The sequence below is a fragment of the Paramormyrops kingsleyae genome, chromosome 5 (assembly GCF_048594095.1).
Source record: "Paramormyrops kingsleyae isolate MSU_618 chromosome 5, PKINGS_0.4, whole genome shotgun sequence".
NCBI lineage: Eukaryota > Metazoa > Chordata > Actinopteri > Osteoglossiformes > Mormyridae > Paramormyrops > Paramormyrops kingsleyae.
The window spans coordinates 17,631,143-17,874,935 of NC_132801.1; the positions used below are offsets into that span (position 1 = coordinate 17,631,143).

Consider the following 243,793-nt stretch of genomic DNA (forward strand, 5'->3'; position numbering starts at 1 on the left):
TGCAATGTGACAATTGCATAACATGCAATGTCAGTATTAACATCACGCATCATACAGGCCTGCACTGGAGCAAGGTCCCTAACCCCTAATTGTTCCAGTGACTGGCAGACCCTGTTTTCTCCAAATGTGTGTTACTTTGGATGCAATCAGAAGCTAAATAAATAAAATGGACAATTTTCAACAGTTCAGTAAAACAATTCAAACTCCAACAGGAGCTTACTTTAGTCCCTCCAGTTTGGTACCTGTTTATATTTGTATAATATATAGAAAATATACAGATGTATCCATCAGAAAGAGATGTGTAAAATGGGTAAAAGTTGTTTTGAATAAAAACATCAATTTCATCCAAGTTACACAAAATATTAAATGTTACAAGCACTGAAAGTGTTCTGTTTGGCTAAGATTTGCCTAAAAAGCAGGTTCCATTTCTTAATTGCATTCATGTCACATGTACAGTATGACATATCTTTTAGAATACCCATCACGATCCACAGTGCTCATTAACTGAATTGGTATTAAGCAGTCACACAAGAGAAAGATGCCAATGAAATTGCCCAATGTGTCCAATGCTTTAAATAAATAAAGAAGTGTTTCAGTCTTGTTCTTCAGTAACCCAATTTCCAAAAAACTACATCGAACATATATTTTCTTAGACTCTCTGCACTACAGTATATCCTACTTAGCTTTCCCAGCTGTATTTATTTAGAAGCGGATTAACAAATCACTAAGAATGTTATTGTTCCCATGCTTTATATTGAAATATGTTCTTCTGTATTGTGACAGTGCAGCCATGCGATTAATCATGTCTTGTTGTTAGAAAATGCCAGTCCTCTCTGTAGCAATGTGCTTGTGCAGGGTCTGACAGACCTGGAACGTAATATCCATTGTCAGACACTGTGACCTTATCCAAGGTATGGCTCAATTGGATACCACTATACAGACTCACAAATCCCAGAGTTATGGGTTATTTCAGTGTAAATGCCAAAATAGAACATATTGCACCCCATTATTACATTGTGCATGAGGCAAAAAGGCCAATCAACCATGTTTTAAAGGAATTTACTTTTTAAAGGCTCATCTTCTCTTCAGCAACCTCAGGATTTTCATACTGAACAACGTCCAGGCATTTTGTATCGGAGAAAGCCAATGCACAGATCGGATATGGAACCCATAAATTCTTTGCATGGCAGTAATTAAAATGCAAATTCAACTGAGGGGCCTATACGTTATGCTTTGGTTATAAAAAAGGTGGTGAAAATTGGTTGAGGGAAACATGTTTTACATACAGTTTTTATGTCCAGCAAACCCAGAATGAATATCTTTTTTATTTGAGTAGTAAATACTTCTACTTTCGTACCAGCACAAGTCACTTTTTTATGATTGTTTACATGTATTTCTATTGATAGCTGAATTACTGTCTGTTCCATATTATTATTCTTAGACCATTATATAAAATCTGATCATTACTAATTACTACTAGCATACTTAATCTGGCATTCTAATACAAGTTTGATTTCACTGATAAAAGGGAAATATCTATAAACACCATCATTTCATTTTAGTTATTGTGTGAACTTTCCATAAGCTTGAATTCTCGGGCGTTGGTTACACTATCCTCCAGCCTGTTCCTTCATACAAACCTACTTGTGCTCAAACTAACATATGGCAAGCTTAACACTTCCAGAAAAAAAAAATGCATATTGGAGAAAACAATTCGGATGTAAATACCAGGGCACTGACATCCTCTTCACCTTGACACACTGCCTTTTGACCCTTCAGACATAGTACTCAAACAGAACCAGCTTAAAAACCTGACACTTAACAGTAGACAAAGGGCAAGAACTATCTTCTCTTCCTGACCTATCCAGACAAAGTACCAATATCTTCCTGTCCACCCCTCCCCAGGGAGTCTATACTTGAAGCCAGACACACAGTTATATACAGAACACATCATGAAAAAAGTGTCAGGAATGCTAAAAAATATTCTCAAAAGCTGTGTGTGGGAAACAGAAACGATTCAGACACCCCAGCCCCAGAATAATGCATCTTGTGAATAAGGTCACATTTCTCTATATGGAGAACAATACATGTTAATCATCGCAAAACAAAAGTCATATAAGTAAATTTAATAACACACAGTTTTGGTTGTTTTCGAATTTGAAACAAATTTGGAAAAAAAAAATCAGACAATGGTGAGCAAAGAATGAACAGGGTGCCTGCAAAAATCATGATGTGAAATTTAAGATTTTTTTATGTCCTCTTCAATACCACATCAAGCCAAATTTAAGACCAAACAGAAAGAAGAAATATGCTTTACCAGAATCAATACCCATACATTTACAATGTACAGTACCCACTTTTCATTCAGGTTTGTATTAAAAAAGGTCCAACAATTGATGTGTGAATAATAAATCAAACTGTAGAAAGTGACAATCAACATATGGGTGACTCTATGAGAAATTCTCCTACCAAGAAACTTCAATCAAAACAGAGGAATAACAGACTTAGAATAAGACATTCAACATCCCATTCTCCAACATTATAAGCATATAAAGGCTTGTGGGAGTATTACTTACACAAAAATCTTCTGAGAGCAGAACAAAAAAAAAATGCTTCAGAGACATAACCAATCAGATTGTAGAGGTAGAAGAGGTGGGTCCAAGCAATTAGAGGAGGTGGGACCAAGACTTCTGAATGTTAACTTTAGCCCTCGCCATCTGAATCTGCCAATAACGGTTATTTCATTCCTATGCGGAGCATTTGTAGTCGCATGTGAAAGTGGAGGAGGAATGTTACCTTATACTTATTAAAGCTCCTTCTTGTTAGAACATATCTTATGTTGCTATGACTTGGTGTAACGTTGTGTTGATTAAGGCTATTTCTAGTAGTGGTTTAGCTAACTAGATAGTTAGCTGGCTAGCTAACATTAGTGTTAGCTAGGAAGCTCACTAGAACAGTACAGTGGAACCTCCAAATCTACTGATTTGGTAACGGCCATCTCAGTGTAATATTTAAATTAAAAATGATCATAGATAAGTACATGAAAAACAATCATTGATAGTGTTCGCTACCATCGACGGTTTCGGATTTCTGCGGTAGGTCTTGGAACATATGGGCGCACTACAGTATTTAACATTTGACAGTTTGCTAACATGGATATCAGCGCAGGGTTGTACTTCGGTCAAGTGGCTGGAGTGAGATTTTGAATTCGAGAGCAGCCTTATCCTGTGACTTAACGAACATGCACACACATTTACATGTATGTAACAGTTATATTACCTAAATAAATAACAATAATAATAAATAATAGCTTGCAAACTACCCCAAAGCTCTTGATGTAGCTAATTTTAGGTTTGTCATAGAAGACTTCTTGCCTGAGAACCTGACAGCGTGATAGTCATGCCAGATGAGAGTTGGCAACCCTGTCAGCGCTCAGTATAAAGTTACCTGGTTACAGTAGATAGATTACGTGCATAATTCACTTAAATTAGTCATACACAACAATTTTTGGTTCCCAAATCAAAGTCTGGTACCAGCAATTCAGTTACAGCAGCTCTGAGCTTGAATAACCAAGCTTCAACCAAGTGGGCAGTTACTGTGGGCTGTTCAGGCAGTGATGTTATACCTTCAATGCCCACTTCACGCCAACGCAGTGCTGGTCGCTTCCACCTTTGTTTGCAAAGTCAGTTTGTTTTTGGTTTGGTAGTTATCTTTTAATGCTTTTTCTCTTTAAGAAGCTTCCTTCCGCTATATTGCTGTTCCAGTTCAAGAGAATTAGTTCCAAATTCACCTTTAATATGCCAGTAGATAAGCTTATGTATAAATTTATGTTTGGTTAGCAGACACTTCTATCCAAAGCACCTTAGAGTAATCACATAATAATAATAATAATAATAATAATAATAATAATAATTCTTATCAAAACTAAGAGAATACTATGAAGCAAATACACTAAAACATCTTTTAATTATAAAAGCACTACACACAGGACTGTACTGAAGAGAAAAAGCTAATTGGTGTATGTGTGAGAGTAAACAGTACTGAAAAAAAAACTTAAATAGAAAGTTCTTAAACCAGTTTAGATAGAAAAAAGATCATGATTAAATAGTGCGTGCGTTTGTCATTACAACCCATCATATTTAACTCAAAATTTTAATATAGTAGGCTTTATGGCAGTTCATCAGTAAGTACAAGTTGTCTGTAAGCTGGCCATTCATGACCCAGACTTAATGTACTGAAAATTTGGTGCTAACTTAAGTAATCTGGCAAAACCGGCTTCATAGTATACCCCCCTAAGAGTCAGTCACATTTAAACCTAAATGAAATATGAAACATCAGACTAAAACATGTTTATGACTTAAAAAAAATTAAGACCTAAATTCAATATATTATAAGACTTTTTAATACCCCGCGGACACCATGAATGAATCAACCTCAAGTCTACTAACAATCCTCTGTAAGATGGAGAATTTAGGCCATTTTATATTCCAAACAGAAAATTAACCAGCTGGACTTGCCTTAAGCTCCTCTAGGTCTGGTCGTTCCATACTGACCACAGAAGCCAGCAATTGGTCTTCCAGGCCATCGCGGGTCACAGTGAAGTTGATTAGAGTGCACTGAGCTTGCATTTCCGGCTGGTAATGTGGGTTTGCCAGCTTGGTGTGAAGGATAAGACGGAAATTGGGACTGTACTCACATTCTTTATCTCCAATCTTTATAGACCTAATTAAGGAAAAACGCATGAATTACAATTCCATTCTTTTCTGCTTAGGTTCAGATATTAGCTTTCAGATATAAAGAATTAATTCTGAAATGAAACATACAATAAAAAGAATGAGTGCTGACCTGCCCTTCTTTATTGTCTCCCGACCAAGCAAAGGCCCCAAGACAGGGTCCACAGTCTCTTCCAAATTTTCAATCAGAACCACTTCACCAGCAGACAATGCTCTCTCTACAGAATCTAGGTAACTAAGAAGTTTGAAATAAAAACAATGATTACAACAAATAAGTATTCACATTTACAGTTATCACATTGAAAAAAAATGCCTTTAGAGTTATTTACCCTCTCTGGCCAATACGAATTACCCTGAGGTTTTCACCATATTTATTTTTGATCCATTTAATTCCCTGCAACTGGGGGTCCACCATTAGAGGCCAGCGCTCACAATTAGTGAGGATTGTGGCATTTTCAGTTGACATCCTGTCAGCAGGGAGACCTTCATTCTGCCAAGCGGCAATGTCTGCATCATCTGTCAGCATTGTTAATGCATCCAAGTCTGGAGTCACGGGAACTGGCACCTTGACAGAGATATCGAGAAGTGTGGTCATGTAAGTTTGCATGTATGTCAGTTTCATACATTATATATATTACATTACAATAACAAATAATATTGTTATATCCCTGTCTAGCATCAGGCATAACAAAAAAGTCGACCAAGACAACAACTTCATTTGTCTCTTTAATTTATAAATGGAGAACCTTCAGGAGCCGACAAGGCTAAAATAACATGCAGAAACTCCACTAACTAGAGAGATTAGCTTCTTAACGTAATCAAATGAAAACTGATTTAAAAATACGCAAACTTTCCCCAAATCCCTATCTATTCAGAAAGAAAAGAACTCAAAACAAATGGTGTCACACTCTTTACTTCCTAACTGCTCACAATGTATAAAATATTGAGAAATACAGGCCAGAAATTAATGGGGGTAAAAGGCAAAAATGGCCCAAGAAACCTCAGAATGCCCCTAAAAATCGTGGTGGAGGGCCAAAAATGCCCCCAAGCTTAAAAATAAACAAATATACTGTATATATAAATATATATATATGTGTGTGTGTGTGTATTTACCAGTGTAAATTCAATATCTTGATCCTACATTAAGCCATCATTTTTTTATGTTTCATTTCCATATCAGTGTCAAACACACACTCATACAAACAGCGTATGTACATACATAATTTTATGTGATGTGTAACTGTAACTAGATACTACTATTTAACACTCTTATTATACCTGGTAGAGGCCAATTTTATTTTTTAATAAAGCTATTCATCCAAAAACAAATAAGCTGATCTCTGCTAAGTGCATAGTACTCTCCAAGGGGTGTGGCTCTCTGCTAGGGGTGTGGCTCTCTGCTAGGGGTGTGGCTCTCTGCTAGGGGCGTGGCTCTCTGCTAGGGGTGTGGCTCTCTGCTAGGGGCGTGGCACTTTCCTAGGGGCGTGGCTCTCTGCTAGGGGTGTGGCTCTCTGCTAGGGGCATCAGGATTGTCAGCTTACCCATGGCTTCACCACCCACCCATTAACATCTTGTATAGCTGCCCAGGGCAGTATATTGAATTTTCATGGTATATTGATATATTTTCAAAACAAGATAAGGGATGACACAATACCGCTTACATCAATATACCTTTTATTGTGTGTTAAAACCAGTAGTACCGTGATGTTGCAGAGACTCCCAGAATTCACACCTAAAATCAAACCATTCAGTAAGAGTCTCATGAGGTAGCTGATTGAGGCAAATAATTGGTACTTGTTTCATTTCATTTTAAAACATTGCCAAACGGCTCACAGGTTAACATATTATAATATTAAATATTTGTTTTATCTTGTTAAAGTGTCTGGTTTGCATTTACAGTTGTAAAACAATACCTTTTTATTTTCCTAGATACTTTTAATAGACCAACGGTTTCTAACGAGGATGTCAAAGAGGATGTCAAAGTAGTTCACTATCAATAAACTAATGAATTATACATATAGACCAAGGCCATTAAGAGCGACAATCACAAAGAATTTGCAGAAATTCGATGTCCCTCACTTCACTGTTTGACATACATTTTTTAGGAAACAGTAAACTGGGAATCAGCCAATCAGAAAAGACAGCTGTGCTGACATAAGGATGGGTGGGATTGGGAACACAAAGTCACACCCACAGACACACCTACCCAGCAAGGTCTGTTAACAATCATGACTGGGATCACAACACCTCTACCATCAAGAGGAAAGCTTTGCATAACCAATTTCTAACAATGAGACAGTGGATCTGCCTTTTTATGCATGATATTTAAATTTAAACTTTGACAGATCAAAGACCAGCACATGACCTTGTAATTAGTATTGCACACACGCTGCAGAAAGACTAGTGGGTTATGAACAGGATCCAGTGTAGACTTCAAAGCATAAAAGGCAAGAGCCAGTTTTTCTTTTGTACTATAGTTGATCTGATGGCAGTTGAATTTCTTGGAAAAGTAATACAACAGTATACACTAAGGTCAACTTCTCAACTTAACACAGCACCAGCGCATTTGCCATGCACCTCACAAATTCTGTGAATTCAGGTGCAGACAGAACTGGAACTTTGCATGACATACCAAGCTCTCTTTTTGTTTAGGGTACTTGAGGAGCACTAAAAGCCTTAATTTTGGTTTCCAAAGGGGCAAACAGTTTGCATGACCAAATTCACATTTAGCAAAGTTCAGCGTAAGAGAAGTTTCCGGGTAACATAAACCATAGTTTGGTATGGTAAGATATGGAAGTGACCCTCTTAAGTACCAAAATAAAGAACACAATCATCCAGGTAAGCTTCACAATTATCACCACTGGCTAGAACCAGATTCATTAAGTGCTGGAATGTGGCTGGTGTGTATAACGGGATACTGTAGGAAAGAATCTCGGGTGGAGCTGGAATTTTAGACAAACCTTCAAGTGAGTGGGACTTGCCAGTAGTCTTTCAACAAATCTAACTTTGTAATGAATTTTGCATTACCTATCCGATCTGCACAATCCTTCATCCTGGGTAGGGGAAAGGAGTCACACTTTTTTCAGCATTGACTCTTTTGTAGTCTGCACAGAAAGGGCAATGTGCTTGGGAACCAGTAAACACGAGGAACACAAAGGAATACAACTAGGAAAAGCAAGATCATGTTCAATAAGGTATTCAGTATCTAGTTTCATAATGGCATGTTTGGATGGATTAACAAAATATGCATTTTGCTGCACAGGAGTATTATCACCAACATATATATTATGTTTTAGGATTGAAGTCCAGGAGGGAGTGTCAGGGAAAATAATAGATGCTTCTCTATAAGACGAACAAGATAATCTTGTTCAGCATAAGACAAAGGAGTGGGTTTTGTTGGGAGAGCTCAGAGGGTTTTCAGAGCTGGCCTGTCCTTCCACCTCAGGAGAGTACTCCGATGAGGACAGAATCACAGAGGCAGTAGCTACGGGAGAGGCAGGTGAGGCAGACTTCACATCTGGATTGGGGTACGTGCACTTTAAGCATATTTATATTACAAATATATTTCCTATCAGGAGTCTTCAACACTCTAACTGAACCTCAATCAAACAGAAACCTGAAATACATCTTAAATCTTAGCCTGTAGAGCTGTACTTGGAAACAGATGTAAAACAAGAATCTCATCTCCCATGCTCATGAGCATGGCAACACTTTACTTCAGGCCATGTTTTTAGTCATTTTTAAACACATTAATATTGCATTGTAATGCATTCATAAAGCATTATAAACAAGGCATAACACATTATAGCCATGCTTATTATACATTATGACTACCTTATGAAGCTCTCATCTATAATGCACTATAGACACCTGTTACGTGCCGTAAGTTTCGGGTATGTGCCATACAGTAAGTGTTTGTGCGTTTCACTAGTTGTGTATAATGGTGCTGCCTTTTTGTTTTTGCGTGTCGTGGGGATTACTGTTTATTTGGTTACGAAGTTTAGGCTTAGGCATTGTTGTTTCGTTTACACCTGTTGGGTTTCACTTAGGCTTAACTTAGAGTGGGACTGTGTTCGCTAGATTTTGTTTCTTTCTTTGGCCTTTTTCACACTCAAGTCTGTTACACCTAGTGTCTGTGGAAAAACTATAAAAAACATAAAAAAGACTCCCTTTGTGTTCCCTTCTCCTAGCTCTGGTTGTCTTGTCCTTCCCATTCCCTCCTTCCCTTCCACGCTGTTAGGCTCCAACCCTAGACTGGAGTGTAACATACCTTTATAATGCAGTACAAAGCATCCTTAATGCTTATACCAACCATTAGAATGCATTATAAGGGTATCTATAGTGCATTTCAGATGAGAGCTTCATAAAGCATTCATAATGCATAATACACATGGCTATAATGTGTTATGGCTTTTGATACATATTTAAAGCAATATTTATAATACTTTATGAATGCATTCATATGTTATGAATGTGTTTATAAATTACTAAAAACATAGCCTTAAGTAAAGTGTTACCATGAGCACGATTTATCAAAATCGGAAATTCATATGGGGCTGAGAGAAGGTTTGAGAGCGATTTTCAAAGAGGAAGACAACTGAACTGAGGACAGAAGCTGTTCTTGTAGTGCTTTTAAAAGAACCATGGACTGAATGTCCAAATGCCAACTTAGATGGACTAAATCCAACGCACTCCTAAAGGGGGATTCCCTTACACACTGGAAACATGGTGACTGTCAAACTGCTTGCTTACTCTGATTCTGGACATGACATTTGAACTTTGATATGACTAGATTTATTCTACTAAACAGAATGTGGTACAGAACTTTATGATGGCTTTCACTGTAGCAGGAGCTCTGTAAGAGCACAGTGGGATAGTTCCAGGATATATATCTCCACACATCAAAGTCAAGAGATATGAAGGTAGTAGACCTACACAGTCAATTAAAAATCTCTCAAAAGGGTCACCCATAACTACTATTGGCTTTAGAAGAGCAGGGGGAATAACTTAATTTGGCTTCACAGGAACTTGACAGGCATGACATGAATGGCAGTAATAGGACACATCAGATTTCATGGACGGCCTAAAAAAAATGTTCTAACGGATGGTTGTGTTTTCCTTTTACATGAAGAAAGTTCACGATTATGAGTAGGGCTACTATTGTTTATATCAATAATCGAGTAATATATTGATTCATCCATCAGTTAATCGAGTAATTGTATATAATATAATATAATATAATATAATGTAATGTAATGTAATGTAATATAATATAATATAATATAATATAATATGTGCACATGGCACGAGACAGGAACCAACCAACCACTGAAAGTGCACATTCAGTCACACATAAGGACCATTTAGGCCCTCCAATTCACATAAGTTGCATGTTTTTGTAGAGTGGAAGGAAACCGCAGGATCAACCAAAAGCCTCGCACATGAACCTGCAAACTTCACACTATGGCTGCCGCGATTAGTCGACATAGTCGATGAGGTTGACGCTGACGTCAATATTTTAAATAGTTTTTTTTATTATTATAATGAAATTACCATTATGATTTCTAAAATGCTTCAGTTCATTAAAACAAATGTTTTCCTTTAAATCACTATGTAATTATGCAAGTAGTTCAAATTGTAGCAAAACAAAAAGGTGGTTTTACACTGTGCAAAGTTCAGTGGCATAACATAGTGGCACTAGCGCTATGCATGAGCACCTGAAGAGAAAACACACAGGCATTATTCTGTACTGCCAGAATAAACAAAACCACCCTAAGTGTTGTCTATTCATGTTTATTAAATTACCTTTATTACTAAGAGCTTTTTAATATCTTTTGTATTTGTAACTGCTAAATACACTCATTATTAAAGCCATAAAGTTGTCTGCCTGCTACCTTAGAACCTCCATTGAATAAGTGTTTGAGAAAATGTTTAGGCTAAAATCTGGGCTTATTCTACGTGGATTGACGGTGCCAGTGTGTTCATGCACATTAGGCTTTTTGGGAATTGGGACGAGTACTATTATCATAAACTAAACCTGAAACGAAAATGTAAATTGAAAATAAAAGAAAATAATTAGTAAAATGAAATAAAAATGAAAACTTATGTTTACAACAAAAATGAGTTGGACTTCAATCAGCAAAAAGTAGCGCAACACCACCAACATACTGTATTTGTACCATGTTTATCCGCAATACCTCCTCTTTTAAAAGATGTTGTGGTTGCTGAATCTAGGATCACAGCTACTCCAGCGCTTATCACCTCCATGATTTAACAATACATGGCCAATAGCTCCACTAACCGAGTTTAATAATAATAATTGATACTTTATTGAACCCTGTGGGGAAATTGTCTTTACATCTCTCTCAACTTGCTCTTTGTAGAGTAAGTTGTCCACAAAGGGCAGCCACCCATAGCAGTGCCCAGGGAGCTGGGGGTTAAGGGCCTTGCTCAAGGACCCGCAGACATGCTGAGGCTGAACCGGTGACCATCTGATTACAGGCACACAGGCTTAGCCCACTGAGCCACACGCTGCCCCAAGAGGATGTGCTGAATTCATACAAATGACTAACTTCCGGGCGTCACAATACGCATCTTAATATTTTAGACATACTACTAATTTGTTTATCGAACTGTGGCCGAACATAATGTCCATATAGTGCTGAAAAGCTGCCATCCGTTATCCAAAGCCCTACAATAACACAGTTTGTTGTTGTCAAAAAGATTAACTTAAATTAAATGGTCTGTTTGATTTTATGGAGGAAAATTAATCGTTTAGGTTAATCGGTAAAATAGTCGATAGATTAATCCATAGAAAAATAGTCGCTAGATTAATCCATAGAAAAATAGTCGCTAGTGGCAGCCCTACTGCAAATACACAAAGCGTAGGGTTGCCAAACTCTCACGAATCTGGCGTGACACTCATGGTTTCAGACTCTCACACAAGAAATCTTATGGCAAATCTATATTACTCCATTACCAAGCTAACATTAGATACATCAAAAACGTTGGGGTAGTTTGCAAACCCTACAGACTATTTACAAGGTAATAAAACTGTTACATGTAAATGTGGGTGCACACTTGTGCAGATTTATCTCGAAGAATAAGAATAGCATAAGAATTTATACAGACTCCTGACTTTTGGACGTCACAATACGCATCTCATTAATATCTTATGCACACTACTAAACTGCTCACCAAATTGTGGGCGTAAGTAAATTGTACATAAAGTACCGAAAAGCCAGCATCCGGACAAATCTTTCACCCATCATCTAAAGCCCTGGTGATGATTGCGCATGTGCCATATAATCACAATTACATTGTGACATGATCGCAACAGCCCTATCGACATGGCATTTCATGCACATGCAAATGTCACATTGCAAGGACCATGATAATCTGGTGGGTTCAAACCGTCAATAGGTTGCGCTAAAACACTTTACCTCAGTTATAGGAAACTTTGCAAGATTTGCAATTTTAATGATGGTTCCTTTTCAGCATTATCTAGTACAGTGGTTCCCAAAGTAGGGGTCGAGACCCTCTGGGGGGTCGTGAGACATTGAGGGGGGGTCGCAAGATGATTTCCAAGAAATCAAATATATTTTTTTAAACTATTAGAAATAACATTTTATCAACATTTTAACATTTTATATTGACATTTTAATCAAAACTAACAAAAGATAAAAACTAGTAGTTAATAGTTACATTTAAAAAAAACATGCAAATTAAAAAGCCATCAGCCTTTCAAATATCTTTCCGTTTGATCGCGACCCCTGAGGTGATTACGACAGATTGATGACACATCAATAGCGTCAGTTGCAGCAGAATTTACAGCACCATGTTAAACATTCCGACATGTGCACGTAACGTGTAGGTAATTTTCATCGCTTTATGCTTAGGATATTATTTTTGTTGAAATGAAACGAATGAGTAAATAACAATTTTAAAAAAGTTATATGGTTGTTAGAGCGTTGTGTTCTTTTGTGTTGTCCTGCTCATGTTTGGATAGGCCTATTGGCGCATGTGCACCGCTGCACGCAACATTTGTATATTTTAACCACTTCCGAGGATAGTGGGGGTCACGAGTCACTGGCACGGTTATTTTTGGGGTCGTAAGCTGAAAAGTTTGGGAACCCCTGATCTAGTATATGTTAAAACATCAGTCTAAAGTTTATCGCTGCTGATTTTGCATGAGCTCTGCATGTGGTCTTTGGGACCAAAATAATCATTCTTGTCCTTGCTGTTCAACTCGCTCATCAATTGTATGGTGGAGAAATGCAAACAAGACCTGTTCGCAAAAAGATATTTTTCTTCCACTATATGGAAATATTTTGTATTCCATAGAGACAATATTGAGCAAAAGCAAGTGATCTGTCAGCACTGCTTGTGCCTGTTGGCCCACATCATGGCAACACCAATAACTTATCTGACGGATTCTGTTAGTAGATAATAAGATACATTTGTCTAAATAGCTCATTTTCAACTGTAAATATCGCAATGTGAACCTTTTCCTGAATCGTCCAGCGCAAAACACACAACACACAGTTCGGTCACAAAAAAATTATTAACGTTATATGATTATATGACAGATGAGGCGGCTAAACCTGGATGTCTTCTTTTAAGATACATTTGCGTTGCAGTCGTGTTGTGGTGATATTTAAGGATTGCCTTGCAATACTGACATCCGACTGCATTTTAATTTACTTTTAATGTTAAGTGATTCGACACGGATGATGCTTTCGCTTTATATTTGGACCCTCATCCGCTATGTCATTTGTCATTTTCCAGAGAAATCGAGTTTAATTGACTAATCCTGTCAGCTCTAATTATGACATACAATTAATACAGGTTTCATATGTATTGGGCTTGGGAATAACAACCTGCAATACTGAACTCCACTCATGCTTAGATTTGTAAGTGTCCATTGGTGCCTGAGCATACAATTATCAAAAAAGCTCTAACCCTAAGTTAACTACAATGGTTGGAGATACTCCAATATAGCACAACATCAACATTCAAAAGCTAGTAGCATCCATCTAAAAAACAAAATATCACTAAGAGCATAATGTTCAAAAATGGGACATCGCAACACATAAAAGACTGAGAAAGATCTGCTACATTATCCATTTTACAAGCTTGAGCTCACGTCACAGCGCATGGCCTGGATTCAGCAGGGGACACTTGCAATCATCATAATTTTCACTGAACCCAGGCACGTAAATCACCTCGGGGAAAGACTTACATTTTCCTCCTGCTAAATCATTCCTGAGAATAAAAGAAATTCCCTTCACTGGCAATTGGGGTTCAGCTGCAAGTTTGACAAATTCTGAACACAGATACATGTCTGAAAGGGAAGTTTGATGACTTCTCTGCCTGAACAAGCACATTTGAACCAAAACTGGAGTGTTTAGAAAATGGATGAACACTCTCTGAAATGAAGAAATATGTTGTTTCAGTGTCTCTCAAGATACAGACAGGCCTTTGTTCATGGTTGGTGTCAGAAAATATGACACTAACACCATCCAAAACAAACAACCTCAAAAGTCAGCAGACAAGAGTGAGGGAGAGTACCGGCACAGGGCAAAGTGTTCAGATTAAATAAAACCTAGGGATACGGCTAAGCCATATTACATGTATGCTCCATATTATACATATTCTATTATCCTATTTTATATATATATATATATATATATACACACACACACACATCATTCTTGCTTATATTTTCAGAAAAACATAACTATACATTAATTTGTAAATATTTTAGGAGACTTTTCCAAACACTGCTCAGTGGCTTCTCAGGTTTTAAAGTAAGGACTAAGATTTATATAAAAAAGACTGTATATTTTTATATTTTAATGTTCCAGGACATCATGCACCAATATTTTATAAACAAAACTGTTTAGCATGCAAATTGATTATGAAGTTTCTAAAATTTGACTTAGAATTAATAAAGCACGTCCAATGTACCATTTTGCCATTTACTTGAAATCATCCATTACTTTCCTCTTGAAAAAAAATAAACTTGTTGATTGAGCGCGATTTGTATTAAGCATAAAAAAGCTGTTTTTATGCAAAATGTGCATGATATTACCATTTTATCATGCAAATTCAATTTCGGTAAGGGCTAGGATGGTTTAAAATTTAAAGCCTAAAGTAATGGATTTTAGAAATTACAAGTTTATAGAGCTGGAACGAGTCTTTCAAATTGATGATTTCAGAGCTAACCTTGAGCTGGCTTAGGTAAGGTCTCCAGGTCTTGTCCATCAGCTCCAGCCGGTAGTGCTTAGTGAAGTAGCCCAGGTAGGATACAAAGGCTGTAATCAGCAACACGTCCCCACAAAGCGTGCTCTCTTGGCGCTTGAAATTACTTACGGCCTCGGCCCAGCGGACATTCTCTGATGCAAGCCCACCCACCTGAGAGAAATAATCCGCATGCAGTTACACTGTTGTCATATAGCAGGTACTAAAATATATCCACAAGCTAAATGTTAGGAGCTAATGGACTTTTTTTTCTTAAAATGAAATTATTACTGGTACACATATATGGGTACAGGATGTATACAACATGGAAGCAAACAATAAATATGTCTAATGCTGATTTTGTGCCTGTCTAATAATTATAGCATGTTTTGCTTAAAATGTCAACTGTAGTTTTGGTGAAGAATCTCAGTCCTAAGGTGCATTTATCAACTTCTAGCTGAGTGTCGGCGGTTCATGCCAGGGATGCCCACCAGGCGGTTGGCAAGAGAAATGGTGTGCGCTGTGGACTCGGCCTCCTGTTGGCATTTCAGCTTGTCTGCAGTGGCTTTCTCAAACTTTGCTGTTAACTTTGCCAAGTTTTCATTAAGGTGCTAAGAGAAAACAGAGGTGAATAATAAGCTCTTCAAAAAGATAAGTGCTAAAGAAGCAAAAACCTTCAAACACGCTAAGATGCTCATTACATGGCGGCGATCAAACAGGCAAATTTCAAAAGAGAAATGCTTCCTGCCACTCCTTCCCTAAACTTAGAATCGTTGATCATTATCAGCGTTTTTTTTTTTGTTTTTGGGGACATACAATTACAATAAGAAAAGAGACAATTAATTGGGAAGGGTATTTATAATCCTTAAATTGTTTGAAAAAGCAGGCTAAACTAAGTGTGACTGGACCGTGATTTTATTAATTGATTGATTGATTGATTATTCTGGGATATTCCCATTGCTATCCCCATGGCCCATGCAATGACCATGATATCAGGTCAGGTTTATAAATGTGAAAGATTTTATTATGATTATTATTATTATTATTATGTATTTTAACACAGAATGACATCCTGCACATCTTGTGCTATTTTTGTTATTCACACTTGGGTTATACACCTGGGTGGGAATATCCTAAGAAGAAACCAAGTTTCACCATTTAAAATAATCTTTTTTAGAAAAACACCCCTTGGCCAGTCACAAGGGCCTTGCACATCACTCACAGAGATCTTGGCTTTAATGGTGGTGAGCTTCTCCTGAGCAGCTGCTAGCTCTGCGTTGGCTTTGCCCAGTGCTTGCCTCTTGGGTTCCACTTCACAATACACCTGGTAGAACTTAACTATGTTGATCACCCAGGAGCAGAGCCCTGCTGCTGAGTAGGACTTCGAGGCTACAAGTTCCGGGTTGAACTCAGGATCCTGGAGGTAGGGCTGGATAGCCTTCAGGCAGTTTTCATGGATGTTTTCCTTGTTGAAGTTGACCAGGGAGTCCAGAAAGCTGTCAACCTTAGCCATCATCACCTTGGCTGCCTTCCAGCTCCTGTCTTTAGGGATTCGACCACTAGGAGCCATCAAGACCATGACAGCAGCAGTCACGTTGGTGACAGCAGACACGGGGGAGCCAAAGGACTTTAACTCTGTCAGGTTGTTCTGATTTCATGCACAGAAAAAATAAATAACAAGTATATAACAGGTAAAATACACGTGTAAGTACCAGAAGAATATTGACAAAATTCTAACAAGACTAATAACGATGCCAGCTGTGAGTGTCTTTGAAAGACAGGCGTGATGTGTCCATGAGATACAGAGCAGTAAAACCCCCCGGGGGTTTCATTAGTGTGAGGAACTTCTGAGAGTGATTGTGGGGAAATGTTCTTGTGCTTTTATCAAACAAACTTAATGACTGGGAAACAAATGGAGTGAAAACCTTTAGTGGTTAATATTTTCCCATTGTAAAGAAAATATCGATAACTGACCACCAAAAATGTAGCTCATTTAATGTTGTAAGGCAAAGAGATCACTATACCAAGAAGCTGAAACATGCAAGGGAAGAAAACAATCGATAGATCGATAGATATATACTGTAAAGTGCAGCATGACACTGTCATTCCAGAACTGAATGCTATAGTACTCCTCTATTGAAAATCTCTCATATTTTGATCCCTACAAACTCTGTGTAGTTCATCAGGAACTAATCTTAATCCAACTCTTGTAAGACACTCACACAAATTCTATTTATCATTTTCACAACAGGAGTTGTAATATATTCAAATCCTATCATTTTTCTCCAAATTGGCTGCTGATTAATTATACAATAGTGGCTGAGATATCTGAGTCCTTTGACACTTTTAATATATCCAAATGATCACAGGAGGTCTATTGGTTATGATTGTCATTAAGGATGAATCATTAAGACTGCAGATCATTTTCACTGTTTGTGACTTAAAAATGCAAAACTGAGGGAAAAACATTTTAATCATGATTTGAACTTACATGGCCAGCTGGGTAATGTCAGCCTGCTCTGACTCAAGAACCATAAAACCAAAAGTTATCAGTATTTCAGTTTCCAGGAAGTATGGTGGGGGGTATTTTAAAAATCATTTTAGTCTTGCTTTCAAATAATATTGGGTGTAATACTAATATCAAAGTACATTACAGTATTGTATTTTTTACATAAAAGAATATATATTTGGCATTTGCTGTTTCAAAATTCACAGAATATGCTATTTATATACTTAAGTTTCCTGCATAGCAGAAAATTAAACCGCTATACATTCTAAACTGCAAGAAAATGTATCTAAAAGAAATATTACTAATGACTCTTATATATAGTATCTAGAATATATATTGCACCACAATAACTGTTTAAATATTTAGCTATATGTAATTCCTCATGCTCATGTCACTAAACAAAAGGCCTTCCAGGCAGTTGCATTGTCCTGTTAAACTGTTTTGAAATGTTTGCTTCCTGTTATAATAAGCTTTGGAAAGAGTGTGGTCACATGGGGCCAAAAAGATGAATCTGCCATTGGATTCTTTCCCAGTGTCTATTTTAAATAAATACTGTGACTACACAGCTTGTGGAAGACTAGACGCACAAAGTCAGCACCTGCTTCACGTGCCCACAAATGAATACAAATATGCAGTAACAGGACCACGGTGCCTCACCTTGTTCAGAGTGTTAAGGGCCTCCTGTGCAGCTATGAGAGCGGGTTCCGCTTTGGACAGATCTTCCTCACAGTCCTTTTGCTTCCCTTGGACCACAACAGCGATCTTTGCTACTTTCTCTTCCTCCTCATCAGCCACGGCCTTTTCCTTGCTCACCTTCTCTGTCTCCACCCCCACCACCTGGATCAACTTGTCTGCATCCTCATTCTTCTGCTTCAGTTCCACTTCCTGAGCAGCCAGCTTGGCTTTCAGGTCATCTACCTGTTACATATTTCAGTATCACATCGTTACTTCAGGTCATCCACCTGTTACACGTTTCAGCATCACGTTGTTACTTCAGGTCATCCACCTGTTACACGTTTCAGCATCACGTTGTTACTTCAGGTCATCCACCTGTTACACGTTTCAGCATCACGTTGTTACTTCAGGTCATCCACCTGTTACACGTTTCAGCATCACGTTGTTACTTCAGGTCATCCACCTGTTACACGTTTCAGTATCACGTCGTTACTTCAGGTCATCCACCTATTACCCGTTTCAGTATCACGTCGTTACTTCAGGTCATCCACCTATTACACGTTTGAGTATCACGTTGTTACTTCAGGTCATCCACCTGTTACACGTTTCAGTATCACGTCATTACTTCAGGTCATCCACCTATTACATGTTTGAGTATCACGTTGTTACTTCAGGTCATCCACCTGTTACACGTTTCAGTATCACGTCATTACTTCAGGTCATCCACCTATTACACGTTTGAGTATCACGCTGTTACTTCAGGTCATCCACCAGTTACACGTTTCAGTATCACGTCGTTACTTCAGGTCATCTACCGGTTACACATTTCAGTATCATGTCGTTCCATCTTTACACAGTCATGCTCTGCATAACTACATTTTGGTCGACAACAGACCGCATATACGACAGTGGTCCCATTATACTGTAATGGCACTGAAAAATTCATGTCACCTAGTATCATCATAGCTGTCATAATGTTGTAGCCCAGTGCATTTCTCGTGTGTTTATGGTGATCAGTGTTGGGGGTAACGCGTTACAAGTAATGTGCGTTACGTAATAATATTACTTTTCTTAAGTAACAAGTAATATAACGCATTACTTTATAAATTTACACATCAATATTTGAGTTACTTTTTTAAAAAAGTAGCGCGAGTTACTTTTCTATTTTAATTAATTTGCTTAAAAAAATATTTAATTAAAACGAACGTAGTCACGTAGAATCACGCACTCAGTGCTGCTTTGAAAATGCATTCCGAGCTGACCACGCCCACCCTTCGGCAATCATTGCGTCAAGCCGGGGATTGGCGGAAGCGCGTTACGTTTAGATCGTTTGAAACATGGCGGCTGGAGATCTGATAAGATCGTTGAATTCATTGGCAGATTAAGTGGAGCGTGAACAGAGAAATAATGTTTTTGAACACATAGGCTGACTTGAATAATCTGATAAAAATTGAACTAAGGAATTCAGATCACTTGAGTAGTACAATTTCATTGTTCTCTAAAAAGTTATTAAACATTTTAAATGTTTAAGATCTGTCTTTTGCCCTAATATAACTTATTTCACAATGGCAATTATCTAGCCTATATTGCACTCTTTATTATCTCATTGGACAGTGAATTTACTTTATGTAGGCCATAGCCTACCAAAACAAAAATAAAAACTTAACAAACACATACATTTTCAACTTTCAATAATTAATGTTGGGATTTTTTTTAAATGGCATGCATAGCTCTGAAAGTTCTGAGAATATTATATAATTCTATATTATTATTCTATATATGTGTTTTTAAAAGAAAATGAAATAATAATTCTAAGGCCTGAACAACAAAAAGCTTTAGCCAGGTAAGAAATAAGTAACGCAAAAGTAACTCAAAAGTAATATAACACATTACTTTCCATAAAAAGTAACTAAGTAATGCAATTAGTTACTTTTTGGGGGGAGTAACTCAGTATTGTAATATATTACATTTAAAAGTAACTTTCCCCAACACTGATGGTGATGCTGGTCTAAACAAACCTACTGTGCTGCCAGTCATATAAAAGTACAGTATAGCACAAACATTTGCATACAATACATACTACTTGATAATGATAATAAACAACTATGTTACCGGTTTATTTATTTACTATAGTACACTTTATATGATTATGATTATTCAGGCTATACATATATGTTAGGTGTGTGGTAGGCTATACCATTTTGGTCTGGGTAAGTACACTGCATTATGTTGGCACAACAACAAAATTGCCTAACAATTTATTTCTGAGAACTAGGGATGTAACGATACACTCAACTCACGATTCGATACGATTCATGATTCTGAGCTCACGATACGATTTTCTCACGATTTTTTAACAGAATAAGCTGCAGACAAATTTATTCAAAAATATCCCTTTATTTATCTTTTTAAACTATGCAAAATGTGTCCTCTTCTTAATAGTGCAACTGAAATTGAATAAAATACCGTTTAAAATCCCAAATCAAAAAAAGTAAAAAAAAAAATTCAAATAAATAAACTAAGTCTTGCATGTGCAGCTTTTTAGCGTGGTTTGCCCTTTTAATAATCTTCGCTCTGGCACTGGTGAGTTGAGCTCACTGTGGTGCCAGTGGACATGCTGAAGCATTCTCGTTGTGCTATTTATGTATGTTATCAATCTTTTACAATGTTTGCATGCAGTTTTTGTCTTGTCTGTGCTTTTCTCGCCGTTTTCGTTTGTGATTACAGGAAAGCTAAAATGCTGCCACACCGCCAATTTAAGATCGGGTGGTGCATCCAGAAAATCCATTTTCTGAAACCGCTTAATCCCAACTGGGGTCGCGGGGGGGAGCCTATCCCGGGAACAATGGGCGTAGTCGCCAACACACCACAGGGCACACACTCTCACACAACTACAGGGCCAATTTAGACTCACCAGTCAACCTATACTGCACGCTTTTGGACCGTGGGAGGAAACTGGAGCCCCAGTACCAAAACCAGGACCTTCTTGCTGTGAGGCAGAGGGCTAACCACTGCGCCACCGCGCTGCTCAGCAGTGTGTCCTCAACTTCAAATTCGCTCGCCATGTCGCGTTCGGTCAAAACCGAAAACTGACGTACGACATCGACTTGAATACGCAGTGACAGTTTTTCTGCTGAAGTACTGTGAAGTACTCCTAAAGTAGCGATTTATTTTCCACGTCAGCCTGTTTAAATCGTCATGCATTTACATCGATTTTTTACCGATTCGCAATTTATCGTTACATGCCTACTGAGAACGTATTCCTGTCGTTGAGCAATGCATGACTGTACATAAAGGTAGGAGGAGCTAATAATATATAGGGAAGCATGCTTCTGTGTTTGACTCTGCAGATTAGAATTTTGTGCCCATGATCTTAAGATTGCCATTTCAGTCCCATAGTTGGCTTGGAGCCATTAGTCGGTCTTATACCAACTGCTCCTGGATGAGGATACAGCACTGACCCGACATGCTCCCTTCATAATGACAATTAAGGTATTCTATGTACAGTATGCTTAAAATAACATAAGAACTACAAACAAGAATTAAGTTCAATAATTGAGATTAACTCTTTGTCTTTGAATGACAGCATAATAATAATAGTAATAATAATAATTTCCCCAATAATTTAAACATATATTAATTACAAAAAAAAACATGATTAGGCATTAACAGACTGAAACAAATTTTGGCATATAAAGGTACATGTTGAAAGGAGTTATACTGTATGTGAATTTCATGTATACTAGCATAAAGAAACAAGATATAACATTATTTGGAATACCTTGCATTAAAACCTTATGAATAAACCTTAAATAAGGTGCTTCACTAAAGTGATTTCTTCGTCTAACATTTATTTTTTGTCCCTTTCACTGCAATTGCCTATTTTCTATTGATCAGCCTGCCGAAACAGTACATCAGCCAGGAACACTTGATTCACCTTCTTTTAATGCTGCAAACTAACTGTAGCCATGCAGTTGCAGTAATCTCCCTGTATTAAGTGCATTCTCAGCAGATATCAACTGCTTAAGCAGTGCTTGCTGTCAATGTAATTAGTGCAGTTCTGTACTAGGTGAGTTCTGTGAATATGCAAAGTTTAACTGACTGGATAGCTGTCCCCTGTTATGTCACGATGTCACATATGGGTTAAATGCAGAGGACACATTTCATTGTTGTGCACTGTGCTGTGGTATGTCAGCACTGATCACTAAATTCTATTCTAATTTTTTAAAAGTGTGTGTTTTTGGACAATTTTTTGTGGAGGATTTGTCAGTAAAACCTCAACCAACTGAGCCACTCTAGAGTCCCCCCTCCCAGGGGTGCAGTAAAGGGGGTTAGGGGGAATTAGGATGACTTTAGAGCCCCTGAGTGACTGGGGCCCTAAAATATTTTGAACATAATTGGTTCAAAATATTTGAGGCACCAAAACCTACCCCCACACTTCCCTACAGACTATACTGTTTCATAATAACTATATTATAAGTGCAACTACTAACTGTCCTACTTATAAAATGTTGAAAAACATCCACTCATCTACCCATCACCATGTATTTGTAGACTTACAGTATTATCAAAGTATAAAGTAGTTCGCTCAAAACAAGGGTTGTGTATGAAAGTGGTGATGAGTTTTAAACACTATTTAGATGAACGCTTCTCTTAGATGGAAATTAAGGCAAAAGATGAGCACCGTATATAAAAATCAGAAAGTGTTTGAAAACCTCTAATAGCAGTGCAGTGCTAATAAAGCAGATATATACACACCAGCACCAGATATTTCCTGTTTGTATATGATCACATTAATCAAAAGTGGAGTTCCTCTGAGTTGTGCTAATTTCTTTTGGGTAACATAATAACACAATGCAATATCACATAATCAAATTGGTAACCTGAGGTCGATTTAACTAAGAGCCTCATAAGAACTGCATGCATGCAGTTATGACAACACCATGACAGCACATAAATGGAAATCATTTACAGGTGAAAAAGCTGTAATCCTCAAAGTAATATATACAAAAGTATATATGTAATGGCAACTTTTAATAGAAGCTATAAATCAGACAGATTACAAAATTATATTCCTGTATTTCCAGAGAAGAAAAAGTGGTTTGTCTAAATGCACCTCTGGGGTGGCATATACCTAAAGCTGAATGTTCTTTATTTCAGCTAATGTGGATTCTCATATATTAGCAGGCATACACTGGGATTTTGCCAGCATCTACATCTAGCACATAAAAAATAAACTGAGTAACTATGTATTGGCAAAAATCAGTATTAAATGACTTTCTAGTAATACTAACATCTACATGCATGTACAACAATGCATATTTAACCAACCTATATCCCTCCTACTTGCTTACACTTTAAGATAGTGTTCTGTTAGGGACTGTCGGCATGTACAAGTCTTTCCAACATGTCACACGACCACAATGCTGCTTCTGAAAGTGTCAGTGGCATTTTGTGGTCTTGCCATACAATAGATAGAGTAAAACTTATTACCTGAAATTCCCTGTAGACAACCTTAGCCTCAACCCCATTGACATCCTTTAACTAGCTGTCAAAACAACGCTTACGATCTTAACCTTATTTACCTCCCGCACAGTCTAGGTGTCATAACTATTTATGTCGACCTACATAACCATGCAACGACCAAACTATTTTCTCAGCAAAAATTAACCTTCATTACTTTTACACAGTTTAATTGTACTTCTAATTTATATGATAATCAGAAACCTGAAAGAACAAAAGTAAATAAATAAAAATAAAGTAGAAATAGAACTATACTGTAAAAATGCCAGCACATCTATATTTATATAAGCCTATGTCACATGCCCACTTCATTTATATTTCATTCCATCTACTACGACTGATGTAGCCTGACAATTTCAGCTGTAAAACAGCTTGTCATGCAATGTTTTGGCAGTAGAAACTCACGGGTTTGATTCACTAGGGTGGCACGCTCTGTCAGAAAGTCATATATACAGTCCTTGCTGTAAAATACTAATGTACTTTCCTCAACGAGAGAATGCTCTTGATTTTCTCCTCTATCAATCACCATTTCATTCACATTGATTTCTAATAATCTGGTGATGCCTGATATCTGACATCAAAATTGAGTGATCAAGTCCCTTTTTCAATTTTAAGGCACTCAGAGACATACCTAACAGGTCACTGAGTCCCCCCCCCCCCCCCCCCCCCGTTTTACTAAGATATTAATTTTGCTCCGCAGTAATGCATTCGTTTCCCAAAGAGAAGATTTCTAAAATGGTAATTGAATCATTAGAAGTGGAAAATGGCTTTTGACAAAGTAAATTGAAAATTCCAATTTGCAAGTATATAAAAATTTGATTTCGGAGAACTGCTCATAATATTGTATGTGAATATCTCACCTATGGCCACAGTCATTACTAATGGAATAATGTCACGGAACTTTGCATTAATCAGGACCAGGCAAGGTTATAGTTCTCTATCCTCCCTCTTAACAAACGTCTTACTATTGCTACATAAAAATTATATGTGAAATAAATTATAAATGAAGTAAATAAATTCTATACTTCAGTACAATACATAAACAGGCTATAAACCGAATAAAACCCCACACTTGTCATTATTTAATACCTCCCTTATTAGGAAAACACATTGAAAAAATTACTGTATTAACTGCCATGATTTGGAAAAAAAAATTCTACAGTGTCAAATACACAATATCTTTACTGGATGAAAACATTAACAGGGTTTTATTGCTCCCACTACTAACATCTGGATACAATTACAGTATATACAAAGCCAATGGATTCAGTGCAAAGGGATTCACAGAATACAAATCAAGCTGTATGATATGCATACACAGGTAACTGTTCACACTATGTGTTGAATACCCCACATAACTATTTACACACCACCTGGCTCTGCCCACTCACTGAATATTTTTGGCAGCCAGTCATTGACATCACAGTCAAGTTCCTTCTTTCCATCTTTCCACCTCCTTCATTCTGTCTAGTTGGAGTCCATTCAGGAGTGAACCTTTAAACCCCAAGCACCAGAATTATGCTTAATAGCATTCTTAGAAAATATCATGCTGAATTTGAAACCTCATAACTGCGCAGTCGTTAGGCCTGCTGATGCAAGACCTATTTGTGAATTAAAATTCTTTATTTGCTGAATCAATGCCATTATATAAATATGCATTTTTATAGAATAGCCTAATAATTCCGATATTTGCTACACCATTGTCAATATTATTCCATCCATCCAACATGCAACCACTTGTCCTGGACAGGACTGTGACAGCATTTATTATTCATAAATTAGGGCAGCACAGCATGTCATACCTGCAGGTTTGAAATTAAGCCTCCACCTTTTGTGTATGGAGTTTGCATGCTTCTGTTGTGCTTCGCGGGTCCTCCAAAGGCTCCTGTTAAGCTTACACGTGTTTCTTCATTGCCCATAGAGTATGCTTGCGTGTGTGTGAATGAGTATGTATATTTGTGCTCTGCGACAGACAGGCATCCCAGCCAGGGTGTAGCCTAACTCCAGTGACCCTGACTAGGAAAACCAGTTAGGAGGTGGATAAATCAATTCATAAATGTTTTGTTTATTGTCGGATTCTATCTGTGTTTTCAGGATCTGTCATAAATGTTTGTGACAGTTCAATATGTGATTCACGGAAACTGGTGATTGAATTGTGCTTGACTCTGTGGGTAAATCTATGTGTATATAACTGCTCTACAGTATACTGGTATTTCTCCTAAGGGGTACTCTGATTTTTTTCCATCTGCATATATTATATACGTATATTGTAAACATAAAAATGGCACTACCTAACAAGCATGGTACTACTATAACCAGAGCTCAAAAATCATCCACAAAAGTCATACTAACACCTTGTCGCTGTGCCTCAGAAATACATCTCCGGCTGGGCGTACAGTAATTCTGTATAGTCCTATGAATTATCTAGCAGATGGTTCAATCCACCATGAGAGGACACACTCCCCCACCCTGAGTCATCTATACTCGAGAAGTCTTTGTATGCCTACAGCTAACTGACTACAGCTACAGACTAACTACAGCTACAACTGTATGTCGTCTGTAAATTTATAGGTTTATATTGTTTAAAGGTCATTAGGCATGTTAATCTGTGTTAGTAAGAGTTTTCATGGGTAGCCCGGTTTGCTCCTTACTCCAAAAACATGTGGTTAGGTGTATCGGTGTCTTTGAATTGGCCATAGTGAGCAACTACCCTCCAGTGGACTGGAATCCCATTGAGAGTTTCCACTGCCATTTGCTTTGGATTTCCTGGAATAGTTTCCTGGCTCACCAAGACTCTGTATTGGTAAGGAATGGGTTGCCTTTATAGAGTCAAGGTAACAAGTTGTACTTTTCCTAATATTAATTTCAAATTGTTCTATTCAAATTCATTTGTAAAAAAAAATCAAATATTATATTCTTATAATCTAATATACATATATTATAATAATATCTTAATTATCCAATGGTGAATTATTAGCATTATATTTGATTTAAATGTCACAAGGGATATTTAACTGCACCATATCAGATACAAGGTTCTAGAAATTAATTTTATTATGCTTCAATTAAATATGTCATTAGACAAAAATCAATAGACAAAACTTGAAGGGAATTAAGAACAATATTAATTCACTGCAGTATTAAAACAGTAAAATGATTGGAGTCGTAAGTCATGTCCCCCCCCAAAAACCCCCAGTTTTGCATAGTAATAAGCTCATCACAGTATGCACAGTCCTACTTGATGCCTTAGCAGAGAGACAAATATTTAAAGCTGTTTTTGTGATGGTGCTCCGGATATGACTCAGCTGACTCCTCCCCAAAAAAAGCAATCAGGTGTACTGACGCAGAGATTCAGCTGTGGTGCTTCCACATTCGGAACTTATTACTGAGATTTAAGTGTAGATAATAAACCTTAATGACACTCTGAGGCACAAAAGGCCGCTGACGTCAGCGTGGGGCCTTATGGGACCACTCTGTTAAGGCAAATCCCAGGCAGGATGGATTCCTCATAAGCACAGGATGTCGCCGTTAAATGAAGCCACAGTGATAATAAGAGGGTACGTAAAAGCACAGAAATAACCGCTGAAATGAAAACACAGCATGAATTTGGGCCAGATATAGAAATAAATATGCAACAATGACAGATGTAACCTGAAAACTAAAAATATTGTCACAGTACGATGAAAACTGCGTGCATCAACTTTTTGACAATTGTGACTTTACTACAGTTAGAATGCATCATTCTCCTCTGTCTACTGCGTTTGACATCTAATTTACCAATGAAAAGATGTTTTTTGAAGTAATCTATTTAGCTAGTATTTATGGTGGTACTACAGTAGTTTGGTGTCCAAACACCAGCAATTCTGGATCCCTATTATTTCTGTACTGATAACATTTGTATTCATGATAATCATTTGTATGGATGACTGTATTGATAATTTTAACTACTAGATAGCGGGTCAACTAACGTCATTGTTATGACAATGTATTGAGATTATCGAGGTTTGTGTCTTGTTAGCACTGACATTTTTACTTCTCTGACAACAATCCACATAAGTCCATTGAAAATATCAAACCATTCACTGAAGGCTGTGGAAAGATTTTTATTTGTGGTGCTAAGGGTGTCTCATTAGGTTGTTTTAGGTTTATTTTGTAAAGCAGATTCTGTGAAAATGCATTATTTCATGCTCATGAATTGATGTAATCTTGGAGATACGTGTTTCCATTGGACAATGATGATATAAGTAAACACAACTTGTGATCATAATGTGACACAAAAACAAGCAAAAGGGATGATTTCTGTACTGCAGAGACAAACACACATGACCTACCTGTGTGGAAGTGCTGTTCAGCTTTTGTAGACCATTCTCAAGTCTCTCCATCTTCGTGGCCAGGTCTTTGCTCTTCAGTGACAACAGGTTCTGGTAGAGCTTGATCTGCTCTAAGAAGGACTTTGGCGTGGTGTAATTATAGCGCCGCTCATTAGCAAGGTAGCTCCGAGAGGACTTGTTCACGCTAGTGTGAACATACGCCATGAACATACTGACAGACTCCTTTAATTCTGGCTAAATGTGGAGAAATGCATTAACACCATTAGCCACACATTATGCTTTATTGAATGCTTTATTTCTATTAAGATTATAGCACGTTCCTTCAATCACTTCTTCTAAATAGCAAGTTATGCTTTATAATTCACAAATTTGCTTCCCAACAAACCTGTATGTGCTCAATATCCTGGAGGAAGCGCAAGCTGACCGACTCCAAGGCTTCTTGCGGCCACTCATGGAACCAGTCGATGGCTGTGCAGTTGACCACAGCTGGGAACTTTCGGCTGCGAACACGAAGCTTGCTGCCCACTGGAGAGAAGCAGAGGGCCACCTACAGGGAGTTTGAGCAGTTTTCATGAATATGTAATCAACCACAAAGCAAGGCTTTTGAGAAATTATCATTCAAGTCTTATATACGAACACGTCAAGTGTTAAAACAATTATTTACAAGCGTCAGTGGCTGTAAATGATTCAACACTAATGAACAGTCTGCACCAGTTTTTCTTTTTAACCATTTAATAATTAAACTGAACCTTACAATTTGTATTACAAAGGCTATATATTTTTATATCATTTATAAGCTTTATAAGCTTCATCTTTAAACTAGGCATCTAAAAAGCAGTTTTTCAAAACAATTACAGCATCATTAAAATTAACATAATGTCACATTTTAGGCTTGAGAGGAGATATATGTATTCTCCTTTGTGATACAGCCATACACATAGAATAAATCATCAACTTTTTATAATTATATCTCAATATGCATTCAAGTAGAAATAATTAAATTATGTTTTTGTGAAAGAGAGGAATTGGAGCCAAAAGCATTCTGATTAATTGAAGCTATGACCTTTCATACTTCATGCTCCTTTTATTCGCTATTCAGTAATTGAGTTGGATCTATAAGCAAAACACTCAACTGTTTTTTCAACAGCGCAAGCACAGATGGAGATTATAGGGGAAAGCAGTCTAGATGAGAAAGAAAACACTTCCTCAAACAGAAGGTCACGAGAGTTAGGAGCAAGCTTCCTTTTAGCAATGTGGACACAGTCATCAGATTGATTCAAGTAAGAATCACTTAAATATCTATCAGCTCCAGTCATTAAATATCAAAATGAGCAAGACTGGCTGAAAAACCTCTCTTCATTTGAACATTATTTCAGGTCATAAACTAAAACTGAATGAACGATTGAATAAATGAATGAATGAATGAATGAATAAGAATATGGTTTGATGATATTATAAATTAAGTCAGATTACTGTTACAATACATTATATCCATTTTACCCACGAATGGAAGATTCAGTTTCATATAGCTCACTAGACTGAATGACATACATATGTATGCACACATGTACACACACACACACACACACACACACACATACCTCCCATTCATTTGTATGGGAAAAAACCTAACCCCAATAATGGCACCCTTAACCCATACCGAGCCCTAACCTTAACCATAGGTAACGAAACACAATACAAGACTTTCGACATTTACACTTTTTTTGATTGCAATCACAGATTTTTATGGAATTGAGGTTATCGAAATGGCCACCTGAAAAATGTTCCCAAAAGTAAGAAAGTTTAAGGTGTCACCACACTTTTGGTACAGTTTGTTCCCCAAATGTGATCTATGCAACCCCCTCCCCCCTCCCCCCACCCCACACACACTCACACACACGCTCACTTCACCTTCAGCTGTCTGCGCACACGATCAATGAAGAACTTCCAGCAGTTCTCCCTGCTGTCGATCAGTCCCAGGCCTTTGACTTCATTCCTCAGGCTTCCTATGATATTTTCTACTTCATCATCGGGGAACATGTCAGGAATCTCACCTGTGGTGTATCATTGGTGTAAACACACATAGATACAAACACAGAAACACACATAGATACAAACACAGAAACACACATAGATACAAACACAGAAACAAACACAAAAAAAACAGGTTTTTGTCATATTGTGGGGAACATCTGGTGGGAGGGAGGGGTTGCATAGATCACATTTGGGGAACAAACTGTACAAATAGTGTGTGTATAAACAAATAGTGTGTGTGTGTGTGTGTGTGTGTGTTTATTTATTTTTATTGATGTCAGTATCTTATATCAATACCCAAGTAATGGACCTTTTAATCTGATGATTCATTGAGTAATCATTTATAACGATATCTATATTATCTAAAAAATAACATAATACTATATAATATGATATTATATCATATTATATAAATACTGCAATTGGCGCAAGGCAGGAACCAGCCATTGCAGGGTGCATATTTAATCACACATACAGTCAATTTAGGCACTATAGTCCATTTGTTGCATGTTCCTGGACAGTGGATGGAAACTGGAGAATCCGAGGAAAGTCATGCATGCATAGGGTGAACATGCAAATTCCACACACAAAGCAGTAGTGTGCTGCACCAGTGCTACCCACTGTGACAACGTTCTGCCCACAGTACAAGCCTTGCACATGCAATGGTCACATTGCCCACTACATGCAGCAGTCAGATGGGCTCAAACGGTGAATAAGTTGCGCTAAAACATTTTTTCATAACCAAAAATAACCAATCAAGTCTCTTCGCATTATTAATTTTTTGAATTCATTGTTAGATCTTTGTGGGGATCTGAATAATGATCCCCAGAACCTCAATTCAATTGAAGTCTAAGCTAACAACTGTACATTACATTTCATTTTTAGGAGCAGGTAAGCAAGGCAAAACTCAGGTACAACATATTTCCAGGACATGCTGACATTGGCATTCTGCACAGTACTCATGCAATTTACAGCACAGCTACTTCTCAAGGTTTGAAAAGCAGCAACCTCATTTAAAGCTTGGCAGTCTCTGTGCAATATATAATTTACATCTAGCACAAAACAGGTCTACATACAAATTAACACTACGCTCTATAACTAGATAAGGATCTCTGATTAAGAGAGAATACCCAAGGCCCCAAACTCCATCCCCTTTAAATAGTTCACTTATAAGTACATAACAGATCTTTGAGACATACTGCAAAATTGTGGTTCAGTCATATATATGTTTCAGGGGGGATTCCAGAAAGCGGGTTCAGAATTTAACATGAACTCCAAACTGAACGAGCCTGAAAGGACTTTAAACATGATAATCGGTTTCCAGAACCACTGATTACGATATCTGGGATTACGTTTATTCCAGTATTTCATACTCAAAGAAACGCAGGCTTGCAGAACAAGAAACAGCCATTATTAGCTGACCGCTGAAAAAAGAGTATTTGCCATGGAAATGGATGCCAAAAAGAGTACTGCTCCCTCCTTTCCACAGCTAGAAATGGAAATATTAATGTCTGTGTATCTTGAGTATGAATTTATTGTAAAGCAAAAGTAACACTGAAGCTGCAGCAGAGGAGAGAGAAAGATGCTGTGGCAAGAATGAACAACTAGTTTACACATAAGTAGATATAGAGATAAGTAATTTAAATGAATGAATATGTGGGAATGTATTTAATGTAGCTGCAATCCAGTTGGAACCAAAAGAACTATGCAGCAAGTTAGAATGATATAGGCCTATAAAACACAGCTCAATATGGTAGCAATATTACCCCATATTTGTAATCAATCCCAACATCAATCCTAACTTGACTTTAGCTAAAGGTTAAAACTCATTATGGATGGATGGAATCAGGTGTGTGTGTGAGGGGGGGGGGGCTTTGAAGATGTTTGTCCCCTGGTACTTTTCACATAATCAATACTGACTTTTACATGTAATGATTGGCCTCTTCCCAGTGAGCAATGGCAGGATTGGCCTAGTGGATCTTCCTGCCACCATATAGTGTCATGCTATTATATGTGATTGACTGCTCATCAGATTTTGCCTGATAGTGCTGAATGCATTACATAAATTAAAGCACTTATTATAGGAAGGAAGTGAGGAGCCATATCAGACTATTCAGTGACAGGACATGCAAGGAGGACTCCAGAGATATAAGTTCATGCATGAGTATCTCACATGTCAGTAGGCCTATCTGATTATATGCACTTGCTGATTGTCCTCTAACAGATTTTGGCTGACCCATCTGAAGATGATGAGGATCCAATTACCTCAGCAACACAACTGAGCTCAGTATGAACTTATTCCTAATGTCCTGCGTATAAGTGAAAGTAGGATATTTACAGACTCGGCATTAAGGAAATGTTCTCTTCCGAGTTGCCTTTTAAGGAAATATACTTGCTCCGTGTGGAGAAGCAAAGAGTATTATCTCCAGATGAAGCATATTCATCTTTAAAAAAAATAGCTAAAAAAATTGTTTAGGAATTGAAGTGCTGTAATACCAATTTAAAGTGAATTTTGTGGTTGTGAAAAGTGGGAAGATTCTTAACTCATTTATAATGACCATCAAGTTTCTGTGTCATTTTTTATATGCAGGGAATGAAGAGCACATTAACAAAACAGTAGTGACTATGTATTCATTTAATTTATTGTGGCGGTTATGAGTGATTACTAAGAAAAATGGTTATTGATTAATGATTAATTAATGATTGCCTAATGCTCAGTCCGGTTAACACTTTTAACTTGGAATTCCGCACTAAACCAGTTTTGTAAAAAGAAAATTCCTAAGCACAGCTGTATATATTTAAAAAAGAAAAAACTTACCTGATGCCAAAAGATCATTGATCAAAACAAGGAATTTCTCATCTGCTACTTGTGCATCAGTCATCAAAAACACTGTGCCGACATTCTTTACTCCAGTTTTAATGTACAGTGCAGCTAAGTCATTCTGGAAATAAGCATTCCAATAAACATAAAATTCAGTATTATGAGCTGATTAATGTACTTAACGTCATGCAACAATGGTGTAGTGTAGTGTTTCCCAACCCAGTCCTCTGGGAACCCCGAACAGTCCACGTTTTTGCTCCCTCCCAGCTCCCAGCCAATCAGGAACACCGAATACCTGGTACAGGTGCACTGGGGGCTGAGAGGAAGCAAAAACGTGGACTGGCCGGCGTTCCCTGAGGACTGGGTTGGGAAACACTGGTGTAGTGTACTGCCATATCTGTATATCTGTTACTAAGGACGCCTACCTTTCCAGTGTAATTACTGTGTAAGTACAGTGTAAGTGCCAGACAACATTATTATTGTTATTATTATTATTATCATTATTATCTAATGTTGTGTGGTGCTTCTGTAATTAACAACAACAACAAATTGATAAATATCAAAAATAACTATAAGTATGTAACATTCTAAAGAGCACAATCTTTTAAGGATTAATGGAATAATCTGAAATTTTAAAAGTTAAAGACCTACCTTGAGATCAGAGATGCTATAGCCTTTCTTGAGAGAAATTTGAAATACTTCCAAGGAACTTATGAAGGCCGCAAGCCTTGTAAGACTCTGCTTACCGCTGCCACCAACTCCTACCAGGAGTGCATTTCCTCTTGGAGACTCTAAGATTCGGTTGATGCGGCAGCTTCATGAGTAAGTAAGAAAATGACAGAGAACAAGAAAACATGATCAGTTAGATTGTGCCAATAAAAGGAGTGGCTTCCTAGGGTTAATCGCTACCTACAGTAGTCTTCATCACCATGTAACGGCTTAAGCACAATTCTGGATTTAATAAGAACACAGACATTGGTCTTACATGTGTGACATGGCATCCTCAAAGAGGACCAGATTCATTGTGGCATTGACTTCATTGTAGCTATCCAAAGCCTCAAGAAGTGTCTTGTTGAGGATTCCCCATGACTGAACTGGCATATATTTGGGTTCCCCAGTACCAGAGGCAAAGTGGAAGAAAACGTTCATGGCCTTGATTTCTTCAAGTGTCTCCTCCGTGTCCTAAAGGAGAATGACTTCAGAATGAACATGCAGTGGAAACTAATTTCAAATTTACTGGGAAATGCTACAATATGCTCATTCAAGGAACCATCTACAACAAACAAACAAACAAACAACAACACCCGCAACAACAACAAGCTTCAGTATAAACTTCATTTAAGCTTCAGAGTTAAACGTCACTTATGCCAGTGTGGATATAGTTGTGGATGATCCATGACAGTACAAGGCTGCACAGACGGGATGGCAGCATCAGTCTTTTCACAAAAACTGAGAGAGGAATGATATTTATAAAGCCATTAAAATATCTTCCAATTTGCAGGGCTAATATCATGGTCCTGACAGGTGTACTCTGATTACCACTCTTTCCTTCAGCCATATTGGTAGGTAAATTCCCCCGCAAGGAAGAATTCCTTTAATTTAATGAGTTATATGACTATAAAGGACGGAGAGTATGTGTGTTCTCTTTGTCTGATGTTGTAGAAGTCTCACCTCATAAAACTTTTTCACAGAGTCAAACAGCAACTTATCAAAGGTTCCGAAATCCTTCTCTTCCACCATTTTATCTCTGTAGACTCTGTTAGATTCATGCATATAAATCTTCACTAAGTCCTGAGGAGTCTTCAGATACTCACTTGATGAGAAGAGAATGCCCTAGGAAAGAACATACACTTACTAACATGTTTTAGTCAATTAAAACATCCATCAATCCATCCATCCTGCTTCCCAACGCTTATCCTTGTCTGAGTCGCAGGAGGTCCAGAGCCTATGCCAGGCACCATAGGGCACGAAGTCCATTGCAGGGAAGTTAATTAACACAGTCCTTCTTAAATCTAGTATATGTTGTAATTAGGGCTGTCACGATCATGAAATTTTAACTGACGATTATTTGTCATAAAAATAATTGCGATTTAATTGTCTTTTTCCTGTTCTTTGTATAAAGTGAACATATTCATAGTTTAATAATACGTATACACCTTATGAAGAAACCCTGTTTATTCACTTTGAACCTTATATATAACATATAAAAAGGCAGAAACAGACAGTAACCAGTAATAATTACCAAACCTACAGTATCATGACAATACAACAGTCAATATCCTTTTCACACATAACCGATCATGCTCATTACTGGCTAGGCAGATTCCGATTTCTTTTAAATCCTAGAGAACCTCATCCTTTAGTTGGTTGTATAAATTGGGGATTGCAGTTTTGGACACGTAAGTTTCGCCTGGTAATTCATATTGCTTGTCAAAGTTTTGCCTTGTTTCTATTGATCGCGCGACAATGCGTCACAGCGCGCAGTGATCAATGTTCAACAAAATTCAACTTTGACCGCGGTGCTCGCACAAGCTCCGTGAGCGGCGCGCGGTACCGCTCTGGCGCTGCGCTTGCGCTTTGCTCGGCGCAGCGCGAAACCGTCCTTGCGCCGCGCAAGCCTTAGGAAATAATGGATTTCAGAGCAAAGCGCAGCGCATGCCACGTTCGGTCTGAAACCCGCTTTACTCTGCTAGAGCGGGACGGTGCGCGGCTAAACAATAGCAGCGTACGGAAAAGATAAGAGCAAGCACAAATCCAACACTGTACTGCAAAGACTATTAAATAGTGAGTAAAAACATTTCAATTTATAGGTATATAACGATTATGACAATTATCCAAAAAATGATCGCGGTCAGCTCAAACTATCGCGATCAGGCAATTAATTGATTATTGCGACAGGTCTAGTTGTAATTGTGATTGTGAGAGCTATATATATTGCCACTGCATGAACTGCTAACATTACATAGGCATAACAACAGATTAAAGGTCGGAATACATCATTAACATATAAGTTTTGGGGTACTATAGAGCTATGATAGAGTTACTTCATTTTCCAAGCAACAATAAATAATTGCATCACATGCATTTATTTAATAATCATCCTCTTCAACCGTATAATAGGGCTGCACGATATACTGTATTGTTTCAGCATCATCACCGTGAAGTGTGCATGTGCAATAAATCACATCGAATTTGTCAGCACTGTTTTGTGTCTACTATCACAACTCGTAGCAACACCACTAACTTATCTGACAGACTCTACTATTAGATAACAAGAAGTTATATTTGGCTACAGTTTATTTCGGGTAATTCCATCTGCTTATACTCATGAAAATTCCACATATCGCGATGTGTTACTGTTCAGCCCGACTCTATAGCACACTCTCATACAATACTCTAATCTGTGTCTGTGGCAATGCAGTGTGTATAATATCGTAAGGTGCAATATTTACTAGATGGTACCATATGGTGCTATAAATAGATTCAAATCTATTCCCATATATCCCTATCATGCTGCTATATTGTATTTAGTTTTATGACTTTATTGTGTATTGTTGCTGTGACTGTTTGTTGAGTTTACACCAATCAGGAGTAGCACTTTTTAAATTTCACTGTATGTTATGCAGTGACAATGTGTAAAAGCTATCCTATTCTACCCTATTGGAAAAATCAGACAACTCACAGGCTTTGACTGGAAATGCTACACATTGTAATAAAATTATTGCACTTCCTACAAATTGAAAGACGACGTAACAAAGACATAAATTATGCATAATAATATAATCGTAATAATCTTTAACATCATAAATAAATTATACATTTCAAATAATTGAGCATTAACTAAGAGAGATAAATCCCAAAGACCTTGAAGACTTTTAATTTGAACCATCCATCCATCTTCCAAGCACATATTTTGGACAGGGTCAAAGGAAGATCCATCTCAGACAGTAAGGGGGACAAGGCAAGAGCACACAGTGGCAGGCAGATATACACACAATCCTCGGGTAGTTAAGAAACGTCAATTAAGCTAATGTCTTTGGAGTGTGCGGGAAAACCTGCATGCCCCAAGGAGGACAAACAAAGTCCACAAACACAGAGAGATGACAGAATTCAAACCCCCAACCAACAAGGAATGAGGCAACAAATTACCCACTGAGCAACTGTATTATCCTAATCTGAAACAGTGATACAAGAAATAGAGAATCAAACAAACCACTATCAACACATAAAGGATGAATGGTAATTCATTCATATAATTCAGAACTGCAGCCAATTGCTTCACTACTATAGACCATATCTATTACTATTAATGGCAGCAATAATCATCTATCCATGCGTTATAAATAAAATATTTATCCTGTACAAGGTGACAGTGAGCCTGAGACTCATGTCTGGAAACACAGGGCACAAGGGATGCCAGTCCACAGCAGGGCACACACAGCTTAGAGAAAGTGAAAATGCTTCTGGGCTGTGGAAGAAAAGCCACACATAAAAGGGGAGAACATGCAAACTCCACAAATAGACAGTAGATTTTAGCCTACAGCCATGTAGATGTAAAGCCACAAAGCCACTGACTGACCCATAATGCCACCCCTTAAAATGTTGTTGCCAAGTTCTCTACACAGGAAGATAAATATGGTGCAGATCCTTTAGGTATTGACAAGTAAAAAGACTGTAGAGTCAATTCCAGACCACGGGGATTCAATGTGGCCTTCAGTTGGTGTAATTTGGACCTTGTGTCTGGTAGCACTGTTTGTTTTCCAATACTTTTTAATGACTTATATCTGAATCACGTTTCTCATGAAGCCTCTCACAGGCTTCTAATGATGCCTCACATTACAATGATGGCAACACTGAAATATTGAAGGCATTCGAGCAGCTGGACCATGATGCAAGTTAAAAATACAATAGTGCAAATAAAAATGCAATATGTGACATGTACTTAAGATGTATGGACAATGAATTATATTACAATTATTCTGTAATGCTTTCTGGTGGGATATTGCAGAGGAAACACAGAAATGTGGTTCTGTTGCTCGTGACTGGAAATTCTTCATGACCCTTATAGTCAAGGGACATGCTTAAAGGATAACAGTCCCAAAGCATTTAAAACATCACTGTCCTGCAGAGTACTATGGCAACAACATAATCAGCATCTCCATGCCAACAATTCTTTATTGCTAACAATACAGTCCCTAGCTGTTTTTCCCTGCAAGAATCACTGGTAATATGGACAGATCTATCTTTTAAGCATCACAATGAGAACAGCATACTAGCACAACTGCTCTGAGGGATTGAGAAAGAGAGCCAGGTGTCAAAGAGATGAGACCTGAATGAAAAGTCTGCCCATACCCCCATTAACAGGAAGAACAGGCCCATGGTGCTTCATTAACCCAGGAATGCCGTAATAGGCAATCATATAGCATGTCTGATCATTTCAAATGCTGCTGCAATTACACCCATCAGTAGGGGATTACATTAATTACAACTGGATGGCACTTGTCCTGTCACATCTGAGCTGTCATGTTCCATTGTAGACCTCATCTTTTCAAGAGACAAGGGTGCACAAAACCCTACCCAGTTCTTTCTAACAAATAAATAATCTGTCCAAAGTCTTGAAAACAGACAGCGGCGTGAACTTACAATTACATGAAACCGAAATACAATTTACCCACTGAGCTATATACAGTATGGTCATTCACAATATATTACAATCAAAGAGCTGTGATGCCTTTATCCAAAAGTTTAAAAAAGTATGCTTGTAATAATAATAATAATAATAATAATAATAATTAATGATACCAACAATAATACTAATAATTAATTATGATAATAATAATAATCATCATCATGATAATAATAATTATTATTATTATTAGAGTTTGGAGGGAAAATATCCTTAAGAACTTTTCAAGTCGTTTTTTGTTCAAATTATTTATCAGTGTGCCTTCACAATGATTTAATGTCCATGTTATATAAATGAACAGTTATTTATTTGGTCCTCTCCAGGCTCTTACCGTTATACATTATTAATTTTCTAATCAATCTGACAGCAACACGGCCTTCACTGCAGAGGTGACGAATAAATAATTATGCAAAGGCTTCATTTAGCAATTTAATAACAAAAAAAACCTTATTACAAAATGAACATTTACGAAGCAATCCATCTATGAAGGAAGCCTGCGGTTGATGTCTGACTTAAGCAGGATCAGGATGCCATTCGCTCTGGAGTCAAACCAAAAATACTGCAAATAATAAAACCTAACATATACAACAGAAGTAGACAATCAGCTGCCAAAATTATTCTATATAAATTTAGTTTTACTATCTAACATATAATAGGCCTCTTAATAAACATCTCTTATATGCCTGAAACATACTTTTCACTAGAAGAACATTTAGGAAATAAATCCTACAGAAATTAAGCATGTGGTAACTAATTATTTTTGAATATTTTCTGAACAATGACCCCAATGTAACCACTAAAGTTCACTACTCAAAAAAAACAAACATGAATTTGCAATAAAAAGTAAAAATTGTGAACTCAAAAAATATTTCTATATATCAAATGTTCCATATTTACAGCCTTCAAAATGCTAAATCAATGAAATGCATTCTCCAAGACCATTAATGGTGTCCCTGAGAAAAACAGCCAGTACCACTACTCAAATGCTAGGAAAATCAGGTCATTACTATCCTGTGTACTAATGGAAACTAACAGCGTAAGCAACAATATATCTGAGGCTAAGTTCCCTCTCAGAGGTCTAAACCCGTCATTGACGCATTGCAATGATTACACAGTAGCAAACCATGAAATGAAGGTAGCAAGAATGAGTTCTATTTCATCCCCAACACAATGGATTGCCAGGTTTTGCAAGCAAATGGGAATGGTAATACAAGTAAATGAGCCAGACGCCCCCCTTTGCTCCCATTCAGAAAGGATCCTGTGCAGTAGAACAGATGCCATGCCCCACCCGTCGCAAGCTTTATGCAAATCCAAGCTGTCATTTTAGGTTTATCAAAAGGGCGACCTGATAAATCACAATAGAGGGCGCAATGCAAAAAGTGTACTCTGAAATTCAATGTTAAATGGGGCAAGTAATTGGTGTGATTGCAGATTATAACAGTAAGCTTTGAATACTGTGGCTGACACTTTGAGTACACAAAGTGTCAAAAGTCAAAATAGATGGTCCAGTCTACACCCATTCAGGTGAGCTATAACGCTTTTAGTAACCCCAGTAAGTCACATAGGTGTCTCAGAGAGAGCATTGATACTTTATCGCTATTCCTGCTACACTGCACTGCCAATTTAATTAGCACATATGATGTAGTCATGCAAAGTGCTCCACACACTCACTTTTAAGTCAAATACATGAAATAATTGGTATATACCAAGATTTTAATTCCATATTATCAAAAGAAACAAATATATAAATGTCTTCACTGCAAACTGGGATTGACTAACTCTGGCGTCTTAATTCATAGCTAAATTAACAAGATTGTTAAAAATTTTTTTACTTTATTCCGCGCAGCCTACAAAAAGAGAAAAAAAAAACTGTCAATATGCCTAAAAGATGTTTATGTAGTAAACATACGTCTTAATGTATCAGTATAGTATATTTAAAAAATTGGAATATTGTGCATAAATGGTTACCACATGACTATGCGATTAAACATCCATCCACCCATAGTTGTAGTGCATGTAAACTATTGGGATGCACAGGGCACATGGCAAAAGATATTCTGGTTGGGGTGCCGTGCACCTCAGAGACCACCTCACTGTGCACCTCAGAGACCACCTCACCATGCACCTCAGAGATCACCTCACCATGCACCTCAGAGACCACCTCACCATGCAACTCACCATGCACCTCAGAAACCACCTGACCGTGCACCTCAGAGACCACCTCACCATGCACCTCAGAGACCACCTCACTGTGCACCTCAGAGACCACCTCACCATGCACCTCAGAGATCACCTCACCATGCACCTCAGAGACCACCTCATCATGCAACTCACCATGCACCTCAGAAACCACCTCACCGTGCACCTCAGAGACCACCTCACCGTGCACCTCAGAGACCACCTCACCATGCACCTCAGAGACCACCTCACCATACAACTCACCATGCACCTCAGAAACCACCTCACCGTGCACCTCAGAGACCACCTCACCGTGCACCTCAGAGACCACCTCACCATGCAACTCACCATGCACCTCAGAGACCACCTCACTGTGCACCTCAGAGACCACCTCACTGTGCACCTCAGAGACCACCTCACCATGCAACTCACCATGCACCTCAGAGACCACCTCACTGTGCACCTCAGAGACCACCTCACCATGCACCTCAGAGACCACCTCACTGTGCACCTCAGAGACCACACACTTAACTTAAAGTAACAGCATGATTTTATGTTTTTGGAGTCTACCCAGAGAAAGGGAGAGCATGAAGACGCTAATAAAGTGCACATTACATATACGTGTGTGTGTGTGTATATATATATATATATATATATATATATATATATATACACACACACATACACTATATAATTGCATTGATTATCTAGGAGTAGAAAGGCTAATAATGCAACTACATTTGATGACCAGTATGATGGCTCCAAAAGGTCTCCTGTGGAGGGAAAGGAAAAAAAAAACTCTTTTGTGGCTGCTCTGTGACCTTGACTTTCAATGACACAAAATCTGATGATAAGAAACCCTTTGCTAAATGCCAGGGCTACAAAGTAGTCTTTGTGTGCTCTTTCTGTCTTTTTGGTCTATCTTTAACTTCAGAAACAGCAGTACATGTAGCCTATTAAGGGCCCCAAAACCATATGGCATCAAAGATTAATTTGATTTAATTATGTAAGGACAAGCCAGATTTTGGTTTTTGGAGAAGGTGATGAGCTAGTAGAGACAAAGCAAGATCATTTCTGGTTTGAGATGCTTTAAAAAATGCTAACTACATTCCAACAAGAAATAATATCACTGCTTTTTCTCCACCGTACCCACAGACACACACACACACACACACACACACACACACTGGGTACATAAATGATTTGATTTGCAAGGAGATAGCAAATCTAGTCACGAGACACAGAGGATGCCTCACGTATGCATTAGACAGCATTACCAGCACTTGACGGAGTTTGATAGGGGTTTGCATGAGGCCAGGTAGTCATAACGTGGCGTGAAACAGATCAAAATAAATCCACAAAATGGAATACATATGCACTTTTACTTGACTCTCTCTTCCACCTATGTTCATCTTTGAAACAGGTGGAAACACGGGCAAGTTCTCAAAAGGCACCAAGCAAGAACTAGCCCAGCACTAGCACAGGCTCGGTGTTGGTGGAAACGAGGCATATGTAATGGTTTTTAGATACACCTGTAAAGCGGAGTGATACAGCTGATGTAAAATGTCCAAGTGCACTTTCACTCTGATAACCACATTCATAGAATTCATAGCACATTAACACCTTGCCTACAGAATGGCCCACACAAACATTAAATGGACAAAAATGTCGGTACACATCTGTTGATCACTGAATTCAGGTGGTTCATTCAGACCCATTGCCACAGGTGTATAAATTGAAGCACCTACCCATGCTGTCAGGTTTACAAACATTTGTAAAAAAATCGGTCGGTCAGCTCAGTGAATTCAAGTGTGGTACTGTCATAGGATACCATCCTTCCAATTAGTCAGTTCATGAAATTTCTTCCCTGCTAGATTTTCCATGGTCAAATGTAAGTGGTATTATTGCAAAAGGAAAGCGTATAGGAACAACAAAAACTCAGCCATAAAGTGACAGACCACGTAAAGTAACAAAGGGGTCGTGGAGTGCTAAGACACATACTACGTAAAAGTCGCCAATGCACTGTTGGCTCAATAACTCCAGACTTCCAAATTTCTTCTGCCATTCACCCCATCACTAAAACTATGCACCGTCAGCTTCATGGAATGGTCTTCCATTGCTGAGCAACTGCATGCAAGCCTCACTTCAAGAAGTGCAATGCCAAACGTCGGGTGGAGTGGTGTAAAGCACCCTGCCACTGGACTCTGGAGCAGTGGAAAACATTCTTTGGAGTGATGAATCATGCTTCTCTCTCTGGCAATCTGAGGTTCAAGTCTGGCTTTGGTGGATGCCAGGAGAGCGTTATCTGCTTGACTGTACTGTGTCAACTGTAAAGTTTGGTGGAGGAGGGATAATGGTATGGGGCTGTTTTTCCAGGGTTGGGCTGGGCCCCTAAGTTCCAGTGAAGAGAACACTTAATGCTTCAGCATACCAAGCTATTTTGGACAACTCTATATTTCCAACTTTGTGGGAACAGTATGAGGAAGGCCCTTTTCTGTTCCAGCATGACTATGCCCCAATACACAAAGCAAGTCCATAAAATTTGGTGTGGAAGAACTTCACTGGTCTGCGCGGAGCCTTGATTCAACTCCAGTGAACACCTTTGGGATGAACTTGAATGGAGACTGTGAGTCATGCCTTCACGTCCAACATTAGTGCCTGACCTCAAAACCTCTTCAGCAAAAATTCCTACAGACACACTCCAAAACCTTGTGAAAAGTCTTCCCAGAACAGTGGCAGCTGTTATAGCTGCAAAGGGGGACCAACTCCATACTGATGCCTATAGATTTAGAATGCGATGTCATAAAAGTTCCTGTAGATGTAATGGCCAGGTGTCCCAATACTTTAGTCCACATAGGGTGTATAGAATGACAGTTATAGTACAATATAGGGCCCTATCTTACACTCAGCACAAAGCGGCGCCAGGTGTAACACAAGTGTCTGGTAGCATGAGACTGACGCAGTTGTCATTTTCCCATAGAGTGTCCACGTTGTTGGAACAGCAAATGTACAGGTGCCCCTTTGAGCACCTACAGTATGGGTATGTCGGCCTAAAAATGAGGTGGAGTCAGACACATTGTTGCCACATTACTATCTTAAGGCAGTAGAAAGCAATTGCTATCAAACAACAAAAACCTGGTCTAATGTCAATGGTGTAGCTGATTACTCCCTGGGTGACACACCCTTATAAAGACTTAGTGTAGGTGAATTAAGGGATGTTATGTATTTTGTTCTTCCTTCCTGTATGGTGCCTTGTGATGCTTGTAAATTAATTTTTGTTTACTTAATTACCTAAACTTTAAAACCACATATAAATCCAAAAAACCCACCAACATAATCCTTTACAAATGTTACAAAAAAACTTTTTAATAGCTTAAATTTGTCATATAATAATAAATGTGCTTGTAATCGTTAAAGTTAGAAGTTGCATATCCAGATTGGAGATGCCTAGATAACTACTTTACAGGATATACAAATCGTTGGGAAGTTTTAGTCTTCAAAATGTTTCTTGTGGAAAAATAAGGAAAATGCTAATTAAGCTCAAATACGATAATTTAAAAAGAAAAAACAAACAAGTCTGTACTTGAACTGAGAATGTTTAAACTTTTAACTTCTCATCCAAGTAGATGAAAGAAAAGAGGGATGTACGGTTACACTGAGGAGACCCTTCCTTCCATTAACTTTCCCCAGGCAACCAAAGCTCACGCAGAATCAGCAAAGCAGAACTAAGTCTAACACTTCAAAGATCTCTCAGCTGTGCCAGAGACTCACCACCTAATTCCACTTTCTCATATATACTCCAGACAGCGAAACAAAGGCAGCTCCAAAGGCTGCTTCCTGTACACCCATATTACCTGAAAATGGAGTTTAGTTTCAGAAGCTTGTGTTACTATTGCTGATATTATTGTTTAGCATACTGGGATTTACTGACATCTTACCGTACAGAGAACGTAAAAACATTTTAACTGAACCAACAAAACTCACACCTGACAGTTTAAATAAATTGTTTTTTTTTTGTTTTAGCAACCTATAATGATCAGTTATAACCTCCTAATAAAATCACATGAGTGGTTCTATAAAATTTCATTTCAGAAACCTTAATTCTACATCATACATGTGCTATGTGTGTACTACCACAGTCACAACTGTAATAAACTGAATTTACTTAAAAATTCTACTTGTGAAAATCAAAGGGAAAAGAACTGGAGGATATACTAAATTATTAAATGCAGTCATATATTATTATAATGCAGTCTTATTGAGTATATTGGTTAATTTTTTAACACTACTGAAAAGCTAATCCATTGAATTGAGTAAGAATTAACAAAACTAAACTTTGTTAGATTGAAAGGTTGAAAAAAAATCTAAATAAGGACGATGATAGTGAAGATAAGATTGATCGATCATAAAGCGAATGAAGCCGGGTACAGGGTTGTACCTGGAATATGCTGGAAAGGTCCCGGAGGTTAAAGACGTAATGGAACTTGATTGCAGTGGGCAGGAAGGTGGCAGCCACTCTCTGGTGCACAGCTAGTGCCAGCTGGGTGAGCTGGGGGCAGCTCTTCAGCAGAGTCACCCCGAAGCCTTCGCCTCGCAGGTGCTGGCTCAGGATGCTGCTGTAGATGGTGGTCAGGGCATCAGCCCCCGGGTTCGAAAGCGCAAACACGCAGAAGTGCCGCTGCGAAAGCAACCGACATTCAGACTCAGTCACTGCCTGACTCAGTACAGTGCAGTCCCGCTCTTTCACAAAGGTAAATTCCATTAATGTCAGTGTCACTGCATACTGCATTTTCTCAAATTAATGTGAAGCTGTTATTTTCCAGTGAGGTTACAAATCATTCCAAAGCGGCAGCGTTCTTGCTCTTAATTTATTGTATAATTTCTCTGCAGGTTAAATGCATATGTTTGTCAGTAATAGTGAATTAACTCAATCTGAGTCAGGAGTAGCTTTACGTGCCAGTGTAAATGGAGAAGTAAGCTGTGGTTACCTGCAGCCGTGGGTTGATGGTAAAGCTGCCTGCAGTGGGATTCATGCAGGACACATACTGCACGTTGTGAATCTCCTTCAGCAACAGCTTGTTCCTGTCATACCTGGGTGGGGGGGGGGGGAGGATACAGTACTTTGTCACTCTCCATAACAAGAGACACCAAACTTTTTCAGCTGGGAAAAAGGCTCAGGATGCTCTTGCTGAAGATGCAGCTCAGCTCTCCCTCCAGCTGTCGCCATCCGAGACAGACTACCTCTCATCTGTTTTCCTCACATGTTTATAAAGGAATGGCTAAACTTGTTCAAATCGGGAGGTTGTTAAATTGGTCTGCATCTAGACATAAAGTTACGAAGGTATGAGAGCAAGAAGCTTTCGTCACTGAGCACGAGTGTTAACACTTATTAGCTGTCATGCAAATAATAAATAAAAACAAGCTATTTTGTTCCAGGAATTTTGCCAAATGGCTTTTTCTTGCTACTTCTCCCACCATAAATATTTTCTGATTTGCACAATGCAAGATCAATCTACTGTCATCCCCAATAAAACTGATATTTCACCGGCCACAATGCATCAAATGCCACTATTGTGAATATTCAGTATTGCTTTGTGTATCAGACAGTTTTGCGTAAAAAATTGCCATCTCGATGCATGCATTTTGAATGCACTGTTTTTCCCTCGTGGCGTCAGTCTATTATTTACGAATCTTGCCATTCTTGCTCCTCCTTACTGACATGACTGCTCAATAGTCAGTAGAATACAATGGTTCACTGTTGCCCTTTTAAGTACTACAGCTGGTGCACCCCAGGGAAAGGAACAAATTAAAAAAACACAACAAAACGGGGACAGAAACAAGCAAAATAAAGCACTCTATAGCTATTTTGAGTACGTAAATTGTAAAAATTCACCCACTGAAATATCTTCTATATAAACAATACTGCAGCATTAAAAGCATAAATATGGGATGGTTCATTCTTGTATTTGTTTATCTAAATACTAACCTGTAAATGTTTATCCAAATACTGACCTTAGAGAAAATTGATTATTTTTAAATTATGTCCACTGTCTTTTTAGGATCTTAATGCAGTGCATATACTAATACTACTGCATTACGAAGACCATGTAGTAAGAAATTACTTATTTTTAACTTGTTATAAATTCCTTTGTGTGTTTCTGTGTTTGGTTAGGAAAGTCATTTTTCATCTGTGAGATAAATTAGCCTACTGTATATATATTTATCATTTATTTATTTATTTATTTTACCTGAAATAGTTTAATTCAACAGTACTTGGATACGTCCCATTTTGGTTTGTTTCAGTAGATTATTAGACAAAAATGACTCACCTTTAATCCAAAAGCAGAGGCTAGATAAAACTGTCAGTGTGGTTTTAAACAGTGGTTTTAAACCACTGTATTTTTATAAATATAGAAGCAAACCACTGTATTTTTATAAATATAGAAGCCAGACTCCACATATTGGACATTTGTTCACCAATTACACATTTGCATGATCATTTTTGAATGCTTGAAATGTTTATAGGTACTGAAAAGCATAATTAAAATCAGAAACATAATTATATCTGATAGATACATCTAAATTAATATTGGCAAGTGTTTTCATTTCCAAATTTGCCCTGCAGGTCCAAAAGGTGTGGTAATTTCTCCAGGGTGCATAAATACGCACCAGTGGCTGTAGTCCATGTGCTGACGGATAAGTGTGTGTGGCTGCACCGTTCCATAAGCGTCCACCTCTGGCATGTTCATGTCATCGATGAAGTAGATCAGCCTCTTGCTGCCAGGAGGGCCATAGTTCCTGCCAGCTTTCTTCTCCAATGGTTTTTCCAAAATGCCTGATGATTGATATCAGAGTCACCATACACGGAGGCACAGCTCTTCAGGCATCCATGGTAATGGAGAAAAAATGAGAAGAGATTCTCCCTGATAACTCCTCTTGAGCTGGGTCTATCTGAGATACTGAAAAGTGCTGGCTTATATCATTATAATGTGCCACATTTTATTTTGACAGCGTGTGTGTGTGTGTGTGTCCCCATAACGTGATAAATATCAGTTTTTTTCCCTTATGGGGACCGGTTTCCTGGTCCCCATAAGTGAAAACTCTATTTTATAAAAATCGGTGACTGCTATGAAAAAACTAAAAATGCAAAAACTCTTGTATTTTGTTAGGTTACTTATGGTTATGGTTAGGGCAGGGTAGGGGTTAAGGTTGTCATAGCTAGCATTAGCATTTTTCCCATTGAAATGAATGAGCGGTCCCCATAAGGATATGTATACCCTACGTGTGTGTGTGTGTGTGTGTATATGTGTGTGTGTGTGTGTGCGCAAATATTTTTCTGTGGCAGCTCAGAAATTCTAGGATGGATTATTTTTTTTCAGGCCCATTTCATATTCATTTTATTATACAGTGTACTGGTTCATGGCTCAAATTTGTGCTACATTCTACACACTACTTAATATTTTGCAGCAGAATTGTATTTAAAATACTTCATTAAGAGGTTTGACTCCCAGAATAAAATGGTTTTTGTTCCGCCTACATTAGCTTAATCTCAGTATAGCCAAGGCAATTAAAAAAGGGCTTAACAATGATTGAATTGCAAACAGAATGCTCAGCTGCTAGAAACATAACAATGAAACCCTTCCAGTAAACCATTCTTATACTGTGACACTATTAGAAAGGGACCAGGACTGTTTAGCTATGCAAAAAAATGCAAAATAAATAATAAGAAATATTTATTCCAAACGTACCCTGAAGCATGGCTGATGTTGTATAGTAGTTAAAGGGAACATTCTTGATCATGTACTTCTCAGAATCTAGGGAACCCAGTTTATCACCAACCAAAACCGATTTTCCAGTGCCTGCATTCCCCACAAGCATGACCGGCCTCCTCCTCTCAAGCAGCCGGTCCATGAAGTATCGAATCCGAATGGTCTCCGTCGTGTGCACCAAGCACGCCTATGACAAGGAAACAATGCTGCAAGCTACATGTCGGGGAATGACTTTTCACATTTCGCAAGTAACCTCCCAAAAGGTACTCAAAATTTAAACTTTAGATAAACTTCAGTGCACAACTCTTCATTCCTGCGCTATTCCACCAGATGCCACTTAATAACAGGGCAATTCCATATCAAATCAACAGATTTTAGAAAATATTCCCGACTGACCACCAAGGATTTGCTTCAATACTTGCAATGCAAATAATGTCATTGTACCCAACAACTATTGTATACCATTTTTGGCGTGTATCTTTAGTTTCTGAGATATAGAGGCTTTAAAAGGACTTCATGGCCCATAATAAACAAATGGTCCTATAAACTTGTTTCAGAATGTCTACTTGTAGGAAAACATTGTGTGCTTGATACCTTAATAAATATAATTTGGTTCAAGGTACCAACTTCATATCTTGTGCATTTACTAAGTAAAACATGCTTTTTCCAGTGGCATGATTATTTTTATGGCAGACTATGTCATACACGGGCAATATGAATTTTTTTGTTACTTTTAATGGCTTATAAATCAGAAATTAGCACTTCTTCCAGAAATGACCTTACTGCTAAGAAAGTACTACAACATGAGTATTATATAAACAATTTAAAAGATCTGATGTGGTTGAATATGAAGTTATAGTGGGCAAAATTTGCTCCAAAGAATTTTATTTATGCAATATACAGTATAACTTATAGGCAGTATAACTTTGAAAACATGCAACTGTGGGTGAACTGTTTCAGAAGTTGAGGCATCTAATAGTGTAGAACAATCTCTGAACATTTCAAACATCTAGCATAAATAGTTCAAAGGTAATGACTTAGAGAACTTTGAAAGTTTTAGCAACACACATTTACTATGGGCCATGATCTCAGAAACTAAAGAAGCCACAAATTTTGCACACTAGTTGCTGGGTACAATGACGTTATTTACATAAAGTATGAAGTAAATTCAAGATGGTCAGTCAGGAGGCCTATGTTGATTTCACATGGAATGATCCAACAAGAATGTACAAAATTATTTTAAAGAAAAGGAAATTCTCAAGTGTTTCATGTGATTCCATTAAATGGTCAACACATCTATATATTAGAAATTTATGTTTTATGCCTCCAAATTTTTATGTATTCAAATAAAAATTGCCATGCCAACAGATTAAAGTTGAAATATAACAAACCTGGAGAGGAACTCCAGCATCAAAGTCAAATGTAGGAATCATTTTTGACCAAGGTTCAAATTTCTTTGTCTCCGGGTCAATATAGTAATCAAAGACAGTGCCTTGGGAAGGGAATTTGATGGTCTTGAATTCAGTAACCCACCATTTACTGAATTCCACTCTGTAATCAAGCAGCTGCCAAGAAAATAAAACAACATACTAGAAAATGCAATCTATGAATGCAGATTAATAATGCTAATGTATAGCTGAGGAGTCAAGCACAGAGGAATTATTGTTTGTCTGAGAAAGACCTACAGTACATGAAGGGGAAACTGTGTCCAATCCATGTTTAATACAAGATATAGATATTCTAAACAAGCATGACAGGAATATCAGTTTATTTACGTGATAAAGGAATGGCAATAGCAGGGCAACTGACAGACTGTGCCAACAAGAGGTTTTCTAATGGCGAAGAATTCCGGAACATTGCTCATAATGCTAAGTGGTGTAGCTATGCAGTACAATGTCTTGCACACATTCTCGTTCACAGAGAGCAAAACAAATCAAGCTCAGTCACCTTCATAATTCAGAAGGGCATTCCATAGCATGGCTAAGTGATAAAGCCTACAGAGTGCAGATGTGCCACAAAAACGAACAAATGCTTTCGTAACAGCATGACTTTGTTTGCCTGAGTGACTAATGTATATTAGTCAAGACTGCCGTTTGGCGGCGCCACTTTCTGGCTTCCTGTCATTGTCATAGACGGCATACAATAAGATGAAGCTTTCTTGTGCTAGGAATGCCTCATTTGAATATTCTTCTGCATGGCTGCTGGGCTGCCGCGACCACTTGACGCACACCTACTGCAATCAAGAGGTATGGGGATAATTTAACAGCAGCTACGTAGAAGGAATTCAGTTACTTCAGTTACCAGATTTCAGAATGTTGCGCTTGCTCTAGTGAGAAAGCTCCAGTCAATTATAGTGGTTGCCGTGGTATCTACTGAGCGATATCTCCAGAGTCCAGGTTTTAATGGAAAAACCACTCTTGCTAGTGAAATATCAATGCAGCATTAGCAGTCAAGTGTACCTTTACAATGATCTGTGAAATTCGGAAAATCCTGCCTTCACACAAACGGATAAGCATTTATAATATTTTCTGTGTTACAGCTCATGTAATCTAAGGCGCAATGACAAATTCATTCCAAACACAGAAAACTATCTCACTCGAAACGTGAAGCATAAATGACTGCTTTCCTACTCATCAAGAGATGCATGCCTACCTGGTCCTGGAACATAGCCCCTCCAAATGCCCAAATGGCAGCAAACACAAAGTATAATTCATACAATTCCTTGGGGCAATCCGGAGGGGTGTGCTCTGGGGTTAAAAGACATTCCAATAGATAACAAAGCATCTGCACCATGCTTTGCTCAGGAACTGGGATGATCTTCTTAAATCTGCACAAATTAAGTCACCCATGTAAACAAACAAACATGACTATGCTCAGTGGCTGACAATCATAGTAATCCCAAGCCTGTCCTGATCAGTGTTTACCCAGGACACTGAAGGCTAATCTCAAATGACGGAAGAATCCGAGTCACCAGTTTCATCAAAGAAGCGGAGCACTCAGAGGAGAAATACTGAGCAATGATGAAGACATACAATCTCTGCGTGTGTTTTCAGTTCAGTTAAAGTAAATTATCTAGAAGCAAATACTTGTATATCAAGCAACAGATATTTTTGTTAACATGCAAATGTTATCCTTTGCATTTATCTTACAATGACATGTCATATTTTAATTAGCATGCTCTGCGGTATCAATAGTTGCTTAGCAAGTATTATTTATATGTTTATTTCAATCTTTCTCATTCAGCAACATTGGAGCAGTAAGATACCTTGATCTGAGGGTGTCAAGGCAAGCAGGAAGGTATTTATCAAATAAAATGGTCAAGTTGGCTTTCTCTGACTGGATTTCTCGCCTGTCAATCCAGCTGCTGACTGGAGGATTCCAGCCCAGATCTGCAGGGTTTATGTATAGGATACCTTAAAAGATTTAAAAAATAATCAGGATTGAAAATAAAGCCTTTAAAATGTTACACATGGCATGCAGTAGTATATAATTATGCACGGTATGACTATCACCATTAAGCATGGGAAAAACAAAACTGACCAGCTCGAGACACAGTGGCCGGTGTGGCAGTACGCAGGTGGCTAATCTCAAATACCAGCCTCATAGTTGGATTCAGTGGTATTCTTTCATTACTGGCCAGAGTCAGCACCTGTTACAGAGGATTACACATGAGCGGCTCTACCAGAACATGACCAGAGCTTTTGTTGAACTCCTCCATGGGTATTGACTAGCACCATTGTGATTCAAATCAATAATATGGCTTTTCTAAAAGCGTATGAGTGAACCACCAGGGTATACAATCAGTGGTTGAGTTTTACCTTGTTATCATCCATAACTGTATTCAAAGACTCAATCCACATTGGGTCAATATCTCCATCCAACACAATCCATTTTGGTCCATTATGACTAATGTTAGCCAGCTCACGCATGATACTGGAAAAAAGTCCTAAAAACAAAACATTTATTAGACATCTTGGACTTTGCTTAAAGTCGTCCCACCCAAAATAACATCACATTTCACAAACGGCGCCAAATGAATCCTATCCTCTCTGTACACTTTCACTATCAGGGAACTAAAAGGCGTAACACCTCACCGTCTTTCCACTCCCGAGTGGAGGGGTTGATAATGCCAAAGAGCTCATCATTGGTGACGGCTTTGGGGTTGAGGTCAGCCCACACGGCTCGGCGCTTCATGTTCTGGTAGGTCTTACTTAGGGATTTCATCACCTGAGACTTCCCTGTGCCGGCACTGCCCACCACAAACACGGAGTGTCGAACGGCGAGAAGTTCCTCCAGCTGCACCACCTGAAAGAACGGTACAGCTCACTGTAACTCACACACATTGCTTCATCACAGGATCAGGCAGGTTGTGGAAAAGCTGAGATTAAAAGGGAGCGCCACTCATATATTTGATCCCTTTGTACTTTCTTCTCTTATTGGCTATTTGCATTTACCAGAATAAAATCAAAAAATGCCAGTGTGAAATCAGATGGATGTATTGGCTCCTCATCCCAAGAATCAACACAACTGCTGGTCCAAACAATAGTATATTTCCTCTGTGACCACTAAGCTCAATATACTGCCCCCTGCCTCTTTAATCAATTCTCTTTAGATCATCAAAACCAGCAATATACTAGTAGTCGTCTCCTCATGTGTTCTGACTTCCAGTCACAGGTTACATCCACTTCAAAACTTTGGCACTGACTAAATAAACCAACAGTGTTTCTGCTCCTTCACATCTCCAAACAATAGGCAGGGCATACAACTGACATGCCTATTCTCTTTTGTGTTTTGGCTACTCTACCTTCTATGTCCTGGCTAGAGCTAACACCTCCCTCTTGTACTGTCAACACACACACATACACGCACGCACACACACAAACACACACACGCAAGTTGGTCTTCCTATGTAAATGGGGACCGACCATTCATTTCTATGGGAAAACCCTAATCCCAATCACGACACCCTTAACCACTACCCATCCCTAACCTTAACCATAAGTAACCAACCCAAATACAAGACTTTTGACATTTTTACTTTTTTGACTGCATTCATAGATTTTTTATAAAACTGAGGTTATCCAAATGGGAACCTCAAAAGATGCCCCCAAAAATAGGGAAATGTCAGGTTTTACTTCACTTTGGGGGTAATTTGGTCCTCAAATGTGATCTATGCAAACCCACAGATACAGATACAGACACACACACACACACATATATGCACGTATGTATCTTTCCTCTGTATACATGCACTCCCGTTTAGTCTAAAACGCTACAGCGAAAATTCCATATGAAACCCCACAGCTCTCAAAAATCGCAAATAGTTTTGATTGCATTTCCTGAGGAACACTGATATCTGAAAATCAGGGAACAACTGCATTCCTTCATTTTTCAGCACAACTTCAATTTTTTGGGTTAAAATTAGTTCTGGGATTTTTCTAAGGCTTTCTTTTATGTAGAGGACAATTATTTTTCAGACCATTCTAGCCATTCCTGCACCTGCCATTATCAAATCCTTTGTACGGAATGTGTTTTGCTTTTATACCCACCTAGTGTTCCTAATTTGAATCATGAATGACAATTCATTCATGTACAACAATAAATATGACATTTATAATGCTTTGGAGATTACAAAATGCAAACCGAAAAATGTTTTAAACATGGTGACACCTTTATCTTTTAGAATAAAAAATGTAAAGGGAAAAAAGAACAGTATTCAGGCTTTCTGTTTAGGCAGGCGCCATGTCAAACACCTTTGATGTGGTGCTACACAATTAGACTTCTACATCTATTGAAGTCCTTGGAAAACTAGGGGATAAAAAAACAAAATGAATCATTTCCCTCTCACACTGAGGGATCTACCCCACAATGCTGATGGCATGCTCAATCAATGCCATCGACTCGCCTCACCATCCCGTGGTTCAGAGTGGGCTTAACATTTAAAAAGCCCAGTGGCTGTGGCTTCAAAATGATGTCTATGAATGGCCGCCATTACTGGACAGACATGCGTTTTACAAAACGGCTTTCCATTCCCAAATCAGAGAAAACTGGTTGCATGCAGCTGAAGTAATTACAGCAGATGAAGCTCTTGACCTCCTGTTCCGCATGCAGATTGTGGCCATGTACATCGCCATCTTTATTCTCCTTCAGACAACACCAGGGCTAACAGCCTTCAGGAAGGATGAATATGTTTGTTTGAATACTATTCTGAGTACTTCTTTGACCTTTTAACTTCACTGAAGATTGTACCCATTTCCCATGACTCTAGATTCACATCTCTGATGTCTGTAACAACACACTAATGCTTGGAATTAGAACTCAAGATCTGGAAACTGAAGTGCAATCATAACTCATACTGTAGTATATTACTTTGACCATTTCTTCCGAACCTCTTGGAGTTTCATCCCCATTTGATGGTGTTACAATATGTGCTTTATTGCTTTTGGGGGGAAATGTGTAGAAAAAAAAATTGTTGGACTAAATGGCAATAAAATATTAATCATCAGAAGTTCTACAGAGTAATTCAGTTATCTGGATGGTTTCTGTCTTTTTTATGAAAAGGTGGGTGTAGGAGTGATTGATTCCATGTACAGGAGAATCTGATTAAAAACTCACCTTTAGAACAAAGTTGTCTTCGGCCTGTAGCTTCAGATCAAGGATAGACTGCCTGACAAACTTCTCAAACTCCAAGTCCCTCTTACGGGGGACATCCAGCGCAGGGAAAAGGTCCCCAATGAGGCCCATGAAGACAGGCATGTCATCTGTCACAATCTTGGGAATGTTGAAGTCTCGCAGGGCTCGCATTAGTACCTGATCCTCTGGACGGTCTGGGTCACCCCTTTTCAGCGACCCTGCTACCACCAAGACTGATTTAATGGCTCGCAAACCCCAATCATAGTGGTCCTGCAGTAAAGTAAGGCATACATAACGTGAAGTGGAAAATGACAGGAAGCATAAATATGGTACATTCACCGCTGTGCTAGGCCCCTCCAGTCCTTTCACTGATACACTACATCCTGTCAAACCCAGATGTGAGACCTCATCAGCAACAGCAGTCAAAGTCAATGATTCCTTTTCTAGAATGATGAAGAGAAGTAATACTGCTGTTGTGGAGTATGCCTGTACAGGCAAATTAATTAGGCGTTGTTTTCCATCATTTGCAAAATAATGAATTGGAACGTTAAATTCATACATTTGTAATAACTGGAAAAAAACATACTGTAGTTGTATAACTCATGCCACTTTTTTAAGGTGTTTACCAGTGTCGCCTCAATAGACAAATGCACATTCTTTAATAAAAATACATTAACATACAAAACTCCCAAATACCAAGTGATATTTCATTTCAGATCTAAATCTCATTCAAATGTTACATCACCCTCTGTGAACATTATATTGTACCGATTGCCGCACAATTTATGTATGCAATCATTAAGGTGTGCTGTACCTGTTTTGAAAGAAGTTCTTTGCAGAGCTGATACAGAGTAATGAACTTCCTGGCCAGAAGCCTGGCTTCAATGAAACCTTCAGCCACCAACATAATCTCACAAATTAGCTCAAAGTCTGGAACCACCATAGCACACGGTCTAGGATGAAATAAAATATGACTCATACAGAGCTATATTATAAAAGCAAGGCTTATTCACACAAATAAAAATATGTACAACAAATTAATTAGTACAACAATTAATAGTTCACTATAATCAAAGAACAGTATTTATAACTTGCCCATTTGTCAGGGAGATCAAACTTCAGTTCTGCCCGAGTATTATGTTGTAAGTATAATGATTGAGGGTTAAGAGGGGAATGATTTAATTCAGTTAAAGTTTCTATGATTGCGTTAATAATATATTCTCCATTTCTGCGTCACCCTTCCACTTTCTAATGAGAACTGCTCCATAAAGTAATTAATTCACTTGTCAATCAGAATTCTAATCCAATATGGAAAGCAGTAACAAAGCAGAGAGGAGCCAATTTTAGGACAATATACAGTATAGTCAAGCAATATGAAGTATTCGATGTATCTGGAATATTTTATTGGACTGTAATGAGTCATGCATGTGGCACCCATGTGTGTATTTTATGCTGCTATGGGTGAAAAATATCCCTGTATGCAACATTTGAATCGATTCCTCTACTAAAATGAATGTTCACTGCAGACTGGTTTTCCTAGGCTTGTGTGCTGAGCCCATCTTATTTAAAAGTCATTACAGTACAACACAAGTCAGCCCAGGGTTTTCACAGATTTGTTCTCATAATGTTTTATGCTTACCGAAAGAGTGCCTTGAGATTCTCTGGCAATTCGGTCCTCCCGGCGTACCCAGGATTCATGGTAATAAAGATACCAACAGAAGGAGTCAGGTTCACCTCTTCTCCCATAAAGCTGAACCGTGTCTTCTTATCTCTGACAGCATCTTGAATGCTCTTAACCTGAATAATGTGAATTCAGTCTCAGCTAAAACAATGCTGTTGTCAGCTGTAGCACTGTTATATCACCATAGACATAAATCGCGTTTAAAAATATCTGGAACCCTTACAGGCTGTAATGTCAGCTTCAACACATTTTCTAAATATAGGACAGTAATAAGGACTACCGCCGAAAACCTTAAGCTGGCTGTATAGCAGTGTTTTATGACAAATTTGACATTCATAATATTAAGCAAAACGCCACAGCATCTGCCACCACATATGTACTTTTCTGACTATTTAAGATTTTTTTACTGATGCAAAATACGTAGATTACATAACCATATGCTGTTTAAAAATTAAAAAAATATGTTTTCCAGGTAAAAAAAAAAAAAATTACAAAAATGTTGTTAGCCTAATCATCATTTTTATAATACTACTACTACTACTACTAATAATAATAATAATAATAACAACAACAAATTTATACAGAGCTTTTCAAAATCCAAATACGCAAAAAATATTGAAGAACAAAGAACACGGCAAAGGAGTAATTCACACAGAAAGCGAGAGTCCCAACAAGCAGAGGATGGCGAGCAATACAGTAACGCGGGATAAAAGTGGCAGACGGATGAAGCAAGATGAGCGAGAGGGACACAGAGGGATCAAAGTAAAGACAGCAGAGTGAAGGGAGCCAGAGAGCTTGGGAGAGCAGGGCGGCTTTAAGGCGAGATGTGAAGCCTGCTAGAGAGGGGGAGTTACGGATATCAGAGGGAATGGAGTCCCAAAGACGAGGGCCACCCCAGAGAAAACTCCATCAGCAGCGCTGCAGATTTCGGAAAGAGGAGCAAATACTATACGCAACACCTTATTCTGTCTGACGGAGGCATTTCTATAACTCTACACCAATTCAAAAGAATCATATATGTAATAACATTTGCTTAACATGGGTGGGTATGTAAGAAAGACTAAGGACAGTTCAATCATTTTTATAATACATGCAGTTAATTTGAAGTAGCAGTGCCATTAGAGGTGCCTTATTCAAACGGAACGCTGTTCTTTCCACACCATTTGTTTATATATCATTTCCTGACATCTAAATTTCAGTCTTTGTTTTTCGTTATACATGCTGCCACTCATTCTTGATCTTCTCATAATTTCTGATGTGCCAACAGTAGGAAACAATACTTTTACCTTCATTAGTTATAAACCTAAAGCTCAATAAGAGCTTTTTTCTATACATTTCCCACCCAATTACCAATGAAGCCCAGTAATTTAAGGATGAAGATGTTTGTCATGCAAGTGTGACAGGGTGGCAAATCCACCGGCACTGCTTCTAAATGTAAACTGCACAAATATAAATGAAATTATTCTACTTAGCTACATATTGATTATATAGCAAACTCGTGTTAAACAAGCATTATTACAAACAAGATTTCCTATATTAAGACAGAAAAACGTATACAGCACAAGTCCTTCATTACCTATTCTCATACCTATTCTTTGGGAGTGTTTTTAGTTGAATTTATGCTTATATGCTCTAACAAGAGAGATAGAAGTAAACTGAATGTGCCTAAAGGACAAATTCAAGGAGCAAAATATTTTTTGATAACTTTTAATAATTCTTTAAATCATAATCATAATTACATCAGCAGCTTTAGGCTCACCTGTACAGCAACAACGGAGAGCACCTCCACAGAGATTCGGTTGAATTCGTCAAAACACCCCCAGGCCCCAGTTTGTGCTAGGCCTTTGTAAATATTCCCACAGGACTGAAAGAGTGTTGGGGAAAGATGACAATAATAAGCCAATAATAAGTCTTACTCTGCAGCACAGTAAACAACACTGAGTTGAGATTTATCCATCAATTTTCCATGACTAGGAATCCAGAGCAGGCCGACGGTGAGCACAGGGCCCGTTCCAGGAATGACGATCCCAGGGGTCAGTGCTTGCCAGGGCACACACTTGTACACATTATGGACAATTTAAAGACACTAACTCGCCTAACCGCACGTTTTTGGGCCAAAGGATAAAAAACAGGGTAACCAGTAGAGACCCATGTGGCCAGAGAGGAGTTACAAACTCCACACAAAAAAATACACTCCGTGTCTGCAATAACACATATTATACATCTTTCTCTGCGTGCATAAGTGACTGTTAACTTAACTGGAAGATATCCTCTGGAAAAAAAATTAAGCCTTGTACACAAATTGCAAAGGCACCTTTTATATCAGGCAGAAAAGATGTATTTAAATCATTATGGCACAAAATGCTTAAATTCAAACATTGCATCATAGTTTATATTCAATAATTATGACTGACAAATATAAACTGGACTTGGAATAAATCAGCATATTTAATGTAACCAACAATCAGGACCAGCTCTAGCTATACCTAGTGCAGGCAGTCACTTAGGGTCCGAATGACCTGCATTGCAGAGGAAGTGAAATGATCATCAATTTTCTTGATGGGAGGGGGGGGCACCCAAGTAAAAAAAGCTTTGCCTAGGGGCCCTGAAACATGAGAGCCAGCCCTGCCTGCATTTCACATTTGTAAAATCTGCAGCCCAATTTAAGCTACTGTATATCAAAAGACTGTAGTTATGTCTCTATTGACCATAACATATTTTTGGGGGAATGGGTAAATAAGCAGGTCTTAAACATGATGTATAGGAAAATGAAAGTCAGTTCAGCCATGACTAGGGAGATAAATTTATACTGTATATATATGTATTAAAAATTTGGCAAACTAACTAATCTTTCTCATTTATGCATAAAGATATCAGAGCTTTGCACAGCTTCATAAACAGCTGTAGCTATGGCTTACACTCTTGAGAAAATTCAGAAGAACTAACAGATGATTTTAGATAGAAAATACTGAATTGTCAAAGCTTTATCCATGTTGGCATAATTGAATCTTTCTCTCATAGTCATTGACAAGAATGTTATGGCTAATATGTCACGAGGACATGAGCAAGACGTACCAAATTGTATTTTTGAAGAAATCATTGAATACTGTCATCAGCAAGAAAAAACTGTTTCATCAAATTTACTTGTGTCCTAAAATTGTTTTCCAAATGTATGTCTCTTGTACTAAATGTGTTAATCATAGGTACCAATAAATCGTCAGTCGTGCTTTCAATATGCATGAAAATGAGTGATTCTGGCCATTTTTCTCTCAAAGAATGTTGCTTCTCTCAAGTTTTACATTCAACTGAAAGCCATTTATTTAAGCAGTGTTGCTTAATTTGCATAATGGTTTAGTATGCAAATTAAGAGATGTCAGAGTATCCTAGCTTCACGCAGTATAGCCAGTAAAAAAAATTTCATCGAAATAGGATTCTTAAATATCTGCAATATAAATGTAGATTGGCAGTTTTGTGAAAGCTTTTGCTTTCCATATTGACAGAGATAAACTTGATTAATCTCATAGAGAAGCAAATGGCAGTTATGTACAAAGTAGGGCAATTAAAAGAAATAAACATAAAATATTTAAACATAGACATTATATAACAGAGAACATTTGAGAGAATTCAGCAATCCTCTCCACATTTCTGTAGTATCTCACAGCGATGCAACAGTATACCTTGTAGTCCATCTGTTCGGAGCAGTTAAAGACATAGACCATAATTCCCAAGGCTCGGCCTAAATCCTTGGTGGTCTCAGTCTTGCCTGTGCCTGCTGGCCCAGCTGGAGCCCCACTCATGGTGAGGTGCAGGGACTGGGTCAGGGTGATATAGCACCTATCAACACAGCCACACGTGAACACAGAAATACATCACGTCAAGTGAAAGGGATGGAAAAATGGTCACATACGTACATTAGGTTTCAACTAAATATTAATTTTTACATGACCACGCTGTGCTAATTATTCTCTGAAAATGATGTAAACAAAGTAATCTTCAAAAAATTTACTTAATTGGCTTGAAAAGACATAAATATGATCCTAATAGCAAGCAATAACAGCAAATCATCTGATCATATTCAGAGACAGAAGCCAAAACTGCAATGCCTCCAATCTAACTACAGAGATAATGACAACAAATGAACTGTTTATTACATGGGAACTGATTTTTGAAGCATTGAAACACACAGGTTGCTTGACAGTATATGAACTCATGGCTGACAAATCAACGGTTACTTTCTGAATCATAATCTATTTTTGGGTAAACTAAATGTACTTCGTGATTTGCACTTCTATGATTTATAGCTAATTCTACATCTATGCTTAATCTACATCTTCAAGTAGGTTTAAATGGAAAATAAAATGTCTTTATCGCTTCAGGACCGGTCCACTCCACTTCCAATACGGGTCATAAATCTATGCTTAGTAATTAAAAAACACTTCTACCTGTCTGTCAGTGGGGTGATAACCAGACGTGGTGTGTTGCCAAGGTATTCATAAGAGTACAAGAACTGCGCATCGCAGATATTGGCAAAGCAATGCTGTCTGTCATCATCCCAGCGATGTCGCAGCTGAGACAGCCACAGAAATGCCTGGGAATTCTCCACCTGTGAGCAGGAAGAACGCAAGGCAAGCATTTATACTGTCTCAAGCAAAAGCATTTACAGGCTGCAAAGGAAACGGACGGCATGTCGAAAATACACAGAGAGCCCAGTGCTCCCTGGTCTCTACTAAATGCGATTCAGAAAAAAAGACCTTGTTATTCACATAAGATCCCAACTGTGATGATGTTTTGTGCAGAAAATAAACAAAATGCCTCAGGATTTAATTGTGACATTAACCACAAGGCAAAAACACGCAAATTAAAAGCGTTGATTTTGTAATCAATCAGCAAAAACTTCAAAATCCAGTTCTGGCAAGCTCTCACAACTCTCACTATTTCGGATTATACTGTATGCTTGAATGCCCTGAATTCTCAGTTGAGTCATATTTTCATGTATATGCAAAGAAATCTAGCATATAGCAATGCAGTGTGATGCTTTTCCTATACCTTCTGAGAGATGATTTTCGCAACCACATCTCTGGCATGTACATCTATGGTACAGATGGTCATAACTTTCTGACGATCTCCGGCTGAGAGCTGGCCAATCAGCATAGTGATGAGAGTATTCAGCTGGCTGACTTGCTTCTTGTAGTATTCCTTCATGGCATTCTCGTAACCTTCTTCGAGACGGGAGAAGGCAATGCCAACCTCTGCTGTCCACCATATCTGGGTGCATGTTAAAGCCACCTGCACATTCAACAAAAGCACGTAGGGCAAATGAATACACTAAGAAACAGAAACAGATCTGGGTTCTATTACTTTCTCCACAGTCCTTTCCTTATTATTCATAATCATACCTAAGAAAATAAATCACACCACTTTCATTTTATTTCATTCCTGAATGTAATTAAAATGATAAAATGGCCATTATGATTTAGATTAAAATGTCAACATTTGAGCCATTTAGGTAACTGATATAGAATCCTACAGTCCAATTTCAGTCTGCTATCCACAATAAAATCATGTCAGATAATTTATGGCATTTCATTCAGACCCCTGCCAAATTTAAAAGTGTTCCAGCTATAAAACACTGCATTTTTGTACATCTAACTTGTGAGAAGGGAACTCCATACAGTCAATTATAAACTGAATGTACAGTACTCTCCCAGAACAAATCGGAGAAATAATATCCATGTATATTCAAAAAGACATTACGTCTCCAATTTTCTGCTGAACACAGGAAGACTGAGTGTTTAATACAATCTGAATACATGTGATACTACAGCAACACTTTCGATCACCAGTAACACCAGTAAACTCAGACAGCACCTGAGCAGGATAATCGAACAGCCACTGCTCCCTGGGCTTGTCCTCATAGGCCGCCACAGCCTCGGTCATTTCATGGCGCACCGTTGACCTCATGGCGTCCAGCAGTCGATTTAGCCAGGTCTCAACCTTAAACCGAAACATGTTTTATCTCAGTCACATAACCTACAATATACAAATACTGCCTTATTCATGTATTTATATGCGAGAACATGATGCACATTATCCAGACAGTACTGGCACAACCTGTGTATAAACATGAACAAAAATTAGGAAATAAATACTACAATCTTCAGCATCTCAGTAATCTGCTATTATCTGTTATAATCAGTTACAATTACCACCTCAGCAGCAATAACATAGTGAAAATATATTAAAAACAGATAAACCAAAAAATGTCTAACATTTTAAGCTGCCCCCAGCAGTCAGGCACCTGTCATGCCCTACCTGGCCAGTGCAGTCACATGACTTATTAAAGGCAACATATTCTTCCTCTTTACTGTACATTCCTAGGCCAGTCTTAGAGGGATTGCCATCCTGGTCCAGCTGAAACTTCATCTTTGCTGTGTTATCGAACAACTTGGAGAGATGCCGCTGAACCTGGAAATCACATCCATATGCACATACATTTTTGAAGACACATGGCAACACAATAATATGTTACATGGTGACAGTGTTGTGCACCGTAAAATAAATATGTATGTATGTCAATGCCATGCTGTGCTTACTGGAGTAGATATATTCAGTCTTGCTGAATATACAATGACCTCATGATTGTTGCCCTCATTCAGAACAGTGACAGTTTTTACATTTCATACCTGATAAGGACTGGTGCCATTGGAGAGAATATCCAAGAGATCAGCTGAGGATATAAAGTAGAATCTGGGGAAGGCCAGCCTTTTGGTGTCCAAGTACTCTGCTAAGGCCTTCTCACACAAAGACAGTCTGAAGGCAAATGCATTATTACACTGTTACATTGCACTGGGGTATTTGAAACTCTCATATTTACTTTATCTTTTAAGATAAGTTTTTGCCGTTTGTTTATTGCTATTTCTTTCTCTCAGATAGCGGCGCGAAAATAATTCACAGAAACGATTCCATATTATACAGAAATGATATGACAAATTGCTTCTAAAATGTACTTGAGAAATATACAGACTGAAAAATACATTCCCCTGAAAAATAATTAAAACCACAATGGAAACGTATTATACCACCTACCTGCTTTGAAGATCCTCCAATTTAGTGTAAAGGCCAGGTTTGTTGCTGGCTTCCACCACATTAGGGGTGTTGTTAGCATCATAGGCGAGCTCTTTGAAATCCACATCTATACCTTCAAAGCGTTTGGAATCCTTGGGAGAATTTCATGTGGGAATACACCGCAATTAACTATGACACAGCCATGCTGACAGATTAAAATCTTACTTCATTAATAAAAACTGTTGTACAAGCAATTTCATTCAAAGATTCAAATGAAGCAAATGAAGTAAAACAGTGAAATATAGTGCATGACTAGAAAATGTATGAAAAGTAGTAGGTATAATTAAGTAGGTTTTGAAAATTAAGAAGTTTACATAAATTTCCAGCACAGAAATGATGGATATCGCTCTTATGCTGAAGGATCCAACATCTCCGTTTCTTGAACCAACCTCTGGGAGCTGAGCACGTATATCTTCTGAGCCAATGAAAATGCTCTCCAGATGAGACCAGGTTCTCTGCACTTCGAACCAGATTGTGATAACAGAGTCCGCAATGGACAGCTTCTTCTGCCAGGCAGAAACCTCCTCCAGGAAGAAGGCGATGTACTTAGAAGACATGAGATTTTGTAGCTGCACCTGGTTATCCTCAAGAATCTCAATCAGTTCTTCATCAGATTTGATTAAGGGCACATTGGTACGGTGGTGCGGCTCATACTGGAACTTCATGCCTCTCCAGGTGGTATTCAGCTCTGTTAGGACCTTCTCCATGCCCATCTCCTTCACTGCCTTGTCCACGATGCCTCGAACCTCCTCCTCAAATTGGTGCAGGTTGAGCTGCAGCAGATCCGCTAGGGTGGTGTCCTGGTCCATAGTGAAGCGCACCCCCGTGGCCTGCATCAGCTGGTGCCAGTGTCGTTCCCGGATTGCGGTGTTCTGCAGTTCCGCCACTGCCCTCAGTGAAGTTAGGATATTCTTCACTGCGTTGTCCAGTCCTGAAAAGGCATCCCACGCTCGAACTTCCTTGTCCAGTGCCCGAATGTTCTTAGAGAAGCGCTTGCACTCCAGTTCCATGTCTTCCACGTTTATTTCGTGCCACTTTGTGGTCTTCCAGTCGCTCATACTAGAATTCACAACGGTGATCATATCCCAGAGTTCCTTCAGCAGTAGCACCTCTTTGCGGCACTGCTTCAATTGCCGGTAATCTGGGACATTCACCTCAAAGAGGACGGCAGATTCTGTAATTGAGGACATGGTGAATTCTTTCTCCTGAATTTGCTGGTGAGCTAAGTCTAGCATATGATATGGGTTTTCACTGTCAAACCTAAGAGAGAAAATAAATGGAAGGCCAGTTTATAAGTTAGAGCATGACTTGAGGTGACTGGGAGTGCCCAGCATAGACTTATATCCCCTGATTCTAGCAGTGACAAATGTACACCTCCAAAAATTAACACCGGTATTCATTCGTATATCATTTGAACGTAATTTGCACAGAATGTTACAGCAAGTAGCATATCATTACGGGGGTCCATCTGCTTGTCAAGTATGATAAATTACTACATTCTAGTGTAACCTTGCAGTTTGTAATATTCTTTTCAAGGAAATTACATGTTATTAATGATCTATCTATACAAAATGTTTTTATTATTTTTCCATCAAGCATTGATAGAACTACAACTTTCTGGCGAACACGAAAACAGACCCTTTACCCAGAGACTAAAGTCTGAAATGTCAGTCTCGTTAGGGATGTCTCCAGCATTTTACCTAAAAGGCCCTTCTTTGCGGAAGCTCTCTCGGAAACAGTGCTGCTCCACATCAAAGGACGCACATCTCCTGCGCAGTTTGGCCACCTCATTAGCCTGTAGTGGTGCAACATGCTGCTTCATCGTGACAGTCTGCTTCTTCACATTGTTCCACTTTTCTGGCAGCTCCTGCAGAGGAGTGGACCACCACATTCAAGGGGCATTCAGCGATTCACACTTCTGACGTGGCAATAATTACATGGTAAGTGACTGGTAAGTGACAAAACAAACACGTAACACGATATACTGTCACTGACTAATTGCTTTTATTCAATTCAGCCAAAAAATGTCAGACATTTACATTCCATTTGTTAATGCTTCCACTTTTGACTTTTGTAATTTATTTTGTAAATAATACCATGTCATTCAGGGAGAGATCTTGGGTTCCCTACTCAACATAATTCACACACGCAAAACCCTATGCAAAATATTGACATTTACTTACTACAAGCAATGCTAATTTGCTACTATAGCATATACTAATATAATGCAATATAATGCAATATAATATAACGTGAATGTAATATAATATAATGGGAATGTATTTTTTACTAATGTTTTGTCATATCAGCTACTTGAATCGTAACAGCTCCTGTCCCTTAATAAATAATTTATGTATAAATGAATGCATACATTACACATTAAAATTTGAGATTCTTAAAAAGATGGTACCTCTAATTGTTTGTACACCTCCTCTGGCAGTTCTTGCTCATACGTCTTCAAAAGCTCTATGGTGTGTTGTAGAGGCTCAAACATCTCATCTGTGCTGTTCTGTCTCTCTCTCACTGCCATCAAATGCCCCATCACTTCCACCAAACCACTATAGTCCCCTTCCTCCACTTTTCTGCTCAGCTGTTTTTCAGCAACTTTGATGAACTTCTCCAAGTCAGAAAGGCTACAAGTGAAGCACAGCAGTGATCAAGCTATCCATTTTCGGTAACTATTAGTAAGTATTAGTTAGTATTCATTTATCTCCAAAATCTATTGGAGCATGAAAACAGTAGAATACACTCCAGTATATCGCGCCATTTTAGGACACTAACACACCACCAGTCACACACCAAGGGAAGTTCAGATCTAGCACTTTCCCTGAACACCATGGCCTAGGATTTCATTTCATAGAGAAGCCACCAGACATTCATCCATCTATTTTTTTATACCCGCTTGTCCTCTGCAGGGTCACTGGAAAGACAGAGAAGTACAATAAATGTAATCTAATATTATCTGAACACTGAAGCTCTCCTGATTCTTTACCTGTTTGTCACATGGTCAATGAGGTGCTGCTTAAACATTAAACTCCACTTCTTAATAATGTTCAGCAAGGCACTTTTAAAGGGCCGGGCATCAACTCTCATCCAGCTATCAAACACAACAATGGGCTCGAGATGCTGGACTTCATCATAGATCTTCTCGTAAGAATCCACTTGCTCCTTGAACTGTTTCAGCGAGGGGGGGCTCTCAGGAACTCCGTCTTCTGCATGAGCTTCTATTTCCTCGCTAGTGAGCACATGGCCATACAGCAGAAACTGTCGCATGAACTCCTTCCTGTCGTCAACGTACAGGTAAGCGTACTGGTCAAAGGCGCTGCAGTATTCGCAGCACTTGGACATCGCATGGCGCACATTGTCCATCAGAAGCTGCCTCATATCAGCCAGATCAGCCATATCCTCCATATCAGCCTGTGAAAAAGCCAAAAATGTCAAAAACATTTCTACAAAATATTATTCAATCATACATAACTACTTATCAGTATCAAGCCTAAACCAATCATTTTTTAAGTCCATAATTACTTAATAAGCATTAATACATAATTACTATACATAGATGGATAAGGCTATTGACAATGAGAGTTCTGCATAAATTGTCATATGGCCTGGATAATTGTCACTCAGAGACAGTGAAGAGACGCAAACAGATTTCTTACAAAAATGTTGCCAGTAATTTGATTATTTTTTCTTTGCAGTTGCCCACTACCTGGTAATGGGGAACATTGTTGTGCTCAGCCAGTCGTGGGATCAGTGAAGATATCCTGTAGATATCATTAGTGACGCCTTCAACCAAGTCAAAAAAGCCATTACTGGCACCAAACTCCAGGGAGGGAAAGAAAACCATGTCTGGAATATGAAGGTCTAGCTGGACTTCAAAAAGAGGTGCCAGACCAGCCCTGGAATCTGAATAGGGGGTAAAAATGATTGCTTTTTCAAATCACATCATCAAAATCAAAAAGACAAAAGGTTTAGAACATTCTTACCTGTATTATCTAGAAGGAACTTCAGAGAGCACTCGATGCTGGTATAGAAGCCATCAATGACCATTTCATCAATATAATCAACATAAGCCCTCCATGTCTCAGAAGCAGGATGAGCTTTAAAGAGGGCTAGATTTTCCTGTAATGGCAAATTCAACACAGTTAAACAAATGAAACACTACTTGGATGTATGCAATCCTTGTTTAAGAAAAAAGCACAAGTTTCCTTGCTGCGCAAGTATCTCTTATTGAAGTGCCAATACTGCCAGTACCTTTAACAAGGAATGGATCCTGTCTCCTGAGTCTCGAAATTGGGTGTAACGTTTTTCAAGCCTGTCCGATATGTCATCAAGGTTGATGAGGGTGTCTTTCTTTCCCTCCTTTCTCTCAAAGATGGGAGACACCCAGGTCTTCATAACATTCCGGATCTCCTCGACATTGTCTTTCACCTTCTGTAGGCATTTCTCAAGGTCATGGACAGCTTCCCGAACTTCCTGAATGTATTCCCAGATCCCTGTTCACGTTAACATAATGCAGCGCCTTAGTAAACACAGGTAATTAGCTTGGGATGAAACAAAAATAATGAATACATTGCAGTAAGGTTTTTCCTTTAGCATTCAGCAAATTTTAGCATACAGACTGTCAAAGTATTTACAGGAATAATTTAATGAGTAGAAAATGACCAGGATTTCCATTTAAGACATAAGTGTATAATAATAAGGGTGAATTAAAACAAACATGAGCTATAAGTTACACAGCATTAATTATATGAAAAATATGAAAAATAACAATTTAAAGCTCCAGTACAATAAATAGGGTGAATGAATGGAAAGTTTTTCTTTGCCTCCTAGTTCAAACTGCTTGTCAGTTTTGAACTAATTTTGATAAATGTACTTTCTTTCCCTCCAAAAATGACTACAAAAAAACACAAGAGTTAAACCCGTAAGGGGAATTACATTGACAGGAAGGATGTCCAAGTGTGTTCCTAACCATCTGTTCTGCTCTATAATTTCACCATTTACATTTCTGGATTACCTAAACAAAGAGCAGAAATGTTTCTCTTTTGGGTGTATTGTTATAATGGTCTGAAGGGTTTAAACTTAAGAAGAAAACTTAAACATGATCTTGGTATTCTGATATTTCCAAGACTAGCAACCTTAAGAGTTCTTGGGTGGTGGTCCCTGTTCACAGTTATCATAGAGCAATGCATGCTCTTCATAAAACAAATGCTCTCATATCAGCTTACAGTTTAGAGAGAAAGAAGCTCTTTGAACTCCCTTGTTAAACACGAGATTATGCATCACGTTGGTGTTATTGCATTCATTCATTTTCACAATCATCATTTCATATGGTGGGAAACATTAGTAGAGGAACAGTAACTCAGCCTACCTTCACTTCTCCAGTTGATGGACTCCTCAGCCTCTATTAAGCGAGCATCAATTTCTTTTATTTGTCCCTGGACCAGTGGGTACTCCACCTCCAGTACTGTCTGAATCACCTTGTTGTACCAGCTAGCAGTCAGCTCCAGATTGGCAACGTACTGCTGCATAATTTCTTTGCTGGAGTAGATCGCTGCTGCTGCTTCTGGTATGGCCTCAGCCTGTCTCGATTCCAAGTATTTTACCTCCCTCAATACAGATACTAACTGTGGGACACAAAAGAATACAATTTTTAATTAAGAGTTCCCCAATCTCAGTCCTGGAGGGCCAGGATCCAGCACAGTCTGCAGATTTCCCTGCTCAGACACATTTTAATCAGCTAATTACCAGGTTTAGCAGGAGTGTTTGTACAGGGAAATCTGCAAACTGGACCGGAAGACCGGAACTGGGGAACCCTGACCTACACCAATGCAATTCTTATATTTTACAGGGTAACATAAATTATAAACATATGATGGGTTGCCAAATTGAAATGGCCCTGCCACTTATTAACAAAAATAATGTAACTTCATCAGCTGTTGATACATTATAATTACAAAAGATCCACTAAAAAATAAAATGGCAGTTGAAGTTCAATGAGGTTTCTCATACCTGGGGGTTGAAGTTAACAGTGATGAGCCTTGTTTTGGGATCTCTGGAAATTATAGGCTGAGTAAGGTTGTACTGAGACTTCTCACCCACTGCTTCGGCCCAAACGTCATACAACGTACAAGAGTAACTGGGGCAACATTAGAAAGAAACACCTATAAGCATATTTTACCTACACTATATCACAAACTCTTAACAAAAAGTCTTTATTGGACATGCCTAACCACAATACCAACTGGTACTTTAAGCAAAGCGCTAGGAGAATAATTAATTAATATTACAACATCATGACATAAGCCTTGATGCTTATAAATTGCTGCCAAAAGTAATTATTGTACAAACAAATATTTAAGCGTTTTAGCCATCTGGTCTGTTGCAATAATGTTTATCCTACTAAGAAAGAATAAGGACAAGAGGAAAAAAAGAGATGATTTACTAGAGCGACAAGTATCAAATATAACATGCAAGACCATTCCAAGCAAGCCTGCTAAAGTCACTAAAAGATATTGAAAGAGAAATGTACAGTCTGCGTCTTATTGGGTACAGCAGCAAAGCTGTATGACAAGTCCCTGAACTGCAACATTAATCTGTAAATAACCTAATTACAAGGACTCATATAAAGAGGTCTATATTGGATTCCCTAACCCATCTGGATTTAGCTTTATTTCTCCATAGCATCAGAACAAGGGCAGTAGCAATCAAATGACACTATAATAGTAATACATCAAACGCCTCTTTGTTGAGAGGTAATGACTGCAGATGCCCCTAATTGGCCCAGCTAGAGTGTTATAACTCGATAGTGAATGCTTCCTTCTAACAAGGGTTCTCATATTCACAACACTAAAAAATTTGGTGGTGAGCCTGCTTGTTATTTTTCATTTGTTTATTTATTTATCCAGCCAGTAGAGAAAATGAAAATCTTGTCTGGAAATCCCCTCGCGAGGCAGAACCACTCACTTGCACGCACACATTCACTCACACAAATGTACAAAAGCTCCAGAAGTAGAAGGCAGAAAGAAGGGTGCTTTGACTACGAAGATTTGAAGCTTGTTAGTTTTTGAGGGTCATCCCTCAGAGGACAGACACTGAGCAATGTCAGTGAAATGAAAATACCAGACGCTTCACAGTTTGTGCATTTAAGCGTGCCGTGCATTTCCAACCTTTATCATTGTGTATTTATTGAACATTGCCCTATGAAAATATTGTTAATTTTAAATTTATCTTTCAGGCAGTTTGATTGACTAAGAGCAACAGTTCAAGAAGGCAGTGTATCACTTAATGAAACAGAAATACCACAGACATTGACCTAAGGCAGGGGAGCCCAAGCTCTCTTTCCCAGGGGCTGAATTCAGCAAACAACATAAAGCAATGGACCAGTGGGTCAGCCTCTCTTGGTTATATAATCATTTTTTGTTGTACATGCATAATTATAACTATTAGTGCTGATTTGTTATTATGAGTGGAGCTCTGTCAGTGATGACAAATATGTTTTTGGCTCAGTTTGGTTCTCATGAACATAAACAGCCGTTCTGTGCCAGTCCTCTCAGAAAACGAGTCAATGAGGAGTAACATCAAATCCACTTGCTTTATGTGGGTGAACAGACTGGACAGGCAGTCCCCCATCAAAACTTCTACTAGTCTCACTGCACTATTAACTGATAATGGTACTTGCTTTAAAGGGGCAGTTCACCCCAAAACTGCAAAGTGTTATTTATCCATCTAGATTGTTCTGCTGGGAGCTGCCTAGCTTTGGAATTATCGGCCGTAGAAATGTCGGTCTTTTCTCAAATACAGTATAATGTTCCACACACCAATCGTACCACAGCGCAGAAGATACGATCATGAGCACCAAGGTGATATCTTCTGTGCAGTGATACAATTAGTGTGTGGAGATCAGTAGAAGTAAATAGTTCCTGCTCACTACAACGTCTGTGGATTATCTTGAGCAACCAGGTCATGATTTCTGGTAAGAGACATTGCTATTTACAGTAATTTTTCAAATGTATTTTGGCACTTTATTCACTAAAGAAAGAATGCCATTCAGTCCTGTTGTATTCCAGAGAAGACCAACACTACTACGGCTGATATCTCCAAAACTAGACTCCCAGAAGTACAACCTAGATAAATAGATAGGACTAAAGCCCTTCTAAAACATAACTTTTTTTCAGTTTTGGGGTGAACTGCCCCTTTAACAACTATACTACTTTTTTGTTTGTTCTTTTCATTGTGACTTAAAACTTTTTCCACCGCTTGTGTGTTTACTTTAAACCAATCTTATACCCCATCATATTAACAGTAGGCTACCTCTGCCTAACATGGGAAGCAGTATAATTTCCTTTGAACAAAAGTGTCTACTAAGGATGGAAAACATTCAAATGTTCCTTCTGAGAAAACATGAGAAACTTGTAATCAAACAATTATAGCTCTGTTTTATCTTTAAAAATAACAGTACAATGCATCCCACAGTATCTCTCTTTGTCCTCAGCCATACAAGAATAACATAATGCTATACGGAAAGAAAATCTGTAAAAATACTGACCCATTAAGTAGCCTCACCATTTCTTCATATTTCTGGACTGTTATATTCCCTTCAGCAGACTCAATGCACCTGTTTAAAGAGAGTAATTGTGAGACATTTATAACTTGCCAGGAACAGTTTAGTAAACTGAAACGTACAGTAAGCTCACTGTCAAACACACAAAAATAAGATACAATAAAGAGACCACTGCAAATTTTTTGTTACACTAATTTCCCAGTTCATGGGTGTGTGTCTGTGAATGATATATACCTTTTGCAAACTGCACCCTGGTTCTTCCCTGTTTCTCATTGATGAAGGGCTTCTTCCTTGCTTTATGGCACTTCATTCCTGCTTCTAGAAGCCTGATATGAACTGTCCTAGCAGTACACTTCACACCTGTACTTAATGTTTCTGATTTCTTTTGAAGGTCACTTGATGGTCATCTCTGGCATTAGAAGGTCATTTCCGCCGCTTTAGCTGGCTAGTTTCTGGTCATACCCCAGTGTGTCCTGCTACACCTTATTCTTGTGTACTGCCTTAGAAATTTTGAACCTGGAATCAACCTGCGGCTCAGTGTAGCCTTCTGCCAGCAGAACCACGATTAAACCAAGATTTAAAAATGCAGATTTTTAATAAAATATAGAGTGGTCTCTTCATGTTTTTTCCATAATTGTATATGTATTCAAATCAGAGCTTTTGGAAAAAAAAAAAGAAATATAAAGAGGTCAAACTTACGGGTGTGCGATTTGCCTCAACTTTCTATAAGATATCTGAATGCGTTCCTGCAATTGCTGCGTCCACCTCAGTCCCCCAGTGACAGCGGGCATATTCTTATGGACCGGGGTGTAACCTGAGTAGGAAAAGTTGTACATGCAAATAATGCAAATGTACAAACACAACATAAAGCTCAAGTATTTATACTATACTATATTTATTATTTAGTTATATAATATTAAAATGTTCTCACCAAGCTCTTCTTCCCTTTGTATATGCTTGTTGTACAGCACTTTACAGTTGTCCAGTTCTAAGTCAAACATCCTGACTAGTTGAGGGTATCTATCTTGAACGCCAGCGCTAATCAAGGGTCGCACAAGAAGGCTGCCAAACATATCTATAACCTATAAGGAAAATGCACAGCAATGCATCTGACCAGCCCTGGGGAACTGTGTGTTATGTCTGTTGGATTGAAGATCTGTTAAATTCGAAATCAGGTATATAACACATGTACAGACCTCAACACGCCTCTTTTATTAGTATGAGGTTTCAGCGTAATATATAAGGAAGATTAAAGGATTAACACCGTGCTTTCACAGCAATCCTTTTACAGTTCCCTATCAAAAAACAGCACCTAAACCCAGCGTGTGTGTCTGTGTACGTGAGATCAATCTGTTGCTGCGGTAACATTATGCTTACCTTGAAGGCATGCTCCAAGCTTGAGGCGTCATCAAAAGCCTGGCAAAATACTGAACTCAGTCGTCGATCCATGTCTTCGACTTTGTTGCTAAATTCGTGAACATCTGCTTCAAAATCCTACAAGGCCCACAAAACAGACACTTGCTGAGTTAATATAGCAGCAGGAATTTAAATGCAATTTCTTGTTTTTCTTATTGCAGACAAAGATACAAAGTACAAAACAGAAGAATGAATCACTGCAAATACCAAGTTAGCAGCACTGAGAGAATCATAGGGCTTCTCCGTGAACACTTTGTACTTCTCCAAGAACTCCTCAAACATGTGAAGGACCTGCTGACTCAGCATCTTTCCACGTGTCCCTCCAAACTCAATCTTCTCCAGCTTCATCAGGTCCAGGACCATCAGCAGAAAACCCTATAATGTAAAATGGAATAATCAGAGGGATAGTTGTGCTGCATAGATTACATAATAGTAATGTCACTAAAATGGCACCCAAAACTTTTGTTTTAAATTAAAAAAAAAAAAAATTAGCTGCATTAATTTCAAAAATATAAATGTTAAAAATTTAAAAACATCAGACTTGAAAACTCTGTTAACAAGTATAAAATTCATTTAGGAAAGAAACGATACAGAGATAAATTGCATAATTATCTGTGCTGACCAATTAAACATCCATAAACACCCATTATGATACCCATTACAGATTATTAGGCTTGCCTCGATAGTCTGCAACCTCCCCATGAACCAATCCATTTTAGTGAAGACCACGGTGGGGGAGAAGTCCCATGACCTCTGCTGCTGGCTGTTCTCCTGGTATTGTCTTAGACTGGCCCGTCTCTCATCATAGCTTTGCCGGAAGTAATATAGGACATCCAGGGTCTCCCGCACCTTGGTCAGGCTCTCTTCTGTCTCTCCTTTTAGCAAATCCTCGGGATTCAAATAGGCCTGAGCCTATCAAATTTTATTTACACTGATTATTCCAAAAAATGCATTGAACATAAAAATAATGTAAAATGCAAATCTAAAAACTTTCAGTTACAGTAAATATTAAACAGTGATATTTGACTTACAGCCCACTTAAAAGCAAAACAGGGCATTGCCTGATGAAAACAAGCTCTCAGTGTCAGGCACTGAAATAAGCTTCATTTAATGTTAAAAAACACATTCTTTGTGGGTGGCAAAACATGCATAAATTAAAAACTAAGTAAATAAAAATACTGTGAATGAGGACGCTCCTGAATTAATAACTATAAATTAAGGGCATGGTCTGCTCAAATTGCCCAAACCAAAACCCTTCTTACCTCTTAATTATAAAGAATGACCAATTTAGAAAGGTTAAGACCATGGCTGCGATATTAATCATGCAGCTCTTCAGCAGAGGTATGAAAATACGATTTGAAAATACAAAAGACTTTACCTATCCTTGGACAGCCAAGGGTCTGACAAACTGTATGATGCGTGTATACTTTACCTGCTGTATGAGGAGATTGCAGATCTCCTGCAGCAGAACGATGATTCTGACAGGGACGTTGTAGTATTTGGAATGCGCCCACAGTAAGCAGACCGTATGCATCAGAGGTGCAATCTGACACTTCATCTCATTGAACTCTCTGCTCTCCATATCCTGGAAGATCTGCTGAAGCGGTTTCAGGTGAATGTTGATGTCCCTGGCTTCTTCCAAAGCTTTAAACACAAAGAAACTAGATTAGACTTTTACTGCTTATCTCCAGGTGATGCCGTTTTGATAAAAAAAAAAGTGCCACTAAAAATTCTCATTAAATACTTATTAAAAGCTAAATTATGATATATAGATAGCAGAGCAGTAAGTTCAGCAGTTTAGGTCAAAGAACAACGGGGTGGCAGCTTAAACCACTGAAGGGGTCCAACTGTTACCACCTTAAGAAGAAAAATGATCTGATCTATTTCAGTAAAACTCTGAACATTCATAACCTAGATTGACAGCCTCGCCTGAAAACCTTGCACTGAGAGTAGCTCACCTGATATAACATCTTGCAGCATATTTTGAAAAGCAGGGAAGTAGCTGCTCTCCATCCTCTCAAGCAATTCTGCCATTTTGGTAACTTTTGTTGACTTCAGTTGGCCGTAAATGCATTCTAGGTCAGCAAATCTAAAAGAAAAAAAAACACAACAGCAAATCAATAAAACTAGTCAGAATCCACTATCAATAAAAACACAAGATGTTTGTTGTTTTTTTCTAATATGACCAGAATACCACAGAAGTCTCCAAGTTACTGTAAAAAGAGTGCTAACCTTTTGAACTGAGGGTAAGACGTTATGCTAATCTTTGCAGCAAAGTAATCTAATTAAAGTGACAGACAGTTCTGATGATGAGAGCTCTGGGACACATACCGTTCCCACATTCTAACCATATGCTTTTTTTTAATAATAAAAAAAAGAGATTACACACAGGGGCATAATAGGCCCGTTCGACCTGAGTGTCATTAAATGGAAATTTGTTCACACCGTGATTTGTTACATTACAATTGGTAATATATTACTTAATAGCAACTTGGGGGCTTAAAGTAAGAATATTCACAATTTTTGGGAAAATAAATCCTTACTTATTAGTAAAGTAACGTACGAATGGATTTAGAGGGCAGCAAAAACAAAAGAAAGGGCCATTAGATGAAATATTCCAGATATCAAGGACTTTTATTACACTGACCGATTCCTCCAGAAGAGCAGTTCCACGTGAGGGGTTGGATCCTTGTCTTCGAGGAGTGACTCTGAGGAGACCTTCTTCAGGACACCACGAATTTGATGAATCCATTCAATCACCACAGACTCAATTGAATGGATGATGCTTGTGTCCACAATGTCCCCACTGTGCAATTAACCATAAAAAACACTGAGATTTCAGAGTGTGGTGCCCTACTCTATCCATCTTCTATCTGTTTCTGCAGGTCAGGGTCAAAGGTGGGCTTGGAGCCTATCCCAGGCAGCCTATCCCAGGCAGCTTAGGGGACAAGCCCTGGCATACGCTTAACAGGATGTCAGTCCATCATAGAGCACATTCACATACACAACAATGCACTACAGGCAATTTAAACATTCCATGGTATCTTTGGACTGTGGAAGGAAGCCCACACAACAAAGAGAGAACACCAAATCCCACGTACACCCCAGAGGCGGGATCCAGACCACTAATCCCGGAGGCTGCCCACTGAGCGACCATGCAACCTCATGGTGCTCTGCTCAGTAACCTCACAGATCTAAAGGGTAGAAAATTGCACCTCAGAAGCTCAGTATAATGGCATGCTTTTTACCTCTCTTCCCACTCCAGGGCTGCTCGTTCCACTCTTCCTGAACCTGCAGGTAGCGAGAGAAGTGTCTTGCCCCTGACTTGTCCCGCCACCACAAACACGTTGGTCTTGAGAGTGTGAACATGCCTCTTCACATCCTGAGTCACAACATGAGGCCACTCAAAATGGTTCCGGTTATTGGACAGGACTGGCACCACTACCTAAGTAGCATAACAAATAAAGTGGGTCCTTAACACATTTTCAATAAATAAAACAGTTTATTAATAATGCACTACAATACTTAGAATGAAGTGAACTGATGTCATTATATGCTGTTTACTGGTAATACATTATTAAGGCTGCTCATTTGTTACCACATATCCTCTTAAAGGGCTATAATAATTAATGTTAAGCAGCGCTATGTGGACAAAGAAACCAGCCACTCATTCATTAACAGCTATTCTCGCAGAATCAATTTATGTTGGACAAAAGAAGCCTGGTTCCTTTTGTTGAAAATTAACATTTATACACCTTGGTACTATTGGATGACACTCCACACTCAAATCACTGAAATTCACAGACATTTTGCACAGTCATCAATTTAACTGTTAGTTACACAGGGTCTTACAATTAATGCATACTACAAATTGATTTAGTCTTACCTCTTCTACAAGTGCGGAAAACTGGTCCAAAGGGGAGTGAGATAAATCTCCATATGATAAATTACTTTTAATAGAATCGGCATTAAGGACATCTTTGCCCCGCTTCACAAAGTATACAGATTTGTTCCTAGAAGTCGCAAGAAATTCAGATGACGGCAGCAAGTGCCCCGCCGCATTCAAAGACAGCACAAGAGTGATCTGATCAGGCCTATCCAAAAACTCTTGTATGACTTTTTTATGCTCCTCTGCCGCGATGCATTTCTGCCATCGCTCTGCTTTTAGCTTCATGGTCTTTATCACATATTCCTCCAGGAACTCTAATCTTTTATCAGTCGCTGGCGTGTCCCCCATTTTACTTTCCCCGTTGTCCCACGCGCAAGTGTCGCAGCGTCGCGCGCTGACCTGGGTTTAAGTTCCCCGTTTAACGCTCCCATAGTAACTGAATGTTTGCATTAATGAGCATGATGTTGCTATAGGGAAAGAAAACTCTCGGCGCCGCACTCTTCTTATTTCCGCATGTGTTTGCGTGGAGACATCGCTTGGTAACTCATTACTTACAAGTTGTACAACTTCCTCGAAACAAATCATACCCGCACGTCTTGCAAACGAATTATGTTGGCCGTCCCTAGTGATTATAATAATTGTACGTTTTCGCAAGTGTTATTGCACCATAAAGTAATTATTCGCCTTTATTATCTTACTGTCCACAGAATATAGTATTCAGTGTAAAACTGCAATGCCTTTGTGATTACACACCAAAACTATTTATTGATGTTTTACACTTGTAGTGCAGTTATATTTTACAGTTATGTTAAATTAAAAAAATAGATGGTAAGCAAGATCGGGTTTAATAATCGTCAAACACTAAATGAGTCGGGTTTTACCCATAATGCAGCTGAATACCAAGAGGTACATAAAGCCAAATTAATAAAACAATGTCTAAATATAGGCCGTATGTTTAAATTTGTATTTGCATCAGTGTGCATGTGCCTACTTATACCACGGTTACTACACATTTGGCTCAGAAACGTCTGAACATAAAGTCTGGCCTTCCTGCTTAGCAGTAGGCTATTTCTCCAGAACAACTGGCTTGTTTTTTTAGCAGCAGACTTTTCAGTGTATTGACAGTTGCTTGGGTCATATATAAGAGTAGGGGTGGCAACCCAGTGTCCCGACTAAAATTGCCCACTGTGACCCTATCAGATCTGGCCTCCTAATCAGCGCCTATATCTAATTAGTGAATTCTCTCCTGTCCCTTCATCACCTTAGCTACTGTGTGGAGAGCATGTTTTTACAGAATGGCTGCTGTCGCATTATCCAGGTGGGGGCTACACAGTGGTGGTGGTTGAAGTGGCTCCCCGTTGGTTCTATAAAGTGCTTTGGCTGTCTTAAAAAGAGCTATATAAATGCAACTTTCATTCATTCATTCATTCATTCATAACCAAAACATTAATAATAGTTAGGGTTGCCAACTTTGGTCAGCTGTCTGACAAAAACAGCATGAGATTTTCAATTCGAGACATGTCTGCAAGCATTTTTACATGTATGTAACAGTTTTATTACCTGGTAAATAGTCTGTAAGGTTCGCAAACTTCCCCAATGCTTTTGATGTAGCTAACTTTAGGCTTATTATGAAATAATATTGATTTGCCTTATGATTCATTACATGAGCATGAAAGTCTGAAAACGTCAGTGTCACGCCAGATATGCGAGAGCTGGCAACCATAGGCAGTAAGCTTGGCGATATTAAATTTTTTATACTGTCTAAGACATTACATCATGCTATATGGTATTTCAACTGTATTTTTAAAAGGTTATTACAGTAGTTTGAAATCCACAAACCCCGATAACAAGTTTTAGCAACGTTCTAGGAATGTTTACAGAACGTTACAATTAAGATATGGAAACGGCTCAGTTTGCAGTTTTCCTGATGTTCCCAGATTGTTATCCTACTACTACAACTAAGATTAATAATAAGTCTACATAAGTGAAAGAAAGGCATGGTAGAGCAGTAGGTAATGCAGGCTTTTTGTATGGCAAAGGTGATGGGTTCAAGGTCGGATGCTGTGTTTGTAGTACACACTTAAAGCAATTTTATAAAATAGTATTTTATTGTAAAATATTGTTTTTCAACAATAACATTTGAGTTAAACAGTATGTTCTGGTAATAATTTTATCATGCTGACATTAACAGAACCTTTGTTAAAGTATAAAACTTTTTAAAATTCCATTAATGTTATTATAAGAACATTTTCTGCTAACCTTGAGAAGACCTTCACATAACTTTTGGTAAAGTTCTGGGAACGTTCCCTGGTAGCTGGGAAGATACAGTTTCACTGAATGGAAATACAGCAGCATGCTGTGGTACCGTTACCATTACCCAAGCCCAAGTATTAGTTCTATTAATAAATACATTTTCGGTTTGTTAACGTAAAAATAATGTCTTCGAGTACATGTAAGCCAAATGTGCGGTAAAGGTGGTATAAGCAGGTTGTGGCATGACAAGCTGGGCATTATAGGCTGTTAAACTCCTCCGCTTTGCATTGAGTTGTTCTTCACCTCCACCGTCATGCGCGTCTTTAAAAACATATAAGCTGCGCCATAATCCTTACATATTGTATAATAACTTATCAGGCAAGCATACTTTTCAAACTTTAGGCCTACTAAGAACAGTAAAATATTTAAAAATGAAATCCAAAGCAGACACAAGGACAGATTGATTCTACAAGATATTTTGCTATTCTGAAATTTAGAAACCATGCAGTTCCTATGAGTAGGCAATGAAACGCAAAAGCAAAAAGGCAAACACTCCTTCTTATAAAATGTAATGCTTCAGCCTAAAAGCTCTATTCCTCATTCTCATTTGTGATTGTTCACCAGCCACCAAAGGTGTACCACTGCCACCTAATGTTATGCTTCTAAAAGTGTAGAAATTGCAAGCAGACTAGAGTGCACACTTCTCAATTTGAGAATGCCAGAAAAAACATTCGTCTTTTGAGCATCATAAAACAAAATCAAATTGGCATACAAAAAAAACTGTAAAAACTGGGTTTTCTGCCAATAAAAGCACATACAGCCTTTCATTGATGGGCAACATTGGAGTCAATGCATCCATTGTTATATGGCAGTGAAATTGAAAGCAAGCATTATAAAGGGCAAGATGCATAGAAACAGCATGTAATAAGTAACCTTTAATATTGCATAGGAGATGACCTGGAATAATGCAGTCAATTTTTTCCACCTTTCACATTCACTGTAGCATGGAAAAAAGGTTGTCTTAGAAAAAAAATCCTTCAATCACAAACCATTTTATTTTTCTAGAAATAACCAGAATACTACTTGATTCCTCTTCTCAATGGCAGCTGTGATATTAGAATTCAAATCCCACTGCTCATTAAATATGCTTAAATTATAACCACTCACAGAAAGAATTACCTTCCCAGAATATACCAGTTGCCGACCAATGGAACATCAAACAAATGAAAAGTAATGTGCCTTTAGAAATATTGCCGTTACCCAGCCAAGTAATCAATGAAAAAAAAAACAACTTTACTGCAGACATGAAACTTTAATTTATTAATGACAGTGATCAGTAACAAAATTCTTTTCTAGTATTTCATCATAAATGAAGCAAATAATATCATAAAATCATATGGAATCGTATGAAAATGTGGTGAAATGGCTTCTGTTGTTTTTCCTAGCAGCTGTGAAGAACATGCATGAGTTTAAGAGGGGGATAAAATTGTGAATAGACTAGAGCTGGTAGGTATTTTCACATGCATATGCTTGAGACACTTACACATATGCAATTTAAGTTAATTTGATCATCAATCCAAACTGTTGCATCAACACGTCATCCACATAAGGCACAAATAATGCAGTTAAATGATCCTGAGAGAAGAAGAGGCTCCTGTGTTAATTGAAATGGTTTTAAAGTCAGCAATCACAAAGTAGATTTTTCAAACATATTTTGTGCATAATGTCTGGAAATTCACTCATTATCACTGCTGAGACAGTTAAAATATTGACTGTTGGTGTGGAAGAACTTTGCAAAAAACATACTGGCAAACACATTCTCTGTATAATGACTGGTGTTGGGTAATCGGAGCATAACATCAGGTTCTTCAATATTGCATTCTTTCCTTTTTATTTTTGCCTCATCTTTGAAATCGATTGACTGGGCCAGTCCACTGCAGATTTTTTTTTTGCTTTTCCTGTTCCATTCTTCACTGGAACTTCGCTGAGATTGACATTTTTGTGGGCTTGCTTTAAACAGCACCTTTTAAGACCATCCACAGGTCTAAAGTATCTCATTGCTAGCAATCTCTTGCTTCATCATTAAAAATGAATGGTTGTCTTAGTGATTGTTGCTAGATGTTGTATCATATCATTGTTATATTTTTATATTCCTAATTTTATAAAGTGTTTGTTTTGTTTGGAAGTGTACTGCTGCCACCATGACAATATACTATTTGCCCAGTTTCTCCTTATAACAAGAAACATATCTCATTATAACATTAAAGTATGATGTTAAAATGTGAAAATGATCACGAGGTACATATCTCATCATAAGAAGCTACAAAATTATCTCCTTATACCGAGATATGAGATTATCTCATTATAATGAGATACGAAATCCTATTTGAACTAGAGAAAGCTCTTATATATCTGACAAGTAGCCGCACAAAGTTTCATCTAATACTATGATGTTCGATAAAACTTATTTATGGGTTATAAAAAGAAACAGCTTCTTCCACACAGCTGTCTGTGAGCTCAATCGTATCTTATAGTTGCCCCCCCGAAACACACACAACACAAAACTTGGTTTTGTTTGCACTATCCGCTGATTTGTTTGCACTAACTTCTCATTTTGCACAGTATATATCTCCAGTTTGAACTTGTATTATTGCAACTTGCCATATTTCCTAGCAAAATCATTCTACCAGTATGCACCTTATAATACCTCAGGCATATTTTGCACAGAACCATAATTTAGACTTATAATTATAGTTTATAATACCATAATTTATTATAATTTATTGAATTTGTATATATTTTATTTACACCTGGTTAAAGGCTAACTGCATTTCATTGGTTCTGTAAAGTAAAATCTAATCTAATCTAATCTAATTATAGTCATTCAGACTTTAATAATGTAATAACAAATATATGTATGTAAACTGAGCCTCCATGATTTTTATTTTTCATTATAATGAGACCTGGGTAAATTTTATTTTATCATGGTGGCAGCAATATGCTGCTGTAGTATTGAAAACTGAGACTTTTCCCAGTTAATTCTTAGACCTCCTATGCTCCACAGGCAATCATGATAACCGCAGGTACTGAAATGGCTAAACAAAATATTATAGAAAGTCACACAGATAACAGCTATTGCAATGTGTGCACATTAATATCTAAACAGTGTTATCAGCTGTAGCCTTTAACCATTTTTAATGTTGTCTGCCTGTTACATCATAAACAAGCTCATACTGTACCTATGCTGAATATAAGGAAGGAAGCCAGGTATAAAAAAATAAGACTGATAGACCTGCAGGAGAGAAATATCTGAAGCCATTCTGGGATTAGCAGAATATGATAGTCTTTTGCAAAGACGAGTGCAAGTAGGTGATGTGTAAATCATTGGAATAGGGATCTGTGCCAATGTCTGGAAAGTCTAGAGGTGCTTTCCTGCTGAAGTTTAGGAACCTAGCTGACCTAGTGACATGGTCAAAAAATTAAATGAAAAATGATTCCCGCAATGGGAAAGCACCTATAGGTTCACATCCTGTGGCCCTCAGGGTAATCATATTGAGCAAGCCCCTTAACCCCTTATCACTCCAGGAATGCTGCCTTACTCTGCTCGCCAATCCTCACTTGTCTGGTGCTTTGGACAAAAGCATTGCTACAGTAAATAAATAAATGTAATGGCAATCATTCTGTTTGCACTAAATGATAGTAGGAAAGCAGTGAAATTGTTGGTGTAGTATTGGCTACATCGAGGTACTAAAGGGTAACACTCTAAATTATAGTTTTGCTACTGGAGTTGTATGGTAATGAAGTTAAACAATGTCACACTGTATTGTTTGAAGGTGAAGAGAAACTGATGAGTAAAAACCAACATGTTTGCAGAGTTTCATGACTAGAAGAAAAGAGGTGAGTAAAACACCACTGGAAGATCCTGAAGGTGAATTTTATGATGCCCTCAATGGATGAGCACATTCAAGTTAACGGATGAGCACATTCATTTACTTAATTGTTATGAGATGTAGTTCTGTTTCATCCAGGTCCCAGGAGACACTCAGAAGTTCTGATTGCTGAGTTTCCCCTTGTGTAAAAATGTTAGTCCTTTGTTCTTCTTCCTTCTCTCTCTTTTTAATCCCATCTCCATCACCAAAACCTAAATAAAATCCCTATGGCTTTCTCCCATATCCACATAATATGGTTCACTTCTCTGTCTCACCAAAACAAGTCTTAAATAGATATAATTGCTTGTCATGTGGTCAGGCAGTTCAAACTGGTCTGTTCTATCCAGAGAAAAACATAACATAGAAAGAGTTGCTGTTGGTTAACACAATGGAAAGATAGAAGAACTAAATTGTTATTTAACTGGTGACTTCTGGAGTTTATTTGAATCAGGCAGATATCCACACTGAAGATACAAACCTCTGTGTCTTCATAGGAAAGCTTTTGGTAATCTTCTCATTGCAAATGATTAATTGCTTACTGGATTCAAGGACAGAAGTTACCAGTGGCCCATTTTTCCTAGGAAGTGATTACATTAAGTTTGCTTATATAGTTATTTAGTTATGAAGTTCGTGTATAAGACCAATAGTAGATTTTATGTAAAGGGACACTTCCCCCCTACTGTACAGCTGTAAATAATTTTATAGTTTTTATTTAGCCTCCTGTAATTATGCTGGTTTAAGGTATTCTATTTTGTTACCACACTCTTGTTGTTGGTGTATTCACTCAGGTATCTAGGCATCTAGGGCAGCTACAGGGTCCTAAACAGATTTGGTTAAGTGATTATGCAGACGAGTTGCCTGTGCGCAGACTGTTTGGTAATTGCCGAAAGTACTGAGAGAAATATACACTCAATGAGAACTTTAATAGGAATGCCTGTATACCTGCTTATTCATGCAATTATCTAATCAGAAAATCGTGGAAGCAGCACGATGCATAAAATCACACAGCTACAGGTCAGGAGGTTCAGTTAATGTTCCCATCAAACACCAGAATGAGGGAAAATGTAATCTCAGTGATTTTGATCATGGCATGACTGTTGGTGCCAGACAGGCTGGTTTGAGTTTTTTGTGTAATTGCTGATTTCCTGGGATTTTCATGCACAACAGTCTCTAGAATTTAGAATGGTGCGACAAACATCCAGTGAGTGGCAGTTCTGTGGACAGAAACGCCTTGTTGATGACAGAGGTCAGAGGGGAAGGGCCAGACTTGAGCTGACAGAAAGGCTATGGCAAGTCATATAACTGTGATGAGCAAAAAAAACATCTCAGAATGCACAACGTTGAACTTTGACTTGGATGGGCTAAAGCAGCAGAAGACCATGTCAGGTTCCACTCCTGTCAACCAAAAACAGAAAGCTGAGGCTACAGTGGGCACAGGCTCACCAAAACTGGACACTTGAAAACTAGTAGCCTGGTCTGATGGATCTTGATTTCTGCTGAGGCACGCAGATGGTAAAGTCAGAATTTGGCATCAGCAGCACAAATCTGCCTTGTGTCCACAGTCCAGGCTGGTGGTGGTGCAATGGAATTGGGAATGTTTTCCTGGCACACTTTGGGCCCAGAATTTATCATTGCTTGAATGCTACGGCCTATTTGAGCATTGTTGCTGACCATGTACATCCCTTCTTGTCCGCAATTTACCCATCTTCTAATGGCTACTTCCAGTAAGTCATCTACAACTGGTCTCATGGACATGATAATGAGTTTAGTGTTCTTCAGTGGCCATTGGATCTGAATTTAATAGAACACACTTGGGGTGTGGTAGAATGGAAGATTGGCAGCATGGATATGCAGCTGAAAAATGTGTAAAAGTTGCAATCCTGTCACTATGTACCAGCAACTCAGGATTAGTAACAGGAAAATGTTATAAATTATGGAATGTTCATTTAAATTTGAATACTTTGACTGACAGAAGACAAGAAGGAACACATGCTGAGGACAATGATACTGTAATCAGAAAAGTACTCATGCTTTGCAGTGTAAGAGTATTTCATTCTTCTAATGACATGAGATTCTACTTAAAATAGAACAGCTCATTGTTCAAAGCATTATGTGATGTAATCATTTGGGGTGGAAGTATGAAATCATCTCTGAGAAACACCAGATATATTTAATGGGTGAAACTTCTTTTGTTGATCAAACCAAAACTTCCCATGCACCTGTCACCATGCTATACAGATGTCGTGTAGCAAATTACCATTGCCATTCTGTCATGTAACTGAAAGATTAATAATTAAATTAAATCTGTCCATCCATTTTCCATAACCACTTGTAAAATATGGGGTGTGAGTGATTCATTAAAATGAAAAAGAACCTGATGAGATTGGATGTACTTGCTATCATCCTTAGACGGGAACTGAAGCAAGAATGGGGTTGTGTATCTGTTCCTAACAAAATTATTCATGACGGCTGATAAAGCTGACGAATCACTGGCAGTGACAGTAGTGCCAGAACAAAGCTCTAACACCCACAAAGATTTTTGTGGCAACCTGAAAATTGTTCATTTGTAGTACATTGAGAAAGGCAGTAGGCTAAAGCTCGCTCTGACAATTTGTAGGATGTTCCACCAGAGGATCACGCTAGTCATCCTGATGGCAATCCTTGATGTTTTCACTCTTTCTTGTTTTATTCATTGATTTGGTACTTCTCTTTTTTTTTTAGAAACCTTTCTTTTAATGCATTTCTTTTTTAAAATCAAATGCACCATCTGTTCAAAGCAGCTGGACAGTTCTGACCTGGGTTAATGTAACCAAAGCTATTAAACACACTCTGTATTTGTACTATACTGAAGCTCATGGTGTGTAATTTGGTGACCTTGTAATTGTCCTTGAAATTGATCTTTAAATGCTGCTCCTAGAGGTAATACCGCTCCACAATATATGTTATTATCAATATATATTTCCCAATTTATTTTTAGTATATATTAGTATATGTTATGTTCATTATATATGTTAGCTAATCATTGAATTATGCTCAAAAGTATAAGAGCAGGATTGTAGTGGCTCTTTCATTTCCATGGTCAGACTCTTTTACTTATTTACTTTTTTCCTTTTTCACTTGCATTTGCATTATTTTGCATTATGATTTTATTTCAAATTGCACATGAAATTATCTAACAGTCGTGGTATCATATGTAAGCGATAAACGTCTTTAATCTTTCCGACAGCTGCAATGCAAATGTGTCACCAGCTGATGGCAGCAGTAGATGCAAAACCTTGCAGTAAAAGGAAAGTGGCCCATTCTGTCTGCTGGTATGTAATACCAGGATTTCAGCTCCGCCCCCCAGTACCAGGTGCTGGGTAAGAGGCTGAAAAATGGATGGATGCATGGATATGAAATAGAAATGTCAATAGAAATTTCAATAGAAATTGTCAATTTCTGACCATGGTAAATGTTCGCTATTTAAGGTGATTAAATTAAGATTGAATTCTCCTTAAAAAAAGAGAAAGGAAGTGCTAGATTCATCATTATGTGACAAAGCAGATTGTACAGAGGATCTAGACTGTCATGACTACTATATACTGTATGCTTTGCATGTTACCACTCCACCGAACTTTTGTAATATTTCTGGCATCAAGACTTATAAGGACATTATTATCAGAAATGATAGAATTAGGACATCAGTGGTCATTGTTCACACACCACAGCACACAACAACAAAATATGTCCTCTGCATTTAACCCATATGTGACATCGTGACATAGCAGGGGGCAGCTAATTCAGTGTCCGGGGAGCAGTGCTTGGGGTCGGTACCTTACTCAGGGTACCTCAGTGGTGCCTTGCTGGTCAGGGAGTGAAACCAGCAATCTTTCAGTTACAAGTGTGCTTCCCTAACCATTAAGCCAACATTGCCCATTATGCATAAGACTCTTACCTTAAGCAAAAGTGAGAAAGTAGTGACACAACAGGTATTTGCATTGCTTGTACACCACTTTGGACAGAGGTGTCCGCTCAGTGAATAAATGTAAATGCCTCTTTTGTTGAGATGCCATGTATTAGGAGAAAAAGAACAAAATGCATAGAATGTATAATTAAAAAAATACATCGTCCTTAGTCAGCTCTGTAAAACAAAAAAAGGATCAACAATGAGAAGCTTTAAGTGCACTATATCATGATAATATCCACCACGTGGCAGTATATTTTATCAAGGCACCATGTATGTTTGATATTTTCTTTTGACGTAAACAACAGAAAACAAAACAAAGCAGGGTAGCCGGTGAAATGTGTACGCAACACACTCAAAAACTGGCATCAGAAGACAGAGAGTATTTATTTATTCATTGCAATGGCCAACAGCTGACGAAAATGTCTTTATCGTTATCATATAAAGCAAATCACATGAGATGTTTTTCTTGTGCTCTTTTGTCGCAGTTCAAAGAAGGAAACCATCCCTGGCTGACCATAAGAGGGTGATGTATAATACAATATGCTGGGAATCCTGCAACCAAGGAGGAACTTCTTTATCTTTGAAGATTAGTGTGACCAAAAGACCAAAGAGAATAATCAGGGCCTCATTTTTCTGCTACAAAACAAATATATTGCTTGAGGGTGATATGAATGGGCTGAAGGTAACTGCAAGCAGGGTGGCTATCTTAACAGTTATATATACTAACTGGTGCCTTAAAATCTTAATCACACGCACGCACACACACACACGCAACAAATAAATTTATATATTATTGCCCTAATATAAGCACACTTGTGTTCCTATAATTTTCTAAAGCCTGATAACACAGTGATTCATTTATCAGCAGATAATTTACTTGGAATTTGGTAAGAGCTACACATAGAACAATACTTCCATAAATAGCAACTATACAAGGGGAAACTTTTTGTCTTGTGGCTATTTATGGAAATGCAGTCACAAATCCCAGTTCCAAATATCACCAGGCTCAGGGCACTGCTAAGAGAAATAGTAGTTATCTGATTCATTTATATTCCGGGTAGAATCCCTTATCAACTTTCACTTTCTGGAATGTTTCTTTTGCACTTTATCATGTAGACTTGTATGTGGGAAGACAGGTTACACTGAGGGAGAATACAAAACTGAACAAGAAACTCAGTCGTTAGTCAACATCAATATTTGTCAAGTAATAGCTCAATTTCCGAGCTATGTTAGTAAATAGTGAGAGATAGACTGGAAAATGCAAGTTATTAAGTTATAGTAATTTATAAGGTAATATTCATTCATATTTTACGTAGGGTATAACTTTGATGAGATCCTACAAGAATAGGAGAATAAGAAGTTGTTGTGGAAGATACATTTACCTTTCGGTAGTACATGAATTTGTTTTTATCAAAATGCAAATGCATTATGTCAATAAAACACGTAGCCATGGTGGGGGTGTCTGCACTGTAAGTGGTAGCACCTCAAAGAATAGGGGTTACAATCCTGTGTTGGTCTGGAATTTGCCTGCTCTTTCTATGTTGTGAGGGTTTCCACTGAGTTTTCTTTTGAAGTCCAAAGGTATGCAGTTACACCACCTGGTGTTCCTATGTTGCCTACAATGTGTAAATGAGTGTGCGCTGTGATGGTCTGATACCCCATCTCGAGTGTTCCTCTGCCTTGTTCCCCGTGCTGGCTGGGATAGACGTCATGAATCTGTGTATTGTGCTGGAGATGGGTGGATATTCCCCCCCCCCCCCCCCTTCACATCTACCACACAGGATAAAGTAGCTAAATCATCTTATGTCTTCCATATGGTAACTCTTTTGTTTCTATTCAATTTGTAGGATTTCACACACATGTGCCCTGTAAACTCTCACTTGCAACCAAACTATATGTTCCCAGACTTTAAAATAGTAAAGCACAGCATTGATATAACTTATGTAAATTCTGAAAATTATTTTAGACCATAGGGGGTGCTAAAGCCATAGCAACGTGCCATGACTCCAACAATGTCCAAGTAGAGAATAAGAATACAGTTTGTCCTCCACAAAGATACATTGCAGTCTTAAAGCAACCATATAGGCCGTCTTTCACAGGTCAGTCCTACATTATGACTGGGAAAAGATTGTAATCTAAAAGGTTCTGTGTTTATCTATCTCTTCCATTCTTCTGACCACACACAGGGGTGCTGAAAAGGTAGGGGTGCTGGTGGGGGGGGCAGAGCGTTAGGATGATACCAAGGACCCCTGAGTGACAGAGGACTTTGGAACATAATTGGATCGGTCTGGGTTGGGAGCATGATATGTTGTGCTTTCATGGGGCCCAAAATTTGTAGCAGCACCCTTGGCTACATGCTCTCTTGACAATAGGTAATAATCAACAGAAATAGGTATCTGCCCATCTGGGAACTGAATCTGGCTCGAAAACCCAGCAAATCATGTTTGTAATGGCGCGCATGTGATCAGACTCGCCTTTAGCTTGATGCAGGTTTTTTTGTTTCTCCAAGGCAGCCAAGCCTCCCATCAAAACGTGCCAAAATATGTCTCATGCTCTCCATGTACCAGTTTGCTTGCCAGATTATGAAATAAACCAAACTGCAGTTTCATTGTACTGAGTAAAGATATTCACAATTCAATTTAGCAATTTAACAGTTACCCAAACATGCAGCATCGGGATATAAGTGGCAATTTCTTTCAGAATTGTTTTTTTCCTGATGGGTTAATTCAGTGTGTCAGGATTACAATGGAAAACAACAAACACATTACAGGAGAACAAGAAATTTAAATTATGCAAGACATTATCTTCAATTAATGTTTAATTTTCCTTTTTTGAAGTCTGTACAGTATATAGGCATGCACGCACACCAGGGTATTAATTTGACTACATTATCAATATTTACATTTATTTAACTGATTTTCACTTTAAAACAAAAACACAACTGTCTGTTTTTTGTGTCTCCCCATTATCCGCAGTAAAAAAAAAAAAGGTACTGTGGATTTTTTGGTGTTCACTTGTGGATTAAGTACAGTCAGGGACCACCCAAATTGTAATGGTAGAAGTTTACCATTCTTGCAATGGGCATTTTTTGATTCATTTTATTAATTTATTTTTTATTGATTCATTTTAAATGAATCCGGTGAATTCAATGGATTAATACCAATGAAGTGTTTAAAAAGAGCAATACATAAAGTTGGACAGCCAAAGTCTGGCCTCGGCCCTGCCTTGCCTGTGTCTGTGCTGACTGGGCCTCCTGTTTTGCCAGCAGAACTCTCCAAAGGCCTGACACCATAGTACCCCAACACATACAGCTTCCTGACATGCTAAGTCAACAGCTACCTCAGTGGGTAAACAAAACTATGGCGAGCTTCACTTCCTTGGGATAGATTGTCTGCCACAAGTAATTCAAATACAAGTTCATGAGGGTCAAGAGTGAAATTTGCTGTACCATATCTTTACAGAATGCCTAAAAAGTGGTGAATTCTTCAGTTAGAAAACGTGGATTGGTTATTGTTATTACAAAGAGGCAAAAATGCAACCAAACATAAGAATCATAAAATTATATTGTATGGGCCTATCTTGTGTTACATTTGTCCTTATAAGTATATCTGTGCATTTATTTATGTATATAAAAATGTTACATTTATAATGTCAGAATTACACATTGTTCAGGAAATTTTAAAATAAATTATATCTGTTCATTTGTAAGTACTTCTGAACTATATGTTAGCCTTTCCCTATCAAAACAAAAGAACTGAATGAGGTGTTGAAATGATCAAATAAATTTGAATTCACTAAATTACATCATACTGCAACTCATATTAAGTGTAAACTGAAATCTCTGCATTTTAATAGAGAGCTATGCATGTTCTGGTGAATTATATGGTCTTTGGTGGTTAGAAACATGCTTGATGTGTCTCAGAGGTAATATTATATATTGAATAAACTTATTACTCTATCCACCCATCTTTCGACCATTTATCTAGCACAAAGTTGTGGGGACTAAAGGGTCTGATGCTTATTGATCTGAATATATTTGTGGATTACGGTAATGTGTCATTTATTTTGGGATCTCTTTTCAGGATGTAGCCAGTGAGTGACGTGGGTCACGTCACACAGGTAAATGGTTTACATGGTTACCATGTTCCGTAAGTCCAAGCTTCGCGCATTGTGCGGGGCTACGTCACGCAGGTAGATAGTTTACATGGTTATCATGGCAGCCTCCATAAGTTTAAACTTCCAGCATTGCATAACTGCTACTGCTCAGGCAATTATACTGATTGGTATCGCTGAGGACAAAAGGCGGGAGAAGCCGGTGATAGGGGGGCATGATCCGGTGTTCTTCCTACATTCGTTCAATAGTCGGGGACCCTGTGTCTGGCTGCACTGCAAGGTATTTTAAGTTATTTTGCTTGGATGATGTGGTGGCGGCGATGTGTTTGTGCTTTTTCTAATGGTAAGCTATTTCTTTTAGACTGTCTGTCAGGTTGACGGGGCTACATGTTTGTGGGTTTATACTGAAGCCAAGGTAAGATGCATTTACCACTAATTTGTATACACTGTGCATATAATTATTTTAAATCTGTATGTATTATGGCTATGGTACTAACTGTGTGCATATGTTTGCAGGAGTTGCCATTGATGTTTTGCCTGTACATTTTTTTATTTCATGTTTTCTTTTTTTTTGTTTATGATAAGGTGACTTTTTGAACGAGTGATTGGGCCGTGACTACTGATGGTACATATGGTATTTATTTTATTTTTTTTTAAGTTCAGTTTCGGGGTACTGGCTGGTCTATTAACTTGAGTGTGAGTCCCGACTGTATTTATTTATCCTTTATTCTCCCTCCATCTATAGAGTCAGTGAATTGGGTGCTGGTGTTTGGTGGGGGCTTTTCTGCTCTGCATGGAGTGAACAAGGTGTGAATTAGTCAGCACTCTTACCCTATGTGGTGGTTTGCTGTGTGACTGTGTGTTAGTGATATATCACCCTGATACTTGAGCATTTGGTGTGTTCACTGTGTTGAAGTTCCTTACCCCTCTTCCTCCAGGTAACCACTTTCACTGGCGCACATATTGGATTAGGGTTCCATGTAGAATTGGACTGCCAGTACTCTGGTTTTTCTAACTGAACCCTCCTTTCCTTGCTTATGACTTGTGTTTTTAGCCATGTTTTGATATTGTCTTAGGTTCCTTTTAAGGGCCTTATTGAGTTAATAAACATTGCCTAGTTGCTGGGATACAAGTCTCTGTGTCGTCTATGCGACCTAGCTGTGCCTGAGGGAATCCTGAGGGTAACTTAGGTGGCGTAGTCTGGTCTCCGACCTACACTTAGTGACCTAGCACCACAAGGTTACTAGGACGTAAACAGTCTTGTGTATTTTAAAGTTCAGTGTGAGTTTAATTTAATTTTCACTTAAGTTTTGTTATATTACAGGCATAAAATTATGGTACAATTTTCTAAGGCCACCCTCCACACTTATTTTTTATAAAATAAAAATTTTACTATTTATCAGGTATTAATAAATATTTTGTGATTCAGTTGACAGGCTGAAGCATTCTTACATATACAAGGTTTAGTAGATTAACAATTGCTAAATGAAATTCATTTACCAATTGCAACATAAGAACATTTATGCAACCTGTTTGGATGGGTAGGTTATTTAAAAATGTTAGCTTTTTGTGAATCTTCAGTCTTCATTCTTTGTATTTTTACTTTATATTATTCAGTAAAATGCCAGAAAAGCATGTATTCTTCCACAGTAAAGGACGATATGGGATAGCCATTAACCTCTATGGCAGCATGCTGAGAGCTGCAGTAGTCACTGCATGTTTTCATACCCTCCAAACAACACGTCAGGCTATTTCTGGCCCTGCTTCCAGTGGGATTTGACACATTTAGCAGCTAAGGGTAAAGCTCAGGGCAGTGGGTATGAGAGAGCAGATAAAGTGTCTAGAGGAAGTGAGCAGTATTTATCTATACTTTGCATAGCTATAATCGTTGGCCATTGTGGTCATTGAAATATGCTGTATTACAAATAGCAACAAATATTTTGGAGTCTGTAGGCATTATCTTACCAGAGTTTCTTAAAACATGCACCAGTCTCTGGAATATTGTGTTTTAAAGAGCTGTATACCGTGACTGGACAATTTTCATACTTTTATGCTTTGGTGAATGGCCAAGACCAACAGGCTAGAATCGCTCACTCTGAAACAGGATATTGGGTTAGTAATGGATGTCTAGGGACCCTCAGTATGACACAAATAACAGAGCGATTCTTTTACATAGCGAAAGATCTAATAGAGGTTATTCCAAATGACACACATATAAATCCATTATTAATTAATCATATTATAAAGCATTTAGTTAGATTTTTGTATGTGTTAGTGTGGATGAATTTTGTAGCTAAACAGTTTTGTTATAATTTTACAAAATACTAAACACTAACATACATACTAAATATATGTATACGCTGCTTATATATATATATATATATATATATATATATATATAGAATACTGACTAGCTTATATATATTAGTGAATTTAAAATTACAAAATGAACATGTCTTTTCAAGGATGACAATAAAAGTTTCTTCCAATATTTTAACTCCAAAAGAGCTCTAAAAGCTGAAATCACTAATTTGCAGGATAGTAAGGGCCTTATAATTGAAAATGAAATTGATATAATAAATGAGTTTAATGATTATTTTACACGGGTGTTCACAGTAGAGAACATGAGCAGCTTACCACCATTTAGTACGAATACAGCGTCGTCTTTGACCAATATATGTATAACTGAGGCTGATGTGGTACTAAGCCTAGCTAAGCTCAAAATAAATAAATCACAGGGCCCTGATGGCATCTTACCTATAGTTTTAAAAGAGATGAGGGATATTATTAGCCAACCTTTAACTTTACTATTCCAGAAATCATTATCTGCTAGTGTGGTACCTTCTGATTGGAAGCGTGCTAATATAACGCCCATATTCAAAAAAGGGGATTACTGGAAAAATAATGGAAGCTATAATCCAAGTGAAAATGGTACATTACCTGGATTCAAATAACATTCTGAGGGATAGCCAACATGGATTTAGGAGAGGTAGATCCTGTTTAACTCATTCACTTGAGTTCTTTGAGGAAGCTACAAGAGAAGTTGATCACAAAAAGGCCTACAATGAGATCTACTCAGATTTCCAGAAGGCCTTTGATGTTGTCCCCCACAAACGGCTGATGCTTAAGCTCAAAGTTGCAGGGATTTCAGGAACTGTAGCAGCTTGGATCGAAAACTGGTTAACAGACAGGAAGCTGCGAGTAGTTATTAGAGGCACAATGTCACAGTGGGCCTGCGTTCATAGTGGGGTACCACAGGGTTCAATTTTAGGACCACTATTGTTCCTAATTTACATTAATGATATTGACACCAATACATACAGTAAACTGGTTAAATTTGCAGACCACACCAAGGTGGGTGGTGTAGCAGATACTGATCTAGCAGCAGTGAGGCTACAATGGGATCTGGATTTAATTAGCGACTGGGCTGATAACCTGGCTGATGAAATTTAACATAGATAAATGTAAAGTAATCCACGCAGGAAGCAGAAATATAAAGTACAGATATTTTATGGGTTCCACGGAAATAAAGGTAGCTTATTATGAGAAAGACCTCAGTGTGTATGTTGATGCTTCCATGTCCCACTATTGCCAGTGTGGGGAAGCAATAAAAAAGGCCAATAGGATGTTGGGTTACATCTCTAGGTGTGTGGAGTTTAAGTCAAGGGAGGTGATGCTATGATTATATAATTCCTTGGTAAGACCCCATCTGTGCAGGTTTGGTCACCATACCTTAAAAAGGACATTGCTACCTTGGAAAGGGTGCAACATAGGGCTACGAGAATGATTCCTGGTCTTAGAGGAATGTCTTATGAGGAGAGGTTAGCTGAGCTGAATCTGTTTAGCCTTGAGCAAAGGAGAATAAGGGGGGACATGATCCAGGTATATAAGATTCTAACAGGTCTGGATGCTGTTCAGCCAAATGGCTATTTCAGTATTAGTTTAAATACTAGAACTCGTGGCCGTAAGTGGAAATTAGCGGGAGAACATTTTAAAATGAATCTGAGGAAGCACTTCTTTACACATCGTGTAGTTAGAGTATGGAATAGTCTTCCTGCTAGTGTAGCACAAGCTAAAACCCTGGGTTCCTTTAAATCAGAGCTAGATAACATTTTAACAACTCTGAGCTATTAGTTAAGTTCTCCCCAAACGAGCTTGATGGGCCGAATGGCCTCCTCTCCTTTGTAAATTTCTTATGTTCTAATGTTTATGTGCATGCTAGTAATGGAAAAGGTGTTTAAATTTGGATTTTGTTTTCAAAAACCTGCTCTCGCATTAAACATCAAATTAATTACGCTGAAAACATGTAAATAAAGTCATTTTTACATATTCTGCAATCTAAAACAAAAATCTATTGAGATGATCTTGATGGTGTATTTTTTTTAAATAAAATCAGATTTCTTTTGCAAGACCAATACTTAGTATAATATTTCACGCTGACACAGTTATTTTCATGTATCTGAGCCATGGTCGAAAATTATGCCATGACAGAAGCCCAAGGCTGCAAGATCCCTTATGACACCTTACCTGTGACACATAAACTAAATCGGCTAAAACACACAGTAACCTCAGCCATGCAAACGTCACATGGCTTAAAATAGTTTTTCTCTTTTAAATATATAACTCTAATTACTCTATAATCAACCACGATTAAAGTTCAGTTAGACTCTGGAATTTGTTCATGAGGTCAGTAGGAAAAATGTTCTTGGAAGCAGACCAGCTACAGGCTTTATAAATCAATTCTGGATCTATAACAAAGAAATCAATCTAGGTGATCTAAGCCAGCAATGCAGTTTTAACTATTCTGTGATTGAAATAATATAAGGCTAAACTAGGGGAGGAACGGAGACTTACACGCACAACCATTAACACCGCATCGGCAATGCATTTCTTTTCTCCAGTGACAGTGTCATCTCTCCCTCTCTCTCTCTCTGTCTAACCCCCCCCCCCCCCCCCTCTCTCTTTATCATGTCCAGTAACCATTTTAGTCAAAAGCTGTTGTCATTGTTGAATGGCAAAATTTTTAATTCTTCAAAAGAGCTCTCCATTGATTTTAGGACTATGCACCTAAAATTGTTCCAAAGATGTACCTGGACAAAAAGGTCTATTGTTGACGTAGCTGCTCTATTTTTATATGGATTAATAATAAAACATCATTTTCTCATTTACCGTATGTGTAGCTCTTACATGAATGATGATAATCATGTAAATGTATCAAGCATGCAAAAATAAAAAACCCCTTCATAAAAATAAGCAAGTAGTGCGTCTTGATTCATTGATGTTTATATGTTTTATGTATTATTACAAGAACAAGTATAACTGCAACCCACTAGAATACGAAAGGTAAATGCGTAGTGTTCATTTCATGTTTCATACTAGTGTGTGTGTGTGTGTGTGTGTGTAATGTTTATAGTACATTGTGGGGACCAAAGAACGAGATCGCGAATACAAGCGGCCGAAATGAGGTTTCTCCGCAGGGTGTCTGGGCGCTCCCTTAGGGATAGGGTGAGAAGTTCGGATATCCGGGAGGGCCTCAGAGTAGAACTGCTGCTTCTTCACGTCGAAAGGAGCCAGTTGAGGTGGTTTGGACATCTGGTGCGGATGCCTCCTGGGCGGCTACCCGGAGAGGTTTTCCGTGCATGTCCTACAGGGAGGAGGCCCCGGGGCAGGCCCAGGACTCGCTGGAGGGATTATATCTCTCCGCTGGCCTGGGAACGCCTCGGTGTCCCCCCCGAGGAGCTGGTGGGGTTAGCTGGGGAGAGGGAGGTCTGGGTGCCTCTACTGAAGCTGCTACCCCCGCGACCCGAACCCCGGACAAGCGGTAGATGATGGATGGATGGATGGATGTGGGGACCAAATGTCCCCCACAATGTGATAGAAAAGCTGTTATTTTGATGTTGCAGTGATCATTTTTCAGGTCCCCACAACAATCTGTGAATCAAAAAAACAAAAATGGCAAATGTCTGGTATTTTGTTTGGTTACTTATGGTTAAGTTTAGGGCTTGGTAGGGGTTAAAGTCGTCATGTTGGGATTAGAGTTTCCATCATAGAAATGAATGGAGAGTCCCCACAGAGATATAATTAGAAACCTTTGTGTGTGTGTGTGTGTATATATATAAAACTCCCAAAGTTTTTTCTCTTTTTTTACAATACCTGTGTGCAGTGACTGAGAAGGGCAAAATCTGTGAGTGTCCTTTGCCCCAAAGATTTCTGTAATCTGGATAAAGTAAATTTTGGATTTGTATATGCCTGCACAAGTATACTGTTTATTTAAAATACACTGGCCCTGAATTATGGCTCTTAATGATTACTTAAATGCCATTTCTTTGCACTATTATAACAATGATGCCTCCAAAGAGGCACACTTTTGTTTATTTAAATTTTCCATTTTATATTGCTGTGTGTCATTTGCGTGTTTACAGTTTATGCAAAGTGATTGATTTTTTCCTTCACCCTCTCCTTCTGCAACTTAGTTGGGTAGTGTCATGCTTACTGTCACTGCCACTGTAAAAACAGTAACCAAAAAACACTGTGACGCTGCTTTTACAAAAGTCTCCTATCTGTGGCTGAAATGGAAAATCCAGTGCTTACAATGTGTCACAACTGAATGTTCCCTTCACGCCTCAGTTTTAAGCATTGTTTTGAGACCAAAAATGTTTTTCTTCATGACTTGTTTTTCTTTAATCCTTAGTTGCATTAATTACTTCTAAGATGTGCTGCTAGGGTTGTTGGAAATTCTGCTGGATGCATATAGCTACACATTCCATACTTATCATAATATAATGCTTTCCAGTGGTATGGTCATTTTTAAATGAAGCACAGTAGATAATGTTGCTGCTCAGTGTGAAACTGTGGCAGTCTGGTTTTCTAAGCAAGCTTTATTCTGTCCTCACTTATACAACCCCTAGCTGCTGCTAGACGTCCAATTGGATTTAAAACAACACCATGCTGTTTACATTGGCTTGGGAGTCATATGCTTCATATTGCTTCATCATATTAAAGTCACTGGTGCATACTGTTTGGACACCCCGGAAAAAAGTTAAAAGAAAAATAGTTGCCTTATTCCCCTGTTGATCATATGTTTTTAAATAAATAATATGTGTATATAGCTTGTACCTACAGTTTACTTTTAGTTCAATTGTTAAAATTCTGTGCCTCATCTAGTACAGAAATTAGCACAAAAAAATAGTACATCAATGGCAGTGGAAGTGTCTTTAAAAGATACTGAAAGATCAAATACCAGCTTTACCTCCATATTTTTACTTATTAAAAAATGTTGGTAACAATTTACCTAAAGCAGTCACTATAATGCATTATATATACCTTGATAATGCATTATAATGCATTACCAATGTATCTATAATGCATTACAATGACTGCTTTTAGTAAAGTGTTACCAAAATGTTTAATGAAAATCTGAATATTTTGCATAATTTCCTGTTGTTTGACCACATGTATGTAGAAATTTCAACACAAACCATAAACATTCAATCTGAAAATGATTCTTCACTGAAAAGGTTTACTTTTACTAAATGACAAGAGTGAATCATGATCTGTTTTAAAGCAGTCTTGGGGCATTGAGCATTGCAGTCATCCTGCATTAGCAGCAATTAAATACTGATGTTTTTGCCTCAGTGAAATATGATACTGGACCGGACAACATGATGAAGATGATGATTACCTCATTTGTAATCCATTGATTTCCAGTAAAGGTTTAATAATAATTATTTTTAACAGGTCTCTCTGATACATTCCTCATGCAGATATAACAGCCAAGACTTGAAGACGTAGCTGAATTGTTCCCAAACTGTTGTTTGCATACTTATAACTTTCTTGTCGAGATGGACTATAAAACGGAGAGCTTTATTATGACATCTGTGTGTGGTTAACAGGTTTCTGGCCTCCAGTAGAATGCCTGGCTTTAGCATCCCAGAGAGAAGTCTACCTGCTGGATTCCTTATGCATTGAGTCTGGTAGGTTGTTTCTGGCAACTCCGGCAGCATATCTTCCAATAACTCTAACCTAACCTGATCTTTTGTTGTTGATCCCGCAAAAAGTGCAGTTTTTCACTAAACTGTCCCCTCCACCTGGACTCGAATGGTCTGTGGTAACCTTCTTGCCACAAGAACTTTTTTGGTTTCCATGTTAAAAAGCGGAAGCATGCTTATAGATACTGAAATGGGTACTTTTGAATTAATTTAGACCTAGCATTTCCCAACTTTACGTCTGAGCCACTCCTCAAAAAGGCTGAAAAAGTTGCCATTTGGAATCTGTCTTTCCGATACTGCAGCTGCAGTTTGCTGTTTACTGTATGACTTCCCAGTGTAGCCTGATCATCCTATGGATGCAGGAATTTTGCTTATGACATATAGTCTTTGATGTGAACTTACTAGATTGCTTGTCATAACTATATCAATTCAGACATGTCTTTAGATGTACTGGTAATGGAGTCCCCTTCTATTCCACCTCACAGATGAGAAACACATCAGTTTTGCCTCTTATGAAAGGATTCATTAAGTGTTGAACATTGTACTTAGCTCCTGCAACATGTGAAACCCTTAAAAAGGACAGAAGAGGACTCCTCTAATTGGTCGATATACTAAATATTATGAATTGTACAAGATGTCTTCTGGTGCCTGATGCTATAAGTGGCCATCGAAGTTCCCACCAAATCTAATTACCTGTTTTGGTTTTCTAGAGGTCGCTCACATCCCCTGACTTAACATTGCTTATAAATACAACACAGGGAGATAAAGTCAGGAAATTATTTCTCAGTCTGCAAACACAGAGATGTGAATGTAAATAGTGTATGCTACCTTGTCAGCTAGGAGTGAAAAGCACTTTCCCTACTCATTGCACTTTATATCAGAATTTCTTAATATATTATTTGCACGACTGTAGACGATACAATGGCACAACTTAGTTTTATACAATGACACAAGCTAGTTATATAAAGGTTAACTTGATAAACTCTATTCTTTTCATCTTAAATGGTAAGGTTTTGCACTTCATACTCTGACAGAGGAAGACGTAGATGTTTGCAGTCTTGTGTCCTGTGTTGCCTCTGATAGGCTTAAGCCCCCTCCCGCCAACCCTGACAAGGACAAGTGGTGAGAAAATGCACAGATTTATGGAAGATGGCAAGAGAGCTAGGATCCTATGTTTGTGATCAGAAGTTTGCTGGTTCAAATCCCTGCCTCAGCTCCCAATTGCTCTGGGGGCTGCTTAACTTTGTTTTCTCTCAAAAATGTACATTGCTTTGCTTTGGATAAAAGCAGCTGCTAAATATGCAAATGCACAATAAAGTACAAGCATCAGATGTAAAGTTGGTACAGGTACCGTACCACTCAATGCAAAGCGCGCTTTTCCACTTCAGCACTTCTCCTTGCTAGTTTTCTTGTCACATGTCAGCATGTACAAAATAACTCAATATTTTGAGTCCAAATAGCTTCAGTTCACTATTATGATCAGTATGAGTGCATTGATGAGAATGATTGTACCTGACACTAACCTGGGATGGGGGTTAATCTCAAAGCCTAGGTGTGGATAAGCAATTCAGTGCTTCCCCATGATCTCATAAAGGTACATAATGGCCCAAAAGCATGATGTCATGAGGGAAGTACCTGGTTAGAGTGTTGTAATTTAGTTTGGATCATGTCTATGTATTCATTAATGTTAGTTTCCTTATGTATAGTACCACTGGTTTAGTTTAACGTTGCTTTGTCCAGTTAAATTTGGTGTTTCCTTAGGTTGCTTTGGTCTCCTTTGTTTGCTGAACAAGCGTGGGTCTTCCAGCAGCCAAAACTGTGGGGCAGACGTCAGGGTGAGCCTGCTCTGCTGCGCTGTGGCGGAGCCAAACCCCCCACAGGAAGGGGCGGTATGTTCTGGTTTTGCTTTTTTTTTTCATTCCATGTATTGTTGCATGCTTAGCTATGTATCTTTTCATTTTCTTATTTATGTTGGGAAAATTGTCTTTTGTTTCTTTAATTGCTGGTAGCTCTGCCACGATCTGACCTAAAAGAGGGTGGGATTATAAAAGGGGGTCTCAGTTGTTCTGTTTTTTTTGCCTGGTTAATGGGCAGGAACCTGATTTTTGTACCTAAGTGCAGATGTGCTTTTTCTCTATTTTGGTCCCATTTCTGGAATTTCTGATTCTTCTATATTTTGTTAAATGTTCTTATGTTAATTTAGTTTTCTTATTTATTTATTTGTGTTTGTTTGTTTGTTTGAATTGCTATTATCTAATTTATTGATCAATTAGTGGAAACAGTGTGGACATGCCATGTTCTGAATAAATCTACGTCTGCCTGAGTGTCACGCCCTGCTTGTGCCGATCCTCCTGTGAGCCACACCCCCCTCGCTACGTCGTGTGGAATCCCAATGTCTTCAGCTGTTTCTAGTCTTGTTAATCGCTGTTGTGTATTTAAATTCGCGTTAGAGTATGTTTCTGGAGTCTGGTCATTAATGTTGCACCGTTGCGAAAGTCGTTGTTTGTTCCTGCCTGTCCTTACCCTGAGTAAACCCCGCATTCACCGTATTCCTCGAGTCTTGCTCCTATTTCCCCGGTCCGCGCCTGTATGTCATGACGCTGAGAAGCAGGTACCTTTACGTCTCTTTGCAGCACCCCCACAGCATGCTGCTTAGTTGTCTTAGTTACACTGGGCCAAACAACCTTTGCACTTTGACAATAGTGCATGTAAATATATTCCCCAATGAATTAATGTGGATGCTAAAAAGAAACAACAGCTCTGGTTTTTGTATTAAAAACTAACCGTGCGCATAAAGTATCAGTGAAATTGTTGCATTACATTATCCAGTGCATCTACTCATGAGACCGACAATATATGTAATCCCAAGCATATTGGGGAACAGTATCTGATTAGTAGTTTTCCTGCATGTTCTTGATTAATGGGTCTGTCCATATGTGGCAACAGTCCAAGAAACTCTACTCACGACTGACCAAACAAAAAAGGATCCCGCTATTCCAGTAATGCCATAAAGGTGCTTTTTTTTTGGAACCACCTGACTCCATTCTTTTTGTTTGAAGGCCAAATTAAAGCAGCATGTTATCATAGCATTTCATACTATGTAATCCATAACATTTAATGGAGCATTCTCTGTTTTCTCTGAAAAGTATAGTCCAGGATTACAGTTGAACACTTGTCGGACATTTATGAACTTGTTACCAATTGGTATTACTCATGTTGCTTGTCCTTCTAGTTCTTAGATTTTTTATCCAAAAGCAAATGTTCAAGACACTTGTGGGAGGTGTTTATGACGGCAGCCTTCAGCCAAGATTTTAGATTCCCTTAAGCAAAAAAAAAAAAGTAGCTGAAGAACAGATTTGGTGACTTTCTTCTAGCTAGCCAATGATATTCAAACAGCCCATAGAGTGACAATTTGTCACTGTTTCTCCCCCCCCTACCTGTATTATATTTTAAATAGATTTGTGGAGCATTTTACCGTTACTGAATTTGGATTATTGAAAGCATATCACAATGGAAACATTTCTGTACCATTCTAAAATTACTATTAACTGGAATAACAAGCATGGAGCAGCCTTTTAAGATATCAGAATGACTCGCTGTATTTTGATTTTTTTTGGCATGGGGGTTTACTTCAGCATTTTTGTTGTGTGATGTAAATGAATATTCAAAATAAGATTATTAGTCAAAAGGGTAACACTAAAACCATGTAGACTTTTTGGCAGGGTTGCAGAGTTCTGTGCCTGAAACCTGTCAGCTTAGTAACAAAATGATTGGTTGTTTATAGAAGTTGAAATGTTCAGAAGGAACGTATCTTCTGGGCTGATCCCAGGAGCCAGAGCTAATTAGAAACAAATGTTTGAAATTCAATTCAATAATTCCAGAAATCTTTCTTTTATGTAGCTTGGCAAATGGCTAGCTTTTCTCAGCTATGTACAGTGGCTCATCCTTTCATTTTTAGGATCTCTGAGCTGTATTTATATTTTTCTCATGAGTGCTCAGTAAAGAGAAAAGCTTACCTCTGTTGTGAACCAGTTCATGAAAAGATGCCCCGCTTTTCTGGGATAAACATGAGAGAAACCTGTTTTTAATTGTGCACTTATTTCTGTATTTGGATCTTGCACTCTGTTTTTTTAGTAAACATTACATCATAGGGGACTAAGGCAAGCAAGAAGCAGAGAGTCTTCCAATAATTTTCCCTCTTATGTGATTTGATTCAAAAATCAATCATGCTTAACTTTTGTAGTTCTGTATAATAGTGTTTTATTACTGGTTATTACTGCTATAAAATCACACTTCATTTTGCATTTATTAATAGGTACCTATTTTGGTACACTTTCTTCAATCTATTTGTCCAAAGCAAGGGATCTTGAATGATTAAAAGGTCATACCTTTGTGAGGTAAGCCTTTTGGGTCAAATTGAATCTTCTCTAAGCACAATCATGCCGTTCAAGCAATTCTGCTTAGGTAGTGCACTAATAACTAGAAAAAGGGTAACAACACACAAAAAGAGATGTGAGAAATTAGATTTGAGTGGGATAATTTGCTTTCAATCATCTGCTGATGTCCACTGGTTACTCTGTTGGTTCTCATTTGGATTTCTGAGGCCATGGATTCTGAGACATTGATCCCTTGACCACATTAGGGGAAAGTAATTAGTTGTCAGTGAAATGTGTCCACTGCATTCAATCTATATGTCACATCGCAGAGGGCCACTAATTCAACGCCCGGGGAGCAGTGCTTGGGGGTGGTACCTTGCTCAGGATACCTAACTGATACTTTGCTGGCCAGGGATTTGGACCAGCGACCTTTTGATTACAAGTGTGTGCTCCCAACCATTAGGCCACCAGTGCTTCCCAACTTTCCAATTAGCAATAATCACGCCTTGGATAAACCTCATAGGATACAATACAATTAGTCCTTAGACATTTCTTCTTTCGTTTTGATTTTGATGTAGTATTTGTAATTTTTGAATGAGCACTCAGAAATTTCACGTTTAAGAACTTGAGATTTAATAAATGTTATTTTTATTAGATGACATATATCTTCAACTCTGCAGTTAGATGTGGCAGTTTTGGCAAGTATTCTACAGTACTGCAAACAACTGCTCTATAAAGGCTTTCAGTATCTTTTAGTCTTCAAATAACATACTGTGTTAAGGTTTGCTTTAGATATGTGTATGTTATTTGAATGTTTGTTGGCAGGGACTATTAGTATGTTACTATGTTTCACATGAGGGATGAGAGGTCATATAAGTGATTCTTCAAGAAAAGATAAAAATATTAAAAGGATTATTATTGTATCATTGGCAATACTTTCTTTTAAGGTGGAATCACTATTCAAAATATTTGTAGGAAAGCATTCAAAAGAAAAGTCAAAGAATATTTGTATTTAATGGCTGAACACTGTAAAGACAGTCAAATCTCTTTTCCTAAAAGCATATTACCAAGATAATGAATATTGTGAGAAAACAATTATGAAACTTCCAACAACAAACATCAAATTATGGTAAACCCCACCTCCAATTTTCTACAATGAAACATTAAGTTTTGCTGAATATTCACAGTTAGCTCATAGAGTATGTCTTTAATTTAATGACTTGAACTAAGGTGGTTCCAGTATCGAGGTAATGCAGATATGCATGATGTTTTGATCTTTCAGCAGACTTTTAGCAGGAGTTAAACCACTGACAGAACCTCTGAATTCATTTAAATTGTCTGCAGAGCCACTCTAGCCCTGTAGCACATTTATTCAGTCCCAAAATATTAAGTTACTGTCAGACATTGTTATAGGATAATATTCTGCTGGCAAATTTAATAATTGGCTCTAAGCCATGCATTCCAAAGTCTGCGTCAGAATCAAAAATAAACAGTTTAAAATAGTTTGGGATTTTTTTACTCACTAAAGTAGAGATGCAAAAAAGCAGGATGGATACTGGAAAACATCTTGTATCCACAAAATAAGAAAAGGGCTGAACAATTACTTGCGCTGAGTTATATGGTCACCTTTTTCTCATCTTCACTTTTTTTTCCTTTTGATTTTCAAACACTTCGAACTCTGAACTTTTTTGTTCATTTCAAAATGTGGTTTAGTTAAGCTGATAATTAACACTGATGCATAGAACTGAGGGAGTTTTTCATTATGTAATACGATATTCTTGGCCAACTAAGATGTTGTTCTTGTGATTGCATTCAAAAACCAAACAATAAAAATAAGAAGTAGGATTAGGCTGATCATGCACTTATTTTGGAAATATAAGAAAATCAGAGAGAATACCCCTTACAATTTCTTGCCCTTTCATGTAACACGAGAATATATCTGCCAAGTCATTGAACATTAATCACATTCAGGGAAGTTAATAACTTAGAAGAGTAGTATTTGAAAGAAAGCTGAAATATACTTTAAATAAAACAATGGAACCTATGGATAACACATTTGGCAATCATCCCCATATGTTTATTCGGCATACTATGTTTAGATGTGGGAATAATAGAATAATGACAAATGTTACATTACATAAAGGTGATTTTAAGGTTGAATTATTGTATAAAGATACTGATAAATATCATTATAGAATAGGTAAGGCAGTACGGATGCAGGCCATAGTAGTACGTTTATAATCAATTAAGCAAATATTAGCTAGATATATAAATATTACTTCATTATAGATCATAACTGATGCCTAGAAAGAGAGGATTTAAATATTTTGAAAATGATGTGTAGTCTACTATATGACTGTAAACTAGTCTAGCATTTTCATGGAAAGAATTCAAATCATAACACGTTCTCTTGTAGAAAATGCAGATGACATTTCCAACACAAACACCAAACAGAAATAGGTTTTCTATTTTTGCCCACTTCTCTTGTTTTTTTACATAGAACATGACGTGCAGAATGTTCAATTACAACATGATAAAGTTACTCATTCCATTGTTTTGTTTTTCCAGTTCTGTTTCCAGGGCAGGTTATTCCGTGTTCATAACAAATTATAAATATGGCTGTCACAATATTTATTTGCATTGCTATAAACAACAACCAAACAGCAGGTAAAATGACACAATTAAATGTGGAACCCATTTTTGTTACCGGTGTATGTTTTTAGACAATTTTTAGAATTCGGCACTGTCAGTCTGACTTTTGTGACATTTATCAACAATCGTATTGAGAAGTGAGAAGCTAACAATGCATTTTTACGACAAACAGATGTGCACAACTGTTAAAACAGAGAAAACACATTTAGTAAGAATTCCAGACCTATGATGCAGTCAAAGCGTTCTGCTTCTATATGCACTTCAATCTCATCTTACTTTTAAACACTCACTGATACTGTTGTTCATTGGCCATTCTTTAACAGTGGCTGGGGTTAGTACAAGGCCTTATTTGTATAACATCTTATTTTCATGTGTAAGCTTCCTAACAAAAAAAGCATTCCGGACAAAAAAAAAATAAAAAATCCAGAACAATGCCGTCCGATGAAATAAGAAATGGAAATATATGACAAGAACATGTACAGCATACATGCAGATGGTAGAAGTGACACACTTGGTGTGTAACTTAGTGCAGGTGGAACAGAACAGTGATGAGTGAAAGACAGCAGAGTTAGTGTCATCCAAGTTGGGTGGCGTTGGGTGGCGTTAGTGCCATGGTGACTGGAAGCAGTGAACAAATCCCTGATGACAGACACAAAGCACTCAGTGGTGCATCTCGGATAAGCCAGTGGCTGAAAGCGCACCTCATTAGCTCATTATAGAGTTATGCTTTTGCAATCTCATAATAATAAGATGAATCAAAGCTGGGTCTTGGTTAGGTCCGGCCTCCTTTGAGGTCATTGATTTGAAAGTGTGTGTGTGTGTGTGTGTGTGTGTGTGGGGGGGGGGGGTACTGCACTGTCAGTGCTTCCATCTGCTCTGTTTTGTCTGAGAACCACCTCATCATCCAGCTATTGGGTAATCATACCGGATAATTCACGGTGAGTAATGCCTGTAAATGAAATGAATCATGTTAAACATGCCCAAGACCTCGTTCACTGTTTAAAGGAAGCCCCATTGCCCACAATTAAGTACACGTTATACAATCAGTTGTAATCATATTTCATAGAAAAATTTGCTTGTGTGTCCTTAAATTCACAAATTATTTGAATCTAAACATTTCATATCCACATATGAACAGAGGAGCGGTACTAGATGAGCAGTTATGGAAGCTGGATAGATGTTTGTTATATTAAAATACATTTAGAGTTTTCTTAAATATGTTTTTCTGAAAATGTTTGCCACATAAAAAATAAAGTAATAACAACAACAAGAACAACAACAATAATAATAACGACAACAATAATAAAAATAAGAAAATTCCTTACTGTAATACATTTGTTTATAAACGTGTAGTGAAATTCAATACAAACCGGACTAATAAGAGCATGAATCAGATGTTGTGTCATTTCAAAACCACAGGTACTATCATACAGGTAGGCTTCGGTAATTTTCGTATTCCCTGCCTTTGACCGGGTGTGGGGGGGGTAAGAATCGACTATTTCCGTGAGCCGAGAGCAACGCGGCACTTAAAACTCGGCAGTTGCTGCTGCACCGTAACTTCACAGACTTGGTGAATAGTACAGTATGTGAGGAGGTCCGTCATATCCATAGCCAAGTGCGCCTCGACCCGCAGCATCCGTAACATTCATCTGCGAGAAATAGCACCTTGCGCCACAGCTAAAGGTATTTTGTTATATTCTGTTCGTGGCTTTCGTTTATTGACAGTTGCCCATAATACAAGTTCAGTAGCGCGATCAACTGATGGAACGTGCCGGCACCGGCTGTAACCGTAACAGGTGGGGCCAATTTGTAGGTTTCTGTCGTTTCGTTTATCTATTACCTGTGTTCACCGTTCTCTTCTGAGTATCTGCGTTAATGTACAACCCTGCTGGAAAAAAGTACAGACTAAAAAAATCGTATTAATACAGTACGTGCTTTTATGTGTCTTTAATATTCAGCATTACGATTATTCTAATGGGCTTTAATTGCTTTGCAAATGCTGATATTGTATATTAGTTGCATTTATAGTTATGTAGCAATTCAGTAAATTCTAAAAAATAACTAAGCTGAAAAAGAACAATCATTTTAGTGTAAATGGGTGGATTTCCATAGGTTTTCATGGTGAAGACTAATGTGGGTGACAGTTTGCTCCAGAACATGGAAACGGCACCTGACAGTACACTTTATCTGAGGGCAATGCAACATGCCGTGTGTAACCTAAAGCAGGTTTGTTTTGAATCACACATTTGGGTCACTGCAGCATTTGTGGACCATAACCCTCGATCCTGTCATTCCATCTGACACTACACACCACTCAGTATGGTGGAATGAGTGATTTGAACATGAAAAGAAAAAATAAATAATTTTCCTGCTGCTGCTGTATATGTACTTCACCTATAGTTATCTGTACACGATGAATATTAATCCTTTAACAGTCAAGGACCAGACAACATTTGCAGAATAAATTGTGTCAAATACTTCCAAATACTGCGGAAATGGTTTTATATATCACAATACTAGAATATTAGGCATGATACATTATCCTATATGACATATTCTGTACATTAATAAAATACATGAGAAATGGAGTCATGCATTGCGGAGAGGATGAGTATAGATTAATCTGAAACAAGCACCATTTTTATGGCTGAAAACTCGTAAAGTACTGATTAATAATGAGATTCTAAAACAATTCTACCAGTGGAAATGATGGTGCTTTAGCTGATTGCCAAGGATCAAGTGGTAATTGACAAATTGACAGAAGAGATTCTAATAGCATTTAATAAAAGGGAGAGGTTAAAATTTCAGGTACACTTTATTGCTGCATCACACTGTAGCCTGTGCTGCCAGCCTGTGTCTTACTGTGCTGCCAGCCTGTGTCTTACTGTGCTGCCAGCCTGTGTCTTACTGTTTAGATATAGAAACACATTTTCAATTTCCCTTGTTTTCTAAGTCATGAACTAGGAATGTGAAGTAAATACATAATTGAAGCTTAGCATACTACAGAAGATTTATGCAGTTCAAGCTATAAGTATATATGTGGTGATCAGGAATTAAAAATGATATTCCAAATAATTTAACGTCAAATGCAGTGAGCATTAGTTTATTCTAGATAAGACATTACATCAGTACGTTTGGGATCCATAAATATATAATTAGAAAAATCCACATCTTTAGGCTTTTAAACAGCATTAGGAAGCATGTCTTCTATTGCTATTTTGAAATGCCTGAAAAACTGAACAAGGCCATATGATAACTGTACAGTGACGCGAGGAAATGTGTTGCTTGAGATAAAGTTACCCTGACCTAAATATAAACATGAACAAACTGACTCTTACATTCAACAGTGTGAAATACTAGGCATAAGTATTTTGGTAGTTATCAATAAAGTTTCTGTAGCAACTGTCTCTGCAGAATGCTGTGATCTGCAAGATGCAAGGTCTTTGTTTATAAATGGTCTATTTTCTAGAGACACCAGTGGTCTCTGGTCCTCAAGGGGCTTGTCTTTTGATTCTCTGCCCACAAATTCCAGTGAGTTGAGGTAAAAATACTGTTTAGCGCTCAGTGTTTCCCTTAAAACCATTACATGTTTAAAAATGGCTTGATTTGGTCTTAAAGCTTGTACTTCTGGGAGGAAAAATGTTTTAGGATCATGCTGGAGGAATTATTTTAGTGGGGGGGGGGGGGGGGGTTACTTTACTAGTGTGTATTTGTTAATCTACATTTCATTATCTGCTTGTGTATCTATACTGCAGCAGATCAAAACCACTCACAAACCCAGAAACTATCCACACCATTTACCAACACACCCATTCAAAGCGCAATGGCTATGGGTTATTTAATATGGTGAAATCGAATATCCTTATTTTTCAGGTAAAATATGTACAGTTGCAGTAATACTCCATTTTCCTGTGAGTATCTTATTAACTGGAGGGCAGTGCATGCCTCAGTGGGTTAAGACACTGTTCCAATGATCAGAAAATCATTGGTTCAGATTCCTGGTTTGGCAATATGACGTCACTGTTGGACCCTTGAACATGGCCCTTAATCGCCAGTTGCTCTATGGACTGTCTAACCCAGTTTTCTCTCAATAATATAAATTACATTGGATAAAAGAGTGTGATATAATATATTAAATGTAAATGAATAAAAAAAACAATATTTCTAATATGCTTCAAAACACTGGATTTATAGTTTTAGTCATAACAAATAGGTAACAAAACAAAAAAATAAAAGCTAGAAAAAAACCTTTTCTGTTTGAAGATACTGTCTTAACTGTTAAATGACACTTTGGCAGCCATTTGTTGTACATGTACCTGTCAAAACAGCAAGGTTCAATCTGGACTTGAGAGACACTTAAGCGTTGAAGCCAAGTGTACTTTTATCACCTACAGATATCCCAGTAAACTTGGCTTCTGTCATAGGACACATTGAGTCAACTTGTAATGCTGACACATTCCTTAACTTGCCAATGGATTCCTTAGAACACAAGCATTTTAGAATGATATTTGTGTAGGGAATGGAAGACTTTTTATATGTTGCTCCATTATTATTGGTTTATAGAGCATACATGAACTAGAAATTATTGTTTGTCTCCGTCTTATACATTCTCAGTTCTGCTTGTCCAAGCTCTAGGTATTTATATTTATTTTCAGGATTTAGAAAATCTTTTCAAATATCAGTTATAAAAAAAATCCATTCTGGATAATTACAATACACACTATGACAAAAAGATCATAGTGTACTGATTTTATAATCAGCCACTGTTAATGTTTAATTTAGCAAAGTGAAGTGTTTCACATTTGGTTTGCACTTGTATTCGTTTGCATGTGTTCCTTTTTGTATTTCTGTTACTGTGTTACCAAAGGAACTCCAGCAGGTTAACTTCTCAGCGCTGCATTACACAATTTCATAGGCACATTATATAGGTGTAAAACCCCTGTTCAATAATAACAGTATTTATACTGTGTGGGTATATATATGTATACACACACACACACACACACACACACACACATAGGTTTGTAATTATATCCTAGTGGGGACTCTCCATTCATTTCTATGGGGAAAACTCTAATCCCAACATGATGACCTTAACCCCTACCCAGCCCTGACCTTAACCATAAGTAACCAAACAAAATATTAGACTTTTGGGATTTGTACTTTTTTGATTGCATTCATAGATCTTTGTGGGGACCTGTAAAATGGTCCCGACAATTAAAAAAAAAATGGTTTTTATTACACACACATACATTTCATTTGGATCCAGTGATGGAAAACAAAGGTTAACCAGTGTGCTATCTGTTTTCCTGTATTCTGATACAGCTAGATAACTAAGAACACAACTACTTCACACTAATGGTAAAATACGGCATGATAATAATACTTTGATTGGCTTGCTGCACACTTATGATTTATGGTATTGAAAAAAAAACATGTGTGGTTACGTTAAGTAAGTGATATGGCAAGTTTGATTTACTGCACATAAAAACCAGGAGTTCCTGAGAGTTCCTGTGGAGCTACTTAGCTCTCATTCCTGGGGTCACAGTTAATGTGTGCTTTTGTGCTGGCCCTTACACTCCAGTGCAGAGAATCCTTTCTCTACAGTAAATCTCTAAACATGGAAACTGCATTCATATTTGTATTGTTGGTATTGAGAAAATGAAAAGCAAAAGTAATTAAAGGCCCACAAATCCCTTTGACATCCCATACTCACTGATTTTCTTGTTTATGATGTCCAGATGGGAGGATCAACAACCTTTCTCTGTGGTTGGATGTGATTTTTATCAATGGACCCCACGTCTATGTAAAGTAATTTGATGAACACTACAAGTACGTCTAAGTCCAGAAAAGGGAATTTGGCCAACTAGTATCTAAAAAGGACATTGCTGGAATGAACGCCTGCATGCAGCCCAGCCCTCAGGAATGAGCCATAATGTTCCGATTGTCTATTGATAACAATCACTGTTTTTACATGAGCATTATTTCAGAGCAGAGGTTCAATATTTAGAATACTTTGGTTACATTTTAAGAACCAAAAAATAAACATTTAATGCTGCTTTTCTAGAAGCAGGTCAATGTCATTCTTAAATATGACATGAAAAGTATTGTACCCCTAAGATAACAATATGTATGAAGATTGTGGAAAAAGTGCTGTAATACTTACATTTACATTAATCCAGTGCAAAATCCAGAAACTAAATACTTTTATAAAAGTTTATGGACGTAAATATTCAGTTTGTCAGATCTATGCATTGGCAAGAATTTCACTGAACATTAGATCAGATTATGGACATTGCAATAATAATTGCAGTAATATTTTATAACCGCAGCCAGTGTCTTTTGTTTCCGGAAAATGCTAACTCATCTGATATATTATAAATTTATAATAATAGTTGTCAATAGTTGTTTTTTTTTGTAATAGTTTTACTGTACAGTAAGTGGGTGACTGGAATTAAGGGATAAGATGACAGCATCTTGTACACAAGGGAATGTTAGCATGTAAAGTGTGACGTGAACTAGAGTGAGTTGATTCATTCATGGAAAAAATGTAACCAGTTCCAAGTATATTACATTATTTATATCTTCTTCAAGGTATATGTTATGTTTTAGGCCTACATATACTCTCTCTCTCTCATAGATATATATGTGAAATCAGGGACTGTTATTCATTGTGCTTTAAACACGTTATATTAAAACTGTGAGTGGAAAAGGATCAACTGAAGATTTTCTTACTAGTCTCAGAATCTACTCAGCTCAGAAAGAAATATGGAAATGGTAATCTTATATAATCTTATGTAAACTTATATAACATTGATATCTTGACAATATGTTTGTTTAATTAGTAAAAATTAAACAATCCAGTATATGTTTGTTTATGCTGTGCTCGGAACCACCCAATTCTGTGAATCGTTTCAATTAATTAAAATGATTTAGTGATAACTGAAAAACCTTCCACATTGCTGTGCCCGACTGTGGCCAGTGTCACGATCGTCCGCTCCTCCTGTGTGCCACGCCCCCTCGTTAACCCTGTGTGGATTCCCAGTGTTTTACGGCTGTTTCTAATTGTTGTCATTAGTTTCCCTAGTCCGGTCATTGTATTGTCATTCTGTTATTGCCGGCCTTTCCTTTGAGTAAACCCTGTGTTCCTCGATTCCTGGCTTTCTGCACGTTTGTCTGCGCTCCGGGCGCATTGCACTGTGACAGCCAGCAATGTAGGAATAGTCGAGTATTGGGAATATGGAGTGGCAACCATTTCCTCTTGATTTACCCAATAGAAAGACTAATAGTCCTGATTTTTTTTTATTTCTAAGTGCAGTAGAGTATATGGGAAATACATGAGATAGCTACTTACATGAGGTAATCATTTTGCTTTGATGTTATTTTGCAAAAAAAGAGGGCATGGTATACTTTATAAAGGTAAAGTTTTATCCCTGCTCTATTAGCGGTGAGTGGTTCAGTGGCTGTTGCCGATTGCCCTGGCCTTGCCAGAACAGTCATATGTGCAGGGGCCCTTAGCCCCCAGCTCTAGGGGGTGCTGCATGTTGGCTGACCCTGTGCTGTTACCTCCTAGCTATGGAGGGCCAGATGGGGCTGTGCAAATGGTAACATACAAAATTGACTAATCAGGCTTGGACGGCATTGTAGTAATATGGTACACCACAGTATGTTGGGTATACTGTGGTATTTTGGGTGTGACTACATTAGGTGGATGTGTGACTTGCTCCAGGTAAAAATGTGCGGGATAGCCTAAAACGTATATTAACGGTAACATGGGATAGATGAAGAAAGTCAGTGGGCTTCACCACATGACATTGCCATGCCTAGGGACCTCCATGTCACCCCCATCTCACAGTGAGCTAACAGCAAAGGATCTCTGCATTTTGATAAAGTTGTGCTGCTAAAACATTGTTACTCGATTCCAGTAGAAATTGATAGAGTAGACATCGATACAGTTTAGCTAAATTTATCATATGGCATAAAATGTAAGTTAGGGATATAAGAAGAGAATGATAAAGATTTGATCTGAAATGGTTTATGATGCTATACTGAAACATACAATATAAAGATATTGACCAAAGAAAACAAATAGGCCTTCTGTCCAGTCTTATGAAAGAGGGCTGTAAGCTTGGCCCTAATGTGTAACTTGATCTGCCCAACTGTATGAATCCAGAATATCAACTTGTTATGAAATCAGTGCATCACTGGTCATAGGACTCAGATATGGATCCTTTATTCTAGTAAACTTGGTATTTCTGTACCAGCAGCTCTTATGCTTCCTGAAGTAGAGGATGCCTGTCTACTCTCCAGTGTCTTGGGCTTGCTGTCCATGCAGATTGGGTCTTTTGGTTACATTGTTATGTACCTCCACAGAAGCAATGTAGAGGATGCTGGAAAGAGGGACTAGAGCAAGTTTATATATAACAGAAGAGATTCACCATTTACTGTATACACTAATAAAGTAAGTCAATAAATCATTTTTAAAAAGTCCAAAAAAGTACAGTCCCTTGTGAAGACAAACTTAGCATGACTTAACTTTTTCACAATGCAGCTGAGCACAACCTTCCTAATGTGCACTTGAGTGGAATAAACTAACCCAGAGCAATTTCATAGATTAAAATATAAAACAAGTCTTTGAACTGAGTTATTTAAACAGTTGTATTTGCGCCGCTTTTTGATCCATTCTGAGCTCACTTGATGACGGAACATGTCTTCTTAGCCAAGGTTTATCTGAAGATTGTGTGTAAAGAAGACTGCAAAGGTGATAACAACTTTCTGTCTGAATAATCTGCAATACCCAAAAGTCATCTGCTGTCTTCTTACATATGTGTGTCTGGAGATAACTTGCCTTTTATTTTAACTTTTATAATGTATTTGTAGAGTCTTTATCAGTTGAATAGCTACATTAAATTCCACAATTGGTTTAACAAAATACTAAGAGACAAAAATAGGCTATCATCAAGGAAAGTATGCTTGGTGGTGTGGGTCTGTCTCTTGCTTGCTACCTGTACCCACATCAGCAGTGACATTTGGTTTGTGTCATAGGGTGCAAATGAAAAGAGAAAGTCCAATGATAAAATGCTTCTGTGACAATGGAAATAGCCCTACTCTGGAGGCTGTCACCGCGTATTTCTGTCCGTAAGATTTGTCCTGGGATCGTATATCCCGTTTCACAGGTAATGCAAGCCAGATGCTGAGAGGGCACCGGGCATATATTCTGTGTAATTTTTAACGTATAAGCATCACTGACAACTCCGAAGTGAAGTGACTATAAACTGTAAAAGGTTACCTCACAGCGATCACAGAGATCAAGGTACTGATACTCCCACATTAGAAAAAGCCTGGAAAAGTGGATAAAGAACCCCCACAAAGGGAGAGCAGATAATGTACAATCCAGTTTAAACAGCTGCTCATTCGGTACTGTATGAACAGGACCTCTCGTCGTGTGATAGGAAAGACAGAATTAATGAACATCTGTCTTAATCATAATCTCCACAGATTGTTTTATTACCTGTACAGCAATAATAAAAAAATTTGTCTTCTAGATCACATTTTTAGCTTGTGTGGGATCCATAAATGTCTCTTTGTTGGGAAATTTCCAAACACACACACACACACACACACACACACACATACACAGGTTTGTACAGTAATCTTTGTGGGGACTCTCCATTCATTTCAATGGGGAAAACTCTAATCACATAATGACCTTAACCGCTACCCAGCCCTATTCTTAACCATAAGCAAACAAACATAATACTAGACTTTTGGGATTTGTAATTTTTCGATTGCAATCACAAATCTTTTTGGGGACCTGAAAATGGTCCCCACAACATCAAAAAACAGATTTTTATTACATTGTGGGGAACATTTGGTCCCCTAAATGTACAGTAATATAAACCTAATCCACACACTCACACACACACACATAAACACACGCACACAGAAAAAAAAACTTCTGAGCAACCGGCATGAAAATTATCTATTTATTTATGTTAATGATTAATTGGTGCCATATCCCTTATTGATAAAAGCAGGATCCAGATGGGTGGATGGACAAATATGTAAATTAGGGTGAGTGTATTGTTTTTTCTAAACTACCTGTGAAAATTGCTAATTTCAGTTATCACTGGGGAAATAAAAACATGTATTTTATCAAGTGTATGGAATAGTAAATTTCAACGTTAACTCTGATAACTATCCCATTTTTGTTTCTTGCACCACTATGCATCCTGTGTACCCAAAGTTTCATAATTATGCATTATTTAATCTGTACATAGGTGAGCAGCTGGCACTTATAAATGGAATAACTATGTGGTTACAGATAAGCTACTCTTTAAGAAACAGTTTGATATAGGCCTTTAGATGCAACAGTAAAAAGCTAACATAAGCTAGCTAATTTTAGCTGTGTGGTCTGGAATGACTGTAATGTGCAATATGATGAATGAATAGAAGGACACTGTGCTCTATTTTTAATATAACATCAGTCTAATAATTTTGTGCAGGAAAAAAATCCTAGTGTATAGCTATAGCATGTAATATGTCTACTAATGTATACATTTATGAAAATGTAGGTATTAATGTATACATTAAACTTATATGTTAAAAGAATAGACATGCTTGGTTTTTATGGGCATACATTTGGGTATTTAACAATAAAGCACATTTAAGGTTTGGGTGGATTTTTGTCTCTTATAAATTAAATTTAATTAAACAAACAAAGGAACACTTGTGGAAGTGCCTAAAAGCAAATTTGGCACTGTGATTTAAAAACCCTCTGCTCCTTCCAGGTTTATGCACCTTAAGCAGAGTACTCCTGCAGAGTTTTACATGTGACACCTCCTTCATAACTCTTACAAACAAAACTTTTAATTAGATTTGTGGTATCTTTCCTTACTAAACAGCTGTTTCCTGTTAAATGAGCATCATTGGTAACATATGATATGTTGTTTTCCTATGAAATAATCAACAAAAATAATTATAATGTTGTTAATGTTGGAGTGCAGTTAGGCTAATTGGTGTCTCTGAATTGGATATGACCATGTGTGTGACAGAGAGAGAGAGAGGGGGGATTCATTTGCACATTCATTTGCTTTCTAATGAAGCTTTCATTCACGTTTTGTTTTGCATTGTTGTGTACTCTTGTCCTTTACATTAACTTCCGTAATTTGTATCTTCCAGATCATTGCTTTTGATTCCATCATTTCTGTTATGTTACACATTTTCTGTAAATACTATAATGTTTGTGCTCCAAAAAAGTAAATAAAACATATAAAAATATTACTGCATTGTATGCTCAGTGACCAAAAAAGTTAAGTACCCTGACAAAGTGGTGGAAATGACATGAATCTGCACATGATGAAAGGTCATGTGACTGTATCACAATGATTGTAATATCAGATGAAACGGACAACAGAGTTGGCAGTATGGACACATTGCTGGTCCCATGTCAGTAGGGTGTGCCACCCACCCAGGCCTGGATACATGCGGTGATACAGTGTGGAAGGGAGTCGTACAGCTGTTGTATCTTCTCCTGTCTGCACATGCACCAAATCACATCCAAATTGGACCATTATTTCTGTGTGTGTGTGTGAGTGTGTGTGTATAAAAACAAGATATTCTTTCATAAATCCCCCTTCCAAACAATAGAGCAAACGCCCCCCACCCCCTAAAAAGGCCTTGCTACAACTTTGTCCATGACTTTTGCTTATCCTTCTACTGCCTTTTATCTGTTACTTCTAAGGTTGTATATACTGATTGCTGTCCTACCATGGCCTTAAGCTAGCTGGTTTGTGTCTTTTGCCTAGTGTCTACTCTACTGTTAGCTCCAGATTCTATAATAATAATAAACTAAAATATAATAAAACATGTAAATGTGTGTGCAGACTTTTCTCAAATTGAAAATCTCACTCCAGCCAGCTCACCAAAGTTGGCAACCCTGCTTACTTACTCCATCCAGAGGGGAAATTAGGTGTGTTTCAGCAGGGAAATGTCCTTGAAACAGTGAGCCATGAGATGCTCATTTTAGGAGTGGGGCCTAGCACACCTACAATTTAGCTACTGTTGGTGTGCCCTGTAATTAATTGCCCTTAAAAATTACAACACCCATGCGCCATAGACAAGCAGACCCCTTTGAAACTACAACACCCACGCACCATAGTCAAGCAGACCCCTTTGAAACTACAACACCCATGCGCCATAGTCAAGCAGACCCCTTTGAAACTACAACACCCACGCATCATAGTCAAGCAGACCCCTTTGAAAATACAACACCCATGCGCCATAGTCAAGCAAACCCCTTTGAAACTACAACACTGGTGCACCAGCCACGTGCTTACGCGAGGTCTGGACTTCACTGTTCACTCTCAAAACCAAAGCAGCTTCAACACCAGAGCAGTTCTGTGCATAAGGCAGACAGATAGCATGAGTGCCACAGGCGAAGTCCTGTTAGGCAAGACAGACGATTTGGTACCTAAAATGACACAATTTCGATTGTCTGGTCATGTTTTGACTTTAGCCAACCAGATACTGAGCAAATTGAAGACTAATACAAACTGCCAGAAAATTATAGAAAGATTAACACAAGCAGCATGTTTCATTACCACACAATTTAGGAAATAAAACTATGCTTGTAAAAGTAATGTTTGCATTATGGTTGGATCTCGATTTAAACATAACAATCTTAAGTTCTAGTTTTCTTAAAGTGTTTAATATTTAAATGTCCCCCCATAGAGATATGAAGTGGCATGAGGAGATTACAGCTTTAATCGTTAAGTACATAAAAATAATTTAATCCAATTTAATGTATAATATTATGTGTGCTCACTGTAATGCTGACTATTTGTTTTCAGGGCGTTGTGATGATATTCTAAATTTTGCAGGGTTAAAAATTATTGTGAATGAATTGTTTTCAAAGTAAATGTTTAAAAATATTGTGATATTGATTTTAGATAATAGCGCCCAGCCATACTCCGGGGTTACAAAGTTCCTCTGAAAGCTACTCCTCAGTCCCTAGGTGCCTAATTCTGGGTATAGAAGTAGAGGTGCCCTGTTATTTGACCCCCCTCTACTGTGAGTACTTGCTCTGCAGGTAACTGTGTAGTTACCACCAAGAGAACAACAGAGGTGGCTCAAAAAAGACAACATTGGCAGCAAAGGTGTGGACAGGTGGACAGAGTCGAGAAGCTGAGAAAGCAGGATCGGGCATGGAAAAAGAACTAAGACACAAACATGGTGACCAGATCAAAGCCAAATCTAACAAAGGTCAGAAACTGAAGCAGAGATAGCAAGACTTATTATAAGAGTGAACAATGTGATTTGGTTGCCTTGTGATTTTACTGTTTGTTGATTCTTGCCAAAATGAACATGCTTTTAATTGGTGCAGTTCCACACAAAAACTTTGAGAATTTGACAATGGCTCACTGCCTTGTACTGAGCTGGAGGTATCCTGACTGTTCCCATTCCTCATCAGACAATGTAGTAGGTGGAACACCAAGCACTTAGGGACTTACAGTAGCTTCTGGGGACTTCCAGTCACAGAGAAGGTCCTCCAGCCTATTTCTTGGTTCCACGTCCTCAGGTTCTCATGAGTTCTAAAATAGTACAGTGTAGTAGGCAGAAAAAAAGCATTTGTGCAATAATGGGATGCTTTTTTGATGTTTAAACATTTAAAATTGTCTTCCCAGTCAGTTACCCAGAATATAACATATACAGACCAGTAGATTTTATTGTTGTTTTGCCAACCAGCAAACGAAGTGAACTTTTTTTTTCGTAAAAGACTGGACAATTTAAGGGTTGTCAAGGAGGACAAATAAAATAGTTTGAGAGAGGTGAAGCAACCTTTCTCCCAGTCAGTTGTTCTGTGATTGCATTAATGAAGATATCATTAGCAATGTTACATTGCATACTACAGTGTGGTCTGTGTATTAGTCAACACAGTGGTCTGTGAAGTTTTTGAGGTGGTTCTCGGTTTTCTGTAGCTATTTCAGAAGCAGCAGAACTTGCTGCCTGGGAGACTCTGCCAAATATTCAGTTAAATTTGCGTTTTGCACAGCTGACTGGAATGCTTTTAAGTCCACTCTTGAATATTGTAGCCCTCAAACTTCACATTCTACAGTCTAATAAGAGCTATTTTCCATATATTTTTTCCATACAAAATATCAAGGCCAACAGATAAATTATGTAAATTGCTCCTACAAACACATTCAGATATTTGGGTGGGTAAACTGAATTTTCTGACATCACAGTAAGAAGGCAGATATTTTTGTTGTTTTTCACATAGAATTATTAACATTATAAATTGTATTTAAAAGATATGGTGCTTCTGGAATAATAATTCAGCATTTCTTGCCAGTGTTGTATCGTGGTAAAACACAATATTTTGTTGGATCAAATGTGCTTGAGTAAAAGAAAAAAAAGATACACTCTTGAAATGTAAACATGAATACATTGCAAATATTGACAAACCAGAGTAAACCGGAACTTTAGCTTTACATCATTTATCTTTATTTGCATGAGTATAATTAATTGCCCCGAATTTGGCTGTGACCTAATAGCCCATTCAGGATGTGCTGGGATTTGGTTTTATCAGGATCTCGATAGCAGCCTCACTCTTTAAAGGCCTGAATAATGCCCATTTAACACAATCACGTATAACAACAAGTCATTAGTGTCCTTGTTTTTTGGCTTATCCAAAGTTTTTTCATCAGAAATTAGTTTAGAAAATGGCATTGCCCCATTTCACAAACATTTCCCACTAAACTGATCTCTTATCACATGGAAACAAACATTTTTGCTTGATGATATGCGCTTACCAAGGCCTTATACATCCCTTAAGATATGCAATGTTTTGTGGCGTATTAAAGGAGAGTTTTCTTTTGTTACAGGCCTGTCTTTTTCTTCAAAGGAAAAATGTGATTCCTAAACAGGCTAGTATGCTGAATAATAAGTTTATAAAATACAGAAAAAAAAAACATTTCAAAATATAAATTCAGTCACTGTTAAGGCATATTGATAATCCCAAAATGTAACAGTTTATACAGGGGGTGTTTTTGCAATGGTATTTAGCCTAAATTTATATATTTATATGCAAGGCTCAGGATGGACATCTGCAGGGTAGACACCAAAGTTAAATCAGAGTTAAATATCTATTTTTTATAGTAATTGTGAGAAAATTCTTCACATATGAGCTAAAAATGTTTACAGACTCAATAATTGTCCGTATATTTACTTTGCAGTTTGTTTTTATTCCACCAGAATGTTAAATGTTCTCTGGGTGGAGGGTCACTGAGCAGTTTACATAGTTTAAGCTATCAGATATCAAATTGACTATTAATTCTGTTAACAAATAGCTGGGAAATTAGTTGACAAATATATCTTGATCAGCATGAAAAGGATTTGATAAAAAAAAGAGGGATTAACAACGAAGATGATAGCTTTGCTCAGTTTTCACACAGTATGGAATAAACTGTGTATTTTTAGTTTGGATTATTTTGATTTATTTCTTTATATAAAGCACTGAAGGGATAAATTGATTTCTAAGTTAAGCCCATTGCTAATGTGTTTAGGGAATTGAATTGAATTACCTATAAATTAAATTAGTGTTTGCAGTGGGAAATAATGGAAATTAAATCATGAGAATGATTACCATGTTTTGTTTTCCCCCCAAATCTTTCTTTCCTGTTTTCACAGTTGTTATCATGCGATTAAAGTTATCACTTATAAGTACCACTGTCTGTACTGAATCAGAAGTGGTGAACATTAATAACTGGTCTCACCTGTCCTGCTAATCAGAAAAGAGCATATTTACTGCTCCCAAGCACTACCTTCAATTGTGGTGTCAACAGGGAGAGAGAGAAGTGGGGTAATCTTGTAGGATAAGCAGCCACCTTGTTGAGATTAATTTAGTAGGAGGCTTGGTTTATATAATATTAAGCTGACCTTTGTAAGGGATATGTATAAAATGGGAATGGATGTGAAGGTCAAACAGGTTGACAATGTAGGAATTTATGACTGTATAAAATTTGGGGGCGGTATGTGACTGCTGCCACTATTGGCCTCTTGAGCAAGGCCCTTAACCCCCCGAGAGCTTCATGGGTCCCAGACGCTGGCTGAACCTGCACTGTCACCCGTAAACTTGCTCCCAACTGAATATGTGTTTGTGCGTGTCATGGAGAGCAAGATGGGATCGACGGAAAGACAGTTTTCCCACGGGGGTAAATAACTTGCACTATTCTGCTGTTCTGTTCTATTTAACTTGCCGTGAATGGATATTTGTGTAAATATGATTAAGTGCATTACGTCTGCTGTCACCTTGCTTGACTTCTTAGCACATGGTATTCATGCAAATGTGGAAAAACAACTTCTCAAAGATTAAAACCTATACAGATCATGATTTGTGTAATGAGTAATAGCTATTCATTACTGAAATGGGGATTGAAAAGGACAGATGTTTTGGTTGTGGATGAGAATAATCATACTTGCCTATTGAATAAAAAATAGGCTAAATTCATATTGTGCAAATTATTTGCTGACTGTTTGGAATATCAGAACACAAATAGTTGAACAAAGTAATAAATTTTTTAGGTACAGTATATAATTGAACTAAATTTATGGTTTTTGTGGAGTGGCGCTGTGCTTCATTAAATACTATTTTTGCCTCTCACCTCCAGGGTTTGTGCTTCAAATCCCACCTTCGCTCAATGTGTATGGCGATTTACCGGTCTCCGTGTGTGTGTGGTCCAGGTATACCTTACTTTGTGGGGACCAAATGTCCCCACAACGTGATAAATATCCATGTTTTTCACCTTCTGGAGACCACTTTCCTGGTACCCATAAGGGGGAAACACTAAATACTAAACTCTAGTATTTTGTTTGGTTACTTATGGTTATGGTTAGGGCTGGCTAGGTGTTAAGGTTGTCATAATTAGCATTAGCATTTTTCCCATAGAAATGAATGAGTGTTACCCAGAAAAATATGATTACAGGTGTGTGTGTGTGTGGTTTCTGGAATATGGTTGGATGGAAGATGTTTGTGCAAACTTTTATGCTTTCTTACAACAGGTAAACAAGACACACTGTATTTTTCAGTTTAATAATAATTTAATAGATTTTTTTCCAGAAGGAACAAAAATTGCCAGACCGGGTAAGATTTTGACTGCATGTGGTCAGAGTCATACTTCCTTTTTTTACCAGATATTTTCAGTGTCAAATATTCATTGCTTAAATTCCATTGAAACAGAAACCCACTATTTCTCTCTGTCATACTAGACAAAAATAGTCAGTTTTTCCTGAAGTTAACAACATGGCATAGTTTTCTCATCCACTTATTTTATCTCACAGTCCATTGCCTACCCATTACTATTCAGATTTATTTTGAAATACCTGTGAAGAGCCATACTTTGGATGAATATCTGTATTTGGAAAATGGGAAAGTGAGGATTTGCAGCAGAAACAATAGGCCTAGATGAAATACAGTACCTTAGGCTTCAAATGTGTGATACTTCAGCTGTAATATTAAGTTTGAAACACTGAAGTTATGGGCCTAAAATCACTGTATTGCATTGAAATTCGATAAACTTAATGCATCCTTTAGCCCTGTTCCATTCTTGACCAATACTGGGTTTGAGTGGACGAGCCTTGTTTTCAAACTTCATGGCGTCAGGAGACCTATAACATCCTTTTTCATTAAAACATCCCTCTGGTTTTTGTATATGCATGTTTTTGTTTGCATTTCTGAAATTCCCCTCAATGGAATTGTGACTCCTTGGCAATTAATGTCAGACTACACACAGATAAAAATGCATGCTAAGCTGTTACAGTGTCTGCAAGCAAACATCAGTACTTGAAGAACACAACATAGGTGATTATATGTGGTTGCACAGAACTTGTTTGGTATAAGAACTTTGAGAGGAGAGGCCATTATCTGTCTTTGTAGAATTTAAATTACAGGAGATTTGTACATGCCGTATTATAAGTGTTCTTGTGAATTTGGGTCCAGGCTGACTGCTAGCCATACAGCAGTGACAGTGTTTATTTTCTTCAGTAGGTTGGCACTGCGTGCATTTCATATTTCACATCTGGCTGTTCAGAATAATAACAAAACATCCGTTCCATCCATCCATCCCTGCTTGACAACTGAAATGCTTGCAGTTGGTATTACAAATTGGTTCCTTTTACAGAGTGATTAAAAGGATTTTAAAAAAAGCAAAAATTGCACACCTAGCGCTTCAGTTTCTTTGTCCAGACTAACCACTAACTTTGGCAAAATTAATAATTAACAGAATAAGACTGTTAATTGTGAAGATACAGTGAACATAAAAATGTTACTTAATTTGTCAAGCAACTTATCATATTGCTTTTTAAAAGATGGATCGTTGTTATAAAAGAAGTAGGGCCTGTACATTTTAGCTGACACAGATCGTTAGGCTCTTAATTATGGGTGTACTGTAGTTATTTGTGAAATTGTAAAATTAAACATACCTGGATAGAAAGCTGAAACAAAATATAAACGAGGTTAGAAGACAACACAAAGGCAGAAAGCTTAGCTTAGCAGAAAGCTTAGCTTAGCAGAAAGCTTAGCTCCCATGGCTCCTTCTTCAGAATTTTGGCTAAAATGTAGTATGTTCCCGTATATTTATCCCATTAAGTACAGACCAGCTGCTAAAACTGCATATAGTACCATAATAGTAGTTTAATAGTAGTAGTAGATTATAACAGCATATTGCAGCATGCTGAAGCTTCTTGCAAATCAAAGCAGCCCCAAATATCTAAACAATCAGCACATCCTTTCCCTTTTTTTCTGCGTTTTTTTCCCAGCAAAAAGATGGGTACTTAACTCCTGACTGTGTAGTTTAAAAGGGGATTTATCATTAAAGCAATGCAGACGATTGGCAAAGGAATAGGCCTGTCCCCTGTTTCATCCTGTTCCTTTCTGGGGGATCTCCATGAAGCCAAGCTCAGCTCGCCCACCCAGGATGTCTCTAACTACATGCGTAGTCTGGGTCTCTCATTTTTTTTTTTTTGTGTAATATCACTGCACCCACAAACAAATAGATCCCCTCAGCAAAGGAACATGGAAAATGTTGTTATATATCCAGATGACAAGGCTATTTATTTCCCATATCACATATATAAATCCTGAATGCTGTGAACAAATATATATCATTAGACAATTTTCAGTCATCTTTTTTTCCTGTAATAGAACTCAATATGAAGGCCAAGATAGTTTTGTGCTTATATGGATAACAAGCGATGGATTCAACCAAAAAGGTGTCCAGATCAGTTTCACTGCAGCTGCAGGGTCTTGTCTTTTGAAAAAATGCTGATGACCCTCAAACTTCTGGGAGGTTCTCCACATCATCATGCCCTCAAGGCTAAATGTGTCCTACAGTCGCAAGATATGAAAAGTATCTGTATTCATTTTAATTTGTTAGAATATCTGATAGTGACATAAATTTAAAAAAAAATGTTCCCATGACAAAATAATCCCAGATATTTGGGTATGTTTGGCAGCAGTCTTTTTTTAAACTCTAAACTCATGAGAAACCTATTTTTGGATTTGTGCTTTTCCATCTTAAAAACTGGTGCCCTACAATGCGTTAGCAGGTGTAATGCATTAAAATAACTCATCAACTAAAGATACCTTAGAAATAAATGTTGGGGAAATAAACACTTAGGCATGGATTAATAATAGTGTAGGGAGACAAAATTATTTCTTTACAACTGCTAAATCTCTCCAACGCTCATAGGATTGTACGGTTGTGTGTCTGCCTTTTGTCATCAAACATTTGAATATAGAATTGCTTGCTTTACCAGAAAGTAGCATTTTGAAAAGTCACCGTTCATAGAGTGTAAACCAAAGCTGTTTAGGAGGCTGGAAGAAGCCTGGGGGTCTGATGTTGAATGTGCTGGAATTATAAATACAGATGAAAAAAATAATGCAACATCCTACTGGCTGGTTTTCCTGTATGTGTGATGTGTTCCATGGATTTCTGCGTGTTTACAGTGCGTCTGCCATAGGAATAGCCGTTGCTCAAACACAAATATTGCCTGACATGAGGACTACTGTAAGTAGCATTGCCCAGGTTTCTACAGTACGTTGCGCACGTCTGTGTCTACAGCGTAAGTTAAATATTATGGCGTGACACTTAACGCTATACAGCCCACTTACGGAACCCACACATCAGTTACAAATAGGTAGTCTGTGTAAGGAATTTTGGATGAATTTTGCATTTTTGTGCGTATTCCTGATGCAAGATTTATTTATAGTATGTTGTTGTGGCTACTTATACATTAGATAAATATTTAAACATGACTTGTATGTAAACTTGTTGATGTCAGTGATGTAAAAAACCGATTTATTTATGAAATTTCTGCATTTCATCTGATTATGCTTGTTCTCACTATGCTTTTGAACACACATCGAAATGGTGTAGTACTGTGAACACAGTCTTGAAAGAATCTGTATATTCAAAGATGTTCGGTCCATTCCTGGGTTGGCATGGTGGTGCAGTGGTTCGAGTCTTCGCCCTGGTGCCGTGTGTGGAGTTTGCATGTTCTCCTCGTGTCACCATAGGCTTTCCCCCCCATGGTCCAAAAACACTAAGGTGAACTGGAGTTACTAAATTGCCCATATGTGTGAATGTGCTGTGAATGGTGTATGTTTGCCCTGTGATGGGTTGGTGGCCCATCCTGGGTTATTCCCTGCCTTGCGCCTGTAGCCTCCTGGATACACTTAATGTTAACTGCTGTGAGATATGTAGTTTGTGTAATGAGCTCATTTGTAGAATCCCACATCACCCACTACGAGCTGGCCTGAGAGTAAACTGGAGCCATTAAGACATCGCATTGTGTTTCTTGTGCCTGATTGGCATTCGCTCTCAGCCTGCCTTTAATATTCTTAAAACATATGGTGAACACCCGCATTGAAATCAAATGCCTACGTAACTGAGGAATCCTCTTTCAGGCAGGCTGTAATAAATGATTAGTAGAAATGTGGAGCGAGTGACAGAGAGAAGCTATGGGAGCTGAGCGACCCATGTGACACAGGCGGCCTTTTTTGTCTTTCCCACACCAAGTGATATGACATCGTCTAAATCGCTGCTATATATAAGAGGACACACCCTCCCTCCGCCTGGGCAGTATTAAGCCAACACTGGACATTTGTCCCTGGCTTTAGAAGGGGGCTCGTGTTCTCAAATTTACGATTGTTATAAGTTATGACTAATATTTCAGTGAAGGGTGGCTATTTGACTTTAATGTCACCAGCTGTAAGTAGTTAAAATATACGACATTGTGAAAGAAACTTTCTGCTTGCTTACAAACACAAAGGCAATTCCCAAGACACATTATCTTAAAATTTCAGTGGCGGGCTCGTCTATTAAGATTTCTATTGATCTACAATTTTTTTAACTGCTTTTAACAGATGTATAAGTGGTGTTCTACTTTGCAGAACTGTCTGTTCTTTCAACTTTGTATTATGTTTTATGTCTTTTTAAAAAGTGTGATGACAAATCAGACTAAAAAAAACTGCACCTTGAAGCTGAAATAGGCACTGTATTTTATATTTTATAAGAATACTGAAATATGTTTATTCTAGTAATCTAGTAGTCAAATAAGCAATGAACGGAAAAAATACAGCAAATAATGTTAGCAAAGTCTGACGACTTATCTGGTCTGCCTAAACAATGTGGATTCTGCTCTGCCCAACACGTCCTCCATAAAACCCATTGTGAACTTCTTGGAGAACTTGGAATAATTAAGTTGGCTATAAACCGTGGAGGTAGCTGGAGAATCCATTGAGTGTGCCTCTGGGAGCACGAGCGATCGCCACGGTACATTTCAGTGCAAGTAAGTGGCGGTAAGAACCGAAATTCAGGCAGTCTCTGGGTGCAGCTTTCATTCATTACTTTTATTAAATTACTTTTATTAAATTACAAGATCTTTTAATGGATAAGAGGGAGTACTGCTGCCTCGTGACCTCTGTGCTCCAGGGTCAGGCTGCTGGCTCACCCGCAAACCTGCTCATAAGGATAAGCAGTCGGATGGATAAAAGCATTATCTGTAGATTTTACTGAAGAGTAAACCTTTTCAGTGGAGATGTAATGTTTAGGACAGGAGTGTGTGCTATTTACTCATATCTTATACACTCCTGGACAAAAAATGGGCCAAAGCTTAATGTTGTGCAATTTGGGTGTGTGTGTGTGTGTGTGTGTGTGTGTGTGTGTGTATATATATGTATACATAAGAGGACATTTATATCCTCTTATTCATTTTTTTTATTATATATATATATATATATAGGCCTATATATATATATATATATATATATATATATATATATATATATATATATATATATATAATGAATAAGAGGATATAAATGTAATGGTACTTATCAATTTTTTTTCTGGTAGTTAATATTACTGAATTTACAGATAAACTTCTGTGGAAGTTGTTCGGAAGCCTGTGATTTAATAGCAAACAACAGGCTGTTCCCAGAACCAGTCTGATATTCGGCAATGTATCCAAGAAGAAAAACAAAATTCCTGGATGCAAGATCTCCTTAATATGGTGCTGTGGTCTGCATTCTCTCTGCCCAGTCAAAGAGATGCCATCTGAATTAAATGTACTAATGAGGCAGGCAGAATGAACCTTTCATCTAATAGCCACCCTAAAGCTAGACTAAAACATTCTACCATGCTAGAAAAGGGGAAGGGAGATACTTTAAGACAAAATGTGTAAATCTATTATTACCTGAAGTTAATTGCTGTATTATTAATGCCTGTAATGTGGTCATGATCCTTATATAAATATATGATGGGGCATTTTCTTCTTGAATACATTTTTGCTTTCAACACTTGCTACCAGGAAACTAATACATGCCAATACCAGATAATAAAGTATTAAAAGACTCATTTTATTTTCTATTTCTGTTTGTGAAACTGTTTGTTCTTTAGTTTTTGTTATTTTGGAGTGCACCATGATTGCAATTGTAAGGATAGCCCAAAGTTACAGCTAAAAGCAAGTTATCATTAATTAATTAATGCACTGCTGTAAATTCTAAAATTAGTGCTGGTGAACTACGTTTTGATTTAAAAGGCAGGTGCTGCCCGTAGCCATCATGAGGGCTAAAGCTCAGTGCCCTTCTCAGCTGGGCTGTTTAACGGCATGTTTGCTTTTTTTTGACCAGTCGCTTCCTGTAACTGTGCCAGACTGGGCACTCTGGCAGGAGCCTCATGGGAAGAGGCAGTCTGAGCTGGTTTCCCACAGGATGATGAGAGAATAGCAGTCCGCACTCTTTCCCAGCCCCTGACTGCAAGCAGATGCTAGTTTTGCGCCGCAGCCTCTTCCCGACTGCTCACTTCGTCAGCGGGCCACTTACTTTTGCTGTATGAAACAGTCTAGGCTCTAATGGGATATCCCTTCCAGCTCCAATCTCCTCATCTCTTGCACTGGACTTGTCCCAGAGCCTAATTGTTTTGCTGTTTTTGGCCATCGCTTAGCTTGACACATTACAATTTAAAGAAGAAAGTGTGAGAGTTCGTAAGCATACCAAATGAGGGCTGGTCATTCAGCACTGACTCGTTGCTCCTATGTTCCCTGACCCCCATATTATAGATATCCACCGGCTCCCTTTACATCAGATAAGAGTCGAGGTTGTGCTTACATTACTCATCAGCTATTTTAAAGTTGCTTTTCCTCTAATCCATAGCCTCCCACTTGTGGCATGTTGTAGAAATGTGGAGCCTTTGAGAAAGTTGTTTTACTCACATTGATCATATTTATTGCCTGATATCCATGAATTTCTTCACTTGAGCCATAGAGAGCTCTGCTGAGGCCCGGGTTTGAATTCCAAATTAAAACTTGGAGATTAAACTGCTGTTTTTTCATTGGCATATTTCTTTTAAAGATGATTTTGCTTTCGTTTTACATTAATCTGCAGTATTATAGCTGGTGATTTTCTGACGTTTCACTATGACATTGTACTTTTATTCAGGCAAGAGGAATTGTGCTCAACATCATCTGAAATCATAAAAACATGAATATTATGAAAATGATAAAAAAAGAAACAGTTTTAAACAGGTAAGGGAATTTTATCAAGGGGACAGGACTGTCAAATGATGTGAGGATATGGAACATGTTCATCTGGGTTTCCAAACAGGCCAATACGTGCCTTCCATTTCTTTTATTTAATTTGTTTTCTGAAACCACATGAAATAGCTAAACAGTCCGGCGCGCGTCAAACTACGCAGCATATAAAATTCAGACAATGTCCTTGACGACGTGCCAGACCTCGACTGGTTCCACGGCATCTGACCGCAGAGTCCGGCGTGTGCGCCGTCCAGGGCCGCAGAATGTGCCAGAATCCTCACAATGGCAGCAGGACGTGCGGTGAAATGGCTCCAGGCTGAGCTATGAGGGTATGGAACAGAGAGTAATTCATCACCGCATGCTGGCTCCCCGGCTTTTGGATGGGAGTAAGATGCATCGTGTGTTCCTACTCCAGTTCGAGGAGCAGGAAACCTCCTCTGCATTTCTTGGCGGTCTCTGTAGCGCCGTGTCTGGCTTCGGCTCCCGTACGACGGCATACATATCTAGTCCTTGTCACTGGGGTCAGGCTTGACTCGTGTTTTCACTCCCCATGACTGGAGCAGGCCAGGACGTGCGTTCTCCCCCACCCCCCTTTAACATCTATATAAGAAGTTCGTAGGTAGCTGATTTAACTTGAAATATATGCACTTTACGATTTAATAACTTTGCCTGCCATCTATTAATTGAGATTGTCTGATTTCAACATTCACATGTAACAGGAAATTGTAGGGTTAGACCTTTATTACAGATATTTTAAAACTGATTAATGTATTCTGTATGGCTATTTTTCTGATAGCTTGTAATGGTGATGAGATGATTGTATCCTCATAAAAACTGATAATAATGATAAGGGGCATTTTTATATATGAAAATTTTTTTTCAGGATCAATTGCATGAGGCTACACAACATGAACAAGGGAGAGGAAGGTAGTGAAGGCTGCAGTCTTGGTGCAAATCCTCCGCAGCACTGTGTGGATTAAAGTCGACATAACTGGTCGAGGCTTCTGAGTGTGCGCTGCATAATTGAATTTCATGCTTGTTACTTCCCTCTGAAGTTGTGTACCAAAGCAGTCATTTGAAAGTAAGCCTTTTAGTCAAGCTCTTTTGTGAAACTGCGGATCTCGTGTAGGAAGTCGGGGATTATGAAACATCAGCCAACATCATTGCAGGCGTCCCCAACACCTCCAGCTGCAATTTATGATTAGGGGACAGAAATGGAAACATGAATGTGCTTTAAAGAGATGACGATGTGTGGCAAAAAAAATTCAAAATGATCCAGTGTCATCATCCTCGACTGGTAATAATGAAGGCATAGATCCTTCAATTTCTTCTTCCTGCTTGACTCGATTTATAAAGATGGTAAATTAATTCTTAAATCAAATGAAGTAAAGAATAATTTCATATTCAAAAATAACCTTTTGAGATGGTGCACATTTTGCCAAGTAGAACTTCTAGCAGATAATTAAGTGGTATAAATAGTTACTACTCTGAGTACCGGTGCATATTGGTAGGAATCTCATCAGTATACTTAATCTGTGACTCAGCTTTTCAGTTTTTGTTTTATTTTGCTAGTTGTCAATTTTTCATAATTTTTCATGGTGTATCATTATGTTGACCAGGAACACATGCCGGGGTAACCTGCTGAAATAAAGTGGTCCATCTATCATTACAAACCTTGTAGATGGTGGTTAAACTGCAGGCACTAAAAACTGTTGTTTCCCTCATTCCCTCCGTCGGCTACAGCCAGTAAGACAGCTAAATCCTGATCCTCAGTTTCTGATCTGAGCCAGCGTTGTGGATGAGTGCCCATTATCTGACAGTGAGGATCCCTCATACTTGTTTGTTTAAAGTGAGCCCCACTGATTTATGCTGAGCATTGATTAACAGCCAGCAGTAGAAGTTGCCCTGTAGAAGCATGTTGTATGTATGGTGAAGTGGCTGGCGTCTAGGTCCCTGGACCCTCCGCTTCAATGAATTCAGTTTTAGTGCAGCCTATAGTGTCGGCTTTGCATGGGGTGTCATGGAGTCCCAGCTTCAGGGGGGCCAGGGGAGCGGCAGGTCTACCACATCTGCAGCTCTGTTGTTATTACCTGACTATGTATACATTAAATAAGCACTGCACAGGCCTTCTGCGCTTAACCAAATTTCATAAATCCTACATCAATCCCCCTCTATGTGTGCAAGTCAAATAACAGTAGAATATATAAATATATGAAGGTTGATTAAATATATTGCAAAAGTGGTTTATAAACATTTATTTTTGAAAGGTCTGTCACTTAAGATGCCCCGTGTGAAAATAGGTATGTGCTATTACTGTGCTTGTGTGTTAAACGAACGAGGTAAAAATAGGCAAGTTATTGTTGGAGCCCAGGAGATATTACATGTTGCCATGGAATGCTGCGTTAGGAACCATTTCACCTCTCCAGAGAAAACATGCTTTGTTTTTCTGATCTTTTATGAACATGAAACCCGTCAATATTTCCACACTATTATTATTATTGTGGCCGTGATTGTTGTTATTGTAAACTTATAGTTTAAGAATTAATAAAATTGATTGACACACAGAAGGATAATTCTATGAGCTCCTAAAATACAGTGACGCACCAAAGTTTTGCAGTGGTGAAGTCCTTATTTTATGACTTGTGTCACCTGATTTTCCAGCAGTGTGAAAGATTCAAACATATTGTCAGTTCTTAAGCATAAAACTGTTGTTTTCATCATTTTGATGATTCTGGATCACTATCCATTTCATAAACGAAAATGAATGCTGATTAATAGTGGACATGGTTACTGAGTTATGCAAGATCAGAATAATAATTGGTACATTTTAAATGAAATTATCTTTATTCCATGGTCATTGTACCACAGACCATGGAATCATAAAATATTTAGCATAGTTTCACAAGTATGCGATCCCCTCTGTTTTTAAGGACATTACATCGAACCAGGTCTGGACTGGGATTAAAAATTTTGCCAACCAGCGGGGGCCACCGTAATAAGTGTTGCAATAGAGTTTGCCGACTTGGGGGGATACCAGGAAAATGCCTGATATGCCAGATGGCCAATGCAGCCCTGCACCAAAACACTGCACACCATGTAGACATGAGACAATACCATTCCCTCCATTCTCAAGTGAGGTGGTGTCCTTTGATGTATGTGGAGCCAATTTCCTAAACTCAGTCAATTATTTGTTATTTTTGAGATAGAACCGCCAATGACTAATGAATGAAGTCAGGCTTCTCTCATCATATGTCACGGTACTCGGATTTTTAATCCAACAAAGAATGTTTGTTAAACTTCCAAAACTCACTATGCCCACAGACATTTTCTCAAACGTATGCTGTAGACTGAGTTTTGGAAATTTGCTCTTCGTATGTAAAACTTGTAGCAGGAGCGTATAGTGAAAATAACCAGAAATCAAATGTAGCTGCAGAATGCTGTGTTCAGCTTTACAAATGTAAATTGAGCATGAATACTGAGGTTTAACATTGACTTGAAATTCAGAGATATAAAGACCGATATCTTGGGTCTTGGCCTTACACTGCAGAAATGTTCTAGTAACACTGGATAATGCAAACAACGCATTCTACATTGAAAACCAAAGTGTGGACAACATCTACCTTGACCGCTGTGCCGAACAGAAGTTGTTTAGTTAGCATACATGCGAGATATGGGTCGTATTACGATAAATTGAAAACAAATTTAAGAATAATGTTTCGATACAACCAGTTTGATAACACAATAGATATTTCAGAGTTTAGCTTTTGAAGCTAATCTGAAGATCTGCCTGGTATTCCACTTTAAAACAACGGTGGGTTTCCTGATGGAAAGCCAAAAAAGATCTTAAGTAAATAGTTTACACAGTGTAGTGTAACTCTTAAAATTGTAATGTAAAATGGTGTTTAAAAATGATTGCTACTTTTAATAAAAATAAACTTTTATTTTAACTGTCAGCAAGACCTTAAAGGTCATCTGTCACCTCCTCTGTTTGTTGAAGGAGGAATTGTAGAATAAATCAGCTTGCGGCAAAGACGCACGCTTCTCTTTCGGCAAAGACAAAAGAAATTCTGTAAAACTTTTACAAGCACACTGAAAGAAAATCTAACCAAATTACAATCCCAGTGGGTCATTTGTAAAATAAGCGGGCCCAGTTAGCCAGATCTCCAGCAGACACAATGTAACCATTTCTTTCTATTGTTTTTTTTTTCTTTGGTCTATGTCCTAGCTCTGCTGCCTTTTGTTTGGTAATACCTGTGTAAGTGCCCCCCTCCTTCCACCTAAAAGTACCTATACATCTCCAGGAGCCCTGTTTTAACTATCTACAGCACACAGTCTGGAGCAGTCTGGTGCAAGTTCTTTAAGGACATGGCCAACCTATTTTTGCTAGTTTAACAGTGGAAAAAGAGTCAATACACCAGGCTTATGGACCAAAAGGGTTGTACTAAGTCTTGTAATTAGTCATGGGGGTGTTTGGGGTGAAGCTCACTAAGCCAATCAGAGTGCTATCTCCCAGGTGCGCTTGCACCTTGGCAGATTGCTATTATAATAGCAGAATTGCCAGGTAGTAGAAAAGAGCTGTTCTCTGTAGAGAAAACGGATCTACTCGTGCACAAAGTGAAAGCATGCAAGCAGACCATCTACGGCAACAGCAGGATTACAGCAAAGTACTGTAGAGGTCTGCATTCCGTGGGACCTGCAGCAATAGAGTCCGGCGCAGGACAAATTTTCATTTTTTAATGCGGGAGCAGGCGGGAAGTGACTGATATTTTTGTGGGAGCAGGAAAAAGAACTAAAATAAGTATTGCTTAATGTGTTTTTTATTTTATTTTATCAAACTATTATTCATGTGTGTGAGTAAATAGAGAGTTACATTACAATTTTCACTGAATAAAAGAAAAATAGGCTACTATGCCTAATTTGGTTTTTACACAGCCAGCCTATCCTGGAACTTTCAGAAGGACATTAACATTATGAATGTCCCTCGTCACTCTTGTGAGTGCCCAGCTAATGGTGGCAGAGCGGCATGAAAATCTTTAATGCCCGAGGATGTAAGTGCCTGCTCAAGGAAAGGTGAATATAAAACTGTATAACTACTCAATGTCAAACGAAGTAAGGGAAAATCCTTTTCATTGTAAGCGACTACAATGGGAACCTCTTTCCTTTGGCCCAATGGGACACATGTAACAAAGTGCTATCATACTGTACACTGGGCACAAGTCTGGCACTTCAAGGCCACATGTGTTCATTTTCGGAGGGCCAGACTACTCTGACATTCACTGTAAGTGCAAGCAAATCAAAAGTGTCAACTGCCCTAAAAACTGAAACAGTACACAAATGTGTGGATTTTGTTTGTGCAGATCTAGGACCTATTATTATAAACACTGTGGCAGGTCAATTATGCCTATATATGTGTGACTAGCCTGCTATTATGTGAAAAACAGCCTGTTTAAACTATAAAATGTAGAATGTAGCCTATTTCGTTTGTCTATCTTTTTTACCTGAAAATGAGCGTAGTCAAATAAAACTTATTTTTCCTTTGTGAAGAGGGGTGGAATGAGACATAAGATGCGAGTTGGAGTGAGACAAAAAATGTTACTGAATATTTATCTATTATACATTAAACACCTGCAACAAAGCCATACAATAAATGTCAGGCAGACCCTCTTGCTGGAGATCCCGAGACTACCACTGCAACACAGATTTCGTAAAATATTTTGATTTTGTAATCATTTTATTTTAAATCTTTCGGTTTTTGTTGGTTAAAAGCACAATTGCTTTCTGCTGACTCAAAATTGCAATGCGCCAGCGATGCAGCTGACTCCACGTCATTTTAAGACCATCATGCCTGCTCAAATGGGCGCAAGCACATTTGTTCTTTAAACTGGACGGGAAAATGATAAATGACAAATGCACTGGGTTGATGCTAAAAAGTGCCTTGGGTCGCGCCGGGTGTTACATAGTGCCCAAGGTGTTTGGTCACAGGTCTCGATCCTTCACCCATACTCATCCTCTCTCCATAAAGCTGATGACTCCGACGAAGAGTCAGTCATCTAAGAGCATACACATGTTCTCTGGGAGCAGGTGATTGGGAACAGCTTGGTCCTGAACATATATTCCAGCTTACCTATGAGGATACTTCATGACCTGTTACTATATTTCTGCAGGTGTTATCAAGCAATAGTCTATATATTACCTTTATTTGTGTATACTGTATATTACCTATATTACCTCTACTGGCCTTTGTCATGATAGAACAAATGTAACTGACACTTTCTAGTGAACGGAATTCTTCCCAATGTGTTTAGTGTTTACCATATTTTAGAATTGGATAAACTATATATAATCCTAAAGTTCCACCATTAAACAAATTATGTATATTATTAAAATGCAGTAACAGGTAGGCATTTAATAATTTTTTAGGTCTGGAGTTAAAGGTGAGATTAATCTTGACATGCTTTTCTCTTCTTGAACTGTTCATCGTTTGCATCATGTTCTTATCAGCCTAACAACAGTAAATGGATGTAAAGGGGAACAAGGTGGTTTAATGAATAGATCCACTTCAGTAACCAGTGGTGTGCTGACGTTTAACATAGGGGTGAACCTATGAAAGACAGGTCGCAGGTTCAAACTCGCCTTCTTCCTGTTGATTTAAGACTTTGTCTCACTAAGAAGCTCCTTCATGATTCTGTATCTTTGTGCGAGATGGAGAACATCATCCATTGACCCAGAAAATGCATCAGGGCTTCACATGACATGTTGACCTGATAGCTAACTCCCTAAAGCTCTGACACATGGCTGGTCATGCATCCTTCACCATCATCTCTGGACAGAAATATCTGGAAGAAGAACAGCTTAAAATTTAAATGAACCGTAACTGATGCAAATCATGCTTCAGTGTTGCAGTGGCAGGATAAGAGATCATTTCTTCTTTATGGTGAAGATCTTGTACTATGACTGCATGTATATATAATACATTGGCAAACAGTTAAATCTTAATTATGAGTATGTTAACCTGTTATTATAATCGCTGTCACTGCTTTCTCACCTCATGTGTTAATCACTTTTTTCTCCCAATATAAACAAATGTGTCAATGCAGTGAAAGGCTGCCCTCATTAATGAGCTTCTTTGCTTTTGACATCAAATATAGTGTTCTCCTCAGCACTGAATATTGTTGTATTTTGTCTAATTTCTAGCCCCTTAGTACTGATTTTTCTATGTTTTGCCATGATTTGTGCCTGTATTTGGTGCTTTTGGTTTTTGTTTTTTATTTCTTACATTTTAGTGAAACCCAGATAACCTTTATTATTTGCCCAAATTATTTGAAATTGACTTTTTTATTTGGAGCTTCTGATAAGGTCTCCGAGAAGCATGAGACTTTCCAGCAACATGGTCTCAAACGATGCTGATATAAGACGTTGGGAATGCCCCTCTTCATTTGCAAATATCAGAATAGTGTTTTTTTTTAACTATTCATCAAACCTTTGATGTTTATCAACATATATAAAAGGGATAACATTCAATTTCAAGATCTCCCCACTGAAATGGCTGCATTTTTCTCTGTTTACTCATCGCTGCCACTTGCCAATTGAGTTAACAATCACCATATTAGTCCTGGGTCTTTCCCACTTTGATGCAAGCAGTGATGCCTAATTTCTGTTTGGAGGGGAAAAACTATTTATTCTACTACGTACAAGCATTTGCAACCACAAACACTGATTCTGATGACATAATGCAGTCAGAATTCAGAGAAAACTATGAATTCTCTAAATATAAAGACTGGGTTCCTCAGAAATGGTATGACAACATTCAAAGCTGTACAGAGCTAGAAAAAAATGAGGCATTGAACAACTATTAAATTTCTCAACGCCACAGAAGTACAATTAATTGCATTTTGCACATGGATCTTATATTTTTGAAGTCTATTTTTTATAAACATTTGAATTTAATTATAATGAACTGGTGGGTACTGTTAGGCATTTTTGTTTGTCTCATGGCCATGACCAAGCTGAATTGCATCACAGACACTAAACTAAGATGAAGTAGTTTACCTCCATGATGGGCTACAATGATGTTCACAAACATTTACCCATCTCTTCCATGCATGTGTTCTTTTATACAAACAACATTGCAAACTAGATATAATCAGCACTGACTTGGAAAGATAAAATGAAATATTCACAATATTTGCACCAATACAGCCCTTTGAATATATTGAGTGAGAAATAACATTTTACTAAAAAGTAGACTGCAGTATAGGCCATCTCGCTCATTTTCCTTACAGTATCACTTAAATCCTGGCTTCTTGTTATAATTCCTGCATAACATTTTCATAAACAGGGTGTGATGGTTTATAACAGCTGTCATAACATGCCTATGACAAGTATCCTAACCTGGTATGAGGCAGGGTTGCAGCAGCATCACCAGGGCTCACAAACTGCCAGGCGACTTGTGTGAAGACTGGAAATGTAGCCTCATTTCTTGGAGAAGGATAACAATGGTTCAGCAGTATTGCTGACCAAACCTTCTTGAAAACCTACACTCAAGTATAACACTTTCATGGAAATCATGTCTGTTTTGCTTGAATAATTCAAATTAAAGATACTATAATTTTCAATAACATCTGTCATAATACTTTAACAAGAAATGATCATGTCCACTTCCCAAGTAGTCATCCTCTCTATGACCTTATGACCTTTAGCTGAATCTGTACGTCATGGTTGTATACATTGTATTTCTTTGGTAGCCCCAATTAAACCCAGTTATAAAATAGCAATGCAGGTGGTTCATGCATTTCATGAGTATGTATTTTGAGGAGCTCATTATTTCAGACTTTGAGAATGGTGCATCATTCAACTTGCTTGCTGTGGTGTTACTGATGTAGGGACCTGCCTGGTCCCTAGCCAACCTCTGGCAGATGACTAAATCCAGTACTAAGTAAAACATTATAAAAATGTATAAACAATGTATCGAACCTTAATAATCTGTGAATGGTTAACATACACCACGTAAATAAAATTAGGTATATCAAGATTTCAAGTAAAAGATAGCATTCATGAAAAGAAAAATAATTATATAAAACAACTCTCTTGAATCTTCTCTGTTATCAATTAAGTATTTCTTACAAATTTAAAACATATTCAAGAATTGTTGATGGTGGTGGTTGTATTATCTGTGCTCAGCCCAATCATTGTCGTTTTTTCTTTGTTCATGTAGCTGAAAATACATGGCTCCCTAATTCAACCTTAAAATACAGCTTTTCAGTATTTTGGAATCTCTAGCAAACACATTCTGACAAGTCCTATGACTCTCGTTTTTGTTTTACCTGTCTCATGCCCTGTATGTTTCAGACAAGTTTGGTGTGTCTGTCCTTCAGTCAAAGTATAGTAGATGTTATTTTTCCTTGCTTTGTTTTGCTTTATGGTAAGTAATAAAGAATGTTTTGTATCAACTTGTATTGGAAGTAATATGATAAAACAGTACAATGGTATGTATTAAAAACAGCCAAAGAAGCTGAGCTGTAGGAACTTCCTCCAAAGAGTTAGCTTTGATCGATAGGAAGACAACACAGCTTTACTAACTTATGTTAGTGGCAGCCAATGTTGCCAGATTGTCTACTACAGGATTAAATGCGGTTTTCCAGAGCCAAGTGAGAGTGACGTTGTGATCCACAGAAAGAAAATGTATCCATCTATGGTATTTCTGGGACTCCAAAGATTTTTTTGATGATTCATATAAAAACAGTGTCACTGGGAACTGTTAGTAGGACCATGAAAATAATTTGCATCTATAATGTGTCTAAGGATCAGGAACGCTAAACAATCTTAAGCTGTATGATATTGGTAAAAAAAAGTACTTTTTAACATGTGTTTTTTTTTTGAGGGATAGATGTGTCCTTATTTAAACTAAAGTGTCGATAAATTATTTCAGATAAATAAAAGGTATGTTCACATCTGAACAGTAACGAAATACCGGTGTGATGTCCAAAACAAAAATGTTTTATTAATATTATCAAAGGTGGATGGCTTATGGTAATCAAACTATTTATGTAGCATTTTGGGCAAACTTGTATATAGATGAATTTGGCAAAAGTAAGAATATTTTTTTTATTTGCAAACTAATAATTTTATGTGAATGATTTTAAAATCAATAAACTGAACATGTTCAGAGCAACTACAGGAGGATTTTGTGACTGCACAAAGTGGTGCTTGGGGTGTCTATATAATCAAATGGCAATTTATATTGACTTGTGGATTGCCATCATCTGGGTAATATTCAAATAGCTCTTTACAGCACAGCTCCACAAACTAACAAACAGCTAAAGAATTATGCTACAAATGACAGAAGAGCAAAGCCAGTGAAAACAGCAGGGTTCCATCACTGTCATTGTCTGGCCCCTAAAATGTAAAAAACCTAAAAAAAATCCCTGTTCATGCAAGCTAATGTACATACAGAGCAGAAAACACCCAAACACAACTCCCTATCCACTTTCAGTACAATCTCCCTGCCTGGCCAGTCACCATTTAGCCTGGTCTTCATCGTAATGGAGTGCGAGTTGGAAACCTTCTTCTACACTCGATGAAACTGGTGCATAGGAAGAGGTTGAAATCTAAAATCACGACCAGCTTTCTCAGATGTAAGAATCTTCAATGCTCCTTCAATCTTAATGTGTGCCAGTGTCAGGGAATTGCGTTTTAGTGAAAGTTGAAAAGGTTAAAATAAAATGTTTAATAGGTAAAAAGGTTACAGAGAGTGCATTTCGTTCCAGTAACTGAAACATACTTTTGCTCCTTAAAAGTTGCAGAAAATGAAATATGGTGGGATTATGTTAAAATCAAGAGCATATCCTGGGACAGGGCCAAATAGGTGGAACATACATAATGCAGAAAACTGTGTGTGTGTCTTTTATATGCCTGTGTTACATTATTGTTACTCACAGTGCGCTGTGCCAGAGGACTCTAAATCCATTGCACCATTGTAGATCTGCAAGTTTTCAGCTGCAGCACAGACAGTTTAACACAGGACAAGCAAGTATCAATATCTAGGTTTTTAACCTTTTTGAAGTTGTACTGCAAGTGCAAACAATGTGGGAAGAGAGAGGGCCTTGAATAATGTCCTGTCATTTGAGAAGAAAAAGTGAGTGTGGCCTAACAGATTGTATAAAGGGTTTCCAAAGCACGTTAAAGGTATCTGCCATTGCTGCTTCTTGCATAGGAAAGAAGCACATGCTGAGTATTTTTCTGGCTTTGTTTAATGTCCTGTTTAATTGCAACCGACATAAACTAATGTTTGTCATATTCGAAGTCCAAAAGTTAAACAAATGTGAAGCAAAATGCTCAAAGCCACTCAAAGACATTTTATTCCGGAAGTGCATTTCAGTATGTGGTCAGTCTTGAGCTGCACTAAGGGTGCCATTCCAGCCATTCATCTTCCTGTTAACTGTTGAGGTCTGTCACCTGATATTGATGCTGTAGCGAGCTGAAGTGGGTCAGGTTTTGGGCTAAAGGTCATTTATGCATCACCCATAAGGTGATGACTGCGGGTTAACTGAGGACACGTAAATGTATTTGAGTACCTTGGTAATTAGCAATGTTGCTTCACACCTCCAGGGTTGGGGTGTCGAATACCATCATCACTATGCATGTGCGGAGTTTGTATGTTCTCTGTGCACCTGTCGTGCAGGTTCCCTCTCGCTGTCCAAAGACTGACTGGTGTCCTCTGTTGCCCATAGTGTACGAATGTGTACATGCCCTGCGATGGACTCGTGTCCTGTCCTGGATGTACTCTGGATGTGTGGCCTTCTGTTCCATGATCCTGACAAGGATAATTGGTTTGAGGATGGATGGAGAGATAAATGGAGACAACTATTTCTAAAAACATTATAAGAAAGAAATTACTATGATATTCTCCAGAAAACTAACCATTTGAGCTATTAAGTGTAAGATTTGTCATCATGTATACTAAAATTATTGATTTAATTCAGTAATGTGCTGCTTGACAATGTCGATACGTTCTGAAAAATATATCATCAGGTGATTTCATCATTGTGTGTCAAGGATCCGGGCGGCTCGGGTGCGGGAACGTGGCATGACCAAGGGCATAAAAAAGGTAGACGACCCACTGGCGGCTCCAAGAAAACAAACAGGGTTTATTTAGCTGAACTAAAAACACAAGAAAGGACTAACAAAACAAAGGACCACGAGGGTCAAAACCTAAAGGGGATAAACAAAGACTACAAAATTACAAATAACAAAACTGGGCAGGTAAGCCGAATACAGATCTAACCTCACAAAACATAAGACAATCAAACATAATCAACGAACCACTAGGGAACAGAACAGAAGCAGGGACTTAAATACAGAAACCAAACTGGGTAATAAGACTAACACAGGACAGGTGAGACTAATTTACAGACCAGGAAAACAGGGCACAGATGAAACTAATAAACTCAAAGGAACAAAACAGGGAAACTAAGAACTAACCAAGGAAACATAAACCAACACTAGGGAATTACAAACAGGTCAAGACACAAGCAGGGGCACAAGGAACAAAACAAAAACCAACTACAAAATCAGACATAAGAACTAGAGAAACTCAAATGAAACACTAGGGAGCAAAATACAAAAACAGAGGAGGTGGGATTCAAATACAGGACAGAAAGGTTCACAGACAACTGGATGCTCAATGTGTTGAGCCATGAGGCTGACAGAGAACAGGGGGGGAAAACACAAAGACTAACATGAAGGACGGGATGACCAGCAACGCCTGCTGGCCAAACGGGGAAGGGACACAGAGTGGAACAATTGGCGCTGACCCTGACATTGTGTAAACATCATGGAGTATACTTATATGTACAGTACCTAGATGGTATAGTCTACTATACACCTCGGCTATATGGTATAGTCTAAATAACAATAAGTACATAAACAGTAAGTACATAAACCTGTCACATTGTTTATTATCAAGTATGATAATCTTTATTATCCTTTATAATCTTATGGGACCACCGTCGTATACGCAGCCCGTCGTTGACTGAAACGTCATTATGGGGCGCAAGGCTGTATTACACAGGGACTCCTTGAATCTTGAATGAGTAACTGCTTGAAAGTTTATGACCTTAATGATTAGGGTACCTGCTTTTCAGCCATCCATCCATCCATCCGTTTTCCATAACCACTTGTCCTATTCAGGTTCGCTGGTGGGTCCAGAGACTATCCCGGAGGCTACAGGTGCAATCTGATTTTCATGCCAGTTATTTTTCCTATTTGTTTTTATTCTATGACTGCAGTACTGAAAAATTAGCTGGATAACTTTATTCAGCACTTACTCACCATTGCCATGTCTGACCAATGCAATGGCGTCCTTGGAGAGAGAGAAACAAAATTTGGCAAAGTGCTACAGCAATGCAGCTCCCACAGTGAGATATTCATCTGGTATGTTTGTGTGAAGGTGCATCACAGTGAAGGTGTGATGAGTAACTCAGTGAGTAGTGTTGTTGCCTCACACCTCCATTGCTGTAGTTCTTAATCTGACCTCAGTTCTGTGTGTGTGCTGTTCATGTGCTTTTTATGGCTATATGTGTTTGAAACAGGTACTGCAGTATCTGTCTGAAATGTGAGTTGCAGTTCAGGTGAATCTGAGATTCAAAATTGTCCTGTGTAACTACCCTGTAATGAACTAATGTGTTAACAAGCCTCTACTATTTCCCAGGGTAGGGATATAGCTGTGTAAGCCATTATAGAAAGAGGATGTTGGCTTTCCATATACTTATGCTTTTATTTATCATTAAAAAAATGATGATTATACCTGCCTTTCAAGCCCATGGTATTACTATCTCTCAGAAACATTAATTAGTAATTTTCTGTACAAAAGAATAACTTATCATATGAAAAAGTATTTTAAAAATCATCCATCCATCTTCTGCAACCTATCATCTAGTACAGGGTCATATTGAGCCTGCATCTTATCCTGGGAAACACAGGGTACAAGGAAGTGTAACACCCTGATTGGGATACCAGCAAATCACTCTGCAGAAAATATATATCAGGTGCTTTTGATTATTCGTAATAAAGAATCAAAGTGTTTTTCATTAAGCCACATAAAGTACAATACAGGAATAAATCTGTACTTGCAGTGAAATGTCCTTGGCACAAAGTAAACCAAAACCAGCAACATGGCAAAAAGATTGTATTTATGTTCCACTTTAGCCAGTTTAAATGTTTAAACAAATCATGAAGATTTGCTATAGACTGCTGCAGGTGTGCTGTATCAGATGTGACTCTGCTTCAGCCAGGCTTGATTCAAAAGGCAGAGGTCGATTCAGTGGTTGCTGTCTCAGTTCTTCAGGTACAATCTTTTAGTAATCATTAGGTTTCTTCCACAACATCTCATTTCGTTTATCTGGATATTGTTTTTGTCAATGAGAAGTATCTTTCTAACACAAGCACAGTAGGTGTTTGAAGAATTTAATTTGAAGGAGATGCAATGCAGATCAATCAGTCTAATTATCATTTTAAAACTGCAAAGGTGCATTTAGATTATTTAATTATTTGTACTTTTATTTAATTTATTTCTGTATAATACCAGGCTCCCACAAAGATCAGTGTAGTCGAATAATACATGTAGGAAGGGAATTAAAATTACATTCCAAGATATGTATAATTTCATATGCATATGTAAAAAATACACATATAAATAAATAAATATATGCAGTGTGTAGACTGCGGTATTTGTAATACAACACCGCAATAAACAATGACACTTTCTCTGTAAACATGCTTAAGTCCTAAATTGTGGAAGGTGCCAGAACATAAAACATGTTGCATGTTTGAATGTACAACCTCAAACCTGCAGCCTGACAAACCAGCTGATATTAATTATCAACTGTGAGATTTAACGAAAAAAAAAAAAACAAAAAAAAAAAAACAATGAGGCTAAAGCGAAACAGCGTGCAAATGCATGAATGGAAATTTGTGGAGAGGATTCCAGGGAGGTCCCTGCTGTTTTCCTCATGATGGGTATGGTGCGCTAAAGGTTGTCACACAAAAACTGAAGAGAAGTACACCTACTGTAAACTTTCCAGGAGCTTTTTAAACACTGCTAGTGCCAGCCCACAGTGTCAGAGCCGAAACGGGGAGACTCACGAGAAATGTCACACACAAAGAGTTTGCAAGCCTTGCAAGAGATTATATTGTTTCTTTGTATTTATATTACCTTATGTATTTAGATTTCATGACTTCTTCGTATTTAGCAAGTTAAACACACGGGGCGTGATTCATCATGCCTTCTGGAGGCCTGTGACGTACCAGGATGATTGGTGGACAGTGAGGAGTCCCGTTGGATGAGCTCTGACTAGATCATTGAAAATTAAGGTTAACACAGGACAAGCCCCACTAATGGTGGAGTGAGCTCCAAGACCTAGCTGTTAAAACAGAGGAAGCACACTGTTTCACACTGTTTCACACTGTTTCAGGTATAGAGCAGTAGTATCTAAGTTTTTTTCTGGAGAGCCTCCCAGTCAATATGATAAAATTTGCCAGCTTGGTGATACATTTTGTTAACAGATTGCTACCGATACAGATTGTCAGGGAGGCATCCATCGAAAATCATCCTGCATCCTCTCGAAATTGTTTGATTGTACCCCACAGAACCACTGGTATAGAGAAATGTACTACAGTAGTAACAACTATACATGCAGACTACTGGTATAAAAAACAAAATTTTATTTAACAGCATTCAACAATAAAAAAAAAACCATTGAATTTTTGTCTTTCACAGTCAATGTTAAGAGCCATCTTTTATTCTCATAACCTGCTCAGCACCATGGGCAGCCTTAAGGTAAGTGAGCTAATATTATGATTGATTCATTTATCATATATTTTAGTGTTTAATAGTCAATCCTGCTCAGGAGAGGCTTCCATGTAACATTCCAAAAAAAAGTTTTACTTTGAAATTTAAATCCTTTCTGTGCCAAGGACCCTTAGCTGGCTAATTTACAATAATATTCAAAAGTTTTTATCTAGCAAAAGTGTTTTTCTTCTTCATGGTTAGCCTGTGAACATGGTCATTTTTGACGATAACTAGCAGAGCTGCTTTTTATTACACAGCTGAGGGAGGCCAATAAAAGGTAGTAATGTAATGGATTTTGATCTCATATTTTAGAGTTATTGTTGCAATAAAATACTTCAATTAGCATCCAGCACTGAAATAAATCCATGGTGCTCTTCAGGACAGCTGTGATGCATGGTGTGCAGCCCCGGGGTCACCAGGCCTTACATGCTGTTACCTTCAGAGACTGGAAGTGGGCATAACTCAACGCCGACAGCAGACACAACTCAACATTGTATATTACTAGTGCAACCTTTAAAATGAGGTACAAGACGAGGCAGGAAAATCATGCACGACGTGCTGCTTCATTTTTATCAAGGGATACCATGGCTGGTGCTGTCTTAAATTTTTGATTTTTGTTACACTTGTTTTTCGTAGTCAGTTCAGCAATAATCTGGCATTACAGTTTAAATATGAGTATGCTGTCATTTTTCCTTAAGCTACTGCCATTTTCAGTATGCCCCAGCTGTAATCATGTGATGGATTTACCGTTCAACCATTTTGGTATTGGGCAGAGCGGCGGCTCTGGGGATCTGTGCCAGCAATCAGAAGCTCGCTGGTTCGAATGCTAGGACTGATCCTACTCCGTCGGGCCCTTGAGCAAGGACTTCAACCTGCAATTGCTTCGTCCTGGGTATGACGTTAATCTACATCTACCTGTGAGCAGGTCCTCCAATCTACAGGGAAATTTAGGGGCTGGTGGCAGGATTAGCACTCCAGCCACTGGAAAAGACTCACACTGGTGCATTCAGACTAGTGTGGTGCTGAGGTATCACCCCCCACATGGCTGCACTCAGGTTCTCATCCTTGAGGTGGTTTGTCCTGTGGTGGGTGTGGCAACCTACTGTAATCAGCATATGCTCCTTACGTCCTACCTCATATTGGTATCAGTTTAGTCCCTATTCTTTCCATGCAAATGGTAATGGTAGATAATAGCCAGTGCTGTTCTGCATGAATAGGAATCTGTTCATCTCTCAAATTTAAGATTAAGATTAATTTTATTGATCTCAGGGGAAAACTATACTTATCAAGGTGTTAATTAAATGAGGAAGGGAGCATTCAGTGACAATCCATACAGAAGGATTATGTAGCTTCCAACAATCTTTGCAGATTACTGCCAATCATGCAGCTGCAGAAGTATATGCAGGAAGCCTATCACTTTTCACTCTTTAAAGTGTGTCTGTGGACCATGAGATGGACCAGCTGCTGCAGTTTGTATTATCAATCACACAGTGGCAAATCTGAATATTTAAATACTGTTTTTTGTTTGCCTCCTCTTTTTCAAAACATTCAAGTACAATTATCTCAAGACTAGGATATTGTTGATGTTGTTGGAATGTAATGCTTGAACAATTCAAGAGGCTAGATAAGTGTTTTTGTACACAAATCATGATTTTACCTTAATTTGTCTCAAACAATATTTTTGTTTCCATAGTATAATTGTATAACAATATGTGTCAGCCTTGTTGGTCCAGTAAGGTATAAATTTGTTTTCTCATTCTGCTTCACCTAACAGTTAAAATGCATAGTATAAGTAACATATTATTTGTTTAATAACTTCATCTTTTTTGGCATCTGAAGCTAGATTAGTTTTACAGTCTCTTAAAGAAATCAACAGAAGATAATTTTGTGATAAACACCAGTTATACTTCAGTTGTTATTTACCGTTAAATGTAAACATACAGAGTTTGGGACATTGTCTTCTGTACCTTCAGTTGATTCATTGTCCAAATTGTGGACATAATTTTGTTAAGCCATCGTGCAAAATCACTTGCTGCATAAAATTCTGAGAACATGCTTGTTATACTTGGATCTGTACATTTTTCAAAATATTTCCTATTGATTTATATCTTTGGCAAAACAAGCAACTTTAAAGCTCAGAACTATGACATTCATATTTAATTTGTCTACACTGTTATGAAATAAAAAAAACATAAAATTATCTGATTTATCCATAGTCACCAGCTGATTACAATAGCACTTATAACTGACTGAACTCATGGTATTGTGTAAATGAAACTGCGCATAACTGAAGATCACAAATGCAGATTGATTACAGATGTTCATGTTGTTTACATATGTTGAGTTGTCAAGCCTTTTGGGAAGAAAATATTTAAAACAAACAACTATATGGTAGCATTACCTGCACAGTGGTTAGGATGGGTTTTGTCTGGATCTACATTTATATAAAACATTTAACTGTTCAGCAGTGTCCATAAGTTTACAGAGCTAATCTCAAGTAAGTTACAACATGGGCCTGTATGTATCAGCTGTCGTCCGCTGCTTTTAGAAAGCTTTGTAGACTAAACCAATAGGTCATAAAAAAGGTAGAAGTAACAAAAAGCTTGGATTGTTTAACGTGTTTTAAAAATTAATAACACTGCAGACTTCTGCTGAATAAACCTGAATATCTTCTATATCTACAATAAAGTGCAGTGCACTGGGACTTATGTTGCATTGTACAGATTTAATATTACTGGCTGTTATCTTTAAAGAAAACACAGTATTCCCAACTGCACTGTCCCACCAATTCCAACTAATAATCTCTACTCCCTAATGTTTAGTTTGGTTACTTTAAACTGTACATGAAACCTTGAAATGAAAAGTGTAGTTCCTCGTACACAGATCATAAAGATTTATAATTCTGAACAATGGAAAGTTATGTGGCTAGGATTACGCAGATTTCTGTGGAAAAGCCTAACATTCATTCACTAGTTTAAAAAGCTGGCTTTCTGATCTGGAGCCTTTTTTTTTTAACAACGAGGTCTTGTCTGTCACTTAACAGTTGACTCCTGTAGTTATCCCAGCTTAGCAAACACTTGTGTTATATTTTCCATTAGAAAAACCTGGGGTCACCCGCATGTCTGACTCTGTTAGCCAAAGCCAGATGGGCTTTTCCTATAAACAAGTGTACAGAGAATATTTATACAGTCTGTGGCACCTGACGCCATAACACTCATGACATTCTATTTAGTAGCCAATGTTGCCATAAGTCAGAGTAGAGAATTAAGTAAATATTTTTAATACAGCCATGCCATTGTTTATTATAGAATGGCAAAAGCTTTAAATCTTGCCAAATACTCTGTTAAAAACTCATTTAATAACAACTTGTCCTTCAAAGCGAAGTGTATGTAAAACCTGCATTATTTTATTATTTACTTGTCTTGTTTATTTTCAAACAGGTCTTTACAGACTGTTTAGTTCAGCTTCTCGTATATTTTACACGGAAGCTATGCATAAAATTTAAAAAAGATGATTGAATGCATCTTGGATTCTGTCACTCCTTTGCTTCTGTTTTTCTTTTTCTTTTTTTCTTGACCACACAGTGTAGAGCAGGGGTGGTCAATCTTATCCAGAAAGCACCGCTGTGTATGCGGGTTATTGCTGAAACTCCCTAATTAGATTACTAATCAGAGGACTGATTGGCTGAAGAGTCCTCACACCTGGGTTTGAACAGCTGACCTAAAGGTTATCCCAAAAACCTGCATACACACCGGCCCTTTGGGGATAAGACTGCCCACCCCTGTTCTAGAGTATATGATGCAGTGATATAATGACCTATATACCACTGAGATTGTACCACTGATAAGGATTGTGAGCTTGGTTCCTGCCCTGACTTTGTGTATGGAGTTTACATGTGTCCACTTGGATTTATTCCTGCAGTGTAAAGATGTGGTTATGTACTGTATAAGTACTATATATACTGTTTGTACAGATCTAAAGAGCTGGCTTTTTGTGGGTATATGCTGTAGATCACGCAGGGGGCATGTTCAGAACAGCTATGAGCTGAGTGCTGCTCATGTTCTTCTCTGTAAGTAAAGACAATATCCTAAACCGTTCTACATTAAAGTCACTCACAAAACAACTTCATCATCTCTTTAATGTCTTTTTTGATTAAATCACAATACAAATTACATCTTAAGTGAATTCATCAGCTAATGCATTTCCATTAATGTGTCTCACTGCAAAGATAGTAGTATATAAATTGCACTTTTTGCAAATTGTTGTGTTCATTGCTCTTCATTAAACAAAGTATACCATAGTTATGAAAATTCTATGCAGTACTGTTGGCCCAAAGCATCGTGTACATTAATGTCATGGTTACCTAACTATCATTATCAGGAAGTCCTAGGGTAACCCTTATTGTGCTGCGTAAATAAGGAAATAAATTAAAACCTCCTATAATTCTGGCAGTGTTTCAGCACAACTGGAGGTCTGAGAGAGAGAGAGAGAGAGAGAGAGAGAGAAATCCAGATCAAACAGCACCAGGAGTGAAATTATTCTGATGAAGGGGAGTCTGGCCTCAGATTGAAATGAATTGTAAGGGCTCCAGACGGTTCCAATCATACCGTATTTTAGAAATACAGGTCATGGATCAAGCATTTGTAATTCTGGAACTCTGTTGACTTGCAATGGGCATCAACTTGTCAATGTTATTTCCGATTCAAACTTTGTTACTCCTTCAATTTACAAGAGTAAGATGTTATAAACAAGAAAATGCAAATCGTTAGTGACCAGACTGTTTGATGTATTTGAAGTTAACTGAATTGTAGCTAAAATGGAATGACTGATTACAATGGTATACCGTCATCTAAAACCTCTGGGACATTTTATACATATTGGAGCTGTACCTATGATGTAATCACAGCTGCCTTTGGTGTACGCAGGGGAAGTTTATTGTGGTGCAAGCATTATAAAGGCCCCCATTTGCTACAATACTTATCTAATTTTGGTAACTTTTGTAAATTTGGCTAAATTTGGCTACTTAAACAAAGGCCTTTTTCAGTTATTCTCGCAACAATTCATAAATCTTCCTTAATCACTTGTCATAGTGAAGCCAGATTCTACCCCGGAAAACACGGGGCACAAAGGAAGGGGTGCCCCGGACAGGGAGCCAGGGTTTACATTAACTCACGCACAATCATCAAATAAGATAAGGGTTTTCAATCTTGGGTGGCATAGTGGTGCAGTGGTTAGTACTTGTGCTTCCCACCTCTAGGACCAGGGTTTGAGTCTGTGCCATGACTCCATGTGTGTGAAGTTCACATGTTCCTTTCTATATCATTGTGGGGATTCCTTAGGGTATTCCAGCTACCTGCCTTGTATTTTACAGGCTCATCCTGTGTTGAAAAGAAACATTACATGCACAATGTGAAATGGTGTGATTCACATCACATCAGTCCATGCAATTATTGTATGATGTAAACCGGTCCGTGGACATCAAAAGGTTGGGAACCTCTGGGCAACCATAAAAACCCTGTTGAAATGGGGGAAAACACAAGTACTCGTATCTTTTAGCACACCTAATCTAGCCTGCATTCACAGTGGCCAATAGTGACATTTTGTTATGGCAAGGCATGATGGGAGGATGGATGATCCACGGTGCGGCTTATGAAGAGCAGGGATTTTGTTATAGACAGACGAAAAAAACAAGAAACAATAAAAGCATGATGGGAGAAATCAAGGTACAGTAGGTAGAAAGGAAGAACTAACTAGACACTAACTAACTGGGAAAAACCGGCAGGTAAGACATACAAGAACCAAGCAGGCAGCAAACACAGGAACTAACATAATGACCAACTGAGGAACAGAATAAGGGCAGGCACTTAAGTACACATGAGATGAGGGCAAGACAAGGAAAAGGTGTGGACCATACCCAGTTAACCAAACACTGAAGACTAGCATAATAAGAGACAAGTGAGGATAATAAATAACACTACAGATTCAAACTCTAGGAGAGATTGAAAACAGCTAAAACAGAACATAATAACTAAACTAGACACAGGCAGGGTAAACCAGGGAAAAATGTATAAACAAAGATCGCAACTGAAATGCATAAATACAAGGGCATAATTAAATCAAGGAAAGCAGAATCTGAGGGCACTGAAACATAAAAACATCCAAGCAGGTAAGATTGGCCTCTAGCAACCCTCAGACTCTCAAAGAAGGAGCTGCTTTGTACAGAGCCACCTGCTTAGTCCATTTAGCCATGCAGTGGGCCAGGTAGGGTGTCACACAAAAAACCGAACAGGCCAGGGAAACAGCAGGAGAAGGGATGGCCAGTGAAACTGACTGGCTACATGAGGAAATAATGGACTGAATGTGACAGGATTGGGACCAATCCATGAGACATTTTATCATGTGATTGGTTGTCATACCTTCCATGTCCATGTAGAGAGGAATCCTTCAATTTTAGATCTAGGAAATTGGAGTATAGTGGCAGGAAAAGTGAGGACACCTTGGGATGTGCTGAGTAGTGAAGCACCACATTATCCAGACCTCAGGGCTGTGGATTACTGGGGGTTTTACAGAAGAGTTGATAAATTTGTTCTGTTCTCATCTGAAAAAAATACAAATTCAGTACCAAACTTTTTTCAGGAACCAAAACTTTTTTTCAGAACCAGGAGCTTTTGTCGTGTTCACAATGCAGGAACTCGGCCCAATTGTAGCCCATTGGAGGTAATTCTGGAACTCTTTATTAGTCCCTACTCCAGACTAGGCACTTTTTGTTCGAACACAAAGTACTGGAAAGGTGCTTACACCAATAAACTTGCTGTTTGGTTGACCACAATCACCAATGTTAACTTAGAAGTTACACGGGAGTACAGGGAAAAGCGATAGAAGTAGAAGAGCAAAAATTGAGCTGATACAATTATTTTTGTACCTCATTTAATGTGTCAATTAATGCAATTTTTTGCTTCCATGTCCATATTTCTGCATCAGAAAATTAATTTTGTCTAATATCGCCATTGCTGGTGGTAAAACTCACCAGTGCTTATTAGCAGAATAACGTTACATCATTTTTTTTTATTCTGTGGAAAATGAAAGATATATAATATAATAATATATTCTATAATAAGAATTATATAAAAGCATATATAATAAGAATTATAAACGTGTCGTGGGATGTATAAATAAAATATAAATAAAAGGCTGTGTCCTGTTTTTATCATGATCTATCGCCCCAATAACTAAAAAAACAACTTGTTTATCCTCCATTGTTTTGGGGTGGCAGTGTATTTCGTATGAAATAATGTGTGAAGTTTAATCTATAAACTTTTTGTGTCTCCTATGCTTATAACACTGGTCTGCCACCACTGCAGGCACTTTGGTATGCGAACCAGTAACTGTTCTTTTTCAAACTTTGTATAGACTTCGTATAGGTGAGGAACACGTTTAATTTTGAGACAGATCATCCCAAAATTGAAGCAGTGCCACACAGTGAAAATTTTTTGACACTTGATCCTGTTAAAACGATTTCTGAATAACCATGCATTCAATGGATCTTTTCTTGACTTTGCAGGTGCATTGTGGTTGGGGGTGGAATGGAACTGATTAAATTTAGAGAGACACTGCCCAAAATTGAAGCAGCTCTGCATAATGATAGAAGAAAAGGGGACATTTGATCCCCGTAAAAAGATAACAAAGAAAGTTTTTGATGGGCCTTTTTCAAACTTTGAGAGGCTTTTATAGGTGTCGAACTAAAACTGACTCAATTTTGAGAAGGATGGCCCCAAAATTGAAGCGACAACATTTAGTAGCAGCAAAGGGAAGGGTGAAAGCAGATGACATTTGGCCTTGTGAATATGATAAGTCATATCAGCTAATATAAAACGTGATCAAATCAAAAACTTAACAGGTTCAATGGATAGCAGGCTCATGCTGATGACTGAGAAGAAAGGTAGTTATACAGGACATTAAACTTGGCAAAATGGACTGTATGGAAAGGCCGATACTTAATCATTCTATATAAAGATTGATTAATATTTTTTAAATTATTTCTGTGGATGGTGAAGTGAGAAAGTCTAGTTACTTTCTGATTGTCTAATACTTCTGCACACTGATCATTGAGTGTTTTTAAAGTGAGAAAGTAAAATTTCAAAAATTGTCCCATTTTACCAATATCCACCATACCATTAGTGTATGTGTTACAGTTCTCTCTGGCCTGGGACAGCGACTGTTGTCTTTTTTCCAATTATATTTCTTCCTCTCCTTTCACATCCATCTTTCTCTAGAAACCTCCCTTACTTGATCCATGTTACAAAGGAACTCATTCCGATGTCTCCTTTTTAAGGATGGTAATGTACTTGAAAATAAAACACCTGTGTTGATGTTCATCTGAAATGAACTGTGATTAAAATTAGACTGTAGAACTGAAGAATTAAGATTAGATATATGTGGCAAACTGCTGTAATTCATATTTCTACCAGTTTTGAAAACAGCATATACAATAAGCATAGGCTCTAAATACAGTACTTACATTTTGCTGGTGGTGGACTTTGAGTGAGAAAAGAACCCAAATCATTTGTGAGATGTGGTAATTGAATCCATTTAGTGTCACAGCCATGAAATATGACCCATAGTCGATGTGTGACAGGTTTTGAAAAAGTGACTTTAGTATGGAGAAATGCTTGTTACTGACTGTAAAAAAAAAACCTGTATTGTTAGTGTCCCTGAGCCACCCCAGCCCTTCTTATGTTTAACTAAAACATAATCAAAAGCGTCAATGATATTTATCAGAATTATTTAGCCTGATTGGTAAGCATACCCAAGTCACCTCACACATGTAGAAAAGGTTTATTGTCATCTTTTGTACATTGTTCAGGAAAACATAAAAGGGGGATACTCCTTTTAGCATAGACAACAGACATTGATTTTGATGGCCCTGATAACAAAGAGAATTATAGTATATCGCTCACTTTCATTCACAACCCTATCTGCTGCCACTTAATTGTGTTTTAGTGCTACACAAAGGTTGATATGATCAAATAAACACACAAGTCTTTGAAGGTGGGCCTCATGGAATCATACTGAGCAATTCAGACTCCTAGACCAGCACACTGCATTGGCATTGCTAGCCTCGTAGGTCACTGGTTCCTATTCAGTCAGCTCTTCTCAGATCAGCAACAGTACCAGACAATGAAAAAGGCCTACAGTATTTAACATGTCTTGAATAGAGTCTATATCTATAAAGTCTTTATGGAATATATTCCAGTCTATGTATTGTATTATTAAAGCTGCTAAGTAATTCTGGGCATTCCAAGATTTCATACTAACAATAATGCAAACGTCTAAACAGTATTTGACTTCACAAACACTGCAGAAATCTCAAGTTCCTAGAATAAGAATACCAAGATGATACGGCAAGACTGGGTTATAGTTATCTTACAACCATCAACAATAATTTGATCTTAATTAAAAAAATATGTAGATGATGATAAGGTTAACACTAGTGACCACTTTAACGTTAATGATGATAAGATGACAAACTTCCTTGTATTTTAATGCTTTTAAATATACACCAATCAGCCACAACATTAAAACCACGGTCAACCGGTGAACTGGCGATAGGATAATAGATGCACAAGTAGTCTGTCTGGTCTGATCCCACAGGAGAGCTACAGTCGCAGAAATTGCTGAAAAAGTTAATGCTGACTATGATGGAAAGGTGTCCAAACACATGGGGGACCGAGCCCTGGTCCTTTCAGAGTGCCCATGCTAACCTCTGTCCACCACCGAAAGCTGGCATTCCTGTAGATTACATGGATTCATGGGTTACTTTGACATGTACCACCTACCTAAACATTGCTGTAGACCAAGTACGCCCCTTCATGGCAATGGTATTTCCTGATGGCAGTGGCCTCTTTCAGCAGGATAACGCTCCCTGCCACACTTCCAGAATTGTTCAGGAATGGTTTGAGGAACATGAAAAAGAGTTCAAGGTGTTGAGTTGGCCTCCAAATTCCCCAGATCTCAATCTGATTGGGCATTGTGGGATGTGCTGGACAAACAAGTCCGATCCATGGAGGCCCCACCTCACAACTTACAGGACTTAAAGGATCTACTGCTAACATCTTGGTGCCAAATACCACAGGACAGAGGTCTTGTGGAGTCCGTGCCTTGACGGGTCAGAGCTGTTTTGGTGACAGGAGGAGTACCTTCACACTTTTAAGCAGGTGGTTTTACTGCTATGGCTGATTGGTGTATTACAGCACAGTTCACTCTTTTGAAAGCATCTGTAATGGAACTTGAGTATGTTTATGCTGAACCATTCAACCTGTAGGTTTGATGAAGACCAATGCACATGTTATAATACAAAAAAGTGTTCATGTGAATTTTTCCAATGAAAAGAATTTATACAACTGCCTATTAAAGGAAAAGCTTTACCACTGTTATTTGTGTTTAATTTTTGTTTTTCTCCAGGCAGTGATTTAGTATTTTATATATCAGCTATGTTATAAAAGGCTGGTGAATTAGTTTAAGCTACTTGGTATGTTTTTATTTTAAAAGCATAGTTTTTCCCATTTATTTCGGAATCTTATGTACATCCTGGACTTGGAATTAAAAATAGTACCCTAAGGTAGTCTATTAAAACAGTGTTGCTGAAGTTGTTACTACTGTATTGATCTAAGGTGCCTCATTAAGGAACCTTGCCATTTGATTACGTCGGAGACTGGGCTTCAGCATGACCAGCATCCTGAAACAACATAGCGAAACAACACAATTGTCTTCACCATAGGGCTGGTAGTTAACACACAGCCCAAGCACTAAAGTATCTGTACAGAGACATTTTTTAAATTTATTCCCTTTGTCTGAAAGTGTTAAATGAAAGATAAATGAAATGATTTAATATACAACCATTGTTCAACATATACAACATTTTTTTTCTTTGTTGGAAAATAGAGATGATATACGTGTGAAGCAAGTCTAATATTTCCTTTTAACTTAAGAAATTCTTTTTCAAGAAATTTTGTGCTTTTGTAGTATTTTGGTTAATACTTCTTTTAAGACCAAGTGACACATTAATGGGAAATAGTCATTATTTGTAATGAGAAATAGTCATTATTTGTTATGACACTGGCAAGCTCTTCAAAACTAACAATTAATGCTGAACATAGAAATATAACCTCTATCATGAACTTGGACAAACTGTTTATATCAGCTATTTGAATATATTTCAAGAAAAGAACAAAAAAACAAACTGACATTGGTGATAAATGCAACTTCTTGTCTTGATATTAACACTTTCTTCAAAGCCTTCAAAGTTCTTCAAAGAACGTATGTTGAGAATGCTACTCTCAAGTCCAAAGCAGATTTCCAACTCTTAAGACTGTTTACATTTTTACAGTGTTTTGGGCTTGTTTATAATTTCTTTGCATATAGGGTACATGTAACTTAATAAAAATACATGGTAAATGTTTATTTTCTAGTGTACTCTAGTTATCATCACACAAACTGTCATTTAGAGAACGGGGTTAAATACTATCCCACCTAACTTCCAAGATCGACTAAGAATCTTTGTATAATTTAACTTGAACATTCATCCATCCATCCATCCATCCATTCCAGCCACTTGTCTAATACAGAATCATGAAGTTTAACCTCAACAACAAGTTTAAAATATTATATATTACATAATGTTGTAGGAAAATATCATATATTTGACAAGAAAACAGGCATGACTGAAAAACCACCACGGCTACTGGGTTTCAAATAACAGAAAACGATGTGGAAACTAGTGGTATCCTGGGGTGTATTTATTACAACACAATCACATTACAACACAGCTGTATCATTCTATGCACTATCCTGGCAAATCATTAAGTGATATATTTTATAAACAGTCTTTTTTTCTCTTATGATTTATATTTATTAAGTAATGGTATTTTGGGTGGTTTAATATGTGAATTGTGTGCAAAATCATCCTTCAATCTATCTTTCTATCCCCCTTCTACATTTATCTTCTTATCATGGTCAAACGTGTACATAGAAAAAATGTATACATTTGGTGAACTCTGGGGCACATGTACACAACATTTTGAACAAATCGGGGAAAAGGTGAAATGCATTTTAAATCAGGGAACTACAGGTAAACCAGCGAAATTATCGCACATGCCAACACTTCATACCATGTACCCACGGCTTCACATAAAAAACATGAAATCCAAAAATGTGAATTGGCAATGACATTGATTTTTCATTTATTCCTGTAAGACAAAGACTAGGTATTTAGAATTGTAGAATTTGTTTGTCACCTCTTCCCATTAATTGACAGAAATGTATCTGTCACTATACATGTTCCAAATGACAGGTCTTACATCAAAATGGAGACATGTCAGAATAGGATAATGACTTGTAGGTGTGAGCCTGAGCCTGGGAGTCTATGTGTGTGTGTGTGTATATATAAACTAGTCTTATATGCAAGTCATCTTAAATCACATAGGCCCTGATAATTGCAGTCACAATGGCTCTCTGCACAGCAAGTTGTTTCCTTCTCTACACTCACCTAAAGGATTATTAGGAACACCATACTAATACGGTGTTTGACCCCCTTTCGCCTTCAGAACTGCCTTAATTCTACGTGGCATTGATTCAACAAGGTGCTGAAAGCATTCTTTAGAAATGTTGGCCCATATTGATAGGATAGCATCTTGCAGTTGATGGAGATTTGTGGGATGCACATCCAGGGCACGAAGCTCCCGTTCCACCACATCCCAAAGATGCTCTATTGGGTTGAGATCTGGTGACTGTGGGGGCCATTTTAGTACAGTGAACTCATTGTCATGTTCAAGAAACCAATTTGAAATTATTTGAGCTTTGTGACATGGTGCATTATCCTGCTGGAAGTAGCCATCAAAGGATGGGTACATGGTGGTCATAAAGGGATGGACATGGTCAGAAACAATGCTCAGGTAGGCCGTGGCATTTAAACGATGCCCAATTGGCACTAAGGGGCCTAAAGTGTGCCAAGAAAACATCCCCCACACCATTACACCACCACCACCACCAGCCTGCACAGTGGTAACAAGGCATGATGGATCCATGTTCTCATTCTGTTTACGCCAAATTCTGACTCTACCATTTGAATGTCTCAACAGAAATCGAGACTCATCAGACCAGGCAACATTTTTCCAGTCTTCAACTGTCCAATTTTGGTGAGCTTGTGCAAATTGTAGCCTCTTTTTCCTATTTGTAGTGGAGATGAGTGGTACCCGGTGGGGTCTTCTGCTGTTGTTGCCCATCCGCCTCAAGGTTGTGCGTGTTGTGGCTTCACAAATGCTTTGCCGCATACCTCGGTTGTAACGAGTGGTTATTTCAGTCAAAGTTGCTCTTCTATCAGCTTGAATCAGTCGGCCCATTTTCCTCTGACCTCTAGCATCAACAAGGCATTTTCGCCCACAGGACTGCCGCATACTGGATGTTTTTCCCTCTGCACACCATTCTTTGTAAACCCTAGAAATGGTTGTGCGTGAAAATCCCAGTAACTGAGCAGATTGTGAAATACTCAGACCGGCCCGTCTGGCACCAACAACCATGCCACGCTCAAAATTGCTGAAATCACCTTTCTTTCCCATTCTGACATTCAGTTTGGAGTTCAGGAGATTGTCTTGACCAGGACCACACCCCTAAATGCATTGAAGCAACTGCCATGTGATTGGTTGATTAGATAATTGCATTAATGAGAAATTGAACAGGTGTTCCTAATAAACCTTTAGGTGAGTGTATATCTTAAGTTCTGACCACTTTTTTTCAGGGTGTTTTATAAAGCTGATGGAATTTAATGTGCAATGTGCAGCACATTTTTTAAGATTCACTTTTATTAACATTCCACAAAGTACATGTACTCTAACACCAAAATGCACTTTGCAAGTTTATAAAAGTTTTTGTATGTCTTTGAGGAAGAATTTATACATATGAACAGTAAAAATCAGATTTATAAGCCTTGTGTAAACCGAGGTATGTTACAGTTTTATAAATCCCACTTACCGTAGAACCATTTGTAGCTGTGCATTTTAAAAATCACCCCATTCCCTTTCAGCAATGGCTCTATTGTTAATTACCTTCATCTTTTTCTAGTGCTTGGTTAATTGTCATGGCCTGCACCTGTTCCATGTCTAATCTACATTACTTGTGGATTTATTTGCCTGCCCATGCTCTCTTCCTCTGTCATTGTGCATTTGTTGAGTGTTTGTTCCTGCTTGTTAGTGTTAACTGTGTTGTGGACCCCAGTTAGTGTTATTGGTTACTGATTCCCGCATCATTGTTTAGTTTAGTCCTTGTTCATTCTCGTTTACCCTCTTGGCATCTTGTTTTGGCCCTTCAAGGTACTTTTGTTTCTGGTGTAATGTGCGTTCAGATTTAATAATAAAGTCCTCTCTGGTGTCTGATAGCTGCTCAATGGATAGTCACTCCTTCCCTGCATGCCGTCATGAGGCCACGTGTATATATAAACGCACATATACTATGTTTATAATACCATTTCAGAGACAAGGGAGCCACAAGCAAGAGGGAAAATAGGAATTTTCAGAATGTGAAGTGCATTTGCCAGTGACAAAAAAAATAAAAATAATTATATGTTGATTGACAGCATATGACTCACCAAGCTAGACAATGACAGAATTTTTTAAAAAAATGGGAGGATGTAAAATCCATTGAACTGGAATTCCTGCTCTGGTCATGGCTCATGTATGGGCAGGGGCGTCAGAAGCATTTTGAATGTGGGGGGGACACACTTGCATAAAACTAATATCTTATGTTAAACATGGGGGGGTCCAAACGAATAATTATGAAATGTGAGCATTATCTCACTTAGTGTGTGGTGGGATATCCCTATCAGCCAGTTCCATTTGGTATGATCCTGTCACCAAATATCCAAGTGTTGTCAGTAGGCCTACTTGAAGTTGGACAGGTACAGCATGATTTCGTAAAGTTTGTCATTCAAGAACCGGGGCCAGTTCACCACACAGTTCCATCTGAATCGCTCTTGGCAGTCTAAAACGGGTGACAAGATACAAATCATTATTGGAAAAATAACTGTGATCTCCAATTAATTGCTCCCTTCTTATGTGCCCATGCACAATGTCCTCATGTGACATACTTACACACAGGCCTGTTTATGCCTATTAGATATGGGTGCACAAATGTCGGTACTTGCTTACTTTGACTTTTCAGTATGCACACCTCTAAATACACTGGTAAAGTGATAGTGATTAATTGTCATTGTTGACACACCACAGCACACAACAATGAAATATGTCCACTGCATTTAACCCATATGTGACATCGTGACATAGCAGTCTTTTAGCGCCCAGGTAGCAGTGCTTGGGGGTGGTACCTTGCTAACGGTACCTCAGTGGTACCCTGCTGGTCAGGTATTGGAACAAGAAACCTTTCAATCACAGTGCTGCTTGAAAGTTTGTGAACGCCTTGAGTAGTTTAGATTTTTCTGTTGTTTTACCATGATTTTCTTATTTTATCATCATCAGTTTTTATATATGAAATGACAGGTTTCTGTTCATCAGTTCCATGATGAAGAGAACTGTGTACGTAGCCAGCAGACTACGTGAAACATGGAATCAGAGTATGTGCAAAAGTAAGTAAAGTAATCAAATGGGACATCGTTAGGAAAGGTTTTGAGCAGCAGTGTTTAATAGAGAGAGGGAACCAACCAAAACACTGTCATACCAAGGCGTAAAGCACACAGATCAACAATGCTGAGAGGATAGGAGACATCCAGGGACATCAGGAAGAAGGTGGTGACAGCCCATCAGGCTGGGGAAGGCTACAAGACCATCTCCAAGACCATCTACAAGACCATCTCCAAAAGGTTCCAGCTCCATCCATCCACTGTAAGACAAATCGTTTAAAAATGGAAGGCACTCAGCATCACACTCAGCATTACCACAACTCTGCCCAGAAGTGGACGACCATCAAAACTTTCATCAAGAAGCACCAGAAAAATAATAATACAGGTAAAGGCCAACCCACACATCACTTCCAGAGTTGCAGACCTCTCTGGCAGCATCTGGGATAAATGTACATGCATCTATAATCAGACTAAAAGTAAATAGACATGGCATTCATGGGAGAGTTGCTAGAATGAAGCCTCTGCTCTCAAGAAAGAACAAAGTTGCCCATTTAAACTTTGCCATAGAGCACTTGGACAAACCAGAGGCCTTCTGGAAGTCCATTCTCTGGACAGATGAGTCCAAAATTGAATTATTTGGCCACAATCACAGGTGCCATGTTTGAAGAAAAATCAACTCTGCACATCAAGAAAAGAACCTCCTCCCAACAGTGAAGCATGGTGGTGGAAATGTGAAGGTCTTGCCCTGCTTTTCAGCCTCGGGACCTGGACAACTCCATATTATCCATGGAACCATGAATTCCGAGGCCTATCGACAAATTCTTGACCAGAATCTCCTGCCATTAGTCAGGGAGTTAAAGCTGGGACGGAAGTGGATTATGCAATGAGACAAGGATCCAAAGCATTCCAGTAAAACTACCAAGAAATGGCATAAGGGAAAGAAGATTTGCGCTATGGATTGGCCCAGTCAAAGTCTGGACCTCAATCCAATAGAAATGCTGTGGTAAGATCTGAAGCGGCTGGTACATGCCAGATGACCCTCCAACCTCTCTCAACTGACTGAGCTATGCAAGGAGGAGTGGGCAAAAACCCCCAAAAGCAGATGTGAGACACTGGTTCGTGGTTACAGAAGACGTTTGGTTGAATTTATGGCTGCAAAAGGAGGTAACACAAAGTACTGACTGGTTCACATACTTTTGGCAGATTTTTTTGAGAGACAAATTACTTTCATTGAATAAATAATGAAAACATATTTTTAAGGTTTGCTTCATGAATTGGAATTTAAATGTTCGAGCGTTTTGGAAAATGGATGGATGGATGCATGTATGGATGGATTTCATAAGGTTATTTTATTTAGTTTTTAGAAAACAATTACCATGTTTGGAATGTTCACACACTTTCAAACAGCACTGTGTGTGTGTATGTATAAATGTATGTATATATATATATATATATATATATATATATATATATGTACACACATACAAAGTCATTTAAAACAATAACACAAATGCTTAGTGTTAGCTGTATTTCAAACAAAAATGTTTCTGTAGTTATTAACAGCTGTCATTTGACAAAGTGCTAATACTACCTTAGATGCGTATTTCTATCTAAACTCTAGATGTTGCTTTTTTCTGTCTCCTCAAAAATGCTCATATTACTGTTTTGGATCATTGTAAATGTGCAAAGAATAAGTCTTTTTTATATATAAATCCTAAAATCTTCGTGTACATGTGAGTGTGGATGTTTCTCTTCTCTTTCGTTCATACACAGCGATTGCGAATGAGCTCCCTGGAGCTTATTCTGGGCAACACCTCGGACAGGTTGCCAGTACATCACAGGTCACATGCACACAATCTTACACTAGGAGCAATTTAGAGAAACCAGTCAGCCAATGTGCATTTTTGGACTATAGGGGGGAATCGGGGTACCTGGAGGAAACCACACACACGCACACAAACACACACGCACACACACACACGCACACACACGCACACACACACACCACTAACATTTATACATACATGTATGTATAAATAATAATGGCACACAAAGCTGAAAGAATTAATGGTCATATCACATTTTATTGCCTTAAAACATACCACTTATTAAAGAAAACAGTGTATTGTTTTTGTATTCCCTTACGTGGTTTGTTTTTTTAATGATGTACTGTATCACAACACACAAAAGTAAAGACTTGGACTCCACAGCAGAGTGTGATGACCTTGTCATATTTCACAGTCACACTGTGGAGGCTTTCAAAGCTACTGAAATCAGAACTCATCTGTTTAATATTTACACTGTAGAAAAGTGGAGGCTCTGAAAAGGCCTGCACTTTGTACATTCCGTAAATTAGCAAGTTGGCTGATGAATTTGAAGGGAGACACGTTTGTGGGCTCAGAAGGAGGAAGAATGTAATGTAAGCTATGTAAATAGAATTTGATTGAGCAGAATGTCTTCAGACTAAAAGCAGATGTGACGAAAAAAAAGTTTAAAAACGTGAACTATTAAGCTTTGTATTTTTAAAAAATAAATTTTGATTAAAGCTGTTAATAATGATTATATCAATAGAGTAATTTGCCAATTAATCTGACCATTCAAGTAATTGTTTAAATACATAATATAATATAATATAATATAATATAATATAATATAATATAATATAATATAATATATAGATTGCAATTGCCATAAGGCAGGAACTGCATGTTTTTGGACACTGGAAGCAAACTGAATGATCCGCCGCAAAGTCACAGACACCCACGAAGCAGCCATTTACAGCGACAGCACCACATACTGCACCACTGTGCTGCCCTCAGTCGGCTTGCACAATGTGCAAGGTTAACGTTGACAAAGCATTTCATGCACATGCACTTGTCACATCACAAAGACCACGACATTCAGTTTAGTTGAGAACATCATTAAGTTGCCACAAAAGTTTTACTCAGTCATAGGAAACAAATCTTTGCAAAATTTGCGATTTTCTTTTCAGCAGGGTCTTAAAAAAAAGTCTAAAACTTACCGCCATTGCTTTTGTATGTGCTCTGTATGGCAGCGTATTGCTGCCACTATAATAAAATAAAATCTGCCAAGTTGCCCAGATCCCAGATGACTTTGTTAAAACACAAACGTATCTCCTTATAACCGGTATGTTATGCTGATTCAATTCCGTAATTTTATCACATTTTACTTCATGCTGGTGACAAGACTACGGTCAAGCCATCTGCACATAGTGTGTCTATGCGCAAATACTATGAGTTTTACATTGGTACATTTATTTTCTCAAATCTTTGTAATGAGGCATGCCTCCCATTCCAACTTGATAATTTTCTTGTATATCAGATGAGTAGCCACACAAAATTGCATCCAATTCAACGATGGAATTTAGGGGTTAAACTGAGGAACAGTTTCTTTCCCACAGCTACCAATGTGCTCAAAAGTACCTTACAGTGTCAATTCCGCACCCCAACCCCCATTTTTCTTGTAATAACGAGATATCCTGCTGTAGCTCTGCATGCCCTTTAGAACAGGGGTCTCCAACTCCGGTCCTGGAGAGCTACTATCCAGTATGTTTTCTATCCTACCTGGCTTCTGATGAGCTACACCTGTTCTCAGGTAAATACCATGAGCAGGTGTGGCTCATCAGAAGCCAAGTAGGATAGAAAACCTACTAGATAGTAGCTCTCCAGGACCTGAGTTGGAGACCCCTGCTTTAGAAGATAATCATAATCATTCCCATTCTTGCCATTTTACTCACTCATATACCATGTGGCGCATTTGTGAAAAATTTGGCAAAAATGAGTGAACAGGGAAAAAAATGAGCAAGATTTGGTCTCTGTTGGTAGATAACATTTAGCTTTATCATTATATTTCAACTCCAAAATATCGCAAAACTTCAAATATCACAGCACAAACTTTTTCCAATATCATTCAGCCCTACAAATACATTCACAAAAAGATAATTAAAAGGGCTGTTGTGTGTTATGTAAGATGATGCGGCTAAATGATGGGACTAATTTTAGCTGTGATTATTTTGACATACAGGAAACAGTAAGTTAATTAAGCAAAAGAGTGGTCACACTTTACTTGAGGGGACATGAATAATGTAGTACTACATGTTTACTAAATACATGAATTAACCAGCCACTAAGTGTTAGTTATGTACTGATCCCATGTTCATTCATCAGTAATCAGTCATGACAGAATGTATTCCATTCAGCACTATATTAATTAACAGTTAACTAATTAGTAGATAATATTAAGACCACTTGAGGGGCAAAAATTTCTTAACTCTTATTACTCAAAAGCAAATCATGAACTAATATAGGTTTTCCCATGAAATATATTAATTCATTATTTATTAATGATGAACATGGGATCAGTACTTAGCAATTACTGGTTAATTAATGCATTAAGTAAGTATGTACTACACTATTCATGTCCCCTCAAGTAAAGCATTACCCAAAAGTGTTCAAGTCAAAGTGATGACAAAGACAGGCAAGGCTACACCAAGAGGCTAAATGGCACATATAGTTAAACTCGCATCATTGGTTGTGTCCGTCGAACCTGAATGTCTTTTAAGATGTATTTGCATTGCAGTCATGCTGTGGTGATATTTAAGTTCTGCTTTGCAATACTTACAGACAACTGCATTTTCATTCACTTTTAATGTGAAATGCTTCCATACAACTGATGTTTTTGTTATTTATTTAAACCCTCATCTATTATGCACCATCTTCCTTCCTCCATATTCCTGAGTAATCAAGAAGGAAAATTTTAATTGTGATGCTCTTAAATAATCAAGTTTAATTGAGTAATCGTGACAGCCCTAATTTCGATTTTCAACTTTATGCCTAGTTCAGTAACTAAGTATATATGTAATTGTGTGTAATTATGTGTTTTGACAGTGAAGCTGATTGGGGCTGACCTGTATGAGAAGTGATCTGGAACAGTGTGCAGTGAGGGTAATGAATGGAGGGGTGACCCCCAAATCATCTTCTCAGGAGGACACGGTACAAGTCCCCTCACATCACAACGGCAAAGCTAACTGCGTTTCAGACGACATGAAAGATCTAAGCCTCCAGGTTAACAGGCTGCTTCCGCCACTGGCCAAAAAAAGGAACGGTAGGGGCCTTATGTTTGCTTTTAACTGGAATTGTCATCTACTTATAGATGATGGCTATCATCTGTTTGGCCAAGCCAATGAATATAAGCTCAGAATAGAGCACTCATAGATAACTGTTTAAATGTATTACATTAATAATGGTATTTTGTAAACATATGACTGCAGTTATATATTTTTGGTAATGCTTTCTATATAGGGCTTTAACTTTTCCCTGCTGAAGGCTATTCTGATTGAGTTCCCATTGGGGTTAAGTTCAGGGCTCTCATGTTCTTCCACATCATCTTTATGGACCTTGCTTTCTGTACTGGGGCACAGTCATGCTGGAACAGAAAAGGGCTTTCCCAAACTGTTGCCACAATGTTGGAAGCATAGAATTGTCCAACATGTCTTGGTATGCTGAAGCATTAAGAGTTCTCTTCACTGGAACTAAGGGTCCTAGCCCAACCCCTGAAAAACAACCCATACCATTACCTCCCCTCCACCAAACTTTACAGTTGGCACAATGCAGTCAGGCAGGTTATGTTCTTTTGGCATTCACCAAACCCAGACTCATCCATTAGAGTGCCAGACAGAGAACTGTGATTCATCACTGCACTGAACAAGTTTCCACTGCTCCAGAGTCCAGTGGCAGTGTGCTTTACACCACTCCTGATGCTTGCCATTGTGCTTAATGATGTGAGGCTTGCATGCAGCTGCTCAGCCATGGATGCCCATTCCATGAAGCTCCCAGTGCACAGTTTTTGTGCTGGAGTTAATGCCAGAGGAAGTTTGGAACTCTGCAGTTATTGAGTCAACAGAGCACTCCGCAACCCTCTGTTACTTTACGTGGTCTGTTACTTCATGTTGCATATTACATGCCATTGGGACAACACACTACAGCTTAATGCTAATGTATTAAATGTGACGAAATACGTAATCAAGCAATTCAGCCGTGGTACATTTGCTTTGTCCCACGGTGCATTGCCTTAATCACACTTTACAACTTATTTATGGATTAATATGTGTTATCAATTAACTGTCAATATGTATGAAATGGAGCAATGGCATGTAATATGGATATAATGTAATAATTGATAACTGTTAAGAGAGAAAGTTATTCTGAAAATGTAAGGGGTGTGCATTTTCCCCCAGGATCCCATGATCAATGCACACTTCATAGGACATGGCTGTCCCATTTTGTTTCAGAGCTATTAACCCTTTAGTGCTTTGCCCCAATGGCATGTAATATGGATACGGCGTACTAATTAATAACTGTTAGAGAGAAAGTTAGCCATTAACACAATTTTGCACAAATCACAAAATGGTTTGAAGCGCAAAAATAATCAGTGTGCATCGTTCTCTGTGTACTGGACATCACAATTCTGTCATTAAAAACGCCCCACCTTCTGTTAAATGTTATTAAAGCCAGAAAACTGAATATCGAATATGAAGCTACAGTAAGTTTCGTAGAAATGAAATGGAGGCTAATTAGGCGTCTTGGTAACTTGCAGCAGCTGGCGCAGTTGAACGTGTCGTCCATCCTCTATTTTTTTATGGCATACGATCTACCCACACTACCTTTGCGATCGACCAGTAGATCGCAATCGACGTATTGGGCACCCCTGGTGTAGACCATGTACACGTCGGAGTGGATCATGAAAACAATACTGGAACCGGCAAGAAAAAAAAACATTTACATCGACATTTATGCAGTCACACCGAGGCATCGGATCGTTTGCCGTAGAATCGATTCATCGATACAAATCGATGCATTGTTACAGCACTGGTATGTACCGAACCATGATTATTGTGTACTCTTACACCCCTAGTGGCAGTGGGTCTGAATGAAACGTCTGAATTTAATAATTAAAAGGTGTGTCCCAATACTTTTGCCCGTATACTGTATCTGCAAACATTGACTTATGATTCAGTTTTGTGAATAATTTTAAACAGATTTTCTGTCTTACGTGCATTGAACAAACTAATGTCCAGTTTGTCACACATATGACATCTTATTGTAAGACAGAAGCAAATACTTTTTTTAACATTGTAGGGTAGAAGGCTATAAATTGACGATTACAATATATAACATATTTTTAAATCTGCTTGAACAGGTTTCTGAGGTAACATTGCATACCTTACATGAACAGTCCATAATTAACATTACTTAAAGTTCCTGTAATGTAGGCAGAAATTGCCTGTAAAATGTGGAAGTGTTTGTATTATATTAGATATTCTTAGCTCATAGACTAAAAATAATTATAGCTCATGGATGGGTGGGTATTTTTAGCTCATTACATTCTTCATTCTTTTGAATGGTGGAGAATTTTTCTAGCCCTTTATAAAACATCAGTAATTATTATGATATGACATTGAATATTTTATTAAAAGCTTTGAAAACACTGAAACAGAGGTCTTCGTTTGGATTCTAGCTAGATGTCAGAAATAAATGTTATTGATCATAAGAATGAAAGACTTCATGAAATGATTTAAGGATTTCTATATTTAGGAATGTTTAGCACATTTATGATCTTGTACTATATTGCTGATTAAGAATCAAGTTTTTATGTGTTACGAATAGTCTCCGCTAAGAAATGCTATTGCTTTGGCCCACATACATACCAGGTAAATAGGTAAGTATGCAATGCATACTCTAGGTCTGCCAAACAACTCCCTAGGCCAGATAAAACAGGACTGTTTGAACAGTTTATTAAAACCAGCTGATGATTAATCCATGCTCAAATATCAGTACACTCTGTTTTTCAGCTTCATAGCCTAATCAAACTAGCTTAAATGCCACTCGAATCACAAGGTTTGAGATGAAAGTATCTGAGGAATCCCATGATATAAATTTTATTTTTGGAATGATGTAGCCCTGAGCTCACCTCTCACAGTGAGAGAAATACAGTGTTTCCTACTTCGCTTTTTAGGGCTGACTCGTTTTTCCATGATGTCATGTGGTAGGGTGAAAGTAAATGAAAGAGGTTGCAGAACATAAATTAGAATCTCTTCAAGTCTGGCCATTCATTTTTTTTTACTAGGTCGAAGGCAAAACAAAGACTTCAGAACTTAAACATGTATTCTAGAATAAGTGCCAGAGTTTTAAGGATTCAAACAATCAAATTTTAAATGAATGACAAAAACTATGAAGTCATAGTGCCCAACATACCTCATATGAATAACAAAAATAACTTTAATTTTCATTATGTTGTATTCAGGTCCTTTCAAGTACTTATTTTAGTAGTTACATTTTTATTTTTATTTTTTTGTAAAACATGCCATACATTTAATACGCACAATAACAACCATCGCAGCGTTATTACAAATGCACTCCATATTTGTTGATCTTGGACGGCTTACGCAAAATAAGTGTACGTACTCTTCTGCTCTCACAATATCACTGAGGAGCAGATTTAGAATTTGATTTTAGTTCATAATAAAGTTGTAATTAACTTGGAGAACAAACACCTGTTTATCAGATGTAGCATTTAGCAAATATAATAAGCCTGTCTGAACTAATCTTAACTTGCTGCAAGTTTAATTGATTTGAGAACAAGATGGCATTTGAAGAACTTCATGAATCAAGAGTTAGGTAATGTAATGTGTCTTGTTTAATAAATGCAGATATCATTTAATAATGATCAAAATTCATCTTCATCCCCCATGACTGCTATTCAGTGTAGGGTTGCAGTAAAGCCTGAGGCATCTCCCAGCAATCACTGGGCACAAGGCAGGGAATCATCTTGAACAGGATGCCAGTAACCATCAAAGTAGTTTAACTATTTGTTTTTCATCATAGATAGATTGCCTTTCCATTTTAATTTATGCTACAGCTTTTTTAGCATTAAAAACTTACTTGTGTATAGTTCTGGGACAAGTCCTCTGCCGCAAACACTGTACTTACTAGAAATGATTGAATTTTGATATTGAACACACCAAAATTGAAGCAGCGCCACATAGTGATGACAAAAAAAGGGCAGTTTTGACACTTGGTTCTGTTAATACAATAACTCAAAAAGTTTTCAACAGATCTTTTTTTCAAACTTGGCAAAGGGAAATTTTGAGACAGATTGCCCCAAATTTGATGAATCGCCACTTAGTGGCAGCAAAAGGAAGGGTGAAAGCAGATGATATTTGGCATTGTAATAAGTGATAAGTACAGAAGTTTTTAATGGATCATATAACTGCTTCACAAAAACATTGTATGAATGAAGATCTACACTTGATTTCATTTTCAGACAATTTGCCTAAAAATGAAACAGCAGTGCTGTATGGTAGCTGAGGAAGGAAATGGCAACTGTAGAAGACATTTGGGCTTGTGAACACAGTAACTCTAAAAGTACCTTGCAGATGTTTTTCAAACTTTTCAGCCAAATTGTAATTGGCTAATACGTTTGGGATGGGAGGCATAAAATACATTATATTAGAGATATGTGGTCAGATATGTATAAATATATTGGTTATTATTATCCACAATAATAAGAATTATGCTGCTATAACACCTCATTTCCACCATAGAATTGGTTGAAACTTTGTTTGAACAAGTGCCAGATCTAGCAGAATAAGAGCAAGTTGGATTTGAAGGCACATTATGCATTATTACAAAGGTCTTTGCAAATAAATTTACTACAGTAAAACCTATAGTGTTAGCTTATTTTTATCCAGCTTCTGGCTTTGTGGTCAAGTTTTCTTTTGGCAAGAACACCTTTCCATCCATCCATTTGTACCTACTTGTCCTACTTAGGGTCCAGAGCCTATTACAGAAGCGATGGGCGCAAGACAGGGAACAACCCAAGATGAGGTGACAACCCGTTACAGGGTGCAGTCTCACGTTACATGCAATCCGGTGACTCCAATTCACCTTAGCATCTTTTTGGAATGTGGGGGGAAACTCGGATACCCCTCAACGACACAGGGAGATCATGCAAACTCCACACACGGGGTTCTATTTCAACGATCTAACGCAACGCGCAAAGCGTGACTAACAGTTATTGGTTTGTTCTCTTAATTATTCAGAGGCGTGTTTCAGGCGTAACATGCAATAACCCCATAGGAACGGCGCGTCACCTCACCTTTAAAAAACCAGCAGCACATGATCTATGGTAGTTTCCTATTACAATGGCGCATTTGCCCGACAAGTCAGATCGCTTTTTAGCCGAGGAAATGGACATGCTTGTACGCAAGGTGAAACGGAGGGGGGACATCACCTATGAGAGCAGCACTCTTCCACCTAAGACTTTCGAGGTGAAGCAGGAGTGGGATGAGATAACAGCGAGTGTGTCCTCGTTTTCTAGCGTCATTACTTCACCCGCGCAGTGCAGAAAGCGGTATAATGATGTCAGAAGACGGGGAAGCTCACTGCTGACAGAGAGCAGCAGCTGGGAACGGGGACTTAATTATGCCTGTGTGTGTTTTTTTGTTTTAATTTTGGATCTGCGGTTCACCAAATATAAATAAAAATGTGACCTTTGTTCAAACAAAACACAACCTAGAGTTTTAAAAATGTTCAAATAAAAGTCAATGGGATTGTTATCTTTTGATTACTTACCAGGCTACAGACGATTCAGCTCTTCTGTAAGCTGACCCCTCCTTGCCTGTGCTGCTGGCATACACTTGTTGAAATCGGCACATGCAGTTTAGCATCACGCCTTCTAAAGTCCTCTAATGTGTCATTTTTGTCCAACATACATCCATCATGCTTGGCAATATAATGCAACATTCAACATGCTACAAAGAATGCTGTGACCTTCTGAGGACTGTATTGTAATGTTCCGCCTGACTTATCTCAATATCTGAAACACATTTTCAGTGATCCAAACGTCTTTCAATTGCAGTACGTGCTTAATTCTGATAATGAACTTGAAAGGGTTTCATTAAACAGTTTGATTATGTGAAAGGACCAGATGTACTCTATGAAAAACTCCGTGAAACATTTATGTGGGCTCTAATCTGAGGTGCTGTTGTACGGTTTCTGAGGCTGGTAACTCTAATGAACTTATCCTCTGCAGCAGAGGTAATTCTTGGTCTTCCTTTCCTAGGGTGGTCCTCGTGAGAACCAGTTTCATCATAGCATTTGATGGTTTTTGTGACTGCACTTGAGGATACATTCAAAGTTTTTGCAATTTTCCTGATTGAAAGACATTCATGTCTTAAAGTAATGATGGACTGTCATTTCTCTTTACTTAGTTGAGTGGTTATTGCCATAATGTGGAGTAGAACACTAGTTGAATAGGGCTCTTCACTGTATAGAACTGTGTACCAACCCTACCTCTGCACAACACAACTGATGGTCTCAAACACATTAAGAAGGCAAGAAATTCCACAAATGAACTCCTGACAAGGCACACCTGTTCATTGAAACCCATTCCCGGTCAATACCTCATGAATATGATTGAGAGAATGCCAAGAGTGTGCAAGGCTGTCATCAACGCAATAGGTGGCTACTTTGAAAAATCTAAAATATCAAAAAAATTCTGGTTTGTTTAACACTTATTTGTTTACTGCATAATTCCACATGTGTTACAACAAAGTCTTCAATATTAATATACTATGTAGAAAACAAAAAAAAAATAATTGAATGAGAAGGTATCCAAACTTTTGACTGGTAGTGTATATATGAAATAAAATAAAATACCACTAGTGCACCTCAAGCTTGCATCTGTCAATAACGAGCACCCACACGTTTCTAAAACGTGCTGCTTAAATATCGTTTAATAATGCGCCACTGACTTTAGACGTGATTTTTGTTAGTCAAAAGCAATGTGCCGACAATGTTCCCGTGTTTAAAAAACACCAGTCCTAAGAGCAGAAAGCGAGCCCAAAGTCATTTACTATTTAGAGGACGTGGATCAAATATTAATATCCATCCATCCTCTACCGCTTGTCCAGGTCGGGTCACGAGGGCAGCAGTCTAAGCTGGGAAACCCATACTTCCCTCTCCCCGGCCACTTCGTCCAGCTCCTCTGGGGGAATCTCTAGGTTTTCCAAGGCCAACCAAGAGACATAGTCTCTCCAGCGTGTCCTGGGTCTTCTCAGGGGCCTCTCAACAGGGAGGCGTCCAGGAGGTATCCTGAGCAGTTGTCCGAGCCACCTCATCTGGCTCCTCTCAATGCGGAGGTTATACTCTGAGTCTCTCCCGAATGATCGAGCTTCTCACCCTATCTCTAAGGGAGAGCCCATCCACCCTGCTGAGATAACTCATTTTGGCCACTTGTATTCGGAGTCTCGTTCTTTCGGTCACTACCCACAGCTCGTGACCATAGGTGAGGGTAGGAACATAGATCGACTGGTAAATTGAGAGCTTTGCCTTTTGGCTCAGCTCCTTATTCACCATGACAGACCAATGCAGTGCCCGCATGACTGCTGATGCCGCACCGATCCGCCTGTCGATCTCCTGTTCCATCCTTCCCTCACTTGTGAACAAGATCCCAAGATACTTAAACTCCTCCACTCTGGGAAGGACCCCCTCCCCAACCCAGAGAGTGCACTTTACCCTTTTCCAGCTGAGAACCAAGGTCTCGGATTTGGAGGTGCTGATTCTCATCCCAGCCGCTTCACACTCGGCTGTGAACTGCTCCAGTGAGAGCCGAATGTCACGGTCTGATGAAGCCAACAGAACCACATCATCTGAAAAAGCATAGACCTAATCCTGAGATAACCAAACCAGACACCCTCAATGCCCTGGCTGTGCCCATAAATTCTGTCCATAAAAGTTATGAACAGAATTGGTGACAAAGGGCAGCCCTGGCAGAGTCCAACCCTCACCGGAAACAAGTCCGACCCCCGAATAGACCTTACCAGGGAGGCTGATCCTCCTATAGTTGGAGCACACCCTCCGGTCCCCCTTCTTAAAGAGGGGGACCACCACCCCGGTCTGCCAGTCCAGAGGCACTGCCCCCGATGTCCATGCGATGCTGCAGATGCGTGTCAACCTGGACAGCCCCACAGCATCCAGAGCCTTGAGGAACTCCGGGCCCAGCCACTGAGGAGCTCTTTAACCACCTCAGCAACCTCCGCCACAGAGATAGGGGAGTCCACCCCCAAGTCCCCAAATCGGTGGGATTGAGGAGGTCTTCGAAGTATTCCCTCCACCGACCCAAAACATCCCGAGTTGAGGTCAGCAGCTCCCCATCCCTACCATAAACAGTATTGATGCTGCACTGCTTTCCTGCCTTGAGCCGCCGGATGGTGGATCAGAATCTTGTTGAAGCCGTCCGGAAGTTGTTCTCTATGGCCTCGCCAAACTACTCTCATACCCGAGTTTTTGCCTCAGTGACTGCCAACTGTCGGTACTCATCAGCTGCCTCTGGAGTCCCACAGGCTAAAAAGGCCTGATAGGACTCCTTCTTCAGCTTGACGGCATCCCTCACTGCTGGTGACTACCAGTGGGTTTGGGGATTGCCGCTGCGGCAGGCACTGACCACCTTACGGCCACAGCTCAGGTCAGCCGCCTCCACAATGGAGGCGCGGAACATGGCCCATTCGGACTCAATGTCCCCCGGGACATGGGCGAAGCTCTGCTGGAGGTGACAGTTGAAGCTCCTCATGACAGGGGATTCCGCCAGCCGTTCCCAGCAGACCCTCATTATACGCTTGGGCCTGCCAGTTCTAACCGGCTTTCTCCCCGACCAGCGGAGCCAACCCACCACCAGGGAGGCTACCCTCTCGTCCACCTCTTTAAACCCCAATGTACAGGCGCCCAGCCAGGGGGCAATAAGTATGCCCACCCCTGCTCGGCGCCTCTCCCTGCGAGCAACTCCAGAGTGGAAGAGGGTCCAACCCCCCTCAAGGAGACTGGTTCCAGAGCCCAAGCCATGTGTCGAGGTGAACTTCACTGCCAGAGAGGTGACATTCCATGTCCCTAGAGCTAGCTTCTGCAGCCGAGGATCAGTCCGCCAAGGTCCCCACCTTCGGCCACCGCCCAGCTCACACACCACTCGATCCCTTTGGCCCCTCCTACAGGTGGTGAGCCCATTGGAGGCGGGACTCATGTGCAGGCCTGGCCACCAGGCACTCGCCATCAAGCCCCACCCCCAGGCCAGGCTCCGGGGGGGGGGGGCCCAATGACCCGCGTCCAAGTGAGGGAAATGGATCCATTATGTTTCTCTTCATAAGGGGTCTTTTGAGCCACACTTCGTCTGGTTCCTCACCCAGGACCTGCTTGCCTTGGGTGACCCTACCAGGGGCATAAAGCCCCGGGCAACTTAGCTCCTGGGATCATTGGAACACGCAAACCCCTCCACCACGATAAGGTGTCGGCTCCAGGAGAGGAAATATTAATATGTACATGTATTAATTTTCAAGTACAATTTGCAGAGAGGTTTATATTTCAAATTCAAAATGTATTTGTGCTTATGAAATTGTAAAAAAGTGTTGCACATGTTTGAAATGCTACATAGGTTACATAAGGGATCCTATTGCATTTATTAGAAATTCATGTTAACTTCATATTCATAGAATGCATACCCAGAAAGTATTAAGTTTTTAGTGTATTGATTGACTGTAGTACAACAGACAAATTTGTGTTCTTAGTTTTGACAATGTTTTGCAAGTCAACACTTGTTATTTGTGTCATCCATATTGAAAGTTTTATTACACAAAACAATTTGTGGGCTGCTTTCTAAAGGTGTTTTTAGTTGATTTTGTGGCAGCTGCATTTGAGAGATTAAACTCATCTGGATATAATTTTGCGTCATTTGGAAGGCTTACAGGGGCCTACCACAGAGATCTCTGAGGTTACTAGAACATTCAGTCCAGAAGATTAAGATACAGCAAGCATGAAGCATTAATCATTAATTATAAAGTTTGTCGCTAATTCGTTATTTTATCAAATAAGTTATGTGGTTTTTCAGGATGTTACATTGGAAAAAAAGAAATGGAGCCTTTAAATGCAGAACTATGGCTCTTCAGTTAAATAATGAAATGACCTTACGAATGGAATTGTTTTGAACATATAACAATTTTCATAGCATTCTCTTACTATTTGTCTCTTCGTTTTTAAAAGGGTATATATTTCTGGAAAGGGAGCATGTTCTACATTACCAATAAAAAATACTTGTTTTTACATGTACTGAATATTACAGTTCATATTTTCACAAACAATAAAAATAAAATGATTGGTCCAAGTTTCTCTCTGTGCCAATTTTTAGTGCAGGCTTTTTTGTTTGTTGTTTTATGCATCTAATTCATCCATGAAATTATTCTTGCATATGAAATTGCTTATCAATTGATCATAATTTGAGGTTTGATTGAGTCCAGCAGCAAGGTCTACAAAAAGAACTGTCGTCCACATAAAAAGAAAAAAAATATGATCCAGTTTAAGATTAGAATAAATATCTGATACATATTCATGGTCTTTATACACTGAGGGGGCAAAACATTATCTCGCAAAAACAGTGCATGGTAAGATATGGGATATTTCAGACAGTAAGCTACTGTAACATTTGATACTCATTGGCGAAATGTTGAATGCAGAAGAAATGGGCAGGAAAAAAGATCTGAGTGACTTTTGCAGGGGCTAAATCATTATGGGCATATGAGCAGGTCAGAGCATCTCTGAAAGGGCCAGGCTTTTGGGGTAATCTTGGTCAGCCATGGTGAGTACCTACTGAGAGTGGTCGGAAAAGGAAAAACTCATGAACCGCAGCTAAGACCTGTTCATGCAGGATGTGAATGAAAGCAATCCTGTCTGGTATGAACCAACAGAAGGGCTTCTGTGGCACAAATGGCAGATAATTTTGATATTGGAGACAGGAGTAATGTGTGACGACACACAGTACATGGGGCCCTGTCGCGTTTGGAGCTACGTAATCCATGGGCTGTATTTGTTGGTCCGATGCATCCCACAAATTCTTGACACGTACAGTACTTGGCCATGATGCAACAGAAGGAGGGATTCATTGAATTCCATTGCTGCGTGTTCCAGTTCTGACTCTCACATGCCCATTGTAGGCATTTTTGGTGGTTTTCAGTGGTGGACAGGGTTCAGCATTCTGATTGGCCTGCGTCCGTGAAGCTGCATCCTCAACAGGGCTGGATGCCAAGTACGTTGTGATGATATGCTCCCATGATCAAAATGATCTGTCATTTGTGACACACCTAATGTTGGTTCGTACCAGACAGGATAGCCTTCATTCACATCCCAGCAGTCCAAGCCACCCAATACCCTCTCAGCGGTTCATGGTTTTCCTAGTCTCAGTAGGTACTCATCTTTGTCTTTATCCCTGCCCATTTGATCTGCATTCAACATTCTGCATTCAGTGAGTACCGAATGCTAGCTTACCGTGTAATACACCCCAGACCTTGAAATGCACCATTTTTACAAGATAGTCCACTTTATTCGCTTTGTATGGAGGTGTCATAATGTTTTGGCTCAGATAAATGTGAAAAACAGTCTAAATGACTAGTTAGAATTTAGTGATCAGTGTCAACACACCACAGCACACAGTGCGCAACAACGAAATGTGACCTCTGCATTTGACCCATATGTGACTTTCGTGACATAGCAGGGGGCAGCTAATTCAGCGCCCGGGGAGCAGTGCTTGGGGACAGTACCTTGCTCAGGGCACCTCAGTGGTGACTTGCTCGTGGGGGATTTGAACCTGCAATCTTTCAATTACAAGTGTGCTACCCTAACCATCAAGCCACCACTGCCCACATATGTATGCGAACATTGACAATGTATCTGATTGTGCAGTGTACTGTACAATGCCAGGAAGCAGCTTTACTATAAACGGCAGAGGGGTACACCTCAAGCTAGCACTTTAGAGATGGTGAGTTTGTGAAATATCTCCCAGCTGGCTGGTTTCGGACCTATTAGATAGAGGTGCCACTGAATAACTGAATTGTGTTGGGTTCAAAGAAGCTTGTGAGGCTTCCGTTGTTACTCCCTGAGGAGCTGCTTATCTCTGGGGGTTCTCTGTTGTGGGGATAGTCATCACTGCTCAGTATAGGGAGTAGATTTGACGCCATTCTTCTCTCCACCACATCTGCCATGGTCCTGCAGCCTCAGTGCTGTGACAGAGCTGGGCTTCTTAATCAGTTTAGCTAACGTCCGTCTTCTTGGGGTTGCCTGTGGAAACACCAAGAATGAACTGGCAGAACAAGTGCAGCAGTTTTCTGCACACACATGAGTCTCCACAGGAAGAATAGTCTGACTTTCAACTGTAGGTGATTCTTTGTACACCATCCCATGAAGCTCTCCACTACTCAGCACTACTCTTTCTCACTGATGCACCCCACATGTGAACTATAAAGCAGTTTTACATTTGTTTCAAAAATGTTATAAATGTAAACTTTCAAGACTTTTAACCTACAGTCAAGAACAGTTACTGTTCACCTATTAAGAATGAACAGTTGAAATTAAATATAAATAAGGACAATGATTCTGTATACCAAAGCAGTGGTAGTCTTTTACAATTTATGAACCAACAGAAAACAGATACGTAACAAATTGTTTATATAAACACATTCTTTGAAGTAGAACATACACCTGGAAGGCAGATGTACACCTCTATAACCATTCCTTAATACAGGAGCATGAAAATTTGTAAACCAATGATGAAAATTTCTCTTGGAGTTATAAATTCTCTAACATGAATATGGGAAGTTGTGGTTTGCACAGTATATTACCATCATCTGGACATGAATAATCCTTTGCTGTTCATTTACTGAAACAAATGAAGGAACCACACTTATATTACATGGTTTCTGTATGTCTCTTTAAAAATGTAATTCTACACCTCCAGGGTTATATATGTTCCTGTGACTGAAGTTTGCATATTCTCCATGTGAGTTTGCAGGCATTATATAGGTATTATGTAGGAATTCTGGTTTCTTGGAGTCCTAATGTGCATTTCTGTGTCTCTAAAGTGCATTTGTGACAGTGTGTGGCTGTGCATCTTTTTGGTGACTTTGCTCCTGTTCACTGTGTCCCCTGTCTCATGCCCTCAGCTTCCAGGCAAAGAATCCAGTTTCACTGTGACCCTGTACTGCAGTATTTCCCAGAACGGTCCATGTTTTCAGGAACTGGGAGGGAGCAAAAACGCGGACTGTCTGACAGTCCCTGAGGACTGGGTTGGGAAACACTGCAGTACTGGATAAGCGGTATGAAAAATGGATGGATGAATACTATTAACAAGTATAGTATTATCAACTCTTTGTTTTGTTTTTGATTTTGCAACAAAGTTGAATCCTCTTTAAATTCCCTTTCAGTAAATAGTAGATAATACTTGTGTTGGATGGAGATTGTTTCAGTTTGGTGATGTAATGTTTAAAGTGCGACCTGATATTTTAGGAAACAAGGCATTGTCCTGAAGAAACCTGTGTTTGAGACATGAACCCAACCACAATACTGTCTTATTTAAGAATAATGATGAAGAATTAATCACTTAATAGCCACATGAACATGTTTTACAAGATGATATAATGCTGGCTTGTGAAAAGAACATTTACAGGGAATGACTAAATCTACACAATTGCATCCTTTTTCATTCATCAGTAGGAACAAAGGGTGATAAGGATTGTTGGATACTGGTCATTTTTCAGAAACTATGCAGTGTGAGTGGAAAAGCTAAGGTCATTTAATTCAGAGGTCTATTTAAAGACATTTTACAAGGGGATAGTAAACAAACGTTGAAAATTTCAATTAAGCCGGAGAGCAATGATGACCTAAAAACTGCCTTCTCAAGTTATTTTAAAGCAAAGTCCTGCACCACATTAAAACTTGGATTTTACAGAAGCAAAGATTAATGAATACTTTCTTTTTCCACATCTTGTGTTATGGATACAAGAGATTTTGGTTATGCATTTTGCTAAGGAAAAAAATCTTCAGTCTGAAAATGAAAACAGTACATGATATACGTCACTGATCTTGTTCAAGAGAGACATAAAAGAAATGTGTTTTCTCCTTGGAAGGTGATTTGAAACAAATCAAATGCTTCTAAATGCACCAAAGTCTGACAGCACTTTACTCTTCTACATCTCTCTATCAAAAATAACAATGGTTTCGAATAAAAGTAATGGCCAGTAGTCTTGTTAGAAATATACTGCAGCAAAGCTTAGAAAATATTAAAGTTCAGACATAAAAAATACTTTCAGTAATATTAAATTCTGTAAAGCACAATGAATCATATAATCTCATAGTCATGTAGTCGTTCTCGCATTTCTCTCACATCATCTTTTATTTGAAGTTACACCTGTGACATCAGTGGTTTGCACCTTCATGTGCAGGATTTTAGCTGCTTTTCCCTCTGACAAACAACTTTGTGATACGATAATTACAAAAATGTATTGAATTAAATGTAAGTTTTTTATTGCGGTTTAATTGTTAAGCCACCACAATTTGCCTTCTCTTTTGCAGCTGTGGCCTTGAAGTCCTGGATATATGGTTCATAATTCTAGCGGGAGAATAAATTGTTTTCATTCACCAAAGGAATAAGAGGAAACATTTGAGCGTGTTTTCCCGCTGTACACGGAAAACTGTTTCATCATGGCTGTCGGGTGCCTCGCTTCGGATGTGGTCATGCTATTTCTCCTGATGTTGTTCACCCCTTCCACGTAACATCATCCCATGCAGCTCTTGTTATTCTAATGGTCCCACTCAGACAGCCACACAGCGTTCGCAGCTGGGGAGATGCTCAGCTGGCTAACCCTCTGTGCCTAACATCGGATGGTTGTTTGTTCAAGTCCCGGCCTTGGCGAAATAGTCACATGTCTGTGGGCCCCTTAGGCAAGGCCCTCAACCTGCAACTCTAGGGGTGCTGTGTGCTGGCTGACACTGTGTTGTGCCCCCCCCCAAATTTGCTCTCACTTCTCTGTGTGCCTCCTGGTTTGCAAGATGGGGTAGGTGAAGAAAAGCATTCCAATGTACTTCTGCAACTGACAAACAAAGGGTCCTCATTTTTATTTTAGGCCATGGAAATAAAGTAATTTTTACATTCATTTATATTCTGTAAGATTAGCAGTCTGGCTGCTTTTTGAACAAGATATATTTGATTGTCCTGTAAGATTACCTGAAGTTTAGGAGGCATTATTTATTTATCCATAGTTCAATTTATGTGGACATTTTAGTAATGCACATAGCAGGCATTGCTGAGGATATTGACCTGAGATTTTGGCAACAGAAGGAGCTGGTATCGATTAAATGTTGATTTAAAAAGCATTCTTCATGAAACTAGAATTAGGAAAAAAAGTTTGTTTGTTATTGAGATTCCTGACAAAACTTTCCATTATGTTAGCCAAGCTAGTGCAGAACTGGATTAAAATGAATGCACAGTCTGCTCTTGAAAACCAGACAATCAACAGCATGAGTTAGCTATTCCCAAGAGCTTCATAACTGGCTGCTTTGTCGCATACCTGGGGCTTTCATACCTTTACTGATTAACGTTATTTCCATGCGTGATTTACTAGGTGAGTAAACCGTATATCTGCCTGGTGCCTTGCTTCTGACACTATAGCCATACCCTGTCTTCCTTCGTTGATATTGATGATAATATTTTGATCATGTTTTATCAGATATCTTCAAAAGAATCAAAGATGTGTGTCACATTTGAATATGAGTAGGCCTGTGTATCCCCCACCCCCAACCACATGAACATGGAAGGCAGTTGCTATAGCGAGGAAGGTAGTCAGGAGCGGAAATGGCGGGAAGGCGGGCGTAGCCGTGACAGCAGTGTTCCCAAATGCACGTATGTGACCTACATGACACAAATATAATTTTAGTTTGCAGAATTGCTTGAACATGCTTGAAACTTACCCAAAATCAATGTGTGATTTTTAAGGATACTGTGTTTTTTGCCCACTTTGTAGAAAGAATTCAGTGGCAGTCTTTAAATGTTCTTACATTTTGAGGACTTGGTGACAGGCTGTATTCTTTATATTTCATATTGGTAAAGTAATTTTCCATCCATATTCTATAACTGCTTATCCAGTATTGGATCACCAGGTACACAATTATACACATGATGAGTAGTTTTGAAACATACATTGTGCCAAAACATATGTTTTAGACTGTGGAGAATAGCACCAAGATGCTCCTCTCAGTAAAACTAAACGGAAAATGCATGCCTTGTTTTGGATTTAAAGACCCATAACTACAGGGCTAAAGCTTCTAAATCTGAACATTAGTAAAAAAATTTGTAATAATAAATAAAATCACAGGAAAGGAAACGAAAGCATGCTAACCATTTTCATGTGTTTCAAAAATGGCATTCATGTTAGTCCTATATTTTACAGCTCAGGGTATAGATTTTACTCTGCAAGGCATGTACCAGAAGGAAAATGCAAAGTTAGAACCATATGTTAATTTTAAGGGGAACCATATGCTGATGATTAAAGACATGCTATTGATGGGAAGAGAGTGAGCAAAGACCTCAGTGTAAAGGAAGTCTGGATAACGCAACTGTCGCTTTCCTGACACACAATAAATTAAAGCAATGAAAATAGACAGTAGACACTACTGGATAATTTGATTATTAAAACTCATTTAAAATTGCTGTATGATTAACTGGAATGCACCTCTTATGTTTACAGTTTACAGACTACAGCCCAGCCTCTCATTATCATATCTCATTATCCATTTGTATATTAAAATTTCAATGTATATGTTTGTCCGATACTCCAAACTCTCACTTTTATCTATAGGTCTACATGTATGTCATATTTTCAGGAAACAAAATAGACACATAAGGAAAAAAAGATTTTGTCAAAATGTATAACACTGGTTCTTTTTGGCAGTAACTGAACTTTCTAGAATTAGTTTTCTTTTAAGTTTCTTTAGTCTTTAAAGTATTGATTTGAAAAGTACAAGAGGATTATTCCATTTATAATCCAATAAAGCTCTACGGAGACCTTCTCCTTCCTTTCCTTCTTTTTCTCCTTCTCCTCCTCCTCCTCCTCCTCTTCTTCATCTTCTTCTTATTCTACTTCTCCTTTCTTTTTTCTTTTTTTACTGCTTTATTAATGTCAGCCACATGTTCATGAAATCCTATTTAATCTAAGATAGTTTATCAGCATAATACTTACATTTGAAAAGTCTTTCAGATTGTATGAACTCCTCACAGGCTGAGCTACACTTCCAAACAAAACCATATCCTTCAGATTTCAAACTAGTAAGCTTATGTTTTTTCACATATTTTTCATTCGCTTTATGTATTTTTTTATTATTTGCGAGTAATGATTCTTAAGTGTGAAAATCTGAGTCACGCATAGTGTCTAGGGATGAGTCGCTGCATTGATTTAGGTCTGAGTCATAAAAAAATTGTTTCCAGTATAACGAGATTCTTGGACTTGAGAACTACAACCAGTTATTTTTAGAAACATATACAATGTCGACAACTTGTGGTATGTATTATCTGACGTTAGCTCTTGTTGTAAATTGTAGGCATACTGTTTCTCCAAATCCCATTATTTTTAAACTTAACACTAAGTTGTTATATCCTTTGATTTTTCTCAGTAAGTTAAGTCATCACCAAATGATATTATTCTTCCACCATCTTTCATCGTTTCTTCTCCTATTCTTGCATTTTGATGCAGTATTTCTTACAATGTGAAAGCATTCCACAACCCACAATATATTTCTATGGTGTCTCTACAAAATAAATTAATAATTACAGGAATGATGCAAGAAATTCAACAATAAGCATAAAATTAGATCAAATTCAAGAACATAATATTTAAGTTTAAGTTAAATTATGGAAATAATGAAAAGTGAGTATGTTCACGTCATATACAAATCAATGATGACTTATGTTAGTGGTATCCAGAACAACTCAGGGCATTTATAACTTATTATTAAACCAAAAAAGATTTTAAAAGTCAGTGTATCACATTTTAAGCAGCATTAAATAGACAGAAGACTATTTTTAAATGTTCAGATGCCTGGTTAAGACCGCTAAGAGCTAATAGCCTGTAGATAAAGACTCCAGTAAAGATACTACTAGTGAGAGTTTGTCATGTCAACACACGGAAAAGGTGTTTTCCTCTGTGAGAAACAGTTTGAGTCTAACATTTCTTATATATTGGCTGACCTGGAACTCTCCTATCAATCCTGTTAAACACACAACCTGTTTTACTCATATTTCAATGGAATCTTTACATTATATATGAATAAATTTAGGAGATGGATTTTCCACTGGAGAATAAGTATCAAAAGTGGATGAGTGTCTGAAGAATTGCACAACGCATTGTGCAGATTGAATGAATGAATGAATGAATGAATGAATGAAAGGGGAGTGAGTAGCACCTCTCAAGAGTTTTAATCTGACTGTGTGTGCAGTTTGCATGTTCTCCCCATGTAGCATGAGCTTTCTCCCACGGTATGAAGGTGAAGATGAATGTGTGTGTGTGTGTGTGTGTTTTCCCTGCCTTGTGCCCTATCCTGCCGGTGGACAAGCTTGAGGCCCCCATTCCATGACCCTGACAAGCACCTGGAAGATGGATGGATAGCTTGATCAACAGTGACACATATTACATAAAATTATCACTGTTGTACTTAGCCACAGCGGAGCTGAAGGTGGATGAAAATACACTGCTGTGGAAAATTAGGTAGAATTGCTCAAGAACGATAATGAAATATGTAAGTGCAATCTTTTTTCCTGCAAAATCTAATCAATTAAATGAAAATTTAAATGTAATAATGTAGTATTTATCATGGTACTTTCTGATATTAACCACAAAAATTTCAGGTCATATAACAAATTTAATTCTCCCTTATCCAGATTACTTTATCCACTTTGGCTAATTACTACACTAATGCACAGCCTAGTTGACAGCAATAACTAGCTGCAGGTGACATAAATGTCACATGATATCTTAAAACAGTGGTGCACTAAATCTAGGTGCAAGATAAATTAATCTTTAGGAGTCTACTTGACCTGTGCTGTGTGAAGAATTGTGTGTTTTTAATCTTAATGCAGAATATTATACCTATTGCTTCCAGTACAACACAGCATGAACTCTTTTAAGCACCTATGTACTTCATAAGTAGTCAAATAGCGCTTGGACCACAAGTTTTGCTCTCAAATGAATATGTTTGTGTGCATCTCTAAAAGGAGAGCAAGATGAGATGTATGAAAGGAAGCATTCCAATGTACCTGTACTTGTGGAAATGGCAAATAAAAAATTATTTTAAATACCTTAGTTAAAATCTTTGAATAGGCAAAATACTCCCATTCTATAAAACTATAATAGAATCTGCCATTTCTGTCAATCACTGTAGGCATCACGCCTCTAACAGAGCCTTGCTCCCGTGACTATTTATAATTCCTAATCCTGGGGTCAAGTGGAATCTGCCCTTCCAGATAACTTCCATTTATCTCAGGACAAAGTCACGTTGCCCTTTTGCCCGGCTTGTTTCTGTCAAACAAATGTCACACACTTTATAACATGCGGCCTGAAGGGGTTTGGACCATACCAACAAAAACATTGTTTTTGTCTTTCTCCATTTAGTTAAAAATGTGCTGCATGACAGCGTGTTTCAGCGAGAGATTTAAAAAGTGCTGGGTTCAGTGTTGGATACCAAAGGCAAATATTAGCCTTATTTGATGTCCTTTTGTTTTTGGTGCGCTGGTATGGTTTTTACGTCGAGCCGTGGAGATATTTCACATTACACTCAAATAGTTCCTGTGAATGAAAACTTAGGGCATAATTAAGAGCACTGCTAATAGGTGTGGCTGTTTTGGATCATCATCTACATACGTAGTTACTCAGAATGAAGGATGACGCTCAACAAAGCAAGCGAGTGACAAAGCTGCTCCTCTTTCAAATGCGGTGTGTTGTGGCCTTGTCGATGGGTTACATTGTCACAGTCAGCCCTGTCCTAACCTACTACATTGTATCTCTTAGCCTCACCTATATACAGTAAACTTATGCTTGTGTATGGAGTCCACTATTGGACTGGCATCCTGCCAGGGCCCCCAGCGTGATGTTTCCTGGAATAGGCTGCTCAATGCAACCCTCTTCCAGATAAGCTGTTGGTTGGATGGATGGATGTATTGCACATCTATAAGCATAGTACATCTATAAGTTTGAAGAATTCATGCAGCCCTATCTATATATCTGGAATGATAATTACTGGTGTTCAAACGACAGTCTGCTGCGAAAGGGCAGAGCGGCCTTGTGTCAGTGAAGCATAAGGGCTCTTAAGAGAGATCTTACGGTGAACTTTTAGAACATAAAATCAGAAATGGGATCTGTGCAACATCAAGAAAAAATTTATTCAACATTTCCAATACAAATGTCTTGTGAGCCTCAGAAACGGAGTTTGAAGCAGCATGCATGATTTTTTTCAAAATGCATATTTAAACAAAGCATGAGTAGCTGTTATCTGTAATGTAGGGATCTTTATTTATCTCTTTGTGAAACTGTCTCTGTTCAGGATGGTGAACAGGGCAACATGACATAGGGGAGGATTCCAGCATGGAACTTTTCTTTAAAAAACAACTGTCGCACCACCTGTTTCTCATTAATAACAGTTATACAAAACCACATCTATATTATCTAGATACAAAGCCATGAGTCGATAAATAACCACAGCCATTAAACATATTTACCCAGATGCCTTTATCTTATCAAACATACTCGAATTATTTCACATGGCAATCTGATTTGCCAAGGCTGCTGCAGTGCTCACTCCTGCTGAGTTTGTGATGCAGATATTTACACTAGCAAGAGAAAAACGAAGCAAGCAAAGCAAAGAAAAACCTACATGACACATCAGAACATGCAGTGAAATGCAATGACTGCTTTTTAATTTAAACCCTTTTCTCTGAAAACGATCTGCTAGAAACATGAGAGGCTAAAGGAGCAGGTTCTGACAAAGAATCACATACAGTAAATGGGCTTGACGCCACCCTGCCTCATACCTTTTGTTAATGTTTATTGACGGTATTGTAATGCTAATACTGCAGTTGCTGGAATTACAGCATATTCATTTAGAAAAAGAAAATATCTATTTCAGAAATGGTGTTGATTCTTGTCACTTTATGTTATTAGTTTACCAGAAGCAATTTATAGTCCCGAACCCCAAACACATGTGTTTTTTTTGTCTCTCAAGTGCATTCTGTTGATCTGTAATGGCATTTAATATTAATAAAAGTTTGATTCCAGTACAAGTAGGATGTACAAAGCAGGATTTCTTTTTTTGTTCCTTTCAATAGCTCCAGCTGGTGTTTGGAAGCATTTCCTCCTGAGGGCTTTGATAATGATGTAAATGGTATCTGCAAAGCTCTGTCTGTCTCTAGGCCTCTGTCAGCACCTCTGGCAGATGACAGCTCCCAAATCCCAGACCTCCATCTTCTCTTACGAGGCCAAAGAAACTATAATACCGCAGCAGTCACAATAAGGAAATTGTTCCTTTTTAATTAAGAAAATCGGATATATTCATGAAATCTGTTTTCGATTCTTTTGCAGTTATGTGTCCAGTGCCCAAATGCTATATTCATACTATGTTACCAGTTTAACTTTGAAATGGGCTAGATAATATTGTTTGTTAATAATGGTAAATGATTTAATGTTGCTTTTATCTTACATATTTGAAATTGTGGCTTGTGATGCTTATGCCTTTAATCGGCATCATTCTGTCCTCAGAATTTCACTGTAATTTAATCTAATCTGTTACGTCTGAAAAACATTGGTTGGGCAATTTTGAGGCCATATAAACAATGACGACTTCTGGGACTATGTCTGGTCATTTATATTCTTGACCTGTAGCTGGAAATCAAACAAATGGGTCTGGATCTAGCTCTGGATCTGAAACAGGACTTGAACAGAAATTCAGTGAAAACTACCTTTTGTAACTCTCAGAGCTTGGAGTTTGGACATGAAACGTGTTAGATTACACTGCGCTGGACACCTCATGAAGATGTCTGCAGTAGGAAGATGGTTTCTAAAACAAAAGAATAATGAAGATGCAGCCTGATTCTGAGCAGCATTTTAATTTCTACTAGGCATCATTATTGGTTTAAAAAATAATAATAATGCAATTTGAATTTCAAACTTATTAATGTAAATGCATGCATAAAATATTCTTTTTTTAATCAATATTACTTGTAAACCTCATCCCCAAAATATTACCACTGTATGTAAACCTTCTGCTTTACTGTTTTGTAACCATCAGCCTGGGGACAGACAATAAAAGGCCCTTTTGGACAAAGTGAAAGTACATTCCAGTCTTACATTTCTAATTACACTAATGTTAAGTGTATTTAATATGGAATATATAAGTACATTTTTACAGAATGCCATATATGCATGTGTCACGCCCCGCTCCTTCCGCTCCCAATGTGTGCCACGCCCACCTCATTACTCACCTGTTTCGCCCTGATTGTTCTCACCTGTGGCTCGTTATCCGTGGCTTGTCTTTTGTATTTAGTCCTCGTCTGAGTCAGTCTTCCCCAGACTCGTCATTGATGTTTACTGTCGTGTTACCCCGGTCCTGCTTCCCGAATAAAATCCCCGTTTCTACCCGACTTCCTGGCTCCTCTCCCCTGCTTGCCTGTTCGCCCACCGACGATCATGACAGCATGCATATTCAATACTATATAAAGCTGTACTGTTTGATAACCTCCTCCTTATGAGAATTAAAGCATATTGTTTTAGAGAATCAAGTAAATAAAACAACATACAGCACAACTAAAGTTGAAGGCTTTCAAATTACGTTATTTGATTTTTGAAAGTTACATATATTGGTACCAGGGTGTAGGTTTCAACACTGGTAGGAACCAAATCGGCGCTGAACCCCCTGCCCCCTAAGCACATGGTACCCTATTGGAAGGACATGTCCCTACTGTCCACACCCAGATCTATGCCCTTGCATTGATACATAGCAACAGACTTAGATCATCATCTCATGCATGTTAAAATGAAGTGATGCTCTATTATCCATTTGCATAAGTACATTGGAATGCTTTAGTTTTCACATATCCCATGCTGCTCTCCTTTGAGACATACAGCTGAGAGCGAAGCTTGGGGTCACAGTGCTGGGTCGGCCATTTATCTGGCACCGCAGTGCAGTTCTCAAGGGCCGCGCTCAAGGCGACAATGTGACTATTAGACTATTACTGACTGTGGGATTGGAACCAGCAACCTTGAACCTACCTATATATATGCATGTATGTATATAATATAATAATGAATGCATTCAGGACTTGAGTGCAATGCAATTTCTGAGTGTAGTTTCGGGAGGTGGGGGTAGTGGTTAGCACTGTCACCTCACACCTCTGGGACCTGGGCTTAAGTCTCCACCAGGGTTCCACGTGTGGAGTTTGCATGATCTCCCTGGGTCGTCGTGGGGTTTCCTTCAGATACTTCAGGTCCAAAAACATGCTGAGGCTAATTGGAGTTACCAAATTGCCCATAGATGTGCATGTGTGCGGGAACGGTGTGTGTGTGTGAGTGAGTGTGCCCTGCGATGGGTTGGCCCCCCATCCTGGGTTGTTCCTGCCTTGTGCCCATAGCCTCCAGGATAGGGTCTGGACCCCCCGCATCCCTTAGTAGGATAAGTGGTTTCAGAAAATGGATGGATGGATGGTTTAAGGGGATGAGTTTTCAGACTTTTGTTCAGCAAGAGCCTTGTCAAAGTGGGCTTGGCCAAAAAGAGAGTTTTGTGTTTCGAATGTAAAATAGAGATCAGTTAGCCACCAGTGATGGCAGGAGGCTACAGAGATTGAGGTGCAAAGATTTTATAATAGTCTTGGAAAGGGTGTGTAGATTTGTTTTGACAACATTGACTTACAGGGGTATTAATGAATCCTTTCTGGCGATGCAAGTTTATGGGTGTTACTTTCAGCAAATATTGTCTTTTATTTAACTGTTTTATTAAAAGCGATCTTGTACATGGATGCCACAGTGATTCTGTAGTTAACTTGATGAGTGATTTTGCTGCGCCAGGCCATGTCTGAGTGGTCCCTGTGATGGCCTTTCGTCCCGATCAGGGTACAGTACACCCTGCCTTCGGCTACATGCTTTCAGCAGAAGGGTTCAGGCTTACGGTGACCCTATGTTGGATAAACAGTAATGGAAAATGCATGGATGTAACAATGCTGTACAGAGCATACAGATCCACCGTAACATCAGATAATATCTAAGAGTTAACCCTAATCTTTGATGCAGAGCTTTGGTACATGTGCTCTATTTAAAATAAAACCACTGAAATATTTTTTGGCCTCCCACGTGGCATGAAGCCATCATTCTGGGGCGTAAGCAAGGGCAGAATCAATTACTGAGATATAAACACGTAAAAGCACAGAATAATATTGGGGTGTTTTACTTTGCGCAGTCCAGATTCCATGTGAGCTAACCTATGTGATTGCAGTCATTTTTTTTTTCTTTTGAATTCCTCTCAGATTACTTTTGCCAGCTCAAAAGACGTTTTGTAATTTCACACTAAAGAAAATGTTCCCTACCTTGGGTCTGGGAGGATCTGGGCCCAAGCTGTTATTGTCATTTTTTTTTTTTTGGCTTGTTTCTTCCCGAAAGTGCCGTTAATGAAGACCCTGCTTGAGTTAATGAAGCATGTTGAAATAGAGTCTTTACTTGGCTGTGACACCCCAAAATACTGAGGCATTTCACTTTCTGGCAAGGCTGCTAGACTAGAAATGATCGCCGTAACCATATATTGCAATATCTAGCTTTGTAAATCCTAATGGACATTAGATCTGTGGATGGAGAATAATTAAGTTGCTTTAATTTTAGATGCAGTACAGTACCTGTTATATGTTATCTGTGAAAGAGTTGAAGGAAAAGTTAGGGATCAGTGGAAAAGATCTCGTAGGACATGTATTGTAATCAAAGTGACACAAGCAACTATAAAAGCACAGAAATCTTGCAGAAAAAGCCAGTCATGTTTCAATAGATGTGGAAATTACAAGACACAGAGTAACAAAACAGTGATAGGCCTCTTGCCTTGTGCCTCTGATAAATGATTTAAGTGCACCATTTGTGAATGTTTACCTGCGGTTTCAGCCATTCCTCCAAGCTAGTCAGAACAGCGATGGTAAGCAGAGGACTGTAATTAAAGCGACATTGCAACTGAGACCAATGGGCTTCACGCAGATAAGAACCAGCTGCTGCATCTGCCAGGCCCATTCCCACAGTGACAAACCAATAGTTCCCTGTTTGTTGCGTTCATGTTTTCCAGGAGGCAGCTGCTTGTGTTGGCTCCTCGGGCTCTAGGTACAGCACAACAGGCACAACAGCAGATATCTACTCTGGCTGCTCTAACGCCGGCCTACACGGTCTGTAGCGGAGCCAGTCATACCAGAGGAAAGCAGGCTTCCTCATATCCACCTCCCCCAAGAGATAAAAATCAAAACTATAATAATATCAGACATGCAAAATAGTAATATAACTAATGAAGATCGTTACAGGGTCAAATGAAAGCTATGAGCAGATGCTACATGTTACGAGAAAAAAAAGTTAGTCACATTCTTCTTTGTCTGATGTGCAGCCCATTAATTAACGAATTCCTGTGACTGAAATGTGTAGTATTTTGTAATAAAAGTGAATTTTCATTAAGTAATGCTGTTCAGCAGGGGAGGTGAATGTGTGATTGATGATGTATAGCAAATATGACCACCATAAAAATATTTTGCATGTCCCAAGATCAAGAAATGTAAGGTAGTGTAGTATTCATTGTTACATTGGTATAAGGTTTTAGAGTATGTCAGCCCCCTTTTTAAGAGTCAGGCAGAAAAAAAGGTTTTATTTTTGTATTTAGTGTTTTATTACGAAATAAACCTGTTTCTGCTCACATATAATTGTATGTCTGCGCGTATAATGTCATTACCCATGCATGTTATTTATATGGTTTTATGGTGGGGAATTATTGTAAAACCACACATTTTAGAATGATTACAAATGCGTTACGCTAAATCAAATTGTTGATGGATTCGGAGTGGTTTAAAAGTGAAATATGTTCAGTACAGTTCATTTTACAAATAAAGAAACTTAGCCATCAGGGTGGCATGCCTTTAATGTGAGCACTGTTCCAGCGAAGTGTCCCTGCCCAAGTCATGTCCACTATTACAAAGAAGCGTACATCATAAATGGAGAGCGATGACTCATGCCTGGATGTGCTCCAATGAGAAGCTCCAATCAGTTTATTCAGATGAAACATGTCATCCTCATTGACACCAGGCCCAATTAAGGTGGGGATTAAGATAGGACTCTGTGACCTTCACTGGAATTTCACAAGGATGCAATGTGTTCATTGTCAAACTCACTGCTGAAACCCTACTTTAAGCACTTTCACCTGCTAATTAACTGATCCAAAAGCAAATCAGTAAAATTTGTGGGTTTACGGCGATCCAAAGAGGCACAGACGAATTTGTAACACAAGACATTTTTATATAAACAGTTTACATTGATTAAATAATGGAGTCAGGTCCAGAACACTTCACACTCTGTTGCTTTGTGTGTGATCTAGAACGAATAGCCAACATACCAAAATTAGTACTGCGGGAGTATTTTAAGCCTCAAAATGCAGTACAGGATCCACATTCTCAACAACAGCAATTCTAGTTAGTATGGAGCAATACAGAAGTGAACCTCAAAAAATAAAAGAAATGGCAAAAAAGAATGAAGAGGGGAATTATGTGATGAGTGGGCATTTTAAAATAAATTTATTGCTTGGTTTCTCTGAATTGACTGACTTAGATCTGCAGGAAGCCAGAAACAATGCCGTTATACTAATCCTGAGCACTTGGTGGCCACATTTCCAGCAGATCCACCAAACAAATTCAAGTAGTAGGACATTAGAACTATAAAAAACCAATTGAAACAATTGTTGAAAAGTTGAATAGGAGAGTTAAAAAACGGATACACAGAATACTCACTTTTTTAAATAAATACACTGAGACATTCCAAGGGATTATTCTGACTTATTTGAATATTTTAGATTTATAGCATGTGTCAGATATAGTTTAGATCTTAGTGACACAGCACATAGAGTTGGGGATCAGAGGAACTGTCTGTGTGTAGACTGTAGACAGTGTCTCCACAAAAGTTTTGCAGGCATGTAGCTAACCAAAATCAGAGCAAAACACAGACAAATGTTATGACTGTACTGGAGAGCTAGAGGGAGGATCATCTCCACTGTTTTGTCAGGATTATTTCTTATTTAAGACTGGGCAACATACTGACATAAAGAAAAGCTAAACAAAAAACGTGAGGAATTTTAACAAGTTGAAATGCAAATAATACAAATCATTTACTTCACGTTATACATAATCAACATCAGCTGCAACAGCAGACAAGGTATAGTTTTAGGGTGTTTATTTTATCTGTGGGAGATGTTACTTCTTTTGATATTTCCTAACGCAAATAGCTATACTGCGGCCCTTATTTCTACTATGACAATGACTCGGCTCGCTGACCACTGTTTACTATTACTCGTGTGCACTGCTGATCCCCAGACTACTTGGAAGACTGGTGTATATGTAACAGAGAGCTTGCTGGGATATCTGTGTGGTGACTGTCCTGGGGCAGACATTTCACAGGGGCGTCTGCAGCCCCCCTGGTAAGGTCTTTGCGGGAGGAGGGTTCTGTTGAGCCTTTGGTTTTTTGGACCCTCCCAGCACAGGGGAAATCATTCGCTCTCTTGTGGAGGGTCAGTGGTAGATGGGACCAAAAACCATTTACAAGTTTTGCTAGCTGACTACATTTAAGAAGCAACCCCAAGGGAAATGCGCAGTCACTAGCGTATAGAAGTTTAAAGGGATAGACTCCCTTTTTCCCACACTCTTAGCCCTCAAATGTTTTCTTTTTTTTAATTGAAGTACTTTCTTCCTACATTTGAGCTAGACTTGTTTGTTGTCATTTAAGCCAGCATCTGATTTGAAGAGAGAAGAGTGTTATTTATGTGGCTGTCCTTCTGACACTGGACCTAAATTCAGAACACAATGACACTTCTAGGATCTGAACATTCTTTACTCATTCGAAGCAAGTTCAGATCAGGTGAGTTGTTTCACTTGTGTGTTCCACATGTGAGCTTTATCTACTTTTATTCTGTTTTTTTTTTATATGCCTTTATTGTTCTCTTGTTTTAAAGGTTGTTGTAAGTCTGTTTTTTTTTGTTGTTGTTTTTCTTAGAACTGTTTTAAATGTTCATATAAATTGTGAATTATGACTAGCTTTTAGTGATTTATGACTGGCTTTTAACAAAATTTAAAAAGTTTTCCTTCTTTTGAGATTTGAGTTAGGACATTGTGGGATTGTTTCAACTAAACAGAATGTCTATACAAGTAAAGCACATATTTTTGACACCTGGTACTAATTTTACAAGTAACATCATCATCATCCTCATAATCTTCACCATCATTATTATTATTAACACCAAAGTATTTCCTGCCGATTTAAAGCATGAGTGCTGTCGTTTTGTGTTGATGAATTATCTGTAGACTGCAGGCATCATTTTAATTTGTAGATTTCTTAGTATGACATAAAACAGCTCATGCTGGCTCAAGGCTCCCCTTCTAAGTAAGTTTTAAAATCTGCAGCTGCTTATGTTACACGGGTCTATATGGAATGGTCTGTACTGCCACCTCTCTGGTGAAAATGTTACTAAAACTGACTTGGATAGTATACTGCCTGGGTAATATTACTAGAGAGACTGTCAGTGCTAGCAGATGTATTTCATTGTGGTTCTGAACAAGAAACCGCTACAGTAGTATATTACATAACATTTTTTTTTTCAGGGATAGTCATTACAAAGATTGTCCTTGTTATTTTAATTGTTTTTAAACTGGACTTTCCAAATTAATGTGAATATTTCAATTATCCGAATTTAAAGACTGACAACAATTTCAGACACTTTTTTTTTCCGAAATAAGTTTAGATCAGGTATTATTTAAAGTATTTTAGCAAAACAGCTGATATGCAGTTTTATAATTGCTATAATGTTATCAGCTTCCACCTGATAATTGTCTGCCGTTAAACATGGCTTAAACAACTAACACTAGAGTAAATTAGTCAGTCCGTCAAGGAAGCAAAAAATTACAAGCTTGCAGTCAGAAATGTGGCATGGCAAGAAACATTTAAGAGGCGGCTTGTTTTTTTCCACAAACATTTGGCCAGTAATATGCAGCAGATGTAGAACTCTGTTTACACATATGCATTCAATCAATGAAGACTTTTCTTTTAGTGGATGGTAACTTGCTGCTTTTACTTTTCCATACAAAATCTTGTTCCAGTCGGGACAGGTATTGATCTTCCTTCACTCTCAGCTGAAACCTTTGTTGGATTAGTCTCCTACCACAGCCAGTGTTCATAACGTCACTGTGTTAAAAAAAAAGTTAAGAATCAACACTCAACATTTAGGTCCGCCTTCATAATTTTGTCTGAATGTATGCGTAAGTCTATAAATGCTAAATATCTTTGCTGATAGCATAATAGGGGTCAAAAGATTCAGAAGGCAAGGGACATATATGCATGTCAGAGCTGTACAACTGCAGCTCACAAATACAGTCACATCCCATATCGAAAAATCTGTATCTGCTTTTTTCCCATGGTGCATGCTATGAATTTTCTAGAGGAGGCATTCCATTCTAATTGAAGCAAGGTGTATACTTCTGCTCCAGTTTGATAATTGGAGGGCTAATGGCTACAAGGATCACAATCAGGGGGACAGGTCAAGATAAATGAGGGAAAGCATGTTTCTGGTGGGTGTCTTTCACTTTTCAGCTCCAGAGTATCGGCAGGCACCAGGCAACAGAAGGAGAGCAGAGAGAAAGGAGCAGTATAGAAACACAGAGACCAAAGTAGCATGTACAACATATAAAGATGCCAGGTGGGACGCGGAGGTGGGAATATAGATTGCGGTTTCATTTCATGATGACTCTGTGTCCTTGGGAGAGAACTTATTTGTACTTAACAGCTGATGGTCTGATCTTAGGTCAGGACAGTGTTCTGTCCTATAGAAATGTACAAATGACCATTTCAATAATATTACCTAAAACTTTTGCATAGTGAATTCCAAATCATCTTAGGTTAAAAGGGAAACTGGAGAGGGAAAAGCAGAAAAACATTATACTGTAAGTAACGCTGAACTGGTAAAAAACGCTGTGCCTGTTCTATTACCATTGCGTGTCTTTTGTTATCATATTCTGCCTATGCCTGGAATGTCCACCAGGATTGTGACGTTGTAAGGGTTTACATTCTCTTTATCAACATTAACTGAATGGATGTAAATACTGCAGAGTGAACCTTATGCTTTATGTTTGCCCCATCAAATAGTTGTATTGAAAAAACGAATGACGGTTATGAATTCCTAATACTTTACTCAGGATTTAATACACAGCACTATAATTTAATACTACAGCATTCTTTGATTGTTGTGGCTTGTAATGTCTAGTCGACTAGCTACATTTTTTGGTATGATGTTTAGCCAGCACTTTCAACAAAAAAAAGAAGTTCCATTACATAATAATCATCTTGTAGATCAATAAGTATTACACTTTGTCCCAGCATATTCCTGGACGTCTTCTTTTTTCAGTTCGTTGAATGGTGCAACATGAACATAATTCAGAGTTGGAATATGTTTAAATGGCTGGCATTAATCATAGTGTGAACTGCTGATGTACATTCATGATGGTTACTGAAGCCAGCAATACAAAAATACTCCACAGTTTTCGTCATTTGCTGGAGGAAACATTGATTTTACACCATTGTTTGCTGTGAAGAGTTAGCGTCACCACCAAATAGCATGACTTGTATTAATACAAGCATTAGACAAAAGTTCAAATGTCTTTGTGGAGTTTGCGTGTTCTCTCCATGTTCTGTAGCTTTCCTCACTCTGTCCAGAAGCATGCAGTTAGGGTAACTGGTGTTTCTGAATTGCCCATAGAGTATGACTTTGAGTGTGTATGTGCCCTCTGATGGATTGGCATCTCGCCCAGGATGAATGCCAGCCTTGTGCCCAGTGTTGCCACTGAAAGCTTCCAGATGACCCTGTCCAGGTTAGACAGTTAAAATGAGCACTGGTGGATTAATCAATAAGTTGTGTAATTAACCAAATTTAAAGGTGGAGTAAATCAGCTCAGTCAGCACCACCAATGCAGTGCCTCGCTGGTTGCCAGAATCTTCAGTCCATTGGTTCATCGTTTTATTAAATCATTTAAAGCTGCTTGTAAATACGCAATCCTTTGTTCAGCATTATTTTCTGCTTTTGAACTGATTGAGTATGAAGCACTAAAGTACTACAAATGTGTCTTCTCTGTATCAACCAACAGAACCAACAATCTAACATAAAAATGATTACTGTCTGGTGATTACGGTGTAGCAAAAACATTGCAGAAGAGAACTATAAAAGCCTGGCCACAAGATAATTAAAACCCCCATGTATTGATTGTACCATGATGCAGAACTAAAACAATGGGCTTCCTATCCTCAGAGCTGGTACCTTGTTGTGGCAAACACCTACAGTATAGGAGAGCTGTCGTAGTTGGAAAAAAAGTCTTTTTTTCCTGCTCCTTAGATATTCCTAAACTCTCTTGAACCCCGAACAACTCATTAATCTCTGTATCCTGCTGACTGGTATTCCAGTTGTATCCCACAAGTCACAAAATATGATTCAGTGATGTCCCTGTGATATTTCTCTGAACAACTACATATGTACATTGAAATTATTATTTCCATCCCATGCAATGCAGTGCATATTAACCAAAATATGACAAAGTCTCATTAATGCATCAAAATTATGCTGAAATTGCTTTCAAAATTATTTTCCGAGCTTGATTGGCATTCCAACATGACATGCTTGTATATGTTACTACTGAGAGCAATTAATGAAGTACACAATCTTTTTATCATTCGACAGACAATGACTTTAAGGAGAACTTTGGGCTGAGGCCACTGTACGTAATCCAGGATGCCCAGTGAATCTGAGAGTCTTTTGTCTGAATGTACACTACCGTCAGTTTTGCATGCGCAGAGTCTGTGGTTCACATTGACTGAGTGTGCAGGTCATGGTAGAGGCACAGATTCAGTCCAAGAGCTCAGGAGAGGTTGCTACATATGTGTTGGGTTCAGCCCTACATTTGAGTGACCTTGCAACACTCCACACCCAAAGACCACACACTGCAGGGAAGTTTGTTTAAAAGGTGGGAGCCATGTTTATCATAGTTGAACATCCTGTTTTAAGAAATATTTGTTAGCTTACAATTTTTTTTTCATTTTATTTTCTTTTCATGTTTTTCAGAAGAGTATTTCCCCAAATTACATACAGTGAATATTTCCCAGGCTATTGAATCAAATTTTTTAAATTGTGACATTCTTTCCCATCCGACAACCTCATTTTAGTTGTTTTCTTTTCATTTTTATAACTTAAGAAATCAACAGTTTCTAAACTTTATACTGCTAAACTTCCAAATGACATGTCTGTGATGAGTTATAGCAATGAGAATATCATTGCATAGTAAGATGCTTTTGTTAAATTACAAATTCACTTGGTTATCCATAAAATGTAGTTGACTTACAAGTTTGTCCTTGTTAGTTGGTCCTTCTCATATTTCAGTTTGCTGAAACAACGAAGTTGCTGGATCACTATCTATAGAATGATTTGGATTGCTTCACATCCGTGTATTTTATGTTTGACTCATTACTAGAGCTGCAGTTTGTGATGTGCCGGTTAGATTGACCTAAGAACTTTCAGCAGAGTACCGTGCATTACATGACTAATAATCACCTGGCCTTTCCATAGTGCAATCAGCAAAATCACATTATTTCCACTTTAACCAGGAGTGGTCTAACGTAAAACAAAACATAACTATGTATCTAACGTCAAATTTGTTTCTCGCTCACACTGTAATAATTCAGCACTTACCCTGCATCTCCCATACTAATATACTGTGGAATTAAAAAAAAAATCACACAAATTCATGCAAACAAACATTTAACATATTCGCAGGCTTATGGGTAGATTTAGATTAAATCAAACAGTCTGTTTCCCACTTCCCCCTCCCCCGCCCAGTCCTGCAGTTACGACTCCAGCAGAGGAGGACACGAGAGCAGCTTGCAGACCAGGGCATCATGCCTCGTGAGTAATACATATAATATGATTTATACATATTCCATATTTTTGTTTACCTCCACCTTTGGGCCAACAAGTGGTTTTTAAAGCAACAGATCTGAGTCATGTGTGCAGAGTGAACTCTGGGAGCTCTTCATACACGGGGAGGGATAACCAAGCCGCAGAAACATATGTCATTGTTTTTACAAGCTAATGAACATACTTGGAAACCAGAGGCTCATTTCTTTTGTTTCTTTTTTCTTTTTAATCCAGTCTTTTTAATGGAGGTTATGGAGGTTATAATCTTGTCATATGCCACTGACAGCTAGCAGGCAACAGCAGGGCCAGAAGCTGACCTCAGTGGAATCTCATGTGCTTGTCGGGCCTGCATTGTTCGGGCTTGCAGGCAGATACATTTACATGACTAGCACCTGTTTAAACCGCAACCGGCTTTGAGCAGCACTCAGTTGTTGCCATAACAATGGATTTTGTTATCACACCCAACACTCACATTTTGAAATTTTGTCCTGTATTGTGTGATCACAGTAATTCCCGTATAAGTAGAAAGGAAATTTAGTCTGTTTACTTGCTGAATCTCTTCCATTAATTGATGAAGGGTGGAAGTAGGTGAAGATCAGGGAAAACAAGTTATTTTCTTTTTAAGAACGGTAAAGCAGTTGGCAAACAAGAAAGTTTTCCAATGCTAAAAGTCAGACCAGGAAATTATGACAACAGAATTCATATTCTTTAAAACTGAGTCTTGTCTTACAAGAACAAGGGTTGGATACTTTTTATAAATCATCGAATACTGGTACTTAAAAATGAATTCTCACATTAAAAATGGTTGATGGAACGTTGTCCTGATTTGCTAGCAAAAAATAAGGGTTTAAAAGACTCACAGAGCAGTACTGTGAGTTACAAACAACATACTGTATTTACTTCATTTGATCAAGTCATTTGTAAAGACACTGCTGGAAAAGAGATTATTCAATTAGTTTTAGCTTTTTGAAATGGTACAAGTAGGACGGAGATAACTGGTTTACAAGTGTGTAAGGAAAGGGAATTCCAATGCTAGTCCTATCAATTTCAGAGAGTCAGTCGGAGATAAAAGAGCCACAGAGAATGCGATTGGCTAGACCATGGCCCTTTTAAAAGAAATTTGGATTGCCACTTTATCTCTTGATTGTAGGCAAGAGGTTGCAGAGGGAGATAGAACCTTTTTGAAGATTTTAGTGGGTGCTTTCTAACAGCTTTCTTACCTCTTTGAAATGCAACTTTCACAGAATGTATTGCGTACCAAGCGATACAGTTGGCACGTATAATTTTTATTTGTGCATGAGAAGTAAACCCTGAAGGGAATCATCATTTATATTATGCTTCAGAAAATTTTAAAAATTATTAGATTTTTTTCTTTTTAATCAGATGGTCATTAATCATGTTTCATAGACTGCTTTTTGTGTGTCATATCATTCTTTCAAATGATTTTGTGTGCGTTATATTCCCATTTACTAAAACTTGGTTCTCGCAATACTGAAATATGAATATGCTTTATTCTTGGATAAAAGAATTTGGTTGCATAATAGTAATAATAACGATAATAATAATCTGCACGTTTGGGGATAATCTTATACTTTGTGGTCTTAAGTAGCTCTGCAGACTACTTGAAGGATTTTTATTATTGGAAGAGATTTTATGTTAATCTTTTATGGGCTTGATATTTCAATCTTTTTTGTCTATTTTGGAAGATGGTCAATGTGTATAGTCTGTGTATACATTTCTGCCAGGAACATCTGGTGTTTATTAGGCTCTTTAACATGTAGTCAGGCCTCTCAGGGTTGTTTGGACTGTGGCCTGGGAGGAGCTGGAGGACGCACTGCTCGGCGTGCGTGTGGCTTGTTCCCTGGTCTCTCTGGGTCTCTCACAGTTGGGAGATCTCTCTCAATGGAAGAATATATCAATTCTCTAGGTCTGCAGTTCATTCTTCACTGATTGTCTGTGTGGTCTGTCGTATAAAGAACAGTCTGTCAGTGAATGTCACTGAATGGTAATGTAAATCAACCCTTACTACTTCCCAGGTCCGTTTGTGTTCCCTCGCAGAATCTCTCAGGTTTATCACTGCTTTCACTGTATATAAAAAGAGAAAGCATTGAGAGGTACTGTATTTACTGAGAATCTCCACAAAATTCAGTTCAAACTGTTTAAGTTTCACCTTAATTATTTTCTGCTATCAACTAACTTGGTAAGTAAACTTGTGATAATAAAACATCGCCTTGTTTATTAATGTCAGGTAAATATCGGTGATGGCGAAATAAAAAGTTAATTTGACGGATTACTTAAGACATCCAACCTATGGCCCCACTGTCGCATGTTTCATTCCCTGCAAAGGCTGCAGGTCACTACGGAAAGCCTTATCTGCATTATCTCTCAAGCCCCCTATTGGAATGGCTGCCATGTGCTAAGCATTTCATGTGGCCCACTATATGTTTTATGTACGACTATACTTTCTTCTTGAATAACAGGTTCTTTTCGGCATAATATTAAATGTATGGATGATATTTTGCTTTTGCATCAATGGTTTTCCTGTCATCATAATCTAGTCACTATCCATGTTGTTAAAGCCTTATACATCTGTTTGCAATATTTGAAGCTCAGAGCACAATTATAGGAATCAGCATCTGTGATAAAAATTAAGTGCAGTTTATGTTGTTGACCTTATTTTAAACTGTACAATACAAACACATTAAGCAGACTTCAGTATCCTTCTTGTAAGATGTAGTTTTTAAAGTATTTGTGTGTAATTGAGTGCATATGTATAACTGGTTTTTCAGATGAAAATACAGTTTGTATCCTTACTTTGGAGTTACGACATGCACTAACAAGTTAAGTTCGTTACTGACAGACTGTTTTAAACATGGGTATATGTTTCATACAGTAATACATTTTTTTTGTAATACAAAGATTGCAAAGCTTAAGCAACAGATCAAATATGGAAATGAATGTTATGTATTCCGAAATGAATGTTATGTATTCTGAAGTCAGGTAGTGCCAGTGTATATTTTTGCAGAGTTAATTAGCTAAACTTTTTCTTAAAGATCTCAGTGTACCTTGTAATCAGATTTCATTGTTTATTTTACAGCACTGAAGAGTCCAGCTGCATTCCAAGAACAGAGAAGAAGTATTGAACGGTCCAAGGTAACAGAAACGAACGCCATAAACTTAATATAAATCAACAGAAATGTGCTTTTCAACCCTGAGACATTTTTGGGGAAGATATGATAAAACAGAAGTGCTGTATTAAATATTATACTTCAGATTCTGTCCTTATTGCCAACAGTAAGGTAAGACCATAGCTTAGCCCGAATTCCCCTATCCTAATAACCGTTTACTTAATTTCTTTAATCAAGTATCTTTTGTTATCATGAATGTAGCTTTCCGCTATAAATTGCTCAGATAACAGAGTTCTTATTTCAGGTTTAGCCTCCTGAGAAATTAATCAGTCCTGTCAGTTACATCTGACGTTCTGGAAAAGTTGCAAATTTCGCCGTACATTTATTACTATATTTGTATGCCGATCATCACAAATACTCCACAAATACTTCTTTGACAAGAACTAAGAATGGAAATATCTCATTTTCAATCACCGTCTTTGGCAGAAAATTTATTTTACAGTCCCATTTGGGGATGCTTTAAGGGGAGAATTCTCATTGAAAGGATGTAATACATGTGATACTGAGGTAATCCCATAGACACAAGACGAGAATGGAGATATGTAACCTTGAAGACATAGAATTAGGGATAAACAGAAGCTCATTAAAATACTTGGTGAAAGAGGCAGAGAAATTGGCAGATGTTCAGCCCTCCTTGAGCATTATGTATCTTAAACATCCTCATCCATCCCAGGTGTACATTCCTGCAAAAAAGTTCTTTGAAAGTTCCATTCATTTATATATTTGTGGTAGCTGCTTTTCTGAAAGGGGATGCATCACATACCTTCAGCGTGTAATCAAAGCTGTTACCCATTTATGTTTTATGATCTCTCATTGTATTTTGTGATAAAAGAATAACATCAAACTTTTTTTAATGGTGTACATTTCTGTGTTAAAACAAAAGTACATAGATGACTGCAATGGATACTGTCATGTTTTGCAGACTGGGGATTTCTTAAGGCATAAAATTAGAGGTAGACAAGAGAAGTCCGATTTGCTCAACATGCATATTTTACGAGGTAAGAAACACATTTTTTGTTATTTGTATATTTGTTTTTTTATATATATATATAAAAAGTTATATGGTGCTTGGATGCCCAGTTGATGAAGTTACACTCTAATCAAAATAATTACTTTGATTATTCAATAATACAAACAGACCATTTACACACAACATTAAGCTCCACATTTAACACAGAAATTTCATTATCATTACTGATTATTTTGGAATTCTGAGCTCTTCTACAAATCCCAAAGGACCCATAAAAAAATCTATGAGTGTATAATAAAGTATAATAAATATATAGAGAGAGAGTATAATTAAATGAATTGATAAGTTCTTTTTTCTGACATGGATAATACAATAAGATACTTTCTGAAGAACAATCGGGTTTTGTGGAATTTCCAGTGGTTATTTTAAAATATATCTAAATAATATAATAGTATAGATCTGGCCTACAGGAGATGCCAAGCATAAAAACGGAAGCTGCCTGCATATAATGGCGCTAAGACAGATACTAAGACGCGATGTATTGCTGTTTGGAGTGAGTATGATAGAGCACAAATGAGTCGCAGCTTATTATCTCTATGCCAACAAAGACACATTTCAGGAAGCATTACGCAAACCGCTTACGTACTATATCACTTCATTCATGCATCCTATATGTGCTTCTGACAGGCACTATTGCAGTGGATTAATGGTGCTTATCATTATGTTTACTGTACAGACTCAGCCACCGAGGGCTCCGTACAAGCGACTCAGATGAAACTAAAGCGAGCCAGGCTTGCCGACGATCTTAATCAGAAAATCGCTCTAAGACCCGGCCCTTTGGAGCTGGTAGAAAAGAATATCATTCCCGTTGATTCAGCTATCAAAGAAGCTGCAATGAAAGGTATCTAAAAAAAATAGAGAGAATGTTTTAATTCCAAATTATATTGCAGTAGATAGGGTACTTTCTCCCTGTCTGTAATTTTTTTTTTTTCTTCAGCACCTGGTTTATTACATGAATTGCACACCCCCACTAAAATTCAACACATGGCCTGAAAATCTGTATTGTTCACATGCAAACATCTGTTTCAACTCCAACATTCCCTTCAAGACAGCTGGCTTATGGCAGTGGGCTTCTTTGTCATTTCGTCATTAGAGTCCATTGAGGCTGAAATTGTGTTGCAATTTACCTCTACATTGTCTGCATCCTTTGTTTTATTGCTGGCCAGTTAAGCTTGGAATGATAGATTATAAACCTTTCATTAAGCTTTCACAATATTCATTGATTCTTTGAAAAAGCTAGATCAAAAGCCTGTTGTTCTGTGATCAAAAATCTTATCAGTCTTATTTATCATCCAAATATCTATAGTATTCCAGATAGTACAGGTCACAGTGCAGGGGTAAACCTATGATAGGATGCCAGTCCACTGCAGAACATGTAACTATGGACAAAATTTAGACACTACACATGTTTTAGGACTGAGGAAGCCAGAGGACCTGGACAAAAATATACAGTACATGTCACAGGAAAAACATGCAAGGTCCATGCACGAACAGAGGTGGGATTCAAACCCCATCCCATAGACAAGGAACAGAGGTGGGATTTGAACCCACACACACAGAAGTGCGATTTGAACCCAAAATCATACACACGGAGCAGAGGTGAGATTTGAACCCCTACTCACTCTGTCTGAGACACACACACACATGTAGGGTATACATATCCTTATGGGGACCACTCATTCATTTCAATGGGAAAAATGCTAACGCTAACTATGACAACCTTAACCCCTACCCTGCCCTAACCATAACCATAATTAACCTAACAAAATACAAGAGTTTTTGCATTTTTAATTTTTTCATAGCAGTCACCGACTTTTATAAAATAGAGTTTTCCCTTATGGGGACCAGGAAACCGGTCCCCATAAGGGAAAAAAAACAGATATTTATCACGTTATGGGGACATTATGTAGGACAGGTAAACCCGCTCACACACACAGACAGAATGTAGTGTATGTGGGTTGGGGTTCAAATCCCACATACATGTACATAGCAGCATGAGTCAAAGACATTTTAATACATAACACAGCTGCTTCAAATGCGTATCACATATCTTGGTACTTGCTGCAGATTCCTCAGTCAATTCCTTACTTGAGTTTACACTTAATTATTATTTTATAATATTAAATTTTGCCTTCATTATTATGATTACACACACATATATAGAAACAAAAAAGGAAACACAGGTAGGAAGTGTAACTGTGGCTGATGCCTTTTGTACGACTTCCCCAAATACAGAGAAAGCCTCCGGGTTGCACTATATACCTTTGTTGTTTATTGCAACCTGCTCTGTTAAATTGTTTTTCTCACAAACAGCTGACCTGTGCTGCTGCTCTTAGATCATTCTCTGATTTTTGTTTAAACCCCATGCAAATACTTAATGTTTACTACTGTAGTTGCTGAAATCTGAAAAAAAAGGGGAAAAAAAACATGACGTAAGCCTGATTTGGTATGGTGACCAGCATTAGTTTACATGATCTTTGTTTAAAAGCATGTTTTACTTAGATAAACATCAGCTGTATTTAGATCAGCCCTCTACCCCAGATCAATTGAGTGTTTCTGCCTTTTCTGTGTGTTTTGACTGCATGAGATTTATGCCTTTCCACTAAACCACCTACAAAGGTGTCTCAGAGAACAACCCATGTGCAGCTGCTCGTTTTTTAGTCAGACTAATGAGGCACCCTACCTGTATTAATTTAGTGTGAGAAATTTAATGTGAGCTGCAATGCGTAGCATTGCTTTAGCCGTTTGTTCTGTTGGTACAGACGCCGCAGGGAACAGTTTTCCAAATGACCTATGGTGACAAACACCAAGACGGCTTTTAGTCAGGTGCCTTCAAGGCCGTAACGTAGCCTGAGTCCAAAATCAACAGGTGGAGGAAATAACAGCCGTGTTGGTTGCATGCTCTGGACAGCATTCGCCAGGGCTGCAAAGGACTGCGGCTCTCGTGATTAGAACCAGGGTTTGCACATGCCAGGTCACTTGCCCAGATATAAAACCAATCTCTCCACCCACTGTCCCCAAAGTAACCCTAAAGCTGACTTGTGTGTGTATATCACTGCCTATCAGTGTTCAGCTTATCAGAGTCTGCTCTCTACTGAAGTGTTCATGTCAGTTTCCTTCTGATGCATCCCAGCACTTCCAGGCCAAGTGTTTGTACTTAGTGTCAGTAACAAACAATTTGTTACTTTATGTTAAAAATATACGTATAATACGGTTGAAGGTCACACGGCTGTAGTAGCTATATCTTGGTATTTGGTATCTTACAACAGGTGGTCTACGTTAAAAAGAGAAGTGCCTGTTTAACTCTAAATACTGGACTGTATGTCATATACCATGTTCTGGATTTGGTTTCTTTCTCATGAGCATGTTCGTGGCTGACTCATTGCAATCATGCGTTTGGTCTTCCTCTGCAGTGAACCATGGGAAGTTCCTCAAAGAAGAGGATTCGTATGCATTTGAAGAGGACAGCAGCAGTGACAGTCTCTCCCCCGAGCAACCTCACAGCAACGAGTCTCAGGGCTCTGTGTGCTCCTCATCAGAAACCAAGAGCAGTGACTCCTCTTCTCCAGCCCTCGCCGGCACCCGACAGGTGAGGAAGAACAAAAGAAACCGCACCAAAAATCGATTTCGCGTGAAGGAAGTGTGCAGTTATGGAGACGACTTGAATAAACTATACCATTTCAGCTCTGGAATCATGAGTGTGTATTCTGATTCAGCTGGTTCTGTGCAAACTACATTTGGTTCCTTTGACTTTCATTAGACGTCCTCCCATTGGATTATTATTATAAGATGCCATGAAGTCAACTCAATGCCACCTTAGATGGCATCTCTCTTCTGTCTGGATCTTCTTGCTTCCTAATGGCCCCATAGTATTAAACAAATGCCTAATGCTGAAATTAATGTATTTTAATAAAAATATAAATTAACAACACACACACACACATATATAACAACTGCTTAATTGTGCAAGTAGAATAAAAGTTTTGTTCAGCAGCTATTTCTTGTACAGTTTCTGCTGGGTTTTAGCCTAATTATAAGGAAAATGGCTGTTAAAAAAAACAGCATCTCAGCTGAAAAATATATTACTGGTTACACATATAACCGTGCTTAAATGAAGATTCATATCGCTGATAGACAGCTATCACTATGATGCATAGCGTTTATTTGCTAAAGTGGGTTCAAAGCCTTTTTTAATCTATGTCACCTTATTACCAAGTGCATTAGTGACTGACTACATGATTACTTGCTAGCTGAACATTATGACTAAACATTGGTCTACTCTTGTGCTATCATATTTTACTATGTTCATCCTAGTAAATAAGCCTCTTGTTCATATAATAGTTTGAGGCTTGACAAGGACAGTATTACTTAGAGGTGTTGGGGTACCATGCTGGGTAGATGCCATGGGTTTAAATGCATTTTGCAATAATGACACATGAAATCCATCCATCCGCCCATGAGTCTAACAGCTCCTTGTACAGTACAGAGGCTATGGGGCCTGCAGCCTATGTCAGGCAGAGGGCCGAGGGCCACAACGGGACACCTAAAATGAGGTGTCATAAAATCTGACATTTTAATGATTTTTATCATTTAATAAGAACCTCTCATGGTACATTTGAAGATTAATGAAGATTATCAACTTAGCCTAAGGCTTATCTGTTGTTTAGTGGTAATTGAGCCTCACTTTAAAGTACATTTCTATTAACAGTGTTTCAAACAGCCCTATTATTTTTTTTCATATAAATAGTTTAATTCTGGTTTTAATCAGTAGTAGTTTAATAACGAAGAAACAAAGATTCCAGAACTATGCTTGACAACCGTTCTTAGCTTTACATTTGTTTATGTCAAATAGCACATTAGTAACTACCACATCAATTATGTGGTTCAATGACCATTTTAATGTTTAAAGAAATATACTTCAGATTATTAGTCAGATAAATTGACCATGGAATAGTTAATCAACCATTATTGCTATTGAAATAGCATGAAGAAATGCGGTAGCATAATCCTATGGTTTTGTAAAGAGGGCAGTGGCATGGCGGAGCAACGTCCTGTTTTAAATTGACCATTAGCTCAGACGTGACAGATCCTTGGCTCGCAGTGAATCTTGCATACCAGCATCTTTGTTACAGAGTGTTCTTGGTATGGGGGCTCTTTGATTTTCCACCAGGGCTCTGAGCATTCCAAAGCATTGTCTGTGCAGTGAGTGCCGTGGTTATTATTGGCTTCACATGCAGGGATGAAGCAGGAGTGAGGAAGCGAGTACACGTGTCTCCTGTATCGGCTATCAGTGGCAACTGGGAAATTTCACTGTGAACACTCAGTGTTCACAGTAAAGGCTGAAATACTGTTTTTTGAGTCTTTCATTTCCTTTCACATCTGGTCTCAATTAAAACAACCAAGTCAGATTTCTGTCAGAGGTCTTTATCAACCGCTTTGATGTTTATGTCCAGTTGAAGAATTCTACCTAGTTCTACGTATACTTGTTTTTCATGTGTCCTGGAGTAGAAATAAATATCTCGGCATCACCCAACAATAACATTAATAATAACGTTAATTTCTAAAAAATTGTTATTTTGCTTTTGTATTTTCTCCAGGGATCTCAAAACCTTGACCACAATGGTTCCCCTACTAGTCATGTAAGCCAAGAGGAAAGTCTGTCTATGATGAATAATAGTCAGCTCACCCAACCAATAGCTGTTCCAGCAATTGTCAAGGTGAGTGATATTAGTACTGTTGCGGAGAAAATTACTCCAATTGATAAATGATTTCAAGGCAATATAAAAAAAAATTAAATTACAAATGATATTTTTTGTGGTTTCAGTCGAAAACATCTGACAAAAACCGCCACAAAAAGCCAAAAGACACCAAGCCCAAGGTGAAGAAGCTGAAGTACCACCAGTACATTCCACCAGACCAGAAAGCGGAGAAATCCCCTCCCCCGATGGACTCGGCTTACGCCCGGCTGCTACAGCAGCAGCAGCTCTTCCTGCAGTTGCAGATCCTCAGCCAGCAGAAGCACCAGCAGCACTCCCATCAGCGCCAGCAGAACTTCAGCTTTCAGCCTCTCCACTCATCACTCAAGTGAGTCACAGAGAAGAGCATCAACAATTCACAGTGACCATATGCAAAGCAGAGCACTTTATAACTGGCCATAAAGGTCACACTGGAAGAGTGTATAACATGCCCTAAATCCACAGAACCAGCACAGTGTAGTGTTGATCAATAACAATAACACAACCAAATAAAACTAGGTTTTTTAAGTAAACCTCCAAGTGAATAGCACACAGACTACATATGACTTTTCATCAAAAAACACTGACATTATTTACCTTATGTTCTTGAGGTAATAAACCAAAAAAGTAACTGTATGACACACCGGTTAGCCTTCACATAAACATAAACATTACCTTCCAAAATCCTGAAATAATTTGTTTATCAAGTAAATAGTTGTTTGGCATCTATTAAAGGTTTACTATTTACTGGAACAAAAATTATTGTTGTATTATGATTAATGAGGCACAATTCTGGTAATAAAATCATTGTATTAATTCATTCTTTTCTAAATAGGGTAAAAACCTTTTGATTGAATTGTATGCCCAAGGACAGTGTTTTACGTTGCAGCAACTTTAATTTTTAACATTAGTCAATATGCTAACATTTTAGTTCTTGGAATCATTTCTTTTTAATCCTTGGCATTCAAAATTATATTCTGATTCTGTCTGAAACAAATCTTAACCTCTTTCACCTCTTTTGACTGGTAAAATTAAATATAAACTCCATTGCAAATTAAGCAATACATCTGCATGTGTGCTTCATTTTATTATTATTATTATTATTTATTATTAAGTTTGATGCTATATACTAAGTGTGATGTATCATTGCATTGTAACTGGATGGAAAAATATGTTTCCACAAATATTGTATAAAAATAAATGGCAATACTAAACAACAATAATATTTCTATGAAATAGTAGCGCAAATGGCTTTGATGAAAGAAATGACATAGTCGTCTATTATATAAATATAATAATATATAAAAATGTTATGGCATATCAGGAAACCTCGAAAGAGGCTGACAGGCCTCAGACTCCACTGTTAATGATAAGCAGTAAACTTGTACATTCTGTCCTTTCTGAAAAGCATTATGGGTATTTGTTTTTGTTTTTGTTCCAGACAATCTAATGAACAGCTTCCAAGAAATTCAAACGTTTCTACAAGCACCGTGACAAGTACTTCTGCTTCTCCTGTGAAAACCACGTATTCTGCACAGATAAATGTTTCTGCAATAAAACCTGGACCTTTACCCTCAAACCTGGATGACTTAAAAGTATGCAGTGTCCACTAATACCTGAAGTTTGAACATCAGTTCTTGTGTCATTCTCAACTGTCAAGAGTAGAATGCCTGGTACTGCTTATATCCACTTTAGGTGCCAGTGCAATTATTATTATTTTTTAACATACAATGCATTGAATGTATCCAAACAGGACATACAAAGATAATCACTCTCTATTGCTACATACTGCTGCTTGCTTCACAATAGAAGTTGAAGGGCCCATAAAAAGTTGGAAGTTGTGTCATTAAATGTTACTTTCATGACAAAACTTTTCAGTGTGTCAATGTGTCAAACCTGTAAGTTGAAGTTATACCTGGAAAACTGGTACAATATATATGCGGCTAATGAAATATATATGTGGCAATGTGAAAACACATTTACAATAACTGAGTCCTGCCCTGTGCTGTCTTTGACAGGTGTCTGAGCTGAGACAGCAGCTGAGGATACGTGGCCTCCCTGTGTCTGGCACAAAAACAGCTCTAATAGAAAGGCTAAGGCCCTTTAAGGACCCCAGTTCCAGCTCACCGTCCAGCTCCAGTGACATCACCACCGTCACCTTTCCAGTAACACCCACTGGCTCACTGTCGTCTTACCATTCGCCGAGCTCTTCTAGTGCCCTGTCCAATGGGGGTTTCTATCAGCTGTGCAGCAACAGCACAACCCCACCCATCTCGCCAGCCTCCTCCGACCTCTCCGTTAGCGGATCGCTTCCAGACAGCTTCAGCGATGTCACCATGTCCTCCCCGCAGTTCAGTTTACACGCCTCCCCCAGGGCCGACGACGGCTTGGCAGCGGCTCTGAGTGGTGGCCGCCTGCATCCAGAGCCCGAGGGTCTTGACGCGGAGAAGGACAAAATGCTGGTGGAGAAGCAGAAGGTGATCGAGGAGCTGACCTGGAAGCTGCACCAGGAACAGCGGCAAGTGGAGGAACTGAAGATGCAGCTGCATAAGCGGAAGCGCAGCCACTGCCAGCAGGCACTGCCGCAGCAGCAGGCCCACCTTCACCCTCTGCCCCCGCAGCAGCAGACCATCTTCGGCGTGTCAATCAAACAGGAACACGTGGCCTCCAGTTGCCCACTGTCCTCGAAGCAACTCAAAGGCCCTCCGAGGAGCTGCATGGAGAGCCTGGCTCCTTGTGCTTCGACGGTCCTCTCAAACTTGGGTGGCCCTCGCTGTTTGGATGCCTCGGCGGCAGGGAGTCCTGCAGGCCTGTCTGCTTTCCTGAGCCCCCAGTGCTCGCCTCAGCACTCCCCCATAGCAAAAACAGCCAGCAGTCCTCAACACAGCAGCCTGTCCTCTTCCCCAAACAGCCCCTACTTGCTGTCTGTGTCCTCTACCAGAGGGGCAGGAGATGGTCAAAGTCATTCTCCACAGCAGAGTGGTAACAGGCCTCGAACCATTCAGGTATGGCGAAGCAGAACGGAATACCAAAGGAAAAGATCCAGATTCTTCACAAATTAATGAAGCAATCTGAACATACATATAAGAAAAGACTTGGCATTTAAGTATAGAGCCAATAATCCATATTTAATATGAATTTGTCTGATCACAGTGTAATAATGAGTGATGTAATGACTGTCTCTAATTTTATTTATCTAGTGAATCATTTGCTGTTAACTTCCTTTTCTTCATTCAAACTACATCTGACACCCACACTGGGAGGTTCAGTACTATAAAGCAGAACCTGAGTATTTGTTCACACGTCTCTTTTTAGATCCCCCAGAAGAATTCTGGCCCAACTGTGAGCTGCTCCTTTGCCCCAGACCAAAGGGGCTTAACACCAGCGTTTTCTAACTCGGCCAACAGCGGTTTTAACAGGGATCAACACAAGCCAAAGGGTGCAAGTATACAGCACAAGGTATGGGTAACAGCCATTGGAAGAATTAAACAAAGGCATTAATTTAACACTATGACTTCTCATATTTATTTATGCTGGAGAATATGGTGAGACAAGGCTAGGTAACTGGCACCGTGTCACTTCACTGTTTCCCGCTTCTCTCTGAGTTGTTCGCCTCTTCTCTCAGCCTGGCTGTTACGGGGCACAAAGTTAAAAATAAAGCTGACCCCTGTTGCTCTTGAAACTACTTCACCTCTGTAGCCCCACACCTAAAAAAAAAAAACCTAAATCCAGATCCACGCTAATGAGCAGTCCACCACTCATGTCCTCGCTGTTTTGTCATGCGGCTGTTTCCTGTATCAGGGAACCCCTGAAGGCAGATAATTTGAACACCTCGGAAAACCTCTGGAAGAACAGCCTCTGTCAACATCTGAAAGCGAAAATGTTATGGCTGTGATAAGGAACATGAGCAGAAGAAGCTTGATCAGATCATTTATAGCATAAAATCCGTTTTGGTCCCATTTTAACGACAAATTTAACTTATCTTTTCATGTAGATGGCAATATTACACCCCAGGCACGTGGGTCAAAAGTGTCCCATCTCCTCTGCTGCCTTCTGCAGCTCAGATTCTGCTGCATCAGAGATTAAACAGCCCCCCTGCTATGAAGATGCAGTAAAGCAGGTAAACTAAATTCAAGAAAAACTAGAACAACATTATTTTTTCTTCCGCTATATCCAGTGGCTATCTGGTAATCTGGCTATTTATAAAATATTTATAAAAAAAAAACCAGACAAACAAAAACGGAACCTTTACCTCTTTTTTGCCTTTAGCATTGCTGCCTTTTTGACCTGCACTTCATTATGCTACTTTTCCCCTCATCCATGTATGCTGTCCACTCAGCAAAGCCTCTGTGTTTTTCTTAAATAAGACCCCCGATTATGCCAAAGACTGCAACTGAAAGAACACGACTATTCCATTAAGAACATATATTACCTTCTACTTCACTTTGTGACAAGGTGTAATTTTGGTTACATTTTCTTTAAATTTAGAAATAATCTGTTCTAAATTTAAAACAAAATAAATCAGCGTTGATCAGAGACTAAAATCTTAAACTGGCTAATTAAAAAATAACAGCAGCCACATGAACAACAGCAATAATAATGAAGTTTGTAAGATTCTTGTATGCATTTTAACTTTGAGATGTGAAAACAGGTTAATGTATTATACATAGTATTGTAAGTTGTATATATAATTGTGTATATATTTATACATATATTAATTCATATGTATGTATGTATTCATATATGTTTATATAGTGGTTGGTGCCAATGGAGAAATTTTGCTGATAGGTTGTTACAATTTCAGCAGCTGACCAGAAGCCAGCAAATGGATGAACTTCTTGATGTTCTTATTGAAAGTGGAGGTGAGCATCATTTCTACTGAGATACAGAATTGAAGTGTGAAATGCTTCTGAGCAAGATGAATTCCAAATGTTGCACACACAAGATATTAGGAACCACTTTGTTACCACATCTGTATGAAGAAAAATCCCACAGTAGGTCTGTAATTACATACATCGTAAATGAACAACAGTTGCACTTCCTGAAAAAATAATACACAGATGTAGCTGACTGACACTGCAGCGGTTTCCCATGATATAATGTAATCTTTTCACAACATTTGTATCCTATGGCCTATAAAAGATCTTGAGCGTTTGCCTGAAACTCTTTGATACTGTGAATTTTTAATCAGCTTAGATTTTTCTCCATCATGGATGTTAAATCAAAATTTGTGGTGTGACACCCTCCCTCATTTTTTTCCAAGAAATGCCAGCTAACGCCAAAGAAGAGAGGCCCTGTGTAACAAAAGTTGTGCCTCACATTACAGTTTCAGGAGGCTCCGGCATTTCCGTCCCAAAATTCCCCAGGCACTATGAACACCTCCCCCCCGGCCAGGTCCCTTTTGAACACGCTGCCAGCAATGGGGACAGTCACCTGGAGGCTTTGTTGAACAGTCCCATGGGAAGAGCGAGTGAAGCAGCACTTCTTAAGATGAGCACAGGAGAACGGCAGCTGGAGGATGGAGGCGAGAGCTTCACAGGTACCCATCAGGAGAAGATGCTCGGTAACCGGGACATGATGGAGATGCCACTGTCCCCAATGGATGCCAGGATCTCACCTGCAGCAGAGGCCCAGGGCCTTAGCATGCCCTTCACAGAGTCCCCGTGGGAAACGATGGAGTGGCTAGATCTCACCCCGCCAAGCTCGGCGACTGGCTTCAGCACCATCCCCCAAGCTGCTCCCAATATTTTCAACGCAGAATTCCTTGACGTCACAGACATCCACTTGAATTCAACCATGGACCTTCACTTAGAGCAATGGTGAACAGGAAAGAACCTTAGATTTAAAGTAGCCTCACACCAAGCAACAGCCTGAAATTTATGAAGCTCGCCTTAATTTTTAATGCTGTATATAATGAAGTAGGTTCTTTCTGGACATGATGCGCACAATACCAGAAGCAGTTTGTATGTACATTTATTTTTAAACCATTTCAGCAGAAGTAATGTCATAAAAAGAAATAGCAAGGTCACCAACACAAACTTAGGTTAGGTTAGAGCAGGGCATGAATCAGAATTACACCAATCACCAATGAGAAAAACAGAAATGTGTGTTATATTGCTGGAGCAAAATTTTAAAACTGATTTGAAGTTTCTATTGGGGTTTACATATTGGCAAAAAGATAAGTAAAAAAAAAATCTAAAACTATGTGTTAAACATAAATCACGTGTAAATAGCATATTACTGTTGTTTTAAAGAATGGAAATCAATAACGTAAATGTGATTAGCTGAGGTATGTATTTCAGTTGAAGGTGTGGGAGGAACTGCAGTCCCACAGTGTATTAAAAAGTAACATATTTTATATTGTACATAGATGAATGCCCACATTGCACATTGATTAGAATAGTACAAGATGACACACTTTGCTTATTTGTAGTAATAATGAGCTGGGAAAGAATTTGAATTTCCATTCCATGCTAGTATTTTAGTAGCTTAATTTGCTTTGTTTTATTTATTCATTGCACTGCAGTTATGTCGACTAAAGTGTATAGACAACACTTTTTTAATGCACAGAGCTTTTTGTAATCACTGTTCCAAAAATGTCAGTACTTTAACAAGCTTAAACATTTAGGGATGGGAAATGAACTGAGGAAAATCTTTTGACCATTTTATTTTTAAAACACCCTTACATTTTTCATGTGAAAAAATGTCATAATGTCAAAATGCAATGTATAGTAGCAACTAATGTATAGGGAGGTCTTTTCACTATATTCATATAATTCATACTGGTGGAAGTATCTGTGTAAACCATCCCAACGTGTTTTACTTGCTGTATTATTCATGCTTCTTTACCAGCAAAAATTTTTACATTTTCATATAATGCACCTATTGTTTCCATGCAACTAATTTAGAATCCTAATTGTCATGAACTTGTTAGTCATTTTTCCATATAAATAATTGCCCACTTTTATTTTAGACTTCTCAGACATAGATTTTGACTTCTCAGACATATTTATTACTTTGTAAGGTTTTATTTTGATATTTATATGTGACATTCCAAACATATACAACGGACATCAGGTAATTTAAAACCTAAAAAGCTTAATTTAATCATAACTTGTTTATTTAAATGGTTCACTTGACAAACACTGTTTAGATGGACTTGCAAAATGAAATATATTTATTGATTGTAATTTTATGAGACTAATGTTTCAAATGTTTTAAAAGTATTCCCATAGATGCATGCAATTGACTGGAAATTTCAATATGACCAATAATAGATTTCCTGTAACAAAATAAGTTTTATTTTAAAATGAATTGACATCAGCTAGTAGCATTATAGAAACCGTGCAAGACCTAAATAAGTAGCATTTGTATCCATAGCCTGTCTAAACAAACAAACAAACAAATAAATAAATCAGCTTGACTCTACTCAGAAATTGTAGCTGTAACGAAACAGTATCAGATCCAAGTGCAGAGTTAGCAGATTTAATGAATTATCAGGCCTAACAGGCACAAACCAAAACCCAACAATCATAGGTAAAAACACAGGTCAGAAAAAACCTGGAACAAGAAGTCTAGATCCTAATGCAGAGTCAAAAACTGACACAGCCACATAGAAGAGCAAAGAGCAAGCTTAGTCCCTCTCAAAGGCTTCATTTCGGAGAGGCCATTATATTACATCTAGCCTAATGTGTTTGGAATTCAGATGTGATGGGGTGTGGTCTAACTGGGCATGGCTGCAGAGACTTTGCACTAGAATTGGCTAATAATTAGGGCAGCAATGCTACTTAAATACATTTTAAAAATCTATGACATCTAATATCTGGTGTCAAATCTGTAAAAATGGAACACCACAAGTTTCAGTTATGATAATAATGTGCTATTAAGGGCAACTCATCAGCAGAACCCTATTCTTGTTAGAGTTCAAGCAAATACAAGTGATTAGTGTTGGTGTTTCAATTAATCTTTCTTTACTGATTTATAAACTTGAGTCTCTATGTTACCCCTTATAGCAGAAGAGGTATTTATACCTCTTTGTAAACTGTTTTTCACAAAGTGTTTCATAAGAACTTCTACTTATAAACAATACATTAAGCTGCAATACTCTTTGAGTAAATTTGTGTTTTGGGGGAAAATGTGAAGCTGACTTTTATATAAATATGAAATGCTGTGAACATATTTTTATAAAAGAATTGGGAAATTGTCATTATGCAAACTTTTATTATGCTGGGTTTTTTTTCCAGAATGTAAACAAGGGACTGTTTTATACAATGTGTTGACACCACTTAACAAAATGTGTTGAATTTGTGGGGAAAACACTTTTCATCAATAGTGAACTGCGTTATTAATTTAAAATGTAAATAACAGTATGTGACACACTTTACAGCTCTCCTCCAAAAACTCCATAGAGCACAAAAAATATGAAGTCATGACCTTAATGAAATCATGACCTTAATGAAATCATTACCTTAACGAAATCATTATCTTAATGAGTTCCTGGATAAGCTTCTGTGAGACCAAGAAGTTTCATGGACATGATCATAGTTGATTGACAGGCGACCAAACCAACATTTTTGAAACTACAAAGAATGTCTGAATCCACATAATTGTTTATTATTGCATTTAAATCGATTTTTTTTTTTTTTGCTAAATCATGATCTTTCCCAAATATTCACATGGATGCTTCCCCTAACTGGTATTTTAATGACTGAAGGCTTTAAAAAATATTTTGACTACTTCTGTTGTGTTGGGTGAATGAGTATGAAATAAAATGCCTCATGAAAACAGAAATTAATCTTGCTACACATGGGTTTGCTATAAATCCAGTATCACAAGAACTTATTTTGGACTTTTTGTGTACAGACATAGTGTCCATTTTGGTAAAACAACTTGCAAAACGGGAAGCAGGAAAAAGGACAGAAATCGGATTAGATAAGGGCCTGCTGAATGTGCCTTAGTGTATATTGATGTGAAGAGGATGAAATGATTTGAATGATGACCACAGACAATCACCATGGAGACCATCTGACAAAAAGCTTGTTGTGATGCTTGGCCACTGAACTGCTTTAAATGTCAATATCTTGTCTACATCACTGTATTACTGTACAAAACAAAAGCAATAAATGTAAATGCAGCCAATATTCTTCTACGACCAATCTGTGCCTGCTTCCATTCCATTTCAGTAACGCATGTGAGATAACACAATATGGCCTCTTAATCATAAACAGATATCTTGTTTAGAACCTAATGAAACGATTGAATATATTGGTTGTATTAATGTTCACAACCCAGAACAGGGCAACCATCTACACACCAGCATCATAATCAGAATTTATCATAATTTAGGTAGAAGCTGTTGGTAGAGTGCAAACTTATTTTAAGTCTGTGGGCTGTATTATTAATACAAAGGTAGCTTCTCCAGTCTCACTCATGGCATTCTGTGCTATGTGTATTACTATGCTCTTGACTCTTTCTTGATCAAATCCTTTTTTCTTGTTTTAATGCAGCTGCTCAGTTTGAGCAAAAAGCCTGCTCTAAGCAGAGTCAGGGTGGGGCCGTATACTCTGAACCCCTTAATGACTCTCTTGACTGTGTTCCAAAAGGATATTCGCTGCCTTTGAAATCTTTTCTTATACCCCTCCCCTGGATCATATCTCTCTGCAACTTTTGCCCAGAGTTATACGCTTGAAAGGTTTTTGATCTTCATGGTGTCTTTGCCGTTGGTGCTTAGAGACATTCCAAAGACAAGAGCATTTAGTCTGTAATAATGTGAACCTCTTTTATAAAAATGGATGTACTCAACAGAGAGCATTGGGTGACTTCCAAAGGCAGTTTGCTGCAACGGATTGTTTTAATGAAGAATTTTTCAGGTTTTTATGTTCTTTGTGTTGTCCTGATGCCCAGTCTTGGACCACTATATAAATGCTTGAAAATTTCAGGTTCATAAAAGCGGAATACTTCTTATAAGCACTGCAAATTGGCTATGTTTTGCTCAATCCATTTACCCTCAGTCTGAACACTGCTGAAAATCACTGGTCAAAGTTATGTTGCTTTTATTCTTAACACTACAGATGGTGTTTAACTGGGTGACTAGCATTTGCTGCATTTGCAAGGAATTTAAGCTTATACTCAACCTGTGATTCAGTAGTATAAAAACTCATTACTGCAAACTGCAAAAATGAGAACACTATGGTATATACATTATTTGTATCCAAAGACTTTCATTGTGTTTAGTCTTCTTAACATTATCCCATTCAGATATACTACATTTTTCTTACCAAAATTATGAACACTGTATATTTAATTCGAAGTTACTTTGCTGTTAATATCTGCTTACATTTCAGAATTTCTCATTCTCATTTGCAGATGTTTTAGGCCAGGTAAGAAAAAAATGAATAATAATTTCAAGCAAATTATAAAATCTAAAAAGTGCTTTTATTCCCAGACTAAGAGATATAGTCAGGGGTGAATAAATTGCAAGACTTTTATACTATATATCCTGCTTCCATTTCATTTAGTGTTTTATATAATTTGAACATGGGATAATTAGTGAACTGCCATCGATGTCTTTTATACAGTCGACAGTAAATGCTGCTGTATCATACACGGTTCTACCAATACCTGGATAAAGGGCACAAGGGGGATTCTAAGGTTACATTATGCTTTTTAAAATGATTCAATCAATCAAAGTACTGAATGCCAGTAAATGTAGTGTTGAGGCACAACCACATGGTGTCACTGTGCAGCTTTTTCTTTCAGTGCCATGTGCAATATTTACTGGTAATCTAAGTTGTTTTGTAACATTTCAAATACATTCAAATTCACCTCTCTGATGTTCAGATGCTTCTTACAGTATGTGTGCCATTGCACGTGTTGGCCTTTTATTATAATAAACGTCAGTATTTACTTATTAAACCTAAATCAGTCTACCAGTAAATTTTTTCCGATCCCCCATAGTCAGGTTAAGAGACTGGTCAGAGATGACCAATTACTCAGATGATTACATTTAAAAAATATAATTATTTCATAAATATACAGCTAACCAGAATTATATTTTATGCATATACTGTACATGTAAAAGATACTGTTCCTAGACTAATAATTAAAAAAAAATAAAAAAATAATAAAACATTTTCAGACCTTACAAAACAAGATGACAAGGTCATAGTCACGTCCTAATTTTATTACAACTGACCTGCAGGCAGATACTAGATCATATCATTACTACATGAACACTTAATATTCCATTGATAATTTCTTAAATATGTGAAGTAAATAGGATAAAATAGGCAGGAAGCTGGGAGCTTTCTGAAAGCAGGTGTTACATTACCCGAGCTCCCGTTCACAGACATAAGGCAATATCCCTGCACGTAATTTTTTTAATACATCTTCTATTGTACAGGAAAAAAGAACAAGTTCACAACATACAGTTATAATATTTTCACAGTTGTGTGAACATCATACATACTTTATATTCTTAAAAGATACACTGTAATACTCATCACCCTTAATAATATTTTATAATCAAATATTAACATTCTAATAAACTGACATGTCTACACTAATTTTACTCCATAAGAAAGTCTGTATACCATAAGACAATTTCCACTTGTGTTTGAATTCCATGACTGCAAAGAAAACGTTGTATTAAATAGAGGGAAGTGCTAGCATGACAATTTTAACAGCCAACTCACAGAAATTTTAATTTTACAGCATTCTTGTCCATGACTTCTGGATGTAAAGTCTGACAACTTTAAAAACATGATTAAAGAATACTGTGCAGGTCACCATTTTTTTAAATATGTAAAATAAAACAGGTAAAATGTATCTTAACTTGGGTTCAGCAGTAAACAGTAGTTTGAGACTTTGAAATTAGTTCTTTTCCAGGAAAAAATATTTTAATGCATGGCACCAAATGATTTCATGGTTTCTCGAAGTGCAATCTCTCATTTTTCTATATATGATTATACTTAGATAAATGGTTGACATTTCCCTTTCAGATATAACATTGAAGTGCTGTAGTATACATGGAAACAATGTTGACAACGTTTCACAAGAACAAATTAATTTTGTCTAGGGTGATACTGCAAGTGGGTTACTTGAAAAACATGCTAAGTGCATTGTAGAAGTTGTGACCAAGACAAAAGGAATCAATTTGGATCTACAATTAAAGATCGCTTAAACATATAAGGGGCAACTTCAAAAACAAAAGGTACACAGACACACTGCTGTCATGTCCTAATGTCTGAACACCCCATGTAAACTGTGCAGCTAAAAAGGTTTTGGATGCTGTAAAAATTAATTACACAAAAGATGTTTTGCATATAAAGAAAATAAAGCCACAATATACAGGTCATGTTTTAATAGGACAACATTTTTGCATACAAACCTATTTACAGACGTGTAGAGTTGTCCTTTCCTTTACCTGTGAGCCTACATGTATGCACATTTGTGTTTCCATACTGCTAAACTGCTAATATGAAAGCACAAAGCAGCACACACACATTGTACTTTTCTACATGTATGTTGCATTCTTTCCTAAATCTCATTTCCAACCTTTTTTGGGTAAATTTTGTATTTGTTAACATATATATTTCACTTTAAAATTTATATTTTTACATTTATTTTCCCTTAAAAAATATCTAAATAAAAGAGATGATAGTCCCATTCCATCAACATTTCTGAAGCTTTTTCAATTACATCTTTCTTTAATTACTCTTTCTAAGATCTGCAGATCCATTGGGTCGGTGGGTGAGACGACATTACCTAATGTAACATGATTGGGGGAAATGGAGGTTTCACATTTCCTTTTTAAAATTCAATTTCAAAATCATTTTCTAGCTGAATGCACACACTCTAACCGTGATGACTGTAGTAAGCCCCGACGTTTGCACACGAAGACAACGAGCATGTTTGTATCCAAGCATCTGTGTGGAAATGTTGAGTACAGAATGGTTGAAATGACATTATTGCACATGGCATTCTGGGATTGGGATCCCCCCCATCTCTTTTCAACACTTTAGTGTGTGATTAACACAAATCTTTACACCTATATCTGTTTATATCTAAAGCCCATGCCTGCACCTTAGTGATCAGTCCACATACATGGGAGAGGTGGGAGAAGCAGGCATCTGATCAAGGATTCTACACACGTAACTGGCAACATCCACAGTTCGCTCCTCGTACATCAAGATGAACGGATGCTTCTGCAAACCACAGAAATGCACCAATGAGTACAAACTGTAGTATACACACACACTACAAGGACACAAAAAGTATATTTTACACTCTGCCAACAATTACAGTTACTTACGAGAAGCTCTCTATACTTTGGCCTTTTTGATTCGTCTTTTGTAAGGCTAAAAAGAAGAAACATAATTATCAGTCCTTTCACATGGATATTGCATGCAGATTTCCTCTGACTAAAATACTGACATATCGAGAGGAGTTTAAAATGATGTCATTTTCATTCCACTAAAAAAATGTCAATACGGTTTATGGAAATAACATTCCATGCAAGGAAACTAAATGTTACTTTTGTCTCGACATACCAGTCTCATTAACATATATACTTTTTATTGTTATACTCACCACAGATTGACAAAGTTGATGAACTTGGGAGAAAACTGCCTTTCCTCAGAGTTGCTCAGCTGTGGAGGATCTCCCTTTACAACTTGGGTCAGCTGATCAAAAACACTATTCCACTTTGGGTAAGGGAATCGACCAGTGGCCAGCTCATACTGTGCCGAAGAAAAACAACAGTAGGATCATTTTGTAAAAAACGAGAACAGAAAATTTTTACAACCGAAGAATATTCAAATCAATCATATTTTCAACAGTTCTGATTATTCGCCTACTTAACTATCAAAAACTGAACCTAGAGACAAAGAAAGAATCACAATTAATGGGAAGGTAAATGAATTAGAGATGCGCCGATCCAATACCGATACAGATTCTGGTACAAGAGCTCTTTTTAATATAAGAAATGTATATATAATATATAAATATGTATACTTTATATATTATGAATATTTTTAAAACTAGTAAATACGACCTTGTTTGTACATCTTGTTTTAAGCATTTTTGAGGCATTTGCAGTTCAATTTGAATCAAGTGGCGAATGCTTAAAATGCCCAACAATTGTTCTCCCACTGGCAACAGTGTCACTTACACCAAGGGCTGCTATCGCAATGAAGTGCATCACAAAGCAACCCAAGCTAGCTGACTCCTCAATCATCAATTGCTTTTTTCATATAACTCGCATTGTCTCGCACAATTGCGTACGCTTTGTTTAGTGGGATTTTTTACTGATCACTGCTTCCACTTCTCAAAAGTCTGTCTAATAGGTCTGGATCGGTGCTGATACCGGTCTGAATATCAGATCAGTGCATCTCTAAAATGAACATCACTATAACTTGTATGATTATAAATTTTGACCTACCAGTGTGATCCCCAAACTCCAAACATCTGAACGAACATCGTACCCCTGCCTGGAAGCACTAGGGTCTATTCTTTCCGGCTATAAAATAAAGAGGAAAGACAGCACATATTAAATCATTGCCTTAAAATCATAATAAAGAATTTCTTTTTTCTTCATATTATATTTATCTGCCTGCTTAGAAACGTATTTTCATTATTTATTAACATCGAATAAAAAGAGTAAAAAGGCTATTTTTATATTTACTTTGCCTTTAATGATGACCGTACATGGTAAGTTTATTCATAAAGAATGAAAAATCTCATTGAAGACTCCAATTAAAATCTGAGGCTTTCCTGTGACCATATATCTGATTGTATGTCTCTGACATGGTATAGTTGTCCATGATCAATACCGAAGAACAAAACAAAAAATAAATGACTCATGTACAAGAACAGAAGATTCTCAGAAACCACTACTCAATACTACATTACTCAATGCTAACATTCTTTCAAAATATGGGAAGAGGCTATGTTACTACCGAGGAAACACTTGAAACAAGATTCCTTACCGACTGAAAGCCTTCAAAAATGTTAAAACTGGAAATGATCTGATAGGCATAGTACACCACCATGAACAATAACAGACTGAATTAGCCACGTACGGCTCAATTAGCATTTTTGTATTGCTGAGCAAATTGATTTTAAATCGCACAGACAAGAAAAACACATTTTTAAGTTAATACACATGCAGAGATAAGATTAGATGCTGCAGTACACAAACAATTCAATGCACAGAATCCATAATGGTGCCACGAAAGGACACAAAGTACATTTTAACCTCTCTTCACTGAATGCAAAACTGACACACCGCCATGTAAGGTCTGCATCCTGCATCTCTGGTTTTTGCGATAGAGTCAACAAGCTGTCCACTGATACCAAAATCACAGAGTTTGATGTTTCCATTCCTGTCTAGAAGGAAGTTGGAAGGCTTTATGTCTGAAAGTGGCAGGGAAAAAAAATAAACATGATAGCATTTGAAAAAGGGCATGTGCATAATTTATTTGCAGTGTTACTAATGTGTAGTGTCTAGTATTACAAGAATATCTGGTAGGGTACCAACGGTAAATGTTATCCTACTAAGATGTTATTGTTCACTCATTTTTTTTTCCTGAACTTACCCCTGTGAATTATTTTCAAGTTTTCTTTTAAGTGGTTAAGTGCTTTCACAGTCTAGAATTAAAGTCAGGAAAGGATCGTAAGTAAACATATTATGGCCATCTATTTTCATGTAGCTCAAAATACATTTTTTCAGAATTTCATTTTTAGGTAGTATAATGAACTTACAGCTAATGTTATTTTGCCTAATATTTCCTCAGGAATTACATCGTCTAATGAAGAATACACATATTTGTAGAATTTGTCAAATGAGGTAGACATGAGTTCCATACATATCCAACAGTCACCCTGAAAAATAAAAGTATTTGTCATTTTTTGTCACACATTCAAAAGCAATATATATGAAGGTACATTTTATTCCAAGTATTGTCACCATATATGGCAAATAAAGAGATTATTAATTGATTTCTTCAAAATGACAAACTTTTGGTAATAAAGATAATAATAGCATATAACACTAATGGAAAAAAATGTTTAATTCCATTAAAAAGGAATTGCCCTTCTGATAATATTCTGTTGAGTCTAATCCACAATGTTTAAGTTATCAAAACGATGAACAATACCTCTCTGAAAAGAGCCCCGTAAAACTGAACAATAAATGGACAGTCACTACTTCTCATCACGACATCCAAGTCCATTAGAAGCTGCTTCTGTTCCTTTTCATCAACAGTTGATCGAATTCTCTGCGATGTAAAGAAAAACAGCACAATTGTAATTCAATGCTGACAACTGTAGTTAAGCACCCACCATCATGATCATGATATGGTGCATAGCGGAAGAGGATCTAAATCAGGGGTCTCAAACTCCAGTCCTGGGGGGCCGGAGCCCTGCACATTTTTGGGTTTCCCCTCATTTAACACACCTGATTCAACTCTTTCTGCTAATTACCACACAGCTCTTGAGCTGAATCATCTGTGGTGGAACAGGGAAAGAACTAAGCTACACAGGGCTCCGGCCCCCCAGGACTGGAGTTTGAGACCCCTGATCTAAATAAAGAGTGAAGACATCATTTGTGGGTAAGCACTCCACATTCAAAGAGAATGAAAATGCAGTCGAATGTCAGTATTACAAAGCAGAACATAAATATCACCACAGAACAACTGCAGCACAAATACCATAGATGATCAAGTATGATGGCCTCGCCCTATAACGCAAGGTTAAAGATATGTGCCATTTAGCCTCTTGGAATAGCCTAGCCTGTCTTTGTCATCACATTGACTTAAAAATTAAATTAAGCAACACAATTTACGATTCCAATTTGTCAAAGTGATCGCAGCTATACCAAAAGGTTGCCCATCGCTTAGCCACATCATCTTACATAATATGAGACATAAACACCATATCAATTATTTTTCATGAACGCGTTTTAGTAGAGCTGAACGAGATTGGAAGAAATTCACAGTGAGTTATTTGAAGTTTTTGTAATATTTATGAGTTGAAAATTAACTATATAGCTACATAGAACTTATTAACTACCAAGAGTCTGCCAACTATGTTAATGGTGTTGCTGTGAGTTGTGCCAACAGACACAAAGCAGTGCTGATGAATCACTTGCTTTTGCTCAGTATTGTCTCTATTGTCTCTATAACACGAGACGAAGGACTTTTCGTGACCAGCTCTTGTTCACTTTTCTCCCCTTCATTCATTCTTGGTTAATCTCTCACACACGGTCTATGAGTGAGCCCAACAGCGAGGACAGGAATTATTATGATTATCTCGGAGAAAGCAGTGGCAGTAAATGGACATACCAAGGGAGTGAACTAGTCAACTATCACCCAGTCTCTGAATTCCTTCAGGTTGGGAGAAAGAAATTATTGTCCATTTTAACCGCAAATTAAGTCTGAATTAGCATATAAAGGTTAAAATGCACAATAATTTCATCATATCAGCGTAAATGAATATAAAATAAGTATACATCTGTGCTGTTACAACAATTGATCACCACATGTATCGCTTTTAAAGGTGAATGCTTAATTGCGTACCAGTTATGTGCATCCCTGATTATTGAAATAATCAAGTGACAGCCCTATACAAAAGTGATTCTTGGTTTTCCTTTCAGAACATTTAATGTTTTTTCCTGCTTAAAAAAAGGTTGTCTAATTTCCAGAACTGTTAAGACAGTATAAAAATCAACACTTATAAAAAATTTTTGAAACAATATATAGATCGACTAGGCCCCCAATAGTCATATTTGATTGTCTTGGTAACCCCTCATTACAAGACAGGAGGTATGCATCACCTTGACTGCCATGATTTGGCCACTTGGCTTGTGCACCATCTTGTTGACAGACCCATAGGCACCTCTCCCAATTTCACCAAGGTCTTTGAGGTCCTCAGCAGTAAAGTCACAATGCTGTTCCGGGGATATCTTAAGCTTTCCTGATGACTCGATACTGTGTGTTCGCAGCCTCTCTCTGAGGACAGGAATGATAACAGGAATAAAACCATCAAATCAATATAATGATGAAGGAGAATATAAACTCCACCTATAGTTTGTGATGCTTCTAAAAAATTTTGCATCTAAGAAATCTTTTTAATAATGAAATATCAATCAATTCCAAAATAGGTTTTTAATTAAAATACATCAAACAAATCATCAGATCAAATCACAACAAATGTTTCCAAACATTTTCTACTTTAAATCGCTAAAGTAGACTAGTTACCACTGGAAAGACTTATTTACAGTGATGAGGTAATAGAAGTTCTGAGTGGCTTGCTTCTATTGCTCCTACTGTTGTGTCTGAAATGAAATGTATGGCTTTAATAATCCTCCCATCTGACAAGAGACTTTTCATGTAAATTTCCTGGATAGTAGAAAGTTACAAAATGCAGAGGGTCTCTAGAGTCAGGGGTCTACTCACATGTGTGGGTTCTGAAAAGGAGGCCCAGTTGTGTGGATTCTGGTTGTCGGTTTAATAGGTGGATTAGCAAAATTTAGCTTCAGTGCTTTACGTTTACCTGGAAAAGATACACAGACAGTGCGCCTTTGACAATCAAAAGAAGACTGTCAGAAGAAAATACTGTGAAAAATTCTTCTAATTTCTACTTATTCTAAGATTTCATATTTCATCATATTCATCAGAACAGTATTACACATTCTGTCCTACTGTAGCATAATCTACACCTAATTTAATAGCTGTGATATAATGGGAATATTTGGGGGATATAAAGTAATCATATATAGTTTTTCCTAATAAGTAGCCCTAATCACTATGATATACATTTGACCGACTTGCACTGAAGGTGCATTCACAAAAATACAAAGTAAAAAATTGATTTGAAAGATAGCAAATAAGTGACAATAAAAACAATTAAATACAAAGCCTGTGTGGAACTAACACTAGCTTATAAAAACCATATACTACACCAACTCACACTATTCTCTAATACACAAACATAAATAGAAAATTCAGAAATGTCAAAAAAAATGCTAATTTCAACCATAAATGTTTCCACAATAAATATGAATTTGTATTTGTACAACAAAGTTTTGTATGAAAATGTATTTGCAGATAGAAATGCAAATGTAACAGCATTGAGGCAGGTCTCAGATATAGACTGAGGTTTAAAAGGCCAAAGCAGGTCAGGGCTAAAGGTAGTTCTGTATTCAAAAAGGTAGTTCTTACAATGAAGAATATAGAAGTAGCTACCTTGGTCAGTATGAAACAAAGTAAAAATATAAGACATCACATGTGAACTTCATCCTTTAAAAACCATAACATGTCCTATATTTACAAGAACTGTAAAAGATATATAAATGAATAAATAAAAGTACAACACAGAACGGGTGTGTATATAAATTCTTATATATCTGGGCTATCAGAGGACTGCCTCTGAATCTCATGGTTTGTCCACCCCTGTTTTCAGTACTGAAATCATTAGAATTTTATCCCATGTTTACAAGCAAGTATTCATGATGAGGAGGATTTGGCAAAAAAAAATTGCCATCATTGCCACTGTCAACAAATACGTGAAACTGAAGTGAATGACGAATGAGTCATGTATGTGACGCCATACAACATTAACAACGAGCATAATGTTCTCAAAGTGCAGCTCATGCCCAACGAGAGATACTATGCTTAAAATAATAAAATAAAATGTGAACAGCCTTATCTGTTAGTAGTACTGAAGCAAAAATCCTGGTAGAGCTTCCATTACAATATTTTGTATGTAAAATATGAAAGTAAAATTCAGTTACTTGAGTGAACATACACTGCAAAACCTACATTTTGAAGTGGCACAACAGTGAACATTTACCTGTCAACAATGTGATTTAATCAGCCACGAACAAGTGATTCATAGCAAAGTGTAAATGGAAGCTCACCCACCACATTTTGTATTAGTGAAGAACAAAAGTGGACAGACTCCCCATACCAGACTGTTAAACCGAAACACAAAAGGCACGGTACGTTAGCAAAAAATACTTGGCTTACTTTGGGGAACTCCAGACAGGTTTATCTGAAAGCCTGAGGTAGAGAGAAAACATTTTTAACATGGTTTTGTTTTTGACATATGCTTGATTCTTCTCTAATGTGGAAATAAGGTTAAAAAGATCTCAAACAAATCCACGTTAAATACCTACAGGAACAATACACCCATAATCTATTTTGAAGCAGAAACAAAGCAACAGTGTTGCTGAAAAATGTTTATTGGCCTAAATAAAATGCAGGAAGAATGTATAAAATTAATTGCTACCATACTGTTCACTGATCTTGCCTCCTGCAGTATAGGCTAGTAGTTTCACCGTATATTGTAGATTTTTTTTTTACTAGCTTAATAAGAGCTAGATTAAGACAACAATTTGGAAATTATGTTTTAATATTTTTTTAACAAAACACATCTATTTAACAGCACCGACAACATCAAATCTAAGTGGGAATATTGGAAGTGGAGATGTGCCATATCTGGGCTCCACAAAACCATTCCTGTAAAAAACTGTCTTTAAAATTTGGGTAACAACCTTAAGTTCCAGGGCACAGACAATAAGCTGAATTCTCCACTGTCTCATGTATGCGGTAAATGAACGTGATTAAATTTCTAACTGTCAATAAATGAAACATAAGCATGGGAATTACCAGAACCTATCTAGCAGGTGTCATTGAGTACTTAGTACAAACCCCTCAAACTCTGCACCAATACCCATTTACAGTCCAGAAAGAAAAAACAAGCAGTTGTAAGAAGCTTCTGATGAGTCTGGCAAGTGCATTACCTTGTCCTATACACATGTAGGTGAGCACACATGACTAAATATCGAAGAACTGCACACCCCAACGGAAGGGCTTACATCGTAAAAAGGATTGATAAGTAAATTCCTTACTCAGAGTGACAACGGTCCAGTTCATAAAGCTAGACTAGCTGGATGACTCGATTGTGAATATGAATAATTTACATATTGTTAATAATATATTTAATTTATTTTATTATAAATCTTCAATTTGGCTAAATATTTTTTAAAAATATATGCCAAAAATTGCTTTATTTTGTTAAAGTGTAAAGTATGTCACCGTAGTTAAACTGGTTGATCCAATGCAGGGCCTGGAGTCTAACCAAGGAGTCACAGGACACGCAAGGCAGGAGACACAATAAACAGGATGCCAGTCCATCACACGTCACACACACAAGTAAACAAAAGGGATACTGACCCACCTAAACCATAAATCTGTAGGAAAAAAACTACACAAAACGGAGACAGAACAGAGAAGTTCAAAAGAAACCCAGAAGAGGGTCTGATGTCACAGTGCTAAAAACCAAGCCACTGATACGAAATCTGAAATTATGTATAAAAAAATTAAATAATTTCTTTCCAATTTCTTTAAAGATGTATTTTTACCAGTGCAAAAAACAAGCTATTGTCATGTTATTCACAGTTTCATCACATAGATTAATTTAGGAAGATTTATATTCCTTACAGGTAATCATCAGAGTTTATACTGGCTTCGTCACATATAGCTGTTAACAGTTCATTAGTATAAATATCTGTCAATATAGACTAGTAGCCCTGGGCGTGTGGGCCCGCAGGTGAATATTTCAGCGTTTAGGTCAAACGGGAGACATTTTACCTCCCTCTATTTTCCATCCACCAAGATGGGCAAAACCAAAGGAAAGGCAGCTATAAAACGCCAAACAAATATTGAATGGCAAAACAACAGTGTTGGTAAACAATATTACTGCAGACTAAATGACCTAGTAACATACTTTAACAATAAGGTCCATTTTCCATTACCGAGACAAACGAAGAAAGCACTGCATTTAAATTACCTTTTCCCCCCACCACCAAGTGCAAAGATTTTACACTACTGCGAACAAAAGACCATCAAGACTAATAACTTATAAACAGGATGGAATGCCTATGGAGCTGAAAGCCAGAAAACTATATAGTCAATAAATGAATTGCAGAAACTTTTGAATTTTGTTTATACACATACCATGCATACCCAAATATGGAATTTCATAGATAATATATATTTATAGATTTTCAAAATTAACCTATTATAAATTTAGGGGAGCATGGCGAATAGAACTGTTACCTCACCCCTCCAGAGTTGGGGGTTAAAATCCCACCCCCGCTGCATGTGTGTGGAGATTGTATGTTCTTTGCATGTTCTGTAGCTTCCCATAATCCACAGAAATGCAGTTTGGTGAAGTGGCGCAACTAAATTGCCCATAGGGAGTGAATGTACGAGTATGCATGAGTATGTGATGGACTAGTATCTTGTCCAGGCTGTACTCCTGTCTTGTGTCCTATATGCTCCAGGGCTCCCCAAACCTTATGCTGGAAGGTGGACGCATTTTACATAATATACATTATTGAAAACAGCAAATACTGCATGTCACCACTTAACAGAATATATCCTCATCTGAGATCCGACTTGTAATAGAAAAACAAAAACACCCACTTATGGATTGCTTCCTTATTCTTTGGCTTGATAGTGGAAGACAAAAAACCAAACTGCACCAGGTCCATTGTGGTTCAAAGCTACGCGTTATTTGTTTTACTACACGTGCCCAATGATTTACTGTTATAAATTACTATTATATATTATATATATATATAAAATAAATTACTTTATTGGCTCACCCAAAAAAGTGCGGATGAAGCATCTTGTCTGCATTCAAACCTCACCTACTATAAATCAAGATCACATCACAAAAACTAAAGCAGATAAAGAACGGTAAACAAAATGCCTATTTAGCTCAAGCATAATTATGACCTATGGCTACTACAACAACTTTATTTACTTGGTAGCTAAACATTAATGGTTACTCAAAATGACAAGATGAGAGGGCTCTGAAAACTTGTGACTGGATAATAGGTTAGTGGAACTAAATTGGAGTGTTCTAAGTAAAATTACTCTACAGCTACAGTTTTAAGAATATTCTGTAAACTTGGAAAGTTATACACCTAGTAAGTAATAGGGTTTTTCCACAGTTAATCAAAAATGCCAGTTACTGCAAAAATAATACAATAATTTGTCTTAATGATGCACTATACTCATAAAGGAGACTCATTAAGAAAGACACTCCACAAAAGAATACAACTAAAGAAAAAACGACCAGTTAAAAATGAGGAAAAAAAAATTAAAGTATCCATCCATCCATCTTCTAATTGCTTATACTGGTTACGGTTAAGGGGGGAGGGGCAATCCCAGGCAGCACAGGGCTCAAGCCTACAGCAAGATTTTGGGTGATACTGATTTTTTCATACCTTCATATCTTCTAGACATTTCACCCTGGTATACAGTGTAGGACAGTATTTATTTAAAAAAAATAATAAAAAAAATTAAAAATAAATTAAAATTAAAATTATATTCATTGTGTTGCCTACTGTAAACTCTGGAAGAGTTTTTCAGTGTGGAAGTTGAGCACTACAGAAACTAGAAGACAACTACTTGATATACACCCAGGGTGTATGGGAGGTGTAGTTAACCAATCTACTAACAATTAAAGGTAAATACTTATTTACCTTTCAACATTCCACTAAGCAATGTGCAAATTCGGAATCGGTTCACTCAGGGTATGAGAAAACCCGAATCAGGGTATGACAAAACCCGAATCAGGGTATGACAAAACCTGAATCAGGGTATGAGAAAACCTGAATCAAGGTTTTCCATGTCCAGGTTTCCGTAGCCTCACACCACTGGATAAGGTAACTTTTCCTAATATCCAGTTTCATCCATGAGAAAAATGTTTTGAGGCACATAATTGTAGAACTAGTAAAACTACTGTATAGCCTATATCCAAAAATTGGTTGAAATTGGAAATATTCCCTTAAAACAAACTATACAACAGTAGATTACAGTATTGCAAGGCAATCAAAATCACAAGAGCTGGCTAACAGTACCAGTAATTGATTTTTAAAACCATATAACCATCACCAAAACAAATGCTAAATCATAGTTGTCTATCAGATATAGGATTTGTTTGGCATTTATTAATGTGCATTTCACCAGGTGCTAAAACTGAGTAAATGGAACTTAAATACACAATTCTTTCAGAACTTGGGAAGTTGCTTTTTTTTTGTTTACTTCAAAAAGTTCATACAACTGCTCTGTACCATTTGAAAATCACTGTCAAGGTATGTTTTGCTTGTTTCGTTTTAAATCCCGAAACCTTTGTATAAATGTACGTACAGTATTAATGTTTCTCATCTATTCTGTTTGTACAAAGCCTTTATAAATGAGCCCCCAGGAGTTTATCCACCCTTGTTTTTCCCCCAAGCCTGTATTTAGGGTCCGCCTTTATTTGTTCATGTCGACCATGCAAAAAAAGTTTCTATCCCTAAATAAACCTTTAGTGATCAGTGGTTCTCAGACCTTCTGTATTACATACCAGTTTAGATCAAAGCAAAGTAGGCAAGTACCACATGGGTGGGGGAAAAAAAAAAAAAATCACAGTATCCTGAATGCACGTACGTGTGCACAAACACATGAGCATACACGAAAAACAACAGCACTTACCATTTCAGTGATATGGGGTGAGCCTACTTGGCATGGCAAAGATTAGAAATGTCAGGGATAAGTGGAGTAAGCTTTGGTCTTCCTCTGTTCGAATTTAAGTAAATCCCAAACTTAGGTAACTGGGATCATACCGCTGTTTCGTGGTTTTCCGACACTTACTAACACTTGTAGTGCTCCTTGTATCACCATTGCAGGTGATGAGCTATGGTATCAGCTACTGCAGGTGACCGAAGAATAATCCTTCTCAGACTCAAGAACTGCTGCATACAGTATAGTGCAGGCGATGTTAACCTGCCCTAAATGTGTCATAATTAAGAATATGTAAAGTGTCTTAAACATCGTGAAAACTATTAAGAAAATATATTTTTAAATTAAGAAATAAAAATGTTCAATTCCTGTTTTTTGTTTTTTTCAGCGCACACAACAAATAATAACAATATTTTTGCGTATGACCTCAAGGAATTTCAAGTATCATTGGTAGCATGCATACCCCAGCATAAGAACCACTGGTCTTCATTAATTCATTCACAACAATGATTAAAATTCCACAAAACTCTTGGTGTCCAGCTGTTACCATTTTAAATAAACTGGAGTAAGTTAAGTAATAGCACTCAGAAAACACTAATATAAAAGACTGACATTCAAAGTGGGGCACAATATTTTGCTTTGAAAACAAAACATACTTAACTGGTACCAATCAAACTCACAAATAGGACAGTAAACCTATCATGGCTAAATATCTCAGCGTCTGTAGTCAAACTATGCGCACAGAAAACCTCATCATTTCAAAGAAATACATTTAATATAGGACAACAATATGTATGAATGAATTGACAAACAACCCTATGTTTTGCTGTCTAAACTATCATTTTATAACTCTACATTATCAAATATAAACATACATACATATATACAAATACACAACTCAGAGATTGAAAATCATAATGAATTTTCATTGTTATGACCAATGCAGTTTAAAATAAGAAACTTTTGAAATACACAAGTTTTAACAACATCATTCAATCACTGACTTGGCATATACATTACATAAAAATGCAAGCAAACAGCTACAATCCAAAATCGGTAACAAAACTACCACTAAAAATTTCAATTTGTAGACCCTACACAGTTTAACTTATGAGCAGGCCATCTGTCTGCTATTAACTAAATATTCAGATCACTAGCGTCTGTAACAACTGGTGGGGGAAAAAAGCTAAGAAATTTATAGTGAGACTTATAGTGATACTTCTGCTACTTACTTGATTACATTCCATGAACTCACTGATTATATTCCCGTAAAATATCCAAGTAACTTATGAACTTCATATTGGAAGTACAGAAATAATACTACTGTTTTTTTTTATTCCAGACAATATAAAATATGTTAACATTATTTCAATAATAATAATAATAATAATAATAATAATAATACAGAATCATTGCAATTGGAAAACAATTAAAGATGTTTTTAATAAGAATGTGGATATTTAAAAATGTGTCTTTAAAATGTTATATTAAATATTGACGGTCTAAGGATACATAACACCATTGCTAGCATGTCGTTTTGTGCATTAATATGGAAACAAACAAAACGTTTTCACACCTTGCATTCCTATAAAAAAATGTGTAAGAGTACCTGTTTCATTCTGACATCTCCAGCACGTGTTGGTCTCTGAAAGGTTTAAATTAAACATTTAATGGATTGTCTGCAGAAAAATAACCTGCACCGTGACAAATCTCGACATTTTCATGACGTCGTTCTAGGACACAAGCCACCACTTTGTGTAGCCAAATATTTTACCAAATACACAGATACACTCGACTTGCAACGATATTTAATCATGTACAGAAATACAGTTAGCTTTTGGGTGCAGTCTAGAGTTCGCAACAGGCTAAATGCAGTTTCAGTGAACACGAGCCAACTGGCTATCTATATTTTTACTGTACTTACATATCCTAACTAGGTTACTGATATCACAAGAAGACAATACAATCAATGCAACAAGCACTGTTTTTTTTTCTTGAAAATTCCAATAGAAACATATCCAAATGATTTAATTCGTTAATGCAAATAAATAAAGTATAACATAAATAGGAGCACACTTAGCTGGTTAGCTTGTTGACTTGCTAACATTTTGTTTAGTGTCCATAATTGCCACCAATCAAGATACCTGCGGGTTTCGGTCATTTCTCTTAACACGGCATTTTGAACATTATACGGCCACTGTTGGTTTAAACCTTATTTCTCAGCAAATATGTATGTTGTAAACGTACTACATGCTGCACTGTAACATCAGGCCTATGTGCAGAAAATTGCTAATATATAGCAGAGCTAGCTAGCATACTCGCTAAGTGGAAAAACTGCAAATAAATATAGCTAGTTAACTACGCATTTTCAATTAATTAACGTTTAATTTCAGATGTCACTTGCCCTTATACACTGTGCCAAAAATTTCATAAGTAAAACGGATTTATTAAAAATAAAACAAGGTATATAAACTAGCATTTTACACAGGCCTATACAAAACGATGATGAGGAAATACACACTGCATTGCTAAAGTGCAGCAGTGGCAGGGTGAAAATACATCTTCGCCAATCATTTTCTCCTATAATTCTGGCAAAAATCACTTGAAAAGGAGCAGTTAGGGGCTTTTGAATGTTTAACGTCTTACCCTGCATGCTGCTGACTGTCGTTATGTGCTGAGACGGGGACTGGTGGTGGTATGATGTTGATGTAGATCCTGCATTATTGCTGCTGTTGCTAGAGGAGGTTGTTGAGTTGCTGCTGGGGCTGGGAGTCGCCATTGTTGCGTGATTGATTCCAGCAGCTCAAGGCTGCAATGCAGGGAGTTTAAACTTCAGCTTCTCCGGGCAGGACACCTAGCTACTAAACTCAATATAGCAACTGCGCTCCACAGCGGGGGCAGTCTGCGCTGAGCATTACGAGCGGGGATAACACTATCTGCGGTACAGTATATGCACTGTACGTGCTTATCACAGTTTTGTCTAGGTTTGAGGGGAAAAGTTATTAGGCAACTAATTTGTGGGGTTTTATTTATTTGGATAGGACATGCTAATTAAATGCATGATATATTGCAAGTATAATAAAATTGCATATCATTTAAAAATATTTTAAATGCATTTGAATCGCTTTGTTAATAAACTTTCATAAATGAAAACTTTCAGGTAAACATATAAAGATTAAATAATAATAAAATGGCAGTTCTAATTGATTATTTGAGCACCATAAGCCATAAGCTTATTTTGATTTATTATACAATCCAACGTTCGTCATTCCTATGAAAGGGGGAAAATGCTGCCCACTTGCTTTAATTGAGTTAAGAGGAACATGGGGTACCTTGTCATAGATATTTCCTGACACATGGTAGTACTTAAAAATCTAAATTTTCAAATAATGCCTGTATTTATGGTGTTCTTTAACTTAACTTACTTCACTGATTACAAATGAATCAGTACACATTGCACAATTTTAGAATTTCATTATATATTATTACATTTATTACCTGAAATCTACTGATTAACTGATAATTGGTCTGGCTCCATCCATACTGAAGGAAAAGTACACATTATGCCTTGTAAAATATTGTAACATGAATAAAGAACTACTGGATGTCCAATATCTTTAATATTTTTTAATTAAAAATTTCCCATTGTCAAAGTAAACAACAACAATTAGTCAAGGTTCAACAATCACTAATGTGCACAGAAGCATCATTTTTCTTAAATGCAAGTCAAAAAAACAGTTGTACTTTACAAATAAAAATATTTTTACACAAAACAGCCAGATGCCAGCCATTTGTTAAATACAAACACCCCAAATATATTGCACGCTGTCCAACAAGATTGGATTGTATATTTACTGATTGGTTGTACAGAAAACAGACTGCAAGAAAAAGAAAAAAAAAGAAAAATTTCAGCAAATCAGAAAAAAAAAAAAATATATATATATATATGACAGAGCAGGTCAAACAAACAGTTGTTACTCGACTTATGTACCCTCTTTTCAAGATGCCATTATCCTAGCAGCTAACATTGTATATCCAACAATGAGTTACAGTAGACTGTTAAATATTCAATAACAGGGCAATGTATAACTGTATATTTTGTTAAGATACATGTACACCAGGGATGGGCAATCTTCCAGAAAGGGCCACACATACACACTGGCCCTTTGCAAATAAGATTGCCTGATCTATACGCTATTTTATTTTAATTAATGGTAATTTCTGGCATGTTGAATCAAAAATGTCTTGGCATGGACAAATTTAACTTATTACAAGTTCATAAGGGAACATTTGCCAAGCAGAATAGTGCATTTCCATCAATGTAAAGTGAATGCAGGTTGATTTCAAATACTTCATTCAAACTTTCCAAGCCCAAAACTCCATTTTGATTTAGTAAATAATAAATGTCTAGCATTAAAATTGCTGTAAGGTTTACCAATGTCCATTGTTTCTCACTCATAGTTAAGACTTCTGTGTGGAACTCTACCATTCCCCTTAAGTTTCATCCTGTCCTCATATACATACACTGTGCCAAAAGCATCATTATTTGGTCGAGTTTCAATGACCCCTTCAAAAGTGAGGTGGTGGATACCAGAGATATCTTGGTGATAGCCACCATCATGGTCATGTCCAGCCATGAAACACACTACACTCTTATGCGAGTATAAAATAGAGAGAACGTCATCATAGTTCCAGGCAAGACATACAGGATCTGTAGAACTGGGATGTATTGGAAGGTGACCTGGCAAAGATAAAAAAAGCACTTACTGAAATGAATAATGTGGTGCATAGCAATATGTTTAATTAAAGATTGCATTACTCAATTAGTTTTACACATTCTAACAAATACAAAAAAGTGTTGCTACTTACTCACAATGGTGACTTTCTCTAGTTTCTGATCTGACAGAGAGAGTAACCTATCCAGCCATTCCAGCTGGTCTTGGCCGAATCCTCCATTGAACTTCACAAATCTCTGTTCCAGTCCTGAATATGCTACAAAAGTAGATCTCTTTGCTGTCACTGTACTAGTAATACTTGTAAATTCCTTCCAGACAAACTTCAGTGATGTACGCGCGCGCACACACACACACACACACACACACACACACACACACTTGCTGGAATAAAAGCCAATACACATCTATATGAATTAAAACTTAATAAATATGAATAACACCAAATTATAATCCCAATATGCCATGCAGTTTAAGTTCAGAAGACCATTCGCTTGAAAAAGAGCATAATTAATGTGATTTACCAGTATGACTGAAATGGTATTGAAGTATTACTACTTCACACATTACCTTTGCAAAAGGAAAAATAATCATGATACAGAACAACAATTACCTGGGGGCTGATTTAAATCATAATTGCCATTGTGCTCCTGTAAAATTTTAAGTGCCTGGTTGTACTGCTCGCTGTTTTCTTGGCGTCCAATAAGGCTGACATCATAGGCATCAAGCACCACAAAGCGGAAGTTTGGAGCTGGACTGAAATGGTAGGCATAACTCTGCTCATTGTCTGGATGCTTCTGTTTGATTTCATCCTCTCTCATCGCAAAATCTGTATTTTGGCTGTTAAGTGATGTAATAAGATCTTGTCTACTGAAATTATAAAACTCGTGGTTCCCCCACACATGGTGCACAGCGATGCCAGTTCTGTCAAACTCTGTTAAAACTGTATCAAGGGCCTTCTGTGATGCTTCATATTTTTTGTTGAAACCATCAATAATGTCCCCAAGTTGAAGAATAAAGCTAGGTTGTACAGTCTCCGTTTTCCACTTTTCGTTTGCTCTACGCAGCAATTGAAGACTATTCCTGTAATACCGTTTTCTTGTATGCGTAAAGTTGTAACCATCGTCAATGTCAGCATACTGGATATCAGCTATTACACCAAATGTAAAGAGGGGCTGTATGCTATCATCCATTTTTGATGCTCTTGAGATCAATCTAGAAGACAACCCTTCATGCTTTGTCCACCACCTAAAACAAAACAACAGTTGCAAACATTAACCACTCACATAATTAGCTAGGTGAATATACATGGACAATTTCAGTGACAATGTGGATGGCATTTTAATTTCACTAACAAAGACTGTGCAAAATTCCATTCTGTAATTGTACAAAATAAAAACGCTGAAAATGTGTGCTATTATGTCAGCTTGCTATCTTTTACCCTGTAGTTTAAAGAGATTACATTTACTCTCCATTCTAATGAAGAAAGCATGTGGATATTTAGCTCTTCATTTTTAACATTCACAAGTTTAAATTCTGCTGCATGATTGGGGTGGTAGTTGACAGTATGTCTGTTAAATAAACTTTCGTTTTAGTGGTTCAGCGGGTAGTAGCAGTATTGGAGGTTTGAATCCTGAGTGTTCTGCTCCTCCCGTAAGCCAAAAACATGCAGTTACACTACTGTCATCTCAAAACTGCCCGCACTGTATGAGCATTTTCTCTGCAACGGACTGTCGTCCCAGGGTTCCAGCCATAAGACTGGAATAGGGTCTCAGGTGCTGGACAATGCCTAGGGTAAGCTGGTGGAAGAAGGATGCTTTCGTTTATACATACAAGACACTGAATTGTTAGCACGCTGTAACACGTCCAACTGAAAAGTATTTTCGAGTTCACCAAAACAGCAGCTGTAATTTAAGAACGACAGAGCAGATTTAAAAGTGCGCGGTTTCTTTTTGAATATTACAGCAGGAAATCTCGCGTTCTGACCACCCAGCGGTAACCCGGAAGACGCGGAATTCGACAAGGCCAAAGCAGTCGAGCAGCGCTTGCCGATTGGCTTTTTGGAAGGAAGTGTTCAATTCATACAGCGGCACAACGTGTTTAACCATTAACTGTAGTGAAATTATGTCAAAGCTATATAGTGGATGCATTTTAATTACTGATTACGTAGTCCAGTGCGTACTAATGTTATAATGTTTAACTTTTTTCCTCTCTCATCCCAAGTGAAATATCTTGTTTCCGCACTGTTGACCTGTGTATAGCTATAGCCGACCGCTTGACCTGTTGAAATAGAAACCATGCTCAATAGAATTTTTATTATATTCCCATCACTTACCCCACAACTCTTCTTTCGGAAACACATTTATTACGAAAAGGACATTTGAAATTGAACATGAAAGTATTTCAAGTACACACTAGCGTATTCGGTAAGACTGTCCACTTAGGCGCAGAGAACGCCATTACTGATTCGTAATACAAATAGGGTTACCACATGTTGTTCTTGATTGTAAGCCTTTGTTACTTTAATTACTGTAACGTACGTTGATTTAGTAATACCGTAGAAAACATGTATTCCATATTTTTTGAATGCTCGCAATTTAATGTAAAACCATTACATTTTAAAGCGTTAAAATGAAAGGCGTTTCATGTAACTCATGCTGAGTCAGTATCATCAGTATAAGAGTAATATCTGGCAGCCTTAGTGATGGTCGCTGTAGCCAACATCAGGTTCGCGCTGTAAAAGTGCTTTTCAAAATAAAAGCCGGTGACAGGTGGAACGTTTACGCATGCGATTATTTACTTACTTGTTCATAGCAGGCTTTTCTTGTTTGGGTCAAGGTATCTTTTGGGAAAAAATATTGTAGAATCACATAGGGTAGTGTCTGGTGCGCACCAGTTAGTATCTGGTGCACACCAGTTAGTATCTGGTCACCTATGTCCCTTTAGGGGCTCCGTAGTAGAGGACATGCATCAACTTTTTTTTTCTTTTCGTTATCTCGATATCATGACTTATTTTTCTCGTGATCTCGACATAACCAATGTCACTTTCCCGTGATCTCGCGATAGGTTTAGTATTATCCTCATGGACAAATGCATCAGATTTTACTTTCAGAATCATAATCAGAAGAATTTATTAATCCCGGAGGAAACGTACTGCTCACATTGCGACTGCGCAATCAGACATAGACACGAAGACAAGAATAATACAGTATAAATATAAAAATAGGAATGAAGTGTTAAACAAATTACAGCACTGTTAAACATTCTAATAAATAAAATAAGATAGAAAATCTCTGTACAGGAATCTAAAGTACCTTTGTCCAAAAGTTACAGGAAAAGTAAAAGTGTATAGGAGTATATTGCACAGTAAAGTAAAAGTATATTGCATCAATATCATAAGTGGTTATATTGCACTCGTTTGTAAAGCCAAGTTAGACTTCAAACTGTGGGAAAAATTCTAGATATATTGCACCGAATCATGAATAAGAGGAAATAACAGCTAGTGTGCCTGTCGATGCTAGAAATTTGTCATATTATAGTGTTCGTCATTTGAGAAGGAGGCTCAGAAATTTGCAGCTATAGCGTCGGAGGAATTATAGAAAGCCTGAACGAGTAGTCAGTTTCATTACCAACCAACTGGAGAGTCCGGGACGTCTCCATGGTTACCGGGTGATGTTTGAAAGATGTCGGCTTAATAAAAAAAAGTCGTGATCTCATAATTAAATTCAATTCAATTAAAAAAACTTTATTTG

The 243,793-nt window shown here is 37.9% G+C and overlaps 4 protein-coding genes across 32 annotated transcripts in view; 1 reads left to right on the forward strand and 3 right to left on the reverse strand.

The window, feature by feature from the left end:
- Positions 1–78,467, reverse strand: part of dnah9 (dynein, axonemal, heavy chain 9) — a 121,360-nt gene extending 42,893 nt beyond the window's left edge. For 2 of the 6 annotated variants that reach the window (XM_072712263.1, XM_072712262.1), the window contains exons 1-55: positions 77,809–78,467; positions 77,171–77,367; positions 76,570–76,728; positions 75,881–76,011; positions 75,355–75,566; positions 74,601–74,834; positions 74,130–74,297; positions 73,884–74,000; positions 73,438–73,588; positions 73,206–73,320; positions 72,492–72,560; positions 69,956–70,082; positions 69,315–69,570; positions 68,198–68,439; positions 67,930–68,065; positions 67,653–67,849; positions 66,933–67,357; positions 66,351–66,573; positions 65,641–65,807; positions 64,330–65,200; positions 63,902–64,032; positions 63,499–63,625; positions 63,128–63,280; positions 62,684–62,809; positions 61,862–62,101; positions 61,258–61,418; positions 60,493–60,649; positions 58,575–58,679; positions 56,774–56,931; positions 55,949–56,087; positions 55,117–55,404; positions 52,596–52,806; positions 52,320–52,447; positions 52,042–52,150; positions 51,767–51,914; positions 51,154–51,328; positions 49,893–50,066; positions 48,481–48,688; positions 47,402–47,567; positions 45,721–45,823; positions 45,171–45,410; positions 34,540–34,701; positions 33,854–34,050; positions 33,520–33,682; positions 32,866–32,989; positions 29,925–30,067; positions 28,399–28,560; positions 28,010–28,247; positions 18,142–18,398; positions 16,198–16,623; positions 15,467–15,586; positions 14,961–15,149; positions 5,063–5,298; positions 4,846–4,968; positions 4,518–4,722 (exon numbers count right to left, since the gene is read on the reverse strand). In XM_072712263.1, the coding sequence (XP_072568364.1) occupies positions 4,518–4,722; positions 4,846–4,968; positions 5,063–5,298; positions 14,961–15,149; positions 15,467–15,586; positions 16,198–16,623; positions 18,142–18,398; positions 28,010–28,247; positions 28,399–28,560; positions 29,925–30,067; positions 32,866–32,989; positions 33,520–33,682; positions 33,854–34,050; positions 34,540–34,701; positions 45,171–45,410; positions 45,721–45,823; positions 47,402–47,567; positions 48,481–48,688; positions 49,893–50,066; positions 51,154–51,328; positions 51,767–51,914; positions 52,042–52,150; positions 52,320–52,447; positions 52,596–52,806; positions 55,117–55,404; positions 55,949–56,087; positions 56,774–56,931; positions 58,575–58,679; positions 60,493–60,649; positions 61,258–61,418; positions 61,862–62,101; positions 62,684–62,809; positions 63,128–63,280; positions 63,499–63,625; positions 63,902–64,032; positions 64,330–65,200; positions 65,641–65,807; positions 66,351–66,573; positions 66,933–67,357; positions 67,653–67,849; positions 67,930–68,065; positions 68,198–68,439; positions 69,315–69,570; positions 69,956–70,082; positions 72,492–72,560; positions 73,206–73,320; positions 73,438–73,588; positions 73,884–74,000; positions 74,130–74,297; positions 74,601–74,834; positions 75,355–75,566; positions 75,881–76,011; positions 76,570–76,728; positions 77,171–77,367; positions 77,809–78,159 (10,740 nt within the window). In that variant the 5' untranslated portion in view covers positions 78,160–78,467. Of the gene's footprint in view, positions 1–4,517; positions 4,723–4,845; positions 4,969–5,062; positions 5,299–14,960; positions 15,150–15,466; positions 15,587–16,197; positions 16,624–18,141; positions 18,399–28,009; positions 28,248–28,398; positions 28,561–29,924; positions 30,068–32,865; positions 32,990–33,519; positions 33,683–33,853; positions 34,051–34,539; positions 34,702–45,170; positions 45,411–45,720; positions 45,824–47,401; positions 47,568–48,480; positions 48,689–49,892; positions 50,067–51,153; positions 51,329–51,766; positions 51,915–52,041; positions 52,151–52,319; positions 52,448–52,595; positions 52,807–55,116; positions 55,405–55,948; positions 56,088–56,773; positions 56,932–58,574; positions 58,680–60,492; positions 60,650–61,257; positions 61,419–61,861; positions 62,102–62,683; positions 62,810–63,127; positions 63,281–63,498; positions 63,626–63,901; positions 64,033–64,329; positions 65,201–65,640; positions 65,808–66,350; positions 66,574–66,932; positions 67,358–67,602; positions 67,850–67,929; positions 68,066–68,197; positions 68,440–69,314; positions 69,571–69,955; positions 70,083–72,491; positions 72,561–72,740; positions 72,766–73,205; positions 73,321–73,437; positions 73,589–73,883; positions 74,001–74,129; positions 74,298–74,600; positions 74,835–75,354; positions 75,567–75,880; positions 76,012–76,569; positions 76,729–77,170; positions 77,368–77,808 lie in introns of those variants that run through there. The other 4 variants (XM_072712264.1, XM_072712265.1, XM_072712266.1 and 1 more) reach the window with 4 other exon arrangements.
- A 30,170-nt stretch (positions 78,468–108,637) lies between these two features.
- myocd (myocardin) lies at positions 108,638–219,868 on the forward strand. 14 transcript variants are annotated; one of them, XM_072712273.1, is made up of 16 exons: positions 108,638–108,751; positions 167,541–167,757; positions 195,557–195,688; positions 200,700–200,765; positions 203,875–203,930; positions 204,888–204,963; positions 205,672–205,836; positions 208,409–208,584; positions 210,593–210,712; positions 210,820–211,079; positions 212,172–212,325; positions 212,749–213,735; positions 214,046–214,189; positions 214,725–214,850; positions 215,535–215,592; positions 215,994–219,868. In XM_072712273.1, exons 3-16 carry the CDS (start codon positions 195,634–195,636, stop codon positions 216,551–216,553), a joined length of 3,003 nt encoding a protein of 1,000 aa, XP_072568374.1. In that variant the 5' UTR covers positions 108,638–108,751; positions 167,541–167,757; positions 195,557–195,633; the 3' UTR covers positions 216,554–219,868. The 14 variants fall into 14 exon arrangements, with proteins under 14 accessions (XP_072568374.1, XP_072568369.1, XP_072568372.1 ...); XM_072712268.1 differs by lacking the exon at positions 195,557–195,688; XM_072712271.1 differs by lacking the exon at positions 195,557–195,688 and having other exon boundaries at positions 216,057–219,868.
- A 2,023-nt stretch (positions 219,869–221,891) lies between these two features.
- On the reverse strand, positions 221,892–238,244 carry map2k4b (mitogen-activated protein kinase kinase 4b). 8 transcript variants are annotated; one of them, XM_023837245.2, is made up of 14 exons: positions 237,955–238,243; positions 236,918–236,953; positions 230,758–230,790; positions 229,186–229,282; positions 229,008–229,064; positions 228,564–228,738; positions 226,888–227,007; positions 226,493–226,612; positions 226,327–226,378; positions 226,017–226,144; positions 225,171–225,248; positions 224,321–224,469; positions 224,043–224,088; positions 221,892–223,935 (listed from the first exon to the last, which is right to left on the reverse strand). In XM_023837245.2, the coding sequence occupies exons 1-14, from the start codon at positions 238,085–238,087 to the stop codon at positions 223,822–223,824; spliced, it is 1,338 nt and encodes a 445-aa protein (XP_023693013.1). In that variant the 5' UTR covers positions 238,088–238,243; the 3' UTR covers positions 221,892–223,821. The 8 variants fall into 8 exon arrangements, with proteins under 8 accessions (XP_023693013.1, XP_023693015.1, XP_023693014.1 ...); XM_023837247.2 differs by lacking the exon at positions 236,918–236,953 and having other exon boundaries at positions 237,955–238,244; XM_023837246.2 differs by lacking the exon at positions 230,758–230,790 and having other exon boundaries at positions 237,955–238,244.
- Positions 238,245–238,920: 676 nt separating this feature from the next.
- Positions 238,921–243,077, reverse strand: adprm (ADP-ribose/CDP-alcohol diphosphatase, manganese-dependent). 4 transcript variants are annotated; one of them, XM_023837241.2, is made up of 4 exons: positions 242,846–243,077; positions 240,655–241,289; positions 240,178–240,300; positions 238,921–240,049 (listed from the first exon to the last, which is right to left on the reverse strand). In XM_023837241.2, exons 1-4 carry the CDS (start codon positions 242,851–242,853, stop codon positions 239,760–239,762), a joined length of 1,056 nt encoding a protein of 351 aa, XP_023693009.1. In that variant the 5' UTR covers positions 242,854–243,077; the 3' UTR covers positions 238,921–239,759. The 4 variants fall into 4 exon arrangements, with proteins under 4 accessions (XP_023693009.1, XP_023693008.1, XP_023693010.1 ...); XM_023837240.2 differs by lacking the exon at positions 242,846–243,077 and adding an exon at positions 242,377–242,754; XM_023837242.2 differs by lacking the exon at positions 242,846–243,077 and adding an exon at positions 241,875–242,367.
- Positions 243,078–243,793: the final 716 nt, after the last annotated feature.

Coding starts and splice junctions, on each gene's coding strand:
- myocd (XM_072712268.1), top strand. CDS start 167,565: ATGAGAAGTGATCTGGAACAGTGTGCAGTGAGGGTAATGAATGGAGGG. Junction 210,713..210,819: donor CTGTTCCAGCAATTGTCAAG/GTGAGTGATATT, acceptor TTGTGGTTTCAG/TCGAAAACATCTGACAAAAA. Junction 214,190..214,724: donor GTGCAAGTATACAGCACAAG/GTATGGGTAACA, acceptor CTTTTCATGTAG/ATGGCAATATTACACCCCAG.
- map2k4b (XM_023837245.2), bottom strand. CDS start 238,087: ATGGCGACTCCCAGCCCCAGCAGCAACTCAACAACCTCCTCTAGCAAC. Junction 229,065..229,185: donor CCTTTTCAGAACCCACACAT/GTGAGTAGACCC, acceptor ATTTCATTTCAG/ACACAACAGTAGGAGCAATA. Junction 224,470..225,170: donor GGAGTTTGGGGATCACACTG/GTAGGTCAAAAT, acceptor TCTTCGGCACAG/TATGAGCTGGCCACTGGTCG.
- adprm (XM_023837240.2), bottom strand. CDS start 242,435: ATGTTCAATTTCAAATGTCCTTTTCGTAATAAATGTGTTTCCGAAAGA. Junction 240,301..240,654: donor TGATTTAAATCAGCCCCCAG/GTAATTGTTGTT, acceptor CTACTTTTGTAG/CATATTCAGGACTGGAACAG. Junction 240,050..240,177: donor AGAGAAAGTCACCATTGTGA/GTAAGTAGCAAC, acceptor TATCTTTGCCAG/GTCACCTTCCAATACATCCC.